The sequence below is a fragment of the Notolepis coatsorum genome (genome assembly GCF_963971535.1).
Source record: "Notolepis coatsorum genome assembly, chromosome: 11".
NCBI classification, from domain to species: Eukaryota; Metazoa; Chordata; class Actinopteri; order Aulopiformes; family Paralepididae; genus Notolepis; species Notolepis coatsorum.
Window position 1 is genome coordinate 38358993 of NC_140175.1, and position 288358 is coordinate 38647350.

A 288358-nucleotide genomic window follows, 5' to 3' on the forward strand; every position below is an offset into this window, starting at 1 on the left:
AACTCTTTGGACATCGTGGCCACTGCTCCGTGCAGATCTGAGGGCATTAGGAACAACGTATCATATTTGCGCTAATGTAAGCGAAGCCGGTGACCTAGCAGGACTTTGGCGAAAGTCAACCTGGTGGCTAGCTGATAGCCAGCGGAGCAGAAGTGATGGGGTTATTTCCGTGCTCAAATGCCACAAGTCAGGTGGAAGGAAAGGCCAATTGGCCTCGTATGTATATTACCCTGCTCAGCATGATGTCTGAGGTTAGAGAATGGAGGGGGGGGGGGGGGTACAGATTATATGTGGGCTGATTCATCACTTGCTCTGAAAGATACCTTTCACTTGTTAGTATGAGTGTGGTGCTGCTGCAGTTATATTTCAGTTTTACGGGTATCATTTATGAATCATGTAATCAAATCAAATAATCTGCTTATAGCAGGAGATATCGGATGTCTCTTGCAGTCTTGGTGTTTGTGCTTTGACTAATCAACTGGGTAACATAAGACTTTTATGAGACTAATGTTGCATCAAGCATATTTCAAGACACTCCATACTATATCACTCTCCCCTTAACCTACCCAACCAGACACCTCCCTCGCTCCTGCCTCACCTCCCCCTCTCTCCCTCCCATCATCCCAGCTACTGAGAGGTGTCAGTCCCGTTCCCGCCATGGGCCTCATGGCAGACTCCCGAAGGAGACGGGGCGACCCCCTGCCGGGCCTAATGGTCGGTAGGGGATCCTTGGACCCTTTCAGTGGCCCGCCAGAACCCCCCTCGTTCCCCCCACTCAATTACACGGCAGGCGTCTCAGACTTTGCCTGGTCAATTACCAGCCAGCCCCTGCATTTACAGCCGCGCTCATACAGGTCGCAGGATAATGAGCGGCCGAAAATTGCCCAGCTTAGAATGAAGGGATGGATGGAAGAGGGATTCAAATTACTCAGTGAAGCTGAAGGGAAGGGGGGGGGGGGGGGGGGGGGGGGGGCTGGCTATCAATCTCAATCTAACATCAGCGTGTGGATGCTGGCAGTGGTGGTGGTGACCTTTCAACTTTTACATGGTGCTGGCAGGATGATCTTGATAAATTTTGACTGACGGCTGTATTGTAGTGTGTGTGTGTGTGTGTGTGTGGACATGGTCCATCGTGATATTTTAAATGTAAGCCCTTTCAATCAAAATATAGATCCCTATGTCGGCCATATAGCGTCCCAATGTATGCCTGATGATGTCATGAGAACAGCTACACATCCACCGGTCTACATCCCATCCTACCTGTCTCCCAGCCAGCCAGGTATGAAGGCAGAGCGACACCTGACCAGGAGAATTAATCATCCTTGACCCTGAACCAATTACCCCTCATTATCCGCTCTTGTCTGTCTCTCAGAAGAGAGCGGGCGCAACAATAGCACAACATGAAAGTCTGTGGCGTCGTTGAATGGGGCCCTAATGGACACTCCTGGGCGACTGCATCTCGTCTCCTCAGGAGCCCCCCGTTCGGCCGACCCTCGAGTCCTTGTCACTCACTCACAGCAGTGAGCACAAAGGAGGTTATTGTCCGGGGGTCAAGCTAGTCTCTTGAGATGGGAGAGCCGAGGGCTGCCAGCGATGGAAGGGAGCAGCCATGCAGAGAAGGTGGATGATTTTTGGGGGCCAGGGTTCTCAGGAAATTGTGAAAACACTTTAGTCGAAAGTGGGGACCTCTGCTCTGTGTTGTCTCGTGTTGATACTGGTGTCTGTTCCTTTTCTCTGCATTCGATTCCTCTCGCCATCTCTCTCATGCACACTCTCAATCTCAATAAGGGATTAACCAGTTAAAAGAACAAAAGCCACCTTTAAGGCATGTTCCACGTGCTTTGCACTACAACCTCTGTAGTTGGAAGGGACGTTCAGTTGTTGTCACGGAGAAAGAAGAAAACATCAGAATTGGAGTCGATGAATCCCCGCTCCTCCACTACCTGTCTTGAGTGGCAAGGGCTCCCAGGTTTGCTGACCTCTCGTATTAAACGACAAGCCGCACAATGAGGCAGGAACAAGGACCACAGGGGGGTCAGTTACCACCAATTAGAGGCATAAGTAGCCCCCGCCCCCTTCATCACGGCCTGTCGGTAACCCAAGCCTATAGTGGAGCCGTATGGTGGCTCTATTGTGACGCCGGTCCCCCCTGCGTCTGGTCCTCACACTGGGAGCCGAGCCCCGCTGACACACCTGTCTCCAGGGTCCTCAGGTAGGCTACACACACCACTGCAGAGGTCGGCAGGCAGGGCCCGGGAAGCTGGCTCTTTGGACATGTTGAACATGAAATCTGCATTTCCTTTCATGAGATTGTAAGCCGCTAACAGATGGATCACGGCTTAACTTTCCCACGTGCCACAGATTCCGTGCAAATAGACTTATTTACTGGTTACTTTATTCCGAATAACACAAGATTGTAGTTTGAAAGCGTGAAATACGGCGAGGCAGCTAGATGCTCTAGATCAGCGGCTCCCAAACTTTTTTGGCCGTGCACCCCCTGTCACCTCCCGACCTAGCTGACGCACCCCCCAATGGGTTTCTGTTAGATTTTTTTTTTTGCTGTTCTCCGTGCACAGATGAAGCACACCTGTGTCAGACACGCCCGAGACATTATTGTTTATTATTATTATTATTAAAACGTACGTTTTTTATTAAAACGTTTCTTGAATTTCATGATTTACACAGTGAAAATCCACATTTGAAATAATGTATATTAGTTATATTTATTAGGCATAAAAAAAATATTGTTTGGTTCCTGTTGGTTGTCAGTTAAGGCCATGAGTAGGTAGGGAATTTATTTAATTTAATTTTTTATTTTATCTCTTCCCACGGCGACTATGGATAGGGAATTTCTTTATTTAATTAAAATGTTCACGACAACATGGATGCATGTACTCTGCCAGCATGTTTAATATCCATAATACTAAAGGTTTGACTAAGATTTTTATGAATAAAAAAATTCAAAAATATATATATATTTTTTTTTACCACCATTAGCCTTTTCATGTCACGCACCACCTAGAGGGCGCTCGCGCACCACAAGGGGTGCGCGCACCACAGTTTGGGAACCACTGCTCTAGATCATAGGACGTTTGACTGCAATGTAAGCTATTTTCATCGTACGTATCTGAGAGATCGATATTACTCACCCTCTATGCCTTCAGTGCCAACACACATCAGTATGTTTCTACTGGGCTAGAATCAAGAGCAATATCTCTCAGGACTGTCGATGCTGCAAAAATGCAATTGTCTTTGGGATTACAAGTTGATGATACTTCATCCAGACAGCGAGGGGTTAACGGCGTCGTCCCCAGAGGGTTGCTCAGACAGCTAATGGACTGGGAAAAGATGATGAGGTCACTCTCTCACTTCTGAGGAGAGTGAGAGATTTACAACAGGCCTAGCCATCCTGCAGATTGCTTCAGCGTACTATTACATACCGGCGTTACTGTGTAAACTACAGCCAATGTGATAGATGGTCATATATGGTGACTGTATCTGATTCTCATGTTGTGGATTGACATTCGAAGAGGTCCCACGGATGTGTTAGCTGTGGCAGCAAAGATGTTATATTACCATATTTAAGTGGCAAGTGATGACTTAAGTGACTAAGATGGGACTGTGAAAGTCATGCTGACAGCCGACTAATATCCATCTTTTAACTGTAGTGCTAAAGCCTCTAGTCTAGTATGTCCATTAAGATAATAATGAAAAATGAAGGTCACTTTGAAGCTTTATTGAAGGGGTTGATAGTCTGGGGATATATATATATTTATTTGTATACATCTTTGAAAAACCCCACAGGTAACCATGACAAACATTATCGCTTCCAGCTCTTTCGCTAATTGGGTGGAGAAGACATTTAAAGGTAATTGAGGGAGGTTCTGGCCCTGTTACAGGGCATCACTCAAACTAAATTAAAGTTCAAGGTGATTGCCTGAATGTAACTTCACGCAATGAAAATAACAGTATTTTTCTTTTTGGTGTTTTTGTTTTACATCTCTTATTTGATTATTTATATACAGTAATTTCTTGTAATATTATGGATATAAACAGCATTTTCTTTTGAAATACAGTTTGATCATGGTTGTAGACAAAAGCAACACTAATTGCAGTCAATTTATAATGAGATTGAATTGAAATATGTTTTTTTGTTGTATTGCTCCATATTCTGTGGATTTTGGAGGCAAAGTAATAATTGCAAGTAAGTAATAGAAAGCAATCTTACTACATCACCGAGTTGGTGTAATCCAATGAATTATTTTTTTACTGATTACAGTTTTTAGCAGGTAATCCGTAATCTGTAGCTCATTGCATTTTGAAAGTAACCTTTCCCTACCCTAGCAATGACTACTTCATTCATACTCCCGTTGAAATGTGATATATCAATACCACATCAAAAGGCCATCTGTGTGGGGGATCATCCAACTCGAGGGGGATCCACTTTGCCTTCCAGGCTAGAACATCCATAGGTCCTGTGGCGTATGCATGTGTGCGTTAGCGTTTCTTGTTAGTCAAAGCCTATTTTCTGGTGTCAAAGGACACCCATACGGTGCTGTCTGGATCTATAGACAGATTGGGGGGGCCATTACGGTCAAAGCCCCTGGCTTTGTTTGGCCTGAGCTAGTGATGAAATATTGATGGAAAAATAGAAATATTTTGCCTGCTGCTTAATGTTGCTCATCTAAGAGGGTTAATGAGTGTCAGGACTTCCCAGTCTCCAGTTACAACATTTAGGAGCCTGACTAATACGTACTACCTCTCCACCATTGGCTACACAGGGATCTCTAGTCTCTGCGGCCCCTAATGCTAATCGATAGCTTTTTACAATGCCGGATTAAGTTACCCACCTGTCAGTGGTCTAGTACTTTGTGGCCAGGTTCAGCGTAGTTGAAGATTTATATGCTAAGTTTACGGTAGTCGTGCAGACTAGTCCAGGGTAAGAATGGGTTTGATTTGAGTTCTGGCAGGTGGAATGTCTTCAGGCTGCTCTGACTACAGAAATGCATTTTTTTTGTGTATCTTGAAAAACCCAACAAACACCCCAAAAAAAATCATCTTAACATGTAATCTTATTTTCTAAACTGAAAATAAATAAAAGTCTGCCAGTGATGTGAGATCATTTTATTCTAATACAAATGAGCTTGTTTCATAGATTGTCTCCAAAAAAGATGATATATCTTGAAACAGTTGTTTCGATTAAATTGTTTCAAGAAATGTCAGAGTGAGGAGGCGGCTGGGTGGCGCAGCGGACATTGCGCTCGTCACCAACGCAAGAGACACCGGGTTCGAATTTGGCTGTCGGCGTTGCCTCCGGCTTGGGCCGGCCGTCATACTAACTCAATTGGCAGAGTTAGCGGGTCGTTGTGAACAGCAACTCCTACAGGTCGGTTGGGGCGCCTGCACAGCAAAGTCAGGAAAAATGGCGGGGGCAGTGTGAGCCTCCTACACGTTACTCCTCGCCAAATGAGAGTCTGCTCTGGCAGGTGAAAAGATGTGACAGGGGGAGCTCCAGTAGCTCACCGCGTACCTCGGACGCTATTTCGGCGTCGGGGACAACCGTGCGCGTCACGGATCTGGGGTACACGAGTTCGACTCCCGGACTCGCCGTATTTTCTCAGAGTGTCTTTCCCCCGATCTATACCCCATTCAATCTGTTTCTGTCGGTCATGCTTGACCAGAAAAAGCGATAACCGCTAAAAGAACCAGCCGACTGGTCAAAGTTTAAAAAAAAAAAGAAAAGATGTGACAGGCTGCCTCCACATGTATCGGAGGGGACATGTGATGCAAGGCTTCTATCCTCCCTATAACCGGCCAGTGGGGGGCATATGCGAGCAACGATCAGGACAGGGGAGGGAGAATAGACCTGTCTCAAACCCTGCCCCTTTTCTTGATCCTCCAATCACAGCTGTCGCTTACCTCGGACTTCCTCGTACAAGTCAGAGGTAAGCAACAGCTGTGATTGGAGGATCAAGAAAAGAGGGCAGGGTTTTGAGACATGGGATGGGGAGAAAAAATCACAGAAAAAAAGGAGAAAAAGTAGGAAAAAAAATAAAAATGGCAGAGTGAAATTATCTTGCCGATATTTTCAGTCCTTTTCTGAAATTTTTGAGACAACACAAGCTTAAAATACATGTTAGGTCATATACATGTGAATTCCTATTGTCTTTTACAGTACCATGGTTTTCTCCCATTCTTATTTCTGTCGTTTCCTGTTCATACCGGTAGTATGACATGTTTTTCATGTTAACCCTGCCACCTGATAGCATGCTACTGCCATTAATACACCACAGATTTGATCTGATAGAACTCTTTGATCCCATGGTCTTTCCTTCCCCCAGCAGAGCAGTGAGCAGGAAGTCTTTGACATGCCCCACCAGGGACTAAACCCCTACGTCCAGAGACCAAGGGAGCCTTGGTGCCCTTTACCAGCTGCCCCAAAAACCCACCTTCTCCAGGACCAACCCCAGCCCCCCAGGGTGGCAGTAATGCAGCATGTTTATCTCAAATCAATAGATTTATCTCCTTCCTCTGTGAGGAACTACTCTCTCTCTCTCTCTCTGCCCCCCCCCCCCATGTTTTCCCAGGAGAGTGCTGGTGGGGTTTGTTTGCTGGCACACTCTCATTATGTCTTGTCGATCTGTTGCCCCGATAGGCGCTGAATGGCTGAGTGACCTATCAGGTTCAAGGTGGCTATCCTGGCAGCCTATAGTAGCAGCCCCTCCTCCTCACTCTCCCGGCCAAATCCCTTGGTTTATCTTTAATGTTTAATGGCATTGGTTATTTGATTGTTCTGGTGTGTGTTATGATGGATGGTGACGTGTGTGTGTGTGTGTTTTCTCTGAACTACACTAGAGGATGTGTAGGCTATTTGGTTGAGTGTTCACTTGCTATTCATCATATAGGGACTAACAGCATCTTCACAGATGGCAATCATGCTGGAATCATACTCCGTTGCCAGCTGTGATATTCCAGGTGCTACAACAGCACTTCTGTTAGAGTGCATTCAATACAATAGCATTATTGTAGTGATGGAATGTTAATGACCACTAGATGGCAAGATATGAGGTCCAGTGTGACTGTCTGTGTCTCCTTTGTAGCTAAAGATGGGTAGATGAATTCATGTTGTTTTGCCTCATGTGACATTCAAGTCACGGCACCTTGCTGATGGGATACACTTTAGCTGAGATTAGCTGCTTGTCTGTTGCTCTTTCCATCTCTGAATGGATGGGTGAGACACACACACACAGCAGTAGATTTGCAACCAGCAGAGTGCATCAAAAGTAGTCACCTCCACACTCATAACACTTTAAAAACCCATAAGCTGCAGGGTTTTAAAGTGCTGAGAGGAATCAAAACACTGGTTTTTGGATGAATAAAAATATATTCTGTCCGTCTCGCAGACATCTTTCCACTGATGTGCTTTCATCTTCTGTCATACATGAAGGGGTTTAGATTTTAATGGAGGCTCCTGTCATTAAGGAACTCTCCGTCATACACAGGGATTGGAACCGGCAGAGAAAAGTAGTGGGAAACATCCGTAATTTTCACCGCAGGATCCAGTGTAATTGAGTAATTTAAAATACAGATACACAGTCGAATCAAAGCGAAGTGGCTGGAGGGGGGTGGGGGCAGAGGAGCGAGGTAAACTGAAAAGACAAAAGAGAGGAAAAAAACAAGTGTACACCTCCAGTTATTGGACAAAGACGATCTGTTTTCTTCTTTTCATCCATCAATCTTTTTTTGATTTCCAGGCAGGATGTGACCTGTCAACATTTGTTTTTTTCCCTCTTCTGTCCTTCATGAAGCACTTTCACCAGCCATGATACCGCTGCCTAATACCTATCCTCTCTCTCTTTTTCTCTCTCAACTCTTGCTTCAAAGTGACAATATGGCTTTTTAACTTTGTTTCCTCATGGCTTCCGCTTGTCTGTAGTTTCCTGATGGGTATCATACTCGAGCAAAGGATCTTTTTCCCTTAGCATGTGCCGTTTGAAGTTCCCTGATTCTTTTTATAGTCTCTCTCTCCCTCTCTCTCTCCACAGACAATGTGTTTGTATTTGAATGAAAGCTGGAGGGAGATGGTGATACCTAAGAGGTCTCTGGATGAAACAATATCCCTGTATGTATCCTGCCTTCAGACATTCACAACCATACCAGAGCCACGGCAATTATGAAGCAATTACAGTTTCATATGGCCTGCTCTTTTGAGGGGGAGGGGTGGGGAGAGGGTTGGGGGAGGGGGGTTGGGGGTACTGGGGGTAGAAGCTCAGTGGTTATAAAGTAGAAGTGTGCCAATATTGTGGCTCCGATTCCTTTTCTCTACACAATCCTAAGGAAAGATCGCTCCAGCTGTGTCTGCACCCCCCCTCCTTCGCCTATAACCACAAAAACATCTCAACTGTGTTACAATAAACAAAAGTATGATTACAAATAGGGATGTCCGATATTATCGGCCGACCGATATTATCGGCCGATATCGGCAGTAAAATGTGATATCGGAAAATATCGGTATCGGTTTAAAAACAAAAAAAAACAATAACAATATTTGTTATATATATATATCCAGTGAAATTATTAGTTACCTGAAATTATTCAGTTTTTTGGACGGGGAAACCCTGCATATATCGGTATCGGTTGATATCGGTTGATATCGGTATCGGAAATTAAGAGTTGGACAATATCGGAATATCGGTATCGGTAAAAAAGCCAATATCGAGCATCCCTAATTACAAAGCACATGTTTGTTACTTGTGGGACTTGCCATCAGTGACAGACTTGTGGGGGCTCTATAGGTGAGAGCTAATTTGGGATCCCTTCCATTTTACCTTACAATCTCCACACAAGACGTCTCAACATTGTGTCACTCGGTTGAAATGATGTTTGACATGATGATTGACATTTCAAAGAGCCCCCTGATTGGTTGAGTTTAAATTATGTTTGACACAGTGGCTCTCTGATTGGCTGACTGACCTCCCTATGACCAATTAAATAATTAAAGGGGCCTTGATTAAATAATTCCACTACTAATTCAGAAGTCATACTGTGATTTATTTTAAAATCTTTCAAATAAGATTCTGATTGTTTGGGGGCCTTATTAATGAGAACACAGTGCCTGATCTGCCTAGTGGACTAGCGGCCCTGACTGTTCTACCAAGAAAGAATACTGAACAGATCCAATATCAGGACCTTCAAGGGATAGTTCAGATTTTTCGGCTTGAGAGCGTTTTGGTTTCACTTTGGTCTCAATTTTCTGCCTGGATGCTATTTGGCGAGAAAGCCAAAACCCAAACAGCGGCTTCACCACTGTTTCGGGGCAGCGGTGGCTTAGGAGGTAGAGCAGTCGTCTGGTAATCCGGAGGTTCCTGGTTCGATTCCCGCTCCACCCAGGCAGCTTGTCGAAGTGTCCTTGAGCAAGACACTTAACCCCTAATTTCTCCCGGTGAGCAGGTTGGTTGCCTCTGCCATCGGTGTGTGAATGTGTGAGTGAATGGGTGAAATGGGAGCAACAAATTGTAACGCACTTTGGATAAAAGCACTATATAAATGCAGCCATTTACCATTCACCAACAGCTGGCTGACAAGTCCTTTGCTTGTGCGGCCCAGAGTACAAATCCCACTAACGATGTTGCGCTGCTCTCTGCATACCTGTCATCCTTGGGGGCGGGTAAAGAGACACTCAATAGTGAGAACATGGGGAATCTGGCTAAAGACTCTGGCGCCATTCTCCACCTTACACAGGCTCTGGCTGTCACTGCCGGTAGGGTGATGTCTTTTCCCCCAGTTACACATCTAGCTGTCTCAGACCACCCTCTCTGAGCCCAAGAAAGCCTGCCTCCTCCTTGGCCCACTCTCCAACGATGGTCGGAGCCATTAAGGAGGGCGGGGGCCCTAAGCACAGTGCCTGATCTGCCTAGTGGTCAGGACGGCCCTGGATGTTCTACCAAGAAAGAATACTGAACAGATCCAATATCTAGACCATAAAGGGATAGTTCGATTTCTGAACATTAAGTTGTATGAAATACTTGCCAGTAGTGTAGTGGATGCAAAGTTAGTTAGTTACCAAGTCCCGTGGTTGGAGTTCTGGCCGGGTTCCGAGTGAACCAGGAAGCTTTAAGACAGGCAGCAAATGGCAGAAACGTGGTCATGAAACCTAAAAAGTTGCAATCCACACCACAACATGCAGCCAAATGGTTTTCCCACCTCGGAAACAAAACCACAGTCCTCCAGTGCAGCTGCTGCTAACAATGTTGCACTGCTCTCTGCATATCTGCCATCCTTGGCAGCGGGTAAAGAGACACTCAATAGTGAGAACATGGAGAAGGACTCTGGCGCCATTCTCCACCATACCTAACTGCCGGTAGGTTGATGTCTTTTTCCGCCCTGACCCAGCGACACATCTAGCTGTCTCAGACCACCCTCTCTGAGCCCAAGAAAGCCTGCCTCCTCCTTGGCCCCCTCTCCAATGATGGCCTCTTCAGAGCCTGGTTTCATGAGGTAGCGTCAGCTTTTCATGTGGCGGAGGCGGAGAGAACCCATCTCTCCTGAAATTTCCTCAAGCCATCGGAGTCTGGCAAATCTGGTCAGGGCAAGGCACCCTCCAGTCAGTGCCATCCTCCTTCAAGGGCTCCCCAACAGTCTGATTCCAGGCCTGGGAATCGCAGCATTGCTTCTCTTCCAATCACAGTGCGGCCCCTGCTCACTACAGCTCTTACAGTACATGCAGGTCACCTGACACGGTTCCAGGGGTTATCACGGTTTCCCCACTAGCCTACACCCCATCTTTCCATCCAGGAAGAATCATCAAAATCAGCTAAGGGTGGTAAGGACCCACATGTCTTACAACGAGTCCATGGCCGGCCTGCCCTGAATAGAGGCCCGCCCGATAACCAAATTCTACACAGTGTGGTGAGAACAGTGCCACCTGTCAGAATGGCTAGACAGAACGCTGAGACTGGAGAACCCCTTGCAATTCGCAGACCCCCACCCTCCATTCTCGGGTGTGAATCCCCCCCAGCTAGAAATTGAATTGTCAGACACAACAGCAGCAGCATCCCTCTCTACTGAGATCCAGATGCTGCTATCCAAACAGGTAATTTCCACATGTCCTACTGATAAATGGTTGCTTTTTTATATAGCGCTTTTATCCAAAGCGCTTTACAATTTGTTACTCACATTTTACCCATTCACTCACACATTCACACACTGACGGCGGAGGCAACCATGCAAGGTGCCAACCTGCTCATCGGGAGCAATTAGGGGTTAAGTGTCTTGCTCAAGGACACATCGACACGCTGCCCGGGAGGAGTGGGAATCGAACCGGGAACCTCCGGATTGCCAGACGACTGCTCTACCTCCTGAGCCACTGTCGCCCCGTGATACCTTTTAGTCCCCAAGAAAACCTGGGGGTGTGAGACCCATTCTAGACCTCTCATCACTCGATCTGCTGATTGCAGTGAAAACGTTCCGAATGCTCACAGTGAACACCCTGTTATGCCCCGTCACACCAATAGACTTGAAAGATGCCTACTTTCATGTCTCACAGGAGGTTTCCTCCCTACGGGAAGTTTCTTAGTTTTGCCTTCCAGGGGACGGTGTATGAATATCAGAAGATCCAGTTCAGAGCGAAAACCTCTGCGGCATCATTTGCTTCACAAACTCCAGAGGTGGTTTACTCTGCTCAGAGTCGACCCAGTGCACCAGCAAGGGAGACGCATTACCATTCCCCCATCTGTCAAGAGCCACTTGGACCACTGGAGGAGCCCTCATATCTTGTAGAGGGGAGTTCCCATGGGCAGCATCCCATCCCACATGACTATTTTCATGGACACCTCCCAGGCTGGGGAGCGACACATGAATCACAGGCAATAGGGGGCAGGTGGGGACAGAGATCCCTGCCCCCCCCACATCATTGTGCTGGAGCTCAGAGCTGTTCTGCTAGTGATCAAACACTTTCACACTTTGTCTGGTGAGGGGTCGTCATGTCTTGGTCAGGACAGCCTACATAAACAGACGGGGTGCATGGAGTACACTCCCCTCTTCTTCACTGAACAGCAGATGAACTGGTTATGGACCTCAGTCCACCTGCTCAGTTTCAGAGCTCTCCACATTGTGGGCTTGGACAATGTGGGAGCAGAGGGGGCCTCCCTCAAGATGAGTGGTGCTTACATCCAGACATTGTCAGACAGATCTCAACCCAGTTTGGGGAAGCAGCAGTGGACCTTGTTGCTTCCAAAGAGAACACTTACTGTGGCCGAGGGACAATCCCCCACTGGGAATGGATGCATACTCCTCATCTCTGACTCTGAGACTGACTTTTCGGAAACCTTCATTTGGGAGAAATAAATAATACGTTTAATAATGAGTAAGACAACGGATACGTTTAACGAATTCCATATAAATCGATAGTTTATTATCCGTGACCTGCCGTGTGTTTTTGAACAGCAGATGAACGAATAACGAATAACAGGCTGAAAAAACTATTAACCTATTTAATAGGTTAAACAGTGTCAAAACAGTTACATGTCTTTTACACTTGAGCAATCATATTAATTAGAGGCTCCATTTTTCGTGGACGAAAAATACACCATGTCTATAGATATCATTTTTCCCCACATAATGCTACCTGCCTCGACAAAATCCGTCACTCGGTTGCGATACAGATGAATTATCTTCTCAGAATAGTATAAGTGGCTATCTTTTATGCGTATTTTACATCTTGAGCAATAATATTTGCATCTTGTTCTAGCAGCGTTCTGTGATATCATCATCATCATCTGTCATATCAAGGGCACACGGACGTCGGTGTCCAGTGCGCATGGGCGTTTGGCGTGAACGGCTCCGTATCTGGCTTGTGCAGTTTACATGCCACCGTTCCAAGGGAGTTTTGAGAACGAAAACCCCCTTTGAGCGTTGCCGCTAGGAAAACGAAAATGCCTGCTAAAACGCCATTGCTCTTTTTTTTCTTTTTTTTTTCTTTTTTTTTTAGTGTTTATCGCTTTTCTGGTCAAGCATGACCGACAGAAACAGGTTGAAATGGGATGTAGAGCAGGGGAAGACATTCTGAGAAATGACGGCGGGTCCGGGAATCGAACTCGTGTCCCCCAGATCCGTGACGAGCACGGTTCTCCCCGACGCAGAAATAGCGCCGAGATATGCGGTGAGCTACGGGAGCTCCCTCCAACGGCGTTGCCTTTTAACTTGGACATGCAAACGAAATAATTCGAAAATACAACGTTGCTGTTTTCCCTGAGTGTAACCAAGGCCTGAGCCTCGAGAGTCAAGGCATCACCCTTTCTGTCATTAAAACCATTCAGAGCGCTTGTGCCCCTCCCACTATCACTGTTTACACAGGGAAGTGGCTCTCCTTCCAATTCTGGTGCAAGGCCAGGTTTCTGGACCCAATTTCCTATCCTTTGGAATCGGTCCTTATCTTTCTCTAGTCTCTGTTAGACAAACTTCTCAAATGTGAAAGTCTATGCATTCCCTATCTCTGTCTGTCACCAGGGTTTTGGCGATAAGCCTCTCTTCAGCCATCCTCTGGTTAAGTCTTTTTTGCAAGGCGCTAGGTGCCTTAAACCCATCAAGCGGAGTTTAACACCTCAACCGGACCTCATTGGTACTTCAGAATGTCTGATGGAGGAACCTTTGAGCCTCTGGAACAGGCTCCCTTGAGTCAGTTGTCTTTTTTTCTTCTTCTCATTTGCTCCCATCCCACAATTTAGTCGTTATGCAAATTTTTCGGTCGCTTAGATCCAGGGACGCGGGAAGTCCGCGGGAAGTGGGGGTGCTGAGATATCGATCGTTTTTGATTATTTTTTTTTATATATATATATATATATATATTTTTTTATAAAATATATATATTATATAATTATACTTGTAGTTGTATTGTCTGCGAGACATCGCCACCACGCAACACGTCAAAATGCTCGCTATCTGCAAACAGCTCCACTGTCTGTCACGTCATAACCAACACTCTCGTTCACTAGAGGATACCGCTGCCCAACTCCGCGCTCTGAGCGTGCGAGACAAACAATGTAACCGTTCTGATGCACACATCACAGCCCAGCTTACCCCACCTGGCTGTTGCGCCCTCCCTCTGCAATTCGTTCCCCGCATACATGATCGCCGACATGCAAAAGGTCTTCGACCACCCTCCCGGGGGCTCGGATAGTTCTGCTGGCTTGTTCATATATTCCTTTACTGCGAATTCAGCGTCCCAAAACTAATCCCAGGGCGCAGCCGCTGTGTCTATTTTTTTTACCAACGGATTTCCAGTTCCGCGTTGACGCTTCCAGGCCGCGTCTATTCGAATCCCAACCGGTTCATGTGTCGGCTACACGCTGTTAATAACACTGCATTATCGAGACAGCGCCCCTATGACGATCTGAATGAATTCCAAGAGTAGGGTAAATCTGCAGTGCCCCTCCGGTCTGTGACATGAGTAGCCTCGGTTACAAATTTGGAATAAAATCCAAAACAACCTTGCAGTTGCAGTTACACTCCCATCCAGCAGGGGGTGCTGCAGCCCCTGCCGCACCCCCCCTTCCTGCGTCCTTGCTTAGATCTCTACATTACCCACACTAGACGAAAAAAAGAGAGAGGTGAGGGTTAGTTTCAAGTTTCAAGTTTCTTTAATAGTTGTCATACAGAAGTACAGAATACTTTTATACAAAATGCTTACTGTTACGCTCCAGCAAACAATTAACAAAGCTACAGGGGAGAAAACGAGGGTTAGGTTACCAGCCGGTAGATACAATACGCGCATCCAACAAAACGAGGTTTTCAACGAGAAGTCAAAATTCTCAAATGCAATCTCAATACGCAGGAATAGACTAAATAGTCAAGAAAAGGTAACAACGCAAACCTACTGTTCCAGGCAGAACGAACTTGCGCTGTCCTCAGGGCTGGTCAAACGTTTATACTCCCCTCCGTCACTGGGAAAGAGACAGGAGCCTCTGATTGTAGATTCGCAGCCGGTGTGGAACGAGCGCGTCTAGGGAAGCGTGCGTGTCGGGACTGAGCGACAGCGCCACGTGACCTCTGGGGGGAGCTATCAGGCTGAGGCACCTGTTCAGACGCAGTCCTCATAACACTAACCCTGCCTTCATCCCCAAGAACATTAGGAGCTCTTTGTGCTCCAGAGATATTATTCTTAAGCCTCCCTATCTTCCTCCCCATTCTGATAATAGGGAGAGGAACATGCATCTGCTATACCCTATCTATGCTCTCTCCATCTATATGTGGTGCACGGCTGACTTGAGATCCACTCTGCAACTGCTTGTGTGTCATGGTGAGTCAGCCAGAGACCGTGCTTTATCCAAACAACATCTGTCGCATTGGCTGTGTGAGGGTATCGCTCAGTGTTTTTTTTTTTTTTTATCCACTTTTTCTCCCATTTTTCTATATTTTCTCCCATCCCAATTTCGTATCATCCAATTCAACCCTCCCCTGTCACGAACGCTGTTTCTTGCCTCCCACAAGCCGGCTGCAATGTGGACTAAGTCATACATAGCACAAGTCCCCTCCGGTACTTGAGGTAACAGCAGTCGCATCTTTTCACCTGCGCAGCTCGATCTCTCAGTGGCGAGGAGTAACGCGTGGGAGGCTCACGCTGCCCCCGACACTTCCTGATTCTACTGCGCAGGCGCACCAACCGACCTGTAGGAGTCGCTGTCCACAACGCCCGATCCCCACCCATCAGTTTCCCACCCCCTAATACGGCCAATGTGTATTAGTATGAACGACCAGCTAAACTGAAAGCAATGTGGAGCGCTGGGCTCGAACAGGCGAGCCCAGCGTCTCTGCATTCGTGGCGAGCGCCTTGCCCACTACGCCACGTAGCCGCCCGCAGGTATCGCTCAGTGTTATGGCCAAGCCGGTCAGACTCCACAGGTCGGTGTCAGAGCCCACTCCATGCATGGAGTATCTGCCTCCTCTGCTCTCCTCAAATGGGTTTCAGTGGAAGACATCTGCGCGGCAGCTTCTTGGTCCTCCCCTTGCCCTTTTATCAGGTTTTATCAGCTGGACATGTCAGATAATTATCTCTCTCTGTTCTCAGCTCGGAGGCCCCTCATCTTTCTAGCTCTATCTAGATTGTAAGGTTTCCCAGCTCCTTCCCCAGTGGGGTTTTCTCATGCTTGTTTTATGCCTGTCTTCTTCCCTTTGTGGTTACAATGGCTATCACGTTTTTATGATCTGAGGACCCCAGACCCTCTGTGAGCTATGTTATAACCTCTGTTTTTTAGTCTGTTTTTCTCTTAGCATTCTTTATTGGCTTTGCTGGTCAACCATTCTCTTTTGTCTTTCATTAGGTTGGATATATGACTGGTGCGTTTTTACGTACTGAGGACCCCAGACCTCCGGTTATTTTGATATAACCTATTCTGCCAGGATCTTTTCTCTTTCTTTTTTTCTCTTAACCTTCTGCGGTTCACGGACCTGCCGGCAGGTCAGGCTGACTCATGTTACTATTTTTAGAACAGCTCCATGGTGCTGCATGCTATTTGCACACCTTTTTTGTTAGCAACCTTACTTTTGTAGCTTTCCAAATAGCCACCTGGTGTGATCCTAGCCCTTCCAGAAGCTCTGTAATCCATCATGGAAAAGAAATGTCATTTTGGAGACTTTATAAAACTAATAAATCCAACTGTGAGTGTCTTCTATGATAATTTATCCATATATGCAACTCTACTCTACTAGGGGTGTGACCTGTGTCTGTGTTTGATTGGTTAGTCTGTCGACAAATCAGAGGCCATGTTGCTTGTTGCCAAGCAGATTGATATGGAAATGCATAATAGAGACTCACCTCACCTCATTTAGGCTCAAGTGTCAAATTGTATTATAAATATTTGAATAAAAAAAAAGACTGCATGCAACCCAACTGATGAGTAGAATAACTTGAGCATAATACACAATGTGTAGATTCTCCTTTGTGCATTTTGATATTATTGTTGTAACATGATATACAATGTGCATAGGAATTGTTATTCCATTTGTACCATAGAATTATGTTTTTATTTTTTACACATTTTATGTGTGCAAATAATTAAAAAGAATAATAAAAAGAAAATTATTTCATTGTATTTTTTTTCATATGATTTTTTTATTTGTATCTTTATTTATTTTATTGACATATACAAAAAGCATGACAATAAAGGTGCATTCTGGGATCCCTCCTTCCATTTGACAACCAACCCAAGACAAAGAGGAGGGCCACTGACCACAAGGAGGAGGGTCACTGACCTTGACCTTGACCTGGAGGGCCACTGATTTTGACAAAACATAGCAACTATGGGAAAAGTAACTTTTTGGACACAAAACGTATATGGCTTGAAAAAATCGAAATAGTTTTAAACCTGTAGCAGGTGAAAGGGTGAACCCGTAGCACCTTGTTATGCCCTGATGAAGACCAGCTGGTCGGAAAAAAATTATGTAGCCATGCCCTAATAAAGGCTTTTACACTTTTTAAGTGTCTGGGATCCAGTCTGGTTCCAGTTGTCTTTTTCCAAAGACCCAAGAGCACCTGATGATTTTTTTGTGTGAAAACATTGTACTCACTAGAGCGCCTAGTTGAAATCTGAGATAACATCTTACAATTTGAGATAACATCTTACCCCCCCCTGATTCCCAAGACTTGGGAGAACACATTTCTGAAGCCAAAGAGCTTGTTCATTATTGTTCTGTATGTTTTTTGAACAAAGTTCTGTGAGATCCCATTTCTGTTTCGTTTTTGTGTGACTGTAGCATAGATATACTGTATCTGATATATGGAAGCCCAGGTTGTCCTGAAAAAAAAGATGTATATCACTTAATTTTGCAATACTGGGTTGAGGTTATACATGCATTATTACACAATTAAACCAGGCAAACCTAAAATAGGAAGACATGGCTTAGAGCCCAGTTCATTCCCATTAGAGCCCAGCTCCTTCCCCTTAGAGCCCAGCTCCTTCCCCTTAGAGCACAGCTCCTTCCCATTAGAGCCCAGCTCCTTCCCATTAGAGCCCAGCTCCAGCATCTTCCCATTAGAGCCCAGCTCCAGCATCTTCCCATTAGAGCCCAGCTCCAGCATCTTCCCATTAGAGCCCAGCTCCTTCCCCTTAGAGCCCAGCTCCTTCCCATTAGAGCCCAGCTCCTTCCCATTAGAGCCCAGCTCCAACTCCTTCCCCTTAGAGCCCAGCTCCTTCCCATTAGAGCCCAGCTCCAACTCCTTCCCCTTAGAGCCCAGCTCCTTCCCATTAGAGCCTAGCTCCAACTCATTCCCCTTAGAGCCCAGCTCCTTCCCATTAGAGCCCAGCTCCAGCATCTTCCCATTAGAGCCCAGCTCCAGCTCCTTCCCATTAGAGCCCAGCTCCAGCTCCTTCCCATTAGAGCCCAGCTCCTTCCCCTTAGAGCCAAACTCCTTCCCCTTAGAGCCTGTAACATTTGGGGTTCGCTCTCCTCAGGGAGAAAACATCTAGCGTTACCTGGTGGGTAATTGCCCTGTCTACCTGTCCTAATTACACTAATTGGTAACTGGTGTGACTCGTTAAATGTCTCCTTATATTCTCTCCTGTGTCACACAAACACCGCCAGTCGATCACTGAAACTGTCCGTGAGTATACCTACATGTTTAGTCTTATCGCTCTTTGCCACGGAGGATAAGTTTGTTCGCGATGTGTTTGAATTGCCATGCCACTTTGAGTGCCGATTGAATTTCGTTGTTGAGAGATTATCTTATCGTGTGTATATGCAGCACAGTCATTTGATGTATTACTATTTAGCGTGTTTTGGATACCTTGCTTTCTCCCCTTTGTTTTCCCCGATTACTGTGTTGAGTACCCGATGTATTGTGAATCATATTCAGCATGTTTTGGAGACGGAGATTTCTCCCCTTTTGTTTATCACCATCGTATGCGTGTTCATTCAGCTACTCTAATTAAGACGTAGTGCTTTATTTGAAAATCAACATCTGTCTCTCGTAGTATCTGTTCTGCACTGCACCTGGGTCCAACACGCCTACCATACCGTAACAGATCGACTGACCATTATGGATCCAGCTGAGGCAGAGCTGAGGCAGAGCAGATTCGAGCGGTGCTGACAACCCAGGGGGCTAAAGTAGCCTACCAGGAGCACACCGAGAAGGCAATAATAGCCGATATCAAGCACCTGACCTCCGCCATTACCAGTCTGTTGAAGGCCCAGGGCAACCACACGTCACCAGCGGCGACGACAGCAGTAGGAGCGGTGTCTCCTCCAACGCCGATGACCACTCGGGAGCCCCGGCTTCCTCCTCCAGAGCGCTACAATGGAGGTCCAGAGGGATGCAGGGATTTTGTCACCCAATGCTCCTACAACCCAATGCTTTGTCTACAACCTCTGACCTTCCCCACCGAGTAGTCCCGAGTGGCCTACATCATCACCCTGTTGACGGGCTGTGCCCTTTCCTGCGCCACAGCAGAGTGGGAGAGCCAGTCACCTGCGCTGCGTGCACCGACGTTATAACATTCACCCGGGAGTTACGCAAGATTTTCGACACCTCCCGGGTGATATCGGTGTACGAAGCCGGCCGACAGCTCACAACGTGTCGATAGGGGAATCGCTCGGTGGCTGACTATGTCATTGAGTTTCGCACCGTAGCTAAGGAGGCGGGTTGGGAGGAGAGAGCCGTAGTCGCTCTCTTTGCTCAGGGGCTCTCGGAGAGAATGAAAGACGAACTCACTCTCCGGGAGCTCCCGGAGCAGCTAGACAGTATTGTGGAGCTCTTGGTGCGAGTGGACAATCGACGCCGAGAGCGATCACGGGAGAGCGGCTCGTTACGGGTACTCCATCAACCTCCTCCTAGCAATGCGGACGCTTTACCGGGGAGTTAAGAAGAATATTCTACACTTCCAGAGTAATTTCGATTTACGAAGCCGGTGGGCGGCTTACCGCTTGCCGGCAAGGCCTCCGCACGGTGGCAGATTACGCCATTGATTTTTGCATTTTTGCCCGGGAGGCGGCCTGGCCCGAGATTCCCTGTTGTGTGTTGTTTGTCCAGGGGCTCTCGGCTCGAATGAAAGATGAGCTGTCCATTTGCGAGTTGCCAGAGCGGCTGGATGGCATCATAAATCTGGCCATCAGAATGGACAATCGGTACCGGGAGAGGGAACGTGAGAGAGGAACAGCGTCATAGGTACGATTCCCTTCTTCTTCCGGTGTCGATCTCATCCCGCAGTACACAGGTGAACCACTGGGTGACGAGCCCATGCAGCTGGGAGCGCTGTCGCTGTCTGACGCCGAGAGACGGCGATACATCGAGCAGAAGCGCTGCTTCCAGTGTGGGAGGACCGTCATCGTTTTGGCAGCTGTCGGGCGGTGTCGGGAAACGGGGGGGCTCGCTAAGTTCGGGAGAGACGTTAGCAGGTGGGCTTTTTTCTCCTTTCACCCATGATTCACGCACGTTTTTTGAGGTCACTGTGGGTTGTGGGAAATCTTTCAGGAAGACCAGGGCATTGGTGGATTCAAGGGCAGCGGGGAATTTAATACATGTGGGGTTGACTAAGGAGTGGGGTATTTCCTTGGAGACATTGAAGGTGCCTATTCCAGTCCAATTGTTGGATGGACAGCCACTGGGTGATGGGATCATTACCCAACAAACGGCGCAGTTGCGCATTCAGGTGGCTGGTGGTGGGTGGGAATGGGTACAATTTGACGTCATTATGTCTCCTCACTGTATAATTGTATTGGGTCACCCCTGGTTAGCCGAACGCAATCCTGACATTAATTGGGCCACGGGTGAACTCTCAATGGGGAGCGGCGTCAAGTCGGTCTCCGGCGAGAGTTTACCCGCCCCTTCTTCCTCTTCTTTTTTGTCTCCCTCTTCTCTCTCCAGGATGGTGGTGAGCGTTGCAGACTCTGTCATACCTCCTAATCCCGATTTAGTAGGCGTGCCTGAGATCTATTTGGACCTGGCGGACGTTTTTAGTAAGACGCATGCTAAAGCACTACCGCCTCATAGGTCATACGACTGCCCCATTAATCTTCTACCCGGTACCTCTCCACTCCGTGGGCGTATGGTCTCCCTCTCTCACCCCGAGACAGTGTCTATGAACACTTACATTCAGGAGGCATAACTCGCGGGGCATATTCGTCCGTCTACATCCCCTGCCGGCGCTGGGTTCTTTTTTACAGCAGCGACCGTGCATTGATTATAGGGGATTGAACAACGTTTCCATTAAGAACCGCTACCCTCTGCCTCTCATGGACACCGCCTTTGAGTGCTTACATGGGGCACAGGTCTTTTCTAAAGTTGACTTACGTAATGCATACAACTTGGTCAGGATTAGAGAGGGAGACGAGTGGAAGACTGCATTTAATACGCCCAATGGGCATTATGAGTATTTAGTCATGCCTTTTGGTTTAGCTAATGCTCCGGCAGTCTTCCAAGCCCTGGTTAACGACGTGCTGTGGGATTTAATTGGGGTGTCAGTTTTTATGTACTTAGATGACATCCTAATTTTTTCTCGCGATATGGTGCAACACCAACTGCATGTTCGTGAGGTGCTTCACCGTCTCCTTAAGCATCAGCTATTTGTCAAGGCAGAGAAGTGTGTGTTTCACACTGACACCGTTTCCTTCCTGGGCTTTGTGTTGACGAAGGGTGATCTTCGCATGGATCCAGCCAAGGTGAGTGCAGTCTTGGATTGGCCACGGCCTTCGTCGCTCAAGGAGTTACAGCGTTTTTTGGGCTTTGCATATTTTTACAGCCGTTTTATTCGCCATTTTAGCGCCTTAGCCAATCCTTTAACAACTCTCACTAAGTCCTCTCTCCCTGGCTTTGAATGGTCGCCTAGGGCAGAGTCGGCCTTCTGTGACCTCAAACGTCGATTTACCTCCAACCCTGTACTAATCCGCCACGATGCAGAGACTCCGTTCATAGTGGAGGTGGATGCCTCTGACATCGCGGTAGGAGGGGTGATCTCTCAGAGATGTTTAAAGGAAGGTAAGGTGCATCCTTGCGCTTTTTTTTCACGCCGGCTGTCTTCGGCCGAGCGTAACTACGACGTGGGTAATCGGGAGTTGTTGGCGATCAAGTTGGCACTGGAGGAATGGAGACATTGGTTAGAGGGGGCAGCACATCCTTTCATTGTTTGGACTGATCATAAGAACTTGGCTTACATCCAAGGGGCTAAACGCCTTAATGCTCGCCAGGCCAGGTGGGCGTTATTCTTCACTCTATTTCGATTTTCCATCTCCTATCGGCCCGGTTCCAAGAACGTCAAACCTGACGCTCTGTCACGCCAGTTTGACCTTCCGGGCCGGGAGGAGAAGCCCCACCCTATGCGGCTTCCGGCCTCTATGAGGGTTCATCCGATGTTTCATGTGTCCCTGTTGAAGCCATTCCTCTCATCGCCCTTGTCCCGCCACTTCCTGCGGTCCCTCCGCCTCGCATTATTGATGGTCAGTCTGTCTACATGGTGCGGAGGATCCTGAGTTGTAGGCGGGGGGTAGGGGGTTTCAGTTCTTGGTGGATTGGGAGGGGTACGGGGTAGAAGAGCGTTCTTGGGTGCCTTAAAGGGATATCTTAGATCCCAGCCTGATCGATGATTTCCGGCGGCTGCATCCCGAGGCCCCTAGGTGAACGTCTGGTGCCGTTCGTCGGGGGGAGGTACTGTAACGTTCTGGGTTCTCTGGTCTTGTTAGACCTGAGAATCCTGCTACCATTCTGACATCTGTCACTTTCCCTCTGTAATTGCCTTATTGACTGTCACCTATGATTGGCTGTCACTCTGTGGTACGTGTGGAATGTTGGGAATGCTGATCTTAAATAACTCCTGTTCTCTTCTGTTCCTCGTCGGCTCTTCACGCTTCTCAGACCCAGTATGCAACGGTACCAGGACAAGTGCTGCTGTACTTGTACCCTGTCTGTATCCTATTATTTAGTTTCTATTTGTTTTGCTATGCTCTCAGTTGACGTCCTGCGTCTTTCTGTTTACCTGACTGCTCTGGAGTTCTCCTATTAAAGAGGATACACTTTGTGAAGAGCAATACCACCTCTCCGTCTCCTTATTTGCCACCACCACTGGAACTCTAAATCTCTTACCTTGTAACACAATTTGGTGAGGATTAGGGAGAGGGATTAGTGGAAGACTGCCTTCAACACACCCAATGGCCACTATGACTATTTGGTCATGCCCTTTGGCCTGGCCAATGCACCCGCAGTCTTCCAGGCACTGGTGAATGACGTGCTGCGGGACTTGATAGGGATGTCAGTCTTCGTATACCTGGATGACATCCTTATCTTTTCCAAGGATATGACACAGCACCAACAGCATGTTCGTCAGGTTCTCCAGTGCCTCTTCCAACACCAGCTTTTTGTCAAAGCTGAGAAATGTGTGTTTCACGTCGACACAGTGTCATTCTGGGTGTTTATTTTAACAAGGGGGGATATACGCATAGATCCAGCCAAAGTGAGTGCAGGCCCTGTCCGTCCTCACTTAAACAGCTACAGCGTTTCCTTGGGTTTGCTAACTTTTACAGGTGGTTTATCCGTAATTTTAGCGCCCTAGCTGCCCCTTTAACAGCCCTCACGGCTTCACTGTCGGCATTTGCCTGGTCTCCACAGACAGAGAACGCCTTCCACGACCTCAAACACTGCTTCACCTCTGCCCCTGTCTTAGTCCACCCAGACTCGGAGGTTCCATTTCACTCCAAATACAACTCCAAAACATTCCTGTGTTGTGACCTGTGTATTTACCACGTGGAGAAATTAAAAATAATTATTAGACATTTTCATTTTCTAAACGGATATATACTCTGAACTATTTGCCGAACCACTGCTGCCTGGGCGCAGTGATTTCATCACCTCAAAAGCCCTGGTTTTCAAAAAGCAACAGGGCTTTAGAGGTGATGAAATGAAATAATTATTTCTCCACGTGGTAAATACACAGGTCACAACATGTTTACAGGAAAGTTTTGGAGTTGTATTTGGAGTGTATTTCGTGACTGTTGGGAACTGGGCTACACTGGCACACCTACTTCCAGTGAATGACGCTAAGCTAGGCTAATGGTGCGGCTGTTCCCTAAGCCTAATGTATGCACAGAGAAGAAAGGGGTATGTATCTGCTTGTCTAACTCCAGGGTAGATGGCAAATAAGCTAATTTCCCAAAAAGTTGGCATGTTCCTTTAACAATTTTTTCAAAAAGATGATAAAAGAAATGTAGTATTGCACACTGTCTCTGTACATTTGCGCTCCTCGTTGACAAGTACACCGCCTGTGGCAGACCACCTGCCGATCAGAGGCCGGGAAATTCTTAAATTTAAAAAAAAATACTGTTTAAAACCGTTGGTGCCTCTGGGAGTCTGTAAAAAACATTTGCATAGCACACAGTGATGCAGAGCTTGCTTTATTTCTGCTGGACATGTAAGCTCACTTCTGTTAATTTCTCTGACATTGCCTACCCCACTTTTCTTTATTTTATTTTTTTTAAACTTTATTTTTTTGCGTTTATCGCTTTTTCTGGTCAAGCATGACCGACAGAAACAGGTTGAATGGGATGTAGAGTAGGGGAAGACACTCTGAGAAAATACGGCGGGTCCGGGAATCGAACTCGTGTACCCCAGATCCGTGACGAGCACGGTTGTCCCCGACGCAGAGATGGCGCAGAGGTACGCGGTGAGCTACGGGAGCTCGCCAACCCTACCCCACCTTTTTAAAGATGCACTGAGATTTTCAAACATTTGAAATAAGGACCAAGTAGACTCAACCGTGTACAATTGCGTAGAATAAGCATGTGGTTTAGTGGTTGAATCTACACAGTCCTCACTCCTGCAGACTGGCATTGGAGGCCACGTAGACTCAATGACTAAATTAAGCAATGTTAATATTTCAGTGCAAAAGCAACTATACTCGCTGTTTTGTATTGTGCAGTGATGTAACACTCCAGCCCAAAATGTGTCTCCGCTCATGATGCCACACTACTGTATATCTCAGAAATTACTACAACTCCTTTTCAAGTTGATTCATGTAGACTAATATATCATGTACAGTATGTAGCCTATCATGAATGTATCAAGCAGGCACATTTTCCTTCATTTATGACTATAATCCCAAGAGCCACCTGCTGTAAAGCCATTGGATGCGTGTTGAAAGGTCAGTGATGATGGGGGGATTCAAAGTTCAGTTCATTTGAACCTGCATGGCAAATCATTCTTGTGCTGAAATGATGAACACTGCTTGTGGTTGAGTCAATACTGTCCTCACTTTAAAAAATGTTAACCCTTACACTACGCTTAACTTAGCCCTAATTCTAGCCCTAACCCTAAAACTAAACATAACCCTAAAATACTGTATACTAATTTTAAGTGACCAGCCAAAATGTCCCCACTTTCCCCCCAAACTCCTCATGCCTTTCTCCAGTATACACAAGTATAGTAACACAAATACCATACACGCGCACACACACACACACACACACACACACGCACACACACAGTGTGAGTGGCCATACAGTTTAATGCATTTCACCACAGAGGGCCCAGGGGACTGGAGACCCTCCTGGATGAGAAGATCTGGCGGAGAGCAAGCTGTGTCAATGACACTTGATCAGTCTACAATGGTAACTAACCAGTTTCACCCCCCACCCTGTTCTGTTCTCATCTCACCCAGTTCCCACTGCTTGACTGGCAGCAGTCCATAGACGCACACCTGCTTAGGCTATCCTCACTGTTCTATACAAGTAGGGGGGGTTAATGATTGTGTGTGTGTGTGTGGGGGGGGGGGGGGGGTCCAAGTGCATGCATTGATGTATGCATGTCTCACTTTGATCCCAGAGCTCTTAACATCATCTCCTAGCCACCTCTGGCTCTGAATACATTGCCAGGCACATGGTAACAATATGTTACCAGAGGCCTCAGTCATGCTAAATTAGAGATCTTCATTTAGAGGTGTCGGTCTGGATATGGTAATCGCCCCCCCCCCCCCCCCCCCCCCTCCTCATTTCCCTCCCACTTAATTTCTCCTCTTCTTTTTTAGAGGTGATAAAATGCCCAGGGGCTGACTAGGCAGGAAAATTGATCTGTGTGTGTGTGTGTGTGTCCGTCAGAGGCAGCAGACCCATGGAACGTCAATCTGCTTGCCTCAAAGATGAGGGGAATCGGCCGTGTGTTTATTTTTTTGCAGAACTGGAAAAATACACAATGTATTGCTTTTCAATAGAGCTGAAAGATATGGACAAAATATTATATTGTGATTTTTCTTTATAGATATTGCAATTGTGATATAGTAGCTAGCGATATAACTTTCTAAGGTCCAGTCTTGAGTTTATAATCTACATTTTCTTTTCATGTTGTTGACACTGCTACTACACTGCAGTACTCGTCTTCAGTCCAGTGAAACATTAAGTAGTTGTTTTGTCTCTGTGTTCCAGCTAATTGGATTTGAAATGGAACAATGACAATGAGGTTAAAGTGCAGACTTCCAGCTTTCATTTGAGGGTGTTTATATCTATATTGGGTGAACCATGTGGAAACCAGAAACATTAACATAATCCTAAATAAAGTTATCATATTTAATATTTGGTTGCAAATCCTTCACAATCATTGACTGCCTGAACTTCTGAAGTCTGCTACTATTAAGTGGTAATTTGTGAAATTATTTAGTCTTTCTTGTTAACAAAGCAGAGTAATGCCCCTCAATACGTACTGAATGGGACTTAATGGGATTTTAGGTGTAAAGTGGACTCTCACAGTTTGGGATATGTAGACATCCGAGTGTTATGTTGTCCAGTCCCTGGGGGCTCAAAGAAAATATAAACCCTCACTATAAATGAAAGAACAAATAGGTGTAATGTCAGTGACTTTTTCCTGCCTGACTTTGCCATAGACTTCCATAGCAAAATTGGACATGAAAAGGTCACTGAAATTGCACTTATCTGTACTTTCAAGGTTAATTTATCCAATTACTTTTGGTCCCCTAAAACGGGGATGAAAACGGCTACAATCGCTACAGTTAATCCGATATGGATGTGCACACACACACCAACCGACGGCAATCGTTCAATGTGCCAATCTGCTCATCAGGAGCAGTTAGGGGTCAAGTATCTTGCTCAAGGACACTTTGACATGTTGCCATGAGGTGCCGGAATCTAACCGGGAATCTTCCGATTTCCAGACGACCACTTTATCTCCTGAGCCACTGTTGCTGATGAGCCTTACTTTCAAAACAAACATTAATTTGTATTTGATGGTGGTCCTCTGTACTCTGGTGAAAAATATAATCTGTGCATTTCATATCACTATGCACCACAGTAAGACTACCATTAAAAAGTTTGGGGTCACCCAGACAATTTCGTGTTTTCCATGAAAACTCACACTTTTATTTATCAAATGAGTTGCAAAATGAAGAGAAAATATAGTCAAGACATTGACAAGGTTAGAAATAATGATTTTTATTTTGAAATAATAATTTTGTCCTTCAAACTTTGCTTCCGTTAAAGAATGCTCCCTTTGCAGCAATGCAGACCTTTGGCATGCTAGCTGTTAATTTGTTGAGGGAATCTGAAGAAATGTCACCCATGCTTCCTGAAGCACCTCCCACAAGTTGGATTGGCTTGAAGTGCCTTCTTGCGTACCATACGGTCAAGCTGCTCCCACAACAGCTCAATGGGGTTGAGATCTGGTGACTGCGCTGGTCACTCCATTACAGACAGAATACCAGCTGCCTGCTTCTTCCCTAAATAGTTCTTGCATAATTTGGAGGTGTGCTTTGGGTCATTGTCCTGTTGTCGGAGGAAATTGGCTCCAACCAAGCACTGTCCACAGGGTATGGCATGGTGTTGCAAAATTGAGTGATAGCCTTCCTTATTCAAAATCCCTTTTATCTTGTACAAATCTCCCACTTTACCAGCACCAAAGCAGCCCCAGACCATCACATTACCTCCACCAGACCCTCGCCGCTGAGAGATTGCGCTGTGCAGGTGAAAAGATGCGACTGCTGCCTCCTCGTGTACCGGAGGGGACACGTGATGCAAGGCTTCGTCCACATTGCAGCCGGCTTGTGGGAGGCATGGCCTAACAACGTTCGAGACAGGGGAGGGTAGAATTGGACGATACGAAATTGGGGACGGGAGAAAAAATAGAAAAATGTGGAGAAAAAGTAGATTTAAAAAAAAAAAAAGTGCATAGAATGCCCCTGAAATAATATGACAGCATAGAAAGTACAGTTGTTTTTTTAACATTTCAAAACACCAGTGCAGAGGTATGGGTACTGAGCAATAGGACAGGCTTCTGTAAATCCTGAACTGGCCCTTTAACTGTATTAATGTATTCACTGGGCTCTACATTCATTTCTAGACCTCACTGGCTGACCCCCATCCAGGTTTGGATGCAATGTATGTAACAGGAACTGTTTTGCATAAACAGTCTGGAAACTTGCAGCAATTTTACTCTCCACTGCCCGGCTGCTGGCACATGCCAGATGTGCAACAATAGACGCTTCCATATGTGCAGCAAGGGAGAAATTCAATATTCTTCAATTTTCATCTCTTTATGTCTGCAGCCTGACATCTTTTTTTTATTCTGACAAGATTGGTTACCATGTTGTTGAGACTCTGGGGCAAAAGTCAATGTATCATGATATGATATCATGCTTGTGGCTCTTTGTAGTGCGCTATGAACTTGTAAATATGTAAATAGTTGAATTACCAATTCAATTACACCTGTTTGTGTCTAAACTATCAGAGCCTTTATGTGATCTAAAGTGTAAAGTTAGCTGCTGTAATAAAATCAAAAGTGCAAATGGTTATGAGTCGACAATGATGGGTATAGCATGATAAATCTGGACTATATAAATAACAAACACAAACAGACAATTTCAACAGGTTGGCTACATAGAACTATATAACCGTTTACTAATGGTTAAATAAAATCCCTATGTTCTTCTTCCGGTGAAAATGTTGGTCTTTTTTTCCAGGTATCGCGTGATCCAACCGAAACGGCCACTCTCGTGGGTTGAACGAGCCGTGGGTCTCGCGGTAACTCGACGCAGCAGCCTCCAGTTTCCTTTTCCTGGGGTCGGCGCGTGTGCTTTTTTTTTTTTTTTCAAGTGTGATTCTGAGCTGCCGTAGTGTGGGGATGATGATGATGGCGGAGCTGGTTCAGGGACAGGCCTCGGTGGCTCAGCCTGGAACGAAAGATGGCTTCGCTGACGCTTTGCACCGGGCCCGACAGGTAATGCATTCCAACGGAAGAGAAACCGTTTGCTTTCGGATGACAAACAAGCAAGACCTTTACCGTGCGGCGGAGGAGTGCACTTTTTCCACCAGCGCACCCCTAGACCCCCCCCCTACTCTAAACACAGTCCTCACGATAGCTCGCGAGCAGCTACATGTAGTATAGTGTAGTGTAGCCACGAGCTCCTCTCAGCCGAGCTGCACACCCTGTCTGTGCGGCGGGCAGATTAGAGTGCGGCCCACAAGACGCACAACAAACAGTACAAAAACAAACAAACAAGCAGACAAAACACGCCTTAAGTAATAAACAAACGCCTTGCATAATACCAGAGTGAGGGAAACTTTGACGAGACGACATGAGCAACACACTGCAACCTGTTGTAAAGAAGCCACAGAAGTTGAAGTTAGCTTAGCTTGCTGCTACTAACACGAGCTGAGAGCTTCCCCACTTGCTGCTGCTTGCTGGGTTTGTGGCCTAGTTCCGTGATGGAGCCGAGACTATCAGCTGTCAGAAAGTTATTAGGCAGCGAGCTGACTTGAAGCGAGACAAAATGAATCTGTTTATATGACTGACTACTCTTACATTAGCAGTGGTGTAAAAGAACGGGTCGATGAACTGTAGCGAGCTAATCAGCTGGTTGCTACAATGCTAGCTTAATGCTAGTCCTCCTTAGCTTGCTCGACAGCTAGCATACATAGCTTAGCCTGTGCGTACAGCAGGCAAAACTAATGATATAATCAAGCTGGTAGCAGCTAGTTGGGTCGGTACTATCCTAACTAGGCGACATTTGAGTTGGGTCATCTAATGGTAGCGTCACCCTTTAATATAAGCCCATCCCCCACTTGTTTGGTATAATTGTGTTTCACGTTTTCTTGGGCAATATCTATAAAGATTCAAACGGCTGCATTGTATACTAATACATACTGCTTTAGCTCTTACTGCATGAGACGACCACAATATAATTGTTACTGGGCTGCCTACTTTGATATAGTGAAACCAGTCTCACAGGTTCTTGGGTTATTTGTGGTGGTGGGATGCTAGGTCAGGCAAGGGATCCAGAGTGTTTGCAATTAGACTTAACACTTTTAATATTTAACTTTTTAAAGTTTCGAGTTAATTTTAAGACAATTAAGTCTCTTTGGGAAGAATGTCGCCATACAGGTGGTCGTTTAGTTTGTGTGGTGGAGTCTGCTACACACAGAGCTCCAAAGTATACCATAGAATGCATTAAGGCTACTTGTAAACTCAAATGTGCCTGTTCATTTATTGCAAACAAATCAATTTGTAGGATCATCAAAATGGTAGGAAAAGCTATTCCTTATCTCAAAAGCTCAAGGACTTCATTGCCACAGGCAATAATATTCAAATGTAGGCTATAACATTTCCTGGACAGACATGAATTGCTCCTTTGAATACCCCCAGATAAGCATACGGCATAACCACATGTCTGGGTTGCCCTGGTGTCTATTTCATAATGCCTTTGAGCCCCCCCCCCCTCTCTATCTCAGCTGTGTGCTCTGCCTGGGAGTTGGGCACACGTGTGGCCTTGTACCAGAGCTACATTACACTAGTGTGGCTGGCTTTAGTTTCTCCGTCTGATACAGTTGTAGCACTCAGCTGTCCCCCTCAGCTCCCCTGCAGGTCTTACTGCTGCCCCGGGCAAAGGGGTACAAGGCAAGCCAGCCAGGGGGACAGCTATGCCGTTCTGCTCTTATGAACTCGAAACCCAAGTTACTACAACACAACGCAGTATCCACACGCTGAGGTTGGAAGCAGTACTCCTAGAGTAGGATAGTCTCATTCATATTTTCCAGGAATCGCCATATGTTTATAGTTCATGGTCATCTCTAGTGTGTTGTGACTGGGCTCTTCCGACTGTCCCGGCTCTGGCTCCTAAATAACGGCACTGTCTCTGATGAGTTGCATAATCTGTCTGTTTATTGATGGGCTGCTCTCATTAAAGTACACAAAGTAGTAATTAAGTACCCCACATGTTTTTCAGCTCACTAACGTATGGTCCTATTTAGGGTAGTTCTATATCCTTCCTCTTCTTTTTGTTCTTATGCTTCAGAGAAGTACTGGCAAGCATTTCCGTTTTGATAGAAACCCCATTCAACAAATTGTAAAGTGGTGCATGCTCCAGAATAAGCACCCTGTACATAAGCCTGCAGCCAATACAGGCTAGTGGGACTAGCATTTATTATATTACCATCACCAGGCTATTGTAACAGTGTCCTATTTATTACATGTGTCCTTCAGATTGTGAGTCCTTAGTTCTAGGCTAGAAAGAGGCGAGCCTTTGCAAAGAATAATGTTATGTAAATCCTAGGGTGAGTCATTATATAAATCGTTTTGTTCGAGATTGATTTCTCTGACACTTTATAAGGTGTAGTTGTTGTGGTGTAGTTGTGGTGTAGTTTTTTTTACATAAACCTAGGTCAGTATGATTTTTTTCATACGTGTTGAGCAAAGATGGCCTTCAAGAAACTTGAGTGTCAATCCCAGTGGCGAGCGCAAAGATTGGCTGAGACTCCCATAAGCCCTCCCCTTCCACCACACGTTAGTGTTTACCTAGAGGCCTGAGCAAACGGCCCCTCAAGACCCCAGGGGATCCGTGCTGCTGGACAGACAGGCTGTCCTTTGGCGTTTTCGCTCCCTCTTGGACCTAGACTGCCTTCCTGGCTGTAACTCCCCTCCTCCAGGCTGACAGCAGTAGGACTCCCCTCCAGCAAGCAGCTGTGAGTGTGTGTGTGAGTGAGAGTGTGCTTTATCCCTGTCAGCTACTCCAAGGAGGTATGTTTACCTCGTCCTGCACAAGGCCCAAGCCTTTCCCTGGGTATTTGATTTATCGGCGGTGCTGCTCACATTGCTGACATACCATCCCTCAACATTGCCCAGTAAGAAGGTTTAGCTGCAGGGAAGAGGTGGAGCTGCTCCCCCCCCCCCCCCCCCCCCCCCTCAGTGGCCCCCCTTTCCACACAACCAGTTCTCTGCTCTGAGATCAGATCTGGAGCTATGTTGGAAAACTTTCTTTTTTCTCCCTTCTCCTTCCTTTCATCCGTTCCTACCTCCATTCCACCCCTCTCCTCTTCCACCGGTTAGTTCTGAAGTAGATAATGATGCCTGAAGGTGATGGAAGCCTCTAATTGTCTGCCTCTAATTGGCGACATTGTATTTCCATATTTCAAAATGACTTCAATTTCCACGCAGGTACAGATCTCAATTTTGTGCAATTTTGTGAAACGCTATACTTTTCTATGGAAAGAGAGGTGGCAATGGCATATTAAGGGGGGGGGCTCCAGTCAATCCTTTTATCCGGCGTGAGGGTTTGAATGTCAGTCTCTCCGGAGAACACAAGCTGCTAATTGAAGTTGGCGAGTGGCTAATTTTGAGAATTGCGTTGCAGGTAGTGTTCATTCAGACATGCAGCCTGTAGCTAAGATACTATACAAACAAATGCACGCCAATACAGGGGAGTGAGAGAGAGGAGGGTTAGTTAATTTTTTTTTTATCTACCTTTTCTCCTTTTTCTGTGATTTTTCTCCCATCCCAATTTACCTCTCGTGCCAATTCTCCCTCCCCTGTCCTGATCGTTGCTCGCATGTGCCCCCACTGGCCGGTTGTAGGGAGGATAAGAAGCCCATCACATGTCCCCTCCGATACATGTGGAGGCAGCCAGTCACATCTTTTCACCTGCCAGTGCGGACTCTCATTGGCGAGGAGTAACGTGTAGGAGGCTCACACTGCCCCCGCCATTTTCCTGTCTCTGCTGTGCAGGCGCCCTGACCGACCTGTAGGAGTCGCTGTTTACAACGACCAGACTACCACCCTTCGACTTCCCTCCCGCTAACTCTGCCAATTGAGTTAGTATGACGGCCGGCCCAAGCCGGAGGCATCGCTGACAGCCGGATTCAATACCGGTGTCTCTTGCGTTGGTGACGAGCGCAATGTCCGCTGGGCCACCCAGCCGCTAGGGTTAGTTAATTGTTGAGTGTTAAAGGAACACTGTTTGTATTATCAATTACTCATCACGTGTGGCTGAAGATAAAACAAATTCTCGCATGCCTCCACACAGTGAATTGAGAATCTAAAAACGGTAGCCATTCTTCATTAATGGTGCGTGTGTGTGTGTGTGTGTGTGTGTGTGTGTGTGTGGGGGGGGGGGTGTGTAACAGCGAAACCATATAAAATAATTTGTTTATGAACTCTCACAACTTGTGCAGTATAATCCAGGTAATTTATCCAATTGTATGCTCGGTACAACACATGCATTTTTGCTAAAACCTTGCTAACGAAAACATTTCCGTATTAACACATTAACTGCCACGCTTATATCCATCAATGTTTGATCACTGCCACCAGTCTAAGTCTATGGAGATGTTTACCTTCTTTGCAGGGCTATAACTTTTTAAATTGTATTGCTAAATTAGGTGGTGCAGTGGGCAAGGCACTCACCACCAATGCTGGAGACGCTGGGTTCGAGCCCAGCTCTCCACATTGTTTTCAGTTTGGCTGGTAGTCCGTACTAATACAATTGGCAGTATTAGGGAGAGGGAAAACTGAGGGGTGGGGATCAGACGTTGTGTACAGCGACTCCTACAGGTCGATTGGTGCGCCTGTGCAGTAGAATCAAGAAGCGATGGGTGCGGCCGCGGCGCCCCTCCAAAGCGCAGACCCCTGACACTGAAAGTTCGCGCCGCGCAGGTGAAAAGATGCGACGGCGGGGAGCTCCCGTAGCTCACCGCATATCTCGGCGCTATTTCTGCGCCGGGGAAAACCGTGCTCGTCACGGATCTGGGGGACACGAGTTCGATTCCCGGACCCGCCGTCATTTCTCAGAATGTCTTCCCCTGCTCTACATCCCATTTCAACCTGTTTCTGACCAGAAAAGCGATAAACGCTAAAAAATAAAGTTTAAAAAAAAGAAAAGATGCGACGGCTGCTACCTCGAGTATCGGAGGGGACTCGTGCTATGTATGGCTTCGTCCACATTGCAGCCGGCTTGTGGGAGGCAAGAAACAGCGTTCGAGACAGGGGAGGGTTGAATTGGACGATACGAAATTGGGATGGGAGAAAATAGAAAATGGGAGAAAAAAGTGGATAAATCTTTTTTTTATTGCTAAATTGACATTACTATGGCCCATTCAACATCGATTATCTATCGTTCAGGATGTAGGAACGTTTAACTTTTTCATTCACACATTCATACGAAAATACCGTCTAGAGTATAAATATGTTTTTATCGTTTTCTCCAGTAATTCCTAGAACGTGAGATATAGGCATAAATGCATATATTAGATTATCAAATGCCGTTTGATACCGATCCACGCTATATTAAAAATGTCAACTACATGGTCCTAAACGTTATGACTGATCATGCACGGGTGAACGGGGGGGGGGGGGGGGGGGGTCGTTTATAATTCCGTGATTGCCGTTAAATGATTTATGTAGTATGGGTGATATATAGATCGGAGCAGTTTGCATCGATAATAGTAAACAAAAACGCTGAAAGTCACGGCAGCCTCCTCTTACCGTTGGGCGATGATACTGGAGCAAACAGATCCCAGTTATTTGATGGGGATCGAGGCGATCCATTTCCGGTTTGTATAATACTAATACACGCCCAAATCATGTCGATTATTGAGTTATGGCAGCGATCCATATCCACGGTGTGTGGCTAGAGTCCTCGGATGATATGCGAGTGGCCGGACGTATTTAGGAGACGCACCGATATCCAACCGGCATATCCGGTTTGGCAACTCACCGATCATCCACCAGGTGGCAGTATTGAAGCGTTGCAGAGTTGTGCTGAGTCCCACAGCATCAGACAAGGCTCTGTGAGTGAAATATGAATACCATGGCGAAAATATGAAATATGATCAAAATAACCTTGTACGCCGTGATCTGGCAGAATTCGCATGAACTTGAATTGATAGGATTTTATCGATACGATTCCATTATCGATTCTGCTTATCGATTCGATTCTTTATCGATACCCTTATCGATACCTGATCAATTTATAATTTACATAAATAAATTGGAAATGCAACAGAACTACATTTACATTTACATTTAGTCATTTAGTTGACGCTTTTATCCAAAGCGACTTACAAGTTCTGTACGACAAGCCATCAGGAAGGGCACAACTCTATCAGCTGAGCAACAATGTTCATCAAAGTGTTGAGTGCTACAGTGTAGGTTAGTTTATTAGGACAAGTGCATGACAGTACGGTTAGTTAGGGTTAGATATATATTTTTTTATTCAGATAATGGTTGAAGAAGTGCGTCTTTAGTCGACGGCGAAAGATTGGACGTGATTAGGCTGTCCTAACTGGGGTGGGTAGTTCATTCCACCATTGTGGGGCAAGGACTGAGAATAGGCGACTTCTCTTTGATGACCCTCCCGGAGCTTGGATAGGAGTAGGTCTGAGGCGGCCAGAAGATGCAGAGCGTAGGGGTTTAAGCTGGTTAGAATAACAACATGCAACTTGACATTTCTGATTGTCATTTATTGTTGAGCCCCCATGTCAGAAAAATACAAAAACTGTAAAAAATAAAACATTAACTATAGCCTACACTTAAATAAAATAATGTATTTGAGATTCTCTTAAAATGTATTTATTTTTTTATTCTTAAACTAATTTAATCTATTGAATAACAGGTCGTTATTCCTCTGACTTCTGTCTCACACACACACACACACACACACACACACACACACACACACACACACACACACACACACACAGAGCTCCCTCCCCGGGCCCCTGTCCCAGGGGAGGAAACTAACTTTTTGGCTTACCAGCCAACTGGCGAGTATCTGATTTTTTTTACCAGCCAAACAGATTTTTTACCAGACAAAAAAAATCGCTAATTGTGATAATTACTTCTTTGTATGTCAAGCCGCGTCAATGTTGTGTATGCATCTGGGTAGGCACACTGTGCCTTTAAGACAGCACGGTGGTCTTACGACAGTGCTGTGAAGTACCGTCAAGTGTTGTGGTAACGTCAGTTGGGTTGGTGTGCTGTTGTGCACAGTGCACTGGTTGAGCTAGCCCCTTTCGTGACTGCGATGTGCAAGCCAGGGGCTTTTGAGCATGAAATAAAATGTCTAACCTTACGTCGTAGTCCGGTGCTTTTTTGGAAACATTATAGTCATAACAGATACACCTAGCTGGCTGCTTTGAGCACACAGGGCTAACGTTAGCTAGCAAGAAGCTATAGCTAAAACGCTAACTAGAAGCTAACCACTGTATACAGTTCCAGTAGACTAACATTACACCTCTGTGATTTAAATGTGTCCTTAGTAACTTATACTCGAGGGTTGTACTAGGGTTGGATGCAGTTCCCCGTTGGTCAGTCTGTCTGTTTTCCATCTTCTGCTGTGTTTAACGTTATCTGTTTGCGAGTGCTCCTGATGGCTAGCCTAGTACCGCGGGACTTTTATTATTATATGTCCGCGGGTTGGCCAGTACTGCGCAAACGTTTATTAAACATTATATGTCCGTGGGTGGTCTTGTGCAGTGCTCTCGTGGCACTGTCAACTAAAGCGAACACTCAGAAGACGCGCACCGTTTGCCAGTGCAGTGATTGCAGAATGTTTTATTTTTTTGTATACTCGCCAGCAGGGGAGGAAACTAACTTTTTGGCTTACCAGCCAACTGGCGGGTATCTGATTTTTTTTACCAGCCAAACGTAAAAAATACTAGCATTTGGCCAGTAAAGTGGCCTAATTTCCTCCCCTGCCCTGTCCTATAAGGTATTGGCTTGTGTTGCTACACGGACACATTTGTATGTTGCACCACCACGGTACTTCCTGGCTTACAGTGTACAGACTTGTAAACAAACACTCCGTCTCTTATTATATGTGAACTAAAGAGTACAAGGTTTACACAACAGCCCCCACCTGCTGTTTTATTGTATTTGTACCTGTACTATCCACTGTCAGCTGTTTATCTCTCTTTGTGAGCTTGATTAAATAGCGTTAGCTCACGTTAGGTAGCGTTAGCTCCGTGGCTAATTTGAGCTCACCCTGAACTAAATCAATGACTAGGTTCTAAAGCATTCAAGTAGTTTTCACTGCACATAGAAGTAGCCAAACAGCGGGAGCATTTCGGGAGCATATTACCAAAACCCAGGCAATTTCGAGCCCTTAAGGAATCAAATAGAGTCTGCCATGGCTACATGCTAACGTTATTGCGCAACTGTAGGAAAAACCTGGCAGCGATAATGGAATCGAAAGGAACCGGTTTTCGATTCCCATCCCTAGGGGGGAGGGGGGTCATCAAATCACGAGACACTAACAAACTGAACAAGCTGGTGAGGAAGGCTAGCTTTGTAGTGGGTGTCGAACTGGACGATCTAGAGGTGGTTACGGAGAGGAGTACGAGAAAGAACCTGGACGCTATCCTGGAGAACCCCTCCCATCCCCTCCGAGGAGCATGCTCAACCATAGATCCATCTTAATGTATCTTTTACATGTCAGTTTGTGATGGGATGTTGTTGAATCAGAGTTGGGGTTTCTGGCACAAGGTGCATGTAGAAGGGATTAAAGTCTAAAGAGGTAAAATTATAAGTAAAACACAAGTTGTGATGGGACGTCAGTTGGCCTGCGGTCGGCTGATGCTTACTGGGATATATCAGAAATAATAAAATTTTATATATAGCTATATTAAAGGGGAACTATCTTATAAATGGCCTTTTCAGTGTTTAGCATTGTTTCCTAGCTATGTGGACTTATATTAATAGGATCTATGTCTCTAATTCTCATATTGGCGCATTCTTCCAATTCTCCTCTCACAATATTCACCCTCACTGAACTGAGTCATCTGAAAATGTGCATATCTGTGATGTCAGAGATTTCTCAGCTGCATAATAATGTGGCAGTTGGCACCAGGCCACACGTGGTTGGAGCCCAGCCTCAAAACGGCTTAAGATCTTGAGGTAGAAAAATGCAGTTTTTGAGTACTTGATTAGAAATACAAAACGATGAATAAAAATAAAAAAAAACTTACAGAGGTGTTCCATAGACTGACAGGAATTGTGTAAAAGTGCCCAAATAGTGAAAGAAATAGTAAAATAGTTCCCCTTTAAATATGTGGTGAAATGTTTGGTTTTAAATGGCTATGGAAAGCTGCACTCACTACACCATTCTACACGATGGTAGGGCAAACATTAAATACTTTAAAACCTCTTAAGCCCTAACCATATTCTCTGAAAATCCACCTAAAAATACATACCGGTACCTAAGTAAATGGTAGATTGCTCCACTTCTACAAGGTAGAGCTGTCCCCAAAGCCTGTTTTGATTTGAACTTTGCCAGGCTTTTTCCGAACGAACGTCCGAACCATCTTTTTTAATCATGCAAAAGAATTTCTCCTAAATATTTTTGATTGTTCAGTACTGTCGAGTCTTGACTTTAGGCACATAGCGCACATTTACGCATACAGCGCATATTGCCGCTGTTATTAAGAGTAGTAGTACCTACTTGTCACGGGAGGCTTCAATAACGTTTGGATGATAATCCATTTTGTGAATGCATTTGTTGAAACATCTTTGTTGGCCGACGGCTAGCTTAGTAACTTGTGTTCCGCTGGGAAAGTTCAGCATCACTGCATACACTTGGTTTAATCCAAATGTCCATTCGGAAACGTTGTATTATGAAATAAGACTGGTGAGTGTGAGTCACTCAACTCTCTTTTTTGCATGATTGATTAATTTCCTGATAATGTATGACTGTGACCCCTCCTCATCCCGACTAGACTGTGTTGTTGTGTCTGTGTTTGCGCGTGACATTAGAATTATTGTAAACGCAACATAGTACTGTGATATTCTGATACTCACATTCTGATAGCTATCATAGATGGATATTGCTATATTTATATTTTTTTTTTTAAAGCAGATGTTCAAACCCATTAATTAAGATTCGAATGCCAACGTAACAAACGAAGGTCCGAACGTTTGGCTCAGCCCTACTAAAAGGTCCATTTGCATGTTATTGGTACTATCTAGGGACATCGATGGATCTCGGGCAATGTATTCCCAGTGTCAGAAATATTGTCTGTTACTAGGCTTGAGTAAATTGTAATGAACCAAAGGAGAATATCAATTTTCTTTTTCTTTTCTTTTTTCATCTTTGACGGTGAATAACACCATGCTAAAATTGACCAGACATAAAAAATGGCCACTTAACTCATTCAGCATGGATTCTTAAGATCACACGTACAAAAAATCTAAGCAAATGAATAAAGGGCAGATCATTAACAGGAGGATTTGTAGATACAGTACCGGACACATGCTATTTGAAATATGATTATATAATATAGAATATCAGGCCTATAAATGACCTTATTATGGCCAAGTCACACTATGGATCAGGCCAAATCTCCCCTTTCCAATGGCAGAGTTCAATCCGGATTTAGTATCACCAGGCGTGATTCACAAACCGTGAATGAAATCTACTGTACAGTTACCTTTTTATAATGTACATTTCTCCGCCATTTCTCATCAGATTGCAATGCCGTTTTTTGCTAGACGTTCACAGAAAGGTAGAGAAACTAACTTCTGTTTTATGGCAATAATGTTCAGGTTTGTGGGATATGATCCCGAAAAATAAGAGAAAGAAGTCATGCTAGAAGTCAGATGATTGAAGGGCTGGCGTGAGCTGGGTAGTGTACTTATATATATATTTTTTTTTTAAAGCCCTGGGTCTCTTCTCTCAAAAGACTACACTCAAGTTAGGTTGCGCCAAATCCTTGTGTCTATAAGCGCCTTTTTCCGACTCGATGCCCTGAGATTTCTATAAACTCATTTCACTAATAACATTTAAAATCATTGGTAAACAAACGTAATGCTGAAAATATACACTTTGACTGCTGTTTTGACTGGGTTATGGACTTTACATTTGGGAGCAACATTAATTCATACATTCTGTAGAGATTGATTTATGGCGTGATATCAATCTCGTACCGGACCGCTCGGGCTTAAAGGCCAACTTGCAGGTTGTATTTTTGTTCAATAAACAATGTGACTAGGGCAACGGTGACTTTCAATCGAAATTGACCCAGTTTTAGCGTTTTTATCAAACATTTTGTCGACCAAACCACAACCAACACGCACATGCATATTTTAATCCATGGTTCATAACGTGCGTATGTCATCTCAGGGCAGTACAGTGCGATATATATGTCGCACGTGCGACACTGACGTCAGTCTGTGCGATGAAAGGATTGACTTCAATAGCACTGGTGCGATGGCCCGCGATGGCTTGGTACTTGTATTCTTGTGCGATTAAATACAATGTCCCTTCTGCGTAAAACTCCATATATCAAACACCAAATCCCATAATCCCTAGCGAACAATATCCCCGCGAGTTGCGAGCAGTGACTCATATACGCTCGGCTCAGCTCACAACACAGACTCGTCTCAGCAGCGTTTGGAACGCGGACATTGAAACAGAGCTAGTAGATAGTGTTGTCGCGACCCAAAACAAATCCCCGCTGTTTTATTCGGCAACGGGTCAAATGCATATAACATGCTTTGCAATCCTCGCGTCATAAAGTCCGAAATGAACGTTACGTTAGCATGAGCTAACAACAAGCTGTTCATAGCCATATTTTTATAGAGAGAACAGCAGAGTGAGGAGGAGGGCAGACATTCTCCCTTCTCTGTGTGTGTGTGTGTGTGCGTTTGGAAAGATCACATGAAGTCAGGCGAGTATATTATATTGATAGTAAATGTACTGAGGGTGGACAGATAATGTTGATATTTAAACATAAAAAATACAATACAAAATAAATGTATTCATGATCATGCAACATAAAACGGTTGCGTGTTGCGAGTTCCAAAACATTTAACTTAAAGTTTAAAGCTCAATATATCAAAACGTGGCACTTTACAGTGAACAGGAGGTCTATGTGTATTAAAAACAATAGATTGTTTTTCCTTTAAAAGTCTGGAAGAGGTCAAAAAATAAAAATTTCAAATGATATTTCCGTTGCCTTTTTTGAGTTGATCTAAATGTTACTGATTGTGTTAAATGGGCTTATGTTATGATATCGTCTCATATCGATTGCAGGCACCTGCATCGTATCATATCGTGGCATATATCAGCAAATATCGTATTGTTGTCCAAAGAATCTATATCGTATCGTATCGTATCGTGATGAAACTGGTGATTCCCACCCCTAGTAGAGTCCATACACCCAACACCAAATCCCATAATTCCTTACACGTAGCGTGTCTGGCTGTGTGACGTCAACTTGTCAGCATAAAATGACAGCCAAACATGGCACTGCAACTAAATAACACAAATACAATAGGCACATTTGTGACCGTTACAAATATAACACATTTTATACTTGTGCTACAAGATTTTGGCCTGTGCTACAAAACGATCAACCTCTGTAGCACCAGTGCTATGTGCAAAAAAAGTTTACGTACAGCCCTGCATCTTAATGATGACGTCACACAAGGTGCAGGGCAGCGAACGGCTCGGAGAGTCACAGCAGGTAGTGGCAAGAAGCAGAGAGCCTTGCTACTACTAGCCGAGGAGCTAGTATCTGTTTCACCTAACACTATTGCTCCGTGATCATAGCCATTCATCTCTAAAGCTAACTACTATTTGTAAAAGCCACAACCACGTTACCATATTTGTAATAATGTAAATCATTGTGTCGTTGTACATATTGTGTTTATAACGTTAGTAGCTATGTTAGCTAGCTTGAACTAGGTGATTTGCTGGGGAAAATGCATGTTTTTAATGCATGTATATAGCAACAACAATATGAGGTTCATCATCTTATCAACCAGGAAATGCGCTCTTGTTAAAATCGTATTAGAAGTTGATGAATCTCAATCTAGTGAGTACAAACAAGATTATTCTTTTTCAGCGTCTCTTAGAAGCTGTTTCCACTGATCTGGGTGATTGAAACACCCATAGGCTATATTAGGGTTGTAACCTTTAAAAAATTAAATCAGTAAAAGTAAAAAGTCTCAAGGATTTTTCACATTGTAAATTGTAATGGAAACACTCCATGCATGCTATTATATTGGCTTATTTGCATGTGTCTTACACTTTTAGTAGGTGCAGGCCTAAGTGTTTATTTGCATATTGAGCGGGGAAGTGAGATCCAATCACAAGCAGTCACTTGACACTCATGTGGAGACGCATTCTCATGCCAGGTGTGATCACTAGATCAGATCACCCAGATCGAATCTTAACTACTTACGAATTACTTACAACAACATTGTGTAAGCTAAGCAGGGTTCTACTTATAGGTGAAGTATTTATGTTCACTGTTTGATGAAATAAGACTTCTGCTCTGGCTAGAAAGAAGATGATCAACCTATCTGCATGGGTTGCTTTGGTAATGACATTAGCTACTGTTTAACGGTAGTTGACACCTATATAATGATTAGGGATGGATGGGTACCTTTCACATGATTGTGAACCGGTACCGATACCTGTGAATCGATACCGGTACCCAACGGTACCTTTTTTCTGTACTTTAGTCTCTAAAAATGTAATCTACCTACCTCAGTTGTAAAAAAGAAAATCCAAACTTAACCCTTTCACTGCCGCACTACAGAAGGTTAACCCTTTACTATCACACTACCGACGGTTAATCCACCTCTGCAGTGGAAAACAAAGTACCAAAAGGGAGTAGTTAATGGTAAATGGCTGCTTTTTTATATAGCGCTTTTATCCAAAACCCTTTACAATTTCTTACTCACATTTTTACCCATTCACTCACACATTCACACACCAACGGCGGAGGCAACCATGCAAGGTGCCAACCTGCTCATTTGGAGCAATTAGGGGTTAAGTGTCTTGCTCAAGGACACATCAACATGCTGCCCGGGAGGAGCGGGAATCGAACCGGGAACCTCCGGATTGCCAGACGACCAGATGACTATTCATCTGTTAACATTCCCTCTACTTCTGACCCACTATTCATCTGTTAACATTCCCTCTACTTTTGACCCACTATTCATCTGTTAACATTCCCACTACTTCTGACCCACCTAGATTTTTAGTTCATTATATTATTTAATAAGTTGGCATAATTTAAAGTTGCCTTACCCGACATGCCTTACATACCAATACAAAATTATGATTTATCAATGTGAACAGAGCAGTGTCCACCACCACTACCACCCCCCTCCACCTTCTTCTTCTAGTTGTGTCCACAAGACGGTCAATTACAAGGCTTGGCTAGATGTGGTTCAACCACACCAGTACCTAACCCTACCAGTACCAGTGCATTACTACAAGCACCAATTCTTGGATAACTGGCAGTGAGGTCCTGGATAAGTAGCATTTGGATTAATCTTCTCAGCTGGAACGATATTGTCTTGTTAAAATTGCAGGCTATAAATGTTTGACAGATATACTGTTAAGCAACCAGCAAGCGCTCAGCTAGCCAGCACTCCCTGGGGTTGATACTAGTGTTATATCATGTGACCGAGCATCACATGACCTTTCCTTGGTTAAAGGGATGTTGCTGCAGAGTAGCCTGTAGCCTCTTTCTTAACAACAAAGTCATGCCATGAGAAATATCCTCTGGACTGTGAAGTGTGTGTGATGAATGAAAAGGAGGAAAAGTGTCAGTTATTTCCCTAAACCATCTTTGCACACTTCTATCAGGAAACTAGTGCTGCTACTCGTGCAGATTCTGGATCTGCTTTAAAGATTAGTTGAGCCATCAAAACATTATTCCCCACTCTTGGCATACCCCTCAGTCCAAACCTGAAAACCATTGTTATAGCAGAGGTATTGCTAGTAGAAATGTCATGGTAATGACTAGGGCCGTCACATGTTCCCACAATCAAGTTTGAATGAATCCAAAGTAAAAGACTACACTTACATTTTCATGTAAACAGAACCCTCTATTATAACCCTCCCCCCATCATCCTCACTGAGGACGAGTGCACCCGGGAGAAAGAGGAAGACGAAGCTAATGACAGGAACCCACTTAACAATTACGATTTACGAAGGCACTCATTTCTGGCAGAAGAATGCCACAATTGATAGAAGTACAGAAATCCTTATATTTGTAATGGTAGATAAGCTCCTGTAGAACGTTTTGTGTAACTTTTTGTACACTAGTCTAGTCTGTACTATCCTACTACACTTCATAATAGTACAGTCAGTACACTAATGACTATCCTAGTACACTCACTACTAGCCTGGTAGACTCAGTACTAGGGATGGGAATTGATAGGATTTTATCGATACGATTCCATTATCGATTCTGCTTATCGATTCGATTCTTTATCGATTCCCTTATCGATACCTGATCAATTTATAATTTAAATAAATAAATTGGAAATGCAACAGAACTACATTTAGTCATTTAGCTGACGCTTTTATCCAAAGCGACTTACAAGTTCTGTACGACAAGCCATCAGGAAGGGCACAACTCTATCAGCTGAGCAACAATGTTCATCAAAGTGTTGAGTGCTACAGTGTAGGTTAGTTTATTAGGACAAGTGCATGACAGTACGGTTAGTTAGGGTTAGATATATTTTTTTTTATTCAGATAATGGTTGAAGAAGTGCGTCTTTAGTCGACGGCGAAAGATTGGACGTGATTCGGCTGTCCTAACTGGGGTGGGTAGTTCATTCCACCATTGTGGGGCAAGGACTGAGAATAGGCGACTTCTCTTTGATGACCCTCCCGGAGCTCGGATAGGAGTAGGTCTGAGGCGGCCAGAAGATGCAGAGCGTCGGGGTCTAAGCTGGTTAGAATAACAACATGCAACTTGACATTTCTGATTGTCATTTATTGTTGAGCCCCCATGTCAGAAAAATACAAAAACTGTAAAAAATAAAATATTAACTATAGCCTACACTTAAATAAAATAATGTATTTGAGATTCTCTTAAAATGTATTTATTTTTTTATTCTTAAACGAATTTAATCTATTGAATAACAGGTTGTTATTCCTCTGACTTCTGTCTCTCACTCACACTCTCTCACACACACACACACACACACACACACACACACACACACACACACACACACACACACACACACACACACACACACACACACACACACACACACAGAGAGAGAGAGAGCTCCCTCCCCGGGCCCCTGTCCTTTAAAGTATTGGCTTGTGTTGCTACACGGACACATTTGTATGTTGCACCATGGTACTTCCTGTCTGACGGACTCAGAGTAGACTAGTAGAGACTTAGTAAACAAACAATCCGGCTCTTATTATATGTGAACTAAAGAGTACAAGGTTTACACAACAGTCCCCACCCGCTGTTTTATTGTATTTGTACCTGTACTATCCGCTGTCAGCTGTTTATCTCTTTGTGAGCTTGATTAAATAGCGTTAGCTCACGTTAGCTAGCGATAGCTCCGCGGCTAATTTTAGCTCACCCTAAACTAAATCAATGACTGTTCTAAAGCATTCAAGTAGTTTTCACTGCACATAGAAGTAGCCAAACAGCGGGAGCATTTCGGGAGCATATTACCAAAACCCAGGCAATTTCGAGCCCTTAAGGAATCAAATAGAGTCTGCCATGGCTACATGCTAACGTAACGTTATTGCGCAACTGTAGGCAGCGATAAGGGAATCGAAAGTCACAGGAGCCACACGGTTCCAGGCATCGGCCAATTAGGAACCGGTTCCCAACGGTATCTATTAGGAACGGTACTGCCGTGTATCTATTCACGTGAGATCCAACGGTGCCAATTTTCGGTAATACAAATATTTGCAAACAAATTGCAAATATTTGACGTTAAAAAATCCGATGACGTTTTGTTTACTGCAAAACGAAACCGCACGTTAACGACACTCTCTTTGGGTGTTTGCAATTCATTGGGAGTATGTCTCTGATATCTTGGTACAGTGGGCAGTAGGGCTGCAACTAACGATTATTTTGGTAGTCTACTAATCTGTCTTATTTTTTCGATTAGTCGACTAATCTAACGATTATTTCTGTCACACCCTCCATCTCTGCTTCCTGTGGGCGCGGCTCCTTTTCAGGGCTCCAGTGCATGTTTTACCTCACGTGCTCAAGTCTGCACACCTGTGAATGTCACCCTCCCTCTGCCTTAACATGATCCCATAGCTAATTTAAATAAGGACTCATGAAACATTTGAATTTGGATCTTAACACTTTGATCGCCGGGGTTAAATTCATAATTTACCATCCCTTGCCAGCCCTATTTAACATGGAGAAGTTCCCCTTCTTTGCAGCGCTATAACTTTTTAAATTGTATTGCTAAATTGACATTACTATGGCCCATTCAACGTCCTATATCTATTGTTCAGGGTGTAGCAACGTTATACTTTTTCATTCACATATTCATACTAAAATACGGTCTAAAGTATAAGTATGTTTTTATTGTTTTCTGCAGCTTTCTCCAGAACTTGATTTATAGCCCTAAATGCATTATATTGATGATCAAATACAGTTTGGTAGGAATCTGTGCGAGATAAAACATTTCAACTGGACGTGCTTCTAGGAGTTACTACGTATGATCTGATGTTGACCGGATGGGGGGGGGGGGGGTCGTTTATAATTCCGTGGGCAACGTTATATCATTCATCTAGTGTGGGTGATATGATCATTAGAGCAGTTAGTATCGAAGACATGGAAAAATAACGCTGAAACTCACCGTAGCTTCCTCGCGCCATTGGGAGATGAGCGTGGAACAGAAATGTTTCTATTATGGGATGTCGAAATATCCGATCCATTTCCAGGTTGTATAATAGTATATACGTCCAAATCATGTTGTTTATCGAGTTATTGGTAACCGATCGACATCCATTGTGTCAAGATGGAGTCCTGTTAATGATAGCGACTCTTAGCGAGTGCCCGGACGAAATATGGGTGAGCACCACTTCATCCGCATCACTTCCTGTTTGGGCGGCCTATTCTTTAATTGGAGCCGAAGAGTGCTGCCGAGTGCTTCCGCGTTTTCCCTGATTGGCTGCGACACGCCCCGCGGCAGCCGCAGAGCGGAGCGGCAGAGCTTGCGGCATTATGTAGCCGTAATCCCCGATGTTTTTCCATTAGGTTAGCTCAACTGGTACGCCGCCGTGCTGTGGAGCCTGCGGTGCGGTTGGTCACAAGTTCGAATCACTTAAATTTTTTTTTCTTTTTTACGTTTATCATCTCTCGCTATAAACGTGCATTCTTCCGCTGGTTAAGTTTAGGCATTCTTTCGGAGTTGGTTAAGGTTAGGGTTAAGTTAAGGTTAGGGTTAAGGTTAGGCATTATTTCGGAGTTGGTTAAGGTTAGGGTTAAGTTAAGGTTAGGGAGGGTTAAGGTTAGGCATTATTTCGGAGTTGGTTACATTTACATATTTACATTTAGTCATTTAGCTGACGCTTTTATCCAAAGCGACTTACAAGTTCTGTACGACAAGCCATCAGGAAGGGCACAACTCTATCAGCTGAGTAACAATGTTCGTCAAAGTGTTGAGTGCTACAGTGTAGGTTAGTTTATTAGGACAAGTGCATGACAGTATGGTTAGTTAGGGTTAGATAATTTTTTTTTTTTGTATTTTTTTATTCAGATAATGGTTGAAGAAGTGCGTCTTTAGTCGACGGCGAAAGATTGGACGTGTTTCGGCTGTCCTAACTGGGGTGGGTAGTTCATTCCACCATTGTGGGGCAAGGACTGAGAATAGGCGACTTCTCTTTGATGACCCTCCCGGAGCTTGGATAGGAGTAGGTCTGAGGCGGCCAGAAGATGCAGAGCGTAGGGGTCTTGAGGGTGTGTAGTTAGAGACCATTGACCGGAGGTAGGCGGGAGCAGTTCCCTTTGCCGCACGGTATGCTAGGTCGAGGGCCTTGAAGCGGATTCGTGCAGCAATGGGGAGCCAGTGCAGGTCCCTAAGAAGTGGGGTGACATGGGCCGACTTCGGTAGGTTTGAGATCAGGCGGGCTGCTGCGTTCTGAATGAGTTGAAGAGGCTTAGTGGCAGTGGCCGGGAGGCCAGCGAGCAGTGCGTTGCAGTAGTCGAGGCGGGAGATGACTGTTGATTGGACGAGGAGTTGGGTGGATTCTTTTGTCAGGAAGGGGCGGATCCTTCTGACGTTGCTCAGGAGGAATCGGCAGGTTCTGGTTGTCGCTGCGATGTGAGCAGAGAAGTTCAACTGGTCGTCGAGGACAACACCAAGGTTCTTGGCGGTCGGGGACGCGGTCACAGCTGCATTCTCGACTGTGATGGAAAGGTCGGTCAGGGGGGAGGATTTGGCCGGCAGGTGGAGCAATTCTGTTTTGCTTAGGTTCAGTTTGAGGTGGTTGGTCGTCATCCAGGCGGAGATGTCGGACAGACAGGCCGAGATCCGCTCAGAGACGTGGATATCTGAGGGAGGGAAGGAGAGGAAGAGTTGAGTATCGTCGGCATAACAATGGTAGGAGAAGCCATGAGACGTGATAATGTTACCCAGTGATTTAGTGTAGAGGGAGAAGAGAAGGGGCCCTAAAACCGAGCCCTGGGGGACACCCATCCGCAGGGGGCGGGTGGCCGACAGGGTCCCTCTCCATGACACTTGGTAGGAGCGGTCATTGAGGTATGATGACAGCCATGTCAGCGAAGAGCCAGCCACTCCCATTCCTGCGAGGGCCGCGAGGAGGATCTGGTGGTTGACTGTGTCGAAGGCTGCATGCCACCGCTACATGCCACCGTTCCAAGGGAGTTTGGAGAAAGAAAACCCTCTTTGAATGTTGCCGCTAGGAAAACAAAAATGCCTGCTAAAACGGCGTTGCCTTTTAACTTGGACATGCAAACGAAATAATTCAAAAATACAACGTTGCTGTTTTCCCCAAGTGTAACCAAGGCCTGAGCCTCGAGAGTCAAGGCATCACCCTTTCTGTCATTAAAACCATTCAGAGCGCTTGTGCCCCTCCCACTATCACTGTTTACACAGGGAAGTGGCTCTCCTTCCAATTCTGGTGCAAGGCCAGGTTTCTGGACCCAATTTCCTATCCTTTGGAATCGGTTAAGGTTAGGGTTTGTCACAGAGAATGCCTGTCTGTCTTTCTTGATGTGGAGGATGCAGCCTATTTCCGCACTGCCGCTTTCTCGCGCTGCCGCGGTCACATGGGCGTCATGGCCAATCAGAGAAACGCGACGCACTCTTCGGCTGTGATAAATATAGACTCGTTTGGGCGAGCGGCCGATCGGCCACCAGATGGCGCTCTTGAACCGTTGGAGAATTGAGAGGGGCTCACCAGTACATATAATGTCTCCGGGGGAGAAATATGATTTCGATCACAGATTTTTGAAATATTGATATCAAAGACGCTGTCCAGCGTCTTCGGCAGAATAAGCATGGCGGGGAAAGACGCTGAACAGCGTCTTCGGCGATTAAAGTGTTAATCAAATGTATTTTAATAACAAATACAATAATCAATCATAATAAACAAATTAAATAATACAAATTAAAGTTTAAATGTAAAGATAATGTTTTAAAAAGTAGCAGCCTCTGCCCCAGCACTGTGGTTCTGATAGGCTGTTAACCTGGTCCAGGAGGGTGATGTGGATCCACTCACTAGGCTCCACCATCTCCAACAGCTGTAAGGGGAGAGGAGAGGAGAGGAGAGGAGGTGGATGAGTCAGATCAGACAGACTTCTAGGTCTTTTGTTTGCCGTGTGAGTGAGACGAGCTGTGTGTCTTAGGGGCATGTTACACAGTGTTTTTGTGCTCGTTTTTATACGTTTTTGAATACGTTTCATGTCCCTTTTACACAGAAATGCGTTTTTTGGTGGATACGTTGTGGCCCTAGCTGAAACGCTAAATTGTGTTTGCGTTTTGGAGCAGCGCCAAAAAACTCGCCAACAACAGTCGTGTAGTCTGCACGGAGCCGTTGTTGCGAAAACGCCCATGCGCAGTAGATACCATCGCGTGCCCTCCGGTGACAACAGAGTTTGTGTGTGTGTGTGTTTGGGACAGAGCTCCCAGCTCCGTGTCCCTGTGTCCCAAATAGCTGCAGCTACCATGTGTTGTCAAGTTATTGTTATAAGGACCCCAGTCCAAGCTACAACAGTCTGCATTCCCTTAACAATTGTTTGTATTGAGCCGTATTGTATTGTATCCATTATGCAATATGTTAAATAAAGTTTACATCCATTCATTCTGCTAGCATTACCGATTGCATGAGCAGCTGGCTAACATTAGCTATCAGACCCTGTTAGCTCAGAGCTCCTCTTTCAACTTAACAAGCATTAAACAAAATGGCCCAGTCATCTATTCACCTTTGTTTAATACACACAGCGTTGTCTCTAATGTTATCTAACTACTGATAGCTCCCGATATCATCAGTTTGGTGCTGGCTAACTAGCGTGAGCTAACGTTAGCTTCTAACCACAATGCTATACTGTTATAATGGCATACTCTATTGACGTTAGCATGCAGCTAACAATGTAGCTACTGATAATTTTTTAGACTAAACTATCCGCTCTTGGTGGTCACTTGTGTTGATGTTAGTTTTGTTTCATCAACAAATGACAGGCAGAACACACAGTGAATGTATCCGTTTTGTTTATTGCACTTTTATTAGGCTTTGCTGAAAAAGAATTGCTGCATTGGGTAAATAGGCAAGATGGTGGCGCCCATAGGCGCCCACCTTGTTGACATTTCTTTGCAGGAACTTCCAGGAAGTGTATTGGCACATTCAAGTTCTGATTGGTTGAAATTGCCTTCATGTTCGCCACCTACTGCCACCTACTGCTTTGGCAGTGTACTACATCACTGTGCCCAGGTGACAAAAACGAAAGTGTGACTCGAGGCTGCCACTTTGCGGCGAAACTCATCTGACAATGAAACGAAAATGAAACGAAAGGTGTAACCGCCGCCTTACTCTGATCTCCTGCAGAGGAACACACCATTTACAAATGACCGCGTCTATAAAGGAACCTGTGATTGCATTGCTATAGCAAACTTATAAATCATCGGATATAAGATGGCTAGCACTAACGTTCCCTGTCTCTGCAGTCTTAGCCCAAAAAGTTTAACTTTTTTCAACTGAGAAAAAAAAGCAGCCTAGTCTAGACCATGGCGCTATATAGACAGTGGACGTTAGCACTAGCTATCTTAACTTACCTAATTAATACTCCAGTCTGCAAAAATACGACACTTGGTGCTAATTCACGGAGCTGTAAACACCGGTAGCCTAGCCAAGCTCTAGTAGCCTGTAAGCTTGGCGCCGTTTAACGTTGGCTAACGTTACATAGTAGTTGGTGGACACGCAGCCTCAACAACATATTAACTGAAATAGCGTTCGCTTAGCAAGCATTATCCATGAGACATTCTGTTTTCCAACATGTAAGCTAAAACGTACCCATTATCAGAGTAGCTGTCATCACGGTTCCAGAGTGCTCGCTGCTGCTTTCTTCTTCTTTGTCGTTAGTACACAGAATGCAGTCATGGCAGACACGTTATTTTTTTCCGTAGCCGCATTTCTGGCAGACCCTCTCTGATTGGCCACTGACTGACGCTCTCTGATTGGCCACTGATGCGTTTGCCCAATCGCGTGACGAGCTGTGTCTTTGCCCATTTCCACGTCAAACAGCCTGCACTTGAGAACTTGAGAAACTACCTGGCGTTCTATCGCCATGCTCTATGACAAACTCTAACCTTAACCAACTTCGAAAGAGTGCCTAAGCTTAACCGTCGAAAGAACTTGCCGTCACGCTCTAAGACAAACTCTAACCATAATCAACTTCGAAAGAGTGCCTAAGCTTAACCAGTGTAGAAACAGGCGTCGGCCATCAGAGAAAAAAATAACGCATGGCAGACAAGGGAAATAATACTGCCCCAGCACTTCCTGTGGTGCATTTGCGCAGTATTGAATGAACGTTACCGGCTCTCTGTTTACTTTTTATATGACGCATCGACACTAAAATTCTGCGTTGACGAATTTTTATGATCGTCGTCGTCGATTATGTCGACTAATCGTTGCAGCCCTAGTGGGCAGGTTGTTAGAAAGTGTAGCTCAGGGGCGCCCTCGTCGCGCACCGTATAGTGCCTTGCACACCTACGCGGCCGTCCCGGGTTCGCCTCCCGCTCCCGGAGATGATTTGTCACATGTCCTCCCCACATCTTCTCCCGTTCGCCCTCTCCTCTGTCGGTCTTGTATGGCCTATAAAAACTGTAAAAATGCTAAAATAAATCAAAAAAAAAAAAAAGTGTAGCTCAGTTTCCACCTCTGCTCTGATATGGCTGTTAGCCTAGCCACAGAGCGTCTTTAGAGGAGAGGCTCCGATTGAATCCAGGACACAGACATGCAGCCAATGGGACACTGGCTCTGTTCATGGTCACAAATGGATTCCAGCTTAATTTATTTACTACAGATGACAAACGTGTTGTTTCTGTTTTTCTTTTTGACATACTTGCATTGCGCCACACTCAACTCATCACTACAGCCCAGCATCATATTACATATTATATCTCCAAACTTCCACTCCTCTCGAAACTTTCTTTTGGTATGTGCTCGCGCTGCCGCGGTGGGTTTTCTTTTTAGCGGTCGGCTTACTCCTTCCATAGTTCCACATATTTGTTGTAACCCATTTAACGTTATTACGCTAACGTTAGCTAATCGTCGGACATAACGTTAGCTCCCTAGGCTACAGTGCAAGCAGGCGCCACGGGCGTCAGGACAGAAGAGTAGCGGATGTGACATCGGTAAACAAGCCACAAATTAGGCGTAAGACCAAAACACACCGCAGAGCGGGTCTTCTCTAAAGCGGGGGACACTAGAGCCATATGAAATCCGCGTTCACGGAATCGCGGACGGAATCGCGGAATTAACCAATAAAAATGGAATCAACTGCAAAACGTGGAATATTGCAGAATTTGGCCTAATCTGGACTGAAATTTCGTTTTTGGGTGGAACGTTTGGTGTACACGCGACCGGGGAGGCGGGGACGCTACAGCGTGTTACACACAACACAGCCGCGGTGCTCAAGCGTCTGGCTGCTTGTGTTAACATCGTCAAGAAGCTAAACTATTCCACAATAAGCCCTCAATTCAGAGCAGAACAGTATCCTAATGACTTTTATGCCTCCGGTGATAAGGTGTTTTGCTAATTCTGTCAACGTTCCGTTAAATAGCTATGTAACGTTATAGGACTATCTATGGAAATGATAGCTTCTAGAAGTTCTAGCTAAATCTGGTGCACCCATCAATTTGTTTAATGCAAACGATTGTCATTATACACTGCCCTTTATAATCTAAATAAACTTAAATAGCTATGAAACGTTACATTACATAGGACTATAGATGGAAATGATAGCTTCTTGCTAAATCTAGTGCACCCATCCATTTGTTTAATGCAAACTATTGTCATTATACACTGCCCTTTATAATCTAAATAAACTTAAATAGCTATGAAACGTTACAGTACATATGACTATAGATGGAAATGATAGCTTCTTGCTAAATCTGGTGCACTCATCCATTTGTTTAATGCAAACGTTTGCCATTATACACTGTCCTTTATAAACGAAATAAACTAAACTAAAGGTGCCTAAATTATGCATTACTATATTTCATCACAATATAATAGATATAGCTAGGTTACTGACATTGTCATTGTGATAATGTCAGTAGTAGCTAGCTGTATCTATTGTTTACACTTGAAATATGTATTTTTATTTTGTCACAATATTAATTGAAAAATATTGTGTAAAATTGAACTGTATTTCTGAGTTGAAGCACTTAAAAACATTAAATGGACTGTTATATCTTATTCAATTGTGGACATTTATTCATTCCCACTTATTAGACACTATTTCTGATGGTAAAATGAGCATAAAAGGCAAAATACAGAATTCTGAAATATTAAAACGGAAAAAATGGAATTTGGGAAAAAATAAAATGGAATTTGGAAAATAATAAAACGGATTTCATATGGCTCTAGGGGACACAGTGAGTGTGGAGCGGGATCGGCTCTTACCAGAGAGAGTGAACCAGCGTTTCCGTTAGCCGATAATTACCGGTATTTGACCGACAAAATCTGTTGAAGTCCAACATAGTTAATCTCTCCGGTCATAATGTCCGGTGAAAATAATTCCCTCTAAGCACAATTTGATTATTTGAATTGTATTAAAATGGCTAAAATTAAATAGCCTATGCGATGAACGAAACAATCATTACATTTGTTTCATCGTTGCTTCACCAAGCAGCTGGTCTAATAATGACAACGCTGTGTCAGCGAGAGCTTGCTGCTAGATTTGCGAAAAGCATGCAGCTGCAGACAGTAGCGGCCGCTGGGTACTTCGCCACTAGGGGCGCTATACCAAATATTTTGTACAGTACAGTACCACGCAACACTCATGGCAAGACGTGAGCGATTCGACTCACGCTCACTGCAATGAATCGGCTCTTATGAACGAGTCGCTCAGCTGTTACTACAACAACACACAACCAGTCAAATAAAGTATAGTCTAGACTAGGCCTGCCGCGATAAGCAATAAATCGATTAATTGCCGCGATAATTAAAATGAATGCAATGATTTTGACGGGCGCGATTAATTGCTATTTGCGCGTTTGTTTTAATGAGGCGGAACCAGTGCCCCTTGTCAGTCACTCTCCGTGTGGGTTGGCCGCTGGCGTTACTACAGAGCACAGCACGGGAGCTCCGTGGGGCAGTAGCAACGCCACATATTTAGCTTACCTACATTTCTCAATAGTGTTGCTCCTTTTAACCAAGTAGCGTTATTTGTAGTGTAACGTTAGAATAACACAGAATAACGTTAATACAATTACATGCATCATTGTTTACAATGAACGGGTGGGGCTAGTCAAAGCACTGGAGACGGGGACAAGTTAAACATGAATTAATTTATTATAACGGGTCGTTTTCGAGTCGTGCTGCAGTGCCTACGCACCACAGCTATTCTATTATATACGGCTTTGACGCGTCCTCCTCATCGTTGATTGCCTGTAGTAGCTGCATCTAACGTTAGTAGCTAACGTTAAAACTAAAAAACACAACCAGACGAGACAAGTTGTCGGCTAGGATAATCGCAACAATACTTCCGGTCCGGTCGGTGGGCTTCAAAATAAAAGTCTTAAACCGGAAAAGACGGAGCGGTGGGCTTCAAAATAAAAGTTTTGGGAAATAAATTTCTCAAATTTTTTTTTAACCGGTCGCAATAATATCGCTTATCGCGATATTTTCGGGGGCAATTAATCGCCCAGCAAAATTTGTTATCGTGGCAGGCCTAGTCTAGACTCTAATTCACAACTTGAAACACAATATATAAATAGAAAAGTTAGAAACAAAACTTGCCCGTCTACAAACACAGGTAGATCTCTCCCTCTCTCCTTCTCTCTCTCACACACAGCGCGACGTGGAATCGATTCGTTACACAATCAGACCTATTATATACCAAGAATAACTTCAGTATGAGTACAGGGCTGTACACATATTTTGCATATTGTTAAACGAGCCAAGGCTAGCTATTAAACTATCGATATGAATCGAAAATCTGGGACCCTGATGTAAACAAGACAAACGTCTTTCTCTGGTCTGCATCCCCTTAACAATTGTGTGTATTGAGCCGTACTGTATTGTACCCATTCTGCAATCTGTTAATAAAGTTCTCATTCATTCATTCATTCAAACATAGACGATCTCTCTGTCTCTCGGATCAATCAAATCAAATAATTAACACATGTATGTTGTCATTTTAAACAACTCACCATTCATTCATTATGCATCAGCAGCAACACAAACACGCACATGGAAACGGGGTAACGTTAACCTTATGTCGACTGTAGTATTGTATGACCTCGACATAACGTTTAAACGTTAACGTTACTCCGTGTCCATGCACTAAGTGGCCAGCTAAGCTAACTGAGCTAACAGCTAGCAGTAGCTGTAACGTTAAAACGTTATGCGGCATCAGTAGACAACGTATCATGTATTAAACTAGAGTTAAGATCGCTAATCTACCTTGTTGTTGGCTTGTTGATAAAGTATATCCACTCCATGGCATTGTCCATCCAGCCTGTGTTGATGTCCATCCATTGTCCATACATGTCCCTCCACACTGCCTCCATAATATAGCTTGTTGTTAGTTAGCCAAGAGCTGTGTCTTTGTCCATTTCCGCCTCGAACAGCCTGCAAACTACCTGGCGTTCTATCGCCATGCTCTAAGACAAACTCTAACCTTAACCAACTTTGAAAGAGTGCCTAAGCTCAGTGTAGTTGCTGTTGTTGTTGACGAGTCGACTGAACTGCTCTCTGTAAGCCAACCCGAGAAATGCGGCAATGGAAAAAAACTGGCATCGCGTCGGCCAATCAGAGAGCGTCTCCGCGAAATGCGGCTATGGAAATTCTTCACGGAAGTTCACACGCTGCTGGCTAGACCGCTTCAAATCGCGCTCGGATTCCAACATAATAGTCATATTTCAACGCACAACGCCGTATGCACTGATTGGCTGTGACGGAGACAGCGATCAAACTGTGACGCGCACGCAGAGCGCTATCGCTTCTTGCCCGGGCGAGAAATACGAAAAAAAAAAAAAAACGTCACTTCCTGCCCATGAAAACGATGTTTTTTTTATTTAGATAATAACGTTATATTGTGCATTGGAAATACAAACATACTTAAAATGAGTAAATATTATTAATTTTAAACATGTTTATATTATTTATAGGGCTATAAAACACAAAAACGAAAAAGTTTTATTGTCTTGTTCTCTGATTTAACAGCAGCTGGCCAGCAGGTGGGTCGGCGCCCTAGCACCCCTAGTGGTAGAGCCGCCACTGGCTGCAGACCCACATACCCCGCCAGCTTTGCCGGCACAGTGCAGTACTCCAATTCAGCCATTGGCAATTCAGCTGTTGGGTGGGGGGCGCTGCTGAGCGGTCCCCAGACCGGACCTGAAAACACCGCTGCTCTGCGGGTCTGCAGCTGGATGCTTCTCGCAAATCTAGCAGCAGCAAGCTCGTGCTGACAACAGCGTTGTCATTATTAGACCGGCTGCTTGGTGAAGCAACGATGAAACAAATGTAATGATTGTTTCGTTCATCGCATAGGCTATTTAATTTTAGCCTATTTTTTTTATTTTTTATTGGTCTTTTTCCCCCTCCATTTTCCTCCGATTTTTCTCCCATCCCAATGTTAGTCGTATGCCAATTCCCAGTCCCTTCCTGGTCGCTGCGCACTTACCCCCCACAGTCAGATCATCTGGGAGAGTGGAGGCTACCACGTGCTTCCTCCGACACACGTCCAGCCAATCACCGCTTCTTTTCACCTGGCAGCGCGGATTCTCATCGAGAGGGCGTAGCGTGTGGGAGGATCACACTATCCCCCTCAAGTCCTATCCGCGCTTAGCAGGCGCCCCGACCGAACTGTAGGAGTCGCTGTTTACAACGACCCGGACCCACCCCGCCAGCTTCTCCCACCCTCTAATACAGCCAATTGTATTAGTGCAGACGGCCAGCCAAGCTGGTGACAACCCCGGAGCTGTGAGCTGGATTCGAACAGGCGAATCCAGCTCACAGCTCCGGGGTTGGTGACGAACGCAATCTCCGCTCGGCCACCTAACCGCCTAATTTTAGCCTATTTTAATACAATTCAAATAATCTAATTGTGCTTGGAGGGAATTATTTTCACCGGACATTATGACCAGCACCAAGTCGTTGGGAGGTGGAGATATACATCACGCAAACCCACGATAATGTTGCCGTCTCTCTCTGCCAAATTTCTCAGTTCTTCGCTTGATATAATTAATATAAATGTCCAATATAACGGAATTCGTTAGCTCATAAAAATGTGATTATAACAGACTGCTGTTTATTAATGTCGGGCAGACTGCCCACCGACACCTCAAGTCGGCAGGAGCACGAAATCTCGAGGGACTGATTTTATTTGGAATATATTAATGACTGTATATACGCAAAAGTAGCCTAGTTTTAAGTTAAAATATTATAAATGCCTTGAGGATGTCATTCTTTATATAGGCCTATCAATTGTTTTTAAGCTCAATAAACTCTGACCGGAATTTATCCCATTTGTCCGGTAGATTGAAATCTACCGGACACTCAGACCTGCAAAAAAAATTCTAACGGAAACCCTGGAGTGAACATGTTAATCTTTCTGAAAAAGAACTGCTAGAATACTCAATCAGCAGCAGAGTAGTTCATTGCTGCTAGATTGTTTGTTTAATCAGTTGTAAAATACTTTCATTTATTTGTTATTTAAATATATAGATGTGTATTTTTTGATCAGCAGAATAGTTAATTGCTGCTAGAGTGGTTTGTTTACCCTTGTTTTATACTTATATTTTGTAAAATACAATACCTTTATTTATTTTGTATTTAAATATATAGATGTGTACCTTTTTTTGTTAATTTGTAAAACATTTTCTTTTAAATAAACATAACATTTATTTAAAGATGTGTGTGACTGTATATGTTGTTCTATGTTCTAAATAAATAATAATAATAATAACTTTATTTGTATAGCACCTTTCATACAGGGGATTGCAGTTCAAAGTGCTTTACATCAGTAAGATGTAAATAATAATAAAGTAATAATACATTATTTATTTATTAAATATTAAGTTTGAAATATAATTTTTTTTACAACTGAGGTAGGTAGAATAAATTTTTAGAGACTAAAGTACAGAAAACAGGTGCCGCTGGGTACCGGTATCGATTCACAGGTACCGGTATCGGTTCAAATGTGAAAGGTACTCATCCCTACTCAGTACTATCCGGCTACTACACTTCCTAATAGTACAGACGGTACGCGTCTATATTAATCCCAGCCGAAGAGTGCAAGAGCGCTTCCGCATTCTTCGCCATACGCCAGTACGGTAATGCGCATTTCCTTTTCCTTCGCCCAGGTGCTCGCCGCGCATGAGGTCGCCGCTTGGTTCGACGCGGTTCAGAGTAGACCCCCATTCAACACTAATCACAGATGCCAGAATGCGCCATATTAATATATGCAGATGGTCAATCACATTAATACTATATGCTATTGCTATTGCTATATATTGCTATTGCTATATGCTATTAATACTAATACGGTATATATATACACGCGATGGACGCAGCAGGCGATCACTGCTACTGTTATTCAGCCACGCCAGCCGCCGCGCCGCAGCCGTGCAAGAGGTACATGATTGCCGCCGCGCCGCAGCCGTGCAAGAGGTACATGATTGATTGATTGATTGTGTAGTGACTGTACATAATTCACACAGAACTGTTGTTGGGAATAGTAGTTCCCCCCGGACGATATTGTGTGTAGCACTTCCTGCCTCGAGCATTCATTCTACCTATCGATTCGACTACGTTGACATTGTTGTATGTTGTTATGCTGCTGTTGAATAAAGGAATTAGGTTCAACTTCGATACACCGCCTCCGACTCCTTTATCCCAGCGCTACAATTGATTGATTGATAACTACTGAGCTAGCAATCAAACTACTGAGCTAGCAATCAAACTACTGAGCTAACATGAAGCTAACTGCTGAGCTAACTGAGCTAACTACTGAGCTAACATGGAGCTAACTACTGAGCTAACTGAGCTAACTGCTGAGCTAACATGAAGCTAACTACTGAGCTAACATGAGCTAACTGCTGAGCTAACATGAGCTAACTGCTGAGCTAACATGCAGCTAACTGAGCTAACTAAGAGGTACGCGATTGATTGATTGACATGTATTCCATAATATGTAAAGTACATGTGGTCCTCGTTTGGATAATATGTAAAGTACAGTTGACAGCTGCGTTGTATTAACGTTGCAATGTACAGGGAAAACGTTATGGCGTTGCGAGTGAATCGCGTCGTGATAATATACATGTATTCCATTTCGGCGACTGAGCGGGGGAAAAGAAAATGCGCATTTGGAGGGCGTTACCGGGGCCAATCAGGGCAAAATGCGGAAGCGCTCTTGCACTCTTCGGCTGGGATTAATATAGACTCAGACGGTACAGTGAGCTTGAGCTTTAAACTTTAAGTAAAATGTTTTGGAACTCACAACACGCAAGCTAAAACCCCTTCCTCTCCCAACTGTTCCTACAATTGTTTTATGTTTCATGATGATCATGAATACATTTATTATGTATTCATGTTTAAATATCAACATTATCTGTCCATCCTCAGTAACACACACACGCACGCGCGCACACACACACACAGAATGCCCCCAACCCTCCTCCTTCCCCTCTCTCCTGTTCTCTCACGGTTAGCTGCTTAGCTTAGTTAGCTTAAGCAGCCAACGTAACGTTAATTTAGATCTGCCCACGCGACGTGGGCATAAAGGAATGGCGACGATGCAAAGCATGTTAGATGCATTTGACCCGTTGCGGGGGGAAAACTGTACAGACTTATATCGGGTCGCAAAATAGACGCTCTGTAGCCCTGCTCTGCTGTACAGAGCTACACTTAGTTTCAGACTACTGGGCGCCGGCGGATATGACTCGTGGGATTTTCAAAATAAGAGTATCGCAATATGAATCGATCTTTTTACGTTGCATCGATCCTATTTGATTATTGATAATAGATCGATATATCGATCTGGATCGATGTATCGTCCCACCCCTAATCACTACTAGCCTAGTAGACTCAGTACTAGCCTAGTGGGCTCAGTATTATCCTAGTAGACTCAGTACTAGCCTAGTGGACTCACCACTAGGGGAAAGCATACAGGCATGGAGGTGCTACGCTACTAGAACCGCTTCAAACATCATACAGGACTCGGAGCAAAACTTGTCTGAGAGACATGGTCCACCATTTTGAATAACAGGATGGCTTTAATCTGATATGTGACATTGTGACTTTATTTTGCTACAGGCCTGTCTTAAGACTCACTTTGGCTTTGTCTGTTGTCAGGCAGCATATCGTAGGATCTCTTTGCTGCACGCTTCTTTTTAATTATCCTCTCACCTAGGGCTGGGCGATATGGAAAAAAATCATATCGCGATAACGATATGATAATTTTATTTTATTTCTCGATTATCGATAATTATCGAATTGTTATAAGTATAATTTTTTTTTTTTTTTTTTTTTTTAAACAACAGATGTATGTTTATTTTGCAGCAATTCTTTGTCATTGCCGCCATCTTTAGTGTTACATCCCCTCACACTCCAGTTCTCAGGCTGCAGCTGGTTTAAAAGCTAAAGTAAACCGGCTTCTCTGCTGGCTGTGGCTCCAGAGGAGTTGAACAGTTCTGGCTCTGCTAGTTTATTTTCGATCTTTTGGCGCTTTTTTGGTGGACAAACCACCGCACATGTGCACTGTGACTCGTGACTGGAGTCTAGTTCTGCTAGCACACATAGGCTACTGTGTACAGACTGTTTCAAAATGTATTTTAAATTAGAAGGCAAACAAAATAAATGGACAAGAGAAAAAGAAATCTGAATTTGGTCAGTATTGTCATTTGGACAAGCAAAGCCATTACTTTAAGTTGCAGGCAAGAAAGACAAGTCTGTCCACTGTCTCTGGTTTTAAAACTGCCCTGTTGCAGGTAAAAAAAAAAAAAAAAAAATTGATTTTTCGATTTTTTTTTTTTTTTCAATATTCGATATCGATTATTAAAATATATCGCGATATTTATCGTTATCGTTATATCGCCCAGCCCTACTCTCACCAAATCATAGACCACCACCAGACACTAGATCTTCACCAAAATGTTACTTCTTCCTTGTGCCATAATCAACCCGCCCACACAATTTTATTCCAATTTTGTCTCTAGCCAATTGTTATCCTGGAATTATCCTGGTAAGACAGACACTCAGACAGCTAACTCCATTGGAGGAGATAAAATAATGGCCTAAATGGTGATGTTTTGACCGTACAGTAACCATTGATATATTAAGACAACAGAACGTTATTCCACTACACAGTGTAGAAAATGGCAAAAAATATAATGCAAGATATCTGAAGGTGGTTGCATAGGACTCTACTTTTTTCCCATTGCCTCATAAGTTTTCCAAATGCACACCAGCTTTTCGATGGGATAATGATATGTTGTGGAAATGGCGCTGAATGAGCATCAGTGGAGATTAAGAGGAAGCTTTCCCCCCTTCTCTAAGAAAGCTCTGTAAAGTTGACTGGTTTTCTATGTTTGCAGATATAGGCTACATATTGACTCTCCCTCTCTTTCCCTCCCTCCCTCTCTTCCTCACTGTGTCCAGATTGCAGCGAAGATGGGAGGTGATCAGATGCCCCACATGAACAACTCCTCTCCAGTCGTAGACCCCTCTCTCTACGGCTACGGAGGCCCGAAGCGATCGTTGGACGATGGAGGTAAGCCATCATGTTCATCATTGCTCATGTACACACTAGGGCTGTCACAATATATTTTTTAAATCAAATTCGATATTCTTTGCAGAATTGTAGACTAGTCCAAATTCGAATTTCAGTGTCAAAAAAGGTCTTTAAAATTGCAAGACTAAAAATAACCATGACCAGGGCAGTAATTATTTGGACCGACTCACCCACCTGCTGTCGTCATTGATGAAAAACAATCCGCCGGAGCATCACGTTCTGTCGAGCAGAGAAATGTCCAGACAGCAGCGTGATACAAATCCCATAATTATGTGCATTTCCGAGAGTCCGAAAAATCCGCTGTCCCTCATATTAGCAGGGCTCTCTTCCTCACATCGTTCGCATCGGCTAGCCTGACGGCTATTATGAATGTGTCGAAAGATTCCAGCCAGTGAATGCACAATCCAGGCAGGGCGAGGAACGGAGAGAGATGTGAGAGTAAAGAATCCATAATCCTGGTCGCCAATATTGTGTATAATAACTTCACAAGATAAGACGTTCAAACACTTGCGCCAACTGCCGACAACAACACTTTGCGACATGGCAGCATGTCGCAAAACCCACGTGCCGTATTAACACTTTGAGTGCCACGCGTATCGCTTATCTATACCCCTAGATTTTTCCGCTGTCGTTTCACTCTTTGCGAAGCTGTGTGTTTTTTTTTTTTCTTCTTCCCCTCCTTTTTCCTCCGATTTTCTCCCATCCCAATGTTAGTAGTTATGCCAATTCCCAATCTCCTTCCTGGTCGCTGCGCACTTACCCCCCACAGTCGGTCTGGGAGAGTGGAGGCTATCGCGTGCTTCCTCCGACACACGTCTAGCCAATCAACCGCTTCTTTTCACCTGGCAGCGCGGACTCTCACTGAGAGGGTGTAACGTGTGGAAGGATCACACTACCCCTCTTAGATCCTATCCGCGCTGAGCAGGCGCCCCGACCGAACTGTAGGAGTCGCTGTTTACAATGACCCGGACCCACCCCGCCAGCTTTCCCACCCTCTAATACTGCCAATTGTATTAGTGTGAACGGCCAGCCAAGCTGGTGACACGCCGGGAGCTGGATTCGAACGGATGAATCCAGCGTCTCCGGCGTTGCTGACGAACGCAATCTCCGCTACGCCACCTGACCGCCACAGCTGTGTGTGTATTATAGCTGTGGAGACATGGTGTGGCTCATTTTGACAAACATTACTTGTAGTGCAACATGGGAATAATAGTTTGTTTCCACATGCTGTAGTTTGTAGTTTATTACACGCTAAACATTGCGCATTTCCAAGATAATCCAGTATTTTTTCATAGATCGTGAGCAATAAGCCCAAACCGTTCTGGTTGATCCCCTGAAACCCCAAATACTCCAAAATAAAAGGTATATGACATGTATATATGTACCTTCACAAAATCATCAAGGGGGGGGGGTCGTTTTAACTCAAAACTGTGATCGTGTGAGTGGAGTTTCGAGGCGATCAATGTGAATTTCTGTTCCAGCAGGAGAGGGGCCACTACAAAAAAAAAAGAAAAGAGGCTGTATCAACCCCAAGCCATTGCAGTTCAGACACGGACGATACTGCCACCTGGTGATAGTCGATCGGCATTGCAGTTCTAGTGTATGTGAATGTGCCACAGTGATGCAGATCGCTCCGGGCAAGTCTGTAGAGCGGGGATCAAAGTAAAAAGATCAAACAATCCAAAAACGTAATATCTAGTTTTTGGCACTCAATGTTTAACAATGTGTTAAACGCACAGTCCGTTTTTATTATTTTCAAATTCAAATTGCTACGTTAATGTTCGAATCTGGTGTTTTTATGTAAATTCGAAATTTTATTCGAATATAATGTGACAGCCCTAGTGTACACGCACACGCACACACACACAGGATATTACCCCTACTTGAAGCTACAATGTGTAAGATTTTCTGGTTTGAATTTTGCTCCAAAACATGTATCCAGTATTAATTTAGTCAACGAAAATGGTGACCTTAATTTTCATCCATCCAACCTGATGTTATCGTTGGGAATGGGTCTGAGCTCGCAAAAGGTCAAATACCGCCGCCTATCGTCTCCCGGATGGTATTGCACATCATGTTGGATTGGCTGGGACTGCATCAAAAAAAGAAGTCCGGTCCAGGTTTTACTTCTCGGGCATGCAGCTGGATACTATTGCATTGAGTCCCCCCACTGGGAGCATCGTGGATCATTGTGTTTTGGACTATAACGTTGGATCAATGGACGCGATCGATATTTGGAATGGCGATCAGGAATTGGATTAATCTTTTTGCATGACATCAGATGTGAGGTAAGGCCTTTATGTTACGAATCTTGGGGTAATCAGTAGGGGTGGGAATCACCAGTTTCATCACGATACGATATCGATTCTTTGGACAACGATACGATATTTGCCGATATCACAGTCTGCCACGATACGATACGATTTGATTCAGGTGCCTGCGATCGATATGAGGCGATATTATGTGCCCATTTAACACAATCGGTCACATTTAGATCAACTAAAAAAAGGCTACGGAAATATCAATTGTTTTTATTTTTGAGCTCTTCCAGACATTTAAATGAAAAACAATATATTGAGCTTTAAACTTTAAGTAAAATGTTTTGGAACTCACAACACGCAAGCTAAAACCCCTTCCTCTCCCAAACTTCCTACAATTGTTTTATGTTGCATGATGATCATGAATACATAATATATCAACATTATCTGTCCATCCTCAGTAACACACACACACACACACACACACACACACACACACACACACACACACACACACACACACACACACACACAGAATTCCCCTCCCCCAGTCCCCCACAGAAAGGTAGACTGCCCCCACCCCTCCCAAGTCCCCTCTCCTCTCACGGTTAGCTGCTTAGCTTAGTTAGCTCACGCTAACGCAACGTTAATTTCGGTATTTAACGTGAGGTGGGCATAAAGGAATGGCGAGGATGGAAAGCATGTTAGATGCATTTGACCCCTTGTGGGGGAAAAAACAACAGGCACTTATTTCGGGCAAAATAGGCGGACTCTGAAGCATTGCTGTCTAACATCTACACACACGGAGCTGCGCTGAGCTAATGTTGTTGTTCTGGCCGGGGGCGGATGTGCTCACGAGGGGATTTTCAAAATAAGAGTATCGCAATATGAATCGATCTTTTTACGTTGCATTGATCCTATTTGATTATTGATAATAGATCGATATATCGATCTGGATCGATGTATCATCCCACCCCTAGTAATCAGATGTTCCTATCACCGCCATCGGAGTGTGTGCACGTGTTGTGTGTGTGTGTGTGTGGGTGCGTGTGTGTGTGTTGTTCGCACCGACCAAAGTACAGAGAAGCGATTTTTCAGACCCCGCTTCTCTTCGTACATGAGGACACATATACTATCGATAATCTAGCGTTTATTTGAAAACCGTTAATAAATCAGCAGAAAAATGACAACGTGTTTTGTAGGGGTGGGACGATACATTGATCCAGATCGATATATCGATCTATTATCAATTATCAAATAGGATCGATGCAATGTAAAAAGATCGAATTGCGATACTCTTATTTTGAAAATCCCCTGGTGAGCATATCCGCCCGGCCGCAACAACAGTAGCTCTGCGTGTGTAGACGTTACAGTATAGCTCCAGAGTCTGCCTATTTTGCAACCCGAAATAAGTGCCTGTTTTTCCCCCCCCCACAACGGGTCAAATGCATCTAACATGCTTTGCATCCTCGCCATTCCTTTACGACCACGTCGCGTTAAATACCGAAATTAACGTTGCATTAGCATAAGCTAACTAAGCTAAGCTGATCAGAGCCATATAGAGAGAACAGCAGAGGTCCATTAGGGACTGGGGAAGGGGGGGGGGGGCATTCTCTCTGTGTGTCTGCGTTTGCATTCTCCCTGTGTGTGTCTGCGTTTGGAAAGAGGGGTTTTACGTGTTGTGAGTTCCAAAATGTTTTACTTAAAGTTTAAAGCTCAATTTATCAAAACGTGGCACTTTACAGTGACCAGGAGGTCTATTTGTATTAAAAACAATAAATAGTTTTTAATTTAAATGTCTGGAAGAGCTCAAAAATAAAAATGTCAAATGATATTTCTGTTGCCTTTTTTTAGTTGATCTAAATGTTACTGAATGGGCATATAATATCGTCTCATATCGATCGCAGGCACCTGAATCGGATCGTATCGTGGCAGACTGTGTTATCGGCAAATAATCGATATCGTATCATATCGTGATGAAACTGGTGATTCCCACCCCTAGTGTTTTGTGTATTCCACTAAAGGGCTATTATCATGTCTTTCTCTGGTATTACTAGAAATCTCAAACTATACTCATATTTAAAACTGAAATGTACAGATGAAAAAACAATCCGTTTTGTACATGTTGACTGGAAGCAACTCATTGACGATCACTGTTATTTAGATCTATTGCTATTATATTTGATGTGTTTTATGCACTCGCAAATAAGTCCTATTCTCCATTGGCTATAGCGTTGGCACGGAAGGGCCATCTGCAGAGGGCGCTGTTGGCCCGGAATGAGTGCACATGTGCGGTGGTTTGTCCACCAAAAAAGCGCCAAAAGATAGAAAAGAAACTAGCAGAGCCAGAACTGTTCAACTCCCCTGGAGCCACAGCCAGCAGAGAAGCCTGTTTACTTTCGCTTTCAAACCAGCTGCAGCCTGAGAACTGAGTTTGTGAGGGGATGTAACACTAAAGATGGCGGCAACGACAAAGAATTGCTGCAAAATAAACATAAATCTGTCAAATCAAAAAAAAAAAAAAAAAAAAAAAAACTTATAACAATATCGATAATTATCGATATCGCGTGATATGATATTGTTATCGATATTGTTATCGCGATATCATTTTTGACCATATCGCCCAGCCCTAAGTTAACATGACTAAATAATTCATGCAATGTCGTTGACTACAAACGACGACACAAAATGTAGTTTACAAAATAAAATATTGCCAAAATCTCTTACGAGACAAAATAATAATTTTAGAATAATTCATGTTATTATTAGTGCAGCAGTCTTGTATGCAGTGGGCTTGGACTTGGCAGAATGTATTGTTGAAAGACGAGGAGGAGAAGGGAAGCCCGCTCAGCCCGGGGAGAAATGTGTGAAACCTGTGACAGGTCCGTTGTTGTGTTGGGGAGTGGAAAGAGGAAGAAGGTGAATAAAACCGTTATGTTGATCACCAAACTCAAGTCAAGAACCGTTTCCACTTCTTACTGTCCAACGGCGAATGCTGTCTTAACTATACTTTGAAACTAACTGCTACGTTATTTTTAGCATTAGAAACTAGATAGCTGTCAAATCATCTCTAATTCATTCTTGCATTCCCTTTACGTCTCACGCTGGACACTAATGCAGGAAACAATCCCACCAATGTAACCGAGGAATAGTCCGCCTTTACTTTCAAACTAAAGTAAAATAAAATCACAGGAGAATTGATCCATGATTATCAACATAAAGGTTTTATTCACCTTCCTCTTTCCACAACACAACAATGGACCTGTCACAGGCGTGCACCCTACTCTTCCCCAAAACAAAACCCCAAGAGGGTGCGCAACTACACCTAATAACGTCAGCATCAATAATAACACAAAACACGAAAAATAGATAAAGGTAACTAAATATGATAAACGAGCATTTGACACAGGACTAAGACTAAAACTAAAATAAAAAATAGCTGACAATATTAACACTGCATGTATCAACATGGACACACTGACTTGGTCTACTGCGAGTGAGATTCAGTGACCAGTGTAGCGGCAGTGCAAAGACATTCCATTCTGAAGTTTCACAGAGAGGCTTGCCCTTCTTGCCAATCGGAGAAACTCGAAGGGAATATCATTGGAATAAGAACTTTTTTAGTGGTTGAATCTATTCGACACAGTCCGGCAATGATGACAATGTAAATTAACATTGTATAAGGGCGAGCCTCTCTGAAACTTTAGAATGGAATATCTCTGCTCTGCTGCTACACTGGTCAATGAAACTTGCTCACAGTATACTGAGTCAGTATGGTCACGTTAGGGGTGGACGGTATGGTCTAAAATTTATATCACGGTATAATTTGAAGCATAGACGGTAACGGTATATATCACGGTATCAGTGTTTCCGTTAGAATAATTTTTTTTGCCTGATAGGCAGGCTATATAAAGAATGACATCCTCAAGGCATGTAGATTTATAATATTTTAACTTAAAACTAGGCTACTTTTGCGTATAAAGTCATTATATTCCAAATAAAATAAGTCCCGAGTCGAGACTCCGTGCTGCTCCCATTGCAAACAGCCTGGATTTTGCTAGAAGCATATGTAGCTGCAGAGCCGCAGAGCCAGTGGCTCTTTCAGGTCGTTCAGCCGTTGGGTGGGGGGGCGCTGTTGAGCGGGCCTGTGACCAGACCTGAAAGAGCCACTGGCTCTGCGGCTCTGCAGCTGCATGCTATTTCGCAAATCCACTGCTGCAGCCGTCCTCCCGTTATCGTTATCATAACACTACACACATATCATAATGTTTACAGCAAACTGTAGTTGATCACCAGGTATGTTTTATTAACGTAGAATAATTCATATAAGAAAAACGATAGGTAAGATCTCTTACCTTTCTCCACTGGTTAAAAATGCCAGGAACTGAAATTGAAACTTGCTGTGCGCCGCGGTGATATGTGTTTATTATGAAATGACAATTGCGTGTTGACACGCCCAGTGCGCCCACTGCGCGAAGCCTCCTAAATAACTTTTTCCAGTTTGCACATATCTATTATCTATGACTAATTCTATCTATTTTTAGGGGCAAATGCGATTGAAATAGTCGCGCTGTGGTTACATGACGTCATTGCTATTTTAGAGCTGCTCTACCGGTTAAACGGTATAGTCAAAATCCATACCGTAGAGCAAATTCATACCGTTTATACCGTATACCGTTTATACCGTCCAGCCCTAGGTCACGTTAATTAAGATATGTTTTGGAGCTAAATTAAGAAAAAAAAAGAAAGGAAGAAAGATCTTGCACATTGTATTTTTGTGTTAAAATAAGTGTTAAATAGCTCTACATTATGACAGCCATCACTGATATAGTGTTTTGGTTAGTAACATGGGTCTCCCAGACCAGTCCCTTCGCTCTGCAGTAAACGGTAAATACATTTCCTGGCATCCCGTTCCCACTTCATCCAATCTCAGGAGAGGGAACCCTAGATATTTTCACTTATTTCAAGAAATCTTGCCAAGCCAGGTTTGCTTACTGCACTGGCAGATTATTTGACACATTTGCTTTAAAACGATTTCTTATTTTTGTTAGAAATTTTTTGCAGTGTGGAGTTCTTTCTGCTGATTGGATAAAGTGGGAACGGGTCAGAATTATTTTGTGTTTACTGCAGAGTGGAGCAACTTGGAGACCAAACACTATATAGGGTTGGGCATCGTTTGGATTTGAACGATTCAGGTTCCGATTCTCCATTTCGATTCCTGTTCTAAACTATTCTCGATTCCGATTCTTTGAGGTGCAGGTCAAAACAGGTCACAGCTTATTTCGCAGGAGATTCTCTCTTTTTTTTTTTGAAAAATCTTAAAAAAAATTCATACTATTCACATTGTCAGTTGACTTGATACAGTTTAATTTGGTTGCTGTACTGTAACTAGGGTATTAATTAAGTAAATTAATTTATTTTTTATTTTTTTAGAATCGAAATTAAGAATCGAAATGCAAATATCGCTGCTGTCGGGACAAAACCTCATAACTCCATTTTTTTAATATATATATTTTTTTATATGAATCAACTCTGTAGATCATCCTCCATATGTGTGTGTGGGTTTTACAAAGTTTAAACAATGGGAAAGCATTAAACCGATCATCTGTCTAAACCTCCTAACTCTATTCACCCTCAAATCTGTGTTCGTTTTTCTCATCTTATATGAAAATTATTTTCATATAACTCGATATCGATAATTATCGTCGATATAATGTCTGTCAGGTTTAATTAACTTATTATGCCCGGCGCCGATGGACGTGCTATTAATAGACTTGTTTTGCTGCTGCGAATGTCTCGAGAGTCGAGCTGATGTCGTCATCAGTCCGCGCACGTTAGCAGTTAGCCAAAGCAAGCGGAGTATCTCATGACAATGTACTAATTATGACCCTAAAATACTCTGTTCCGCCCCAATACATTGCAACAACGTCCACCGTATACCCCACACTACTATAACAGTTACCCTCAGAATTCAAAACACACACCAACTCGGCAGGTAAACTGTAAAATAGCGCCGTGCAAGCTAATTAGCCTAGCCAGCCTCGTTTCCGAGCGGTGTATTCCATGACAATGTACTAAATATGACCATAAAATACTCTGTTCCGCCCCAATACATTGCAACGACGTCCACCGTATACCCCACACTACTATAACAGTTACCCTCAGAATTCAAAACACACACCAACTCGGCAGGTAAACTGTAAAATAGCGCCATGCAAGCTAATTAGCCTAGCCAGCCTTGTTTACTGAGTCCTACCTCCGCGTCTCCTTCCGGGTCTCCTTCCGCTGTCGGCCATCTCCTTCACTGATTGGTTGTTAGTGCGTGTGCTCATATCCAAGCTTGGAAAATCGATATATCGAAACTTTGCGACCACGTTTCATGTTTATTTGGAGGAAATAATTTATCGCGATAGTTATCGTTATCGTTTTATCGCCCATCCCTAGCTATGATATAGATTAGATTTGGGAATACTAGCGTGTACAGGCAAGAAACGGCAACGTTTATAGTAGAATTGACGTATAAGGCTATTACTCAGCCTTTCGGGAATTACCCCAGACCACGCTATAACTATACTTATATTCACCACGGTATAACACGGGAACGTATGGTATGGATGAGAAAATGTATTCTTTTTCACATATTGAACGATAGATAGGTGATGTCAAATGGGCCATAGTATTGTATCCATAGCTATAATATAGTTATAGCTCTACTAGGGCTGTCTTAAATACTTCGAAGCTTTGAAGCTTCGTTCGATGGCATGAGCTTCGAACATAAAAAAATATATATATTATAATGTTTTTATTTTTTTTCCCTCCCAAATGCATCTCCAAGGGAATATCCCTTGGAGTTGTACATGACGGCGACGCCACACAAAACATTAATAAGGCTATGCCTATGCTGCTATGACTAATGTGTTACCAAGTTGGCTAATTTAATCATCTGCTTTTGTAGGTGCATTGTCTGATATAATTATAAATTAAATATAATATAATTGTTTGCTTGATAGACGAAGGTTGCAACATAATTATGTAATGTCATGTCGTTGGCTGTGAGAGCAGCCTCACTGCACCCAGGCAGCGCAGCCGAGTGAAACCTTGTTGGCTGCGTCACAGTCACGAAAGGGGCTACTTAATTAATCCAATCCACTTTATTTATAGAGCACATTTAAAAACAACAAAGTTTACCAAAGTGCTGTACAAGTCCCACAACATAAGATAAAAAAAAAATATATATATATTATAATTAATATAATTAATTCTTTTTTCTCGAAGCTTCGAATTAAAATCGAAGCTCGGCCCCGAAGCTTCGATTGCCAAAAAAAGCTTCGAAGGTCAGCCCTAAGCTCTACATACAAGGTGATACACTCCTATCTTTTAAAGTGTGGCATTGCTACGACGGGCCCCGTCTAATTCCTGGCAGACAATGAGTTAACTGGCGTCCCCAAAAGTGGCCATTTTTCAACTTGAACTTGAGGACTGCATACTTTTTTTGCAAACCAAAATACTATACTTTATACTTATAGCACATGCATGAGCCCTGGTCTCTTTTGAAAGATAACATTCTGAAGTTTCTGATACAATAAAGAAAATCCACTTTTAGTGCTAATGAAATAGAGTAATTACACACTGGGTCCATAGCCTGCCCTGAAGTATTGTGTTAGTACATGTCTAAATTTTATAAAAACCTGTTCAGAAATTAGTTGTATAGAGCGGTTTTGGTAAAATGTGAGAAGAAAAAAAAGGTGCCGGTTTCCATTTTTTCAGACTCCAATGCATTCAGCAAATGTTTTACTTCCTGTGTGTGGCTAGCACTGCCATTATCCACTGCTACTAGGGATGGGCATTTTTAAGACAAATCCAGATGGATTGATCGCATGCTATACTCGAGTGATCGTGTATTACTCGTAAAGGGAAAAAAAACTAAAAGAAAAAATATATACCGTATATATATTAGAATTTTATTTTATTATAAAAAAAAAGTTTACTTAATTTTGTTCATTCACATATATGTTTAAGGAAACCAACAAACGGTTATGGGCTTGGGCTATGACCTCTGCCAGTGGGTCTTGGACTTCCTGACTGGCAGACCCCAGGTGGTGAGAGCAGGCAACTGCACCTCCTCATCCATCACCCTCAACATAGGGGCCCCCCAGGGCTGTGTTCTGAGTCCCCTCCTCTACTCCCTGTACACACACGACTGTGTGGCTCAGCGGAGTAGCAATACAATCGTCAAATTTGCTGACGACACAGTGGTGGTGGGCCTGATCTCTGCCAACGACGAGAGGGCCTACCTGGAAGAGGTCAAGGTCCTGGCGGGATGGTGCCAGGAAAACAGCCTCTCCCTGAACGTCAGCAAAACAAAAGAGATGATTGTGGACTTCAGGAGGTCGGGGGTCAAGGACTACAGCCCCCTCAGCATCGACGGGGCACCGGTTGAGAGAGTCAACAGCTTCAAGTACCTCGGAGCCCACATATCCGAGGACTTGAAATGGACCATACACATTAACAGTGTGGTGAAGAAGGCACGACAACGCCTCTACTTCCTCAGGCGCCTAAGGAAGTTCCAAGTCAGCCAGAAGATCCTTAAGAACTTCTACTCATGTACAATAGAGAGCATCTTGACCGGCAACATCACCTCCTGGTTTGGGAATAGCACTGCAAAAGACCAAAGCAGACTACAAAGAGTGACACGTTCAGCCGAACGCACAATTGGAGGGGGGCTCCCCACTCTCCAGAACATTTACAACAAGCGTTGCAAGGGGAAGGCTAAGAGAATTATTAAGGACTCGAGCCACCCGAACAACTGCCTCTTTGAACTGCTGCCGTCAGGCAAGCGACACAGGAGTCTCAAGGCGAGCACAGAAAGACTCAGAAGTAGCTTCTATCCCCAGGCCATCAGGCTGCTAAACGAACAATGAATGAACACTACACAACAACAACCACCAAACACACATAGCACACACATCCACACGCACACACTCACTTTAAACAAACACACTGTAGCACCCACTACACACACTTTATAGCACACACCCACTTTAAACAAACACACTGTAGCACCCACTCCCCACACTTTATATTTATGGATGAAGGATTGCACTACAACTCGTACACCTTACTGTAAATTGTACCTAAAATTGTACCTCATCCCACTTCTGCTTTGCACTAGATAGTACTGTACATTAGTACACTGCATAGTATTGTGTATTGTATATTATATGGTAACTCAGAACATTGTACATATGTCTATACCGAACAACTGTGACCTCATTCTTCTTCTAAATTCATGCTATATTATGTTATTATGTTATTGGATACTATCTTGTCTAGCACAGTCTCTGGAGCGTAACAGTAAGAAGCATTTTGTATGAAAGTATTCTGTACTTCTGTATGACAACTATTAAAGAACTTGAACTTGAACTTGAACTTTATAATCTTACACACATGTGAAACAAATATGTAAAAAAAATTATAATAAAAAAAAATTCATTTTTTTAAATAATTTAAGATAGATTTTTCTCATAGCTAAGGGTAATCGATTACTCACGCCCATCCCTAACCGCTACCACCACCACATCCTTCCAAAAACTACTACCAAACTACTACTAGATCCTTCCAAAAACAACTAAAATAGATTCGGATCAGAATCTGAATTACTACCAAATCTGAAATACTGCCAAATCCTTCCTAAAACTACTACCAAAATACTACCAACAACTTCTTTACCCTCCTCTTTCATTACCTACTCTCCATTTCATAACTCCCATCTTTATGCCACTGCAGATTTAAAATTGTCTGCCCAATTTCTCAAGCACATTTGCCAATTTGCTGCATAGCAAACAAGTGTTTTTTATCCTCTATTCAGCCTCATCTTACAAGCTTATCTCAATACAGACTAAAGTCACTTCGTTCTGACTCATTTTGCTTTTGGCCTGCTATATCTTTGCACACAGTGCATGAAGCTTTTGATGCGAGTTGCACAGCATTTGTTCTTTATTAATTGCATTTTCTTCATTCAACCTGCCTGCCAGCCGGCCAAGTTTCATCTACACAGTATTGCCTCTGGTCATCCTGCACATCACTAACGTGCATGCACAGTTACATTGCTGGTCTCTGGTCATACTTCACAAACGTGCATGCACAATACATTGCTGGTCTCTGGCCATACTTCACTAACGTGCATGCACAGTTACATTGCTGGTCTCTGGTCATACTTCACAAACGTGCATGCACAGTTACATTGCTGGTCTCTGGCCATACTTCACTAACGTGCATGCACAATACATTGCTGGTCTCTGGTCATACTTCACAAACGTGCATGCACAGTTACATTGCTGGTCTCTGGCCATACTTCACTAACGTGCATGCACAATACATTGCTGGTCTCTGGTCATACTTCACAAACGTGCATGCACAGTTACATTGCTGGTCTCTGGCCATACTTCACTAACGTGCATGCACAATACATTGCTGGTCTCTGGCCATACTTCACTAACGTGCATGCACAGTTACATTGCTGGTCTCTGGCCATACTTCACTAACGTGCATGCACAGTTACATTGCTGGTCTCTGGTCATACTTCACTAACGTGCATGCACAATACATTGCTGGTCTCTGGCCATACTTCACTAACGTGCATGCACAGTTACATTGCTGGTCTCTGGCCATACTTCATTAATGTGCATGCACAGTTACATTGCTGGTCTCTGGTCATACTTCACTAACGTGCATGCACAGTTACATTGCTGGTCTCTGGTCATACTTCACTAACGTGCATGCACAGTTAGGGCTGGGCGATATGGAAAAAATCATATCGCGATAACGATATGATAATTTTATTTTATTTCTCGATATCGATAATTATCGAATTGTTATAAGTATAATTTTTTTTTTTTTAACAACAGATGTATGTTTATTTTGCAGCAATTCTTTGCCGCCATCTTTAGTGTTACATCCCCTCACACTCCAGTTCTCAGGCTGCAGCTGGTTTAAAAGCTAAAGTAAACCGGCTTCTCTGCTGGCTGTGGCTCCAGAGGAGTTGAACAGTTCTGGCTCTGCTAGTTTATTTTCGATCTTTTGGTGCTTTTTTGGTGGACAAACCACCACACATGTGCACTGTGACTTGTGACTGGAGTCTAGTTCTGCTAGCACACATAGCCTACTGTGTACAGACGGTTTCAAAATGTATTTTAAATTAGAAAGCAAACAAAATAAATGGACAAGAGAAAAATAAATCTGAATTTGGTCAGTATTGTCATTTGGACAAGCAAAGCCATTACTTTAAGTTGCAGGCAAGAAAGACAAGTCTGTCCACTGTCTGGTTTTAAAACTGCCCTGTTGCAGGTTAAAAAAAAAAAAACGATTTTTTTTTAATTTCGATATTCGATATCGATTATTAAAATATATCGCGATATTTATCGTTATCGTTATATCGCCCAGCCCTATGCACAGTTACATTGCTGGTCTCTGGTCATACTTCACTAACGTGCATGCACAATACATTGCTGGTCTCTGGTCATACTTACAAGATACAAGATTCCTTTATTGCCACACAACCAGGTTGGTGGTATTCTTGATCGGTACAGAGTGTAATAGCTCTACAATACATGAAACTGGAACATAGACACAAATGGATACATAATACAGTACAAAATGACACAATAAATACAGCACGACACGGCACAACATAAACACACGGAAGAGTCAAGTCCATCAGGTCAGGAGCTTGGTTAGTGTAGGGGCGGAAGGGGGAGAGGGGGGCCAAGGGAGTTCAGGGTCCGAATGGCGGTAGGGAAGAAGCTGTCCTTGAAGCGGGTGGTTTTTTGAAAAGATGGACTTGAAGCGCCTACCTGAGGGCAGGGGCTGAAACGGGGGGTGTGCTGGGTGAGAGGGGTCCTTAGCAATTGTTCTGGCGCGGGAGGTGAAGATGGAGTCCAGGGAGGGAAGGTCACATCCTATGATTTTGGAGGCCTTGTTAATGATGCGCTGACGTTTTTGAATGTTACTTCACTAATGTGCATGCACAGTTACATTGCTGGTCTTGGGTCATCCTGCACATCACTAATGTGCATGCACACAGTTACACCCACTCTTGCCCAGTCCAATCCTTTCTGGATGGAACTCGCTGAGCAGGCTATACTATAGCCATAATGTGGTATTAATAAACTTTAATAGTATTTATCTATTTATCAAGTGCTAAACACAACAATAAGTACAATGCCACTTGCACATTGATAGTTGGATGTTTTGTCTGTATGCTATGTTAATTATGTGTTGATGCACCACAAAATGCAATTGAATATCCACTTCCAGTGCACTTTTGGTAGCCATGCTGTGCGATGTCCACTATGCAATAATGTTAGTGTGATGCTAAGGTCCTCTGGCTACTAGCTAACACTATTATATAACACCTAAGACACCATTTGCTTCTTAGGACATCACTGGTTCTAAGCCCACTGTGTGGCCCAGTGACCTGGAACAGACAGTAAGTAAGCTGAGGTCAAGAAAGAATGGTAGCAGATCCTTTAATTAGAGCAAATCCTCTTGGGCACTTTGTCTGTGTGTTTACATCCACATTAAAATTAGAGTATTATCGGGCGCCAGGGTGGTGCACCACATACAGCACTGCGGTGCAACACGGCCGTCCCGGGTTAGACTCCCAGACCCGGCCACCTTTGCCGAATGTCTTCCCCCATCTATCCTCCCATAATTTCTCTCTCTCTCTGCCGGACTGCCCGGAAAAAAACAATAAAATATCTACCAAACATAATTTAAAAAAATAAAGAGAGAAATTAGAGTATTATTCTTTGATTTAGAGTCGGTGAGTGATAATGATGTGACTATGAGAAACCTGAATGTGATAGATGTCCTGACTATGAGAAACCTCAGATGGCTGTCCTGACTATGAGAAGCACTTGGTGTAATGATGTGAAGTGGCTAGATGCTGTGCATTTGTAGTGCAGCAGGGCATTAGCGAGGTGCCAGTGATGACTGACAGACGGCTCATTGTACTGGTAGTGCATATATTCATTTGTGGGGGAGGCGACCCACCACAATATCACACAGGCCCACCACAAATAGATTTCCCAAATGGATAGATTTCCATTAACGTGCTACCTTTCCGCTGCTCGATGCCCTGTAGAAGTCTGTGGGACACACTAGTAGGATTAGCTGTCTATGGCAGCTTGGGAAGATGGTTAGGCTATTATTTTTATTTTTATACAGACTGTAAAATATATTTACTAAATAAAACTTTATTTTATAGTTGCACCATTTCTAAAGGATCAGTGTGTTTTAATAGGAACCATTTGTGTAGCCATCTCCCCTGGAGAGCAAATTCAGTAGTAGTAGGCCTTTACGGCATTCTCTGTTTCACATTCTGAAGCACTCGTGGATATATTTTTGTGTGATAGATGACGGACAACTGTAGCACTGAAAAGGTTCACCTGCGCACCTGCTTCAGTTCACAGGGCTTTCCTCTAGTTTTTCACCTCTGCACCTGCTTCAATTCACAGGGCGTTGCTCTCGTTAACCACCTGGCCACCTGTTTCAGTTCACCAGACTTTCTTCTCATTAGCCACCTGGGCACCTGCTTCAGTTCACCAGGCTTTCTTCTCATTAGCCACCTGGCCACCTGCTTCAGTTCACCAGACTTTCTTCTCATTAGCCACCCGGGCACCTGCTTCAGTTCACCAGGCTTTCTTCTCATTAGCCACCTGGGCACCTGCTTCAGTTCGCAGGGCTTTCCTCTCATTGTACAGTGTAGTGGATGTAGGCTATGGCCAAATTGCCTTAGCCCCTACATTCTAGGTACTTATCTGATTAGCTCTATTCCTAGATATAGGACATGTCGACAAAGATTTAAACCCAGTAGAATCGTATTCTATGTGCGGTGTTAAAGACTGCAGTTTATTTTTTATGGTTGAGGGAAAAGTCTTGTTGCGGTCGATCAAGAGCCGTTATCTTTCTGGCTTCCATCTTAGACAGGCACTCGTTTATCTCTCTCTCCCTCATCTCTTGTGTTATTTCAAGGCAGGATTAGCTACTCTCTCCCCACCACAAAGTAAATTAGCTGTAGGGTCAGAACGGTAGCAGATCCCATGTTAGCCGGAGGCCACCCAGGGGATTGCTGCTCATTCCCTCTCGCACCGCACACTGCAGAAGAAGCACAATGCGCTAAATAGACAAATACACTTTGTGATGGATCCTCACTTGTTGCTCGAGAAAGGCAGAGCTGCGGCCGGCTGCAAGCTACCCAGGCTGTCTGAGAAGCAAGGCTTGTGCAGCGAGCAAATGGAACAGGTTTGTGGTCGTCTAATGCAAAGTCCACCGAGTTATAGAGGAGGAACTGAGACTGTGCAACACCAGTGGATATAGAAATGTGGTTGTCGCTGATTTGCTGGTTGAGTAGATCTGCACTGTTGCCATGCAGAACACTTTGTACTTTATTGCTTGGGCACTCGTTTTACAATCGTAGGCCATTTACATGCACTTGACTCAGTTTACAAAGAATGTGCAAGGATTCTGTGTCTTGACGTACCTATATTTGATTGTGCCCAATGTTGTTGGGAGTCTTTATTTATTTTATTTTTTTCAGGGATTGATCTCTACCTTTTTTGCATAGTGTTTTCTTTTTTACCACCATTATGAAGCCTGACTAGACTGCAACACTGCTTAAAGGAGTCTTAGGGGGATAAGACCATTCTGTGGAAAGATTTTCCTCTTGTGCAGGCCTGAGTGAAATGAGGAACAACAAAAGAACACGGCTTATTTAAGGGCAGACTCACGACTCGACTTGAGCCTCTGCTTTATCGGCAGGGTTCTATCTAGAGGAGGATATTATTTTTAGTAAGGAAATGGGAGACCTAATCTAATAAGACCTTTAAGGTCTCCACTGATGGGCACGAGTAGAGACTAAACGTCCACTAGCCGCTGCTGCTGGTCTTTGCAAAGCGACCACCAAACAGTATATACGTAGTAGGGCCAGGAGGAATGAAAAATAATTAGGAGCACACAAAGAAATTTAGGAGCACAGTGAAAATGTTTTGAGTCTATTAAAACCTCTTAAGCTGCAAGGGCCCACATGTGTGCCCTTTTTAGGACGATTTGCCCACCGGCACTTTGTCGACCACTAGTGGCTCGGGTGTGCATATTTTGAAATACAATATATATATATCGAATTAAAGCCCCATATGTTGCCTGTCGATAGCCCTTTCAGGTGACAAAATCCGTTCAGTGGTTCTTGAGTTACATGCCGATATTTGAGGCTTGTGCAAAGTACACGGTATTGCGCAAAATACCACTCCCGACTCTTGGGGCTCTAGTTCCGTCAATCATTTGGCGATCTCGAAAATGATTGGAGAGGGTTGTAGCCAATGAGTGTGGCTTTCCAATGATACCCCACCTGGGAATGCACGAATCGGGGATCTAGGTGAATAACTCACGAGCGAAAACAGGAAAAGAAAAAACGCTGATGAATTGAAGTCTATGAGAGCTAGATGTCATAGCTTCTAGAATTGAAGGTCCGCTCTGCTCTGTCCATTATGAAATGACATTTACGCGTTGACACGCCCACTACGCAAAACCATTACTCGCATACTGTACTCCTAAATTATTTTTCATCTATTTAAATCTATTTTTTAGGCACTTTAGAGCCCTGAGTAGGGCTGTCTTTGCAAAGCAAGCAATGATACCAACCACCAAACAGTATATACGTAGAAGAGCTGGGCAATTAATCACATTACCAAACAGTAGGGGTGGGGACATTTCTCGATTCTAAGATCCATCACGATGCGGACGTGGACGATTCTGCATTGATGCAGTGACGGAACATGATCGATTATTAAAATAAAAAATGTACACTCTTGCTATCTTTTTATTTCTTTTTATCTACTTTTTCTCCTTCTGTATTTTTCTCCCATCCCAGTTTAGTCGTTATGCCAATTCCCCCTCCTCTTCCTGGTCGTTGCGCACATTTGGCCCCCACTTGCCGGTCTAGGGAGGGTTGATCGATACTATCACATGTCCCCTCCAATACATGTGGAGTCAGCCAGTCGCGTCTTTTCACCTGACAGCGAGGACTCTCACTGGGGGAGAGTAACACGTGGGAGGCTCACATTACTTCCCCCAGTTCCTTCCCTCGCTGAGCAGGCACCCCGACCGACCAGTAGGAGTCGCTGTTTACAACGACCAGGATACACACCCCGCCAGCTTCCCACCCGCTAACACTGCCAATTGGTTAGTATGGACGACCGACCAAGCCGGAGGTACCTCTGACAGCTGGATTCGATACCAGTGTCTCTGCGGTGGTAGGCAGGCTCTTAGTCCGCTGCGCTACCCAGCCGCCCATAGCTTTTATGTTCTTTTACAATGGGATTTGCTCGCCACGTTAGTTAGCCAGCGCCAGCCAGGTACTACCGTTATCTCCCAGAATGATAGCCACGTTAGTTAGCCAGCACCAGCCAGGTACTACAGTTAGCTCCCAGAACGATAGCCAGTTAGTTAGCCAGCGCCAGCCAGGTACTACCGTTAGCTCCCAGAACGATAGCCAGTTAGTTAGCCAGCGCCAGCCAGGTACTACCGTTAGCTCCCAGAATGATAGCCACGTTAGTTAGCCAGCGCCAGCCAGGTACTACCGTTAGCTCCCAGAACGATAGCCAGTTAGTTAGCCAGCGCCAGCCAGGTACTACCGTTAGCTCCCAGAACGATAGCCAGTTAGTTAGCCAGCGCCAGCCAGGTACTACCGTTAGCTCCCAGAACGATAGCCAGTTAGTTAGCCAGCGCCAGCCAGGTACTACCGTTAGCTCCCAGAACGATAGCCAGTTAGTTAGCCAGCGCCAGCCAGGTACTACCGTTAGCTCCCAGAACGATAGCCAGTTAGTTAGCCAGCGCCAGCCAGGTACTACCGTTAGCTCCCAGAACTATAGCCACGTAACCCTCTGCTGGCGCGTGCTGTGCACTACAATCAACTCTGTCAGTGTAATAGCAGTCTGTGACGTCACGGTATCATACCGGCGGGATTTCGAAATATCCTGGTATACCGTAATACCGTCATACCGCCCAAGCCTAATGGGTATTATGTTTCATCATGAATGCATGAAAGGGGGGGGGGGGGGGGTATTTTTTAATGCTTTGATCCTCACCAACGGCATACGTTGTGGACTAACGTTACACACACACACACACGTTTGGATCGAGGTGAAGACATGCTTGGATCAACGCAAGATTGATATCATATAGCCCTTACCTGGACTAGGATGTACGTACCCCAAAAAGAATATTCCAATTATCTGATTGCGATTCCAAGTATTGATGTCCATCGTGTCGCCAACATAATCCATCACACATCATGCATTGGGAGCATTTGATTCTTCTCAATCCGACCGTTATAACCGATCCCATTGCCCGGAAAAAAATAACGACCCGGAGACATTAGATCGATGCACAGGCCAAGATACAAGGTTTCAAAGGGTGCTCGATAGCTGGATGCGGCCGGTATAGCACTTTAGCTACCTCAGACTCATACACCATACACCAGGCTCCCTGGATGGATAATGAATAAAATAGTGATGCACCGAAATTTCGGCACCGAAAGTCTTCGGCTGAAAATGGCAAATTGCCTTTCGGCCGAAAGAGTTTTTTCACCCAAAATATATCACCGAAACAGAAACAACCTAACAACCTTGCGTGTTGTTGTGATGATGTCGCGCTGTCGGGAGTCGCGCTGTTTCTATGTAAACTCTGCGCGCAACGCGTCCAATAAATGCGTCTTTAACATGCTTTTATATCCTTATTTACTATATGCCCTGTCGCGGTAGGAGTGATCTAATATGCATATTATTCGCGTGTTGTTGTGATGATGTCGCGCTGTCGGGAGTCGCACTGTTTCTATGTAAACTCTGCACGCAACGTGTCCAATAAATGCATCTTTAACATGCTTTTATATCCTTATTTACTATATGCCTGTTGCGGTTAATCACTGAGTGATCTTAATATGCATATTATTCAGAGCGAGAGGGGGGGGGGGGATTGTGTTTCTCACATTGACGCTGTCTGTCGCGCGTCTACTGTGCCGAGTCAAGCGAGTACATTTAGCTGGGGACTAGAAAGGTGCGCTCAGTAGAGCACAGATGTCCGCTGCGGCAGCCAGAGAAAAGATGGAATTAATGTACTGTATGCATTCAGAAGTGCTGAATAAATGTTTTATGGACCCATAATAGTGATTATTTATTATTTAAGTTAAGTTTTGCCATAATCATATATTTTTCCATAATCATAATGTTCAACAACATTGGTAAAAAAAATCTATTCTATGAATCATTTTCGGCCTTTCGGTTTTCGGCCAACTGTTTTCTATTTTCGGTATCTGTTTCGGCCAAGAATTTCCCATTCGGTGCATCCCTAGAATAAAAATATAGAAAAAAATAAAAACGACCCAGTAACGTAAAAAGCAGTTTTTACACAAAAAGTGTTATAGCTAGTGCTCTGGTCATGCATCCACTCAACTCATAGCAAATACAGCATCAGGCTTAGGCCTGCCGCGATAAGCAATAAATCGATTAATTGCCGCGATAATAAAAATTAATGCAATGATTTTGACGGGCGCGATTAATTGCTATTTGCGCGTTTGTTTTAATAAGGCGGAACCAGTACCCCTCGTCAGTCACTCCGTGTGGGGGGCCGCTGGCCTTACTACAGAGCACAGCACGGGAGCTCCGTGGGGCACTAGCAACGCCACATATAGCTTAACTACATTTCTCAATAGTGTTGCTCCTTTTAACCAAATAGCGTTCTTTGTAGTGTAACGTTAGCTATTTTTAGACCCAAGTAGTTACTCGCTACTGCCCGGAGAAACTGGACTGCTAAATAAAGATTAAAGATCTAGTGTTGATGCTCATTCAATGCCAACAACATTAGCTAAATAGCTAACAAACGAAATACAACGTATAGCATAGCTACAACACAGAATAACTTTAATACAATTACATGCATCATTGTTTACAATGAACGGGTGGGACTAGTCAAAGGACTGGACACGGGGACAAGTTAAACATGAATAAATTTATTATAACAGGTAATCGAGTTGCGCTCCCGTGCCTACGCACCACAGGGCTATTCTATTCTATACGGCTTTGACGCTTCCTCCTCATCGTTGATTGCCTGTAGTAGCTGCATCTAACGTTAGTAGCTAACGTTAAAACTAACCTAAAGTTAGTTGCTCACCAACAATCTCAACATTTGTTTTATCATTAGCTCAAAAACACAGAACCGGAGAGACAAGTTGGCCGCTCATAGATGCTGCTAGGATAATAACAACAATACTTCCGCTCCGGTCGGTGGGCTTCAAAATAAAAGTCTAAAACACCGGAAAAGACGGAGCGGTGGGCTTCAAAATAAAAGTTTGGGGAAATAAATGTCTCAAAAAAAAATTCTCTAATCGGTCGCAATAATATCGCTTATCGCGATATTTTCGGGGGCAATTAATCGCCCAGCAAAATGTGTTATCGTGGCAGGCCTAATCAGGCTATTCTAAAAGTATTGATACTAATAAAGAGTATTGAACCGTTTCTAACAGCTGGTGAGCTGGGTATCTAGATACCTTTCTAGTATCTATCATGCAACACTAGTAAAGACATTTATTTTGACATTCTGATTTAAGAATTTTCTAAATAAAAGTTAATTTATCTGACTGCTTGTATTAATTGATAAAAAAAAGTAGCCATGGGGAGCTCCAGTAGCTCACCGCGTACCTCGAGCGCTATTTCGGCGCCGGGGACAACCGTGCTCGTCACGGATCTGGGGTTAGCGAGTTCGATTCCCGGACTGTAGCCGTATCTTTCTCAGAGTGTCTTCCCCCCATCTGTACCCATTCAAACCTGTTTCTGTCGGTCATTCTTGACCAGAGAAAATGCGATAAACGCAAAAAAGAGCCAGCGGAATGGCCAAAGTTTATTAAAAAAAAAAAAAAAAGTAGCCATGTGCAGTAATATAGATTATAAAATTGAGGATGTAATATATTATCGAGATGCATCATAGAATCGAATCGTGGACAGCTGAATCGTAATCGAATCGTGAGGCCAGTGAATATTCACAGCTCTACCAAACAGTTGTAGTAGGGCTGGGCAATTAATTACATTTAATTTTCAATTAAAATGTCTGCTTCTGACTATTATGAAAAGATCAACTTTTAGCCAAGTCATGTTTTTGTTCAGTTGAATTAGTTCCAAGGAAATCCACTGTTAAAAAGACAAGTTCAATAAATGCATGATGTTCTCAAAGTCGATGAGTAATCGTGTTAAATAATTGTGATCTCAATATTGACATAATCGTGATTATGATTTTGCTATAATCGAGCAGCCCTAATATATAGGCCCTTTGCAGTCAAGATGTAGATGTAAACTGAATTTTGTCAGTTAGCTCCCACCTCTCTCCCATCTCTTTGTCAACGGTGATGTCTGAGGGCCTACTGTGATGTCTCATAGTAGATGTGAAGGCCTATTGTGATGTCTCATCATAGTAGATGTGAAGGCCTACTCCTGTGATGTCTCATAGTAGACGTGAAGGCCTACTGTGATGTCTCATAGTAGATGTGAAGGCCTACTGTGATGTCTCATAGTAGATGTGAAGGCCTACTGTGATGTCTCATAGTAAGGCCTACTGTGATGTCTCATAGTAGACATGAAGGCATATTATATGTGTAAGATTATTTTCTTTGTTTTTATCTTCATCTATGGATGATTGTATAGCCTGCCTGTTGTTGATTTTTAATGGCTTGATGATGTCTATGGGTGTTTGTGGCAGATTTAACAGCTATCAAATGTAGGATCTAGCTTTGTAGTGTGATAAATTAAGGGGTGTTTCAGCTAGCTGCCCCCATGCACCCAAAAATACAGATTGGAGCCATTTCACTTCTCTGAAGCGGAAACACAAGTAATTTATTCTGCTGTTATCTCGTCACTGTCGTGTGTGTGTGTGTGATATTTCAGCCCTGAATGCACGGCTAGCTAAATTGTATTCATTTCTGGTTATGGTTTGCTTGGTCTGCTCTCGCTGTTTTCAACACTTTGCCCTAGTTTTTTTTCTTCCTCTTTTCAAGGTTGTACCGCTGTGATATAAAGTAGAACACTGTAAGGCCAATCTCTTCCCTGTGCAGCATTCACCAGCCACTCTTTTCTAGTCAGCAGTTGATTTTATGAAAGGCACAAGTCGGCTATCAAAGCCTGTTTTGTTCATCCTATTGTGTGCTCATTGTATGAACTGAAGGCACTGTCCTTAAAAAAAAGATAAAAAAAAGAATATATATCCTTTTTTTTTTTTTTTTTTTATCCATTCAGTTCCTGAGCCTTAACCTCTCATGCATTTCCAGCAGAAGTGAAATCAGTGTAAACGACCATAAAATCTATTGGACCTCCCATATCAAGTCTGGTGTTTGAGCTCTGCGGCAGCACATCCTCCACTGACCCCCTGCAGACCCCCTACTAGGTGCTAGTACCTGTCAAAATTCAGTTCTGCACCAGCAGCCACTGACCTGGCTGCTACCTCTCTCTCTGAACACCTCACTCACACTCACACTCACACTCACACTCACACTCACACTCACACACACTCACACTCTCAACACCACTGGCCATTCACATTTACCTGGTTGGGTACCTGTGACTCGCTACCGGTACCCGACGGTACCTTTTTCTGGTACTTTAGTGTCTAATATTTTTTGTTGTAAAAAATGTGTCCAAACTTCAAATGATTTATTATCATCATTATTTATTTAGAACAATTTGTTAATATATATAATATTGCAGTGAGCGTTGTCTGCATCTAGCTTTGTAAAGTGTAACCACACTTGCGACGTTTTCGGCTTGCCATTGCCCCGACTGCTTTGTTGTTGTTGTTGAATCAAGTCAAATCCTAGGTAAGCATGTATTGTGCCGGCTGACGTGAACGTGCGGCACACTTCATAGGTTTCGAAACGTTGACGTCATCGGACTAAAATATATATATATTAGTGCTGTCGGGCGATCATTATTTTTTTATCTAATTAATTACAGGATTTGTAATTAATTAATCGCATAACCATTTTAGGCCTGATATTTTATATTCTATAATCATATTTCAAATGGCATGGATGGCAGAATTCAGTACTGTATCTACAAAACCTTCTGTTTAATCATCTTCCCTTTATTCATTTGCTTAGATTTTTCAGGTCTGGTCAATTTTAGCATGGTGTTATTCACAGTAAAAAAAAAATTTATTGAATTGATATTCTCATTTGGTTCATTACAATTTACTCAAGCCTAGTAACGGACAGTATTTCTGACCCTGGGAATACATTCTGAGATCCATAGATGTCCCTAGAATCAGATACCAAGAACATGCAAATGGACCATTTAAAAAACATGTTTGTAAATGTTTATTCTACGTTCTTATGGATAAAAAAAAATGTACATACATTTTTAGTCAATTTTCATAACGTGATAATTTGCTGTTTGATTCATTAATCTAATTAACGTGATAAACTGACAGACCTAATATATATATACCGGTATATTTTTTTTTGCATTACCGAAAATAAAATGTGGCACCAGTGGATCTCACGTAAATCGGTACTCGGTAGTACCGACATGATTCTGTCGATACTAGGGATGCTCGATATTGGCTTTTTTACCGATACCGATATTCCGATATTGTCCAACTCTTAATTTCGATACCGATACCGATATCAACCGATACCGATATATGCAGGGTTTCCCCCCCAAAAAACTGAATAATTTCAGGTAACTAATAATTTCACTGGATGCATTCAAAAGGCTTTCTAAATGTAAGCATTATCTGTGCAAAATATGATAATTAAAAAAGTAAAAATTTACATTACATATCTCTTGTTGTTGAATTAAACCAACATGCATACTTTTGACAATAAATAAAATAAGAATTGGTTCTTACTTGCTTGCCTGGGTAAATAAAGGTTAAATAAATGTAAAAAAAAAAAAAAATTGTTATTTTTTTTTTTTTTTTTTTTTTACCGATACCGATATTTTCCGATATCACATTTTACTGCCGATATCGGCCGATAATATCGGTCGGCCGATAATATCGGACATCCCTAGTCGATACCCTTAAAAGTACCGGATTCGGTACCCATCCCTACTGGCTGCTACCTCTCTCTCTCTCTCTCTCTCTGAACACCACTGGCCTGGCTGCTCTCTCTCTCTCTGAACACCACTAATCTGGCTGTTACCTCTCTCTCCGTCTTTCTCTCAGAACACCCACTGATTGAAACACACATTCAGGGGCCTGATTTCCATGTGGGTGCGAGCCCCCTGCGGAGGGTCTGACACTGTCGTAGAGGACTGGCAGGGCCTCCATCTGTTCCACTGTCCTCCATCCCTGACTCATTCTACCCAGTTTCTGCTGTTTCACTGCGGACCAGAATCTTTTGGTTCAAGCTGATTGGCTCGCTCTCCTCCATCTTGGCTATCGATCGAAGCGCTCTCGTGAATTCATAAATAACAGTCAAAGTATTTCTTTGTAACACAGACACACGCACATACAAGTTAAGTTAGAGGCCAAAATATATCACTGTCTTAATTTTGACAGTATAATGAATTTGGCAGTATTGTTTTCCAGTAAAATTTGATTTTTGCATAGCAAATCAGAATCACTCACTCACTCACTCAAGATCAGGCAGGGACTTTTTCTTAGCCGCAAGAGCAGCTAGCACCATGGGTGTGCAAGGTTTCATGCTTGATACCATACGTCTTCATCTTGCAATCATTTCTCAATTAAAAATATTATTTTTAATACTGCTCCAAGGAATTATTTTTTTTTTTTTTTTATAAACTTAAACGGTATGTCTGTGTGTGTGTATCAGGGTTTCCGTTAGAAAAAATTGTTGCCGGTCTCAGTGTCCGGTAGAGTTCAATCTACCGGACAAATGGGATCAATTCTGGTCAGAGTTTATTGAGCTTAAAAGCAATGATAGGCAGGCTATATAAAGAATGACATCCTCAAGGCATTTATAATATTTTAACTTAAAACTAGGCTACTTTTGCGTATATACAGTCATTAATATATTCCAAATAAAATAAGTCCCTCGAGACTTCGTGCTGCTGCCGACTTGAGGTGTCGGTGGGCAGTCTGCCCGACATTAATAAACAGCAGTCTGTTATAATCACATTTTTATGAGCTAACGAATTCCGTTATATTGGACATTTGTATTAATTATATCAAGCGAAGAACTGAGAAATTTGGCAGAGAGAGACGGCAACATTATCGTGGGTTTGCGTGATGACTATCTCCACCTCCCAACGACTTCAGTGCTGGATTTGCGAGAGCATGCAGCTGCAGAGTCGCAGAGCCAGCTGTGTTTTCAGGTCCGGTCTGGCGACCGCTCAGCAGCGCCCCCCACCCAACAGCTGAATTGCCAATGGCTGAATTGGAGTACTGCACTGTGCGGGCACAGCTCTGTGGGTTCTGCGGCTCTGCAGTTGCATGCTCTCGCAAATCCAGCACCAAGCTCCCGCTGACATCGTTGTCATTATTAGACCTGCTTGGTGAAGCATCAATGAAACAAATGTAATGATTGTTTCGTTCATCGCATAGGCTATTTAATTTTAGCCTATTTTAATACAATTCAAATAATCAAATTGTGCTTAGAGGGAATTATTTTCACCGGACATTATGACCGGAGAGATAAAATATGTCGGACTTCAACAGATTTTGCCGGTCAAATACCGGTAATTACCGACTAACGGAAACCCTGGTGTGTATGTGTATATATATATATATATATATATATATATACAGTGGTGGCCAGAATTATTAGAACACTTGGCATATTTAACACATTGGGCGCAGTGCATTGTACCCATCATTTGGTCCAGTCTGCCACCGCTGTGAGCCTATGGAGATGTTTACCTTCTTTGCAGGGCTATAACTTTTTAAATATTATAGCTATATTGACATTACTATGGCCCATTCAACATCGGGTATCTATCATTCCGAATATGGGAATTTTTTCATTCATATATTGTTGTGTTAATACCGTCGAGAATATAAGTATGTTTTTAAGCTTTTCTGCTGTAATTTCAAAAACGCAAGTTATAGGTTCTGAAGCATATGATAGATTATCGATTGGCGTTTCTTTCCTATACACGCTATATTAAAAAATTCAAATGTATATGATTGGTATACATTATGCTTCATCATGCGTGAAGGAAAGGGGGGGGGGTCGTTTATAATTCCTTGATTGTCAGTAACGGCTTTATTTAGTATGGGTTGATACATTGATCAGATGGATTGCAAACAAAGAAATGGACAATCAAGCTGAAAATAACATTGGATTCATCTTACCGTTCGCTGATGAGACTGGAGGAAAATAATTCCAATTATTTGACGTCGATCTGCTAGATCCATTTCCCGTTTGTATGACGCAATAAACGCCGAAATCATATATATTATTGCGTTTAGAAAGCGATCCCATGCACTCGAGTGTTTGTCTGGACCCACGTAACAAGATATTACTGCCGGAAGGATTTCCTCGATGCACCAGCGCCACTTCCGGTTTGGCGTGGAGTGTAACTCGCCCGATCATCCACCAGTCGGCGGTATTGAGGCGTTGCAATATCAGACGGGGTGCAGCTGCAGTCCCGCAGGGAGGCTGGATGAATTATGAATGCCATGATGAAAAAATTTAATATTGATCCCAACAACGAATTATCACGTTGTTGGCGTTCAACGCATGGCGGGCAATAACGAATTATCAGGCTGTTGGCGTCCAATGTGTTAAGAGGTTTCAGTTGTTGTTGTTCAATTGGTCATTAAAATACCCATAAAATGAATGAAATAATACAAAGTCATCATTATGCTCTATAAACCATAGAATAGAGCCATCATAAGGAGATTTACGTAATTTTCCTTACAAAAAACAAGCTAGGTCTATTTCACTTTCAATGTCACACAATCATGTTCCTTCACAGTCCAAGCACTGTAAAGTACACTTTAGACCGCCATGATGCCACTAATTCACACCAGAACCGAAAGGGTGGTAGTAAAAATAAACTTTCAGTGAAGCATCTCAAAATTCTCAGTCTTAAGGGACTGAAGAAAGACCTCACGAGAACTGCGTGACGAGATCAACACCACAATGACTAATGGTGCAACAGTGTCTAGAACTGTGCGTCGGTTGGCAGAATAGCGGAAAGAAACCATTACTGAGAGAGAAAAATATAGTGAAACGCCTGAAATTTGCAAAAGAACACAAGAAATGGACAGAAGAAGATTGGTATAAAGTGTTGTGGACAAGTTTGGCAACAAGCGAAGAGTGTATGTTCGATGGAGGAAGGGGGAGAGATATAAAAATTAGTGTCTCTTGCCAACATTTAAACACGGAGGGGGTAGTATTATGGTGTGAGATGCCATTTCAGCCTCAAGCCTAACAAAATAAATTGTTTGGTTGGTTCCTGTTGGTTGTCAGTTAACACATTGACCGCCAGCACCAGGGGGCGCTGATACCCCATTCATCGCCAGGTCTTTATTCAATGGATATAGTTTTAGACTGACATTTGCGAGTGCTTAAAATATATCTTATATTATATCTATGGGTCTAATAACGCCGTCGGGTCTCAGTGAGTTGCTTCTAGTCAACATGCTTTGGTTGTGGTTTGGGTGTTTTTCAGTAATTCCACGAAAAAGGCGAGAAAAAGGTGTTTTACTGTAATCCAGTCATCACGTTGTAATTTTTCGGCTGATTATCTAATCATCCTGAAATCAACGCTAGATTATCATCAGTATGTCTCCTCGTCCATACATGAAATGACCGTCGTAGCGGGGTAAACCGCCATACATGGTCCACACATATAGCTGTGATCGCGGTAGAAATAAATGTCAGATCAACAATCAAATTTATATATAATCTCCTTACCTTGTATCTGATGTAATACAAAAGAGATAATCCAAATATCTGATCGCAATTCCAAATAATGCTCGTAGACAGGGCTGTACGTTAACTTTTTTTGCACATAGCACTGGTGCTACAGAGGTTGATAGTTTTGTAGCACTGGCCAAAATCTTGTAGCACAAGTATAAAACGTGTGATATTTGTAACAGTCACAAATGTGCCTATTGTATTTGTGTTATTTAGTTGCAGTCGGGGAACAAACTTAACTTTTTGACTTACATTTACATTTACATTTAGTCATTTAGCTGACGCTTTTATCCAAAGCGACTTACAAGTTCTGTACGACAAGACAGCAAGAAGGGTACAACTCAAATCTACCATTTGGCTGGTAGATTTAAAAAAGGCAGATTTTTTACCAGCCAAAAATTATAAATTGCTTTTTAGTATATCGCCATGTGTTATTATTACTATAATACTCTCATATGCTATTTTCAATTAATATCATAAACAACATAAGGAATATTAGCATAATTTTGAGTGGACTGAAGGAATGAGTCAGCGTTAATAGTTTTAAATGCAAATAATTTATTGAAACATAGAAGTGCGGTCGGTTGGGACACACACACACACACACACACAATGGGGGACCCTGATGTAAACAAGACGAAAGTCTTTCTCTGGTCTGCATCCCCTTAACACTTTCAGCGCCACGCCTGGTTTTACCGCTTGAATGCCACCATCGGCGCCAATGTTAACGTTAATATCGCCTAATCTATGTTTTAAATTATGGCTATGTGTCTAATCTGCCCATCGCATTATCAAATACTATTTTCCAGTCAGTGCTGTGAAGGCAGATTGTTTTTTTACCGCGTCGTTGCCGTTTCAGAGCAGTTAGAAAAGCCCCCGTTTTGATATAAAAAACAGCTCATTCTGGAGCATTCTATGAAAATCGTCTTTTAGTGGAATATTCCACAACGTTGATATTCGTCTGCCTTTTTATGAATCGTTTTCAAATAAACGCTAGATGATCAATATTATACGTGCACGCACGCACATTACGGCCGCGCACTGATAATCGCTCCGTTGATTTCCTCACGGACTTTTACAGTGAAACCGAAAGAAGACATTTCACAAAACAGCTTATAACTTCATCAAACTTACTCTGATTATCCTACCACTGATAACATAGAGTCCTTACCTGACATCAGATGGTATCCAACTGGTATATTCCAATTCCTGATCACCATTCGAAAAAATCGATACGTGTATGGATCCAACGCGATACAGTAGAACTCCATGATCCGCAGGGATCTGAGGCTCCAGAATGAACTCTAGTAACCCCGGCTGGATCAGTGAACTGGAAAATGTGGAGTACCGGATTTTTTTCCCCATTCATTTTCATTGAGTCCATTCCAAAATCACTTATGTCATCTGGGAGACGACGGGGGGCGCTTTTTTCCACAGGGAGCGCCGGCGCCCCTCGGCTATACTCGGGTAGGCTCGGGTGATGCAATAATTTTTCAGATCGCAAAAAAAAAAAAAAAAAATCCGAGAAATCTCGTGAGTGGCACGCAACCACCTATAAAAAAACCCGAGAAATCTCGTGAGTGGCACTGAAAGTGTTAACAATTGTGTGTATTGAGCCGTACTGTACTGTATTGTACCCATTCTGCAATCTGTTAAATAAAGTTTTCATTCATTCACACTGTTTCAACTCACCACCCCCGCATCATATTGTAGTCTAGTCTGTCTTCAAACATCCACTCCTCTCGACACACACACACACACACCCTTTCCCCAGTCCACACTGTCTCTAATTCTCTATGGCTCTGCCTCTGATCAGGATTAGCTTGTTAGCTTATGCTAATGTAACGTTCATTTCGGGCGATGTGGGCATAAAGGAATGGCGACGATGCAAATCGTGTTAGATGCATTTGACCCGTTGTGAGAAAAAAAAACACCACAGACTTATTTCGGATCGCAAAATAGCCGCAGTCTGCTGTGCAGCTCCGCTCCGCTCGGCTGAGAGCAGAAGGCAGAAGCACGGTCTGGGGCGGATATGACATCACAGAGTTGCTATGGGTTTTTTCAAAATAAGAGTATCATATGAACCTGACTGTTGCTAACTGCCGGAGCCCAGATATATCATGACTGGAACTGCGCTTAGGCGGAAATGAGACCTGTGACAGGATTTTCAAAATAATAGTATCAATATGAACCGAATGCCTATCGCACCAGTGCTACTGAAGTAAATCCATTCATCGCACAGACCGCTGTTACTGTAGCACGTGCGATATATATGTCGCACTGTACAGCCCTGTCGTAGAGGTCCGCTCCACACTACCGACCGGTTCACAATGACGGGCGGGCGGAGTTATTGCTCGATGCCACCGTTGTATAGAACTGGTTCGCCCAAGTATTTAAACCCTGCACGCCCCGGCTCAAATCGCCTCCTAAAACACACCAACCCATTTTCAATGAGATGCAATAGCTCCGCCTGGCAGTAGAGGGCGGTGTTGACCGTCTAGGTCTGTTGCAATAAGCAATAAATCAATTTATCGCGCAATAATGAAAATGAATGCAATGATTTTGACGGGCGCAATTAATTGCTATTTGCGTGTTTGTTTTAATGAGGCGGGAACCAGTACCTCTCCGTGTGGGGAGGCGGGCCGCTGACGTTACTACAGAGTACAGCACGGGAGCTCCTGTGAGCACCATACGTATGTTGGGCAGTAGCAACGCTACATAGCTTAACTACATTTCTCAGTAGCGTGATGGTAGCGTCGCTCCTTTTGAACCAAGTAGCGTTCTTTGTAGTGTAGCTATTTTTAGACCCAAGTAGTGATGTAGCGTGAACAAACGCTATACGCTACTGCCCGGAGAAACTAGACTGCTAAATAAAGATTAAAGATCTAGTGTTGATGCTATGACGCTTCCTCCTCATCGTTGATTGCCTGTAGTAGCTGCATCTAACGTTAGTAGCTAACGTTAAAACTAACCTAAAGTTAGTTGTTCACCAACAATCTCAACATTTGTTTTATCGTTAGCTCAAAAACACAGAACCGGACGACACAAGTTGTCCGCTCATAGGTTCTGCTAGGATAATAACAACAATACTTCCGGTCGGTGGGTTTCAAAATAAAAGAGCAAAGTCTAATACACCGGAAAAGACGTTTATTTTGTACAGCGTTTTCCTCCACGAGTACTCAAGTACATCATGTGATCAATCGATCTGTTTTTTTTTGCCCATCCCTAGTTTATCCTGTGCTGAAAAGTCTCCATTCCAATAGAGATAGTATATATTTGTGTTTATTTGATTATTGTTGAGCTATATTTTAATCGAGAGTAACTGGTAGTGTAGCTTACTACATTTTCCAAGTAGCTTGCCCATCACATAATCCGCGAGCCACAGTAAACAAACGCGAGCCACAATTAGGGTGACCAGGTGTCCCGCTTTTGGTTGTATACTGCACAGCCATTTTACCTAATGTCCCACGTCCCTCTTTTCGAAGCAAAAAATTAAAACATGGGTCTAAAAGCCCCTTCCTACAGTAAACGTAGCAACCTGCCTCTTGTCCACACACATTGCTCTGCTCGTTTTATCATTGCTCTCACGGAGATAAAACTGGGAACGAGGTTACTCTGCCTCTGACGCTACCTCATATCTGATTGGTTAGGTAGTAATTTAGGATATTTAAAATGTCTTCCAATGTTAAATAAAGGTTTATTGCACTTTGAAACAGTTTCCTTGCATTATTATTATGCTATTATCATTATATTAGTAAAAAAAAAAAAGTTGATTGAAAACTTTTGGGAAATACATTTCTCAAAAAAATTATTTCTCTCAAAACCGCAATAATATCACTTATCGCAATAATTTCTGGGACAATTAATCGCCCAGCAAAATGTGTTATCGTGACAGGCCTACCGTCTGCCATCTCAGACAGGCTCTGAAGAGGATACCAGAGGCTAGGCCTGCCACGATAACAAATTTTGCTGGGCGATTAATTGCCCCCGAAAATATCGCGATAAGCGATGTTATTGCGACCGGTTAGAGAATTTTTTTTTTAGAAATTTATTTCCCAAAACTTTTATTTTGAAGCCCACCGCTCCGTCTTTTCCGGTGTTTTAGACTTTTATTTTGAAGCCCACCGACCGGACCGGAAGTATTGTTGTTATTATCCTAGCTTGCTGATGCTGCTGGTGGACTGGGGCCAGCTAACGTTAGCTTGCTGATGCTACTACTACTTCGACATGCTGCTAATGGGCTGGGGCCAGCTAACGTTAGCTTGCTGATGCTGCTGGTAGATCGACATGCTGCTAGTGGACTGGGGCCAGCTAACGTTAGCTTGCTGATGCTACTAGTAGATCGACATGAGCTAATGATAAAACAAATGTTGAGATTGTTGGTGAACAACTAACTTTAAGTTAGTTTTAACGTTAGCTACTAACGTTAAAACGCTAACGTTACACTACAAATAACGCTACTTGGTTAAAAGGAGCAACACTATTGAGAAATGTAGTTAAGCTATGTGGTGTTGCCCCACGGAGCTCCTGTGCTGTGCTCTCTGCTCTGTAGTAAAGCCAGCGGCCCGCCTCCCAACACGGACAGTGACTGACAAGGGGCACTGGTTCCGCCTCATTAAAACAAACGCGCAAATAGCAATTAATCGCGCCCGTCAAAATCATTGCATTAATTTTAATTATCGCGGCAATTAATCGATTTATTGCTTATCGCGGCAGGCCTACCAGAGGCTGCAGCTATGAATTATGAATAGATATATCGAATAAATAAAATAACGATCCCAAAAACGAGTTAACTCGTTTCTGGTGTTCAACGCATGGCGGCCAATAACGAGTTAACTCGTTTATGGCGCAGAATGTGTTAAGGCCATGGGTAGGTAGGGAATTTATTAAATTCTTTATTACATTTCTTCCCACGGCGACTATGGATAGGGAATTTCTTTATTTAATTAAAATGTTCACGACAACATGGATGCATGTACTCTGCCAGCATGTTTAATATCCATAATACTAAAGGTTAAAATACAAAGACACTGTACTACAAAAGTACAATGTACAAAGGTAGTAGTATTAAAAATGCCACCCCTAAATACTACTCACTAAATATCCTGACGTCAGAGCTGTGCAAATATTGTAAAATACTTGCTTTTTATATATTCTCATTATTGACATGGACTGCACTTTTTGACTAAGATTTTAATGCTTTAAATCATTTAAATTAATCTCAAGTTAAAGCATTAATTTTGACAGCCCTAATATATATATATATATATATATCATGGATAACAGTATAGCAAAAATCTGTACCTTAGCATGGATCCATGGTGGTATTCCTTTTATATTCAGTATACCTCCCAGCCCTAATAAAAGTACAAAGGCAGTGAAATGTTTCTTCTGCTAGTCTCTAGTATGCGACTGTGATATTTAATGGTGTGCGAGAGCCTAACTGTACTTTGTTGTTCAGAGTCCAGCAACACCCTTGTTCTCTTCACTAACTCTCCTCTTCCTTCTCACAGTAGGTAACCAGCTTGGAGGAATGGTTCATCAAAGGTGAGCCTTGCATACTCACTCTCTCACACAAACGTTGCTGCTGCTTTTAGTTGGAGGAATAAGGAGAGATTGAATTGACCTATCACAAACTTCCTGGAAAGCAACAGTTGTGATTGGACGATCAAACCAAGAGGGCGGAGTTTGAGATGGGTCAATTTACACAGATCATATTGGCTCTTATTAGAGTTGAGTGTATCCCGTCCACTTGGGCAGGGGTGCAGTCGTGGACACACGCGGTTACACTGCGTGTTATTAGTAGTCACTCAGGGCAGAAATGCGCGCAATGATAAGTACCTGGCCGTTGTAGAAAGCTACCCGGCCGGCGGCCGGCACTTGTCACCTAGACTTTGCATAATAATAGGAACCTACGAGAAGGTGGGGGGCTGCTTGATTTCCATTGTTATGCATAATAATCATCTGTTCTGTGCGCAACTGAGGGAACATGTATGCGCGTGCGCGGGAGCACGGCGTGTAACCAGTTCCCATATTACGACTGCACCACTGCACTTGGGTCAGTTTGAATGTTTGTGGTAGACCAAATGGTATTGAAGGGCTGCACTCCTTTCAGCTAATTAAGGGCATAGCGTCTATCTAAAAATCTAGACTAGGGATGGGCACAAGTCATTCCTAGATTGAGTACTCATGAATTACTCAAGTAGTACTTGTTTAGGTGATCGACCAATAAATGTTTTAGAATGCATCTTAAAAAGCATGGCAGCAGCAATAACACTGTGCAGCAATATACCCGATGCTTAATACGTACCCGGCCAGTACTTGAGTAATCGATTACTCACGCCCATCCCTAATCTAGATCTCTGTAAAAGGAGTGTGAGCCTCCTATTGTTTTTTCACACTTGATGGTCCCAATGTTGCACTGATTTGACATCATTCAATTTGCCCTGTCATAGGGGTGTAACAATGCATCGATTCTAATGTGTTGTATTCGATGCATCGATTTGAATGTTAGATTATAATCGAAATAAAAATTAAAAAACTTTTATTTTTTTAATGTTTTTTGTTGTGTATTGTTTTTATTGACCTATAGTCCATTCATGCTGAGTGAATCAGTTCCCCCAGCCACATTTGTGTATTAAATTTTTTTGGGGAGTTAACTGATAGAAAATGTATAGAAAATTAATCTAATCGAATCGTGGTCAAATGAAGAGATTTCATGATGCATTGCATCGTTGCCTGAAGAATCGTAATCGAATCGTTGTGAGGTTGAATCGTTACACCCCTACCCTGTCATGATTGGCCTCTATGTAAATCTCGTCAACATTAGCATACTTGCGTCGTAATGTTCTTTTATAAGTCGCCCAACATGGCACTTGGACTGCCTTCAAAGTCACTGCTTTCTCCATTGTTAAGTTTGTAGTCGACTAAGGATAATTTTTTTTGCTACCTATGTAAAAATGCATAGAAGAGTGAATGTGTAAACAAAGGTCACCACTCGTACAACTACTGAGAGGGTTGGTTTTTACATAGAAGAGTGAATGTGTAAACAAAGGTCACCACTCGTACAACTACTGAGAGGTTTGGTTTTTAGATTACTCCTCATTGGGCCTCATACATACTAGTGCGTATGAGGGGCGGCCGGGTAGCACAGCGGACTAAGCGTCTGTCTACCACCGCAGATACACTGGTATCGAATCCGGCTGTCAGCGGTGCCTCCGGCTTGGCCGGCCGTCATACTGACACGATTGGCATTTGGCAGTGTCAGCGGGAGGGAAGCCGGTGGGTGGTAGTCTGGTCGTTGTAAACAGCGAGGTCAGGGCGCCTGCACAGCGAGGGAGGGAAATGGTCAAGGTAGTGTGACCTCCCACGCGTTACACTTCACCAATGAGAGTCCTCGCTGTCAGTTGAAAAGCGGCTGCTGGCTGCCTCCTAATGTATCGGAGGAAGCATGTGATCGGCTTCAGGGCTCCCTAGACCGACCAGTGGGTGGCACATGCGCGCAACGACCAGGAAGTGGACAGTAGCTGTTAAATTGAATGTGTGTGGCTATTAGCATAATTAACACCCCAAAAATACCATCACATTATCAATCTATAACTATAGCTTATATTGTGCCTTTTCGTTGTTATACTAAATCTAAAATGGGTCAATCAGTGTCACTGAACATATGTCTTTTGTCTCCTCCCAGGGCTATTATGACAGAAGACTTCAAAGTGCCTGATAAGATGGTGGGATTCAGTAAGTAACCCTGCAGGTCACCACAGTCTAGACCAGTGCATCACACACAGTACACAAGTGATTCCACGCCATTTTTGGCTCACTGGTTGGGGCCCCATTTTAAATTCACAAGGGCATTAAAGCTGGCCTTTTCACTCTCTCCGTCTCTCTCTGTTTCCCTCTCAGTCATTGGAAGAGGAGGAGAGCAGATCACAAGAATTCAGCTGGAGTCGGGTTGTAAGATCCAGATTGCTGCAGGTTAGTTCTAGCCGTTGGGACAGTCGCCCAATTAACCCCTTTTCCTCCCTGTTCCTAGTACTTGATGTCGAGTTTTTCTGCGATCACAGGCACCCTTTTCTCAAAGACGCCTGTGACCACCACACCCTTTAAAGGGGAACTCCAACATTTTGGGAAATTAGCTTATTTAACATCTTCCCTGGAGTTAGACAAGAAGATACATACCTTTTTTGTCTCTGTGCGTGCATTTAGCTTTGGGAATAGACGCTCCGTTAGCATAGCTTAGCTTCATCACTGGAAGTGAGGCAGATCCGTAGCCTTACAGTGCCTTACAGTGTATTGCAAGGTCTGACATTGACCAAACTTGATATGCATGACCTTGGTGGGCTCTAGGTCAACTCCTGAAAAGGGGGTCAATGTCAGACTTTGCAATCAAAAGTTAGGGGGCTAATAACCCTTGCCATAATTTCAGTGCGCCCCCTAACTTTTGATTGCAAGGTCTGACATTGACCCCCTTTTCAGGAGTTGACCTAGAGCCCACCAAGGTCATGCATATCAAATTTGGTCAATGTCAGACCTTACAATACACTGTAAGGCACTGTAAGGCTACGGATCTGCCTCACTTCCAGTGATGAAGCTAAGCTATGCTAACGGAGCGTCTATTCCCAAAGCTAAATGCACGCACAGAGACAAAAAAGGTATGTATCTTCTTGTCTAACTCCAGGGAAGATGTTAAATAAGCTAATTTCCCAAAATGTTGGAGTTCCCCTTTAAGAGTCATGAGCATACCACCCTACTAAGCAGGTTGTATACCGGAGAGGCTTGAGGCCATTTCAGAATCCCATTCAGTAGTCTTTCTCATGCGTGGCATCAGCTTGCACTTCCCTTGGAGCATCCACTCTTAACACTTTGATTGCCAGCCGTGTTTTCCTTTTTACCCCCTTGAATGCCACCATCCACTCCAATGTTAACTTAATATTGCCTAATCTATGTTTTGAATTATGGCTATGTGTCTAATCTGCCCGTCGCTTATCAAAGACTTATTTTCCAGTCAACATTGTCAAGGCAGATTGTTTTTTTATCGCTTCATTTCCGTTTGATAGCATTTTGAAAATCACTCGTTTTCGCGGAAAAAACGACCCATTCTATGATAATCGTCTTTTACTGGAATATTCCAGAACGTTGTCATTTGTCGGCCTATTTATGAATCGTTTTCAAATAAACGCTAGATGATTGATAGTATGTGTGCGCACGCACGCTCGTGCCGCGCGCTGATAATCGCTGCTCTTATTTCCTGATGGCTTTTACAGTCAAAACAGCTATCATATATAGGGGAAACGCTTATATATCTGTGAAAACGAGTCTGATTATCCTAAGACTGTTAACATAGATTCCTTACCTGAGGTCAGATGGTATCCAAATGGTTTATTCCAATTTCCGATCGCCATTAAAAAAAATCGCTCATTTGATTGATCCATCGTGTATACAGTAAAACACATATTCGCCGCGGCACCAAGGCTCCAGAATGAACTCTGGTAGACCCCGGTTACATCAGTGAGAAGTAAAATGTGGAGTCAGAAATGTTTCCCACTTCACTTTCATTGAGTCCAATTCAAAAGGGTGATTTACCATCTGGGAGACGATAGGGGGTGCTTTTTTCACATCTGAGCGCCGGCGGTGCCTGGATCTCCAACGGTAGGCTCGCTTGATGCAATATGATTTCAGATCGCTAATAAAAGAAAACAAAAAAAAAACAGTATTCTCGTGACGTGGCATTCAACGGTCGGGGGGTAAACCCGAGAAAAGCCGTGAGTGGCATTCAAAGTGTTAATACTGAAATAGTACTACTTTCTTTGTGGATGTTTACATAGTAGCTTAACCTTTTTAAATTAAAGGAAGTGTGTCCTCGTTTACATCCACAAATAAGTGTATTAACTCAATCAGCGCCGGAGCGATATGCGTGATGTGTGGTTAAAAGTCCAGCATTCTAAAGTATAGGAATACGTGGCGGTGTTTGCAGGGCTATAACTATATTCCATATTATAGCTATGGATACAATACTATGGCTCATTTTACATCAAGTATCTATCGTTCAATATGTGAAAAAGAAAAAAAATGTCATCCATACATCCCGTTTTATACCGTGGTGAATATAAGTATGGTTTTAGAGCGGTCCTGGGAGGCTCGTTAATAGCCTGCAACGTGTATTATACTAAATGCATTGGCGTTCCGTCCCTACACACGCTACAATAAAAAAATCAAATGCATATGATGGGTATTATGTTCCATCATGAAAGGGGGGGGGGGGGTAATTTTTTGATGCTTTGATCGTCACCAACGGAATACGTTATGGAATAACGTAGAGCCATATGAAATCCTTTAAATTTTTTTTTTAAATTCCGTTTTTTTTCGTTTTAATATTTCAGAATTCTGTATTTTGCTTTGTACGCTCATTTTACCATCAGAAATAGTGTCTAATAAGTGGGAATGAATAAATGTCCACAATTTAATAAGATATAACAGTCCATTTAATAGGGCTGTCTTAAATACTTCGAAGCTTCAAAGCTTCGTTAGATGGGCATGGGATTCAAATATGAAAATAAAATTTGATTATTTAAAAAAAAAAAAAAAAAAAAAAAAAAAGGCTACGTGGCGTAGTGGGCAAGGCGCTCGCCACGAATGCAGAGACATTGCTTTCAGTTTAGCTGGTCGTTCATACTAATACACATTGGCCGTATTAGGGGGTGGGAAACTGATGGGTGGGGATCGGGCGTTGTGGACAGCGACTCCTACAGGTCGGTTGGTGCGCCTGCGCAGTAGAATCAGGAAGTGTCGGGGGCAGCGTGAGCCTCCCACGCGTTACTCCTCGCCACTGAGAGATCGAGCTGCGCAGGTGAAAATATGCGACTGCTGTTACCTCAAGTACCGGAGTGGACTTGTGCTATGTATGACTTAGTCCACATTGCAGCCGGCTTGTGGGAGGCAAGAAACAGCGTTCGTGACAGGGGAGGGTTGAATTGGATGATACGAAATTGGGATGGGAGAAAAATATAGAAAATGGGAGAAAAAGTGGATAAAAAAAAAAAAAAAAAAAATGATATATATATATATTTTTTTTTTGCAAAATCAACTCTGACTCTGCACTGACAGATTTGTGTTCATTGTGCTGCTTTTATAAAGCCTCAAATGACGGCTTACAATATTTTATGAAAGCAAAGTGTTTTGTTTGTCTAAGATTTTAAAAGGTTTAAACTTTACAGCACTGACAAAGTTGAACAAAGTGCTGTACAAGTCCCATAACATAAAGGAACGCGGATTCCATATGGCTCTAGACTAACGTTACACACATACGCTCGGATCTCAATGAAAACATTATTGGATCAACGCAAGATTGATATCATATAGCCCTTACCTTGACTAGGATGTACCCCAAAAAGAATATTCCAATTATCTGATCGTCATTCCAAGTATTGATGTCCATCGTGTCGCCAACATAATCCACCACAAAACATGGATCGGGAGTACTTGATTCTTCTCAATCCGAGCGTTATAACCGCTCGTCTTGCCCGGAGAAAAAGAGCTGACCTGGACCCATATAATTGACGCACAGCCCAAGACACAAGGTTTCAAAGGGTGCTCGATACCGCCGCCTGGTAGGATGCGGCCGGTATTGCACTTTTGCAATCTCAGACTCATTCCCTATGATAACACCAGGCTCCCTGGATGGATAATGAATGGAAATATCGAATAAAAAAAATAACGATGAAAACCCGACTTTTCTCAACCGTCTGCGAGTTAACCAGACTTATCTCGGGTCTGGCGTCCAATGAGTTAAAGGAGAATGCCATCCATTTAAAGGGTGCTCCCCTGGGCAGAATTCATATTTCAACATGTGTTGCTCTCCTAAAGCTAGAAATCTAGAGAACACAATTTTTTATGTCACCCGTTTGTGAAATCAAGGGCTACTCCATAGACTATGCATGGGACAAGGACTTTGTGGAGCTGTGAAATGTTCTGAGTTAGTTATCAAGTGTTGAGGTCAGCTCAGAGTTTACATTTTGGTGGTAAGAATTCAAAATCTTTTGCCTCCACAAAGTTGGCTGTTCATTGTCTATGGAGCAGCCCCAGAATGTCCCTCCAGGTGACGTCACAAATTGGAGGGCTCTATCTCTGATTTCCCGGAGCGAGTGGCCCGTTGCGTGTTCACAAACATTGGCTGAGTTCTTTTGGGGCTTCAGTAATAACGTCTGTGAATTATTAAAGAGTGCTGCACATGCTGCCCCGCCCCACTCGGTAGGGATGGGTACCGAATCTGGTACTTTTAAGGGTATCGACCGAATCACGTCGGTACTACCGAATGTGAGATCCATGATCCACATTTCGGCAATGCAAAATAAAAACGTTTCGTTGACCACTAAATGAAACCTATGAAGTGTGCCTCACGTCAACGTTCACTTGCACAATACACGCTTACCTAGGATTTTACTTTATTCAACAACAACAAAGCAGTCGGGGCTTGACAACGGAGGTTCAAAGATAACTTCACATTTATTGGCTGTTGGTTTATATTATATCATCAGGGCTTCTCCAGGTTCCAACGCTGTGTTACTGTTGTTGACTATTTACTTCCTCGTGTGACGTCACTTCAAATGCGGCAACCAAGATGCTCAAAAAGCAAAAGCGAGTCGAGTCGATTAGGTACCATGCAGTGAAAAGTGGCATAAGAGAATACTTCATAATGTTTCATGCAATTAAAAAGTTAATATATATTTAGTACTGTTGGATACTTCGGTGATCAGCCAATCATCTCGCCACCTGCTCCTCTGTGACTCTCCCCATCTGCGTTGTTTGTTTTCAATACTTCACATTGGCTGTCACACACTGCTATCAAACCCCGTTGGTACATCCGTAATCAGATGAAAACGACACTGGCAATGTGCAATCTCTTTCCTTAGATCATGATGTTTATTTTCATAAACATAGCTTCGTACAAGATGTAACCCATTCTGTAATGTCCTTGAACAGTCTTTGAAGAAAAACTAAATTCATTATTCTAACGATCTCTCTTCTGTCACCCCGCTCGGTGGTTGTGCGGCCTAGCTGTCCAAAGGCCTTCCCTGTTAGCCGTGGCAAGTCCCTCCCCCACCCAGCGAGGGTGAGGAGGGATTTCAAAGTCTCTGTCAATGCGTCTGCTCAATTCCGCCTCATGTCTTAGTCGGGCTAGTCTTCTGAAAACCGTCTTCAAGTCTCGCGATGTCGAACTCTCTCTCGTGACTGTTACTATGGCAATGGCACTTTTTACCCAAATCACTATAGCAACGGCGATGTTGATATTACCGCACCTCTTACCCCTGTGGCTTGGTAATGCACTTTTTCTTTTTCTTTTTTAAACTTTGGCCATTCCGCTGGCTCTTTTTTGCGTTTATCGCATTTTCTCTGGTCAAGAATGACCGACAGAAACAGGTTTGAATGGGTACAGATGGGGGGAAGACACTCTGAGAAAGATACGGCTGCAGTCCGGGAATCGAACTCGCTAACCCCAGATCCGTGACGAGCACGGTTGTCCCCGGCGCCGAAATAGCGCTCGAGGTACGCGGTGAGCTACTGGAGCTCCCCTGTAATGCACTTTTTCAAGATCGAGTAACCCGACGCTGTGGCTATCAGCTGTTGATGTTACCAGCACAGCCCAAATCCTCATCTGCTGCTATTAGTCTGCTGCTAACACACACTCTCTCTCTGTTGTCCTCCTCTGAAATGGCTATGAGTAGATGCTGTCATCCACCGATATTTACATTATATACACATTGAAAAACAAGGCTACTTCCTTCAGTACACATGATTTATTTATTTTAAATAACAGTGACTTTTCCTTTTTGATAAGAACGTCTAGTGCTGGTTGAGCATATGCATACTTTATGTTGATGGCCTTTGTCTATAATGTGGCCACAAAAATAGAAAGGTTTAATTATTTTGTTTGTTTGCACTAAGTTAATATTTTGACAAATGTTGCCTATATTTTTCAGTCAGTTCGGTTTTTGTGTGCCAAACATTATTTAAGGCAAACCGCTGTAAACTTTTTTTTTACCAAATAAATGAGAAGCCTGTTTAAATCGGCAATGCCTCCCCTCTTGCTGTACCAAAATCTCTCCTAGATCTAACCCAGGGGTCAGCAAACTTTACTATCAAAAGAGCCACTTTCCCCCCGTCCCACAAAATAAAATGCTCAGGGAGCCGCACAACCTATTTACCCTTAAAATGAAGATAACACGGTGTATAACGTTTTATATATCCCCAAGCATACCCCACATTTAGCATAAAACGCCTGACAATTGCATACCCAAAGTAATTTGCGATTTATTATACTTTATACTTATAGCACACAGTTTGTTGCATTAATGGGATTATAAAGCAACAAAAAGAAAAAAAAATACTTTTTATTGCTGTTTTTACCAAACCTCAAACTCTTATGAAGAGGAGAAAAAAGACTGGCTGTGTAGACCTATTTTTAAATAAAACACAGAAGAGGAGAAAAAACACTGGCATCTGTAGACCTACTTTGAAATAAAACCATGAACTATGCAGCTCTATTATTTGTGGAAAATCTATAAAATAAAAAGTTAATTTTTCGTTCGCAAATTTTGCACCACATATCAGGCATACAGGTAAGCCCTTTGTTGATTAAATATCTTAGTTGATGAAATATTTTTTCATTTCAGTGTCACATTGATCTCCAAAATAAGAAAAAAAGAAAAGTAAAAAAAAAAAAAAAAAAAAAAAATATATATATATATATATTTTTTTTGGGCCAGGGAGCCGCAGCTGATTGGCTAAAGAGCCGCATGCGGCCTCTGAGCCGCAGGTTGTCGACCCCTGCTCTAACCGGTCACTGTCAAAATAATGTGCCTGATGTCAAACTGCCTCACTTTCAGTTTTTGCATGACTACGTCCTTGAGAATAACTGAAAAGTTGGATTATTTTTAGGCTATAATATCCTATGCTGATGTATAGTATCTAGTTTGGAGTGTTAATTTTTTTTTAAATAAAAAACAACGTATACCGAACCGAAAACAGTCACCCTAAAACCGTGATACGAACCGAACCGTGGATTTTGTGAACCGTTCTACCCCTAGTGGTTACACTTTACAAAGCTAGATGCAGACAACGCTCGCTGCAATATTATGTAAGGGATAATGTATAGCTACGAGGTCATTGTCGCAAAATAATTGACCGACACAGTTTAAAATACCGAGCCGCTTCGGTATTATTTTGCGACAATGACAGAGTATAGCTATACATTATCCCGCTTATTACATGGCTAACTTACTAACAATATACCTAATTAATTTTACATCGACTCGCAACACTGGTTCTGGCTGCGTTCTGGCTGCCTGTACGTTAATGCCAAGCAAGCAGTGCAAAAATGCTTCCGCATTCGTCACCGCACGCTAGTGCGGTAAAGCGCCCTTCTTTTCAGACAAATGCTACCGTGCGTGCACCGGCGGCGGCGTGCTCGCTCAGGTGCGTGCGTGCGCCGGCGTGCTCGCGCGAGGTGCCCGCGCATGCGCATGAGATCCCGCCTTGAGCGGAGCTCAATATATATAAGTCACCGCCCCTTATTCAGTATCTACCAATAGCTCAATTGGCAAGGACACATGGCTGTGGATCCTATGGCTTGTTTGCTGGCGAGTTCGAATCCCATCGAAAATATTTTTTAACGTGATTTTTTTTTAACGTGTATTATTTCGCCGGTTAAGGTTATTTCGCCGGTTAAGGTTAGGCATGGTTAAGGTTAAGGTTAAGGTTAGGCATTGTTTCGGAGTTGGTTAAGGTTAGAACGGTTAAGTTTAGGCGCTGTTAAGGAGCTGGTTAAGGTTAGAGTTTGTCAAAGAGAATGGCAATATAATTTCTATGGTTAAGGTTAGGCATGGTTTCGGAGTTGGTTAAGGTTAGAACGGTTAAGTTTAGGCGTTGTTAAGGAGCTGGTTAAGGTTAGAGTTTGTCAAAGAGAATGGCAATAGACAGCCTATTTCCGCGCGACCTGGGCGCTGGGCGGCGGAAAATGAAAGGCGCATTACTGCATGCCACTACGGTAAATTTTTGCACTGCTTGCTTGGCATAAAGCTACACGCGTTCTGGCTCCGCTCGTCGCTCCGCCCCCTGTCATCGCCGGCAGCAGAACACCGGCAGTGTCTAATTGCACTGAAACAGTGTGTGTCAGTGGGCTTGATTGCGAACAGCTGCGCACAGCGGTCATTATTGAAAAAACAGCGGTCATTATTGAAAAATAATGACCGCTGTCGGGGGGCTATTGATCAATCACAAGCAAGCATTTCGGCGAATGTGAAAACGCCATGTAATAAATATATATATTAGTGCTGTCAGGCGATTAAAAAAAAATTTATCTAATTAATTACAGGGTTTGTAATTAGGGATGCTCGATATTGGCTTTTTTTACCTATACCGATATTGTCCAACTCTTAATTTCCGATACCGATATCGACCGATACCGATATATGCAGGGTCCCCCCCCCCCCCCCCCCCCCCAAAACGGAATAATTTCAGGTAATTAACATTACATATCTCTTGTTGTGGAATGAACACATTATGCATACTTTTGACAATAAATAAAATCAGAATTTGTTCTTACTTGCTTGCCTGGGTAAATAAAGGTTATAGAAATGTAAAAAAAAAAATATATATATATTCTTTTAATACCGATATTTTCCGATATCACATTTTAATGCCAATATCGGTAGGCCGATAATATCGGACATCCCTATTTGTAATTAATTAATCGCATTTTAATCGCATAACCATTTTAGGCCTGATATTCTATATTCTATAATCATATTTCAAATTGCATGTATGTGGCAGAATTCAGTACTGTTTAATCATCTTCCATTTATTCATTTGCTTAGATTTTTCAGGTCTGGTCAATTTTAGCATGGTGTTATTCACAGTCAAAATTGAATTGATATTCTCATTTGGTTCATTACAATTTACTTAAGCCTAGTAACAGACACAGTATTTCTGACACTGGGAACACATTCCCTGAGATCCATAGATGTCCCTAGAATCAGATACCAAGAACATGCAAAAAAAAAAAAAAAAAACTGTAAATGTTTATTCTACGTTATTATGGAATGAATGAGATAAAAAGAAATTCATAATAATAAATAAATAAATAATTTTTTATTATTATTAATTGTGAGTTAATTTTCATAACGTGATAATTTGCTGTGTAATAAATGTATCTAATTAATCTGATAAACTGACAGCCCTAATATATATTAACAAATTTTTCTAATTAAATAATGATAATAAATAATTTGAAGTTTGGACAATTTTTTTTTTTACAACTGAGGTAGGTAGATAACATTTTTAGACACTAAAGTACCGAAAAAGGGTACCGTCGGGTACCGATATCGATTCACAGGTACCGGTTCAAATGTGAACGGTACCCAACCCTACCACTCTGTGATGTCAAAGTACCTCTTTTGTTTCCTAGACAGACTTTAATAGTGCCTTTTGGCACTCAAATATCAACCGCATGGGCAGCAAAATCACCATGGGTCTTAGTTACTCTTCAAAATGGGCGGTGTTCCCCTTTTGAAATCGTGCTGTGGCCTTAGACTTGTGCGTGTGCTGCCTTCCTTGGAACTCCATGCTGCTTGTCTGTGTGGAAATGTCACCTCTAAGCAGCCTGTTTGTTGTGTGCTTACAGACAGCGGCGGCATGATGGACCGGCCCTGCACTCTGACTGGAAGCCCAGAGAACATTGAGTAAGTCCAGCTTCTCCGCTGATCAGTTACTGAACACTATTTTATTTTAGAGCACTCCTTGTGCTATGTTGCACACAGTCTATGGGGGGGTCTGGTGGACGGGTGTATAGATGGTAGCTTCTTTCAGTACTCTCTTGTAGTAGTTTAATTAATTTATTATGTCACCAAGAAAGCCTGCCCTCTTTGGATCCCTTTGTAGTTGGTTTAGATTTAGAATGTCAAGCCGCGAGCGAACCTTTTCATGTTCAGTCCAACTTATTGTGGAGCAGCTCGCAAAATTCTGGCTGTGGTGATGTTGACCTCAGGGAAGACACTCATTTAATCCATGGCTTGCTAATGTCAACGTTGTTCTATTCATTTTGAAATTGCAGTTTTAAAATGACTGACTTTTGAAAAGTATTTTGTGTCTACAGGCAGACATACTGTTTTAGTGGTACATTGGTGTGTGTGTGTATAACTAGATTTTTTTTTCTGTCTTTGATTTGCTGAGCTGATCACATGAACAGCGATTGAACCTACCTTCCGGTTAAGGCCCTGACACACCAAGCTGACTCTTGCTCGAAAACTAGCCAATCGTCTAGCATAGTTTTCGCATTGTGTCTGTGCCAGCTGGCTGTGGGTTTACACATGTTGGAAGAAGTCAGCCAGGAGAGAGAGACGGGAGAGAACACCTTTGATTCATATATGGGGAAAAACTTGCATTGTGACATCAATATATTCTCTATTTTCCACCCATTTCTCTTGCGCAGATGCAGAACATACTAGGGCTGTCAAAGTTGGCCTAAAAGGACATTTGACTACCGGTATTCCTTCAAAAAAAAAGAAAAAAACGATTTAAAAAAATAAAACACACATAGGTTCTAACCATTCGAATATCTATTATTGCGCATTATGTAAACTAAATAAATTACCTCACATTGTCTGCCACGCAGTTTGCCCATCTTATACCACTCTTTGCCAGTGCTGTAACCCTATGGAGTCGCTCACCTTCTTTGCAGGGCTATAACTTTTTAAATATTATAGCTATATCGACATTACTATGGCCCATTCAACATCGGGTATCTATCGTTCCGGATGTCGGAACGTTATATTTTTCCATTCATACATTGTCGTGTTAGTACCGTCGTGAATATAAGTGTTTTTAGAGTGTAGAGCAGTAATTCCTAGAACGCGAGTTATAGGCCCGACGCATATTATACATAATCGATTGGCATTTCGTTCCTATACACGCTATATTAAAAAATTCAAATGCATATGATCGCTATACATTATGCTCCATCATGCGTGAAGGAAAGGGGGGGGGGGTCGTTTATGATTCCTTGATTGTCAGTAACTGCTTTCTTTAGTATGACATACGTTGATCAGATGGATTGCAATGAAATAAATGCAGCTGGAATTAACGTTAGATTCCTCTTACCTGTGGCCGATGAGTCTGGAGAAAAAAAGATTCCAATTATTTGATTTAGATCTGCTAGATCCATTTTCCGTTTGTACGACGCAATAAACGCCGAAAGCATATTGATTCTTGCGTCTCGAAAGCGATCCAATGCACTCGAGGTGTTTGTCTGGATCCACGTAACAAGATAGCTCTGCCGGAACTTTTTCCCTGAGGCACAGAGCGCCACATCCGGTTTAGATGTTCACCTTCTTTGCAGGGCTATAACTTTTTAAATTGTATTGCTAAATTGACATTACTATGGCCCATTCAACATCAATTATCTATCGTTCAGGATGTAGGAACGTTTTACTTTTTCATTCACACATTCATACAATAATACGGTCTAGAGTATAAATATGTTTTTATCGTTTTCTGCAGTATTCCATAGAACGTGATATATAGCCATAAATGCATATAGATCATCAAATGCAGTTTGATACCGATCCATGCTATATTAAAAATGTCAACTGTACAACGGTCCACGTGTTGACTGATCATCTGCGGTTGACCGGAGGGGGGGGGGGGGGGGGGTGGGGTCTTTATAATTCAATGGCCGACGTTAAATGATTTATGTAGTATGGGTGATATATAGATCAGAGCAGTTTGTATCGAAAATGGTAAAGAAAAACGCTGAAACTCACCCCAGTCTCCTCTTACCGTTGGTGATGAGCGTGGAGCAAAAAGATCGCTATTATGGGATGTTGATCTAGGTGATCCAGTTCCGGTTGTATAATACTAATACACGTCCAATCATGTTGTTTATTGAGTTATGGCAACGGATCGATATGCACTGTGTCTGGATAGACCGGACAGAATAGGGGACGGACTAAACACTTCCGGGACTTCCGGTTTTGGCAACTCGCCGATCGGCCACCAGGTGGCGGTATTGGAGCGTTGGAGCGTTGAGCGGAGTCTACAACACCAGCATTCATTCTGAAACGTGAACGCGTGTCCCCGTCCAGGTCATTTGCATACAAACCACGCCTCCGAAGCTCCTTATAAGGCAGCCAATAGGGCAGTGTGCAAATGAAATCGCAAAAAGTCAATAGTTAGACACACCTGTCCAGCTCATTAGAATGCAACTGATGATGCAGCCGTGTGAAAATGGTGGCCGATATGCGGAAGCACTTTGCGACAGATCAAAATGAGATTAGATTAATGTATTGTCGTCATGTATAATACAGCTCGTGGTGCACCTGCCGCAGCGCGTGCGCACAGACACACGCGTGCAGTACTGTATAGCCTACGTGCGTAATGCATGAACGCAGTATAGGCTTATATTATTCTAATGACTTGTTTTATTAGGAGAGCAGCACAGATACTGTGCTGCCCGTAGTACAGTCCACCATGCAGTCCGCTCATGGTACGCCCGACTCTGGTGGCCTTAATATGTGTACTGTACGTATAGGGCAGAGCATATAGTATCTACTAAATCCTAATGAAACAAGTAATTAGAATAATATAAGCCTACTGTTCATTCATTAGACACGTAGGCTATACTGTGTGTGTGGCGCACACAACAAGACTTATGCAATATTAATGCAGTCTATTTCCACGCGATTAGCTTTAGTTCTTATTTATTTATTTATCCACATTTGCAGTGTTGGTGTAGTAAGTAGGCTACATAGTGTATTTCAATATCTGTTTTTATTGATTAATGATATATTTGAAGGAATGCAGGTTATAGGTATATCAAACAAATGTGTGTCCCATTGTACCAATCAGTGGGATATATTGCATGTTGGCTATAACCTGCATTCTTTCAAATGTATAATTAATCAATAAAAGATATGTAACAAATAAAAAATACAAATTCCACAGAAGGCATTAAATAATAATTATTTTCAATAATTTCACAATAATTGCATAATTGTTTGAATATCTGAGTAATTAACCCTTTCTCCGCCGATGACGTGTTTACACGTCATTCCTCGCCATGCGTAATCTGCCAATGACGGGTTACGGCGTCTTTGAGATAAATATTTCATATTTTCGTCATGGTATTCACATTTCACCCACGGAGTCTTTGCTGGTGTTGTAGGACTCTGCTCAACTCTGCAACGCTTCAATACCGCCACCTGGTGGCCGATCGGCGAGTTGCCAAAACCGGAAGTGGCCGGAAGTGCTTAGTCCGTCCCCTATTCCGTCCGGCCACTCGCTATCGCTCGCGGGACTCTATCCAGACACCGTGCATATCGATCCGTTGCCATAACTCAATAAACATGATTGGACGTATATTAGTATTATACAAACCGGAACTGGATCACCTAGATCAACATCACATAACTGGGATCTGTTTGCGCCAGTGTGATCGCCCAACGGTAAGAGGAAGCTGCCGTGAGTTTTAGCGTTTTTGATTATTATTATCCATACAAACTGCTCTGATCTATATATCACCCATACTACATGAATCATCTAACGTCGGTCATTGCATTATAAACGCCCCCCCCCCCCCCCCCCCCCCCTCCGGTCACCAGCAGATGACCAGTCATGATGTTTAGGATCATGTACAGTTGACATTTTTAATATAACGTTGATCGGTATCAAACTGCATTTGATCATCTATGCATTTATGGCTATATCTCACGTTCTATGAAATACAGCAGAAAACGATAAAAACATATTTATACTCTGGACGGTATTTTAGTATGACTGTGTGAATGAAAAAGTAAAACGTTCCTACATCCTGAACAATAGATAATTGATGTTGAATGGGCCATAGTAATGTCAATTTAGCAATACAACGGGGGAAGATGGCGGCGTAGAGGAAGGACATAGTGGAACGGGCTCCTACACAAAAATCCTGAAAAACCTGATGTATCGAACATACTCCGCCTAAACTTCAGTTTATGTCAACCCACGCTTATTAAGCACATAACCAACAAAGAAATGCCACCCAAAAGGACCGAACCGAGCAGGAAGACGGTGACATCGCCCGGCGTTAGCAATAGTGCTAGCGTGAGACCGCAAGGAGCTAACGCACCGGCTAACGGGGAAGCTAATGCAGCTAACGTCGAAGCTAACGATGAAACACCGCCGATATGGTTTACTGGGGAACTGGAGAAAGTATTCGACAGAATTCAAGCCATGATGGAACTTAAAGGATAACTCCACTATTTTGGGAAATTAGCTTATTTAACATCTTCCCTGGAGTTAGACAAGAAGATGCATACCTTTTTTGTCTCTGTGCGTGCATTTTAGCTTTGGGAATAGATTCTCCGTTAGCATAGCTTAGCTTCATCACTGGAAGTGAGGCAGGACAGTAGCCTTACAGTGCCTTACAGTGTATTGCAAGGTCTGACATTGACCAAACTTGATATGCATGACCTTGGTGGGCTCTAGGTCAACTCCTGAAAAGGGGGTCAATGTCAGACCTTGCAATCAAAAGTTAGGGGCGCACTGAAATTATGGCAAGGGTTATTAGCCCCCTAACTTTTGATTGCAAAGTCTGACATTGACCCCCTTTTCAGGAGTTGACCTAGAGCCCACCAAGGTCATGCATATCAAGTTTGGTCAATGTCAGACCTTGCAACACACTGTAAGGCACTGTAAGGCTACTGTCCTGCCTCACTTCCAGTGATGAAGCTAAGCTATGCTAACGGAGCATCTATTCCCAAAGCTAAAATGCATGCACAGAGACAAAAAAGGTATGCATCTTCTTGTCTAACTCCAGGGAAGATGTTAAATAAGCTAATTTCCCAAAATAGTGGAGTTATCCTTTAAGATGAACTCTCTAAGCATCTCGGTGGAAAGACTTATCAGTGACAACCAGGCACTGGGGCAACGTGTTAAGGAAATGGAGGGAGTGCAAGCTAGCTTCGGTGATAGCCTCGACTACCTACAACAAGACCTCAGCGATCATAGGAAAGACACAGAGGAGATCTGCGGTCTGAGGGAAAAGCTGGACGAATTGGAAAACGGGGAGAAGAAAGAATCTGCGACTGGTGGGATTCCCAGAAGGTGTGGAGGGGAAAAGCTCTATCGATTTCCTACAGGAATGGCTCCCCAAAATACTGGAGCTGGACACCGGGCAAACCATTGAGATAGAGCGGGCTCACCGTACGCTCCAACGCCGTCCCGAAGAAGGCAGCCTCCCCCGAGCCATAGTGATCCAGCTACTCCGTTTCACCGATGTGACGAGAATCCTGGACGCGGCGTGGAAAAAGAAATCACTGGCATACGGTAATTCTACTATCAAGATCTTCAAGGATATGTCCACGGCCCTCTACAAGAAGAGAAAAGCCTTCATGCCGTTGAAGAAGAAGCTACACGAGAACAACGTATCCTTCAAGCTGCTCCATCCCACTAACTTGAGCGTGGAGCTACCGGAGGGCAGACATACTTTTACTTCTCCGGGGTCGGCAGAGACGTATCTGAGTAAGCACCACCCGGCTATGCTGAAGTGATCCAGCGGTCGTCACTCGACCATAAAGGAGCGGTAAATAAAGACACATACCAGGCAATAAGCCTCATACTCTAATTACTTTTTGAAATGTTAACCGCCGGGTAATACGTGTCGTTATTGGCGACACTGGACTTGAGATGTTGTTAAGCCTCACGGGACCTTTTGTTGTGAGTTCATATTACTAAGTTTAATTTCAAGACGGTTATGTGCTAATGGGTATATGTAGGTGTACATGTTTATTCATACATGTGTGCACATTACATTTATGCATTTTAAGCGTTGATATTACCCCTGAAAAAAATAAAAGATGTAAAAAAAAAAAAAGGGTGTGTATATATATATATACATGTTTTGAAATGCTTAAAGGAGATGTTCGTACCCATACCTTTAATTACTTAACCTAAACCTGGTAGGGAGCCCGGCTCCGCTTGGTAGGATAGGGTATGGTACTACGCAAGATTACGGGAGGATTTATAGGCCAGGGGGATTTTTTTTTATGTGAGGGGGGGGGGGGGGGGGGGGGGGCATTACGGGGAAAAGGGAGGGGTTCAGACAGGACTGTTTTTGTGAATTGGTTTATAATGTTTACACATCTAGGTATTGTACCATGTTTTCAGGTATCCCAGTGTCCTACTAACCAGCTATACCAACCACATGGGTGAATGACATACTCGTTTCTGAGTTGGAATATGAATGGTCTTAACCAGCAAGTTAAACGCCGTAAAGTGCTTCGCTTCATCAGAAGACATCAAATAGACGTGGCCTTCCTGCAAGAGTCTCACTTGGATGACGCAGAGCACAGTAAACTGGGGAAACAATGGCAAGGGCAAATATTTTTCTCCTCATTTACATCTTCAGCAAGGGGGGTGGCTATTCTGGTAAGAAGAGGGATCCCCTTCCAACCGAACCTAGTTGAAAAGGATAAAGGGGGAAGATATATTTTAGTCAGGGGATATATGGGAGACCAACTGGTCACTATGCTGAATGTATATGGTCCGAACCACGATGACCCTAACTTCTATGTGAACCTTTTTCTTAAAGTGACATGCACCCCTTCAGAACTTATAATTGGTGGTGACTTTAACCTGGTATTAGACCCTGCTATGGACAGATCCTCCCCTACCCCTAAACCTTTGACCTCAGCGGCCAAGGCTCTTAAAAAAGAACTTATGGATCTTAATTTGTTGGATACATGGCGGGAGGGGCATGCATCTCAAAGGGAATACAGCTTCTACTCACACATGCACAACAGCTACTCTAGGATTGATACGTTCTTTATACATACAGCAAAACTCCATCTTGTTTCGTCCTGCGAATACTTAGCCATGACACACTCAGACCACGCCCCCCTTTTGACTAAAATAGCCTTAAGCGACTCTCACACAAACTCCAAACGCTGGAGGTTTCCTAATTTTCTAAATAACGATGAGGATTTTGTCAAATTAATTAACAAACAGTTGGACTGGTATTTATTGAGTAATAGGGGCTCGGCCTCACCAGCTATAGTCTGGGAGACCCTTAAAGCTTACATAAGAGGCTCCATTATTAGTTACTCTTCCTGGAAAAAGAAACGATATCAAACCAAATTACGCTCACTAGAGTCTGATATAAAAGCGCTTGAAAATCAACACTCCCTATTACAATCACGGACCTTATTGGTTCAGATAACGGCAAAAAAGGCAGAATATAACACTATCACCTCGCGAGAGGTAGAAAACGCTATGTCAAGGTTGAAACATCGCTACTATGAGCAGGGTGACAAGGCAGGGAAACTACTAGCGTGGCAAATTAGAAGGGAGGATGCCGCTAGGTGTATACCGGCCATTAGGGTAAGCGACAAAGGGGAGTTGACCCGGAACCCACTGCTCATAAATCGGGCCTTCTCAGACTTCTACAAGTCTCTCTACTCCTCGCAGGGGGAGAAGAGACAGGAGATGTGTGAGTTCTTGGACAACCTAGACATACCTACGATAACAAAAGGCACAAGGGGGGTCCTTGACGAGGCGATAACTAAGCAAGAAATACTAGATGCCTTATCAAAACTGACGCCAGGGAAAGCTCCAGGGCCGGACGGCTTCTCCATAGACTTCTACAAGGCATTTATTAGCAAATTGATAGACCCTCTCCTAGAAATGTTCAACTACTCTATTGAGAATGACCAACTACCTGATACCCTTGAGCAAGCTCTTATTATAGTCCTGCCAAAACCAGGGAAGGACCCTACCTTATGCGGGTCGTACAGACCAATTTCGATCCTTTCCAACGAATATAAAATATTTACTAAAATCATAGCCACTCGACTTGAGAGAGTAACCTCCTCACTTATTAATACGGACCAGACCGGTTTCATACAAAATCGCTCATTAATAGACAACGTGAGAAGATTTCTTAACTTGACGCATTGTGCCAAATCCATAGAAGACCCAGTCATAGCGATCTCGTTGGACGCGGAGAAGGCATTTGACCGAGTAGAGTGGCACTTTCTCTTCGCTGTTCTACAAAAAATGAACTTTGGACCAAATATGCTAAGAATGATCCATATGCTGTACCTTAACAGCCAGGATACAGACCAACTCAGAGATTTCACCTTCTTTCCCTCTAAGGCGCGGCACTAGGCAGGGTTGCCCTCTTTCCCCGACACTTTTTGCACTGGTAATCGAACCCCTGGCTATAGCAATAAGGTCACATAAAGCTATTAGTGGGATCAAGGTGGGTCCTGAGAGCCATGTCATCTCTTTATACGCGGACGACATAGTCCTGTTTCTAACCAATCTTGACTCATCCATGCCTGCCCTTATGGAAACACTGTCAAAGTATAATGTAATCTCAGGCTACAAGATTAATGCACAAAAAAGCGTGGCCATGCCACTTAACTCACTAGCCGAAAAAATGCCAAGGTCCAATTTCCCCTTCCAGTGGAACTCACAATTTGTAACATATTTGGGTCTAAAAATCCCGAACCAAAGAGATACAATTTTCTTACTAAATCATGACCCACTACTTAAAAAGGTGGATAAGGACCTAGATAGATGGATGCAGCTGCCTCTCTCGCTAATCGGACGTGTGAACTGCATTAAGATGAACATCCTACCTAAATTTCTCTATCTTTTTCAAACCCTCCCTATATCTATACATAAGAACTTCTTCAAGAAATTACAAAGGATAATATCTGCATTCATATGGAGAAGGAAGGTCCCTAGAATTAAAATTAAAACCCTATATAATTCCCCCCAGTGTGGTGGACTGAAACTCCCGGACTTCCAACTCTATTACTGGGCTGCACAGACAAGGGCTCTGTGGATTTGGCAGAATGAGTCGATTAATTCCCCTGCCTGGAGACAAATAGAACAATGCCATACGATGGACGTACCGCTGGCCGGAATTCCTTTTATCAGGAAGTACCACACCCTGAAGAATTGTTCAGATAACCCATTTATTAAACACACAGCAAGAACATGGTTTGAGATTCAGACACATCTTGGTAGCTTTATTGCATTTCACAGGAAGACTCCCTTCCACAACAATCCAGCTTTGCCAGAATCACTTAGAGATGGGATCACCAAGAAGTGGTACACTCAGGGAATTAAAACTTTTGGGGACCTATTTGATAATAACATACTTATGTCCTTTGAACAGTTAGGTGCCGCCTTCCACCTTCCAACTACTAATTTCTTTAAATACCTACAGGTCAGACACTTCATAGGTACAGGTCAGGGAGGAAACTCCACTCTTCCAAAACCCCTCCTCATAGATGATATTCTAAAAGGAGTTATTCACACTAGAGGCATCCTATCATTAACATATGATAGAATCCTGACCAGTACAGAAATTATACCCCTAAATGCCAAGAACAAATGTGAGCGGGACCTGGACTGTACCTTTGATGAAGATGAATGGGAATCACTATGTGAGTCTGCACTATCTTTTTCATATAACACTCGACATAAACTTATGCAATTTAACATTCTCCATAGAACCTATTTTACGCCGGAAAGACTTCACAGGATGAATGAGGCTATCTCTGACCTTTGCCCTAGGTGCTCAACGGAAACAGGTAGCCTGCTCCACATGTTCTGGGAATGTAACAAACTGAGCCCTTACTGGGGCTCAATTTGGGAGACTCTCGAAGAGGTCACAGGTCTTGAGATCCCATGTACACCTAAATTAGCATTATTAGGAGACATGTCTGACATTTCTCCAGATAAGAGAGGCAAGGTGCAGATCATTAAATTGGCCATGATTGCAGGGAACAAGTGTATTGCCATGCTGTGGAAAAGTGCTGAATCCCCCCCCATGTCTATGTGGCTTAGTGAAATCTCTTCGTACATGGCATCAGAGAAAATAATGTTCAATCTTAAGAAAAAACCACGTCTCTTTGATAAATGCTGGGCTGGGTTTAGGCAATACTTAGAACAGATTACATAGTCAGGGTTCCCACGGTACCTGGAAAACATGGAAAACATGGAATTAATTTTTTCATTTTCCAGGTATGGAAAAGTCATGGAAACTGAGCAAAAGTGAACACTTACATGGAAATAGAAACGGTTGTCCTGGACAATTGTATTGTATGATGTGTAAAATAGTAATAAAATTAAACTATTGAGCACAAAATTAAGATGAGTTTATAAAAACCCTCTTGGCATCCTATATGGTATGTTGGAATTTGATGCAGGCAACTTGGTGATATGGACTTTAAAAGTATAGTTTCGGATTGGTGGACTTCAGGAATAATAACGTTACTCGCGATCTCAATAGAAGGCTCAAATACATGCATTTCCCAGCCAACACGGGAGCCTTGACATCTACAGTCTGTCTTGTTTTGGATGAATGAGTAGAAATGAAAAACAGAAATCTTGTTTTATTAAAGTAGTTTTGACATGTGATATAGATAAAGATATTGTTTCATTGTGTATTGATTAACTTTACATTTGCGCTTCATTACTTTACAAAAGTTATACTGGCACATGGGTCTAATACAGCAATGGATTATGGGTAAATGCAACGCTAAAGCAGTGCCAATGTAAGACTGACTTTACATTAAACGAATGACAATAATATAGTATAAAGTAGGGTATTATTTGGACTACAGAATGGTGTTGTCTCACCCTACTCGCATGTTGAGGGAGAGCACCATTCATTATACACTGAGAAACCACGGCAGAGAGTGAGCTCTCCGGGGAAACAACCCCACTTTGCCCGACATTTTCTCGGCAACCGTCATGAATGAATGGAAACTTTATTTAACAGATTGCAGAATGGGTACAATACAGTACGGCTCAATACATACAATTGTTAAGGGGATGCAGACCTGAGAAAGACGTTAGTCTTGTTTCCGGTCTCACATCCTCTGCTAACGGTCTAATCTACACTGCTGCCACCTATCGTCACAGAGGGGAATTGCAGCCATTTTGTATAAATAAAAAGAAATGGGGGGAAAATACGGAAAAATATTTTAATGGAAGGACGGCGGGAGAGAAGGTTGAAATACGGCAGAATCCCGGAAAAACAGAACGGTTTACACAGGTATGACATGGAGCTCAATCTTGCTAGCCAACATTCAGTTTGCTAACTAACTAGCTACTAGCTAGTGTTGGCTAGCTTGCATTGCTAGCTAACTACCAATACATTTTCACATTAGGCTGTGACATTACTTCTATACTAGTTGACATGAAGTCTAGTCTTGATACATTTTGTAACATTCATTCTTATATCTACTTTTAGCTATTTTGTGATTTTTCGTTTTTCTTCTTAAAAAATAGTATACTACTAAATAGGAACATTTGGGGTGAGACATTTTTGAAAAATCATTGATCATGCCTAGACTGATTCTATACATCTATACTGTTAAGCTAAGCTTGCAAGCTAATATGCATCTATTTTTCTGTAACCCGGGGAGGGGGGGGCAGTTGGCAGCATTTTCTTTTGTATGGTTGTTGAACTGTTGAACTGATGCTGTTAAACTGAAAAAAGAAAAAAGAAAAAGAAAACCTATAAACATATTGTTTAAAAAAAGAATGAAAAGGGAACAAGGGAACTATAAAATAAATTGAAATGTAAATAAACAAGGTAAAGATAGAATTGACCGATGAACCCATGTCACCCCCTTTCTTTTATTTTTGTTTTCTTTTTTAGTGATGCACGATATATTGGCCGCTGACATAATATCGGCCGATATGGCCGTTTTTTTTACACATCGGTATCGGCCCGATATCAAGATAGGGCCGATATGGGCCGATATAATTTTTTCCCCTTTTTTTTTATTAAAATTTAATATTCTTTTTTCTTTTTACATGTTTTGGCCTTAAATTGTTTCAAAATATCAGTAATTTCTGAAAATAAGTTACAAAAGTAAAAAAAAAAGTATGCGTTTTGGAAAGTAGCTCTTTGTTTGATTATCATAAAAAAGTGTTTTCTATACAGAGATATCGACATCGGTAAATATCGGTATCGGCCAGAACAGCAATATTAATATCGGTTATCGGTATCGGCCACCATTTTCACATCGGTGCATCACTATTCTTTTTGATGTTATAATTTTTTCTTTATTGTTTGTCTGTTTAATTGTATTGTCTGAGATGTTTGTAAATCAAAAATGCAAATAAAAATGTAAGTTAAAAAAAATTTAGCAATACAATTTAAAAAGTTATAGCCCTGCAAAGAAGGTGAACATCTCCATAGACAAATAGTGCTGGCAGAGAGGCTACAAGGATGGATATAAGCTCCGGCAGAGAATGGGTTAAAGTAATTGTACATTTGTCCAAAATAGCTGGTTCAGATATGGTTAATCCAGCTGCCCTGTGATCAGATGAATCCATATAATTTATTTTTCCGACATCAAATGCGTAATTTTTTATCGTACAAATAGTCATATTATTATTATTTTTGCCTACTTTTTCTCCTGTGATTTTTCTCCCATCCCAATTTCCTCTCGTGCCAATTCTCCCTCCCCTGTCCTGATCATTGCTCGCATGTGCCCCCCACTGGCCGGTTGTAGGGAGGATAGAGGCCCATCACATGTCCCCTCCGATACATGTGGAGGCAGCCAGTCACTTCTTTTCACCTGCCAGCGCGGACTCTCATTGGCGAGGTGTAACGTGTGGGAGGCTCACACTGCCCCTGCCATCTCCTATCTTTGCTGAGCAGGCTCCCTGACCGTCCTGTAGGAGTCACTGTTTACAACTACCAGACTACCACCCATCGACTCTCCTCCCGCTGACTCTGCCAATTGAGTCAGTATGACGGCCGGCCCAAGCCGGAGGCAACACTGACAGCCGGATTCGAGACCGGTGTCTCTTGCGTTGGTGACGAGCGCAATGTCCGCTGCGCCACCCAGCCGCCCCATATTGTCATATTTATTGAAATTATGATTAATTAATTCATTCCAAGGAGGCCTGTAGGGTTGACATGAAGGAATCACTATGATTCCTCCCAAATAAAGCCATTAAGAACACGGAGCACACAGTCTGTCAAGTTAAGTCTGCTCCTCAGCACTCGTAAATCCTGCTCTCAGCCACGGCCGAATCCAATCTTAGGGACGTTTGGGGAATCTCTCTACCGGCCCTAATATGTCTCAAATCAGCCTGAGAGCAAATTTCTTGTCGTAAATCCGTTGGAGAATGAGACCCATTGTCTCTATTCATTATTCAATATCTAGAAGATTTACGTTGAGGGATGATTTACAATAAAGTGCTACTTACATTCTTGCCGCCAGAACTCTCAAAACACTAGTCTTGGCATAATAAAAGAAGGTAAGCCAGCTGTAGTTTACATAGCTTTCATACAACTTTATCTCGAGGTTCCATAAGTTGATCTAATTCCAAACAGGGCTTTCTAAGATCACTCTCTTTGAGACCGCGTTGGGTTCTGAACTCTATGCCACCAGCCATGTGGTTAGTGTTGTTCATACCTGTCAACCCTCCCGTTTTCCCCGGGATTCTCCCGTATTTCACCCTTCTTTCCCGCCGTCCTCCCGTTTAAATATTTTCCCGTAAATCTCCTGTTTTTTCCCTTCATACAAAAAGGCTATATTACCTGCTGTGAAGACGACAGGCAGCGGCCTGGAGCCCCCACCAGTAGGGAGCCCGCCTGAGGGCTGACATAATGACTGTACTCAACAAAAGCGACCGCAATTCAAATGGATGATATGCAATGAAACGACAGTAGGAAACCCCCTTAGGGGCCCCATGGCACAAAATCTTCACGTGTAAATGAAACTTTCAGCCAGCAATACCTATGTATAATAAACAAGCAAAATGAAGAGGATTTATCCATCTAGAGCAGAAAAAATATGAGGAGGATAATAAACTATGTTTCTATATTTTTATAACAACTGACTCGATCTCAATTTCTACAGCTTACTGTCATGGCTCATTTGAAATATTCCACAACAGAACTATTCGGTACAGCCCTAGCATGTTTTGATATTGTCTATTATCTCACTTTTGACTAACTCAAATATGCAAAAGGAAAAAAAAGGAAAATGGACATAGGGACGTTTTTTTTAGTCAAAGGGCAGCAGAGACAAGTGATACAGGTAAGGTCTTAGGGCTTGTGTCCATAGCCAACGTTTTATGAGTTGTCAGCTCCTTTCTGTCATTAATTTCTATGCTGGAGACGCGACAGGCGCGCTCCTCTTCCCAGCACCGCGCCTCGCGTTTTATGAGCTCTCGGCGGCAGCGTTTTTGGTCGGAGCGCTCCCAGCTCATAAAGTTGAAACTAGTTCAACTTTTGGGAAAGGAGCGCGCTCATCAATGTAACTCATCGAGGAAGGGGCGGAGCCGCGGCTCAGAGCTTTTTTTTCTTCTTTTTTCAAAGCGGTCCGCCTTGAAAAAAAAGGTTTTTAGTGGACACATAGCCTTACAATGGCTTAGTGATTATAATAACAGTGCAGTTCAGCATTCAGTAACCCATACTTTTTTTGAACGTGTATTTGATACTGCATTCTGCAGTATGTATGCATACATGTGAATGGGCTCGAGGCAAGTGCAGTACTGTGCAGTGCCTGTCTGGGTTAGATATCCTTTTTTTGCTTGTTTTTCTTTTTGATCTGTTTTTGCTGGCATGACGGCATAGATGAACTGGAGGAACCCCCCCCCCCCCCCCCTTCTGTCCCAATGTGTGTTTTGTAATGTAAGTAACTATGTGAAAAATCTTTTAAAAAACCAATAAAAATATCAAAAGAGATACTGCATCCTGTTGAACACACACCCCAGAACCGTACCTAATGAAAATTGTCTCAATTGCAAGAAAAACTATAGACAGTGATGATATTACATTCTGCTCAGCATAATTTGTATGCAAAATATTGTGGTTCCCTGCTTTAGTCTGTTGACACATTTCTATACTACTTTTGTAGTCCTGTGTCATACCTAAATGTCATATAAGTGAATTGTATAGAAACAACTCACCAAAAGCGACTATTGCACAACTGATTTGACCAAAAGAAAATTCACTCGCTGGAAAATCGCCCCTTATTTTAAAATCCCAATGTTGACAGCTATGGTGTTGTTATTGGCACGTTCTCCAGTGAAATGAAAGTGACGTTGCGTGTCCCCTCAGTCATGCAGCACATTCAGGCCCACGCGAGAAGTTGAGAGGAAGACATCCAGGGGCTGCTTTTCTTTTTGTATTATTTATTTGACTATAGAATATTCGTTCCTTTTTACTGGTGATCAAAACCTCTGTGGTGTTTACCATCTATAGTGACTGATGGCCCTTGAAAAGAAAGCTGACCTTGGTCTCTCTCTTCTCACCCGCCATTCCCCAGGCAGGCCAAGAGACTGTTAAGCCAGATTGTGGATCGGTGTCGGAACGGACCGGGGTTCCACAATGACATGGATGGCAACAGCGCCATCCAGGAGATCCTCATCCCCGCCAGCAAAGTGGGCCTGGTCATCGGCAAGGGAGGAGACACCATCAAACAACTGCAGGTACAAAATGTGGCCGTATAATGTCGAGGCATATGGGTACTACTGTAGTAGTTACCATGGAAACAAGTAAAGATTACCATATAAAACACATTTTCGCAAAGATGAAAACATTTACCTTTATTGATTGTAACAGTATAATAATTAAATAATATATACCTCCGTCAAAGATTTTTAACCTACACAATATGGTTTGGCTGTAATACTTATAGTTTTGATCTTCAATGGGTGGCTACAATGGGGGGAAATCACAGGTGGAACCTCCCTCCCCCCAAGTCTATTCCCTGGAGTCTACGGAACATGTTGGAAGTATTTTCCAAAGTAACTAGTCAAAATTTAATTTCAATTATTTATTTTCCTATACTATCTTGCCTTGAATTAACTGGCCATTTTGGTGGTTTGTTGCACACACAACATTTCAAATCCCTTATTCCCTGCTCCGACACTCTCAAAAGTCCGGCCTCCACCAGACCTAGGTGTTCAGCAGTCTGATGGAGGTTGACACGAAGCTACCTACCTACCCTTTTGTTCAGTGATGAAGCTCTGTATCGATGTCCTGAGGGCATTCGTTTGTAATGGGTGTGAAGGGTGTGTGTGTTATCTACAACTATTTGGGAGGCCTTTTTAACTGTCCATAATAAGTTCATTTATAGGCCTTATATTCATATTTCAAATAGCAGAATTCCCTGTAAATCATTCATTTGCTTTGATTTTTTTGGTACACTTGATCTCAAGAAGGTGCTGAATGAGTGAATACATTTTTCACGTCTGGTCAATGTTGGCATGGTGTTATTCACCATCAAAGATAAGATGAATAAAATAAAAGACACTATCTTACTTAGGTATGTACTTTTAGGCAAATTTTCTGGAAATAAAGCTCAGGGTTAAAATTAAAGTCCCGTAGTAAATGTTGCTAGTATTCTCGTAGACTCGTTTTTGCCAAACGACATGGCACAGTGCCCCAGCTCATTTTAATGATAAACACTTGGTATTTGATTACAATCGCCTGTTGTTTACGACCACAATGTCTGCAATGGAATACTATGAATACCGTTGACCTATACGCGGTTCCAAAGTGACAACAATAATGTTCTAAAAGTATAATCTATTTCCTATTTCTGTTGCAATGTTTTCTAATGCAATAGTTGACAGGAAATACATTTATGTCCAAACTGTTCTCTAGCGACAGAATTCCAGTGAAACTGCCTATAGCACCGGGTTTGATTGAGTAGACATTCCAAAAAATATATTAAATTAAATACAGTGCATGGATAATGTAAAGTAAACCAAATCACAGAAAATAAGAATGTGACATGCATCCATTTCTAGGTTTTATGGCTTTTATGTAGTGCATTCAAATTATCTCGTAGTATGTTGGACAGATGGTACTCATGGTTTAGAACTTTAGATGGTGTACAGTATACTATGCACAGGTTTTGGTGAAATGTATACACGGCACACGCGCACACAGTGTCATAAATGGAGGAAGGAAGTAGTGCTTTGTGTGGTGTCTTCTTACCTCGACTCGTAGCTTCCCACGTGAGTTACGCACCACATCAAGTAGACATGGATACCTACCAGGGCTTGATGGAGCTTCACTCGCATTCGCGACTAAAAATAGATGTGTGTGTGTGTGTGTGTGTGTGTGTGTGAACCTGAAAAACAATTTACGAGCACAGCGCGCGAGTAAACATTACGAGCGCCATAATATTCTTCCCCCCCCCCCCCCCCCGCTGCATATAGGTCAGTGGCTGCATTGAGCAAAATAAAAATACTCAACTGCCAGGACCTCTCGCTGGGACCTGACGTCATTTCACTGGTTACGTGCTTGCGTCAGCAACGCATGTGAGCGGAGACTCTTGTTGACTTTTGCTGGACCACAGCAGTGAAGGCTCACAAAAAAATAGTACAGCTAAATGTAATCCCTGCAGCATGAGTATTCTGTGCAAGCAAGGAAGCACCTCCAATATCATCCACAGCAATGTTCATGAATTTAATACGCTTCCTTTGATATATTCCTGTCATAATGCATCAGAAACCGATGACAAAAACGAAAAGCTAAGTTACAGCAGGCTAAGAGAAGAACATACCTTCATGTCATGCTTCGCACAACATTTTTTCGTTTTCTAAATCGCCACCATGCCCTAAATGTTCACTCAATCTCTTGACTTATTTTTTTCTCAAAACACTCACATTTCTCAACTCACTCACAAAGTTCTGTTCTCCCAAATTCAGCATAGGTTGCATGTGTGCTGTCCCCCTTTCTCTGCACTCTGACTGAGACTTGAAGGACCATACCAGTTACTACACGTCATTGTCTATTGTCAACATCGGCCACATGTTTTCCAAAAATTGCTGTATTTTTAGAGATATTGTGTTTTTTTTTACGTTTTGTCCATATTCAATAAACATTACATAATGTACCTGAAAATGTGGGTCAACGTTAGATAAAACTCACTGTACCATTAACCACATATGCATCGGGCAAAAATGGGGCTAGTTTTGCACAACACGTCTTGACTATTGCATACCCAAAGTAATTTGCGATTTATTATACTTTATACTTGTAGCACGTGCATGAGTCTGGTCTCTTTTGAAAGGAAACATTCTGAACTTTCTTCCACAACAAAGAACAATCACGGAGTGCTAATGAGATAGAGTTAAAGAGGTTTGAACACACTGAAGTAAAAGTTGTGTACCGTAATTGCCGGACTATAAGCCGCACCTGAATATAAGCCGCACCAGCTAGATATAGAACGAAAAATAAATGTGTACATATACAAGCCGCACCTGACTATAAGCCGCAGGTGTCCACTAGACACCTGCGAGAGCGCCCCTGGTGGCTGTTCGCTGTACAAATCCATAGATTAGCCGCATCGTTGTATAAGCCGCAGGGTTCAAAACATGGGTAAAAAGGTGCTGCTTTTTTACGGTACTCACATTTCTGTTTACTTTTTGCCAGGTGCCTGTTTTTAAGTTCCAGCTGAGAGGTAGGAGCTGGAAAACAGAACTGTTCCATAGCCTGAAGTCTTATCTAGTACAGGTCCAAGGTTTATAACAATCCCATCGAAGATTTGTGTTTTTTTTTTTATAAACAAAGTTTTTTATTCAAAGATTACATTTACATTCATATCCTGCATACAGATGTCATGTCCTTTGTTGTTTCCTTACTGAATATCCCTCCCTCCCGCCCCACCCAGAAAAATAAAAAAGACAGTACAAAAGTAAATAAATACATACAAAATAAAACAAGACAAATACAAAATGTGACATTAGGATCCACTTTAACAGCAATATGGTACTCTTAAAGGATAAGTATATTTGCTATGGATATAATGAAACATAAGTGCAACTCCAGGTCCGATACACCAGCCAGGTCGCATGACCCTAAATACGTGAGGTGGGAGATTAAATAAATACACGCCTACTGTCCCCAACACCCCCAATCAACAGGTAAGCCCACTCAGTGAAAACTGTCCCCCCCCCTACATGGCACTCGACATAACTTCAGTCAGGAGGAAACGGATCTATTCTATCTACATATGAGATTAGCGGTTGCCAATGTGTGTAGAATTTATCAGCTGATCCTCGAATTGTAAATTTAATTTTTTCCAGTTTTAGGAATGACATCACATCATTCAGCCATAATCTGGATGATGGGGGAGGTTCTGCTTTCCAATGCAAGAGTATCCTCCTGCGGGCAATCAGTGAGGCAAAGGACACTACATTGTATTGTTTTTTGGTCAAGATCACATCCTCCTCGGGGATCCCAAAGATAGCAATTTGGGGGCAGGGCACTATAGTAATCTCCAGTACCTCCAAGATGGTATCAAAAAAGAACTTCCAGAATGTTATCAATTTCGAGCAGGACCAGAACATGTGGGTTAGATCCCCTGGTGACTGTGCACATCTGTTACAGTTGTCCGTCACATTGGGATATATTTTAGCCAATCTGGCATTGCTATAATGGACTCTGTGAAGGACCTTAAACTGAATAAGGCCAAGTCTGGCACAGGAGGAAGAGGTATTAACTCCCTCTAGTGCGTCCCCCCACCGAAGATTTGTGTTTTACAAAGGTTTTTGTAATGTGTGTACCGGGGTTAATTCGGCATGATTATCCAAAATGACCGCTTCCATTGATTCCGAGGCTCTAGTCAAAACAAAGGACTTCCCTTACTACTTCTACCCCCTTTCTCGTTTCGAATACATTTATTTCTGTAGTAGTCTATTCTTTATAGCCTCTAGTCTAACGTTAAATGTCTATCTTTATTCCAGTGTTGTCCAAAGGAACCATAACTGATTTAATGAGCCATTCGCAGTTTCACTGTATCAGCCATGTGTACTTAGACTTGCATGGCTTAATCTTTGAGACAAGCATATGCTACTGGCAGGATCATTAACACTTTCCGTGCCGGAGCTCCGGTGCCCCAGAACCCTATTGCGTGCCGGCGTCCACGTCAATGATAGAGCTCTCATATTTGCGAACGCATCAATTACATCTTAACTTATGGCTATGTGTATAATCTGGCCGTCGCTTATCAATGACTTGTTTGCAGTCAACATTGTCGAAACGGATTGTTTTTTAATCGGTTCATTTCCGTTTTTATACCATTTTGAAAAACTCGTTTTTTGAAAGTTTCAGGAAAATATAAAGATTCTGTGATAATCGCCCTTTACTGGAATATTCTGGAATACACAAAAAACGTTGACATTTTTCAGCCTATTTATGAATCGTTTTCAAATAAAAGCTAGATTATCGATAGTATATGTGACCGAGTCCAGGGTTTGTGCCGACATGTCTCCATTTTCATTTTTCCAGATTGTGAAAGTACAGAATGTAAGCTTTCAAATGATGTGTCATACTTTGAAATCTGAGAATGTTTTGAATGTCATATATTCATTTAAATCTTGTAAAACAGTCTGTTGTCTAGAATACTCAAGGGGAGAAAATGCCTCTCAAAGATGTTCACACTTCAGCTAGTTTGGGGGGGGGGGTGTGGACAACTACCCTCACCTGAATGCGTCCATTGTTAACGTTAATGACTCTCTGTGTGAATGCCTTTACCTGGCTCAGTGAATCTGAATCCCAACGCGCAGCTCTATTCAGATGCAAAAATAAACCCAGCCCCCACCTCTCCTCTGTGGAGAGCACAAACTGTGTTTCAAAACAGCCTTTTTTAAACACAGAATTCTTACAATTAGAGTTATTATATCTGTTCGCTGTTGTACTAAATATGTTCTTCAACTCTCGAACTGTAGTTATATATTAAAAAACATATATTTTTTTTATTGCGTCTTGTGTCTATCTGTCATTTCACCCTGGCGACTTGTAGGCATCATCACCAGACTGGGTCACATATGTGTACTTATGCACGCTATAGAAGCGGGCTGAAAAATGTATTATCTCATTTCCTGATCAGCGCACACACATACATAGGGCACACGTTGATATCTCTGTGAAAAAAGCTCTGATTATCCTAAGACTGGTAAAATAGATTCCTTACCTCAGATGTTCTCCAAAAAGATTATTCCAATTCCTGAACGCCATTCCAAATATCGATCACGTTTATTGATCCAACGCTGGGTACTGGAAATATGTATTCCACGCTGTTCTGGGGCTCGGCAATGAATCCGATCGTCTCGGGTGACTTGTCTGAGAAGTAAAATGAGGAAGTAGGATTTTTTTCCCCCATGCTTTTCATTCAGTCTATTCCAAAGGGGTGCAGTACCACAGGGAGAGACGATAGGGGGCGGTATTTTCCCAATGGAGCTCAGAGAGTTTGCAGCACTAACGTGAGGCTAGATTGATGAAATATGAATTCAAATCGCTAATAAAAAAAGAAACCTAGATCTCTCATCGTTGGCAATGAAAGTGTTTTTTTTTTTTTTTTTTTTTAACGTTGTTTTGAACGTTGTTTCTTGCCTCCCACAAGCCGGCTGCAATGTGGACTAAGTCATACATAGCACAAGTCCCCTCCGATACTCGAGGTAACAGCCGTCGCATCTTTTCACCTGCGCGGCTCGATCTTTCAGCGTCGGGGGTCTGGGCTTTGGAGGGGCCCCGCCCCCGTCGCTTCTTGATTCTACTGCGCAGGCGCACCAACCGACCTGTAGGAGTCGCTGTCCACACCGCCCGATCCCCACCCTTCAGTTTCCCTCCCCGTAATACGGCCAATGTGTATTACTGTGGACGACCAGCTAAACTGAAAGCAATGTGGAGAGCGGGGCTCGAACAGGAGGCATCCTGTTCGAGCCTAGTCTCCAGCATTCGTTGCGAGCGCCTTGCCCACTGCGCCACGTAGCCGCCCAAGATTGGCATTGAAAGTGTTAAGAGGACGACTTTGCAGCAGGAATATTGGTTGAAAACAGCTGGTTCTTGAAACTGCTGGTCGCGGTAGCTAACGTTAACCAAACGCTTGGTTCAATAACCAACTAGGAATGAATTGACTGTCCTATCTATCTGCATAACGGATAATAACGTCATCGAATCGTTACTTTGTTCAACCCGGTGGCCAGCGAATTAACACCAGCTAGTAGGGGTGTAACGGTACATGTATTCGTCCCACGAATTTACGGTACAGGCTTGACGATGCGGTACGTGCAGCCATACGAAGAATACGTCTCATACCACTATAGGTGAAACTAGGGTTGCACATTTTACAAATCTATGCTCAATATATTTACTTTACACTGGCTTACATTGATCTTTAACGTTGAATATTAACACTTTTGATTGCCCAACCTGAGTTTTCTCGGGTTTACCCCCCGCGGGTTGAATGCCCACTCACGAGAATTCTCGTATTTTCTCTTTTTTTTTTTTTTTTTTTTATTCGCGATCTGAAATCATATTTCATCAACCAAGTCTACCGTTGGAAAATCAGCCACTCCAGGCGCTCAGATGTGAAAAAAGCGCCCCCTATCGTCTCCCAGATGGTAATTCACCCTTTTGGATGGGATTCAATGAAAATGAATGAGAAAAAAAAAATCCGGACTCCACATTTTACTTCTCACTCATGCAGCCGGGGTCGATCAGCTCCAGTCTGGACCCTCAGAGCAGCGGGGATTATGTGTTTTTACAGTATACTCGTGGGATCAATAAAATGATCGATTTTTTTCGAATGGCGATCAGGAATTGGAATAATCCATTTGGATACCATCTGATCTCAGGTAAGGAATCTATGTTACCAGTCATAGGATAATCAGACCCGTTTTCACGGAGATATAAGCTTTTATGTGATTATGTGATATGGCTGTTTGACTCTTAAGAGTGATCAGGAACTGAGAGAATCGATTTTCAGCGCGCGGCACTAGCGTGCACACATACACATATACTATCGATAATCTAGCGTTTATTTGAAAACGATTCATAAATAGGCCGCAAAATGACAACGTTCTAGAATATTCCAGTAAAGGGCGATTATCATAGAATGTCTTATTTTTTCCGTGAAACAGTGCTTTTCAAAATGCTATCAAACGGAAATGAACCGATAAAAAAACAATCTGCTTCGACAATGTTTTTTTTGTATCTACTTTTTCTCCCATTTTCTATTTTTCTCCCATCCCAATTTCGTATCATCCAATCCAACCCTCCCCTGTCTCGAACGCTGTTTCTTGCCTCCCACAAGCCGGCTGCAATGTGGACTAAGTCATACATAGCACGAGTCCCCTCCGATACTCGAGGTAACAGCAGTCGCATCTTTTCACCTGCACGGCGCGATCTTTCAGTGTCAGGGATCTGCGCTTTGGAGGGGCGCCGCCCCCATCGCTTCCTGATTCTACTGCGCAGGCGCACCAACCGACCTGTAGGAGTCGCTGTCCACAACGCCCGATCCCCACCCATCAGTTTCTCACCCCCTAATACTGCCAATGTGTATTAGTACGGACGACCAGCTAAACTGAAAGCAATGTGGAGCGCTGGGCTCGAACAGGCGAACCCAGCGTCTCCAGTATTCGTGGTGAGCGCATTGCCCACTGCACCACGTAGCCGCCCCCTGCTTCGACAATGTTGACTGGAAATGGGTCATTGATAATGCGACGGGCAGATTAGACACATAGCCATCATTTTAAAACATAGATTAGGCGATATTAACGTTAACATTGGAGTGGATGTGGGCATTCAAGCAATAAATTGTGCGCCCCCTGCTGGCACTGAAAGTGTTAAGCTTGTATTGCCAAATTTAGATGATGAATAAAACATTGAAGCTTGTAAAACGCACGCACAATGACAAGCACAGAACAAATAAACAACGCGCACTGACCCTCTGCACTGCAGGCTGTTTCTCCCCTCCCCCCTCCCCTGCCTTACTACAGGTGTTGGGTGTCCCTAAAACAAAACTATGAATTAATTATATCATGTTTGTAACACAGCAGGGTCATTACAATTTTAGTTTTCTTTGGTTTTCTTGTTTGCCCAATAATGTTAACCAATGGGAAGACACACGCACAGACACACACCAAGTTGGTGTGTCACCAACACACATGCCGACTTTCTCTGCAGACTTTCTCAGTCACAGCTGATCAGAAAAGAAAAAAAAAGCACTACATGCTTTTGGACTGATCATCTGAGCTCCTCTCCGGTTGCTGCTACTGTTTAAATCCAAAATATTGATAAATCCTCTGCCATTGTTGTGTAACATGTCATCTGTTCTCTAGTCCAGTGTTTCTCAACTGGACTAGTGGGTCGCGGGACCATTTTGAGTGGGTCGCGGATGTGTGTATTTTTTTTTCTTTTTTGCACTACCTATCTTTTTTTTTTTTTTTTTTTATATCCACTTTTTCTCCCATTTTCTATATTTTCTCCCATCCCAATTTCGTATCATCCAATTCAACCCTCCCCTGTCACAAACGCTGTTTCTTGCCTCCCACAAGCCGGCTGCAATGTGGACTAAGTCATACATAGCACAAGTCCCCTCCGGTACTTGAGGTAACAGCAGTCGCATCTTTTCACCTGCGCAGCTCGATCTCTCAGTGGCGAGGAGTAACGCGTGGGAGGCTCACGCTGCCCCCGACACTTCCTGATTCTACTGCGCAGGCGCACCAACCGACCTGTAGGAGTCGCTGTCCACAGCGCCCGATCCCCACCCATCAGTTTCCCACCCCCTAATACGGCCAATGTGTATTAGTATGAACGACCAGCTAAACTGAAAGCAATGTGGAGCGCTGGGCTCGAACAGGCGAGCCCAGCGTCTCCGCATTTGTGGCGAGCGCCTTGCCCACTACGCCACGTAGCCGCCCTTTGCACTACCTATCTTTGTGAAAGTGGCTTCTCAGCTCTGGTCCAGCTGAAGACAAAGCAGAGGAACAGATTGGACATTGAGCACAACCTCAGAGTTGCTTTGTCTACCATCACCCCAGACTTTGAGACTCTTGTCAGGAGCAAACAACATCCCCAGTTATCCCATTAGTTCCCTGGGATGTTAAGCTAAGAAGTCTGCTAAGAAGGATATTTTATTTATTATTATTATTATTATTATTATTATTATTATTATTATTATTATTATTATTATTATTATTATTTATTATTATTATTATTATTATTATTATTATTATTATTATTATTTTATTTGATTCTGTTTTTAGCCCTAGTTGCACTTTTTTTGCAACCCCAGTTATCCCATTAGTTCCCCCAAACTTAGGTCTGTTATGTTAAGCTAAGAAATTTGCTAAGAAGCATATTATTTATTATTATTATATTTCATTGGGTTTTTAGCCCTAGTTGCACATTTGTTGCTTTTTTGTGTGTTTATTTCATGTTGTTAACAGTGCATGAAAGATTGCGTATTACTGCACTGTTGAAATAAATCATAGTGGTTCAAAAATTTGGGTCGCGACTTAATGACTAAGGAAAATGTTGGGTCCCGAGGCTAGACCAGTTGAGAACCACTGCTCTAGTCTTCTTCAGTCTCAGCTTCACATGAAGTTAAATCCTCTCTACAAGTGAAACTGAAACTAAGTTGTTGCATAAGTTGTTAACTCTTTCAATGCCATGCCTGGTTTTCCGTTTTACCGCTTGAATGCCACCATCGGCGCCAATGTTAACGTTAATATCGCCTAATCTATGTTTTAAATTATGGCTATGTGTCTAATCTGCCCATCGCATTATCAAATACTATTTTCCAGTCAGTGCTGTGAAGGCAGATTCTTTTTTTATCGCGTTGTTTCCGTTTCAGAGCAGTTAGAAAAGCCCCCGTTTTGATATAAAAAACAGCTCATTCTGGAGCATTCTATGAAAATAGTCTTTTAGTGGAATATTCCACAACGTTGATATTCGTCGGCCTTTTTATGAATAGTTTTCAAATAAACGCTAGATGATCAATATTATACGTGCACGCACGCACATTACGGCCGCGCACTGATAATCGCCCCGTTGATTTCCTCTCGGACTTTTACAATGAAACCGAAAGAAGACATTTCACAAAACAGCTTATAACTTCATCAAACTTACTCCGATTATCCTACCACTGATAACACAGAGTCCTTACCTGACATCAGATGGTATCCAACTGGTATATTCCAATTCCTGATCACCATTCGAAAAAATCGAAAAGTGTATGGATCCAACGCGACACAGTAGATCTCTATGATCCGCGGGGATCTGAGGCTCCAGAATGAACTGTGGTAACCCCGGCTGGATCAGTGAACTGGAAAATGTGGAGTACCGGATTTTTTCCCACATTCATTTTCATTGAGTCCATTCCAAAATCACTTATGTCATCTGGGAGACGACAGGGGGCGCTTTTTTCCACAGTGATCGTCGGCGCCCCTCGGCTATACTCGGGTAGGCTCGGGTGATGCAATAATTTTTCAGATCGCAAAAAAAAAAAAAAAATCCGAAAAATCTCGTGAGTGGCTTGCAACCACCTATAAAAAAACACGAGAAATCTTGTGAGTGGCACTGAAAGAGTTAAGGGGGCAGTAGGCAATTAATTTACTCATTGGATGCCTGAACACAGAATGACACCAGTATCACTGACTACCACGGCAAGCCTACAGAATATCATTATATTTAATAATAATAATAATAATAAATATATAATAATAATTATAAATATTTTTGATCGTACCGAACCGTGACACCAATACCAAGGTACGTACCAAACCGTGGCTTCTGTGTACCGTTACACCCCTACCAGCTAGTGATGGATCCGGTTATTACATGGGGCTCACTCAAGAGTTAAACTGCTCAGTGCTCAGCCCTATCGTTACATTAGATAGCCAACAGTTTAATCCAAAACGTTATGTGTAGCTGGCTATCCTTCAACACAAACCATAACACGGCCCAGGAGTACATTTCAGCTTATTCTACCAGGTGCCGCTTGGCGCTTTCTACCAACCTGTTACAGACCCGAGTTTATACCCAGCAAATAGACAGAGCCAACTTGCTAACGTTGCAGGGCTCCAGACTAACTTTTTTCACCACCGTCCCGAAACCATCCCAAAGTGAATGTAAACCATCCCAAAAATCTAAATGTCGTATCTTTACTTTGGTTTTTCCATCTCTAGTTATGATTGCCATAAAGACACCATTCAAATGATTAGGAAATAAAAAGATTTATTTGAAATAATTATTTATTTGAACAATAGGCACATTATATCAAAACAACAAATAACAATATTGAAACACCTTTCTTATTTTATTGTCAGAGTAATACTGTGTGCGTGTGTGTGTGTGTGAGAGAGAGATGAATGAGAGCAAGAATCAAATCTCAGTCTCAGTTGCGTGCCTCAGTCTTTGTTTCTGTAGAGAAAGAGAAAATAAATGTATTTAGTCAAAAGGCAACTTATTTCACAAGAATCATTATGATAGAAAATATATATACTGTATATATATATTGTTAGTGTTAAGTTAATGATGTCTTGTAGATTATTATGGATATTTGCAACTCTTATTATTTTAAGGACTGATAGGATAGTTTAAGAAGTAATAAAACATGTAGTGAAAAGTACAGAAATCATCTGACATATCTAAGGGAGTCAAAGTGTCCAATTTCATGGATACTGTAAGGAATACAAGTGTGTTCATTCAGCCATATTTATTCCAAACTGAACATTTTCGGTGGCAGCATAGAATTTGAGCCTAGTGGATTCCGTAGTTGTGTGATGATGTCACACCAGGCAGGATAGCATAGATATGAGCTAGAGTCCGACATGTAAACCAACAGCCAATAAATGTGAAGTTAACTTTGAACCTCGGTTGTCAAGCCTTGTCAATATAACATATACACCTATATGGGGCGGGCTGCTTTGAGCACACACACACACCGGGCTAATGTTAGCTAGCAAGCAGTTATATGGCTAAATCGCTAGCTTTGAGCACACACACACACACACACAGGGCTAACGTTAGCTAGCAAGCAGCTATATGGCTAAATCGCTAGCTTTGAGCACACACACACACGGGGCTAACGTTAGCTAGCAAGCAGCTATATGGCTAAATCGCTAGCTTTGAGCACACACACGGGGCTAACGTTAGCTAGCAAGCAGCTATATGGCTAAATCGCTAGCTTTGAGCACACACACGGGGCTAACATTTGCTAGCAAGCAGCTATATGGCTAAATCGCTAGCTTTGAGCACACACACACACACAGGGCTAACGTTAGCTAGCAAGCAGCTATATGGCTAAAACGCTAACTACTGTATACAGTTCCAATAGACTAACATTACACCTCTGTGATTTAAATGTGTCCTTACCTTAGACTCGAGGGTTGTACTAGGGTTGGATGCAGTTCCCCGTTGGTCGGTCTGTCGGTTTTCCATCTTCTGCTGTGTTTAACGTTATCTGTTTGCGAGTGACCGAGTGCTCCTTTGACTGATGGGCAGTAGCCTACCGCGGGAACTTTTATTAAACATTCTATGTCCGCGGATCTTGTGCAGTGCTCTCGTGGTCAACAAAGCGAGCACTCAGAAGATGCGCACCGTTTGCCAGTGACCGTGATATGCGCACTGACAGTCGGCGCAGTTTAAATATTTGATAGTCCCGGGGACGATGGGACACCGTTAGTCTCGAGCCCTGTAACGTGGGCAGCTGCGCTCAGCGCACACACACAATATGGCATATCTACTGCTCCAGAACAGAACCAGAACTTACCTATCCTCCCTAACCGTGACCACTCCCTCTTCTTTCGGGATAAAAACGGCAGCATTTACGGCATCCGAATGCCCTTTGATTGGGTTTCGCGACAAGATCCATGTTTTTAGCAGAATTCAAAGCGGAAACTTTCCACGGCAGCAAAGCACGTTCTGGGGTTCGATCAGAATGTTAACCTGTTCCACCCGACAGGGTCGGTACCGACCCCAAAATGGCATATGGTCATAAATCAATATTTTTCAGAGTGGTTAGTATTTTTTGCGATTTTCTTTTAATCAAACGTTTTCAAGTATTAACATCACTAACATGTCACAAAAGCATGTAGAATGTATATTATCATCAATACGTTAGTTTAGCAATAGGTTAAAAGTGCCATTAGATAGTTTTAACTTCTCGATTGGCTGAAGTCTATTACAAGACGGCGACCATTTTGGAAAATTTGAATCATGGGAATTGTAGTTTCTTTGCGGCCATTTTTTCGAGGGGATGCATAGCTGTGGATCAGCGTTGGAATTATTCCGAACTACACTTCCTGTCTGATACTGTGGGGGTTCAAAGTTCAGCGTTCTGAATGAATTATTTCAATAACTGTTAGGGATGTCCCGATCCGATCACGTGATCCGGATCGGGGCCGATCACGTGATTTTCCCAAGATCGGGATCGGCCAAAAAAAATCTTTTTTTTCTTTTTTTTTCTTTTTTTTTTTTTACTTCAACACACATGACCATGTTCACGTCTTAAACTCATACTGAGGCCTTAGTTTTGGTTTTAAATTGCATATCATCATTCATTTATTTATTGTCACACAGAGCAGAAGAATTTTGCCAAAACAAACCAATAGTATCCAGCTGCAGAACGGCACTGCAGACCAGCCACTCTCTCAGACCCAAATTAATTTTTCTTTATTTTTTTTATTTTTTTTAATCCCAATTTCTCACATTACCTTCACCCTGAATGTTGACATTATCCAGGTGAAAAGTTAACTTCATAAATCATTTGATGTATAATTAAATCAAAGGAAATGCGTTTGGGTCTGAGAGTGTGGCTGGTCTGCCGTTCTGCAGCTGGATACTATTGGTTTGTTTTGGCAAAATTCTTCTGCTCTGTGTGACAATAAATAAATGAATGATGATATGCAATTTAAAACCAAAACTAAGGCCTCAGTATGAGTTTAAGACGTGAACATGGTCATGTTTGTTGAATAATAAAAAATAAAATAATAATAATAATAATAAATAAAAATATATATATATATTTTTTTTGATCCGATCGGGAAATATCGGTATCGGTAGATACTCAAAATCACATGATCGGGATCCGATTGGGAGCAAAAAAACGTGATCGGGACATCCCTAATAACTGTTATTATTCGGGATAATAAGCCACAAAAGGTAACGTTTTTGTAGGGGTGGACGGTATAAACGGTATCAATTTGCTCTACGGTATGGATTTTGACTATACCTTGTAACCGGTAGAGCAGCTCTAAAATAGCAATGACGTCATGTAACCACAGCGCGACTATTTCACTCGTATTTGCCCCTAAAAATAGAATTAGTCATAGATAATAGATATGTCGCTGCTGGCGGGACAAAACCTCATAACTCCATTTTAATATTTTTCTTTTTATATAAATCAACTCCGTAGATCATCCTCCATGTGTGTGGGTTTTACAAAGTTTAAACAATGGGAAAGCATTAAACCGATCATCTGTCTAAACCTCCTAACTCTATTCACCCTCAAATCTGTGTTTTTCATCTGCTGAAAAGTTGGGTTTTTGGAGTTATGAGGTTTTGTCCCGCCAGCAGCGATGTGCAAACTGGAAAAAGTTATTGGAGCACAGAGGCTTCGCGCAGTGGGCGTGTCCACACGCAATTGTCATTTCATAATGACACAGATGCAAACTAGCTCTTCCGCGCTGCTATTGAAGGCTGTGTGACAACTTCTCTCGCGAGTCGCGCAGTTTCTATGTGTAATGTAAACTCTGCGACGAGTTCAATGGTCTAACATGCTTTGCATCCTCGCCATTCTGGAATGCCCACTTCGCGCTAAAACCTTATGTAATGTTAACTGTCGATGTGCTGGTAGCCTCGGCAAGCTAACGTTAGCTGGCTCCAGCAGCTTGTTGATGTGCTGGTAGCCTCGGCAAGCTAACGTTAGCTGGCTCCAGCAGCTTGTCGATGTGCTGGTAGCCTCGGCAAGCTAACGTTAGCTGGCTCCAGCAGCTTGTCGATGTGCTGGTAGCCTCGGCAAGCTAACGTTAGCTGGCTCCAGCAGCTTGTCGATGTGCTGGTAGCCTCGGCAAGCTAACGTTAGCTGGCTCCAGCAGCTTGTCGATGTGCTAGTAGCCTCGGCAAGCTAACGTTGGCTGGCTCCAGCAACTTGTCGATGTGCTAGTAGCCTCGGCAAGCTGACGTTGGCTGGCTCCAGCAACTTGTCGATGTGCTAGTAGCCTCGGCAAGCTAACGTTAGCTGGCTCCAGTAGCTTGTCGATGTGCTGGTAGCCTCGGCAAGCTAACGTTAGCTGGCTCCAGCAGCTTGTCGATGTGCTGGTAGCCTCGGCAAACTAACTTTAGCTGGCTCCAGCAGCTTGTCGATGTGCTGGTAGCCTCGGCAAGCTAACGTTAGCTGGCTCCAGCAGCTTGTCGATGTGCTAGTAGCCTCTGCAAGCTAACGTTGGCTGGCTCCAGCAACTTGTCGATGTGCTAGTAGCCTCTGCAAGCTAACGTTAGCTGGCTCCACTAGCAGCCCCCTCCCTCTCTCTCCCTCTCTCTCTCTCTCTCTCTGCTAACAATCCTGATTCGATTCTTGAACCTATTTAATTAAAAAAGAAGATGTTGATGGACATTAGCTATAGTATAGCTCAGCAGCTGTAACAGAATAACAGCTGCCATACCAGTGTTTACCCCTTCAGAAGCATTTATATAGACATTTTAAGATAAGTTAATATACCATGATATATACTGTTACCGTCTATGCTTCAAATTATACCGTGATATACATTTTAGACCATACCGTCCAGCCCTACGTTTTTGACAAATATTGAAACGCAGTTAGTTTCTCCTCCATTGTTAGCATGTAGCAACTATTAGGTCTGAAATTTGTTTCAAAATGGTTGCACTGTGGTGAAAATAAAAAGGTACAGTAGATTACAGTAGATATCATTATCTGTTCTTATGCACGCCTGGTGATACTAAATCCAAATTGAACTCGGGCATTTGAAAGATAATATATGTATATATATATATATATATATGTGCGAATTGGCTATAATAAGATAATTTATAAGCATCATATTCTATATTCTATAATAATATTTCAAATTGCATTGGTCCGGATGGGAGAATTCAGTACTGTATCTACAGAACCTTCTGTTTAATAATCTTCCCTTTATTAATTTCCTTAGATCTTTTGTGCACATGATCTCAAGAAGGTACTGAACAAGATCAGTGGCAGTTCTTTAAGTTTGGTCATTATTATCATGGTGTTGTTCACTGTCAAAGATTCAAAGAAAAATCATAATTCATATTCTCCTTTGTTTCATCACAATTTAAGCAAGCCTAGTAATAGACACAATATTTCTCACACTGTGAATACATTCCCTGAGGTCCATAGATGTACCTAGATACCAAGAATATGCAAATTCATTGGCTACAAAGGTGGTCAATCATTTTCGCCATCAGCAGTGACTGGTCCGTTCTGGACCCGACCAAACCGGACGTGGTCACTTGTCCGAATGGCTTGTCAAATTACGCTCATTTGATGTTTCGTCTTGTAACTCAAAAATGGAATCGGGCAATAGGTTGAGTGTGGTGACGATCGAAAGGCGCCAAATTCAACTTTCCAACAATGTATTTGTTAATCGGCGAAAACGCAGCCCAGAGTCGACAATCGAGAGCAAAGTGCCGCGACGTGCGTGACGGCCCGATGCTTATGTGGTTAAGAGCCCCCTTCAAGCTAGAATTGTTTTAACTTGTAAGGAACAATTTTACAGACTTTTTTAGGGCAAGGGCTCCCTTGGCTCTGTTGTGATTCATGGCTTGAAGGGCAGAACCAAAGTATAATAGAGATCAATGATTGGCTGAAAGTTGCACCTCAGACTTTTGTGAATTTCTAAACAGGAAACTTGAGTAGCTAGGCTAGTTTGTGCCTTAGCAGTCGGACTCACTCTGCTGGAAGAAACTGTATAAAGGAAAAATCTGAATCATATGTTGCGTTGTTCAAGGCTGTGATGGTGTTTTGCAGGGCAGTGTAAGCCCAATTGAGACCCTCTTGAACTTTATATTAGCGGCTAGCTCCACTTAGGCCACTTACGTGAACTGGGAGCACCCGGAAATTAATAACAGTAGACCCAGAAACTGCTTCTGACGTGGGATGCAGAGGTGATTTGATATCAATGAATAGCTTGTATTAGAGTAATTCTAGGTAAAATAAAGTGCACAGTGACTTTCAAAATGGTGAATTACATATAACTAGCAACGTTCAAGTCTCGCAGAGTGTTTCTACACATCATTTCAACATGAATGGCAGTGAATGATGTCTACTAAAGCATACACTGTATACACTTACATACACAAACGTTTTTTGAAGACTGTTGATCTCTGCTAAGGGTGAGAAGTCAGAATTAGATTGGTATGGTCCTTTAATGACCCAGCCAGGTCAAAGGCAGTTCACCAGCCCATATAAGGGCACATACACTGCTCCACACACACACACACACACACACACACACACACACACACACACACACACACACACACACACACACACACACACACACACACACACAGCCTTGCCCTGCCCTCTCTATCTCATTAACCGTTTGTTGTACAGACACGGTTCCAACACTCACACTTTCACAATTTCCCTGTAATTGTCATTCTAGGCAGTTCAAGTACTGATGTGTACTGGTGTGAAATTAGGCTAGCAAGGCGCACCAAAACACAGATAAATTTTTTTGCCACCTGATAACAAGTCTGAGCACTTGAGACCTCACTGAGTAGTACAGATCTTGGCATCAGTATTGATATTGATGTGTTACTTTATTCAATAGAAAACAACGGGAAAGTAATAGTAGTAGGGCTGGGCGATATGGCCAAAAATGATATCACGATAACGATATGATAATGTTATCATATCACTCTATATCGATATTGTTATAATTATTAAAAAATATTAGGGCTGTCCAAATCAATGCTTTAACTCTGGAGATTAATTTAAATTTATTAAAGCATTAAAATAAATTTAACTAGATTAATCTATGAAGTGAAAAATCTTCAATCTTAGCGCTACGGATAAGAGAGGTCTAGCTGAGTCAATGTTGATGGTTTTGTTGAACATTTGTATTTCACAGGAGAGAAACTATTCAAAGAAAGCTATTAAAAGTCTTTGAATCTAAATATACTTTCTTTGTGTTGATTTGACATTAACACTTTGACTGCCGGAAAACGCTTAAAAGTGTCATTCCCGGCCATGCTCAAGTTGCCGAGGACGCTTTACAGCGTCTTTAATATCAATATTTCAAAAATCTGGGATCGGATTCATATTTCCCCTCCGCTGGCCTGAGATCCACCAGGAGGACCCACTGAGCTCTCTGGCGGTTCAGGAGCGCCATCTGGTGGCCGATCGGCGCAATCGCTTAACAGGAAGTGCCGTAGAGGTTGTGCTGGTCTGCCATATTACTTCCGGGCACTCGCTATAGGTCCCGGGACTCGATCTCGACACACTACATAGCGATCGATTGCCAATAACTCGATAAACAACATGATTTGGACGTATATACCATTATACAAGCTGGAGATGGACCGGGTAAATCGACATCCCATAATGGTAAAATTTCTACTCTACGATGATCGCCCAACGGCGCGCGGAGACTGGGGTGAGTTTTAGCGTGTACAATTACCGTCTTCGATACTAACTGCTATTATCAACATTTGACCCACATTAGATGATTGGTATAACGCTGCCCACGGAATTATAAACGCCCCCTAGCCCATCCGGTCAACATCAGATGACGTGTAGTAACTTCTAGAAGTACGTCTAGTTGGAATTTTTTATATCGCGCTGATTGCCATAAAACTATTGCATCATCAATATAATGTATTTGGGGCTATAGATCACGTTCTGGAGAAAGCTGCAGAAAGAGATGAAAACATACTTATACATTAGACCATACTTTACTATGAATATGTGAATGAAAAGGTTTAACGTTGCTACACAATGAACAATACATATAGGACTTTGAATGGGCCCTAATAATGGCAATGTAGCAATAGAATTTAAAATGTTATAGCCCTGCAAAGAAGGGGACTTTCTCTATAGACAAATAGAGCCGGCAACCTACGGTTGATAATGAATTTAACCCATGGCACCCAAAGTGTTAATTCCATGATTTTACTCAAGTAAATATCTGTTACAAGCTTCGGTCTTATGTAGAAAAATGCTATTTTTAATCTAGATTAATTACAGAAAATGATGAGATTAAAAGAAATTTATCTATTGACGGCACAAAAAAATATATATATTATATATTTTTTTTAAACAGATGTATGTTTATTTTGCAGCTATGACGAAGCTTCAAGGTAGGGCTGGGCGATATGGCCAAAAATGATATCGCGATAACGATATCGATAACAATATCATATCACTCGATATTCGATATTATCGATATTGTTATAAGTAAAAATAAAAAAAAATATTTTTTTAACACTGACTGCCGGAAAACGCTTAAAAGCGTCATTCCCGGCCATGCTCAAGTTGCCGGAGGACGCTTTACAGCGTCCTTATATCAATATTTCAAAGATCTGCGATCGGATTCATATTTCCCCTCCGCTGGCCTGAGATCCACCAGGAGGACCCACTGAGCTCTCTGGCGGTTCAGGAGCGCCATCTGGTGGCCGATCGGCGCAATCGCCAAACAGGAAGTGCTATGGAGGTTGTGCTGGTCGGCCGTATTACTTCCGGGCACTCTGTTTGGCTATCGGGACTCGATCTCGACACAATACATAGCGATCGATTGCCAATAACTCGATAAACAACATGATTTGGACATATATACTATTATACAAGCTGGAAATGGACCCGATATTTCTACATACCATAATAGGTAAAAGACTGTTCCACGCTCATCGCCCAACGGCGCGAGGAGGATACGGTAAGATTCAGCGTTATTTTTGATCGTATTCCATATAAACTGTTATGATGAACATATCACCCACACCAGATGAATGATATAACGCTGCCCACGGAATTATAAACGATCCCCCGCCCATCCGGTCATCAGATCATACGTAGATCATTCTAGAAGTACGTCCAATTGAAATTTTTTATATCGCCCCGATTGCCATCAAACTGTATTTCATCATCAATATAATGCATTTGGGGCTATATATCACGTTCTGGAGAAAGCTGCAGAAAGAGATGAAAACATACTTATACATTAGACCAGTGGTTCCCAAAGTCGGGGTCGCGACCCAAAGGTGGGCCGCGAGCAGCCACGGATGGGCCGCGAGATGATTTAATAAATAAATAAATAAAATAAAATGAAAACATTCTTTTTATTTTTTATTTTATTTTTTATTTTTTTTATTTTAATTTTTTTTGTCAGGCCACTGAACTTAGAAGCAGGCCAGGACAGTGTTTCTAGTTGTATTCTAAAATTCTTTTTTATTGTATTCTAAAATGTGACTATATGGTTTTATATTAACTTAATAAATAAACAAAAACGAAAAATCTACTTATTTCAACGAACATTTCAAACTAAATAACAGATTATGCACATAAAACGCTGAAAACAACCGAAGCAACAATAGTATTTTAATGAGGCTATTATTATTATCATTATTTTGCAACAAGTTAGCCCTCTCATAAATAGCACATATAAATGAATAACTAACTTGAACTAACTTAATAGGATTGAAGTGATATTTGGCTTAAAAAACCGGTCGCCTGGCAAAAAAAAAAAAAAAAAAAGCCAGACTGTGCATTGGGCCGCGGCTCTCTGACGCCTTATTTTCTGGGCCCCGGCCTGAAAAGTTTGGGAACCCCTGCATTAGACCATACTTTACTATGAATAATGTGAATGAAAAAGTTTAACGTTGCTACACAATGAACAATACATATAGGACTTTGAATGGGCCCTAATAATGGCAATGTAGCAATAGAATTTAAAAAGTTATAGCCCTGCAAAGAAGGGGAATTTCTCCATAGACAAATAGCGCTGGCAATCCAGTCATTTTCCGGATTTCTGGCCGGCACCCATAGTGTTAATTACATTTTTTTTTTAACAACAGATGTATGTTTATTTTGCAGCAATTCTTTGTCGTTGTCGCCATCTTTAGTGTTACATCCCCTCACACTCCAGTTCTCAGGCTGCAGCTGGTTTGAAAGCGAAAGTAAACCGGCTTCTCTGCTGGCCGTGGCTCCAGGGGAGTTGAACAGTTCTGGCTCTGCTAGTTTCTTTTCTATCTTTTGGCGCTTTTTTGGTGGACAAATCACCTCACATGTGTACCGTGACTCGCGACTGGAGACTAGCTCTGCTAGCAAACATAGCCTACTTTTTTGTACAGACGGTTTCAAACTGTATTTTAAATTAGAAAGCAAACAAAATAAATTGACAAGAGAAAAATAAATCTCAATTTGGTCAGTATTGTCATTTGGACAAGCAAAGCCATTACTTTAAGTTGCAGGCAAGAAAGACAAATCTGTCCACCGTCTCTGGTTTTAAAGCTGCCCTGTTGCAGGTCACAATAAAAAAAAAAAAAATGTTTTTTTGTTTTTTTTTTATTATCAATCGATATCGATTATTAAAATATATCGCGATAATTATCGTTTTATCGCCCAGCCCTATATAGTAGTCAAAACTATTACATTTTAAAGATGTTTGTTTAACCTCTTAACACATTCTGCTCCATAAACGAGTTAACTTGTTATTGGCCGCCAATCGAATAGCGCCAACAACGAGTTTACTGAAATTACCGCTACGACGGTCATTTCATGTATGGACGAGGAGACATAATAGTGATAATCTAGCATTGATTTCAGGATGATTAGATAATCAGCTGAAAAATTTCAATGTGATGACTGGATTACAGTAAAATGCATTTTTCTCGCCTTTTCCTGGAATCACTGAAAAACACCCAAACCATACTCTATTCAAAACGGTATAAAAACGGAAATGTACGAATGAAAAAACAATCTGTCTTGGCAATGTTGACTAGAAGCAGCTCACTGAGACCCGACGGCGTTATTAGACCCATAGATATAATATAAGATATATTTTAAGCACTCGCAAATGCCACAGTCTAAAACTATATCCATTGAAAAAAGACCTGGCAATGAATGGGGTATTAGCGCCCCCTGCTGTGGCGGTCAATGTGTTAAGGTGAGACAGCACCCCCTAGGCAAAACAAATATTTGAATAGATATCACTATGAAACTTTCCCAGTTTGTTATGTACATATAAACTAAGAAAAAATATATTGCAAGTTTTCTGAATTGTATGTTTATATATGCAAATGAGGCAGTTTCTTCATTAAATATGTGCACACCGTTGGACGATGAGCGTGGAACTGAAATATTCCTATTATGGGATGTAGAAATATCCGATCCATTTCCAGGTTGTATAATAGTATATACGTCCAAATCATGTTGTTTATCGATTTATTTGCATCCGATCGATATCCAGTGTGTCAAGATGGAGTCCCGCTAACGATAGTGAGTGCCCGGACGAAATATGGGTGAGCACCACTTCATCCGCATCACTTCCTGTTTGGGCGATCCGCCGATCGGCCACCAGATGGCGCTCTTGAACCGTTGGAGAGTTGAGAGGGGCTCAACAGTACATATCATGTCTCCGGGGGAGAAATATGATTTCGATCACAGATTTTTGAAATATTGATATCAAAGACGCTGCCCAGCGTCTTCGGCAGAATAAGCATGGCGGGGAAAGACGCTGCCCAGCGTCTTCGGCGATTAAAGTGTTAAGTGATGTGTTTCTTTTTCAAATGTAGCCAAGAGTAAAGACCCTAACCCTATCAAAACAGCAGTCAAAGTGTATATTTTCAGCACTACGTTTGTTTAGCAATGATTTTAGGTGTTATTATCTAAATATAAGCGAGTTGAGCTGTGGACATTATACAAAAGTAACTGTACTTACCGGTACTTACAGTAGATTTCATTCACGGTCTTTGCTGGCCTGTAACGGGCACCTGGTGGTACTAAATACAGATTTAACTCTGCCATTGGAAGGAGGAGATTTGGGCCGATCCATAGATGTAGGACTTGGACATAATAAGGTCATTTATAGGCCTGATATTCTATATTATATATTCATATTGCATGTGTCCGGATGGCAAAACTCAGTACTGTATCTACAAAAAAACCTGTAAATCATCTGCCCTTTGTTCATTTGCTTAGATGTTTTGTACACTTGATCTCAAGAAGGTGCTGAGGGGCGGCTAGGTGGTGTAGTGGGCAAGTCGCTCGCCATCAACACTGGAGACGCTGGGTTCGAATCCAGCTCTCGGCGTTGCTATCAGCTTGGCTGGTCGTTCATACTAACACAATTGGCAGTGTTAGGGGTGGGAAAGCTGATGGGTGGGTCCTGGGCGTTGTGGACAGTGACTCCTACAGTTCGGTCGGGGCGCCTGCACAGCGAGGGTAGGATCTGGAGGGAGGTAGTGTGACCTTCCACACGTTACACTCTCCCGGTGAGAATCTGCGCTGCCAAGCTGGCTGCCGGCTGGCTGCATATGCATCGGAGGAAAGCATGTGACAGTCTCCGGCCTCTCGGACCAACAGTAGGGGGGAGTGCGCAACAACCAGGAAGGGGGTTGGGAATTGGCTAACAGTGGGATGGGAGAACAAATCGGAAAAAGGAGGGGGGGGGAGATTAAAAAGTGCTGAATGAGCTCAGTGGCAATATTTCATATGTCAATGTTAGCATGGTGTTATTCACTGTCGAAGATGATTTTTTAAAGATTTTATTATATTCTCCTTTTGGTTCATTACAATTTACTCAAGCATAGTAACAGGCAGTTGAAGTGGAGAAATCTTCCATTTACTTGGGTATGTACTTTTAGGCGAATTTTCCGAAAATATGGCTCGGCCTTAACAGGTTGTTACTTATGTTGTATTCTAATAATCTTTCATCTATTTTTATTATTTAATCAGTAGATCAGGTGTCCGGCTTGTAGCTTGTGTACTACCATTATCTCCTGACTTGCTTTTCAGTCGTTCAGTGGGCACTACAAAATGTCATCGCAAGCCACAAGGTAGAAAGCAAGACATTTGACAGGCTGTAGGGTCTATTTTGCATATTCAAGGTTGTTTTATTCTGATATTAAGCTACTTCCATTACAAGCGCAAATGGAGCACATCTGATCTAGTGGTCAGTGGGTGCCACAGTGATGGTGAATATACTGCATGTTTCAGGCTGCTGACATACAGTATTTTAATTATTATCTTCCCTGCCTGGCTACACCACACGAGGAAGCTGTGTTCCTGGTAGTGTTGTACTTGGGAGATGTTGACGGTCTCAGTGTTATCTCGGAATTTACTGTCTCGACTCTTGGACAAAGAGGACTCCGAATTTTATTTCAAGGCCGCACACAATCGGAGGGCGGCTAAGTGGCGCAGTGGCAAGGCGCTCGCCACTAACGCAGGAGATGCTCGGTTTATTTTTATAACCTTACATTGAAACGGCATTAGGAATATTACCGGTAATTGGATTTAGATAAAGTCATTGAACCGTCTTATTTGTCATAATAGAACATTCTAGAACATTTGTGATGTCACAGTATGATGTCATAATCAAACATTCTAGAACATTTGTGATGTCACAGTATGTCATAATCAAACATTCTAGAACATTTGTGTATCTATTCAACAATTCTCTCAGAAGATCTCATTGTGCATCTTGAAACAGTGCTGAGCAGTACTGAACAGATAGACTAAACAACATAGATTGAAACCTGCATTTCTAGACCAGGGTGCCTTGTCTACCGTTTTGCCGTGGAAAGAGCCGGCAAGTTGATTTACGGCTTTCAGGTATGGAGGAATTTTGTCATGTGTCGAGTCGGCGGTGATTTTGGAGACTGGTAAAATAGTTTTCTTATCTTGTAGTAGTGACGTAAACAAGTTTTAGTTTAGGAAAATAGCTTTAGGATCACTTCTGTAAACAAAGACTTCGCTGTGGAAGAGAAATAAACCATTTGGATATCTTTATTTTACACTGGAGCGGCTGTGGACATTATTTTTCTTTATCAATGAACGTACTACTCACGAGTAGGGATGGGTACCGAATTCGGTACTTTTGAGGTACCGAACCGAAACACGTCGGTACTACCGAGTATCGAATCAAGTGAGAAACCAAAAAAAAAAAAATTGTATTAATTTTTTTTTTACTAGGATTTGACTTGATTCAACAACAAAGCAGTCGGAGCAATGACGAGCCGAAAACTGTCGAAATTGTAGTTATTTGAAGTTTGGATTTTTTTTTTTTATTAATTACATTTAAATTAAATTAATTAAATTTCTTGAGACTAAAGTACAGAAAAAAGGTACCGTTGGGTACCGGTATCGATTCACAGGTACCGGTACCGGCAGGGAACAAAATTAACTTTTTGACTTACCAGCCATTTGGCTGGTAGATTTGAAAAACTACCAGCCAGGCAGATTTTTTACCAGCCAAAAATTAAAAATAGCTTTTTAGTATATCGCCATGTGTTATTATTACTATATAATACTCTCATATGCTATTTTCAATTAATATCATAAACAACATAAGGAATATTAGCATAATTTTGAGTGGACTGAAGGAATGAGTCAGCGTTAATCGTTTTAAATGCAAATAATTTATTGAAACATAGAAGTGGGGTCGGGGGGACACACACTGTTTCAACTCACCACCCCCGCATCATATTGTAGTCTAGTCTGTCTTCAAACTTCCACTCCTCTCGAAACCTTTTTATATTTGAATATCAACATTATCTGTGCATCCTCAGTAATCCTCAGTTTACTACAATATACTCCTCTCCTGAGTCCTGACTAGTGACTTCATCGTCTTTCCAAACGCACGCACACACACAGAGAAAGGGAGAGTGCCCCCCCCCCCATTTCCCTTTCCCCAGTCCACACTGTCTGCTGTTCTCTATGGCTCTGCCGCTGATCAGGATTAGCTTGTTAGCTTACGCTAACATAACGTTCATTTCGGGCGATGTGGGCATAAAGGAATGGCGACGATGCAATGCATGTTAGATGCATTTGACCCGTTGTGAGAAGAAGAAAAAACCACAGACTTATTTCGGCTTGCAAAATAGGCACACTGCTGTGTAGCTCTGCTCTCGGAACAAACTTAAAGGGGAACTATCTTATAAATGGCCTTTTTCAGTGTTTAGCATTGTTTCCTAGCTATGTGGACTTATATTAATATGATCTATGTCTCTAATTCTCATATTGGCGCATTCTTCCAATTCTCCTCTCACAATATTCACCCTCACTGAACTGAGTCATCTGAAAATGTGCTGATTTGTGATGTCAGAGAGACACCGCTGCATGATAATGTTCAGGCGAGGCAGTGGTTTACCATTGTGGTTGGAGCCCAGGCTCAAAACGGCTTAAGATCTTGAGGTAGAAAAATGCTGTTTTTGAGGACTTGATTAGAAATACAAAACAATGAATTAAAAAAATTACAGAGGTGTTCCATAAACTCACAGGAATTGTGTAAAAGTGCCCAAATAGTGAAAGAAATAGTAAAATAGTTCCCCTTTAACTTTTTGACTTACCAGCCATTTGGCTGGTAGATTTTAAAAACTACCAGCCAGGCAGATTTTTTACCAGCCATTGGCGGTTGGCTGGTACTTATTTTGTTCCCTGGGTACCGGTATCGGTTCAAATGTGAAAGGTACCCATCCCTACTCACAAGTAAGCAACTTTAACCAGTAGAGTGGACCGTCGGCCCTCATACAACGGATTCTCGATTCCCATCCCTAACCTGAATATGAATGTGATTTCAAAAAAGACCTGACAATCACCTTGTTTCATGTGTCTATCAATCTACAAACATTGTTGTGTTTTTAGAAGCCATTCATAATGGTGAGAATCTTAGGGTACACTTGAATATACCTTTATAGCCTTTATAGGTATACGTACATACGTATGTGGATGGTTGGGCCAACTTCAACGCATATATGACCCTGGTTGGCAGAATCCACATCACGTTAAATGTTGGGTATTATTAACTTTTGTTTTTATGAAGTAGCTCTCGCAAACCAAAATGTAGGGAGACCCATGCTGTTTTTAGATGAACATCAAAACAGCACGGTACTGGTATTCATTGCTCTAGGTGGCCTTTAATAATGACAAATATGTGTACCTGACTGGTAGCATACATCATTCTTACGTAGTTGGCTCTAAGTTGTGTATTCCTGCAACAACTGTATGTTTTGAGAGATAAGTAGGTCTGCACATACAGTTTTGTGATTTGGACCCCAGGCTCTTTGCTGATGTGTATTTTTCTTCGCAGGAGAGGACAGGTGTGAAGATGATTATGATTCAGGATGGCCCCATGCCCACCGGAGCGGACAAGCCCCTGAGAATCACTGGAGACCCTTACAAAGTGCAGGTCAGTCTCTGCAGCAAACCTGACAAACCTCACAGCCTCAGTTTGGCTGTTCATGACGGTTGGAAAACCTGAAAAACTTGTCTTTGTACTTTGAGAATTCCTGTTGGGTGAACCCCCTATATATTGTGTGTTGAGTATTAGCCTACAAACACAGATACTGGAGTTAAAGGCCAGATCAGTGATCCAAAACGTACACAGTTGGGTACAGTAGCCCCACCACCAAAAATGAAGAAATGGAGACATGTTGATTGACTGCTCTTGATACAAGGACTAACTTTATACAACAGATGGGACTAACTTTATACAACAGATGGGACAAACTTTATACAACAGATGGGACAAACTTTATACAACAGATGGGACTAACTTTATACAACAGATGGGACTGACTTTATACAACAGATGGGACTAACTTTATACAACAGATGGGACTAACTTTATACAACAGATGGGACTAACTTTATACAACAGATGGGACTAACTTTATACAACAGATGGGACTAACTTTATACAACAGATGGGACTAACTATATACAACAGATGGGACTAACTTTATACAACAGATGGGACTAACTTTATACAACAGATGGGACTAACTTTATACAACAGATGGGACTAACTTTATACAACAGATGGGACTAACTTTATACAACAGATGGGACTAACTTTATACAACAGATGGGACTAACTTTATACAACAGATGGGACTAACTTTATACAACAGATGGGACTAACTTTATACAACAGATGGGACTAACTATATACAACAGATGGGACTAACTTTATACAACAGATAGGACTAACTTTATACAACAGATAGGACTAACTTTATACAACAGATGGGACTAACTTTATACAACAGATGGGACTAACTTTATACAACAGATGGGACTAACTTTATACAACCGATGGGACTAACTTTATACAACCGATGGGACTAACTTTATACAACAGATGGGACTACCTTTATACAACAGATGGGACTAATAATGAACTTTATACAACGGGTGAAGATTTTATTTGTAAATTTGCTATATTTTGAGACGTTTGTTTACTTTGGTAATATTTATAGGCAGTGGAGTTAAATAGACCAATATTCTGTATGCAGATGGATACGAAAGTTCCAGGGAGCTTTTTTACCATCTACAGATTCATATTGACTAGGTTTACACGGACCACGATATTCCAATATTAACCCGATTAAGACGGTACCCTGAATAAGAAAGTGCCACGTAACAGCATTTTCTGATAACCTTAACTTAAATAAGGTCATAGATGGAGTAAGCACTATTCTAGTATTAGAGTTGCATTATTGAGGGGCAACATATACACCAATCTTAACTCCTTTACGAAGCTTTCTCCCTTTTTTTTTGCTTTTATGGGACATGACCAGACATGGACAGGACTGAAATTGACCAGGAACAACAAAAAACAACAGACAAAAACTAAACAAAAATCGAAAAACAGGCAAAAAATTTCTAATAATAATGATAATAGTAATAATAATAATAAACAGGGTTCGTACGGGTGCTGGAAATCCTTGAAAATGCTTGTATTTCAATGTGCTGTTTTCAAGGTTTTAAATGTGCTTGAATTGTGTATAAAGTGCTGGAAAGTGATTGAAATTGTAATTGCACTTTATACTTTCATAATAAATCGCTATCTGACTGAATAGTTTGGTTTTAGACAAAGAAATAAAATAACTCGGAGCGACTCGAGCGAGCCTATTTTGCGTTCGCCTTTCACGCAAAATGTGGCTGGGCTCGACCCGTAGTGTTTTTATATAAATAGCCTGGGAGTCGGGACCTATATCCCAGACACAGACTTGCTCTCTTTCATCTGTGTACACCCACTACTATCAACATTACACATGGATACAACAAGGACAAGACCACTTTCACTTAAAAAGGTAATGTTGGTATGAAAAGAAAAGAAACAGACGAGTGCTAACACTGCGATTGACCCTGCTATAAGTTGTTATGAATCCCTTTAGCGCTTGAAGTGCACTAAAACATCGTAATGATTTTTTATTTTTCATATAATGTTGGGTACATGCTCGGTAGAGTTAGAACGCTCCCAGTCTTAGGGGCTGTGATATTTTGTTACCACACTTTATGCACCTAGAAGTGCGGTGGCAGGTTCGCTAAGCTAATGTTGTTAGCCGAATGCTCTGATGGGGGCCGCCATTTTAAGTTAAAATGACGTCGGCGATCTACGGTACGACTGGAGGGACAAAAGGGAATGTGTGACGTGTGTGAAATTTGTACAGTAGGTCCCAGACTCCCAGTGAGAATTGCAATCAGTGTGTACTGTGTATTTACACTATCCTAATGTTGCTTTGTTGGTTAAAAAACAAATAAGCAATTTAAATCAGAATATGTTCCATTCCATGTCTGACTATTTCTGAATCTATTGACCATTTTAAGGAATGTTTGGTTACTATTGGGCTTCTAGCCTTCTACTGAACTTATTGTGAATCAGCTGATAGGGTTTTGGCTAGACTATACGTTATTTTTATAACAGAACATTTACGGAGACTGGTGTGGAACTGGTGTGGAGCAGTTGTAGTCTGGAACGCAGTAACGTACTGTATATCTGTATGTCATGTATGTCATAAATGTCACTATGAACCAAAATGGGGGACCCTGATGTAAACAAGATGAAAGTCTTTCTCTGGTCTGCATCCCCTTAACAATTGTGTGTATTGAGCTGTACTGTATTGTAACATTATTATCCATGTAATTACTGTAAAGTTCACGTTAGCTGTTAGATTGCATATTCCATAAATTAACATGCTAAAATTGGCCTGGCTCGTCACGTTTGATTGATTGATTGAAAACTTTATTAACAGATTGCAGAATGGGTACAATACAGTACGGCTCAATACACACAATTGTTAAGGGGATGCAGACCAGAGAAATACTTTCGTCTTGTTTACATCAGGGTCCCCCATTTTCAATTCATAGTGACATTTATAGCATACACGACATACAGATATACAGTATGTTACTGCATAACACATCGGCTCAGCCAGGTTATACCGGTATATAATGCCAAGTCTACATAATTTTGGTTGTTTATAGCACAATAACATCTGATTTAATGTGATGGAAGAAATGAAATAATCATTTTGAGTAAATATTTAATTTACCACAGCCGCATAAGATGCTGGAAAATCTTGAAAATTCACCTTGAAAATGCTTGAAAAGTGCTTGCATTTTGCCTTGGAAAAGGTGTACAAACCCTGAATAAATAACCAAGGTTATACAGTGGGGCGGAGTTTACCACAGAGTATCTGAGGTGCTCGCCTCAGAGAAGGGAGTATTTCTTTAGGATTGGTATTTCTTTAGGATCAGTCAGGGTCAAGGGATGTGAGTGTTTATGAATGTGATTAGAGGTTGCCATCTATCATAAAAAATGCCAATTGAGCCTCTTAGAGAGTACTTTAGAGTAAGGTTGATTATTGCATGTAAACATAGTCATTGATTGTCCTTTTCTGTTTGATGTTGTCTCCCTGCAGCAAGCGCGTGAGCTGGTAGTGGAGATCATCCGAGACAAGGACCAGGGAGACTTCAGGGCCGGCAGAGACTTTGGCTCCAGACTTGGGGGAAGCAGCCTGGATGTAAGGACTGAGACTGAGGTCTGTCTGGACAAATACTGGACAAACTACTCTATTCTAATGAATTCTGAAAGAAGACAAAAACATTTATTTTGTCTCCCTGCTCCAGTTGGCAGTGCCCAGGTTTGCCGTGGGCATAGTCATCGGCAGGAATGGAGAGATGATCAAGAAGATCCAGAACGATGCTGGAGTCAGGATCCAGTTCAAACAAGGTTAGTCAAGAAACCAGTAGAAACAAGGTTTTAGGGTTGAGCCCAAACGTTCAAAGGTTCGGACCTTCGTTTGTTACGTTGGCACTCTAATCTTAATTAATGGGAATTAATCGTTTTTTATTTATGTATTTATTTTATACGAAAAATATATATCAGAATGTGATATATCAGAATATCACAGTACTATGTTGTGTTTACAATCATTTCAAAGTCACGCACGAACACACACAGCGCTGCTGGCGGGACAAAACCTCATAACTCCAAAAACCCAACTTTTCAGCAGATTAAAAAAAAAGAACACAGATTTGAGGGTGAATAGAGTTAGGAGGTTTAGACAGATGATCGGTTTAATGCTTTCCCATTGTTTAAACTTTGTAAAACCCACACACACACATGGAGGATGATCTACGGAGTTGATTTATATAAAAAAAAAAGCAGCGACGACAGTCTAGTTGAGATGAGGAGGGGTCACCATCCGTCATACATTATCAAAAAATGAATCAATTATGCAAAAAAGAGAGAGGGAGAGACTCATGCGCACTCACCCGTCTTATTTCATAATACAATGTTTTACGAATAGTTTGGTTTTTAGATAAAGAAATAAAATAAGAGCGGCTGGGTGGCGCAGCGGACATTGCACTCGTCACCAACGCGTGAGACACCGGTATCGAATCCGGCTGTCAGCGTTGCCTCCGCCTTGGGCCGGCCGTCATTAGGGATGGGTACCGTTCACATTTGAACCGATACGGTACCGGTACCTGTGAATCGATACCGGTACCCAGCGGTACCTTTTTCCGGTACTTTAGTCTCTAAAAATGTAATCTACCTACCTCAGTTGTAAAAAAAAATTAAATAAAAAAAATCCAAACTTAATATTTAATAAATAAATAATGTATTATTATTACCGGTACTTTATTATTATTTACATCTTACTGATGTAAAGCACTTTGAACTGCAATCCCCTGTATGTAAGGTGCTATACAAATAAAGTTATTATTATTTATTTAGAACAACAGATAATACACATGAAAAGAATAATTTGTGTGTGACTGACTATATATATATATATATATATATATATATATATATATATATATATATATATATATATATATATATACACAGTCAAGTCACACACATATCAAATTATTCTTTTCATATGTATTATCTGCGAGACAGCGCCAACATGCAACAAGTCGAAATTGTCCGCTATCAACTGCCAGCAGGAGCAGTGTCACTCTGCATGTCGACTGCTCCACTGTCTGTGTAACCTCGTTCCCAGTTTTATCTCCTCCGTGAGTCTGTGTGTCTGTCAACTGAACTCTGCTTTGGTCCAATCACATTTCCCCACCCACAGTCTGCGAATCAGAGGCAAGAGTAGCTCTCTCTCACGCTCTCTCTCTCTCTCACTTTCACTCTCACACTCACACACACACATAGATTCTTCAATTCTCCCTACGACCAACCAGTGGGGAGCACATGCGAGCAACGATCAAGACAGGGGAGGGGGGAATTGGCACGACTAAATTGGGATGGGAGAAAAACAGAAAAAGTGGATAAAAAGAAAATGGCTTTGAGTATCTAGAAAAGCAGCACTATATAAATGCAATGATCATTCATTCACTAGTTAATTCAAAGCTCCATCAGGTTTGTTCTCTTATATTGGGGCGGTGGGACCCCTGTCCCCTACAAGTCTCCCAGTCACACACCTATGGCCTGCCACCATCCCTCCAAACAGGAAAAACAAAATGCCTTTGCAGGTGTCACCAAACCACCGGTTTGCCCATACACAACACACCGTCCATCCCTATACCTATGTATGTCTAAATGTGTGAACACCCGGGTTGGCCACGTAGGTCTGTGAGGCAGTAATGCGGTGCGCCACTCGGGCGCCCCTCCCAGACCACTTCCTAACATTAGTGTACATGTCTTGTGTGTAGCCCTGAGGCCATTATGATGTCATATGACAGTCTCCTCTCCAACTTCTCTCCTGGTCCAGATGATGGCATCAGTCCTGACCGGATTGCCCAGGTGATGGGCCAGCCCGACCGCTGCCAGCACGCGGTCCACCTCATCAACGAGCTAGTCCACACAGCGCAGGTACTGGCCCACCACAAACCAACGACAGAGGTTCAGAAATCAAAATGTTTATTTATTTGTTTACATTCAACAAGGCCACAATTGGCTGAAATTAGGCAAATTCAAATTACATTTTAATATTAATGATCAAATTTACGTCTGGGTAGTGCAGCGGACTAAGCGTCTGTCTACCACCACAGAGACAGTGGGATCCAATCCAGCTGTGGTGCTTCCGGGTTGGCCGACCGTCCATACTAACACAATTGGCAGTGTTAGCGGGTGGGAAAGCCGGTGGGGTGGGTCCTGGTCGTTGTAAACGGCGACTCCTACAGTTCGGTCGGGGCAGCAAGGGAAGGATCTAGGAGAGGTAGTGTGACCTTCCACACGTTACACTCTCCCAGTGAGAGTCCACGCTGCCAGGTGAAAAGAAGCGGTGGGCTGGGTACACATGTGTCGGAGGAAGCATGTGATAGTCTCCGCCATCCCGGACCGACGGTAGGGGGTAGAGTGCGCAATGACCAGGAAGGGGATTGGGAATTGGCATAACGACTAACATTGGGAGGGGAGAAAAACCAAAAAAAGGGGGAAAAGATCATTAAAAAAAAAAGGGGGACAAAAACCAATGATGCGTTTTCAATTCACCTCATATCAATAATGTTGTATTTATTTATTTACACCTCGTATCTATGTTTTATTTTCTTACATTCGACTTGTAGTCAAATTTGTTTTTGTTTTTCAAGTTCTAATGAAATTTGAATATTGAAATTCGTTCCGACAGCCCTAATCTATTCATCCCTTTTTTGTAAGCTGGCCCTGTGATTTCAGTCCCTTCCATTGTCCCTCCATACAGCCATCCTCAGGCAATCCTCTAGGCAGGTGGGTGCCAGCCAGGGCCAGCCTAGCCCCCGCCCAGCCTCCCACTACCATTGACCCCTTAACCCTGTGGCTGGGTGGCGGGGAGCTCCTCAGACAGATGTATAGCCAGGTAACAGGCAGCTAGGTCCCTTCTATCACCAAACCCTCCTCTGTCACCTCTTGAGAGCCACTGTTCACTGAGCCACCACTAGAGGGATTACCAGTACTAGTTAAAAGGTCTCACCACTAGAGGGATTACCAGTACTAGTTAAAAGGTCTCACCACTAGAGGGATTACCAGTACTAGTTAAAAGGTCTCACCACTAGAGGGATTACCAGTACTAGTTAAAAGGTCTCACCACTAGAGGGATTACCAGTACTAGTTAAAAGGTCTCCCCACAAAAGGGATTACCAGTACTAGTCAAAAGGTCTCACCACTAGAGGGATTACCAGTACGTACTAGTTACCCACCACTAGAGGGCTTATCAGTACGTACTAGTTACCCACCACTAGAGGGATTACCAGTACGTACTAGTTGCACACCACTAGAGGGATTATCAATTTGTACTAGTTGCATACCACTAGAGGGATTACTAGTTAAAAGGGCTCACCACTAGAGGGATTATCAGTATGTACTATGTACTAGTTACATACCACTAGAGGGATTATCAGTTTACTTTGTACTAGTTGCATACCACTAGAGGGATTATCAGTATATACTAGTTACAATGTCTCACCACTAGAGGGATTATCAGTATATACTAGTTACAATGTCTCACCACTAGAGGGGTATACCAGTACGTACTAGTTACAATGTCTCACCACTAGAGGAATTATCAGTATGTACTAGACCTCACATGGTGAATCACTGACTCAGGGTCTCCCACTGGGCTCAAAGACAAATTGCAAGCAGCTGTGATGAATAAGTCATACGGTTTTCACACGTGGTGGGGTATAACACCCATGGGTATGGGAAAATGTTGAAAATGGGTTGAATTTGAGTGAAGTGTGCGCGGGCTGTTTGAGTTGTCTGAAATAAGTTCCCTGTAATTGTCCTTGATATCTCCAGCAAATGCTTTGGGCATTTTTTATTTACATTTTTTTAAGATGGCCGCAACTAGGGCGTATGACTACAGTCATTTTCAATGATTCTCAGTTATAGCTGCAAATGTATTCACACCTCTCTGGCATCAGAACAATGTCACAGATTTTAATTGGTCTTTTAATTTATGCTGAATGCATAGATTTAAATTGATTCACTGGAGAACAATCTTGGCAAAGAAATCTTACAGATTTAGCTATTTAATAAACTAGTAAAAAAAAGTCAACTTTAGAATTCAACCTCACTCTATAGTCCGACTCCTCCCTCCGTTGGGGACGGCCCGACGCACGACCTCACTCTAGTTCTCCTTCGGTTGGGGACGTCCCGACACACAACCTCACTCTAGTTCTCCCTCCATGTATCTCTTTAAGTCTCCTCTCACCCTGGACTCACACACTCCCGCCCCACAGGAGAGAGATGGCTTCGGGGGTCCGATGGGACCGAGAGGCCGGGGTAGAGGCCGCAGCGACTGGAACATGGGCGCCCCCGGGGGGCTGCAGGAGGTGACCTACACGATACCCGCCGACAAGTGTGGCCTGGTGATCGGCAAAGGTGAGGAGAAGGTCGTCATGGTGAAGTCAGGATGATCTTGGTATATCACACTGTGGTGAAGTCAGGATGATGTTGGTATATCACACTGATTTCATAGCCACCTAAAAACTTTTTTTCTTATTTACTTCATGTAATATGTAGTTTTTATTTTTTCATTACTAGTTTGAACAGGATACATGAAGCTGATTCTACATCTATATCTTTCTGGTTTAAATAGTCTCACTCTGTTGTGTCCTGCCCTGCAGACGTTCTGCCACACACTCTAAACTTAACCGGCAGTCACAGACGGATAGATCAAAGATGATGTGAATTTCTTCCAGGTTAAACTGCATATCAGCGCCCCAAAGTGTATCATAAGCAGTTCATTAGATAAAGCTTTTTCCCCCTTTCTCATAATTAAATATCATTTGGGTATCTCTCACTGTGTGAAACTGATGAGGAGAATGAGAAGGGGGGAGGGTGGCGGCGCCCCAGGCCTCATGTATACAGCACAAGCGGCATTCATTGGTCTCACTAAGGGCTTAATGACGGGGATAATGCGTGTAATGTGACATTAATTGTTAAAGGTGCATAATAACAGCCCTCAATCATGTGGAAGGCTGCCTGGCATCTAATGAGGCCCTTTCAGCCCAATAGAGTGCAGCGAGGGAATGAAAAGGAGGAATTAGCTTATTGGCTATTCATGCCCACTCTATTGCCAGCTATTTAAAAGTCATTGACCATTGCGTTGGAAGGAGTTCTGTGTGTGTGTGTGTATGTGTGTGTCCTCGGCACAAATGTGTGCGTGCGGTGGTGGGCGTGGTCCGAGGGGGCCTCTTTACCTATGATAAAAACATGGCAATAGAAATGTCAAGTGGCTTTTGTGCATTTAGTGGGGCGAGGGAAACAAATAAACCTGGGCGTTGCGTCCCTCTCTCTTCTCATTAGCATATGAACTGGGCCAATATGGTGGAGATGGCTGGTGGGTCTGGGTGCTGTCAGCCAGCTCTTTAAGGGTGCAGTGATTAATATCTTTACGATGCCATATGCAGCCCATTGCCCTTCTGCTTTGACCCCCCCTACACACACACACAGCCTGTTGATGAATCAAACCACCCACCAAACCAGTCCAACTTTAACCCAAGCCTGCCTTTTAGCTGATTAGTGAGATGGAGTGAAACTGTGTGGAAGCTGCTACAATGTTAAAAGAAAGGCTGTAGATTTCAGCACCGTAGTTTGTGAAATATTTGAAAATATTGGTAACTTCTGAAAGTTAAAAGGGCTTTAAGAGATATCTGCATTTTGGCTAACTTCCTGTCACACACTGCGTTGTAGATTACATATGAATTCAGATCTAGCTATTGTATGTTGCCAGAAACATATTTTTTGTGAACCGTTTAGGTAGAAAAAGAACATTTACGAGCACCATGTTTTTCCTGCTCTCCACGTCCCACTTTGAGGAGTTCTCTCTCTTGATTGGATAAAGTGGGAACTGGATACCAGTATTTTCTGTTTACTGCAGAGCAGGAGGGACTTGGATACCATGTTACTGATGACCAGACACACTATCGGTGATGGCTGTCAGAATGTAGAGCTAGTTAGTTAACACTTATTTTAACAAAGAAATGCCACTTAACAGCACCTACCTCGAGAGTAATTACAAGCCAGGTATACTCCTAACTTTAAACGTCCAGTATGTAATTTTTACGCCGCTATGGGTCTCTCACTCAAAACTATAACAAAAGACGGAGTTTGATGATGTCGTGAAAGGAGCATGGGATGTTGTCTTCACTGCTAAAATGCACTGTACTTTTCTTAGCTTTTAGCTAGATTGAGAAATGAGAATTCATATTAGCCTGATATGGTTTGAAAGCTACTGGCAAACTGAGCTATGTAATCTAAATCTCAATTAAAGGTTGTAGCAAAGCGAATGCTAACCATTTCATTCTGCGGGAGGTATAGCTAAATAAAACCACAGATTTGGGTCGTTAACGTTTTAGTGATTTGAATGGAAAATAAAATGTTAACTACTTGAGGTAAAAGCTGTCAATCAAGCGTGATATGATCACGCCCATAAAGAGCAAATCAGCCAAGCGTAGCACGATACCGGAGGCACAGCAGTTGGTCACACTATGGGTGGTGTAGGAAGGGGGTAAAGATGATATGACAGGCGACCAAATGAAATGCACCATTACCCTGATTTAAAATTACAGATTTATCTGGGTTTGAACATTGTTTAAACGTTTATGATAATGTAAGACACAACTCGACAAAATATATAGCAGGGTCATAGGTCTAGTAGTTTTTAGCAGAAATGTTATGGTGCTGCTGAAAACAGTCCTATGACAGCCACACATCTCATAGTAAAGATGAATTATTGTTCATATATCATCATATAAAAAGTGAACCGATCTGAGCCGACTACTCAATAACAACATTTTACAACACTACATTTTTCCTACAGTTAATGTTAGCTTTCATACTTTGATATAATTTGAATTCAATGCAAAATCTAATTTGTGACTTCTAAGTTCTAGTACAAATGTGAACTGATGGAGCTTGAGCCTTTAGTGTAAGGAAGACGTGAAACATGATTTGCCTTTAGTGTAAGGAAGACGTGAAACATGATTTGCCTGGAAGACTTGAAACGTGATTTGCCTTTAGTGTAAGGAAGACTTCAAATGTAAAGCTAAAATGTCTAGGGATGCACCGAATGGGAAATTCTTGGCCGAAACCGATACCGAAAATAAGAAACGGTTGACCGAAAATCGAATGCCGAAAGGCCGAAAATGATTAATATAAATATATATATAATGTATTTATTTTTTGCTACCTGATTATGGCTAAACTTAACTTAAATAATATTAATAATCACTATTATGGGCCCATAAAACATTTATTCAGCACTTTTGAATGCATACATTAATTCCAGACTGACTGCTGAAAGATTGTACAATTTAAACATTTTCTCTTTGCATACAACAAAATGTGCATTAAAGTCAAGTGCATTTTCTTTTCTCTGTAGGATAACTACAACAAAGTGCATTCAGAACAAAGCCAAGGTGCTTTAAAACTGCATAAATATCTGCATAAAGACACACACATGAGCGGGAGAATAGCTTATAGCAGACTTAATGATGTTACTGTAGTGTTACTGAGTCATAATTCACAGCGTTCTAGCCTACATGGAAGGACTGTATTTACTACATCTCCCGTGACTCTTAGCGGGGGATGACGTAGCTTAAGAGAGACTAGTGAACGAGGAATGGAAGCGTTGTTAGCTAGCTTAACGCTAACGTAGGTTTTTAACCGCGACGGGCATATAGTAATGGCGAGGATATAAAGCATGTTAAAGACGCATTTATTAGAGTTGCTCACAGAGTTTACATAGAAACAGCGCGACTCCCAAGAGGAGTTACCGTACTTTTCGGACTATAAGCCGCAGCTTTTCCCCCCATTTTTCGACCCTGCGGCTTATATAACGGTGCGGCTTATATGTGACTCGACGTGACCAAACCCGAAAATGTAAAAATCAAAATATTGCTTTTTTGACTGCATTGAAATGTTATTTATCTGTTCCCTTATTTGCTAAACGTAATACAACTTGTAGATTAGTTAATTCTTGTTATTTTTCCGACAGTATTGTGTCCCAATGCTAATTACATATGGTAATTAAACATTAAAACACCTGCGGCTTATAGTCCAGTGCGGCTTATATATGTACACATCATTCAATTTAGCTGCTGCGGCTTATATTCAGGTGCGGCTTATAATGCGAAAAGTACGGTAGTTATCACAGGCTGTAGATTACATGTTGCGCATGCTATGTCTGTAGCTGCGTTTTGATTACGTCATCACAACAACACGTTAGGTTACGAACATAACCCTGTTATTTGACATTCTGTGATATATTTTCGTCCGAAAGTGCCCTTTTTAACCATTTTCGGTGGCCGAATATTCGGTGCATCCCTAAAAATGTCAGCTAATCCTTAAATTATGAGAATACAAATCGCCCCCACTGATTTCACATCTTGTATCAGAAATTGTATCCGTTTTCATCACTTATGCCATTCATATCGGATTAGTAATCTAAACGCTTTTTGAAAATCGCCAGAAATCATTCTCACTGTTGTGTTGTTCTCCCAAGTACTTGTGAGCTTGTGTCCACATTTTCACACCAACGGCTAACAAGTCCTTTGGGTTCGCCCTGAATGCCGTCACCAGTTGCACTTTTGTGTCGCCCTCCTTTTCTCCAGCTCACTAAACCAGTCTCATTAATAAGGCCCGTATTATCTGTCCTCACCAAGGCCCAGTCCATGAAATGAATAGCGAGGGTCTTCATTGCTCTCTGCTGTCTGACCAGAGGAGCTCATAATGGCTTCATTAAGGCAGAAGTTTCATTTGGTTGACAATGGCTTAATGGCCCATGTGCTGTGTATTGGCAGCGGCGGTGAGGCGACAGGAGGAGGAGAGGTTTTGATGAGCGTTTTCATGCCTGGGTCAGTCGGGGTCGTCCCGAGTGTCAGCCACCAGTGAACAAATGTGTAATTGATGTTGGGACAGCCCCGGTGTCCCCTCGGGAAGCCCCCTCAGCCTTTTCATTGAGACGGGCCTGGGGGGGGTTGTCCCCTCGTCCACTCCCTCCCCTCATCACACGGCACAACACGGGAGTCAAGACTGAAAAGGCTAAAAAGAGAGAGACAAACGATATCCCAGAAGGAGGATACGCTCCAATTTCATCCCTTTTCTCCCGCGGCTATGTTTCATTTCTCCCCGCTGGTTTAATTGCTCTGCCCACACGTGGAGACGCTGCCGGTTGATTCGTCAACGTGGGGAGGGGGGGCAAAGTGTCTCCCTTTGTCTCTGATTTAGCACGGATGTTAAGATAGAATGGTAAGAGAAGCCATTGGACACATGCCATAGTCTCGTAAGGTAGCGGCATCGCCTGGTGCTCTGTGGAGTCATGTTGGTTGCAGACATGTTGATGTCTGAACTCCGGTCTGATGTCCGTCTGGCAATAGGACGGAACAAGTACATTGACATTCTTTATTGTTCAATATCTCATTTCTAAGGCTGTAGATAAATTTCTACATGACTGTCTCTTTTGATTTGTTTTTTTATTCTTCATTGCCAACCGCTTGGCATTGGCTCAGGATGTTTCAGCATTGATTCAAGATGTTTGACTTAAACTCTTGCCTGTCATCCTTCTCTCTCTCTCTCTCTCTCTCTCTCTCTCCTCTCTCTCTCTCTCTCTCTCTCTCTCTCTCTCTCTCTCTCTCTCTCTCTCTCTCTCTATCTCTCTCTCCCACAGGTGGAGAGACCATCAAGAACATCAACCAGCAGTCTGGTGCCCACGTGGAGCTGCAGAGAAACCCCCCCACCCAACACCGACCCCAACGTGCGCATCTTCTCCATCCGAGGCACCCCTCAGCAGATGGAGATGGCCCGCCAGCTGATCGATGAGAAAATTGGGGTAGGTGGTCTGGGTCTGCAACCCCCCCCCCCCCCCACTCCTTCTCCTGGCACCTCCCCCCCACCCCTTCCCCTGGCACCCTCCCCCCACCCCTTCTCCTGGCACCCTCCCCAATAAGCCATTGTCTGGCCTAATATTCATGAGGACACATGTCGATGTAGAGAGCGGCTGGGGTGAGCCTGGTTCCTGTGGTGTGTGGCGTCCAGCAGGATGTCACCAGGGGTTAAACATGAAGAATCCATCAAATGGACTTAATGGAGTGCGTCAGCGCCCGGCCCTGCCCTTTGACCTTGCCTGTTGGCTTCTTTTAACCACCAAGTGTGGTCTCTCACTCCGTCTCTCTGCTCTCTCCACTCCAGGCCTCGGGAATGGGAGGAAACAGCAGCTTCGGCATGAATCCCTTCACCCAGGGACAGGCCACTCCTCACCAGAAGTAAGAGGTCCTTCACCACCTCACACTTTACACGTTTACATGGCGTGTTTATTTTATTGTAACACAGTTAACAATATAATTGTACATATCTGTTAATTATTCATGGTTCCTACGCAAGAACTGAAATATACAGAATTATGAACTTGGATCGTGTGAAAACGTTAGGGAATTGTACGAAAATTGTCTGCGTTGATATATTGTTCAGCGTTGATATACGTACATGAATACATATATAGTAGTTGTATTAATACAAATATAATGTACTTCTAGACCCACTGCCATTTGGCGAATTGTAGTATTTATGCAGTGATGAATAATTAACTTCTAAAGTCCATTTGGCTGAAGGCTACTCACGCTTCACACACTGACCTCTCCCTGTTGTACTCGCAGTGGCCCTCAGACATTCATACCTGGAGGTTGGGGAACAACATATCAGACATGGCAACCTCAAGGCCAACAGGACCCCAGTAAGTAAAGTTATTTCTAAATGGGAGGGGGGTGGGGGGGGGGGGCAATGTCCCCCAAAAACAGTAAACCACTGACTGAACAAGAAGCTACTTCTACAGACACAACAAGAGAGGAGCTGCTAAGAAAACTAGAAGATATGTTCACTATGAGAGTGTTTTTATAGAAAGAAAGTGGGTTACTGTTGATGGAAGTCCGTAAGGAATAGGAGGAGTAAGTGGTGGTAGCGTTAGGGCAAGATTATCTTTGAGAACCCATCCACATATTCTATATTCTCCAAACATCTTTGGAAGGAGTTTCTAGCTTGCTACAGTAAACAAGCAATGAAACGCACACAGAATAGTAATGACATCAGAGAGCTTGCTTGCTAACTAACTGGAGATGCAGGCAAACTATGTGAATCCTCCAAATGTACATCCATTTTGTATTGTTGCAAAAAATCGTATAGCTAAGGATTTGCTTGTTGTTTGCAGGAAAGTGACCCAACCCCCCACAGCACAAAGAGAAAAAGTTGAGAGAGAGAGAGAGAGAGAGAGAGAGAGAGAGAGAGAGAGAGAGAGAGAGAGAGAGAGAGAGAGAGAGAGAGAGAGAGAGAGAGAGAGAGAGAGAGAGAGAGAGAGAGAGAGAGAGAGAGAGAGAGAGAGAGAGAGAGGAGAGAGAGAGAGAGAGAGAGAGAGAGAGAGAGAGAGAGAGAGAGAGAGAGAGAGAGAGAGAGAGAGAGAGAGAGAGAGAGAGACGAGAGAGAGAGATGAGAGAGAGAGAGAGAGAGAGAGAGAGAGAGAGAGAGAGAGAGAGAGAGAGAGAGAGAGAGAGAGAGAGAGAGAGAGAGAGAGAGAGAGAGAGAGAGAGAGAGAGAGAGAGAGAGAGAGAGAGAGAGAGAGAGAATTTTCAAAGTACAGTGTCCCCAAAATGTAGAAAATGTCTGGATGGTAAGCCACAACCTCATGCAGTAACTCTGTAACACACAGTGTTGTCTGGGTTTCAGGTCACAATGGTTCCCAGAACAGTCAGATGGACTACTCCAAAGCATGGGAGCAGTATTATAAACAAGCTAGGCAAGTGTCACTCAGGGGGGAAAAAAGAGAAGGCTAGACACCAGAGTACTGAGGTCCCCCCCCCCCCCCCCCCAAGTTCAATGGAAGTTGAAGTTGGATGCCTGAGATTGTCCCATGCTACCCCTCCTTTCTCTCTTCAGTGTGATGATATCCCATTCTGACCATATTTAAAACAAGTGCACAAATCTTAAGCGCTCAAATCAAACTGGTTCTTGAAAATCCCAGCCTTGGTTTAAATCATCTCTTTTAAGAGTTAAAAACTGAACTTTACTCAACGGCCTATATAATTGGAACTTGGCACATCTTTGTCACAGATCATGTAATGGGAGGTTACATTATTTTTGGAAATACAGTCGACTGACTTGTGCTTCGGTCTTGCTTGCTCACAGGCCAGCAGAGCCAAGCCCAGAGCAGCGGCCCTGACTACAGCAAAGCCTGGGAGGAGTACTACAAGAAACAGAGTAAGAGACCAGACATCTGCTTCATTTGACCTAGACCACAGATCAGGCAGAAACTCTCAATCTGTCATTTATTGCACTAAACTAACTTACACTTAACCTTCTCATTTTGAGAAGAGGACAATCGGAGCTCTCAATGAGCGTTGGAATTTTTTTTAACTACACTTCCCAACGGCCTCTAGCTGCCTTCAAACAAATTACTAGTGTATGAATTGTCTTTATTACTCAGGATTATATACCACAAAACTTAACGTTATTGGCATATATTGGAGTGCAGTTAGTTTGTCTCCCCTATTTTGAACATTTAGCAACAAATCCGATTTGAAATCAGTTTAAAAATGGCAGAGCTGTTTCATGGGCTGCCAAAATGTTATATTTTGCACCAGGGAACTTGAAGGTTCATGCACAACGCACATGTGTGTAACCTCAACCCTTTATTGCAAAATTAAGTGATATACAATTTTTTTTTCAGGACAACTTGGCCTATCAATCTATATGCTACAGTTATGTCATATATATGAATGTATAAATGTAATATCTCAGATATTGTTAAACACAGAACAATAATGAACAATCAATTTGGCTTACTGTTACTGTATTGTTTGTCTTGTGCATGAACCTTCAAGTTCCCTGGTGCAAAATATAACATTTTGGCAGCCCATGAAACAAGACAAACAATACAGTAACAGTAAGCCAAATTAATATAATAATAATCTGGTCAGCAGCCTCCACTGATGTAGCGTGATTCAAACCCCCTCAATGTGCAGTTTCTAGTTAATCAGTCAGCAGCCTCCACGAGTGAATCGCGTAGTTGTTTTGATAAATGCGTTGTGTATTCGCGTGATTCAATTCGGACAACGATTACAGCTCCGCATTTCATTCATTTCATTTGGGACCTCTGCCGCTCGCAGGGACCTCTGCCGCTCGCAGGGACCTCTGCCGCGCTCGCGGCAAAAGGGGCGGGGGGGGTCGTGGCCAATCAGAGACAAAGCTGAACACAAGTTGGTTGCCTTAAATGTTCACGCAGCCCGATCCATAGTGTGCAAGTTGGCTATAATAAGGTCATTTATGGGCCCTATATTCTATAATAATATTTCAAATTGCATGGGTCCGGATGGCAGAATTTAGTACTGTATCTACAAAACCTTCTGTTTAATCATCTTCCCTTTATTCATTTCCTTAGATTTATTGTACACGTGATATCAAGAAGTTACTGAACGAGCTCAGTGGTAGTTTCTTATGTCTGGTCATTTTTAGCATGGTGTTATTCACTGTCAAAGATGCAAAGAAAAATCATAATTCATATTCTCTTGTTTCATCACAATTTAAGCAAGCCTAGTAATAGACACAATATTTCTGACAATGGGAATACATTCACTGGGGTCCATAGATGTCCCTAGATACCAAGAACATGCAAATGGACCTTGTAGAAGTGGAGCAATATTCCATTTACTATAGGTATGTATTTTAGGCAGATTTTCAGAAAATAGGGCTCCGGGCTAAAGAGGTTAAAAGATTTGAAGATGCCATTGACCAAAATGCCGGGGTGCCTATCAGGCATGCGTTCTTCATGGGATAATACAGATAAGTACTCGCTATTTGCATATCAATAGCGCCGGTCGTCAGGTGTGCTAAATACGTTCTCGGATACATTCACACCTAACTTGTTGTGAATGACATGTTACATTCCATTCGTAGAGGCAATTAGGCACTGTCTTTAGTCTGTGCTCAAGCGAGGGGACATTAAATGCGCATTCGCGGGAGTGCGCGCACGCGCCGGGAGCGCGCGTGCACGTCGCACCATTAGGTGCGTGCAACCCCAGATGATTTCAATAACGCACCACTGGTGCCTATGCAGGTCTGGAAAATTTATTTGACAATTTGGAGGTATTTATAAGTATAGAAACACCCCCCAGTAATTTGGGGAAAAGTGTGTGAATTCACGACGGCAACACTGAATTATATAAAGGACCATACTGGTCTGAATAAGTTATTATTCACCACTTACTAATTGGCACACATATTTTACATTACTCCAGACCATTTTCCTGAGTGTCGCTTATGGTTATAACTTTTAAATTTTTGCCTTGTTTACTTTTTTAAATCACAGAACTATATAAAAGAAACATACCCAAAATGTACCTCCCGATTGTGCTAACAAAGACATTGTTCCCTAGAAAACATGTTTTCTGTGTGTGCACTTATTTACAGTCAGAAACTTGCTGCTTTCTGTAGACCTCTTTGCTAGCACGAGTGGGATGGATTTAAAGGAAAACTCCCAACATTTTGGGAAATTAGCATATTTGGCATCTACCCTGGAGTTAGACAAGAAGATACATAGCCTTTTTCTTCTGTGCATGCAGTAGGAATAGGAAGACACGCACCGTTAGCCTAGCTTAGCATCAGTCACTGGAAGTAGGTTCCTCCATTAGCCTAGTTCCAAACGTCTTCCTACTCCTACTGCATGCACAGAGAAGAAAAAGGTATCCATCTTCTTGTCTAACTCCAGGGTTCCCAAAATGTTGGAGTGTTAAGATACATACCTTTTTCTTCTATGTGCATGCAGTAGGAGTAGGAAGACACGTCGCACCGTTAGCCTAGCTTAGCGTCAGTCACTGGAAGTAGGTTCCTCCATTAGCCTAGTTCCCACCGTCTTCCTACTCCTACTGCATGCGCAGAGAAGAAAAAGGTATGCATCCTCCTCTAACTCCAGGGTAGATGGCAAATAAGCTAATTTCCCAAAATGTTGGAGTTTTCCTTTAAGCTAGGTGTATCACCGTGCTGGTACGGTCCCTGTTGACGCTACTATTGGTTCATCTCCTCCTGTCTAAGATGAGCTCTGGGAAAGTATGGTATTTTAAAACAGAAACTGTGTATGAACTAGGGGTGGGGGGGGGGGTAATCGATAGAGCAATATATCGCAATATTTTGCATGGCAATATTATAACGATACATTGACCCAGTATTTATATATTTTTTAAATGATGATGATAATCTAAACATTTTTTTTTGCTAAACTTTACAACAAAAGATTGGAATTAGGTGAACAGACTGAAAACATTAGCTTATTAAATTAAACTGATGATATATATATATATATATTAGTGCAGATGGCAACAAAGTTTTCTGTCGGGACACAATTAATAGTTAATAATAAAGTTGCAGTCAGTGTGTCCTAAAGAGGCACTATGCAATTTGTTGTACATTGTTTCATGTACAATTGGCTAGTTTGTGATGCACATTATACAACGGCATGCAAATTTCTCGATTCTGATTGGCTGAAACAGTCATTTTACACGTCTTTATTGGCAACAATCCACGCTGCTGGCCCAGGACCCGCCCACAACCGACCCACATCACATCACTCCGCCGGATCACAAGAAGGTGGCCAATAATATTTACAAATGGATATGTTAATGGCGACTAAACGACTAAATATGAAGCGATTCTGTCAAGGGGAATGTGTTAGCCCTTTAAACAATGTTGGATGATGTAATTGATGGGTCTTGAGGCAATCTAGAACAAAAGAAAAATCGCGGTTTGATTGATAGATTAATTGATTGATTTAAATTTCTACTTCCTTCTTGCTACTGACTGCAGCGTTCTCTCTCACTGTCCGACGCTGGCGTACCCACAAACACACACACACACATACACACACACACACACACACACACACACACACACACACATACACACACACACGCACACACACACTGTGACACACACACACACACACACACACGCACACACACACACACACACACTCCTGTCTGCAACAGCGGGGGAGTCAGACTGAGAGAGAAGCAGCGCTGTTTTAAGTGAGCATGGTCTATTGAATTGATTGATTGGTTGATTGCTAATTTTATTACTGTACCCCTGGTTTCCAACTGGTTAAGTTTAGGCTAAAAGAAATAAATAAAAAAATAGGGCGAAGAAAACGTTTTTTTCCTATGCATTCCCTTAACAATTGTGTGTATTGAGCCGTACTGTATTGTACCCATTCTGCATCTGGTAATAAAATTTTCAATCAATCATTCCAATAATACACAGTTGGATGTGTTAGTTGGTTGGATGCACTTCAAGCTGCTTCCACATGAGGCAACTTCTCTCAATCATTCCAATAATACACAGTTGGATGTGTTAGTTTGGTTGGATGCACTTCAAGCTGCTTCCACATGGAGTTGTGGGAACTACTTTTTCTGGCGGATGGTTTTTTCAATAAATCTTCGATTAATGTGTGTTTAATTGTTTAATTGTTTAATTGTATAGAAATAAGGTTGGATGAATCTGGCAGTTGTATAAAAGCTTTACACCACGTGCAGTCGTGATTTGTGACCAATAAACCATGCCTAGGGGGGTCTAACGACCCTCGGCTGCGCCTCGGGCCTAACAACCACCCCTAGGCATGGTTTATTGGTCACAAACCACTCCTGCGTGTGATGTAATGCTTAATTAAAGAATCTAAAAAGCTGGGCGGCTACGTGGCGTAGTGGGCAAGGCGCTCGCCACGAAATCTGGAGACGCTGGGCTTGCCTGTTCGAGCCCAGCGCTCCACATTTGCTTTCAGTTTAGCTGGTCGTCCGTACTAATACACATTGGCCGTATTAGGGGGTGGGAAACTGATGGGTGGGGATCGGGCGTTGTGGACAGCGACTCCTATAGGTTGGTTGGTGCGCCTGCGCAGTAGAATCAGGAAGTGTCGGGGGCAGCGTGAGCCTCCCACGCGTTACTCCTCGCCACAGAGATCGAGCTGCGCAGGTGAAAAGATGCGACTGCTGTTACCTCAAGTACCGGAGGGGACTTGTGCTATGTATGACTTAGTCCACATTGCAGCCGGCTTGTGGGAGGCAAGAAACGGCGTTCGTGACAGGGGAGGGTTGAATTGGATGATACGAAATTGGGATGGGAGAAAATATAGAAAATAAGAGAGAGTGGATTAAAAAAAAAGAAAAAAATCTAAAAAGCTTTCATGTCAATTCTGTGAATAAATACATAATTCCTGCTTTTTGCCTTTTTATGGGTATTTTTTCTTCAGTTACAGATATTTTGATGTATCATAGATGAAATTTCTCGCAATGTATCGATTATTGTAGATATTGTGATTTTAACATTATCAAGGGCCGAATGTCGTCACACAGTATCTTATCATGAGTTACTCGTATTGTCCCACCCCTAGTATGAACCCTTGTTTTCAAGATTCCTGATTGCTCCCATCTCACTCACTCCCCCTGCTCATCCTCTGTTCCTTGTCTCCCTCCTCCAGGCCAGGCAGCGGGCCCCGGGTCTCAGCAGAGCTCCCCTCCGGACTACAGTGCTGCCTGGGTAGAGTACTACAGACAGCAGGGGGCCTACTACGGCCAGGGTGCACAGCAGACACAGGCCCCAGGCCTTCAGGTGAGAATCCAACCTCTACCCCAACAATGGCCCTTAATGAGGTTTCACACACTTTACAGTATGGTAAAAGCACTGTTTGAATTCAGCTATCCCCATCAATTATAACTTCATGAAAAGCAGTATAATGACATTTTCTGTGTGATGCTTGAAGCACATTGAACTATCATGGGATTGTGAAATAGCGGTTGTTTACTAACTGATTTCCATCTTCTATCTTTTACAGGATCATTAGAGAGGACACCCTTTAGTTGAAGATTTTTGAATCACTGAGAGGATGAAAACAAAACCTTTTGTAACAGAGGTTTCTAGATTTGCAACGCCTTGAAGACTTTTACTTTTTTCTTAGTGAGAAACACTAGCTGTAGAATGACTTATATGATTTAAAAAAAAAGAGAGAGAGAGAAAAGGAAAAAAAAAGAGAAAAAAAAGAATATTTCTAAATCGGGAACATTTAATTGTTACTAAATACTTGTGTACACCATTATTTTGAATGGACAATATCCGGGATCCCTTTTGGACTTATGAGAAGCTGTTTTGTTTTCTATATTTTCCTTTTTGATTCAAATTCTACCGCCAAAACGAACCCCGGAGTTGTAACATTTCAGCAGACGCAATATAATCTATTTTTTCTAGTTCTGTTGCAATAAAATCGTAATTATGGGCTTAGCAGTCTTGAATACATTTTTGTTTTGTTTATGTCATAAGATGTTTTAAGAATGTGTACAAAATGTTTTCTTTCTTTTCCTTTTACATAAAGCATTTTAATTCAGTGAAATGAAACTGTGATGTTTTGTTACAGGAAAAAATGTATTCTTTTTGTTACAAAATACAAGGAGTGATGTTGGCAAATGGCAGTCAATTCCTAATTTAATTCCTGTTGTGCTTTGTATTCTGTTTTTCATTGTCATTTTATTGTACTCTGGTTTAAAAAAAGGTGCAATATCTTATTTCATTTTTGAAACAAAGATGGATTCTCTAATATTTTGACAGACGTTTAACTTGTAGTTCTTAGATTTATTTTTTTTAGGCATATGGAAGTGTAATGGATAATTTTTTATTACAATGATCTGATATGGGACTAGGGGGGATGTTGCATATTGTGAGTTTTTTGCCTTTGCTATCTTGTAAAACTATGTATGTATGCTCAGATACTTGACTAAATACTTTATTTAAAAATATATATATATAATTAAATCAAAGACGTTTTTTTTTCTTTTTTCCATTGAGTCATTATCGCAGGAAAACTGTCCCTGTTTTTCTGTTATGTTTTCATACTGAAAATGTTCAAAGATCGTGAATGTGTAATTTGAAATTTGATGTTGCATCTTGCTATGGACAAAAATGAGAAATGAATAGGTTTTTATGTATGTTCTGTACCTGAATTCATTCAAGACTGCTAAGCCTCTGGAATTCTACCTGTGTAATAATTAATTGTAGTTTTTTTATATTCTAAGTATTACGATCAAAAATTGTCTTATTTGGTACCACCCAGTTCCCTAACGCCCCATTCAGTACACACTGTGGACTCGTGTACAGTCCAAATGCTAATAACTTTTTAATTCATTTTTTTTCTTTCTACTTCGTGTGATCTAATATATGTATGATTGATTAGTTACGGAAAAAATGAATCTAGTATTAACTTCATTGCTTAATGAAAAGGGATATTCTAATTTCAAAATGTTTAATTTTAGTGTTTTTTTTTCCTCATGTGTACAGTTAACCGTGTATTAAAAACGTCAAAAGACTATCTTTATTGTGTTCTGTTGAACTTGATTTTTATTTTCTGTTTTTGCCATTTATAAGTTTGGTTTTCTTTTTGTCTCGTTCCAAAACCCAAGTGTTGATCATGTGTATATAATTTCACACCGAAAACCTTTTTTCTTCTTAGTTCCATTGTAAGACAACAATATTATATACCTAGAAAATATGGTCAACTATATGTTCATAAACTGAAAATTATATATTTTCTATGGCACATTACTATGCCAGTTCCCAAATTTAAATAAATGTTCTGCAAGCCTCACTTGTCTTTAAAATATACTATCTTCATTAGTTATTTCACAATGTTAAGTGCAACACCTACTGCTAATGTCTAGTTTCATTCCTACAAGTACACACACAGACAAGCAAGAGATGGGGTGAGCAACACATGCCTTGAGCTATTCAAGTCAAATTTATCTTTGGGCATCATGCATTTACATACATCAGATTTGCATATGAATTGCTGCTAGTATTGCAACAATGAAGGTATTTTAAAGGAGTTTTTTTTTTACTATTTTTTTTCTCAAGTGCATGCTATTACATGTACATTTATTACATGATCTTATCTCATAATAATTCATGTCTTTGGACATTAAGTGAAACATGTGTTTTGTCTGTACTCCAGCACATTGGATTTGAAATGGAACAATGACTGAGTTTAAGTGTAGATTTTAAGCTTTAATTGCGGCTGTTTATGTAAATGGTGCATATAGCGCTTTTATCCAAAGCGTTTTACAATTTGTTCCTCACATTTTGGCCATTTCATTCACACACCGACGGCACAAGTGACAACCTGCTCATTGGGAGCAGTTAGGGGTTAAGTGTCTTGCTCAAGGACAGGAGCAGGAATCTAACTGGGAACCTCTGTCGCTCTATCCAAAACATCTGTAGCCCTGGGCCCTAAAGTAATCTTAAGGCGCCCCTGTCAGCTACATATCCTATACTGTGTTAAGAGTATTCTGATGGAGAGTCCACTGTACACCTAAAATCCCATTTAATTTCAAATTACCACTTAAAGGTGGAATCTGTAATGCTGTCAAACGGTGACCTCTAGGTGAAAGAGGCCCTCTTGATACTGTGCTTTGTTTACATTTCTTTGTTTTGGTTTGATGTGTGGTTATAATTTGCGTCGGTAAATGGGATGGTTTACTTTGATGCTTACACCTCAGGCTCTAAGGTGTGGCCAGTAATACAAACACCTCCCACTCATTTAAATCGAACCAAAACAAATTAATAAACAAAGCGCAGTATCATGAGGGTTGCCTGGAGGTTGCTGTTTGACTGCATTACAGATTCTACCTTTAAGGGTTGCACATTTCAGGCACTCGTTGATTGCAAAGGATTTCCAACCAAATATTAAATATGACAACTTTATTTAAGTTTGTTAATTTATCCAATGTAAAGTGGGGGGGACAATGGATAATAGGGTTACAACATGGTTCACCCGGTATGGATGTAAACACCCTCAAATTACAGCTGAAAGTTTGCACTTTAACCTCAGTCATAGAGCCAAAATAAGCTAAGGACAGGTCACTGTCTTACGACTTATCGATTACACTATATGCGATCTTGGTGAATGTATTAATGTCAATGGCAATGTGGCGCATAACTTGAATACCCTTGATGTCTGTGTTTACAATAAACACGCAATGAATGGGAGTTTTAAATACCCATTCAGAAAAGGTTGCCTTTACTTGGCTCACTCCATTATCAAAATAGGACTGTTTTACAGGCCCCTGCTGTGAATGTGACTGCATTACCCAGACTTGATTCAAAATGGTCAATCCCACAATCAAGAACAAAGCTATACTTTTCTTAAAGGGGAACTATTTTACTATTTCTTTCACTATTTGGGCACTTTTACACAATTCCTGTGAGTCTATGGAACACCTCTGTAATATATATATTTTTTTTATTCATTGTTTTGTATTTCTAATCAAGTCCTCAAAAACAGCATTTTTCTACCTCAAGATCTCGAGCTGTTTTGAGCCTGGGCTCCTAAACCACTGCGCCGGGCCTGCTGAGCGTCGTGTTCGCCTGAACATTAACATGCAGCAGTGACTATATGACATCACATATAGGCACATTTTCAAACGACTCAGTTCAGTGAGGGTGAATATTGTGAGAGGAGAATTGGAAGAATGCGCCAATATGAGAATTAGTCATCTTTGTTTCGTAGAAAATGTGTTTTAAGTATAACTGGCAGGACAAAATGCTTCATGGGGTTGAGAACGATTCTCTGCCTATACTGGTCGATTCAAAATTTGGTGGAGTCAACAATATATTGATTTGCTTGCACATATATTGGATTGCATTAAGTCTGTAATGGACCCCATCATCAGTGGTACCTAAAACCGTTTTCATTCAGCATCGTTATGATCATTCCCTCCTCTCTTCCTGTGACTATCCTGCTCTGGTGTCTCTTCCTACTATACGCATACTCTGGTGCCTCAACCTCTGGGGTTGTCCACTAAGCCCCCCACCCCATCTTTGTCATATCCCATCTTTCCACTCAGCAGGGGGCTGCAGCCACAGTGGACGGTGCCTGGCCCTGCGCTGGCCCTCCCATTGATTCTGTGCAGCTGTTTCCAAATCCAGCCCTTGATTTTGATCCTCTTCCTTTTCACCGTGCTGCCCCTGTGGACGGCTCTGGCCTGGTGGTCCATTGTGGCCACGTCATAATTTAGTTGTTCCCAGATCTCTCCCGGCCTGAGGTTGAAAGGCACAAATATTAGGGGCCATTCTTGAGGACTGGCCTCTCAAAGGGTCCGTTATGCTACTATTGGATACCTAATCCTCACAAGCTATAGAAGTGCATAATATAATATTGTGTGCACTTGTCCAGGGGGTTCATATTGAGGCTGGTGAATTGGTTGAGGCCAGTTTCTTTAGGTGTGTTGCGTTTGTTATAAAGCACATTCACTTTGCACAGCATCACTCCTGAATAAATGGTAAATGGCTGCTTTTTTATATAGTGCTTTTATCCAAAGCGCTTTACAATTTCAATTTGTTTCTAACATTTTACCCATTCACACACCGACGGTGGAGGCAAGGTGCCAACCTGCTCATCGGGAGCAATTAGGGGTTAAGTGTCTTGCTCAAGGACACATCGACACGCTGCCCGGGAGGAGCAGGAATTGAACCGGGAACCTCCGGATTGCCGGACGACTGCTCTATACCTCCCGGAGTTTTCTTTACTGCAATGAATAGCTGATTCAGTGAGCCTTATTGATCTGTTTATGGGTCTGTGTAGACATTCATTGTTGCCATATGTGGATTGAAGCTGAATAATGCTGATGCTGATCTCACACAAGTATTTGATGATATTACCCATTTAATTGTACACTTTTCAACCTGAAGCTTTCTTTGTGGTAATATGAGGCATTGCTGTATTTAATGATGCTGCTGTTTGAGGCTTTTGTTTATAACACAGGACAAATCGTATGCCTATTCCCAGAATCTGCTTGTCTGTGTAATACTATAAATGATAGTAAATGATATAGGGAGATCCGTTTTTGTTAGGAACACACGCACATACACACCACCTCCATTTCAGGCAGGTGTCCTGGCTCCGTCTGTATACATGTCCAGCGCAGGGAAACCCCTTTTGGGAGGGACTCGATCACCTTTGACAGATAAGCCGATCTACAGTATCCGCCATGCTGTGACAGCTACCTTAATCTCTTTTTAATGGCCCTAAAGAGGATCCCCCGAGACGTCGCGCTGTCACTCACTCCCAACGGTTATATAGCACGTTTCACTCTTAGGACTGACTTGGCCTGAGATTGATTCTTTCTTCTGTCAACACAGGTTTTGGTCAAATATCGGTGTGAATGCCGCGGCTTGCATTTGGTCTTGGCCTTCCAGACTATTTATTCTCAATAGACTTGCTACAAGAGAATAGGCTAATTGAGAGACACGTCTCTTATAGGGGCTGGATAATGGAAGGACACGGATTTCAATCGTAAAAAAATTGTTATAGAATTTAATCAACTTCTATGGCAATTATGTATAATATTATATGGGTAGAATATATTGCATGTATATGTATAAGCTCGAATAGTTATCTCAATTGTGAGTTTGATGTGCAATACGCACATTTTGTTAAAAACGTTTCATCATAGGCCCAGAAAAATTATTATTATTATTATTATTTTTTTTTAAACATTGATCTTAACTGATCACTGTGACTTTATTGCTTTTATCATTATATATGCCTATGTTTGTGTACAGTACTTTGAGCTACATGACATGTATGAAAGGTGCTTTATAAATACTTACTTACTTACTTACTTACAATAATATATGGTATTTTATTTGTACTTAAGTCTATTATTTTAGTTGTTGTTTTCCGAAGCTATAACTTACGTTTTGTAAACATCCTAAATTAAAATTATATTTTGTTATGGCTCTCCGTTAAACCTGGATAAACCTTGCTATTAATATTCATAAGCTATTAAGGCCGTTCTAAACCAAATGTTTTTCTTTGATAGCTTTCCCACCGTCTCTTTGAAATAAAACAATTACCACATTCTTTGTGCAATAATTGTCAATCATCCACACTAAATTGATATGCTTTAAATGGAGAGAATAATAGTTTCAATTGTTTTACGATAGAATGGCTAAGCAGGATGATTTGCTATTGGTGACATGCCCGCGGCTTTACCAGCTATAATGCCATAGGTTAATGCATAAATAAGCAAATCAAATCCATGCGTTACCCCAATTCAATTCATTTAATTCCTCTTTAATAAAGAGCGGCCCCTCCTCCTTGGCCCCCGCCACTTAGTTCGGATTTGTGCAATGAATGCCGAAATGCAATAAATGTAAATCAATCTAGAAGAGAACGAATCCCCATTCAGAGCAGAGAAATTTCATCTGGGAAAAAAGGGGGACAAGTGTGGGCGGGGCCGCTCATAAAAAGCAGCTGTTTCGCACTAATCTTTTTTCGTGCCCTGTCACTCACCTTGCCTTTTCACTATATTTGCGTTCAAAACACTGCGCTATTCTATTTGCCAATATCTTCTCTCCCCATCACATTGCCATGCACAGTCCAGAGAACCCAACTTGCCCGTTTTTTTTTTTATTCGGACCGTCCCCTTGTAGTTGTTGGGAGAGAAAGAGGAGTGCATGGATGTCAAATTGCCCTCAAAACACCATGAAAGATTGATTTGCAGCACTTTTCAGGCCCCCTGACATTACTTGGAGAGAAGCTGAATAGGAAACCCGCGAGCCCGGGTTGGAATAAAGATGTCCTCTCTGCTGGAATAGAAGGAAAACGGCCCATTTAGCCCCAGTCCATCAAGCTGGAAAAATAGAGAGGAGAAACACAGAGGACTGTGGCTATTGAGAAGAAAAGGGGCCATATATACTCATCTAAACGTTGTCACAATACCGGGGGCTGAGAACATCCATGAATATTAAACCGCTTACCTCGACAAGGGCTAGAAAAGTGAACCACGTCAAAGCAGCTTTGCATTTTTTGCTGATGGGAACAATGCTGCGAGAGCACGTTGGGCTTGTTTCCATTCTGTTCTTCCCGCGCTAACTCTTTACAAGAACATTTCATATCGCCAGCGCATGAATACAAAACGCCTGAGAAAAAAACCTTTAAGCGACTCCCAGACTCAATGACCTCATTTTGTTGACAGACAAACTTACACACAAAAAATACTAATTGTCGCACTATAGCAACTTCTCGGTGACGGTATATAGTGCGAGCTGACAGCGGCTTTAACATTCTTTCTGGGAAACCCACATTTGCGTTGTGCTCAGTTATGGACTGATACATGGTCCTAAAAAAAAATATATATATATATATCTCGTGTTTGTAATAGCACACCGGTTATGTTTCATTTTGCAATGCAATCCAAATTCTTAATAACGCTTGAATTGTACTGAGCTATATACTGGATTTCTTTCTACACAAATATTTAATGTGTCGTGGTGTTGTGCGTTATTGTAACCTACTCGTAGCCTATTGAGAATCTATATTCACCACCATGACAGTTTACTTGTCTTGCATTAATTTGATTCCCTATAGGAGAGATGAGAGAATGATGCAAATCTTTAGCCTGGTTAGTTATGTTACGATGTTGGTTTACTTTTCTTTGGGGGGGGGGGTCGACACACGCACGCACACGCACGCGCGCACACACACACACACACACACACACACACACTCACACCACTTCTTTCTCTCCCCGTGCATGGTGAAAGGGGAGGAGGACCTGGTGCTTTTCTTGTGGTGGAGCAGGCAGGCAGGTCCATGATGAGGGGAGTGTCATTAATAACTAATTAGACAGGGGTCACGCCAGCCACTTATAAAGAGGACCCTCGCAGCGAGGCGACGGAACTGTTTCTGCAGAGAGAGGTAGCTGTGGAATAAAGCCAGAATACAGCCTGCAGCCCGCTGCACACACACACAGAGAGAGCAACACTATAGAGCGCCACTTCAGCGACATGGGCTCGGTCTTACCTGCGGACGCGTTGGCGTTGAAGTCTGGATTTAAGTGTCCGAATCGATCGCTGTCTGAAATCATCACCTCGGACATTCTCCACAGTTTCCTGTACGGCCGATGGAGGAACGTGCTCGGCGAACACCTGGTGGAGGAGAGGCAGAGCAGCGTCAGCCCCAAGATCGCCTTCACCGCCGAGGTGCTGGCTCAGTCCTTCGCAGGAGGTAGGCTATAACATTATGGCTCGTTTGCTTGCTGCTTATTGTTAGTGTCTGAAGATTTGTTTTTCCTGTCAACACTGTTCCCGTTCAGTTTATTATTATGATTATTATGCCTATAGTATTATGATGATGATGATTATCATTATTATTATTATTGGAATAATTATTGTTCCATCTGATAGTTTTTTATTATTCTAATGTAGGTCCTACTGCCAGGTTCTAAATAATGCGATGAATGTGTAATTATTGGGGAAATATATACTACTAACTTGTTATAGCCATACTAGTTTTAAATGTAAAATTACATTTAAAATTCGCCTTCCGTTTTTTTAAGTATAATTTCATGGACCCTTTCCAAATAATAATTTCTACTATCCCGCGCTGAAAATGGCCCTTGTAATTATGGCAAGTAGGCTATAGCTTGTGATAATTGCTTGAAGCCTATTAAATAGCCTTGGCATTTAGTCCTTAATGCACCACTCACTTACAATATCCGTGGGGTCCCACAGCCAGCGCTGCTCCTCTTGAATGAAGACAGTGAGAACTTTCGCTCCCTCTGTTCTAGATTTCTTCCCAAGGATTCTCTGACTTGCTTAGTTGATTTCCCTATTTCCCCCCGTTTTTATTTCAACCCATTTAACGCATTAACCCGTTTAGGGCTTTGAGACCTTGCATTTAGAAGCTTGTTAGGCGTGTAACTGTTGCTGACTGAAAGACGAAGGGTATTAAATTCATTTGGTTAACTTTGTGCTTGACCTGAGAAAGTTTCCACTTAAACCTTGATGTGAGAAAGGTTCTCTTTCTTTGAGATGTCCCGGGTTTTATCCCGCATTCATCAATCTCCGGACAGTCTCTTTTCCTCTCTTGGCAGCTATGGGGCTCCAGAGCCTTTCCCTTTCTCTCGCCTTAAAAGATTGCTGTTCCTGGGATAATGCGCCGTGAAGGCTAATTCTATTGCCATTCATGGCATGTCAACCATCTAATCGCCTTTCCATTTTTTTGTTTGAGAAATTCCTGGGTCTTTTAAACAAGTCCTCGTTTCATTCAGTGCAAATTTATTGCTACAAAGTTCTTAAAAGGATAATGAATTTGGAATTAGCCGTTTCTTTCCAGTAAGGTTTAATGAATATCACATCTGAAGCATGACAAATCGCTGGACCCCAGGCAATGGAAGCCCATTTAACCCCCATTCGGCGTCAGTCTTTTCGCAGTCCCATAAAAAAAAATCTTTGATTCCGACATTAAAGAAACGCAGGATTTTTTCTTTTTTTTTCATTCTGAATGAGGATACAAATGCTTTCCGAGGGGTTTCTCCTCGCAACAAAAACTTTCACTTCAGCAGCTAATCGAATTGAACGGCGGATAAAATGTTGCTTAATATTTCGTGACCAAAATTAAATCCGCTCCATTTACTGCTTTCAGGACTTTGGGGGGGGGGATCCTATTTTGTGGGAAGCGCTGGGATTTATTTAGGCCTATATACCCCGCTGGACAACTTTCTGACAGCAGAATTTGCACACGATTTAAGGTTCTCAAATATGGCCTTTAGGCCTTAGCCATTAGATTTAGGCAATCGTTTGAAAACATTTTCATGATATTTTCGAACAAGCATGTGTACGTGCATATAGGCTAGCATATTCCATACCTTAGTGGTCGAAATTAATAGGCCTATATCATTACTTTGATTATTTTTGTTACAACCTTTTTACATTTTGCGTGCAGATTCCCTAAAGTCTTGTGTTTTCTTTTAACAGAGGTTCAGAAGCTATCCAGCCTGGTGTTGCCCACTGAAGTCATCATCGCCCAGAGCTCTATCCCTGGCGAGGGCCTCGGCATCTTCTCCAAGACCTGGATCAAAGCGGGCGCCGAGATGGGCCCCTTCACCGGCAGGGTGATCTCCCCCGAGCACGTGGACCTGCTCAAGAACAACAACCTCATGTGGGAGGTGAGAGACGGACAGGGCTCGTTTAGCACCTAACCAAGTGTCTTTTGTTTCATTTGGTCGGCCGTTCCTCTGTCTGAGTGTTCACCGAATCTCATCCCCCCGGGTCTGTCCCGTGCTCATTCACGCGAGGTTATCCCATATTAATATCCCCAATACTGTACAAAAACTAAATATGGCAAACGTTTAACCCGTATAAGGGTTACTTTACGCTCAAGGAAGCCAGACGTGGTCACCTACAAACATTGTTCAACTATATATCGTTATCCGAATAGGCTATAACTATATAGGCAGAAATAGTACTAAATATATTGGATTTATTTAATGCATAATTATGACACGTCCTCCGATCGTTCTCAACCTCTCTCTCTATCTCTCTCTCTCTGTGTGACGCGGTCAGGTGTTCAACGAGGACGGCACGGTGCGCTACTTCATCGACGCGAGCCAAGAGGACCAGCGCAGCTGGATGACCTACATCAAGTGTGCCCGCAACGAGCAGGAGCAGAACCTGGAGGTAGTGCAGATCGGCAGCAGCATCGTCTACAAGGCTGTCGAGGTAAGAACCAGCTGCTCATCCAAACTCACAGGAGAAGGCGGGTCGGTGTTTTGTACACTTTGTCATTCGTGGATAATATTACCAAACCAAAATGAGGCATTTCAATTAATTGCAGACATTGTGATTTCTTCTGGACAATTTTAAGCTTTCCAATGGAACATCTGTTTAAGCTTTCACGTAAAGTCACACAGGTTAATGACATCTGGATTTTATCCTATCAGTGACGTCACATAGCTGTAGTATAGGCTATTTCACCTGAGAAGCAAAAGTAGGGATGGCCCATTATTAGTCTGCGCAATAGCTCACCCTGCCGGCTAAAAGGAAAATTGCGGGAAAGTCGCCCCGCCAAAGCTCATTGGCAGAATACACTGCAAGTGATTGATTGATTGATTGAAAACTTTATTAACAGATTGCTGAATGGGTACAGTACAGTACAGCTCAATACATACAATTGTTAAGGGGATGCAGACCAGAGAAAGACTTTCGTCTTGTTTACATCAGTCACAGCCCGAACTGTTACGTCTGTAGTATAAGTCCTTTGTATGTTTTATAATGTCTATAAGAAAAAGAAAAAGAAAAATCTTTGACTTTGCATGTTATGCTGTTGAAAGTTTTCCCCTGAATATCTGTAAGATTTGTGCAAAAATATATTTAAAAAAAAATATATATATATGCATGTTAGGCAGGGACTACAGATGAAAACTAGCTCATTAGCTAATTCTGGCACATTTACATTGATGTGGAAACTGAAGATGTTGATTAATGTGCACTGTCCCTGGGTAAAAAATAAATAAATAAACTTAAAAACTTAAATATAAACAGTACATGGTAGAAACGCCATTCTGTCCATTGTTTGACCTTTGATCCCCTGCTTGCTTCCCCAGACCATCCCACCAGACCAAGAGCTTCTTGTTTGGTATGGAAACACCCAGAACACATTCCTCGGAATCCCTGGCGTTCCTGGTGTAGAGGAGGAACCACAGAGGAAGGGTCGGAATGGTAAGAGCTTTTTGCCCGAGGCTACACATGGGAGGAAAGAAGAGGAGGGAAGAGGGGAGTGCTGATCACTATCAGGGCTATTAAACAGACAATGGGGTCATTAGGGCGGTCATTAGCTCTTTAGGCCTGTTTAATGTGTCTGTGGCTATTGTGGCTATTGTAGAGCTACATCACTGTCTGATCACTGAAGGCCCGTTTTAGTTAGTGGGACTGGTGGTTTTACAGGCATTTAGCCAGGTTATGATCCATCTCTCACATCTTTATAGTGCGTTTTATCTTTCATTGACAACTGGCACGATATATTAAAGGTGCTGTAAGTGGTATTTATTTTGTTAAAATAAGTGTTAAGTAGTTCTACACTCTGACAGCCATCACTGATATAGAGTGTTTGGACAGTAACATAGGTCTCCCAGTCCCTCCGCTCTGCAGTAAACACAAAATACAAAATACATTTTCTGGTATCCCTTCCCACTTTATCCAATCAGGAGAGAGAACCATTATTATTTTTGCATTGTATCTCCTGATTGGATAAAGTGGGAACGGAATACCAGAACATGTATTTTGTGTTTACTGCAGAGCGGAGGGAATGGGGAGATCCATGTTACTGACCAAACACTCTATAATATCAGTGATGGCTGTTGGAGTGTAGAGCTATTATTTTAACATGTAGACCACTTATTTTAACAAACAAAAAATACTGCTTACAGCACCTTTAATAGATTCTTTCACATAAATTCACGTCCTCATTTCCCTTTTTCTCCTTCCACAGAGGACTCCCACCCTTGCGACGGCTCCTCCTCCTGCTCCCCTCCTTCCTCCTCCTCCACCCCCAGCCGCATGCGCTGCGTCATCTGCCACCGCGGCTTCAACTCGCGCAGCAACCTGCGCTCCCACATGCGCATCCACACCCTGGACAAGCCCTTCGTCTGCCGCTTCTGCAACCGCCGCTTCAGTCAGTCGTCCACGCTCCGCAACCATGTGCGCCTGCACACCGGCGAGCGCCCCTACAAGTGCCACGTTTGCCAGAGTGCCTACTCTCAGCTGGCGGGCCTGCGGGCACACCAGAAGAGCGCTAGGCACAGGCCTGTGGTGTCCATCACCGACGTGCCCTCCCAGGTGTCCCCCCCACCCCCACAGATGGTCAACATGTCCCACCAGCACCCTATGCCCATGGTGCACCATATCCCCACCATGGTGCTATGATTAGATTGGGGGGGGGGAGAGAGACAGTCACGCTAAACAACATTGCACTTTAGCCTGGGGTTGTGAGAGGAGAACCAAGGCCTAGAATGAAGGCCCAGAGTCAGGTTAACACGAGGGAAGGCCTCATGAAATAAATGGCTTGATGTGACAGGACAGCATTTCTCAAAGACAAATTGGTTGCCTTATTTGTATTCTAGTTTGGCTAAGTTTTGGCTATCAAGTGATTACAAACACATGATTCCAAAGGAATAACTGCTCAATTACTTTCTGCATTCAGAACCCTGAGAATATTAAATACCCCCCCCCCCCCCCCCCCCCCCAATACCTTTTCAAGACTGTTTTTGCTTAGTATGGAATGCTGCTTGACGGACCATCAGAGTCACAATAGTGAGATATGAAAATTCCCCACAAAATCTTCTAGGTGTCAGTGTGGGCCAAGGGTCCGCCTTGACCAGTACTAGTATTTTTATTTAAAATGTTTCTTTGAATAATTTCTCACTGCTGTTTCTTTGTGTGTCGTATATTCATGCATTACAGGACGTAGTAAAAGATAATGACGAAGCAAATGTGAAACAAGTGATATTATTATTTTACGTTGTGAATCATCTTTACTTTGTGCCATACCCTCACAAACTCAGGAGAACTGTATTTTCAAACTAAACAAAGGCAGTGATTTGTACAGTAGGCAGTGATAGGCTACTTGGCCATCAGTGTACATTGTTTCCACTATGTCAACATTCCACACTGTAAACGAATTAATTGTCACTTTATCTTTGTACATTCTGTAAACATTGGGAGCGTTGTGTAATTCTGGGTCTGTATTGTACTGTACATGTAATGTAAATACATTTGTGCCCTCTTTATATTCTAAATAAATAATGATATTAACAAAGCACTGCACCTAGTAAGTCTTGCATTTGGATCTTAACCATCTTTGTTGATAAAAAAAAACAAGATGTTTGTTTATTTGTTTATTTTTTATTTTTTTTTAATAATAATAATAAACTTTATTTGTATAGCACCTTTCATACAGAAACTGCAGCTCAAAGTGCTTCACAACAGAAAAAAATGAGCACATAAAGTGCAGACATATAAAATCACAGTTTTTCACATTAGGATCTAACATTCGAACATTATTTGTTTATTTATGGGTCCCCATTAGTCTACTCTACACCCATGGGTGAAAGACTATTCTTCCTGGAGTCCTAACACACAACCTACAACATTACAGTAAATTACATTACAGTAACAAAAAAAACAATAAAAACATACGAAACACCTTAGCCTAAGCACATTCTCAACATCTTCAAAATCTCACAAAAAAAAACACATAAAGGCTCCAACCACAACACGAGGGAATACAAGGGGGGACAAATATTTAATAAAGATAATGTTGATAGCGGCCAGAAAAGCAATAACGAGACTGTGGTACAAGGAAGACCCACCGACAATAGCAAAATGGGTAGGAATAGTGGAAGAAATACAGGATATGGAAAGGATAACACACATGCTGAGGTTACAGGAAGAGAAATTTGGGGAAAGTGGGAGGATTATAAAAGGAACGAGAACGACATCACAGAGGAAGAACCAAATGCAACACAAGAGAGCGAAGGGTAAAGGAGGAAAGATGTTCAAGGAGGGTCTATGAACCCATGTCACACACCTGTACTTTAGTTAGTATTTTCTATTTTGTTTTTGGGATATTACAATTGCTGAATGCTTTTATACCTTATTATTTATGTCTGTTTAACGGTGTGATATTAAATATTCAGGGATGATGTGGTTTGTGTATGGGTGAACCAAAAGGCAAAGTGAAAAGTTAATAAACAAGAGAAAAAAAAAGAGAGGACGAAGGAGAAGGGAAGAAAGAAGCTCAAGGAGGGTCTCTGGACCCAGATCACACATACAAGCCTTAGTCAGCATTTATCATCTTTGAGTAGGAATTACCTGTTTATGCCTGTTTAAGGGAGATACACAATCAGCCTTTGTATCAAATACCTAGAAAACAACAGTAGGGGAACCAGACAACTAACCATGTGATACCCATGTAAATATTTATGTGCACTGTTTTTTCTTTTTGTTTTTATTGTGATGCTAGTCTCTTTATTTTTTATTATTTATTTTTTGTAAGTGCTGTATGTCTAAAAACTGTTAACACTTTGACTGCCATGAAACGTCTTTTGACGTCATTGCGGGCCATGCTCAAGTTGCCGGAGGACGCTGTACAGCGTCCTTATATCAATATTTCAAAAATCTGCAATCTGATTCATATGTCCCCTCCGCTGGCCTGAGATCCACCAGCAGGACCCACTGAGCTCTCTGGCGGTTCAGGAGCGCCATCTGGTGGCCGATCGGCGCAATCGCCAAACAGGATGTGCCATAGAGGTTGTGCTAGACGTCCGTAGTACTTCCGGTTGCTCGCTATAGGTCATGGGACTCTGGCTCGTCACGCTACACAGTGATCGATTGGCAATAACTCGATAAACAACATGATTTGGACGTATATACCATTATACAAGCTGGAGATGGACCGGGTAAAAATATATCCCATAATGATACGATTTCTACTCTACGATGATCGCCCAACGGCGCGCGGAGACTGGGGTGAGTTTCAGCGTGTAACGTTACCGTCTTCGATACTAACTGCTATTATCAACATTTGACCCACATTAGATGATTGGTATAACGCTGCCCACGGAATTATAAACGCCCCCTCGCCCATCCGGTCAACATCAGATGACGTGTAGTAACTTCTAGAAGTACGTCTAGTTGGAATTTTTTATATCGCGCTGATTGCCATCAAACTGTATTTCATCATCAATATAATGCATTTGGGGCTATATATCACGTTCTGGAGAAAGCTGCAGAAAGAGATGAAAACATACCATACTTTACTATGAATATGTGAATGAAAAAGTTTAACGTTGCTACACAATGAACAATACATATAGGACTTTGAATGGGCCCTAATAATGGCAATGTAGCAATAGAATTTAAAAAGTTATAGCCCTGCAAAGAAGGGGACTTTCTCCATAGACAAATAGAGCCGGCAACCTATGGTATATCATGAATTTAACCCAAGGCAACCAAAGTGTTAATAAGAAATTTAAGTTAAAAAAAAAAAAAAAAAGGCTCCAACCACAAATACAATACTAACTAAACTAACTAACTAAACTAAAAATACTAACTAAATAAATCAGTAACTCAACTGTATTTCACCATTCATAACAGCATCCTTCAACTTTTTCTTAAAAGTAAATTTGTTGCTGATCATCTTTTTTTTTTAAAACTTTGGCCATTCCCCTGGCTCTTTTATGTGTTTATCACATTTATACTGGTCAAGGATGACCGACAGAAACAGGCTGAAAGGGTTCAGATGGGGGGGAAGACACTCTGGGAAAGGCACGGCTGCAGTCGGGATTCGAACTCGCTAAGCCCCAGATCCGTGACGAGCACGGTTGTCCACGGCGCTGAAATAGCGCTCGCGGTACGTGGTGAGCTACTGGAGCTTCCCGTTGCTGATCATCTTTATCTTCACAGGTATACAATTCCAGTATGTAGCAGCTCTATACATTACGGTTCTCTTAGGCGTCGGTTACACCTTTCGTTTCATTTTCGTTTCATTGTCAGATGAGTTTCGCCGCAACGCAGCAGCCTCGAGTCACACTTTCGTTTTTGTCACCTGAGCACAGTGATGTAGTACACTGCCAAAGCAGTAGGTGGCAGTAGGTGGCGAACATGAAGGCAATTTCAACCAATCAGAACTTGAATGTGCCAATACACTTCCTGCAAAGAACATGTCAACAAGGCGGGCGCCTATGGGCGCCACCATCTTTGCCTATTTTACCCAATGCAGCAATTATTTTTCAGCAAAGTCTAATAAAAGTGCAATAAACAAAACGGATACATTCACTGTGTGTTCTGCCTGTCATTTGTTGATGAAACAAAACTAACATCAACACAAGTGACCACCAAGAGCGGATAGTTTAGTCTAAAAAAAGATCGGTAGCTACAGTTAGCTGCATGCTAACGTCAATGGAATATGCCATTATAACAATATAGCATTGTGGCTAGAAGCTAACGTTAGCTCACGCTAGTTAGCCAGCACCAAACTGATGATATCGGGAGCTATCAGTAGTTAGATAACATTAGAGACAACGTTGTGTGTATTAAACAAAGGTGAATAGATGACTGGGCCATTTTGTTTAATGCTTGTTAAGTTGAAAGAGGAGCTTTGAGCTAACAGGGTCTGATAGCTAATGCTAGCTCATGTTAGCCAACCAATTGGTAATGCTAGCAGAATGAATGGATGTAAACTTTATTTAACATATTGCATAATGGGTACAATACAATACGGCTCAATACAAACAAATGCAGACTGTTGTAGCTTGGACTGGGGTCCTTATAACAATAACTTGACAACACATGGTAGCTGCAGCTATTTGGGACAGCTCTCAGAAGGGCACGCAGATGGTATCTACTGCGCATGGGCGTTTTCGCAACAACGGCTCCGTGCAGACTACACGACTGTTGTCGGCGAGTTTTTGGCGCTACTCCAAAACGCAAACACAATTTAGCGTTTCAGCTAGGGCCACAACGTATCCGCCAAAAAACGCATTTCTGTGTAAAAGGGACATCAAACGTATTCAAACGTATTTAAAAAACGACCACAAAAACACTAGTGTAACAAGCACCTTAAGTACAAAATTTGTACTTGGTAGAGAGGTAGAGTAAAATGAAGACCCACAGCGTGTCTGGTGACATAGCCATGTCTAGTATCTAGGATGTGGTGAAGAGGATGAGGATTGGCCATTAGCAATGGCCTCTGACTTGGGTTGGGCTCTGAGGGGGGCAGTGAACGACCAGAGGCGGCTAAAACAGTTGTTCCAGACTAAACTAGAATATCATTTGAACTAGTCTAGTCCTTGAGAGCCTCCACAAAAGGCAAAAAACTAGGATAACATTGAATTCAATGATAGACAAAACAAGACAGATCTTCTGTGCTGCTGGTGTGTGATTCTGCATGGGCTTTGGGGAGGGACCAAGTCTGCAAACCATATTGGCTTTTATTTAGCTATTATACAATTTGTTCTTTACCAACTTGTTTTTCTTCTTTATTTTATTTCAGTTTTGGAAGGCAGTTAACTTAAAGAAAAACAAGACCTCTAATTCACTACCCGCTCATATCAGTGTTGACGATTGTGTTATTTCCAGCCAAAACGATGGGACTTCTTCCTGTTGATCTTAATGTTGATATAGACACTGATTGTGTGAGTTCCGTGGATCACACCCCTCAATTCTCCTTTAGTCCCTTTTCACACAACAAAGTATTAGACACTCTCCAATCCATAGATTCCAGGACCTCTACTGGTGAGGATAATTTGGACAATTTTTTTTCTCCTAAAATTGGCTGCTCCTTTAATTACAGAGCAATTCCCATATATTTTTTATCTTTCTATTGTTACAATCACGCAGCAGGAGAGGTCCTGGCTATAGATATATATAGAACACTAGATAGCTTAAGGCGGAGTCACCAGCGTCACTGAACCGCCGCCATCTTGCCCAGGTCAGCCTTGAGTGAGAGTGAGTGAGCTGCACAGACAAAAATACTCATAACTCGCTGAAATATTGACGGATTTACAAACGGGTTGGTTTGCTATAAACATCAAAGATGTAGTTATGCTACTGCATACGTATAATTTTTTTTTGATGTTTTTTTTTTTACAAACTGCTTGAATCATAGCCACGTTAATAATGCTTGTAATAAACCAAATCGTTTGTAAATCCGTCAATATTTCAGCGAGTTATGAGTATTTTTGTCTGTGCAGCTCACTCACTCTCACTCAAGGCTGACCTGGGCAAGATGGCGGCGGTTCAGTGACGTCGCTCTCCATTGGCCGGCAGCGCAGGTAAGCTATCTAGTGTTCTATATATATCTATGGTCCTGGCTGCGTGTATCACTTCCGCAACGGATTTAGTCGGATTTCGGTTTCCGGGTTCGCCTGATTGGCCGCGACGGCCACGTGACACGCCGTGGCACGCCCCCGCGGCAGCGCCAGGCTTGCCGCTGCGCCCTGCTGTGGCGACGCTCGCGGCGGCGTCTCTAACAGAGAAGCATTTTGGATAAAAGTATTCTGTACTTCTGTATGACAACAATGTATGCCTTTCAAATGTTAAATGATAAATGATTAAATGATACACACTGAAATCTACGCTCTCTCATCCTGCTTTCCACAACGCGACAATATTATCAAACAGCAGCTCTGTCATTGAAGTGGGAAAAGTGAGCCGTATTGTATATTAGTACATTGCATATGTAGCAGCCTGAAAATATTGTCTATTATTCAGAACTGCTGACTTGTGTTTTATATCCCCTTTGTACACAAAGACATCATTGATATTTCCACGAGCAATGATATGAGTTTCTCTTCCTTCTATCGGCTGGAGTATGGACCATACACAGTATCGCTGGACCATATTCAACATCCTCCCCTGTGTGACTAGTAGGCGGGACCAGCAGGGGGCGGTGTCAGGCAGAGAGTGTCGGAGAGAGATGGGATGAGATATATGGAGGCGGAAGGCGGAAGGAGATCCTCTTCGGCAGTGAACTTGACCACGAACAGTCGCAACAGACGGGTGCTCGGGAGAGCCCTGTTGCAGAAGTTATGTTGGAGGGCCCCGTGGGATAGCGACGGGTGATAGGAAGTACTTGCTAGTTGACGTGATATCCTAGAAGTACCAGCGATAGTGTGTGAGCAAACAGTGCAGAGCCAAGCACTAACAGTATCGGGTTATAGTAGTTACTGTGTGCAGTATAAGTAGCGTGCGGCTAACAACATATCAAAGTCCTTAGTAGTCGGGTTATAGTAGTTACAGTGTGACGGTATAGAGTGCGAGCCCCGAGACGCGCGTGGACCTACAACCAGTCTGCTCCGGCTGCCTGCAATCAGTCTGCCCCGGTTACCTGCGACCAGATCTGCACCCGGCTGCCTGCAGCCTACGGGAGTTCGTCCCGTCCAGCAGGGGTCGTCATCGCCCAGCACACGCTCTCAGCCGGCGCTGCCTCTCTGCCCCAGCTCCGCCTGCTAGTATCCTCACCGAGAGCGTTCGACGCCATCTTGCTTTCCGGACAACAGTGGCGCGGCGAGGCGGCCATTTCGGATGAGTACAAATGGGCATTTATGCTCCCAAGCTATTATACAGTATACAGTGTGGTGCAGCCTGCGGGCGAAGTTAACGTTGCTACTACCGTTCAATAGGGGAACCCCAAACAATATATGCCGGCATTAAGATAGGACTTTTATTGGTATTTTGTGAGCCCACCCTTTTGCTTTCTTTTATTTCCTTTGAGTGTGATACCGTGTTGGTGTTTAATAATATTTTCCCATTCAGTGAACCCTTCTATTCCTTCCCTATGTCCTCCCTTCTTTCCCCATATTTGGGAGTACTAGAGCAGTATATGTAAACCCTTAGGGAAGATATTGATACTGTGTCTAGCCCAGACGTGGGCAGCACTTAGTCTGGGTACAGCGAGAGCACTTGGTGCCTAAGGCGTAATTACATGACTACCAGACTGTAACTATTGTGTAACGATAACCATGGTGCAATAATTACCAGACTGTAACTATTGTGTAACGATAACCATGGTGCAATAATCACCAGACCGTAACTATTGTGTAACGATAACAATGGTGCAATAATAACCAGACTGAATGGGAGCACGGTGTGTGTGTCTTTTACTGAGCCTAATCTTAACCCTTTTTGATGCGGGTAACATATATACTATTAACCCCTTCCTATTTAACCTTCCCTTTCCTACCGTAAGGTTTCTGGTGTTAACGAGGGAGGGTACTGCTTGCGGGGGGAACCAAGTTATCTATTTACAATCCAGTCACTAGGTGTGGGAGGGTGCTAGAGGAGTAACTGGGGGAAGTGAGAGCGTGTTGGGGAGTACTGCTGACCGCCCTGACGGGAGAGGAAGACCAGAGTACCGGACCAGGTTCGTAAATCCCGGGCCCCATGCACTCTCACTGCCAGCCTCCAGTTGACACTCCGGACCCAAAGACGGAGGTGCAGCTAGCCAGAGTTCTACTGTGTCTCTCTACCCAGTGACTGTGCACACCCGTTCCCACGAAGCAGGGATAATCCACCCTGCTACACATAGTATATTGTATATTCTATGGTAACTCAGTTACTTCTATTCTGCATCGAACATGTACAAAAGCATACATTGTTGTCATACAGAAGTACAGAATACTTTTATCCAAAATGCTTTTTTTTTTTTTAAACTTAAATTTTTATTAACAGTTTTAGACAAACAGCACTTACCAAAAAAAAAAGAAACTAACATCACAATAAAAACAAAAAGAAAAAACAGTGCACATAAATATTTACATGGTTAGTTGTCTGGTTCCCCTACAGTTGTTTTCCAGGTACTTAATACAAAGGTTGATTGTGTATCTCCCTTAAACAGGCATAAACAAGTAATTCCTACTCAAAGATGATAAATACTGACTAAGGCATGTATGTGTGATCTGGGTCCAGAGACCCTCCTTGAGCTTCTTTCTTCCCTTATCCTTCGTCCTTTCTTTTTTTTTTTTTTTTTTATTAACTTTCACTTTGCCTTTTGATTCACCCATACACAAACCACATCATCCCTGAATATTAATATCACACCGTTAAACAGACATAAATAATAAAGTATAAAAACATAAAGCAATTGTAATACCCCCAAAAAAATTGAAAATGCTAACTACAGCATAGTTGTGTGACATGGGTTCAGAGACCCTCCTTGAACTTCTTTCCTCCTTTACCCTTCGCCCTCTTGTGTTGCATTTGGTTCTTCCTCTGTGATGTCGTTTTCGTTCCTTTTATAATCCTCCCACTTTCCCCATCTTTCCCCAAATTTCTCTTCCTGTAACCTCAGCATGTGTGTTATCCTCTCCATATCCTGTATTTCTTCCACTATTCCTACCCATTGTGCTATTGTCGGTGGGTCTTCCTTGTACCACAGTCTCGTTATTGCTTTTCTGGCCGCTATCAACATTATCTTTATTAAATATTTGTCCCCCCCTTGTATTCCCTCGTGTGTCAGGTCTCCTAAGTAAAGCACCAGTCCTGTTTGTGGTAACCCGTATCCTAATATTCTGATCATTGCTTCCCCTATCTCCTCCCAATACCCCTTCAGCTTCTGACATCCCCAGAATATGTGCGTGTGATTTGCCCCCTCCTTCCCACACATCCTCCAGCATGCTCTTTGTGTTGGTGCATATTTTCCCTTCAGCTCTGGGGTTATAAAGAATCTGATTATGTTTTTCCATCCAAATTCTTTCCATATCCTCGATCCTGTTGTTGAATGTTGCACCTCGCATATGTTCCCCCATTCCTTCCCTGTTATTCCTATCTCTAGTTCTCTCTCCCATTTCTCCCTTATATAATCGGTCGTGTGTCCCTTGCTGGTCATTATAGCCCGGTACAGTGCTGATATTACCCTTCCTTTCCCTCCTTCGTATGCCCTTACTATCATCCTAATTATTCCATTCTGTTCTTCTTCCTTGTCCCCTCTTATTTCTCTATTATAGTAATCTCTAATCTGTAGATATCTGAAGTGGTCCTTGTTTTCTAGTCCAAATTTCTCCTTTAATTTTTGTAGTGTTTGCATTTCCCCCTTCTCTATCATTTTGCATATCGCTGTTGCCCCCCCCCTCTCCCACCTTCTGAATTCATGGTCTAACCTCCCTGGTTTGAATCTCTTGTCATGTGCTACCCATCTCAGAACCCCTGACTGCTTCTCCAATTTGTGTGTTTTTACTACTCTGTTCCATATGTTCAAGGTGCATTTGGTGATTGGATCTAATAGTCCCTCTTTCTCTTTAAATAGTTCCCTATCTCCCACCAGAGCTTGTACCTTGTATCCCTCCCCTTCTTTTTCAATGTCTTTCCATCTTGCCTCATATCTGTCGTTACACCAGCACGTCACTGCTCTCAGTTGTGCTGCATAGTAATAATCTTGTAGGCTGGGTACTGCCATCCCTCCCTCTTCCTTTGGTAGTTGTAGTGTTTTATATCTGACCCGTGGTCTTCTCCCCGCCCATATGAACCTCGATATCAGTCTGTCCCACTCCCTGAATTGATTCTGTGGTATTTGTATCGGTAGTGACTGGAATAGGTACAGTAACCTTGATAGTATGTTCATTTTAATGACCTCTATTCTTGAATTGAAGTCCAAGGGCATTACTGTCCATCTCTCTAAGTCTCTCTTGATGTTCTGATTTATCTGTGTATAGTTCGCCTCAAACAGTTTCTCCACCCCTCTCGTGATGTTCACCCCTAAGTATTTAATCTTGTCCATGTCCCATCTTATCCCGTACTGTTCTCTAATTTCCGTCGTTGGGGTATAGTTCCATGCTAAGGTCTGTGTCTTTGTCACGTTTAGTTTGTATCCTGAGTAGTGGCCATATTCCTTCAGTAGATCCATCAGTGCCGGGAAGCTCTTGTCTGGTTGCCTCATGTATACTATCACGTCGTCTGCAAATAGGCCTAGTTTATATTCCGTTCCCTTTATCCTTACTCCATTGATGTCCTCGGTCTGTCTGATCAGTTGTGCCAGTGGTTCTATGAAAACGGCGAAGAGCGTCGGTGAGAGACAACATCCCTGTCTGGTAGCCCTCTCTAATCTGATTCTATCCGTCAAGCTGCCATTCACCTTAACCCTCGCTGTCGGTTCTTGATATAGCGCCTTGATCATCTTCATCGCCCTCCCGTTCAGTCCGAACCTCATCAATGTTTTATATAAAAATGTCCAGCTCACGCTGTCGAATGCTTTTTCTGCATCTAGGCTAATCAGTACCGCGCTACCCCCTTGTTTTTGTATCTCCTCTACTATGTGTAATGTCTTTCTCACGTTGTCCTGTGTCTGTCTCCCTTTAATAAATCCAGTTTGATCTTCATCTATAATGTCTGGCATAAACGTCTCAAATCTCTTTGATATTATCGATGTATACATCTTGTAATCCACGTTAAGTATGGACACAGGTCTGAAACTACTACATAATTCCCTATCCTTCCCTTCCTTCGGTATCGTGGTGATTATGGCTTCCTTCCACGAGGGGGGCATTTTACCCTCTTCCATCGTGTGTCTGAACGCCGCCCCTAACATGGGTGCTAATTCAGTTCTAAATGTCTTATAGAATTCCGATGGGAATCCGTCGCTCCCCGGAGACTTGTTGTTTTTAGCTCTACTAATTGCCTCTTCCAGTTCTTGTTCCGTAATTATTTTATTTAATTCTTCATTCTGTTCTTTCCCTATCGATGGTAACTCTAGCTTCTCCAGATATGTTTCTATTTCCTCTTCTCCCGCTGCTTTTGGCTGTGTGTATAATTTCTCATAGTATTCTCTAAATGTCCTCTCTATTTCAGCTGGGTCCCTCAATATTTCATTAGTCTTTGTATCCCTTATTGTGTGTATCGTGTTCAACTTCTGTTGCGTCCTAATTCTCCTAGCCAACAGTCTGGTCGCTTTTGGTCCCCCTTCATAGTACGTTTGTTTCATGAACCTCGCTTTCTTTTCTATTTCCGTCAATAATTCCCTATTTATCCTGGCCTTTACTTCTTTGATTTCTCCGAGCGTTTCCTGTTCTTTTGATATCTGGTGTCTCCCCTCTAGCTTCTTCAGCTTCCCTATCAGATTGTGATATGTCTCCGTTCTGGTCTTCTTCAGCATTGCTGTTTTTTCCATCAATTTCCCCCTTATCACCACCTTCAGTGTGTCCCATAGAATGTTCGGGTCTACCGCCCCGTTGTCATTTTCTTACTTATATCTGGCTATCTCCTCCTTGATCTGACTCACCACCCCCTTGTTATTTAATATTCCTACATTTAGTCTCCAAATCGTGTTCCTCCGTCTCCCTTCTAGATCTACTGTCAGATATATGGCACTGTGATCCGATATGTCCGCCACTCCTATACTGCTCTCCCGTGCCCTGTAACTGTCCCCCGTCGTCATCAAAAAGTAGTCTATTCTCGCATATGTCACGTGTGGGTGTGAGTAATGTGTGTATTCCCTGTCAATGGCGTGCATCCCCCTCCAAACGTCTGTAATTCCCATTTCCGTCATCTGAATATTCATATATCTACTGATGGGCGCTCGTCCTTTTCTAGTACTCGTGGTGTCTAGGTCGTGATTCAGTACTACGTTAAAATCTCCCGTGCATATCAATATCCCTTCTAGTTCCATCACTATCATATCAAAAATGGTCTCATATAAATCCCTCTCACTGTCTGGGGGTGCATAAACATTCACTAACGTAACCATTTGGCCCTCCATTTTCCCCTTCACCAGAACAAACCTTCCCTCCTTGTCTCTTACTTCCTTGATCAATTCAAATTTGACTGTGTTTTTGATTAACGTGATTACTCCTCTCCTCGGGTTTTGTTTAAAGGAACTATAGTATGCATTTTCATATCCAAATCTCTTCAGTTTCTCATGATCCTGTGCTACCAAATGTGTCTCCTGCAGAAAAATCACTTCCATCTCACTTTTTTTACATTTCAACATCACTTTGCCCCTCTTTATCGCATTATTCATTCCATTAACGTTTAACGACATCATTTTTATACCTTTAACCATTGTCATCTTTCTTCTTCTTTCGTCTGTCAGTCCCCCCCATGTCACACTCATTCCCCCCTCCGGTTGGAGCCTCAGCTCTCTTCACCGAATACATATAATGATTAACATAAATAAAAAACATAAACTTTACATAAAGTGCTCCCAAGGCGTTCGGGGGGTCCCTGTGTCCCCCCCTGTCCCCTGCTGGTGGGTGAGGGGTAATTGCTCTCCTAGCGAGAGGCCCCCTCCTGACGGCTTGGGGGTTTGAAACCCTTACCCCCAATCGCTCGTCATATTTGTCCAGCTTTCTTACTGTTTTTTTTTCCGCTGTCGAGCTCCTGGTCAAAAGCGCTCTGTCCTTCCTTCTGACCAAAGACCCTCTTTTCCTGGTCCCTCTCAATGTGACTCATATGTTTCAAAGTCCCTCCTTCCTCCCATACCCGTGTGCGGTGTCTCCTGTGTACCCCTTTTTACTTTCTTTTCCTCCCCTCTATTTTCTATGTGATGTCCATTTATCCCCTTAATCCCTCCCAACTGTGTTACTCACAGCGTGTGTCTATGTATTTGTTTCAGTATGTTCTGTGTCTCGCCTATCAAACCTAGTTATATTTCCATTTATTTCCTCCATCAGCTTGTGTATTATGTGTCCATGTATACGTTATGTTCATTTCTATATCCTGCCTCTACCTGGGAATGTGTGTTTATGCATATGTTATTTCAGTTTCTATATTTTGTCTCTATTTGAATAGTTTTTTCAATCTCTTGTGCGTGTACTCATCCGTTCGCCTCCTCCCGCCTCCTCCTCCGTCTCTGGCCTCCTCATCCGTCTCCGTCCTCGTTCTGTCACGTTTCACCTCGGCCTTCTCCTCTCTCCTCCCTCCTCTCCCTGGTTTCGGTCTCCTGCTCTGGTCCATCTGCGTGCCCCCTCCAATCTCTGCTGCAGGCTCCGTGTCTGGTCCTCCTGTCTCCGTCCTTCTCCGTCCTCCGTCATCTGCATCCCCTGTCGTCTCATCTCCTGCGCCGCTTCTCGTGCCGTCGCATACGTCACCGTCCCTTCCTCCCAGTGAATCCTTAGCGAGGTCATGGGTGACTGGAATCTCATTCCGTTTTCTTTCAGAGTTTTCTTCAGTCCCGCGTAGGACCTGCGTGTTATTGCTACCGCTGTCGAGTAATCGTGATCAAACGATAGTCTTTTCCCTTCGATTTCAATCTTCTTGGTCCACGCAGTTCTGAGTATCAATTCCTTAATCTCAAATCTCAGAAAGTTAATAATCACCGCTCTCGGAGGTCTGTCCGGTTTCGGTCTCGGAGCCAACGCCCTGTGGGCTCTCTGAATCTCCATTTTTTCCAGTCCCGTCTCCTTCAATTGCTCCTTGATAAGCTTTTCTACATAATGGGTCACCGATTCCCCTTCGACTCCTTCTTTCAATCCCCATATTCTGATGTTGTTTCTCCGTGACCTCCCCTCCATGTCCGACATCTTTGTCTCCATCTGTTCTTGTTTCTGAATTGCACATGTTAATACCTCGTGTATCTCCGTGTTCCATTCCTCCGCTTGTGCCGTCCTAGTCTGTAACTCGGTCACGTTTCTGTCCTGTTCCGCCATCTTCTCCTCCACCCTTTTGAGTTCTGTATTCATTTCACCTCTGAAGTCCTCCTGTTCCTTCCTCAATTCCTCCCGTAGCTTCCCAATATCATTCCTTATCGTGTCCGTGTTCAGTTTTATCGCCGCTGTTATGTTCTCCAGTATCCCGGCCTGCATGACCACGGCCCATCCTGGCATTCCCGTGTCTGCCTCAGCGGGACCTCCCCCTTCTTCCGCCTGTCTTTTCTTGGCTTCGCTTCGGGGACTCTGTTTCTTCAAATTCTCTTCTTCTCGTGTGTTCTCCATTTCTCTTTCCTTCACAATCGTTGTCTCTTCCTTACTTCTCGTGTGCATTTTCATTTTTAATTACTTTTCGGGTCCTTTTTTATCCGTTTTTTCGCTCATTTGACCAGGAGCTCTATCGCACGTGTGTTACCCGTCTGCTCTCATACCGGAAGTCCCAAAATGCTTCTTACTGTTACTGTTAGAGACGCCGCCGCGAGCGTCGCCACAGCAGGGCGCAGCGGCAAGCCTGGCGCTGCCGCGGGGGCGTGCCACGGCGTGTCACGTGGCCGTCGCGGCCAATCAGGCGAACCCGGAAACCGAAATCCGACTAAATCCGTTGCGGAAGTGATACACGCGCCCTTATATGGGCACCTTCCTGTCCCTGCTTCCACACGCTGTCACCAAGGATCAGTCTACACACCTGAGACTCGTCAGATCATCACCGCAGAACCCATACGAGGCTCCTCCCACTAAGACACTCTCAGGACCGCAACACTCTCAGGACCCATACGAGGCTCCTCCCACTAAGACACTCTCAGGACCCTCACTCCCATTGGCTGATTTGGGTCACGTGACCGTCACAGGGTCACGTGACCGTCCCACCCAATGGCTGAATTGGAGTATTGCACCGTGCGGGATTGATTGATTAATTGATTGATTGAAAACTTTATTAACAGATTGCAGAATGGGTACAGTGACCGTCACAGGCCCGGATGCGTGAATACTTTCGGCAACCAACATGCCCTTCCGCGTTGCTCTGATTGGCCAGCGATAATGCGCATGCGCGCGTTACCGGCGTAGGGGGAAAACGAGCGTAGAGGGCTGGCCGATCACTGGCCAATCAGAGCAACGCGAAAGGCATATTGTGGTACCAGAAAAGTCATGTGAAACACTGCAGACCACTGATTGGTCAGAAGAGAGACGGTCACTTGTTGGAGGCTCTCCACAAAAACAGAAAGCCGCCATATTTAATGTCTAGCATAGGATTTCATTTGCAGCAGGAACAAGTGCAATAAACAAAAAAGGATACAGTCACTGTGTATTCTGCCTCATTTATTTATGAAACAAAACCGACATCAACACAATTTGCCACCGAGCGGAGAGTTTAGTCTCACAAAAAGATCGCTGACTTGTTAAGCTTGTTGTTAGGTTAGGTGCTAATGTTGTGCTAGCGTTTTAGCATGGCTATAGTACATAGCGTGATCAATATAACTTGCTATTGGTTGTTTGTACTAGTAACTAATGGTTAATGCTAGTAGAATAGACACAACGTGAGGTAATCACCATCCATTTTAAACCGGTTATTACCTAATGCTAACGTTAGCAGATAGACGCAAGACTGGTGCCGTTACAGCTTGTTAGCCTAATGCTAATGCTAACGTTAACGTTAGCAGATAGAGACGAGAGCCTAGGTAACGTTAAAGCAATGAGAGGTAGCGTTAGCAGAATAGACACAACGAGAGTCTCGTTAATGTTATTATTGATTGATTGATTGAAAACTGTCTTTTACTCTGGCTTGCGCCTAGCTCGCGGACATAGCTATGCTGGAGCTCTCAGCTGTACACCAGCGGCCCCCGCCTCCCCACAGGGAGACAAGTACGAAATGTGCATGCGCGCGTTACCGGCGTAGGGGGAAAACGAGCGTAGAGGGCTGGCCGATCGCTGGCCAATCAGAGCAACGCGGAAGGGCATGTTGGTTGCCGAAAGTATTCACGCGGCCCGGATTGAATGATTGATTGATTGAAAACTTTATTAACAGATTGCAGATGGGTACAGTGACCGTCACAGTCCCGGATTGATTGATTGATTGATTGATTGATTGAACATTTTATTAACAGATTGCAGAATGGGTACAGTGACCGTCACAGGCCCGGATTGATTGATTGATTGAAAACTTTATTAACAGATTGCAGAATGGGTACAGTGACTGTCACAGGCCCGGATTGATTGATTGATTGATTGATTGATTGATTGATTGATTGAACACTTTATTAACAGATTGCAGAATGGGTACAGTGACCGTCACAGGCCCGGATTGATTGATTGATTGATTGATTGAAAACTTTATTAACAGATTGCAGAATGGGTACAGTGACCGTCACAGGCCCGGATTGATTGATTGATTGATTGAAAACTTTATTAACAGATTGCAGAATGGGTACAGTGACCGTCACAGGCCCGGATTGATTGATTGATTGATTGATTGAAAACTTTATTAACAGATTGCAGATGGGTACAGTGACCGTCACAGGCCCGGATTGATTGATTGATTGATTGATTGAAAACTTTATTAACAGTTTGCAGAATGGGTACAGTGACCGTCACAGGCCCGGATTGAATGATTGATTGATTGAAAACTTTATTAACAGATTGCAGAATGGGTACAGTGACCGTCACAGGCCCGGATTGATTGATTGATTGATTGAAAACTTTATTAACAGATTGCAGAATGGGTACAGTGACCGTCACAGGCCCGGATTGATTGATTGATTGATTGATTGATTGATTGATTGAAAACTTTATTAACAGATTGCAGAATGGGTACAGTGACCGTCACAGGCCCGGATTGATTGATTGGGACGAGATTGCACTCCGTGCAGACAAAGATTTTCGCCAACTCGCTATAAGTACCCACCTGGGCTACTTTGCATATCAATAGTGCCGGTCGTCAGGTGTGTTAAATACGTTCTCAGATACATTCACACCTAACTTGTGAATGATATGTGTTACATTCCATTCGTAGAGGCAATTAGGCACTGTCTTTAGTCTGTGCTCAAGCGAGGGGACATTTATGCGCACGCGCCGGGATCATGGCCGATGGATCTGTATATAGTACTTTGATCATATGAATGAACCCATCTCCTAACCCCATCCTTCTAAGTACTCCCCATAAATAAGACCATTCCAACCTGTCAAAGGCCTTCATCGCATCTAAGGACAATACAGCTGTAGGAGGCGCGGCATCCTTGCTGGAATCTATCACATGCAGTAACCGTCTAATATTATCCGTGATCAGGCGGCCTCTTATGAAGCCTGTCTGATCAGGGTGAACTAAAGATGTCATATGCTTTTGAAGTCGGATGGCTAGTACCTTAGCGTACAGCTTGAGATCGGTTCCAAGGAGGCTTAAGGGTCTATAACTACCGCATTCGGTGGGGTCTTTATCTTTCTTAAGTAGGACAGATATGAGTGCCATATTGATATCCCTGGAGAAGTTCCCCTTTTTGACTGAGTATAGAATCATATCAAGTAATAGGGATCTAATTACATCCCAACATGAGAGGTACAGTTCGGGTGAAATGCCATCCCAGCCAGGGGCCTTACCACTTTGCAAGTCAGATATAGCCTCCCTAAGTTCCTCTAGTGTAATAGGTGGATCTAACCGTTTAGCGTCTTCCTTTGAAAGTTGAGGTAAGTTAATTTGATCAAGGAATTTATCCAGTTTATTATGATCGAAGATCACTTCTGACTTGTTTGTGCTATGAGCTATGAGAGTTTCAAACCTTGATCTCCAACCTTTGTCAATCAAGTTGTACATTACATGACATTTGAATTGATTGTTATCTTTACTTGTCTAATAAAGGTTTGACATTTTTTATCATTAACTTTTTTTTATTTAAATTTTTTATTTTACATGTATATGGATGAAATACATCACAATGGACACACACAAGTTGACAAACATAACATTGGGGTGGGGTAAGCAGGGGTGGGGAATTGGCAGGAAACATGGTACAGTAAAATATAGATAATAGAGGAATAAAACGTGATTCTATTGACTATCTGATTGATTGATTGATTGATTGATTGATTGATTGATTGATTGATTGATTGATTGATTGAAAACTTTATTAACAGATTTCAGAATGGGTACAATACAGTACATCTCAATACACACAATTGTTAAGGGGATGCAGACCAGAGAAAGACTTTCGTCTTGTTTACATCAGGGTCCCCCATTTTCAATTCATTCAAGTTCAAGTTCTTTAATAGTTGTCATACAGAAGTACAGAATACTTTCATACAAAATGCTTCTTACTGTTACGCTCCAGAGACTGTGCCAGACAAGATAGTATCAAATAACATAAAACTATAAATATTAACAAAAGTAAACACAGTCTCGACGGAGCGAACAGAGAGGCAGCCGGTCGGAGCAGCGCCATCATCTAGTCAGGACATATATGACATACATGACATACAGATAGACAGTACTGCTACATCTATACATTTATGACATACCAGATTTGCAAATACAGTACTGTTTGTGATACAAAAAGAGTCCAGAAAAGAGAGTATATGTATTTGACGTAAAAACTGTACATTGGAGGAGGTTGGGTGGGGTTGGGTGGGTGGGGGGGTGGGGGGGGGGGGGGGTTGGTTGGTTAGGAGGGGTTGGGGGGGGACACACTGTACAACTGTACAAGCAAAACTGTACATTGGAATTTTGACAAAACCATACTAGGTAATTTACTGTACATTGGAGGGGGTTGGGTTAGGACATTTACAGGGGCCAGTTTCGAATTGCAGTCTCCCGTAGGTGTTCTTTGAGAGTGGTTTTGAAAGTGGGTAGTGATTCACATTCCTTTACAGCTTTGGGTAGGGCGTTCCACATTGATGTGGCATAATTGCAAAACGTGGTTGTTTGAGCCGAATCTGGGTTTAACATGATTTGTGGAGCTCCCTCTGGTGTTGTGATCGTGGTATTCACTGACCTTTGGGAAGTATTTTGACATGTACATACATGTACATGTACATATTGTATTTGCTCCTGTCTCTGGAGACATTCATCAGAACCCAGGACCTGTTTCAACGGCTCATCCTCACACCGTCAATAGCATGCATCTCCACACCGTCGCCGGCCCAGGACACAACGGCCAGCGGATGCACCAACCGACCAGCAGGCGGCGACATCCCCTCACCGAAGCCCAAGCAGAGGAGCCGAGATGCAAGAGGGAGAGAGCTTGCAATCAGGGGACTCATATCAGCGCGGGACGTGAGCACCAGGGACCCGCCGGTTGACTCGGCTAGCCCCGCCAGGACAGCTAGACTAACCGACCCACCCCCCCTCCCCCACAACGGAGGGCCTCCAGAGACATCTGAGGACAGCAACCAGCCCCCCCCCCCCACGTCGCCGACCAAATACACCAGCAGAGGACAAAGGATCATCCCCACCCCCCCTCCTAACATCAATGAACACAGGACCCCATCCCCCCCTCCCCACCTACCGCCACAAGATCAACCACACGGACTAGGATCCCCCACCCCCCCTCCGGACATCACAGAGCCCCCCCCCCTTCCCACAGAAGAAGAATCCTACCTTTATCTCAATGATATTGACGACACAGCAGATAAAAACGGACTACATATCTTTCATCTTAATGTAAATAGCCTCAGGCACAAACTGGCAGAAATAAGAAATCATTTCAGTAGCGGAAAGATAAACATACTATGTTTCTCAGAAACCAAACTGGACCCATCAGTAACAGACCCGGAAATTGAATTAGAGAACTATTCTTTAGTCCGCAATGACAGGAACAGGCATGGAGGAGGTGTCTGTATGTACATCCATCAAGACACCAAATTTATTAACCGTACAGACCTAGATCATGAGGCTATTGAAACTGTTTTTGTAGAAATTCTATTTGAAAGGGCTAAATCTGTTCTAGTCGGCACAATTTACAGACCGCCAGACCAAAATGGCTTTTATGACGTGTTGGATGAGTGCTTAGCTGGAGTTGAGGATACAGAAATGATTCTTATTGGGGATTGGAACACGGATATGCAACAAAAAGATGCACCCGTCTTCAAATCCTACAATAGGTTTTGTGATCTGCACGGCCTCAGCCAACTAATCACACAACCCACACGTGTGTGTGAGTCAACTCAGACTACCATTGACCTCATCCTGACCTCTGACAAGTCCAAGATCGCCAATAAAGGGGTTATAGCATGCGGGTTAAGTGATCATTATATGATATTCTGTACCCGCAAAAAGCTAAAACAAAAGGCTGGCTGTCACAAAACAGTCACATCTAGAGACCTAAAAACCTACTCTAGCGAGGCCTTTAACCTTGAACTGGAGGGTCTGGACTGGTCAGATGAGCTCAATGGTACACTGGTTGAAGAAACATGGCTTGGCTTCAAAACCAAATTTTCAACGATACTAAACAACATGGCCCCCCTAAGAACCACCAGGGTAAAAAATCGCGCTGAGCCGTGGATGCACGCTGAAATACTGACCGCTATGAAAACCAGAGACAAAAAATGCTCTGAGTTTCGTAAAAGTCAGTCAAAGCTTAACATAAGCACGAGCAGTGAACTCCAAGCCCACGTGACGGAACTCAAACTGGAAAGAAACAGACTAAGAAATGATGTAAACTCCATGATCAAAACAGCAAAGAAAAAATTCATCAATGACAAAACCGAGGAAAACAAAAACAAACCGCGTGAACTTTGGAAATTACTCAATAACCAACTAGGCTGCAGTAAAAAACTTAAAACCAGATTCTCAAACATAAACATAAAGACAGACAACACGCTCATCACAGAAAAGCTGGATGTAGCCAATTACTTAAATAGTTTCTTCACAAACATAGCCACAACACTGGTAAACAAACTACCCTCCCACTCAGGGCATTATGGGGTAGAACACATAGTAGCTTACTACAAAAACCTAGGGGTCCACAAAGATGACTTCAAACTGGAAATGGTAACAACAGATGAGGTACTCAAAAAACTGAGCGCCCTCCAACCTAACAAGGCCACTGGCCATGACAACATCCCCTCCAAATTCCTCAGAGACTCAGCAGCCGCCATCACCCCAGTCATCACACACATAATAAACCTCTCTATAAAACAGGGACACGTCCCCAAGGACTTCAAAATTGCGAGAGTGACCCCTCTGCACAAAAAAGGCAGTAAATTAGACCCAGGCAACTACCGCCCTGTTTCTATCCTTACCTCCATCTCGAAAGTCATGGAAAAAATTGTATACGAACAGGTCGAAAAATACCTTGCGGAAAAAAATCTAATCTACGAATTCCAATCTGGCTTCAGAACATCCCACTCCACTGACACATGCCTTCTCTATTTAAACGACCACATCAAACAAGAGGTGGACGCGGGCAAATACTGCGGCATGGTCATGCTGGACCTACAAAAGGCCTTCGACACTGTCAATCACACCATTCTGATTGACAAGCTAAAAGCAATTGGTTTTGATAGTCTATCAGTGAGCTGGATGCAATCCTACCTGGAGGGGAGAGAGCAGATGGTGGAGGTAAACGGTACCCTATCCCCCCCCCTCACAGTAAACTGTGGTGTTCCACAAGGAAGCATACTAGGTCCGCTACTGTTCCTAATTTATGCAAATGACATGTCGTCAGCTTGTGACTGCAACTTGTTCCTGTTTGCGGACGACTCAGCCCTGCTGGTCTCTGACAAGAACAAATTACAGGTTGAAAAAACCCTCAGCTCAGAACTAAGCAAAATCTGCATATGGCTCGCTGATAACAAACTATCATTACACATGGGCAAAACAGAGTCCATTCTCTTCGGTTCAAATAACAAACTCAGCAAGACCGACGGCTTCTCAGTTACAGTGGGTGACAATATTGTCACAAGGAAAGAAGATATTACCTACCTGGGTTCCATCCTAGAGGCAAATCTTTCCTGTGACAAAATGGCATCCAATGTAATAAAAAAAGTCAACCAACGAACTCGTTTCTTGTACCGGATCTCCTCACTGGTAAACAAGAATACCCTGAAGACTCTAGCAGGAGCACTCATTCAAGGGTACTACGACTATGCTTGCACCTCATGGTACCAAAGCACCTCAAAGGCGCTAAAAACAAAATTACAAACATCTCAAAACAAACTGGTCAGACTACTGCTTGACCTTACTCCTAGAACCCACCTCACCCCTGCCCACTTTGACAACCTAGGATGGCTTAGAGTAGACGACAGAGTACAGCAACTTGCAATGGGCCTGGTCTACAAGATACACTACACGACCAAGGTACCCATGTACATGACTAAATACTTCCCAAAGGTCAGTGAATACCACGATCACAACACCAGAGGGAGCTCCACAAATCATGTTAAACCCAGATTCGGCTCAAACAAGGGACTAAACACGTTTCGCAATTATGCCACATCAATGTGGAACGCCCTACCCAAAGCTGTAAAGGAATGTGAATCACTACCCACTTTCAAAAACACTCTCAAAAAACACCTAAGGGAGACTGCAACTCGAAACTGGCCCCTGTAAATGTCCGAACACAACCCCTCCAATGTACAGTAAATTACCAAGTATGGTCTTGTCAATAATCCAATGTACAGTGTTGTTTGTACAGTTGTACAGTGTCCCCCACCCACCCCTCCTACCCACCCCCCCCCCCCACCCACCCAACCACCTCCAATGTACAGTCCCCACCCACCCCTCCTACCCAACCCCCCCCCCCCCCCACTCCTACCCACCCCCCCCCCCCCCCCACCCCCCCCCCCCCCCCAACCACCTCCAATGTACAGTCCCACCCCCACCTACCCAATCCAATGTACAGTTTCTACGCCTAATGTATATACTCTTTTCTTTCTGGACTCTTTTTGTATCACAAATACAGTACTGTAATTGCAAATCTGGTATGTCATAAATGTATAGATGTAGCAGTACTGTCTATCTGTATGTCATGTATGTCATATATGTTACGATGAATTGGAAATGGGGGACCCTGGTGTAAACAAGACGAAAGTCTTTCTCTGGTCTGCATCCCCTTAACAATTGTATGTATTGAGCTGTACTGCACTGTACCCATTCTGCAATCTGTTAATAAAGTTTTCATTCATTCATTCATTCATGGGTACCTTGGTCGTGTAGTGTATCTTGTAGACCAGGCCCATTGCAAGTTGCTGTAACTACTTCAAAAGGTAACTACTTCAAATCTGTATTTCTATTTGTACTTTTCCCTCAAACTGTTTCAAACTGAGTCATTGTGTTTTAGTTTTCCTTGGCTATGGCACTCTCTATTTCCAGATGTGATTATGTAGACTGATGCAGTAATTTCTTCCATGTCATCAGTTCATCAAGAATAACACGACTTTCTGCTACTTTCATGAGTTTCATGGCTGCATAGTTGAAATCTGACATCTTATTCATCTTGTCCGTACGGTGTTGAAAAATTCAGTGTCTCTTATTTATCCGATCTGAACTGAGCTGTGGAACTTGGAACGACATTGAACGATTTCTCCAAGACTGCAAGCAGCTAAGTCCTACCACTTATCAATAGGAGGAGAATTGGGTGCAATCTGTTATGGGTCCATTAGATGGCGCCACAGTGTTATTAATTTAGGATAGAACACAGAAGTTGCTGCATACTGCTCAAGAAAGTGAATAGGTTATTATGAGCCAGGCATCACATCCAGCTTGAAAAAGGGATTCTAGTGCCTTGGTTAGTTTCTGTCCACAATGAATGTTATAAGTATAGGCTACTCAAACAAATTCGGAAGTTGTCCATAATAGATACTACTACTACTACTACTACTACTACTACTACTACTACTACTACTACTACTACTACTACTACTACTACTACTACTACTACTACTACTACTACTACTACTACTACTACTACTACTACTACTACTACTACTACTACTACTACTACTATACTACTACTACTACTACTACTACTACTACTACTACTACTACTACTACTACTACTGCTTGATTGATTGAACATTTTATTAACAGATTGCAGAATGGGTACAATACAGTACAGCTCAATACACACAATTGTTAAGGGGATGTAAGGGGATGCAGACCAGAGAAAGACTTTCGTCTTGTTTACATCAGGGTCCCCCATTTTCAATTCATCATAACATTTATGACATACAGATATACAGTACTGTTACATCCAGACATTTATGATATACAAGATATACAAATATACAGTACTGTTTATTTACAGACAGAGTTTCTAAAAGAGAATATATACATTTGAGATTTGAGGGGGAGGAAACTGTACATTGGCCGGGGGGGGGGGGGGGGGGGGGGGGTGGACCTTTACCAGTTTAGAATGGCAGCCTCCCGTAGGTGCTCTTTTAGAGCGGTTTTGAAGTTGGGAAGGGATTCACATTCTTTTACGACTGTGGGTTCCACATTGTTCCACATTGTTGTGGCATAATTGCGAAACGTGTTTAGTCCCTTGTTTGAGCCGAATCTGGGTTGAACATGATTTGCGGAACTCCCTCTGGTGTTGTGGTTGTGGTATTCACTGACCTTTGGGAAGTATTTCGACATGTACATGTACCTTAGTGGTGTAGTGTATCTTGTAGACCAGGCCCATTGCAAGTTGCTGTACTCTGTCCTCTACTCTAAGCCATCCTAGGTAGGTTGTCAAAATGGGCAGGGGTGAGGTGGGTTTTAGGAGTAAGGTCAAGCAGTAGTCTGACCAGTTTGTTTTGTGATGTTTGTAATCTTCGTTCATCTAAATACAGACTACAGTCGTTACAATCTCTCATGTGGGAGTCAGCCACCTCTATGCCCTCTGTTTCATATAATTAAAGGGACACTTCACCAAAAACCAACACTGATTGATTTTGCACATAATCCCACACACATCCAAACTAAAACAGTTTTGCACACATTGATTTAGTTTGACAGTTATTGAGAAAATCTGTTTGAATATGGCCACCAGTGATGTCATCGGGGACATTTAATCCTTGTGTTGTGTTAATTACGGCACTATGAAATGACATAGATGAAAAAATAGTAATACCTTATTGTTCTGAAGGATCAGATTAAACCGAATATATATATTTATTTATATATATATATTTAATTGTATTTGTATATCCCCTGATATTCCTTGTATATTCCTTGTACAATATGCATTGAATATCCCTTCTAGTCTACTGAACATCCCATAATAGTCTCCATTCTACCATTGGACGAGACCTTGGTGCCAGGTCGCCATACCCCTCAGACCAGGTTCAATCGTACCGCTCAACATGTATGGACAAGTCCTAGTTCCGCGTAGGAATATGTCTACCGCACCACTAATGGTACTATTTGTTCATAGTGCGTATATATACTGCGCTATTAAAGTAGAGCTTTCTTTTAGTCCAGTTCCTTACCCTCCAACAGAGTGACAGACGCAAAAGCCTCCCCGCGAACCACGTGTGGGCAGTAAGGCCAATTCGGCCCAGTATCGGCATTGAGACATCGTGTATATTAATATTTGAATAGTCATATTTGGCACTATATCGTCGAGTTGGACGTATTCTATTAAGCTAATAATAGTCTATTCATATGTAGTGCCTCGTGCGGTAAGAGTTCTATAGTAATCAGCACCCCCATCGTTTCGGGCATCAGCTGGACGCTTATCCAGGGTGGTTGACCCCACGTGAAGCTGCACCCGAGGAGCTCCAGGCCAAAGAGCGAGTGGACCTGTATATTGGATTATTCTACCGACGACGGCTAGCCTTCCCCGGCTTGGATTATGCTTTGAGTACTTTGATTATTCTATGGATAAAGGCCAACACTGCGGTGTGTTGGAAATACCCCCCCCCGGAGAGGACGACAGGTGAGACGGCGCTCTGCACAGTGAGGTCGCCTCACGTCTCTCCGTCGTGGACCGGAGGACGCCGGCCACAGAGGGTCCAACTGCATTCATCTGTGGATCGAGGATCGTTGGGCACCGTGTCGCACAACTGTGGACTCTCCCAAGATACCCTCGGCCAGACGGGATCCAGCCAGTGACTCTCTAACCCCCCCCCCCCCCTCCAGCTGTCCTACAAGCAGTCGGAACCTTCCCCTAGTGTATCCAGCTATATAATCATTCAAGTATCATTGCTATTGTTCCCTAAATATTCCAGGTTGTATATTTGCTTCCTGCGCAATCAGAGATTGGACATTCGATATTGATCTACCTACGAATACTCATTTGCCATAAAAGTGCATACTATTTCAAATCATAAATGTAATTAAGTGATCGTTGTACATACCTTTTGCTATGTATTAAAACTCAAACTTTCGATTTGGTACATTTGTGTTGGATCCGTTTATCAGGTGGGAGTGTTCAACATATTCATACCTAGTACTGGGTGGCCAGAGTCTAAAGTACAAGAGGTAGTGGTAGTAAGTATCATATCTAACCATACAGTCAGGGAATTGTACCCCTCAGTTACAATTGGTCCTTCGAGCCGGATGGTAATCAGTGTAATATTAATATAGTGTTATTAATATTAAAATGGCCTATGATGAACACTCCACGAAACGATCCTCCTAACCAACAACGCCCGCGGCGCAAACGACAGCTCCCTCAGTACCTAGAGGCTTACGCTGTCAGTCAACAACCTAGTCTTCTACCAACAGTAAACGCGGTAAAACTAGAAAGTAAAATTATGTCTAACCCTAACGACCAGGCTACCCCGACCATAGAGGCCCCTATGGGTTCTAACGTAACTGACCCAGCTCACGGTGGGGACCAGGGGGAACCAGACATGACTTTACACCCCGCCAATGCCGAAGAAGTAGTCCCCGACGAGTCCCGGGAGGAAGACAACACTACAGAGAGAGAACTCGGCACGGAAGAAGATGAGGAGAGCACCGTGGAGATAGAGCTCCAAGACTCCGCACGGAGTACCCCAAGGGACGGCTCCCCTATACAACCGTCTTCTCCCAGCGAGGCAGAGAGGACACTACAGCAGGCATTCCTCGTCAGCCTGAAAGCCTCTACTGAACGCGATAGACTCCAGGGTGAACGCGATCGATTGCAGATACAGCAACGGAGCGAAGAAGAGCACATACGCCTGGAAATAAGACGCATTCAGATGGAAGAGAATATGGCAAGAGACCGGGCCGACGCCCAGCGCGCCGCCACCGGTGCCCAGAGAGAATCGGATCTCACCAAGCGCGAAGCCGAGCGCGACAGAGCACAAGCGCAACTAATAGAACAGCTGATCAGAAGGACAACACCCCCTCCCTCCACCAGAGGCTCCAGGAACTCGTCTAGACATCACTCCAGGGCGGCATCCCCTAGCCGAGTAAGCGACCCTGAACTTGACCAACAGACAAGGTTTATACCCCCCGCAGACCCCCTTCCCCAACCGGTCCAAGCGAGACCCAGCCACCGGGAAGGAGCAGCATACACTGCGGAGAGGCTAAATCAGAGACTACAAGCCCTGGATGACCTAACGGAAGACGAAGAGGAAGAGGAGGAGAACCACGCCCGACGACAGCACAGTACTCTACCGGACCAGGAGGTCCAGTACAGCCCAGGCTATACCCCCGCGGAGCTGCGCTACAGACCCCCGACGCTATTCACGGGTGAGCACGACGCACGACCCGCACCGAGGAACAGCACCTGGACCAGCGGGCCATGGTACACAGCCGGTACCAGCCCACGCCAAGGAGCAGGAGGAGACTCGCCTAGGAGGCCTCTCCCCCAACGCTCGCCGATGTATCAACAATCTGCGTCATACATTGGCACACCTATGGTACCAGACTTCACCCAGGAGAACCGGGCCCAGTATACGGAGCTCCGCATGTGTCTGGAGACAATGTTGGTGGATGTCATTGATGAACGCCATAAATACGCGATACTACTGAAGCATTTAAAGGTACCCCGCGCGCACAACATAGCGCTCGCCTACGCCACTTCCACGACCCCATACACCGCAGCGCTGGTAGCGTTGGACCAGAGATATGGACGTATATGGGATTACGTGATCCAGGAGATCAGGCACATCGACCGCCTACCCCCAGCAACAGACAATCGAGCACTGGACGACCTGTCCATCAGAGTGCAGTCCCTGGTAGGGATGCTGGGAGCGCAGAGGGAAAAGGGTAGGCATGAACTATACGCCAACTCAAATGTAGAGAGGATCTTGGAGAAGCTACCGCCCGCCCGACAGGAGCGCTTTAGGCGGCAGAGAGACCACCGAGACCCTAATGGCCCCGAACCGAACCTCCTCGATCTAGCCGACTTCCTGGCGAGAGAAGTCAGCAGCTTACGGCTAGATACATTCGGACGGAGCACCCCTGGCTCCAGAGAAGGAACCAGGAGACTAAATGATGGAAGAAGATCGGTGACTGTCATGCACCAATCGGAGTCAGTGCCAAGCAGTAGGAGCCACAGTACCCCCTCAAGAAAGGAGAAGTGGAAGATAGTGTGCCCCTACTGTGAGAAAGAACACTGGCTGTCACAATGTGACTCATTCCCCAAGATGAATGTGGAGGAAGCGAGTCAATGGATAAAGTCCAACAGACGCTGTTTTCGCTGTGCGCGATCACACATGGCAGCCGAATGCCGCTTAAAGAAAAAGTGCAGTCGGTGCGATGGAGCCCATCTGGACATACTCCACGACAGTAACAGACGGCGGCCTCCACCCGCACCATCAAGCAGCAAAGCAAGCGTCATGTACATCGACCCCGCCAGCAGCAGCGGAGCCAGAGTGCTCTTAAAGGTAGTCCGTGTGACATTGAGCTACCAGAATAAAGTCATGGACACTTACGCCGTCCTTGATGACGGGTCAGAGAAGACCCTTCTGCTCGCGTCCGCTGCGGCCCAGCTAGGGCTGCGGGGGAGCGAAAACCAAATGACAATTCGGACAATAAGAAGAGATTTGAAAACGATAAAGGGCGAGAATGTCTCATTCTCTATCGCAGCAAGCGGCCAACCCGAGCGACGGTACAGGATTACAGACGCCTTCACCAGCCAAGAAATAGGACTGTCGCGGTACACATACCCCGTAGCCAAGCTGATGGAGAAATATGTACATCTACGCAAGCTACCGATCCCACTCATAGACGGTGCTACCCCGACACTGTTGATAGGCTCCGACCATGCAGACCTCATTGTCCCGATAGACCGGGTTCATACCGGACCCAGAGGCTGTCCTGCAGCAGTCGAGACCCGCCTAGGATGGACTCTCCAAGGCCCACTCGCCAAATCTCTCAACCGAACCACAGCCACTAGCTGTCTCCACTCCCGAGTCACAGAGGGAGACACCGCACTCCTGCAGCATGTAGAGAGGCTATGGACCTTAGAACAAATGCCCTTTAAGAACGAAAAGAAAGACATTCGCTCTAAAGACGACATCTACGCCATTAACCTCCTCGAGACGGGAACAAAGAGAGTCCCAGTCAGCGGCGTGTTGAGATACGCCACGCCACTCCTGCGGCGGGAAGGGATGCCTACCTTTCACGCAAAGAAAGACGCCACAGAGCGGTACCTACTAAACACAGAGCGGCGCTTAGCCAAGGACCCCGCCCAAGAAAGTGTATACCGCGCTGAGATTGAGAAGCTCATCACAGCGGGACACGTCACAAAGATTGACATTAAAGAGGCCGACCAGACGACTGAATCGTGGTACGTGCCCCACCACAAGGTTCATCACAACGGCAAAGACCGCATCGTGTTTAACTGCAGCTACCAGATCGGATCCCAAAATCTGAATAAAGAGCTATTGCCCGGTCCTACACTCGGCCCCTCCCTACTAGGCGTACTACTCCGCTTCCGCCAGGACAAGGTGGCTATCAGCGGGGATATCAAAGGGATGTTCCTGCAGGTGAGATTAGTAGAGGAGGACAAGCCCCTGCTGCGGTTCCTATGGAGAGAGAGGCCAGGAGATGAGCACCCAGCCATCTACCAATGGGAAGTCCTCCCTTTCGGAACTACATGCAGCCCATGCTGTGCTACATTTGCACTACAGAGACATGTCGCAGAGGACCCAGCAGCGGACGAAGAGGTCCGACACAGTGTGAAGAACAGCTTCTACGTAGATAACTGTCTACAAAGCGTTTCGACCCAGGAAGAAGCCGAGGCTCTCCTACTTAAACTCCGCGCCTCTCTGATCAAAGGCGGCTTTGATCTCAGGCAGAGGGCCAGCAGCGATCCGCACGTACTGCGCAGCCTCTCCTCCGAGGACAAGGCAGCGAGCAGCGAGACCTGGATGGCCACAATCCCAGGAGAAGCCCAAGAGATGACACTAGGACTAGTGTGGCGCTTCAAAACAGATTCGCTCCACTATAGACACAAACCCCTGACCACGGAGCAGGGAAGGTCGACGGCAATACCGACCACCAGACGGAGTGTGTACAGAACACTCGCCTGACAATATGACCCGTTAGGATGTATACTACCGTACACCACCAGGGCAAAGATGATTGTACGAGCATTGTGGGACAAGGACCAGGGCTGGGACGACCCCATTCCCGCACATCTTGCATCCCCCTGGAGAGAGTGGGAGATGGAACTCCACTCACTCCCAGGCGTTAATATACGCCGAAGCTACTTCCCACCCACGGTGAGGCCAGAGACATGTAAAATGGATTTACACGTCTTCAGTGACGCCTCCGAGGTCGCCTACGGATCAGTAGCCTACTTGCGGGCCCAAGAAGAGGGGGGAGAGATCTACACAGCATTCATCCTCGCCCGCTCGAGAATAGCCCCACGCAAGCAACAGTCTATCCCACGTCTAGAGCTCTGCGCAGCCCTCGCAGGAGCGCATCTAGCCACGCTCATCCAACGTGAGCTCACCATTCCGGTGCATAGAACAATCCTGTGGTCAGATTCCACGACAGTACTCGCCTGGATCAAATCGGATTCATGCAAATACAAAGTCTTCGTGGGAGTCAGAGTCACTGAGATTCAAGAGTTAACCGGAGAGTTAGCCGGAGAAGCAAACTGGCGCTATGTTGATACAAAACACAACCCAGCTGACGTCATCACCCGGGGAATGTCCCTAGATGACTTAACCCGTCATAACATCTACAGTGACGGACCAGCATTCCTCAAGCTCCCGGAAGGAGATTGGCCCACGCCCACCCCGAGGGAAGCAAGTGACGAGGAGGCTGAGAATAAGAAACCTATGTTCTGTGGATTGAGCACTGTTGTCTCCGCAGACCCCAACATAGACGATTGCATTACCATAGAGAGTGCGCAGCAACGAACATTCCTGCGGCACCACCCAGAGATTCAGTCCCCCGCTGATATGTCAGCAGCTGACTACGAGGAAGCAGAACTGCTTCTACTGCAACGAGCCCAGAGAGACTCGTTCCCCGATGAACTAGACTGTCTACAGGGAGGAAAGCCCGTCCCATCAGACAGCAGATTGATTCATCTGGCCCCCGAGAGTGACACACATACCCTCATCAGAGTGGGTGGTCGCCTGCGGAGAGCCCCCAATTTACCGGATGACATTAAGTACCCGATCGTATTGAACAGCCGACACAAGGTCACAGAGCTGATTATAAAGAAATACGACGAGGATGTACACCACGCAGGAGCAGAGAGAGTCTTCACGGAGATCAGACGTCGTTACTGGATACTTCAAGGAAGAGAGGCGGTGCGACGCTTCCAGCGAACCTGTCTAGACTGCCGAAAGTGGCGCGCGCAGCCCAGCATACCACGGATGGCTGACCTACCTCCATGTCGCCTCCGACTCGGCGACAAGCCATTCCACTCAACAGGCATGGACTGTTTTGGCCCGCTGCACATAAAGAAAGGAAGAGGCACCGAGAAGCGGTGGGGTATTGTATTCAAATGCATGACCACCAGAGCGATACATATCGAGCTCCTTCCGACCATGAGCACAGACTCATTCCTTATGGCCTTCCGAAGATTCACATCACGGAAAGGAAAACCGTCTACATTATTGTCCGATCACGGGACAAACTTCAAAGGCGGAGAAAGAGAGCTGAGGGAGAGCTTCCAAGCTATGGGCCCAGAACTTAAGACCCACCTCGCTCCAGCCCAGATTGACTTCCAATTCAACCCCCCAAACGCACCCCACTTCGGTGGAACTTGGGAACGAGAAGTACGTTCTATAAAGACAGCCCTGTACGCAGTACTTGGGGCCCAGACTGTGGCGGAAGAAGTCCTAATGACAGTCCTCACGGAGATTGAGGGAGTATTGAACTCAAAGCCCCTCGGTTACGTCTCCAGTGATGTAGCAGATGTCGACCCAGTCACCCCCAACACCCTCCTGATGGGGCGGCTAGATCCCGCGTTACCCCAGACAATGTACCGGCCTGAAGAAGCGAACGGCCGACGAATGTGGAGGTACAGCCAAGTATTAGCCGACGAGTTTTGGAGCAGTTTCCTACTGCACTACCTACCGTCTCTACAGACCCGCCAGAAGTGGGTAAAAGAGAGAGACAATTTGACGGAAGGAACAGTCGTCATGATTATTGACCAGTCACTACCCAGAGCTATGTGGCCGGCTGGCCGCGTAAGCAAAGTGATCACCGGTGCCGATGGCAAGGTCCGAGCAGCTGAAGTACTCGTCCAAGGGCGCATTTACACCCGTCCTGTGGCGAGGCTCATAGAACTGCCCCGACTCCCAGACACAATCGATGATGACCATGACCCTATGACTTTGTGAGTTGACTGACCCTTACAGCGAACCCTTGAGTGGTAGACAGTGCGGTTAATCTGTCTCTGCTTAACTAATTAGGTTGGGACCAATTAGGGGGCGGCTGTTCTGAAGGATCAGATTAAACCGAATATATATATTTATTTATATATATATATTTAATTGTATTTGTATATCCCCTGATATTCCTTGTATATTCCTTGTACAATATGCATTGAATATCCCTTCTAGTCTACTGAACATCCCATAATAGTCTCCATTCTACCATTGGACGAGACCTTGGTGCCAGGTCGCCATACCCCTCAGACCAGGTTCAATCGTACCGCTCAACATGTATGGACAAGTCCTAGTTCCGCGTAGGAATATGTCTACCGCACCACTAATGGTACTATTTGTTCATAGTGCGTATATATACTGCGCTATTAAAGTAGAGCTTTCTTTTAGTCCAGTTCCTTACCCTCCAACAGAGTGACAGACGCAAAAGCCTCCCCGCGAACCACGTGTGGGCAGTAAGGCCAATTCGGCCCAGTATCGGCATTGAGACATCGTGTATATTAATATTTGAATAGTCATATTTGGCACTATATCGTCGAGTTGGACGTATTCTATTAAGCTAATAATAGTCTATTCATATGTAGTGCCTCGTGCGGTAAGAGTTCTATAGTAATCAGCACCCCCATCGTTTCGGGCATCAGCTGGACGCTTATCCAGGGTGGTTGACCCCACGTGAAGCTGCACCCGAGGAGCTCCAGGCCAAAGAGCGAGTGGACCTGTATATTGGATTATTCTACCGACGACGGCTAGCCTTCCCCGGCTTGGATTATGCTTTGAGTACTTTGATTATTCTATGGATAAAGGCCAACACTGCGGTGTGTTGGAAATACCCCCCCCCCGGAGAGGACGACAGGTGAGACGGCGCTCTGCACAGTGAGGTCGCCTCACGTCTCTCCGTCGTGGACCGGAGGACGCCGGCCACAGAGGGTCCAACTGCATTCATCTGTGGATCGAGGATCGTTGGGCACCGTGTCGCACAACTGTGGACTCTCCCAAGATACCCTCGGCCAGACGGGATCCAGCCAGTGACTCTCTAACCCCCCCCCCCCCTCCAGCTGTCCTACAAGCAGTCGGAACCTTCCCCTAGTGTATCCAGCTATATAATCATTCAAGTATCATTGCTATTGTTCCCTAAATATTCCAGGTTGTATATTTGCTTCCTGCGCAATCAGAGATTGGACATTCGATATTGATCTACCTACGAATACTCATTTGCCATAAAAGTGCATACTATTTCAAATCATAAATGTAATTAAGTGATCGTTGTACATACCTTTTGCTATGTATTAAAACTCAAACTTTCGATTTGGTACATTTGTGTTGGATCCGTTTATCAGGTGGGAGTGTTCAACATATTCATACCTAGTACTGGGTGGCCAGAGTCTAAAGTACAAGAGGTAGTGGTAGTAAGTATCATATCTAACCATACAGTCAGGGAATTGTACCCCTCAGTTACACCTTATCTTATAAGGTCTGCTACCTTATCATTTAATTGAGCTGTAATTAACACAACACAAGGATTTAATGTCCCAGATGACTAAAGGGGTCAATTTGTATTCAAACGTATCGCCTCTGTGTAAGTGCATCTACAAGGAAACCGGTGACCTCTGCTTGTCCCCGTCTTCTGCTGTCAACATCACCGTTCCTCCCAGACCTCTGCTTCTCCCTGTCTTCTGCTGTCAACATCACCGTTCCTCCCAGACCTCTGCTTGTCCCTGTCTTCTGCTGTCAACATCACCGTTCCTCCCAGACCTCTGCTTCTCCCTGTCTTCTGCTGTCAACATCACCGTTCCTCCCAGACCTCTGCTTGTCCCCGTCTTCTGCTGTCAACATCACCGTTCCTCCCAGACCTCTGCTTGTCCCCGTCTTCTGCTGTCAACATCACCGTTCCTCCCAGACCTCTGCTTCTCCCTGTCTTCTGCTGTCAACATCACCGTTCCTCCCAGACCTCTGCTTCTCCCTGTCTTCTGCTGTCAACATCACAGTTCCTCCCAGACCTCTGCTTGTCCCTGTCTTCTGCTGTCAACATCACCGTTCCTCCCAGACCTCTGCTTGTCCCTGTCTTCTGCTGTCAACATCACCGTTCCTCCCAGACCTCTGCTTGTCCCTGTCTTCTGCTGTCAACATCACCGTTCCTCCTAGGTGTCAGGTGACAGGTCATGGTTAACGTCCATAAATTTTGGGGACCTAGTCAATATATCATACTGTACATCTGGAGTATAAACAAACCACTAATAAATCCAAATGTATTCATGCTTTTTGGATTGACCCAAATTATTATTAGATCATTTGAAGACAAATTTACAAAGAAAAGTGTAATGTGCTATTTTACTCATGATATCAATCTATTGAATATGTTTTTACATTCTGTTTGGCAAGTTTTTCTTATTTGAATTTCTTTTTATATATGAACATGTAAGATCTATTCCTAAATTGAATGTGTATCTAATTTAAATTAAATTAATGAAATACTATGACTTTTGAAATAATAATCCCTGATCCATCTTTCTTTCTTTTATCATTATATGTGTTTTATTCATATGTTTGTTTGGGTTGCACATGTATTGTAATGTTCTTTGTATATTCCAATAACGTTTTATTAAAAAAAAAAAAAAAAAAAAAAAAAAAAAAAAAACACTGACTGCATTGACCTACAGTACCTTACATTCATGTGCACAGGCTTTGATTTAAAATAGTTGCCATGGGCATTACATTTGAATATAATGCATGTAGCAATTGTATATAGAATGTTAACTGTTATGGCAACCGGGGTGAATTAGAAAATTCTTGTCCAGCTTCCGTCTCTTGACTCTTGACTTTTTTTTATATGAATTAAAAATCCTTCAACCTGGCTGTGTGCCTTTCAGGTCAACCACAGCCTTTAAACAACATTCCTGGTGGTCACGTCTACTATGCTAAAATATCACCTTTCTTTTGTTCATTTCCTCAGCTTGTTTTTATTTGGCTGTGGGTTGATAATTTTCCACCCATGGCTGTTCACTTTTCAGCTCAGCCAGAGCCTTTCCTTAGTAAAGAATAACAGGAATAATACAGACGTTTGAAATAGTTTCCCACACTTCCCGTTGTCAGCCTTTTCTTATTTTAAAATGTGTGTTAAAACCTTTCCGGCCATGGCTCTGTGCCTTCCAGCTCAACCAGAGCCTTTGGTTGTGGGGCCTGCTGCTCCTGACATACCCCTGCCCCTCCAGCACCCTTGCCCCCCTTGGTTTGAGACCTTGGTGTAGATGGAGCTACTGTACCCCCATTACATCCTACCACCAGCAGCTCCTCTTCCAGGGTCAACACGACCCTTTTTTGAGTGAGCATGTGAGGCAAGATCTGACCTATTACAGGGGTCATGGAGTTAGCTGTGGAGATGGCCTTCCTGTCTGACCCTGACCTGCTGTGACCTCACTTCCTCCATGCAAGTGACATCTTCAATCCTACATGTTTAGACAAGCTTAAAGGACCAGACCAGTATAATATTGACATATTGCCATTACCAGAGCTGTCTTTAACAAATTGATTGTGCATAGGTGTATAAAGTGTATGTTTTGGTAGATCTCACCTTTCATACTGCCATTGATGTTGAAAAGGGTTGAAAATATGCTCCATGGAACTTGAAAGTCGCTAAGCAAAGGGAATTTTCATGGTACTGTTTATTTTTGCTAATGTTACTGTATTACTCTACTACAAGCTATTCAAATGTGTGCACCAACCGGGAGCATCCTGCTGGACAACAAGCAATAACAAGTGCACCCAACTAAACGTGGAAGTTTGATGTTTAGGGCTTGTAGTACGGTGTCAATGCCATGCCATGTTAGTGCCATGATTTTCAGAAGGATGAATCACCTAGCAACTTTCAAGTCTCATGGAGTATTTTCCACCCCTTTTCAACATCAATGGCAGTTTGACTGGTGTTTAGTAAGGCAAGCTGGTATCAGCTAAAACACACACTGTATACAAAAAGTACCTCACGGAAAAAAAATCTAATCTATGAATTCCAATCTGGCTTCAGAACATCCCACTCCACTGACACATGCCTTCTCTATTTGAACGACCACATCAAACAAGAGGTGGACACGGGCAAATACTGCGGCATGGTCATGCTGGACCTACAAAAGGCCTTCGACACTGTCAATCACTCCATTCTGATTGACAAGCTAAAAGCTTGTCCTACCTGGAGGGGAGAGAACAGATGGTGGAGGTAAATGGTACCCCATCGCCCCCCCTCCCAGTGAGCTGTGGTGTTCCACAAGGAAGCATACTAGGACCGCTACTGTTCCTAATTTATGCAAATGCAATGTCGTCAGCTTGTGACTGCAACTTTTTCCTGTTCGCGGATGACTCAGCCCTGCTGGTCTCTGACAAGAACAAGTTACAGGTTGAAAAAACCTTCAGCTCTGAACTAGGCAGAATCTGCACCTGGTTCAAATAACAAACTCAGCAAGACCGACGGCTTCTCAGTTACAGTGGGTGACAATATTGTGAAGGAAAGATGAAATTACATACCTAGTAGGTTCCATCCTAGAGGAAAATCTCTGGTAAACAAGAATACCCTGAAGACTCTGGCAGGAGCACTCATTCAAGGGTACTACGACTATGCTTGCACCTCATGGTACCAAAGCACCTCAAAGGCGCTAAAATCTAAATTACAAACATCACAAAACATGTCAGCGGACTGGGCGGCTAGGTGGTGTAGTGGGCAAGGCGCTCGCCACCAATGCAGGAGACGTTGGGTTCGAGCCCAGCTCTCCGCATTGCTATCAGCTTGGCTGGTCGTTCATACTAACACAATTGGCAGTGTTAGGGGTGGGAAAGCTGATGGGTGGGGATCGGACGTTGTGGACAGCGACTCCTACAGGTCGGTTGGTGCGCCTGCACAGCAGAATCAGGAAGCGACGGGGGCGGCGTGTCCCTCCCACGCAGACCCCCGCCGCTGAGAGATCGCGCTGTGCAGGTGAAAAGATGCGATGGCTGCTTCCTCGAGTACCGGAGGGGACACGTGATGTAAGGCTTCGTCCTAACAGCGTTCGAGACAGGGGAGGGTAGAATTGGACGATACGAAATTGGGATGGGAGAAAAATAGAAAATGGGAGAAAAAAGTAGATAAAAAAATAAAAAACATGTCAGCGGACGCACACTCTCACTCACTCACTCACTCACTTAGTTCCCTGCCCTGGTCTTGTAGTCCTTATTGTTTTCCCTCCCAGGTGTATCCATTTACAATCAACCCAGGTGTGTCTTGTCTCGTCATCCCCTCCTGTATAACTGTTCTGTTCTCCCCTGCGTGAGGTGCTGATCCTGTTTGTACAGTCTGTGTTTTATTTTTTTTTGAACAAATGTTTTTTTATTTTTATTTTTGACATTACACACAAACATTAACAGTAGAAATCCACTATAAATCACAGGACTATTACCGATATAATACTAACAATAATGGCAGCCCAGTTTTTAAATCAAAATAGATGTACACAAATTAATTACAATACAATACAATACAATACATATACTATGCTCTTGCTCGCCCCCCCCCCCCCCCCCCCCCCCCCCCCCACAGGACCCCCTCTTGGATAGCATCCATTATACCGTTTGACACCAAGGACTAAAAGTTCATATAATGCTTTATCCTCTCCACCACATCTGACCAGATTGCTATGCTGGCTTCATTAACACCTAGAATTCGTGCAGTAGATATCTCTAGATAAATCACATCAAGATAGGTAAGAATCCATACCCTCCGGCACATTTTATCCGGTTGAATCCAGCGTGATGCTATTAGCTTTTTGGCAGCCGTAAGACCGGACAAGATTAGCCTCTTTACATGTACAAAGTGTGATAACTGAGAGACATTATACAGTCTGTGTTTAGTTTGTCATTATTTTATGTTACCCCTTGATTACAAAACCATGATAATTATTAATTAAATATCTTTTGTTGGTTACTTTGGCTACCATCTCCTCATTATGTTACATTGACAAGACAACAAGCATTCCTTCAGTCAATGGTAACGTAATAGAGATCAACTGGTTTTAGGTTAATTCGATTAACACACACCCCATAACTCACTCACCAGAAACACCCTGTGATGATTGTCTCATAGAACCAGCTGATTTGAATAGGAGGGTGTACCCAAACTCAGCTGTTGATTTGAACTATATTGCCCAGATGTAAAAAAGAACAACACAGGATGTAGCTGTCAAGATGGGACCGTGTAACTCTGAAATGCTGTCGAACTTGCTTTGCCTGCTGTTGAATAAACCTACCATCAGAAAGAGCCATTGTCTCTGACATCGATGTCCAGTTTGAATTCTTCCTCGGAACCAGCGCTCTTTACCTGAAATCTACAGAAGCAGCTCTCTGAATACAGAATATACTTCAGTATCTTTATGAATATACATGCAGACACCACCTCCACCTTAACATTGTACTGCTCTTACTAAGGTACCGTACTTCTTGAGTCAGCTTCTTTGAAGCACCATTCTATGAAAGTAGCCTTTTTACTGGCAGTCACTTCCACCAAGAGGGTTGGTGAATTACATGCACTCTCGGTCAGCCCTGAGTGCTTCCAGATGGAGCCTGACCGGAGGAGTGTGGTTCTCAGACCCAATCCTTCTTTCCTGCCAAAGGTCCTGCGTGGGAGATATGTTAACAGTCCCTGGAATTTACTCTCCTCTCTGCGGCTGGAGAAGGGCATGAATTGGTCTCCAGTGCACTTTGCCCTGTGAGGGCTCTCGACAATTATGTGTGTTGTACGCTGTCATCACAGCAGTAAACACATTCTGTACATTTATACATATACATACACACACACACACACACACACACACACACACACACACACACACACACACACAGACAGACAGACAGACAGACAGACAGACAGACAGACAGACAGACAGACAGACAGACAGACAGACAGACAGACAGACAGACACACACACAGACACACAGACACACAGACAGACAGACAGACAGACAGACAGACAGACAGACAGACAGACAGACAGACAGACAGACAGACAGACAGACAGACAGACAGACAGACAGACAGACACACAGACAGACAGACAGACACACACACACTATGTTTCATTTTATTTTATTTTTAGTGACAGGAATATTAGTAGCCTATGTTTAGAGAGACTTCGGCTCAGCTTCTTCCCCCAGGCCATCAGAGTCTTGAACACTGAACTCTCCACACACAAGCACACATGAGCACACACACAACACACATACTGTATACGCTCACACACTAACAGTCACTTTAGCACGAACACACACACACACATGCTGCACAATAGATGGATAGCAAGATAGCATAAGGATATATAGTATAACTGTAGATTGTATAGTATTGTATAGTAGTGTACATAAGACCCAGTGCCTCATCCGTAGCTTAACACTGTATGTACATTATACCTGTTATGTCTTATTCTTATTACTTGTATTATTGCACAATCGCTGCGGGCATGACCACCCGCATTTCACTGTATGCCTTGTATGCCGTGACAAATAAAACTCTTGACTTGAAATAGGTGGTAAGAGTTTACTTTGTATGTATATCCAGTGCCTATGAATCGGGGTAAGAGTTTACAGTATATGTATATGGTTTCTCACTGCTTGTGAATTGAGTGCATATTAATATCAAGTCAAGTCAAGAGTTTTATTTGTCACGGCATACAGGGCATACAGTGAAATGCGGGTGGTCATGCCCACAGCGATTGTGCAATAATACAAGTAATAAGAATAAGACATAACAGGTATAATGTACATAAAGTTGTAAATGCATGGTAAAAGACATGCTAAGGTCCTGCGATAGTGCAATACAGTGTTAAGCTACAGATGAGGCACTGGGTCTTATATACACTACAATACTACAATATACAGTTATACTATATATCCTTATGCTATCTTGCTATATCCATCTATTTCTTTTTATTTTTATTTTTTATAAAGTAAAGTGACCTTTTCATTTTGTAAAGTGACCGTTTGGTGTGAGCGTGTGCAGTGTGTGTGTGTGTTCGTGCTAAAGTGACTGTTAGTGTGTGAGCGTATACAGTATGTGTGTTGTGTGTGTGCTCATGTGTGCTTGTGCGTGGAGAGTTCAATGTTCAAGACTCTGATGGCCTGGGGGAAGAAGCTGAGCCAAAGTCTCTCTGTCCTAGTTGCTGGTGTGCGCAGACGTTTGCCTGACCGCAGCAGCTTGAACAGGCTGTTGTTGGGGTGGTGAGGGTCTTTCATTATTCTGCAGGCTCTGGATTTGCACCTCTTGTTATATAAGACCTGCAGGGGTGGTAGTGCAATACCCGTAGTACGCTCAGCTGAGCGCACCACTCTCTGTAGGGCCTTCTTGTCCTGTGCCGTGCTGTTTCCATACCAGGCAGTGATATTTCCAGTCAAGATGTTCTCTACAGCTCCGGAGTAGAAGGACTGGAGTATCTTCCCCGATACTCTGAACTTCCTTAACTGTCTCAGGTGGTAGAGGCGCTGCTTCGCCTTTTTTACGACTGAGTCTATGTGTGTTGTCCATGTCAGATCCTCTGAGATATATACTGTTATGTAATGTATATTGTTCTATGTATGATTCCATATGATTAGGAATGCGCTATGTATAGTAGTAATATGTTTGATAGAAAGTATATAGTCACTTTCTGATTTTTAATACCACTTGGTTGCTTGTCTGAAATGTCTCATCTGTTGTCATGTTTATATGTTATGTGTGGACCCCAGGAAGAGTAGCTGATGTTTTGCATCAGCTAATGGGGATCCAAATAAAATCATAAATCATAAATCACGCAAAACTGACCAGCTCTTTGTGTGCTACGTGGAGCGGGTCCTGGGGTCAGGTCTGTCGAAGCAGAGCCTGTCCCATTGGATAGTGGCTACCATCAGGATATGTATATACTCTCTTTTTAGACTCTTCTTGTATAAAAAACAGTACTGTATTTGTAAATCTGGTATGTCATAAATGTATAGATGCAGCAGTACTGTCTATCTGTATGTCATGTATGTCATATATGTTATGATGAATTGAAAATGGGGGACCCTGATGTAAACAAGACGAAAGTCTTTCTCTGGTCTGCATCCCCTTAACAATTGTGTGTATTGAGCTGTACTGCATTGTACCCATTCTGCAATCTGTTAATACAATTTCCAATCAATCAATCAATCAATCAGGAGTGGGACTACGTATCATTTGGCCGGTAGGCCTGAGCCAGTTAGAGTAATGCCGCATTCTACCAGGAGGAGGGCTGCATTGAGGGCCACAGCCATCTGGCACCTTTGCTAGATTCTATCAGGTCAAGTCAAGTCAAGTGTTCCTTTATTAATCCCCTTGGGGGAATTCAGGTGTCATAGCAGCATGGGGAGGGGGGGTGCAGACAGAAGAGGTCATATACCAATAGTAACAGTAATGAACATAGAACATAGTAATAGAAAATAGAACATAGTAATAATAGGGATAACAGTAGTGGAATGGCAGGATTCAATCAGTCCGTAATAATAGTGATGATATGGACATGATCCATAAAGTAGTAACACACTGCACAAGAGTCCGTGCAGTGTTTAGTATTAAGAGTCAGACAGTTCTAACAGTTCTCAAGTCGTTTGTTCTCCAGTTATTGACAGCAGTCCATGCCCACATGGTTTCACCTTAGTGGAGACAGCAGTTCTGGGCAGCTCCTCTGCCGGCTTTGTTTCGGCCCTAGACTGCTCACCCCTCGTCTGTTGTTGGTTCCTACCTCAACTCCCAGGTGAATGGGTATTGCTATACCCACATTGGAGTGATCCAATGGAGAGAAACATAATGAAGGTTATGTAGGTAACCACAGTTATGTGACGTGATTGGATCACTCCAGTCTTGTTGCAGTGTTTGAAGGGTGTCGAAAATGTTTCCACCAGGTGTCTGTGCGGGGGGTGCACACAGTAGTGAATCAGACAAATCCTTGACTTGAATGTATCAATCTGCCGTGGAATGATAGCCACATTGGAGTGACCTAATCGGGTCACATAACCGTGGTTACTTACGTAACCTTTGTTCCTCAACATTGTCAGTTTGAGTATGCTGATTTAGGGATGGGTCACAATAATTTAATAATAATTTGGGAGAGAGTGGTGCATTTTCACAAAAACTGTCCTGGGCTGGGGCTCAGGAATAACATACCATCTGTGAATTCTTAAAATGGGTGACATTCCCCTTTAAATTGTTTTCTGAAATTCACAAATCCTGATTGATCCTTTAAAATAATGGACTCTATGAGGAACACTATACCTACTTCTACTTCTAATCTGACTATCACTTGGCAATGAGTTTTTGATAGAGCACTGTCTGGGTCATCATAGCTTGTCATCGATATACAATAATACAAGCTGATCCATAGGTCATCAACATCGACAATTCCCATTTGGTTATGGAAAGTGTCCTAATAATAGACTATTCTATATTACTATGGTCCTAACCTAATAAATCCTTTCCCAAAAGCTCAAACAGTGAACTCCAAGCCCACGTGGTTGAACTAAAAATCCAAAGAAACAGACTAAGAAATGACGTAAACACCATGATCAGAACCGCAAAAAGAAATTTCATCAACGACAAAACTGAGGAAAACAAAAACAAACCCCGCAAACTTTGGAAATTACTCAATAATCAACTAGGCTGCAGTAAAAAACTTAAAACCAGATTCTCAAACATAAACATAAAGACGGACAACACGCTCATCACAGACAAGCTGGATGTAGCCAATTACTTAAACATCTTCTTCACAAACATAGCCACAACACTGGTAAACAAACTACCCTCCCACTCAGGGCATTATGGGGTAGAACACATAGTAGCATACTACAAAAACCTAGGGGTCCACAAAGACGACTTCAAACTTGAAATGGTAACAACCGATGAGGTACTCAAAAAATTGAGCGCCCTCCAACCTAACAAGGCCACTGGCCATGACAACATCCCCTCCAAATTCCTCAGAGACGCAGCAGCCGCCATCACCCCAGTCATCACACACATAATAAACCTCTCTATAAAACAGGGGCACGTCCCCAAGGACTTCAAAATTGCGAGAGTGACCCCTCTACACAAAAAGGGCAGCAAATTAGACCCAGGCAACTACCGCCCTGTTTCTATTCTTACCTCCATCTCGAAAGTCATGGAGAAAATAGTCTACGAACAGGTCGAAAAGTACCTGGCGGAAAAAAACCTAATCTACGAATTCCAATCTGGCTTCAGAACGTCCCACTCCACTGACACATGCCTCCTCTATTTGAACGACCACATCAAACAAGAGGTGGACGCTGGCAAATACTGCGGCATGGTCATGCTGGACCTACAAAAGGCCTTCGACACTGTCAATCACTCCATTCTAATGGACAAGCTAAAAGCAATTGGTTTTGATAGCCTATCAGTGAGCTGGATGCAATCCTACCTGGAGGGGAGAGAACAGATGGTAGAGGTAAACGGTACTCTATCCCCCCCCCTCACAGTGAGCTGTGGTGTTCCACAAGGAAGCATACTAGGACCGCTACTCTTCCTAATTTATGCAAATGACATGTCGTCAGCCTGTGACTGCAACTTGTTCCTGTTTGCGGACGACTCAGCCCTACTGGTCTCTGACAAGAACAAATTGCAGGTTGAAAAAACCCTCAGCACGGAACTAGGCAAAATCTGCATATGGCTCGCTGATAACAAACTATCATTACACATGGGCAAAACAGAGTCCATTCTCTTCGGTTCAAATAACAAACTCAGCAAGACCGACGGCTTCTCAGTTACAGTGGGTGACAATATTGTCACAAGGAAAGACGAAATTACCTACCTGGGTTCCATCCTAGAGGCAAATCTTTCCTGTGACAAAATGGCATCCAATGTAATAAAAAAAGTCAACCAACGAACTAGATTCTTGTACCGGATCTCCTCTCTGGTAAACAAGAATACCCTGAGGACTCTGGCAGGAGCACTCATTCAAGGGTACTATGACTATGCGTGCACCTCATGGTACCAAAGCACCTCAAAGGCGCTTAAAACAAAATTACAAACATCACAAAACAAACTGGTCAGACTACTACTTGACCTGAACCCCAGAACCCACCTCACCCCTGCCCACTTTGCCAACCTAGGATGGCTTAGAGTAGACGACAGAGTACAGCAACTTGCAATGGGCCTGGTCTACAAGATACACTATACGACCGGGGTGCCCATGTACATGTCAAAATACTTCCCAAAGGTCAGTGAATACCACAACCACTACACCAGAGGAAGCTCAACAAATCATGTTAAACCCAGATTCGGCTCAAACAAGGGACTAAACACGTTTCGCAATTATGCCACAACAATGTGGAACGCCCTACCCAAAGCTGTAAAGGAATGTGAATCCCTGCCCACATTCAAAACCGCCCTTAAAGAGCACCTACGGGAGGCTGCAATTCGAAACTGGCCACCGTAAATGCCCAAAACCCCCACCACCTCCTAATAGACAGTCTCCTCCCCACCGCATGTATATATTCCCTCCCCGCCGTATGTATATTCCCCTCCCACCCACCCACCCCCTCCTAATGTACAGTCCCCTCCCCATCATATGTATATACTCTGTCAGGATCTAGGGGTAACAGTACTGTATATTTGAATACCGCCTATGTCACAAATGTATCAGTACTAAATACCTATATGTCCCTATGCCATAAATGTCATGTATGTTATGTATGTCATAAATGTCTATATGAATTGAAAATGGGGGACCCTGATGGAAACAAGACAAACGTCTTTCTCAGGTCTGCATCCCCTTAACAATTGTATGTACTGAGCCGTACTGTATTGTACCCATTCTGCAATCTGTTAAATAAAGTTTTCATTCATTCATTCATTCATTCATTCATTCATTCATTCATTCATTCATTCACTCACTCATTAATCTGAGAAAACTCTCGTTAGTAAATAAATCCCTGCCCTTTCACCTCTTTCCCACAAGATGGAGCCAGACACGTTTGGAGAAGTCTCACAAAAAACGTCGCCTTCTGTCCGAGTGAATCAACAAAGAGCTCAACTTTCTTCATCGGCAACAACATCATGCATGTATACTATAAATATTTTTGTTCGAGTTGGTAAATTGCCTCGTGAGTAAAGGAGAGACAGAAAAAGAAGAAACTAAAGTATTAATTCTTTCCACGATTATTTCCTGGGAGTCGGGTGCTGCTGACGTCACTTTAAAGCGCCAAAACAATCTGCAGGGAGACGCAGCAAGCATGGCTGCTGACATGAGATTGCCAACTCTTCGGAAACAAGTATCTTTGTCAACACCGGCTTCTGGTCGAAAAGATCTAGTTGTTCCAGGCGATGTCATAACTTCAGATACAGGTTTCATGAGGCGAGTAACCGTAGCTGTCAAATTTGCGCTCGTAAATGAACTGGGTAGAGCTGGCGCACAATCCGAAAACACCGGTGGCCACCAGTCAACATGCTGCTACATACACTGTCATACATTGTTGTTGTTTGTTCTCTCCAGTGGCCATGGCACAGTCAACATGCTACCTACACTGTCATACATTGTTGTTGTTTTCTCTCTCCAGGGGCCATGGCACAGTCAACATGCTACCTGTACTGTCATACATTGTTGTTGTATTCTCTCTCCAGAGGCCATGGCACTTACATGGATGAGGAGAAACTGACAGCTTCGGTTGCAGGAGAGGTGGAGAGAGTGAACAAATTGATATGTGTCCGACCGCTCAAGACCAGGTAAATGTCATGTATGTTGTGTATGTCACTCATAAATGTCACTATGAATTGAAAATGGGGGACCCTGATGTAAACAAGACAAACGTCTTTCTCTGGTCTGCATCCCCTTAACAATTGTGTGTATTGAGCCGTACTGTATTGTACCCATTCTGCAATCTGTTAAATAAAGTGTTCATTCATTAATTCGGGTACCCACTCCCTAAACATGGTGAAAGTAGTAGTAGGTCTACGACAGATGGACTAGCATAGCTCAGAATTTATTTAACAGCTCATAATACTGAGCATTTACTTGTTGCAACGTTTATCATCTTTTCCTCAAACTGAGCTATGCAATCTGACACGTGATTGCATTTGCAGGTGACCTGTCATACTAAAATTCAGGCTATGATTTTTCCTATGATCCTGCCAGGTCACTTAATTTTTTGCATGACCTATCGCTAAGCCACGCCCCCTTTGAAAACTCGGACACAGAGCCGACCGTGTAAATGACTCTTGTTGACGATGGCTGCACGCAGCCCCTTTCCTGACTGTGATGCAAGCCTTGCTTCACAGTCACGAAAGGGGCTTATTCCGCTGGAGATTTACCACAGCAGGTAATAGACCTGTTTTTTAAAGATAACACAAATATTTCATCTAGAAGCAGACAGAGAGGGTTACAATATGCAGTGGAAAAGTACGTTCATGAGATACACATTTACCTTAGACCTCCATGGTGATGCAAGCATTAGCTATAGATAACGTCTCAAGCATTACTTACAGTTGACTTGATTGAAGATTACAAGAACTATGACGATAATCCATAATTACTATTGCTGATACATTTAGTTTAGTGGTCAAACGCAGTATACGAGCTAGAATAATCCACCTCTTTTGTAAACATGCTATGTTGGTTCTTTTGTGACCCAGGTAAATATGCCAACAATCCTCCATAAAGGGGTGAGACGTCAGAGAATGGTATGCTGCACATTCTAGTGTACATCAGGTCAAATGATTGATTACACTAACTATAAATGTATAGTGATAGAGACCAAAGTAAAAATACCTAATAATAAAATAGACCTAATATAGGGGGTGACAGTGGCTTGGGAGTAGAGCAGTCGTCTGGTAATCCGGAGGTTCCCGGTTTGATTCTCGCTCCTCCCGGGCAGCGTGTCGAAGTGTCCTTGAGCAAGACACTGATGAGCAGGTTGGCACCTTGCATGGTTGCCTCCACCGTCGGTGTGTGAATGTGTGAGTGAATGGGTAAGATGTGAGAAACAAATTGTAAAGCGCTTTGGATAAAAGCGCTATATAAATACAGCCATTTACCATTTACCAAAATACCTGTAAATCACAGTAAATGGGTATACAGGTCAGGACATAGCTTTTCTTATAACACTAAGTATAAGTTATACTATATATTTATATAAATAAATGCATATACAACACATTCTCAAGATAGATCACTCTGATTAGAAAAGAAAACCCACAACTAAAGTGTACATAAATAGCCACTATTTTTAATATATACAATAAATATACATGGATTTACAGTTACACAAATGGATGTACGATATAAACTGGAATAGCGAACAATATCATGTGTTGTTGTGATACATCTATGGTAATTTAACATTATATTCTTCTAGTACCTCCATTATGGATTAATAGCCTGGTCTGTTGACATTTGCAATATCAGCAACTGTTGATGAAGATTAAGTACTTTAACATTGTAAACCAGCAATCTGAGGGACACAGAGCAGCATAACTGGACCACTTTAACAACCTTCAGGTCAATCGAGGGTTGAATGCACTGAAATACAAGAACACCCTATAGAATATGCACTGTACTTTTTCTTTTGAAACTTAATACAGTACTGTAGTTGTAATGGTACATAATTCACCCACAGACCTATTGTTAGGAACATTCTAGAAAATTAGTGCCGCCCGAACATTCTGGAACGTGTGTGATGATGTCATGGCAGTACATTCTAGAACCTTAGTTCTGCCCGATCATTCTGGAACGTTGGTGATGATGTCATAGTAGTCCCTTCTAGAACCTCTAACATTCCTATTTAAGCATTCTGTTTAGCTTTCTAGTAATGTCCACCTTCCATTGGGGGAGCCTGGTGCCCACAGGCCGGCACTCCTCATCTGGAGTAAGAGGGGAGGAGAGAGGGGTGATGGATGAGGGGGAGGTGAATGAGGAGAGAGGTGAATGAGGAGAGAAGAATATGATTCAGTTAATGACATGATTGTAAAGCACACCTCATTCTGTGAAAAAAAACACAAAAAGCTGAGTATTAGCCAAGCATAGACGGATAATAATAATAGTTCATTTATGGAGCATCTTTCATACATAAAATGCAGCTCAAAGTGGATTTTATTGACGACAAACATAACAACTTTGACAGATCAACATTTGTGTTTGCCTTGTCAGGGATAAAACGAAAAGTCTAGGACTTATTTACTGTTTACATCGTTGTCCCTGTTGTTACTGGTTTCAAGTGGCACTATGGCATCTGAAGTGCATCGAGCATTCTTAGTGCATGTAGTAGTATTCATGTTATTAGTATTCTGTTGTCTGTTAGCCAGTTCTTTATACTATCAATGGTGGTCACTACATTACATCTATAACTGTCCTTGTTGGTGTTAGATCCTGATCAATTTGGCCAGTATCACGTCTTCGTCTGCTTGGCTCTCCATCCAATTCCTCTGCGTTGTGTCATTTTAATGGTCCTGACGTCTCCTATACTGGCAGATAAGATCCTTATCTCACCCCGTTAGTACAATCCGCAAACCATAATAATTCTCCACCTCCGTAAGAATTCGACACTTCGACACCGTGAAATACCTTATGAGGAAAAGCGTTGTTTTATTGCTATAAACAGAAACCTCAGCTCAGATGTTAACAGATTGTATTGTCCTTGAAGAGTCTATTCTAATGACCTTTAGGTGTGTTCAGTCTATCTAATGATCTTTCAGTCCAGTCTATTGTCCCTCTGTCTCTCAGTCCAACAGTGGTCAGGCCTGTTCGTTAGCCAAGACCATCCTCGTGGTAGCCGAAGCTAATGATGATGTGGCATTCTCCCTTCCCCCCCCCTCCGTGGTGGAGGAGAGAGAGTCTCTCCTGGTTCCTTCCCTCTTAGTCTCAGTCAGATTTTAGTCTGCCCTACACCCGGAAACACCGTTCGACTTATAGATGTTCGTCGTCGCAACGACGGCCCCGCCTTCTGGTTGTCATGCGACGTGTTGTCATGACAACTGCGTTAATAACCTTTACACACATTTCACGTTTCATTAAGATGAACCTCTCTCCCTCCTGCTCTGGGAGACAGTACACTCGCTCTTATCTCAGATGTTCTTACAAGGAATGTCAACAAACACCCTCGCTGGCAGTGTATTCAATCCACTGGTCACCGTTCTATCACCGTCTTCCATCCACATTTCGATCTCACCGTTTTAGCTGTGGTCACCTCCCCCCAATCTATACATCACATACATTGAAAAAGCACCCCAAATCCTTCATTGGTCATCATTTCCACTGTTATGCACCCGGCTTGCGGTAACGTTGCTGATGTTATGATGCAGAAAGCTATACAGAAGGCTCACGTTATGATGCAGAAAGCTAACCTTATGATACAGAAGGCTCACGTTATGATGCAGAAATATCTGCGGTATCGTTACATGTTGGCAGCTAACGTTAGCTAGCTGCTAACGTTAGCTAACTGGGCTGGATATACGAGAGCTAGTTCGCAGTCAAAGTCAAACGTTAGCAAACTAATAGTTTGGTCTACGTTTCTAATACATGCCGTCAAATATTATGTCTTTATGAATTTACCTTACCTTTGAGCAAACATAAGTCAAATGGTCTTCACATTCACTTGTGTATGTGGTCGACGACACAACATAATCCATCGCTTGCATTTCTCTAGTTTTCGTTTGGGCTTCGGGAAAGGTATGAAATATACTCCATCCAGTCTTTCAGGGTACCTGGTGTCCGAATGACAGGTACCCCACGCACAGCGTTTCACCATCGGATATTAGGTAGATAATAACATATAAACTGAACTCTTACACAGTGGTTTTGATCACAGCCGTCTGGTTTGATGCAGCCCACAAATGGCTTTTCTACTGTTGACCGAGTTTTCTGCAGCGAAGTTTTTCCTGTGATATGATTGGACAAATTCTATTTTGGGGCGTTGTTTAGCGACAGGTCTATTACGTGTTAGATTGCGTAGCTCAGTTTGAGGAAAAACCATATGCAAACAGTGCTGGGATTATAAACATTGCACTTTTTACAAACGATCAACTGAATATTTTAACCAATTTAGTGTAAAAAGCCAAATGGCGAGCATTTGTTTTCTGGCCTATTGTATTTCACCTCATAACACAAGGTTGTGTCTATCAGCTAGCTTACTGGATGCCTAACCGTTATCTAGTGGGAGGACATTTTGTTATGATGATTGTGTAAACTGTGTGAATATCATCATTTTGTCACGTCTTTTTCAGATTCAATGGTGAGGTCGGAGATGTCGTTGTCGGCCGGATCACAGAGGTAATAAATTACTACATTACTGTGTGATTGATTGAAAACTTTATTAACAGATTGCAGAATGGGTACAGTACAGTACAGCTCAATACATACAATTGTGTGTTAGAGGTAATATAATAACACATTACTGTGTGTTAGAGGTAATACTACATTACTGTGTGTTTGATGTAATTCCTGAGGCACCAATGCCTTTTATTGTTCACCAAGTACAAATACTTTGAGTTCTCACAATCTCACTGTAATGAAGTAAGTTAACGAGATGAGCACTGTACTCATTGACAGCTGCCTTTTTTTTTCTTTTTTTTTATATAAACCTGTGTGAAAACATTATTTAGACAGACCGCTACAATTTCTCCACCACAAAAATCCCCACAATGTATTTGGTATAATAGTATGGTTATGATGATCAAGGTGAACTATGTGGAAGTAGTTTGCCATTAACCCTTTCACTACCACACTACAGACGGTTAACCGTCTGTAGTGTGGCAGTGAAAGGGTTAACCGTCTAGTGTGGTAATGAAAGGGTTAACCTTCTGTAGTGGTAGTGAAATGGTTAACCATTAACCCTTTGTTGTGTGGCACCTTCTGTATTGTCTCAGTGAAACGGTTAACCATTTGGTAGTGTGGTACGTGTGTGAATGTATGTGTTTCTGTGTCATGTTTTAGGTACAACAGAAGCGATGGAAGGTGGAGACCAACTCCAGACTGGATTCAGTTCTCCTGCTGTCTTCTGTTAATCTACCTGGAGGAGAGCTGGTGAGTAGCTAGATAGGTTAAGTCATGTGTGTACTATGTAGGGTTGTCCTCAAGTGTATACTACAGTAAGTAGGGTTATCCTCAACTAATAATCATGTGTGTACTAGGTAGGGTTGTCCTCAAACTAACAGTCCATTAAATCGATAAACCTCTTAAGTTTGCGTTTTTCACACAGTTTGCCTTTTACAAATGAATGCAATCATGCTTATCAGTATTATTTCAGTTGTGAGTATTGTGGGAGTCCTGTCGCCCCTCATTTAAAGCACTTGCATCCGTTGCTTGAGATATTGGAAGCAGAACGTTTTAGCATTTGTTCAAATCATGGCCAGCATACTACTGGAAGTCAAGCCCACCACTGAATTCCACCAGCATGCTTAGCACAATGCTAACAAATGCTAAAATGTTCTGCCTCCAATATCCCCACAACAAAACACAACTAACTAACCCTAAACCAAAATACTGGTTAAATATTTCAGAAACCAAAACACTAGTTCAAGTGTTTTTGGATGAACTGATAGTGATAGGACTCCCAGTTTGTGACAAATTAGAGAGGCTTCTTAAAAATGTCGACTAACAGAGCCACCAGGATACCCCTAATCATTGAATCTGTCTGTCTTTTTATAGAGGAGGAGGTCGGCAGAGGATGAGCTGACCATGAGAGACTACCTCCAGGAGGGAGACCTCATCAGTGTATCCTCCCATTTACCACAAGATGTGATGTCATTAGGACAATGTATTAGAGGCTGAGTCACCCATTTGATGGAGGTGGTGGTACAACACATCAGCAAACTGTTGTTGTGATGCCAAATCGAACAGTAATGCTGACCAGTTTCAATTGCACATTGTGGGGAAAAGGTTTCTACATTTGTCCTACACTTTTCCTGAAACTGATGTACCCAAAGGTAGCTGTGCCCCAGAATTACAACAAGGAAGGCTTAACATTTATATTTATAATATATATGTATTTATATAACACAAATATGTCTTTATTGATCCTCTTGGGAACATTACATTTTAGGCAAACTGTAGGACAAATGTCTGTTGAAGAGCAATAACTAACTCCACAATGTGACACATGTCTGTTGAAGAGCAATAACTAACTCCACAATGTGACACATGTCTGTTGAGCAATAACTAACTCCACAATGTGACACGTGTGTTGAAGAGGAATAACTAACTCCACAATGTGACACGTGTGTTGAAGAGCAATAACTAACTCCACAATGTGACACGTGTGTTGAAGAGCAATAACTAACTCCACAATGTGACACATGTCTGTTGAAGAGCAATAACTAACTCCACAATGTGACACATGTCTGTTGAGCAATAACTAACTCCACAATGTGACACATGTCTGTTGAGCAATAACTAACTCCACAATGTGACACGTGTGTTGAAGAGCAATAACTAACTCCACAATGTGACGCATGTCTGTTGAAGAGCAATAACTAACTCCACAATGTGACGCATGTCTGTTGAAGAGCAATAACTAACTCCACAATGTGACACATGTCTGTTGAGCAATAACTAACTCCACAATGTGACACGTGTGTTGAAGAGCAATAACTAACTCCACAATGTGACACGTGTGTTGAAGAGCAATAACTAACTCCACAATGTGACGCATGTCTGTTGAAGAGCAATAACTAACTCCACAATGTGACGCATGTCTGTTGAAGAGCAATAACTAACTCCACAATGTGACACATGTCTGTTGAGCAATAACTAACTCCACAATGTGACACGTGTGTTGAAGAGCAATAACTAACCACAATGTGACACGTGTGTTGAAGAGCAATAACTAACTCCACAATGTGACACATGTCTGTTGAGAAATAACTAACTCCACAATGTGACACATGTGTTGAAGAGCAATAACTAACAAATCCTATCCTAGTTTAGCACAAATGAATGGAAGCAGATACGACCAGCTAGTCTAGCTGTTGGCCAAAAATAGTGGTCTGTATCCACTATTCCGCTTCCATTAATTTGTGTTAAGCTAGGCTAGCTTGCAGCTGGATAGCTTTCTACTGAACATACAGAGAGGAAATTGGTATCTTATCCTCTTCTTCGACTGACTGTAAGCACATTTCCCATAATGTTGGTGTGTTCCTTTTAAGTATGTACCTAGTTTAGATGTTAAGGAAGGGGGGGGGGTATATCATTAGGTATAACAAGTGGGCACCTCCCACCATAAATGTTTTGTTGATGACACCCTGGCAAGGTTATCTAGAACCACCTTCGCCCACCCACTCTCAGCACCGTTCAGACCTACTCTCACCTGTGCTTGTATTATACTACATCTATTGGGTCTACAACTAGTCCACAACATCAGCAACAGCAGATATGTTCACAGACACACTTAACAGCTGACCCTGCTGGCTTGGAAAGGCCCACAGAGCAGCTCAGCCTGAAGGTTGGAGAAGTGGGTCTGTGACTAGAACGTTGCCAGTTTTGACCCTCGATCCAGTGTTGTGTTCAAAGAAATGATTCACAAAAACACGCATGTCACACAATTATTGGCATCCGAGAAATTCTTATGAAGGAATAGATTCAGATTTGACTCTTTTAAAGTTCATCTGGGGTGTTTATTCCTCGACTTGCTCTCTCAGGCAGAGGTGCAGTCAGTCTTCTCAGATGGAGCGTTGTCGCTGCACACCCGCAGTTTGAAGTATGGGAAGGTAAGTTGTGACCATATACATGTCTATACCATTACTAGGGGCGGGCAGTGAAACAATGTTGATGGTTTGTCACGTTAAAGTTTTTCCATGACGATGATAAAGTCGGAGCACATAATAAATAGTAAGTTGTGCGTGTGTATTCCTGATGGGGAAGAAGCTTTGTACTTGGTTGGTTGGTTGCTTGGGTTCCTCCTGTTTGAGGATGTGCTGAAAATAAATACCCAATGAACCCCCTTTCTGCTTTCAGTAAGAAGCCAAATTGAATGTTCAAAAGCCATATTTATATATACATATGATATACTGTATATATCAGATATTAACATAGAAAGGTCATGTGAAAAACTAAAGTATATAATGGTAAGGTTTTTGGCCATGTACCGTAATTATTGGGATACTACAAAATATGTGTCAATATCTGTCATGCATGTGAATAACTAGCTCTGACCAGAACTATCATTACTCATTACTGTATTCAAGTTCAGGAGGTTACAGTGTGACTTTTAGAGATAAAATATAAAGGCATTTCCACATAGATGAAACTGCAGGTCATATATGCATGGTTTTCAAAAAATAAAATTCGAACAAAAAAAAACATTAAGTAAAAAATTTGCTTTTAATCCAGGTTCTTCTTGTTTTACTGCTGTTTTGCTTGATGCTGCCCCTAGTGTGTACTGTGCGCTTGGAGTAGCACCGAACAGCAGTCAGACGAGGCTGGATTGAAAGTACATTCTTGTCTAAACTGATAATTCTTACAATGTGAAATCTGTCTGTTCATTACAAGTGAAAACTGCTGTTGAAGAAAGGGGAAGAAGCTCTGTGGAAATGTCTTTATTTTCATATTTTTTTTTTAATTTTTTTTAATTTTTTTTTTTTTGCAGTAGTGGTGAGTTCTGGATCTCTAGAAGCCACGCTGGCTACAGCCGAGCTCCAGAACTCACACAGAATAAGGAGAGTTCTGCTCAGTACTGGTGAATAACATATCATTCAACAAGTGACAAATATAAAGGAATAAGACTGAATAACATAACATTCAACAAGCGACAAATATAAAGGAATAAGACTGAATAACATAACATTCAACAAGCGACAAATATAAAGGAATAAGACTGAATAACAACATTCAACAAGCGACATATAAAGGGATAAGACTGAATAACATAACATTCAACAAGCGACAAATATAAAGGAATAAGACTGAATAACATAACATTCAACAAGCGACAAATATAAAGGAATAAGACTGAATAACATAACAAGCGACAAATATAAAGGAATAAGACTGAATAACATAACATTAAACAAGCGACAAATATAATGGAATAAGACTGAATAACATAACATTCAACAAGCAAGCAAATATAAAGGAATAAGACTGAATAACATAACATTAAACAAGCGACAAATATAAAGGAATAAGACTGAATAACATAACATCCAACAAGCGACAAATATAAAGGAATAAGACTGAATAACATAACATCCAACAAGCGACAAATATAAAGGAATAAGACTGAATAACATAACATTCAACAAGCGACAAATATAAAGGAATGAGACTAGAAGGAAACATACAGTGACAACATGATAACCTTTTCACCAAGCCTACTATCCACCCGCTGATATTATTCGTATTACTTTTCATCTCTGTCAACATCAGTTGGGCCAAGGTGTGCTGGTGCAGCTGTCTCCCTCACTGATCAAGAGGCAGAAGACCCACTTCCACAACCTTCCCTGCGGCGCCTCCATCATCCTGGGCAACAACGGCTTCGTGTGGCTGTACCCCACCCCGGGGCAGCAGGACGAGGATGCTGGGGGCTTCCACACCAGTCTGGAGGTGAGAGTGTAACAACATCCGGCTCTCCCGCATGGGTAGCAAAATATCTGCCGAAAGGGGGAACTATTAACACTTTAACCGCCGAAAACGCCGGAACTCGTCATTCCTAGCCATGCTCATTCTGCCGTAACTCGTCTTTGATGTCAATATTTCAAAAATCTGTCATCGAAATCATATTTCCTTTCCGAAGCCCTGAGACACACTGCTGATCTCCTCTCAACTCTCTAGCGGTTCAAGAGCGCCATCTGGTGGCCGATCGGCAGATCGCCAACCGGATATTAACCTTTGAACCGGTAGTGCTCATCCATATGTGGTCCGGCCACTCGCTATCGTTAGAGAGACTCCGTCTTGATACAGTGAACATCGATCGGTGCAAATAACTCGAAAAAACAACATGATTTGGACGTATATACTATTATACAACCTGGAAATGGATCGGGCATTTCTACATCCCATAATAGAAAAAATTCTGTTCCACGCTCATCTGCCAGCGGCGCGAGGAAGCCACGGTAAGATTCAGCGTTATATTCTAACGTGTTCTTTACTAACTGCTCTGATGAACATATGACCCACTCTGGATGAATCATCTAACGCTGCCCACGGAATTATAAACGATCCCCCGCCCATCCGGTCATTATCAGATGATACGTAGAAACTTCTAGAAGCACGTCCATTTGAAATTTTTTATCTCGCACAGATTCCTACCAAACTGTATTTGATCATCAATATAATGCATTTAGGGCTATAAATCACGTTCTGAAGAAAGCTGCAGAAAACGATAAAAACATACTTATACTTTAGACCATATTTTAGTATGAATATGTGAATGAAAAAGTTTAACGTTGCTACACCCTGAACAATACATATAGGACATTGAATGGGCCATAATAATGGCAATTTAGCAATAGAATTTAAAAAGTTATAGCCCTGCAAAGAAGGGGAACTTCTCCATGTTAAATAGGGCTGGCGAGGGATGGTAAATTATTAATTTAACCCTGGCGATTAAAGTGTTAACACCCAGCTGGCCAAGGGAGATATGATGTTTTGCCTCAACACAGACTGGAGCTAGACATTTTAGTACGCCAATTTTGAGGTGAGAATGAGAAATAGATCGGAATAGATTACTTTGGTGGTCATACTGGAAATGGTATGCAATGAAAATGCATACTGTATGTCATTTGTTGAAATGGAAACAACATTTGGGGACATCTGTAACTGCTGGAGACGCTCATCAATGTTAGATAGCTTAGCTCATGCTGTTTCGGTTACATTGACACATTGTAACATTACAACTCTGACTAGCTAACTTTGGTTTAGCTATAAAGCTGCTTTAGCTTCAGCCAACAGGGTGTTTTAACACCACAGTCCCAACTAGTCCGGGTGCTCATTGGAGCACATTATGTCCGCAGCATGCTATAGTGGATCATAAATAGTTCCACCCAATTAATAAAGGACATAAGGGCATACAAATACATTTTATGTCGTCTCGTGACTTTTTCATTCTAAGCTAGAGTCCCCCATTGGAATTGATAATTTTAAAGAATAAATTGGACACCTTCTTGCCATGGAGTGATCATGTTTTTAATATTGTGTTTTCATTGAAATGTGAAAGACATTTTCTCTATTTTCTTTTATATTTGTGTGCTCTCAATATCTTGTTTTTATCCAAAAGTTATTTACATTTCATCAAATTATAAATGATCTATGTGTACTTTTTTCGCCATCTAACCATCTTGCAAGTGTTGATCTATGTGTTGTCTTCCTTACTGTGTTATTTATGTGTGTCTCTCTCTCTCTCTCTCTCTCTCTCTCCTCTCTCTCATCTCATCTCAGGCTGTCTCCCTGTCAGATCGCGAGGTGATCTCCAGGTTGAGGAACTGCCTGCTGGCCCTGGCAGCACAGAAAGTGCTGCTGTATGACACCAGCGTCCTGTACTGTTATGAGTCTTCTCTCTCACACCAGGTAAGATGTTATGAGTCTTCTCTCTCACACCAGGTAAGATGTTATGAGTCTTCTCTCACACCAGGTAAGGGGTTACTTGTGTCCAAGGTGATGGAGGTAAAGGACACGTATACAGCCATGTTAAAAGAGCTCTTTCAGATCACTTCAGAATCCCTCCGATGTGCGATGTAGTACATGATCTGTATGATGTTTGTGCTCTTCGAAGTGAAGTGTCTGTCTTATCTGTCTGTCTGTCTATCTGTCTGTTTATATTTATCTGTCCATTTATTTATCTGTAGTATCTATTTATCTGACTGCCTGTTATTTTGTTTTGTAGATCAAGGACATCTTAAAGCCAGAGGTGATGGAGGAGATAGTGCTGATGACACGACAGAAGCTTGTTGAACATGAGGGTTAGAGGGCGGAGTGATGACCACCCGTCCACCCCGTGACAAGCAACACAAAATGTGCCTCTCTTGCATTCCAAGTCGAGGAACCAGATAACCCAACGACAACCACGCCAGGGACTTGAGCACCGGCCCTAAGGACTGATTGCCTCTGAAGGACACAGATTATAGCTACAGTACTGTGCAAAACCTTTGGCCACCTGAGAAAATTAGGTTTAAAGCTGCAGTATTTATCTCGGCAGTAAGTGTTAATTTGCTCAGAAAAATACACAATTTAATATTAGAATAAATATAAATCAACTTTAATACAATAAAAAGAAACAAGAATTTCTTGTGTTTTCCAAATTATGTTGTGAAAGTGCTAGAAAAACATGGGTTTCGAGGCACCCCTGACTGTTTCATTCCATGTTCTGAATTTGTTAAATTCCACCACCAGCACACCTGGCGCAGTTAATCAACACCTCTATTAAGTTGATTCAGGTGTGCTGCTGGTGGAATTGAACAAATCCAGAACAGGGAATGGCTGGTGTGCCTTGAGGTGTTGTTTGGGAACGTGGCCCCTAATCAAGACAACTGTGCCGCTGCCCACTGTTGATAATTTGGAATGGACCCTTGCACAGTTGTCACTACGGGGCCATTTTTGTTTTGTGGAGCAAACCCTAAATCTTGTCTCAGGTCTTACCCGTGCTCCTGCCTTGCAGCAGCGGCACTCAAAAGACACATTGAAGTTGTAAAAGTTGAAAAGACGAAAGTTAACAATTTTTGTCCAAATTGTCAATTGTCTCGATTAGGGGCTAGGGAACCATATGTGTTCCTCTAGCCCTCTCACAATATTTTGGGGGAAAACACAAGTAATAATTGTTTATTTTTATTATTGTATTAACACATTGACCGCCAATCACGTTGTACGACGGGTTTGCTGGTCATGCGAATTCTGCCAAACCACGGTGTACGACGTTAATGAGATCACATTTAATTTTTTCGCCATGGTATTCATAATTCCGCCACCCAGCCTCTGCTGAGACAGTGGGACTCTGCACAACAGTGCAACGCTTCAATACCGCCGCCTGGTGGATGATCGGGCGAGTTACAACCGGAAATGGATCTGGTGATCCGTCCGGCAGTCGCATATTGTTGCGGGACTCTAGACACACATCCGTGTATATGGATCGCTGCCATAACTCAATAATCAATATGATTTGGGTGTTTATCGCGCCATACAAACCGGAAATGGATCTAGTCGATCGACGTCAAATAAGTGGGATCTTTTTCCTCCAGTCTCATCGGCGAACGGTAAGAGGACAGTAACGTTACTTTCAGCTTGATTGTTTATTCTTTTCAATGCGAACCGCTCTGATCAATATATCACCCATACTACATAAAGCATTTACTGACGATCACAGAATTATAAACGACCCCCCCCCCCCCTTTCATCCGCGCATGATTAGTCATAACGTTTAGGATCGTATTCAGTTGGATTTTTTAATATAGCGTGTATCGTGATTCGCGAATAAACTGCAATCGATAATCTATATTATGCGTTTAGGCCTATAACTAGCGTTCTAGGAATTACTGCAGAAAACGATAAAAACATACTTATATTCTAGACGGTATTTTCGTATGAATCTATGAATGAAAAAGTATAACGTTCCTACATCCTGAACGATAGATAATCGATGTTGAATGGGCCATAGTAATGTCAATTTAGCAATACAATTTAAAAAGTTATAGTCCTGCAAAGAAGGTGAACATCTCCATAGGCTTAGACTGGCGGCAGTGATCATACATTGAAAGATAGAAGCGTGGCAGTCAATGTGTTAAGGTTGTTTTGTATCCATTGTAATGTCATATGGTGTTTTTCCTGAGCAAATGACCACTTACAGCTTAGATAAATACTATAGCTTTATACCTACTTTTCTCGATTGCCCGAGACTTCTGCACAGTACTGTATACCAATTTTGATACAAACGGGCAGCTCGACCAGGAGAAGCATCACTGTCCTGTGTTTAGTTCATACCAAATTTCTACCAGAAAGGTATTATTGATTTACTGTATCAGAATGCTATTGCATTCAGAAGCTGTCAAAACAGCTATTCCTCATTCATTCAATATTTTTTAGAGAACTGTATTAGACTGTCGATAATATATCATGCTTTTGTATGAAGACTGTCATGTAATAAACTCAAAACTTTTTCCAAGTAATTTTCTGTGCGTCACACTTTGTTGAAGAGAATAGGCAACAATAACTGATGTCTGTTTGTGTTTTACTGTGAAATATATTTGTCAACATTTATGCTTGTTTTGCCTTACCATAAGTAAAAGCATGCGAGAACAGAGAAAGCAAATCTGTGTGCGAATAAATTTAATTGGCAAGAGGTTGGTTGCGACTTTAGAGACACAACTTCATTTGATTTATATTGATTATTCATATATTTCGGCCTGCCCTTTCATTATTTCCTGTTTCTTTTGTGTCCTGCTCATTCATATCTGTTAATAAATTGATGTTTGCTCTTGTTGTGGTACACAACAGTGTCCCATCTAGTCCAGTCTTCTCGGATGCCTCTGCTCAGGACTCTACTAGCCCTGGCACGGACACGCACGCACGCTGTTTGACGTCGAACGTGGCCCCGCCCCCATATCTCAGTAAACCACCTTGCGTTGCGTGCGGAAATATGGCGGCGTCAGCGACAACTACTCGACCGAAGTTTATTATTACTTCTACTCTCACGGCAGAACAATGAATAAGTACACAAACCAAGGGCTTGGTGACGAAGAGTTTGGTCATTGTAAAAGTCGAGGAGGAGGCTTTGCAGAGACGACCTGACAGAGAGAGAGAGAGAGAGAGAGAGCTGTGGCTGCTGGCGTGAGTTGGCTGCTCCCGAGTCCGCGCCGTGATTAGAGCGCCTCGGTGCGGCTGCAGGGGGAAGACACTCCGCAGGACGGGACGGGACCAGAGTGGACGCGGAAGTTTGGAGAAATAACTGAATAATACCGAGGGTTGGATGTACATTGCGGCAAAGGTTTATTATTCTGGTTGTCAGTAATGTGTTGGTCGAAGCATTAAAGTACGTGGGCCGACTTGTATCACCGGCGCGTTATATCAATAAGAAGCCAGGAGCCAACTGTTGACTGTTCTGTGCTGCATACCAGAAGCTAGCTGCAGCATTAGCTCTAGATAGCCAGTTAGCCCTGCATTCCACAACTTTGTATGGCCTTTCTGCTTATTTCTTAACATATTACGCTTGGAGACTAGTTCTCCCTGTATCTCATTTAAGTTTGCCACATCACATTTCAAGTTGTTAACGTGGTTGCTTGTGACATTGCCTTGGTGGCGAAGTTGGCGTCACTGTTATTTCTCCTTGCATTTCATATGTTGACTGTTTTGAGAGACTAGGATTATTATACATGTTCAAGTCGTCCAGCACCCTGTTACTTACTGACATGAGGTCAACTTATGACTTAATTAACCCAATAATATCCTTCGCTTGTCAAATTATCGTTGCATACTGTTTTTACGCAATGTTGATAAAGAAAAAAGTTTAAGGGCGCACATCCAAAATATCATGTTGATTTGTGGCCATCTAGGACAGTGTACAGTAGGAGTTACCACGTGTGCTTATAGTTCATAACATCTTGTGACACAAACGTTGGGAACATTTACAGAAGACTGTTACTCAAAAGTTTCATCTCGTATTACCTTGGAGACATTTTAGTCACTTTTGTTTGCTGAGGTTACTTACTAGCTCATACACTCATTGGGGAGTTTTTCTTTACCTGAGTCGCCCAAGCCTTAGGTATGCTTCTCTGATCCACTTTGGTGGAAGAGTTCACCATTGTGCCATATCAAAACATCATGTCAACACAGTACGTTTGTGGTTCAAGCCTGCATCACATTTGTTCCTGCTTCTTCAGGGTGTATGAATGTATTTAGTTTGCTTGAAAACACCACAAATACATCTTGGATCGCCATCGATGTATATGGATTGGTCTTTTTCCCAGCATCCAATGCAACTGCATCCCAGTGATCTTTAAAACTCCCCGGTGCCATTAATGCATGATAAACAGAGACATATCGAAGTCACAAGGAGCTGCAGTGTTGTCAATCATCATCCCCACTCCAGAGGAGGCCAAACTGACCCAGGGGAAAGGGCTCCTGCTTCCCCCCCCCTCCCTGCCCGCCTGGTGGCCAGCCCTGGGACAGTGTGAGGCCAGCTTGGAGAGTCCCGGCTGCAGCCTGGCACCCTGCCCTTATGGGGCAGCAGCCGGGGAAGTTTGTCGGGGACCAGAGGAGACCCAGCCTGCCGGCCTTCATCAAGGGAGGGAAGAGGGAGTCCTCGCGCCATGGGGCCCACCACTGCAACGTCTTTGCTGTACACGGTAAGGGCAAACCTTCTTCTCCATGGCCGTTCAGCCACTGCTCAACCACCCGCGAGGCTGCTGGTCTCACTGGTCTAGCCTTTGACCTCTTCACAGCTAACCAGTTGTGCATCGTTGCTGCACTGTTGTTTTTCTAATTGCCTTCTTTTATATTTGCTTCACATTCTTTACTTTTATACACCAACTTGTTCGTTTGTGATCGACCCCTTGTTTTTACATTTGCCGCCTTCTGTGGGTCTATTGATTTTGAGCTGTGTGTATGTGTATTTATTTATGGTGCAATAAATACCATACATAATCTAAAGGTTGACTACTTCTTTACAAAAAAAAGAAAAAACAACAGTCCAAGTTTCAACAGTGACATCTTTTTTGATGACCGGTACCCTAACCATTTGCCTAAAGCCTTTTTCTTTGCTACGTCAGGTGTCAGCTTGATTACTTAATGCTGTTGTCAATTAAGTTTGTGCACAGTTTCAGGGGAGAAAGCTGGGCGTAGGACTAAACATTTGTTTCTGAGAGGCCGAAGCTCTGGGGATTAAGTGGTTCAAATAAAGCATACATGGTGTGAACAAGCATCAATGAAGTAGACAAGCTGTCATTTCATAATGGGAGTAGATTTAGTTGGGACTGTTTTGGCTGTTTTAATCAGATACCATGCCATGGGGCCCGGATGCATCATGCCATTTAGCCTAGTCAAATAACCCACACTACCAAGTGCCTTAATACTGCAATTGCCTAGTCAGCGGGGATACATTCCACTGACTCCTCTTGTGCAACAGCAGGGGGGGGGGGGGGAGACGGGGAAGGTCAGAACAACAGAATAGAAGGCTTTGCTGCTAAATGGATGGAAGGGTCAGTGGCAGGGGGTTGCATTTGTTGTGTTTTGATACGTTAGGAGAAGGGATGTGTGTCACGGTGCAAAAGGAGGGTAATGTCAGGACAGGCTGCTGCTGTTGTTCCTGGTGAGCCCAGGTGATTGATTGAACATTTTATAATAACAGATTGCAGAATGGGTACAATACAGTATGGCTAAATACACACAATTGTTAAGGGGATGCAGACCAGAGAAAGACTTTCATCTTGTTTACATCAGGGTCCCCCGTTTTCAATCCATAATGAATTGTAAGTAAGGGTGCAATTAGCACCGTGCAATCCATTCTTTGTGGATCCCGCCCCTAGTGTGCCTGGATAGCCAGCTAGCAAGCTGCTGTTCACCAGGCAGGTTCAGACGTCTGCATGCAGTGGCCTGGGAGGGAGGGAGGGAGGGAGAGGGAGAGAGACGGTACAAGGCAAGCAAAGACCTGTCTCCCCTCTCGACACCTCTGTGTGTACTGTACAGTAGGGAGGTATGCTCTCTCCGGCTAGCTAGCACAGCATGGACGGAGTGGAACAGTCTATTTCTCAAACCATTATTACTCACGTACCACCAGCTGTTGCACATGTCTGTTCTGCCCGTGATCCAGCTAACCAAGCACCTCATGTACAATACTTGTCCATGTGAATGAAAGATAGAGGGTGAGTTACACTAGTAAGCCTGTGGAAGAACAACCAGAGGCACCACATTGAGAAAAGCTGAACTGGACTAAGGCAGTATGTTGAGTATAGGGGAAGTATATCAGTGTTCAATAGCCGCAGTCATTTTTGGTTAAGCAAAATATTGACTTGTAGGTTCAAAACTAAGTATAGTATTGACTTATAGATATAAAAATTAGTGCTGTAATTTACACACGGTGTAAAGGCTGTGTGTTAGTTAACCCGCTGGTGTTCTGTATCCTCTGTTCAATTTCAATCGAATTTGAAAGAAATATACAAGTTGGAATAGCAGACTGCCCGTCGAATGTAAATTAATAAAAACAAGAGCGAATTTGCAATAGCTGCAGCCTTTTTGCAATAGGCCACTCCCATTGCTGTGTCCCCCTTTAGCCAATTGGCATGAACACACACACACTTGACCTCCATGCCCAATTTCAGCTTCCTGGGGCGAAACCTAGAGAGTGGAGACATTTTTGTTGACCAACCTACAGAGTGACCCTTAGAGCTGCTGGATGCAGCTAAAGAAGCATAATTATATGAGGTAAACTAAAACCCCATCACTGGTTCTTCTCCATCTTTTGTGATTTCTGGAAAAATGTGCCTACAACAATGCAAGCCAAAAAATGGGTGTTACAAAGCACAGCCCGATGCCTAATGATTGTTTCCTATTGGCACTACCCATAATAATAGCAAATGCAACAGACGATGTACTTGTCAATTGTAAGCATTTTACACCTGGTTGCATCGATGTGGTTATAATATGAAAATGATATCATTAATATTGAAATCTGCCTCATTTCAGCCTATTCATATTGGAATGGTATTGTTTGGGATAATGTCAGGGGGAGCGTGGTGCACCATGGTGGCATGTGGCCTGTTGTTAACTGGCTTCAGGAAATGGAAGGGCTGTGTAAATGTAACTAGTGGAGATCTTTCCTGAGCACCGTCCCCCCGAAAACAAGGCTGTAACAGGAAGTAGGAAGGAGAGAACAGAGTGGGATCCGGGGGTTGGAAGGTCGAGGTAACAAAGGAAGGAGGAGCTGTCTCTGTTTGTCTGTCTTGACTATTTTGTCTCTTGGTCAATTTTAGAGAATGTATTTCTAGCCGCAGTAACGTTTGGCAATAATTTAATGTTGGATAAGATGGATCTTTATTAATCCACTTGGGGAAACTCGGGTCAAAGGGGGGGGGGGGGGGGGGGGGGGGGGGGCACAGGCAGGGTAATGCAATCTATGGCTGAACGTGCTCCTCATCTGGAAGGGTAAAAAAAATTAAGAAAGTGGATACTACTATCCCTACAGCAGTCTGGTGCACAGCCTGTTCTGACCCTCCCTTGTGTTGTCCGTCCAGTCCAGCTTATTGTTAAACTGTACTCCCAGGAACTTGTAGTTGTTCACCACCTCCACCTCCTCCCCTCGGATAGTGATGGGAGTTGGAGGCCTCTTTTTGCTTTGCCGATAGTCCACCACCAGCTCCTTGGTCTTGCTCATGTTGAGTTGGAGGTGGTTGTTGTCGTACCACCCTACAAATCTCTCCACCAGGGCTCTGTCCTCGTTGTCATCCGTGATGCAACTGACAATGGAGCAGTCGTCAGAGACGGAGTACTTCTGTAGGTGGCACGTACTGCAGAAGTCGGAGGTGTAGAGCAGGAAGGGTGATGGCACAGTTGTAGCTCACCAGCAAATCTGACCGGCTGCCCTGCAGTGTGACGTACAGTCGGTGATCCAGGCGGCCAGGCCAACGTCCAACTACATCACTGAGTATGTTATTGAGTATTTGAGTTATTGAGTATGTTATTAATGATATTAACAAGGTACACGGGTAACCCGAGTATCCCAATACATTTTTATCTGAAATAGTTGAGGGAATATTATTTGAATTTACCATTAAATGATCACATTATACGCAGTTCAATGTGATGAACATCAACTGGATCAACACAATGTGATTTTGCATACATCAGCAGATACTTTGATTGGCCTATAGGTTATATCGATAATGGGAAAATAAACGAAAGATTGTCACGATATTATTTTCTTTCATTATATCGTCTAACCCTAAGCTGTAGTGTCGATAGTATATGTTTGCAGATAATAGAGCAACATTGGCATGTGAACCACTGTCTACAGGCAATAATGGCCAAGATTTCAGCCTGTGACCAACTTATCCTCTGCGACAAACGGAATTGAAGGCAGTCTATATCAAATCATCTGACGTCTGCCAGCCAGTTGCTCCAGGTGCTTGTGGAGTGGACTCACAGCACAGGAGGCTCTTCACACACCACAACATTGACCCCTGGTGCTGCCTGCAGGTTTTGATTGATTGAAAACTTTATTAACATATTGCAGAATGGGTACAATACAGTACAGCTCAATACTAACAACTGCTAAGAGGATGAAGACCAGACAAATACTTTCGTCTTGTTTACATAAGGGTCCTCCATTTTCAATTCATCAAGACATTTATATGACATACGAGACATACAAATATACGGTATTGTGTAAGAAAAAGAGACTATAAAAAAATATACATCCGAAGGGGAAGAAACCGTACATTGGAGGGGGTTGGGTGGGTGGGTGGGGGTGATTTTGACATTTACCGGGGCCAGTTTGGTAGTCTGACGAAGCTTCAAGGTAGGGCTGTGTGATATGGCCAAAAATGATATCGCGATAACGATATCGATAACAATATCATATTACTCGATATTTGATATTATCGATATTGTTATAAGTATATATATATATATATATATATATATATATATATATATATATATATATATATTAAAAAAATTCAATTTTTTTTTAAACAGATTTATGTTTATTTTGCAGCAATTCTTTGTCGTTGTCGCCATCTTTAGTGTTGCATCCCCTCACACTCCAGTTCTCAGGCTGCAGCTGGTTTGAAAGCGAAAGTAAACCGGCTTCTCTGCTGGCTGTGGCTCCAGGGGAGTTGAACAGTTCTGGCTCTGCTAGTTTCTTTTCTATCTTTTGGCGCTTTTTTGGTGGACAAACCACCACACATGTGACTCGTGACTGGAGTCTAGCTCTGCTAGCACACATAGCCTACTGTGTACAGACAGTTTCAAACTGTATTTTAAATTAGAAAGCAAACAAAATAAATGGACGAGAAAAAGAAATCTCAATTTGGTCAGTATTGTCATTTGGACAAGCAAATCCATTACTTTAAGTTGCAGGCAAGAAACACAAGTCTGTCCACTGTCTCTGGTTTTAAAACTGCCCTGTTGCAGGTCACAAAAAATAATATAATTCAAGGTGGCCCAGGGCGGTGGTGTTGGGTGGGGGTGAAGGGCCAGTGAGATCCCTCATGTCGATAAATAGTGCATCGTCCTTTCTTGGTTGACATTATCCCTCCCCACTGTCACATGTATTGACCTCTCAGGAGGAGTTAGCCTGCTTCAGGACACAGTCGCTGTATTGACCTCTCAGGAGGAGTTAGCCTGCTTCAAGACACACCCTCCACCCACATTCACTCACCAAGTCTCTTAATCAGACACACTTTTGGGACTTTGCCCATTACCCTGCAGTCCCGTGCCGGGATCCGTGCTCACGCTTTGTTTACATTCACATTTAGTCATTTAGCTGCTGACTCTTTTATCCAAAGCGACTCGCAACAAGTCAGCAGGAAGGGTACACCTCTGGCAGCTGAGGGTAAGTGATATTGTTCGTCAAACAGCATTGAACTTGAGTGCTACACTTTTGGGTGCATGCATAGTAGTATAGACATATTAGCGTAATAATATAGGGACAGTAGATTACTTGTTAGTAAAGTGCATAATAGTAAAACATATTTTTTATTTATTTATCTATTTTATTTCAGATATTGTTTGAAGAAGTGCGTTTCTCATCGTTGGTGGAAAATTGGGAGTGTTTCGGCTGTCCTGATTGTGGTGGGAAGTTCATTCCACCATTGTGGAGCGAGGTCCAAGAATGGCCTGCTTCGCTTTGATGATCCCCCCAGGAGTTCGAATAGGAGGCCATTTTGCTTTCATGTCATGCTCAGGTTGGGACCCCTTTCCACCCTGTTCACAGGTATTTGTCTCGGCCGTTATGGGTCCAGAGACCGCGGCGCCTCACAGAGTTGAAAATGAATGAGGTGGAACTACGAGCGGGCAGCAGGTACCGTGGTTGGTCGGTGAAACCTCGAGCACAGTTCCTTATCTTGCAGACGCCAGCTCCGAGACGCACACTGCTGAAGTGCTTTCGCTTGTGTCAGCTGTGAAATTGATATCGTAGGCCTCCCGTCTCCTGTGGTTTCCAGGAAACGGGGATGATGTCATACAGTCATCATGGCGTATCTACCGGAGTCGGGGTCAGACTGTGGACTAGTCATTAATGGGTTATCATCGCCCGGGTCACACTATCTCATGGTCTACTGGGAGGTGACTCCTGGACTTAATGGAAGACCTTAAAGATTTGAAACCGTGAAATGCCGTATATGCATGGAAACATAAAAAGACCCAGTGTTTTAAATGAATGTAAGGCAGTGGACAGTGTACTCTGACTTCAGTGAAAAGAGGTGGTGCTTGGGGACGTGGGTTTGATTGTGTGAACCCTCCTCTAGTTAAATCTTGGTGTGACATCATCCATACTTCCTGGTAGATGGTGTATGTGTGTGCGCTTACTCCCCCCTACAGCAGCTGCATTCGGCATGTAAGGAGTCAGTCATCCCACCTCTCTCTTTCTTTCTCTCTTTCTCTTTTTCTTTCTCTCTCTCTCTCTTGGCTGGAACTTGTGGAATCTGTGCAGTCTAGACACCAAAGCTCCCCCCATGATCCCCGTGGGTCCTGAAGATGTGGGGAGGAGGGGCAGCAGGCACCTCCTAGTAAGGCTCATTCTGGCCAGCTGTTCGGCCCCTGGTGGCTTGTCCCTGGGCGGCCACGTCGCCACCATGTGGCTCCAAAGCACCATCACACACCCATACACCCCCCCAACACACACACACTGCTGTGTGGAGACTTGAAGTTGATATTGGTTCATATTGGTTAGTCTACAGTCTGGCTCCCTCTGTTAGCAGTACAACACAGTTGGTGTTTTAGGTTTAGAGAGGAATAGGCCATGACTAGGTTTGGCCAGAAGGGTGAATACCCCTTGCTGCACCTAATCAGTTTTAATTAGCACCTAACTAGTGCCCCCAACCTTGAGCTAACAGCAGGTTTCTATCTTGACAGCTCTTGACAAATTACCGGACAGTAGTGCTAACCTCATTACTTCATGTCGGAATGTCCCTGCGTGCGCGTGTGCATGCGTCTATCTGTCTGTGTGTGTGTGTGTGTGTGTGTGTGTGTGTGTGTCCTGTTTGATGGCATTTGTTCCTGGTTGGACAACACTTTGTGATGACTCAGTGTGTTTTCCCCTCTCATCAAGACTTGACCACCTGGAAAGGAGTTGTCAGCAATGCCACTTTAGTCCCACACCAGCTGATGACTAGCTAAAGCAGGTGTGTGTGTGTGTTGTGCGTGTGTATGTGCGTGTAAATCTCCTGTCAAAATAGCCAAGTCTTTCCATGTCCGTTTTCTTTAGGGGGCTTTTCCATGTCCTCTCTTTAGGGGGCTTTTCCATGTCCTCTCTTTAGGGGGCTTTTCCATGTCCTCTCTTTAGGGGGCTTTTCCATGTCCTCTCTCTTTAGGGGGCTTTTCCATGTCCCCTCTCATTAGCTCTTTAGGGGGCTTGACCTTCAACACTCTGTACAGGCACAGAATTGGAAAATGATCTGAAGATTATCATCGCTGTTGCTCTTATGGATCATGTGACATAATGAGTCCCCTGCTTCCTCTCTACCCCTATAGTGCTGGTTTACAGCAATTGCTTAAAATCTGCTCTGTGTGTGGTATACAACATGATATCAAATTCAAGCCTAACAAGAGTTGTTATGATGGTGAAAACTAAGGAGGACCAGAAGCAAAAGTTTCCATCCTTCTTGCTGTCTTGACTGCGCTCTAGATGTGGTGAAGAGTGTGCGATATCTGGGTCACAATATCACTGATGACATGTGTGATGATGTTGATGTGCAGCGCCAGTGCTGAAAACTAAATGATGCATTTAGGATCCTCCTTAACACATTCACGGCCAGGGGTAGCTGTTTACCTTCTGTATAGAACGCCAGTGCTCTAAGTCAATGGGGCGCTTTGTTCACTTGCAAGTGCTTAAAATACATCTTATATTATAACTATGGATCTAATACACCCGTCGATTGTCAGTGAGTTGCTTCCAGTCAACATGCACAAAACAGATTGTTTTTTCATCCGTACATTTCCTGTTTTTTCATCCGTACATTTCCTGTTTTTTCATCCGTACATTTCCGTTTTATACCGTTTAGAGTATAGTTTTGGTGATTCTTAGTAATCCCAGGAAAAGACGCGATAATAGCGTTTTAGTGGAATCCAGTTATCACGTTGTAATTTTTTGCCTGATTATCTAATCATTCTGAAATCAATGCTAGATTATCGTTATTATCCTTCCTCATGCAGGAATGAAATGGAGCTTGTAGCGTCATCACCGCAGCCAACGGTAAAAAGCACAACACATTCAATCAATCAGATTTATTTATATAGCACATTTAACATGACGCGTGTCAACCAAAGTGCTGTACAGAGGGTAGATACATATTGACAACAATCACACTCCGTTTTATGGGAGGGCACACAGGCAAACGCATAGGAAAACAGGGCATGAGTCAGTGAACGGGAAAGGCTAGTAGGTAGAAGTGGGTTTTGAGCCTAGATTTGAAGGCATCTATTGAGGGGGCAAGCCTAATGGAGGTGGGGATGCTGTTCCACAATTCAGGGGCTGTGACAGCAAAGGCACGGCCCCCCCTGAGCTTGAGGTTAGACCTCCGGACTGTCGGGAGCCTCTGATCGGCTGACCTGAGGGACCTGGTGTTGGAATAGGGGGATAGGAGGTCTGAGATGTAGGAGGGGGGGTGACCATTAAGGGCTTTAAAAACAAATAGAAGAACCTTAAAATTAGGGATGTCCGATATTATCGGCCTACCGATATTATCGGCCGATATCGGCATTAAAATGTGATATCGGAAAATATCGGTATCGGTTTTCAATTTTTTTTTTTTTTTTTTTTTTTTTTTTTTTAACATTTCTATAACCTTTATTTACCCAGGCAAGCAAGTAAGAACAAATTCTGATTTTATTTATTGTCAAAAGTATGCATAATGTTGTGTTAATTCTACAACAAGAGATATGTAATGTTAATTACCTGAAATTATTCCATTTTTTGGGGGGGGAAACCCTGCATATATCGGTATCGGTTGATATCGGTATCGGAAATTAAGAGTTATAGCGAGGGGGAGCTCCAGTAGCTCACCACGTACCGCGAGTGCTATTTCAGTGCCGTGGACAACCGTGCTCGTCACGGATCTGGGGCTGAGCGAGTTTGAATCCCGGACTGCAGCCGTGCCTTTCCCAGAGTGTCTTCCCCCCCATCTGAACCCTTTCAGCCTGCTTCTGTCGGTCGAACTTGACCAAGTATAAATGCGATAAACGTATAAAAGAGCCAGGGTAATGGCCAAAGTTTAAAAAAAAAAAAATAGTTATAGCGAATAAAAGAAATAACGAGTTAAACGCGCATATATACGTGATTGGCCGTCAAGCGCTGGCTCCCAATCACGTATATACGTATATGTGTTAAGCTCCCAAGACGGACTAGTGCAAGGACTTTGTTTGTGACTACAAATGTCCCCACCTTCCATGCTCTGCTGAGGAACTTTATGTTTAAAATTATTCTGCGTTATGTTATGACCTGAGCGATATGACAGTATTCTCAATGGGCCACTATTCCCTCTAAACACCCCCCTGTCTTTAGTGTCAGTGTGTATCACCCCCCTGTAACGTGTGTGTGTGTGTGTGTGTAATGCATGCTATTTGTTGCACCCGAAGCATCTTGAGGAATTTGCCTATTTTGCAGAGTGGGAGAGAGTTGAGCATGGGGCAACAAGCTACATAGAGAGGGAGAGAGTTGAGCATGGGGCAACAAGCTACAGAGAGGGAGAGAGTTGAGCATGGGGCAACAAGCTACAGAGAGAGGGAGAGAGTTGAGCATGGGGCAACAAGCTACAGAGAGAGGGAGAGAGTTGAGCATGGGGCAACAAGCTACAGAGAGAGGATAGAGAGTTGAGCATGGGGCAACAAGCTACAGAGAGAGGATAGAGAGTTGAGCATGGGGCAACAAGCTACACAGAGAGGGAGAGAGTTGAGCATGGGGCAACAAGCTACAGAGAGAGGATAGAGAGTTGAGCATGGGGCAACAAGCTACAGAGAGAGGATAGAGAGTTGAGCATGGGGCAACAAGCTACAGAGAGAGGGAGAGAGTTGAGCATGGGGCACAAGCTACAGAGAGAGAAGGAGAGAGAGTTGAGCATGGGGCAACAAGCTACAGAGAGAGGATAGAGAGTTGAGCATGGGGCAACAAGCTACAGAGAGAGGATAGAGAGTTGAGCATGGGGCAACACGCCACATAGAGAGGGAGAGAGTTGAGCATGGGGCACAAGCTACAGAGAGAGAAGGAGAGAGAGTTGAGCATGGGGCAACAAGCTACAGAGAGAGGGAGAGAGTTGAGCATGGGACAACAAGCCACAGAGAGAGGGAGAGAGTTGAGCATGGGGCAACAAGCTACAGGGAGAGAAGGAGAGAGAGTTGAGCATGGGGCAACAAGCTACAGAGAGAGGGAGAGAGTTGAGCATGGGGCAACAAGCTACAGGGAGAGAAGGAGAGAGAGTTGAGCATGGGGCAACAAGCTACAGAGAGAGGGAGAGAGTTGAGCATGGGGCAACAAGCTACAGAGAGAGGGAGAGAGTTGAGCATGGGGCAACAAGCTACAGAGAGAGGGAGAGTTGAGCATGGGGCAACAAGCTACATAGAGAGGGAGAGTTGAGCATGGGGCAACAAGCTACAGAGAGAGAAGGAGAGAGAGTTGAGCATGGGGCAACAAGCTACAGAGAGAGTGAGAGTTGAGCATGGGGCAACAAGCCACAGAGAGAGGGAGAGAGAGTTGAGCATGGGGCAACAAGCCACAGAGAATTGAGCACGGGGCAAACAAGCCACAGCAGTGGAGTCAGGAATGTGACCTCTTGTGCATTCCTCTCTCAAATAACTGGTGCAACCCCCCCCTCTCTTTTTTTCTTTCTTTCTTCTCTCTCCCCTCTGTCTCTCTATCTTGCTCTCTTTCTTTCATTTTTGCTTCTCTGTCTCCCCCCTCTCGGCTCTCGCTCTCTTTTTCTCTCTTTCTTGCTTTTCTTTCTGTCTCCCCCCTTCTCTTTCTCTTACTTCTCGATTTTCTCTCTGACTTACCCCCTCACACACACACACACACACACACACACACACACACACACACACACACACACACACACACATCCCCTGTTGGCCACATCATGATTGTTGTTTAGCCCTACTTGCTGTTCCATTAAAACCTGCCAGTATGTTTTCTGGAATGTAATGTATAGACATTTGGCTCCCGGACAAGTCTGGATAAATAGCAACAAGCCTCTATCCCTGGGGCTGTATGTGTCTGTCAGCCTCTATCCCTGGGGCTGTATGTGTCTGTCAGCTCTTATTAATGGTTGGTAGTTGACTGCTCATACTTGCACCTTTTAAGATTCTGGCAGTAGACTACTCTGAGTCATAGGTTACCTTTTACTCTATAGAGGGGGAAATGGGGAATCATGTATGATGGGGGTGTATTATATGATGCAGACAGGATGATATAATGCAGACGGGATGATATGATGCAGACGGAATGATATGATGCAGACGGGATGATATGATGCAGACGGGATGATATGATGCAGACATGATGGGATGATATGATGCAGACAATAACATGTATTTGCAGCTTTTATTGAAGCAATTTAACTGGAGAGTAGGGAGGGACACATGGGTATATTTGAGCAGACAGTCTACATTGGCCAATGTTGGCTTTAAAATCTGAGAAACAGGGTAGGCCATGGCACAATATAAGACTAATCACAGCAATAAGCATAATGTAGACAATTAGATGCTCATAAAAGTAATGCCTGTCCTGAAGTAGCACGTCGACACACAGCTAAAATGTTCCATCTCTTGACATTCATCACTGTTGGAAGTTCAACTCTTGAGCGAACATGCTCTCAACAGTGGCGGTGAATGTTTGGTTTAAAACATAGCAACTTAAATCGACCAAAAGGAGAGTTGTTGGAAAGCTAAAGAAATTGACGACAATGTGAACAATGTATTCCACTGGCTAAAATGTAGAAATGGCTTGGAAAACAGCAGTTTTGCTTGGAGGTACAGATATCAGATATTGCTTGGAGGTACAGATATCATCCCACTTGTTGCCATTCAGTGCAGCGCAGCACAGGTTGGGCTAATTCTTGGTAGAATGAGCTGTTTCACTAGCATTAGCTGTAGTTTTGTAACTGGGGAAACTGCACCGCCAGATTTGTGTGACAGTGAAATGGTGAACGAGAGCCAGAGCAGCATTAATCAAAAGTAACCTTGTTTTCATACATTCAAATGCAAATTTAGCATTCAAATTCATAATACATTTGAATGAAATTCAAACTTTTGAAATCAATTCCGTCTTCCCTAATCCCTAATTCATTCTCGTGATTTTAGCCGTCATCCATATTCATCTCACATTAATAAGCACTTGTATTACTCATTTCGTCATATTTGGTGATAGGTCTTTAGGAGTGACCGGCCCCCAGGAGGTGAGTTGTGGGGGAAGGGGAGGGGTACATGTGCAGCCAGCCTGTGTCTCCAGGGTGGAGGAGTTTGTTTAAGCCTGGCGTGAAATCTGCTCAGAGCTCAGGAGTGTTTCATCATCACTGTGCAGCACTGCGGGGCGGCAGCCAGGCCCTCCAGAGGCTGTTAGAACAACAACACACACACACACACACACACCCACCCCCCCCCCCCCCCCCAGTGGGGCAGGAGGCTGAGCTGCAAGAGAGGGGATTTAAAGCGGCAGAGTCTCAAACTGGCACCAGGCAACTTCATTCCTCCTTCGCCCCCGCTTCTGCTTCCCCCCCCCCCCCACACAAGCGCCACCCCCTCAACGCCCTCAACCACAAGCTCCACCCCCTCAACCCCTAACTCAACCCCTAACTGTCTTAGTTTTCCTCCCACTCATGCTCCAGATTTTTCGGAGGGCATGCGCAAATGCATACACGCTCACACATGTATTCACAGAAACTGTCCAACTCGGAGCAGGAATGCTGTGTGGAGCTCTCCCCCCTCTGCCACCCTGCTGCTCCACACAGACTGACAGACCTACAGACGAGGGGTGGGAATTTGAAGGCATTATCAATATTAAAATATTCTGTATATTTTATCCGTTAACCAAACTACCAAAACAAACGACCACATGTTATGAGTGTACAGCTGAGCACACACACACCTTCACTAAACAAATACTTATAATTGAAGCTGTTTTCCATTTATTAGTAAATAAATAAGTAAACAAAGTCTGTTCAATTCATAAAAAAAATGTGGTATCCCATTCCCACATTATCCAATCAGGAGAGAGAACTCCTCACATCATCATCGTTTTACGTCCTTTTTCCCCCACTACAGTGATGTTGCACGCCCGTATTCCAATCCGTACAATAATAATCACAGAGGTATATATTGTCATTTGAAACAAGTTACCAATGCATTGTCCCGTGGGATTATGCCCCCCCCCCGCGGCGAAATTAATTAGTATCCCCCCCAGTCTCTCTCTCTCTCTCTCTGTGCCAGTCGCAGACTGTGTGGATGACTGTCACTCAAAGTGCTTATGGGCGGAGCCAGGCCAACACAGCCTGAAATCCAAAGTGAGAGAAATTTGGCTTTTGAGTACTTGATTAGAAATATAAAACAATGAATTTTTTTTAATAAAACCTTACAGATGTGTTCAATAGACTCACAGGAATTGTGTAAAGTTGCCCAAATAGTGATAGGAATAGCAATGCATGTCTCCTTTAAAACTAATTAACTTGTTTGTTTTTGTTTCATGTGTGCATTTTTTTATTTATTTTTTTTAAACCTTTATTTAACCTTTATTTAATCAGGAAGTCCCATTGAGATACAAGATCTCTTTTGCAAGGGAGACCTGGCCAAGATGACAGCAATAACACCCGCAAACATCAGACAGCAATAAAATGTGCGGTACATCACACAAGAACATAATAAAAGTGCATGTACACAATACACAATACATCACACGTAAACATAAAAACACAAAACAGAACAGTCTACATAACAGTAAAAGTGTACTACAGTAAAATACAGGGCAATACAGTAACTCTGCAGTTTTGCAGCTGGGACCCGACTAGAGAAAGCAGCGACACTCTTCCTGTAGGAAGTTATGTAATACAGTATACAGACCTAAACTCGCAGAGGGAGACCAGGGTATCTGGATATGGTAAGTGGATATGGTCCTGTAGCCCATTCCATGCCCAAGGTGCGAAGCTTGAAAAAGCTGTTCTTCCTAGTTCAGTGTTTATTCTCTTTTTTTTTTAAAGTAGCCAGAAACATTTGTGTGCATTTCTTGGTTGATAAGCAGATGACTGTGGCCAAATGGGAAATAGCAAGCATTAAATACTAAACACATATTATACATACTAATTACCTACAATTGTGATAATATTTGATGTTTTTACTAATATTTAGTTCTCTGAATGCTTCTCTGAATTCCTCATCCTTGTAAATGTAGGATTAGCCACCAGAACCAAGATGCTAGATGGTCTAGAACCTGAGTTACTGGTGAAATAACAGCAGGTGGTGGCGATTTTGGAAAATGGTTGCCATGGTTACTATTTGTACCAGCAGATAACAAATCTACGATGGCCCTGTAGCCAAATATCTTTCTTGGGGCATAATTCTAACAGTGTGCAAAATGTCATGCTTTTATCGTAAAGTGCACGATTCCCTAAAATATTGCACCTATGTACTGGGCTATAGCTAACTAGTGCAGCCTGCCCAGCTGTAATGTTAAAGTTTAACAAGTTGGGATAACAGCCACGCACCATTCACATTGGGAAACATGATACTACCAAAGGAAACCATCACAAGTATCTTCGATGATGTCTGCACTTTGAGTTTGTGAAACAGTACAGCGACTGATGGTCTCCCATGTAGCCTAAGCATTTCAAATAGATTCTTATGGTCATTAGGCATCCTACTGTCAATGGTTCTTACTACATCTATTTTAATTTAACATTTGTATACTAGTTGTTTAATCGTTCTTTTTACGATTTTATTTTTCAGGCAAGTGAACATGACCTGCAATTGCAAGTGCGTTTGAGACATTAGTGTCAACTAGTGTTGTCAAAAATATCGAAGTATCGATACATATCGATACTGAATATTTAAAACTGCTTCGATACTCATTTCCCGAAGTACCGATACTTTCTGCAGTATCGGTACCAGCTGGCTTGCTCCCGCAAGTTGTTGACAGACAGACGCGCTGCCAGAGCCTTGCCCTTCCGCCTCCTCCTCCTCCCTCACAGCCGGGCAGCGCAGCCCTGTCTTCAGTTTGTAAACAACGCTATTATTAGCTAACGTTAGCTGTCGTTCCTCCGTTAGCTTAATGCTAGCTAGCTGGCCACCTATTACTTCATGGAAACGGAGTAACGTCAAGCCGAGCCCACTACACCAGTACACGCATGAACTCGACACAACTACCCCGTTTCCAACGTTAGGTCGAGCGGAGCCGGAGCCCATCCTACACCAGTACACGCATGAACTCGACACAACTCCCCCTGTTTCCAATGTTAGGTCGAGCGGAGCCGGAGCCCATCCTACACCAGTACACGCATGAACTCGACACAACGTTACCCCGCCTCCATGAAGTGTCCAATTAGCAGCAATGTTGTTGAAATTGTAACGTTAATAAATGCTCCGAGCATAGCTCCGGAGAAATCTCTCTCAGTAGACCTAAAATCTCCAGCAGCCACTCTCTCTTTCTCTCTCTGATCTAAAGATAAACAAAGGGTTTTAAAAGTGTATTTATCTTCTCGTATAGTACCAGAGAGAAGCTGAGGAGAATCAACCAGCAACAAAAGCAAAATTTGTTAAAAAAAATAAAAAAAAAATTATTATAATAATAAAAAAAAAATTATTATAATTTTTTTTTGGTATCGAAAGTATCGATACTTTTCAAGGTATCGTGTCGAAATTCCAGTATCGTGACAACACTAGTGTCAATCCCTGTATGGTTGGTGTGGACACGCACACACACACACACACAGGAGTGAATACAATATGAATTAATGACCTTTATTTATATAGCACCCTTCACAGCACGAATGCACATGGTGCTTTACACACTACAGCTAGCATATAAAAACAAAAATCAGAAATAAATGACGACAACAACAGACGGCAGTTAACACTTTGGCTGCCTAAGGTTAAATTCATGATATACCATAGATTGCCAGCGCTATTTGTCTATGGAGAAAGTCCCCTTCTTTGCAGGGCTATAACTTTTTAAATTCTATTGCTACATTGCCATTATTAGGGCCCATTCAAAGTCCTATATGTATTGTTCATTGTGTAGCAACGTTAAACTTTTTCATTCACATATTCATAGTAAAGTATGGTCTAATGTATAAGTATGTTTTCATCTCTTTCTGCAGCTTTCTCCAGAACGTGATATATAGCCCCAAATGCATTATATTGATGATGAAATACAGTTTGATGGCAATCAGCGCGATATAAAAAATTCCAACTAGACGTACTTCTAGAAGTTACTACACGTCATCTGATGTTGACCGGATGGGCGAGGGGGCGTTTATAATTCCGTGGGCAACGTTATAACAATCATCTAATGTGGGTCAAATGTTGATAATAGCAGTTAGTATCGAAGACGGTAACGTTACACGCTGAAACTCACCCCAGTCTCCGCGCGCCGTTGGGCGATCGTCGAGTAGAAATCTTATCATTATGGGATATATTTTTACCCGGTCCATCTCCAGCTTGTATAATGGTATATACGTCCAAATCATGTTGTTTATCGAGTTATTGCCAATCGATCACCGTGTAGCGTGACGAGCCAGAGTCCCATGACCTATACCGAGCGCCCGGAAGTACTACGGTCGTCATGACAACCTCTATTCAACATCCTGTTTGGCGATTGCGCCGATCGGCCACCAGATGGCGCTCCTGAACCGCCAGAGAGCTCAGTGGGTCCTGCTGGTGGATCTCAGGCCAGCGGAGGGGACATATGAATCCGATCGCAGATTTTTGAAATATTGATATAAGGACGACGTAACGCGTCCTCCGGCAACTTTAGCATGGCCAGCAAAGACGTCTAAAGACGGGTCCCGGCAGTCAAAGTGTTAAAAACGGTGAAACCAAATAAAATACTAGAATAAAATAATTTAAATAAAATCATCAGTCACTAATTAAAAACTATAGGAACAGTGAGGACAAAAAGGGTGCCTATATATGACCAAAGGCCTGTCTAAACAGTAAAACAGTTAAAAGTTTTCTGAGGGGACAGTTCGCAGGTCCAGGGGGAGAGCATTCCAGAGCCTTGGTGCCGTCACCTCGAAGGCTCGATCACCCCTTGTTTTCAGCCTGGACCTGGGGACCACCAGGAGGTGCTGATCGGCAGATCTGAGTGAGCGTGTGTTGGTGTAGGGATGGATGAGTTCTGTGATGTAGATAGGGGCCTGACCGTGGAGTGCTCTGAAAGTGAAAGTGAGGATTTTGAAGTGAATTCTATAGTGTACCGGGAGGCGGGAGCCAGTGCAGGGATGCCAGAATGGGAGTGATGTGACATGCTTTTTTTGACCTTGTGAGTAGCCTGGCTGCAGCATTTTGGACCATTTGTAGTTTGTCTGTGGATGATTTGGTGAGACAGGTGAAAAGTGAGTTGCAGTAGTCAAGCCTAGAGGAAATAAAAGCATGCACGGACAGTTCTAATTCAGAGTGAGATATTATGGTGCGTAGTTTTGCAATATTTCTTAGGTGAAAAAAGCAGGTGAGTGTTTTGACATGTTTGTCTAGGTTCATGGCCTGGTCGAAGACAACACCCAGGTTTCTCAGATGGGGGCGTATGTTGTCTTTAACACTTTGACGACCGCTGGGACCCGTCTAATATGGTGGTAGAGGACCAAGGTTTGTCAACACACCGATGTCTTTTTGTAGAGCTATATCTATACTTTATAGTATTGCTATCTGTCCATTCTCATTGTCACTTGAGTTAGGGCTGGGTGATATGACGATATTATATAAATATCGGGTACAGTTCATTAACGATACACCTTTTTAACGTATCGTGGATATCGTGATGTTTTGCCCAAGAGGATTGTGTCGTGTCAATCTGGTCCACACGTTCAAACTTTTGAACAACGCCGCCCCCACACACACACTACTGCATCAAAGTTACTACTTATGATTAACAAAGGCATTCGTTTTGTGGCATTAAAGTTATATAGTTACACGTTCAATCACGGCCGCCTAGTTATAGTTGAAAGTGGGGGTGCAAGATTTTTAATTTTTTTTGACAGGCAAGGGGTGGTTTGGCAGATTTTTTTTTTTTTTAATTTAATGAACCTGTACGTGCAATTTCCTGCAATATAGAGCCTTCAATCTTGACCAATAAAGCTGCTCTTTTCACTATAAAACTCAGTTTATATTGCAGTATGATAGCCAATTACTATAATAATAATATATTAATATATATATACTGTATATACACTGTATATTGATTTTTCGCTCATTCATTTTTATTAAATCAATCTCCTTTCAAATAGGCCAAGTTTTTAATAAGAAAGAGAAAAAAGATATATGTCCATTACCTGTAAATCTTGTCTCTTTCTCTCCTTCTCTGCCTCCTCCCTGAGTCTGCAGTGCACAATCATGACATCGATCTAAAAAAAAAAAATTGAGGCCCCTCGTCACTATAGGCCCACGGGCCGCGGCCGTCGTTAATCCGGCCCTGCTCGTCTGCCATATAGATAGCGTTGTGGTGACCTATATTAAGAGACATTCACCAAGGTGGGCTTGTGCCTTTAAGCGTGTGGGTTGTACTGTTTAGGGGACAGGTTAAATACCACTTCCGGTTCCGGGTTAACTTTGTTGTTATTGGTAAATGCTATGTGAGTGAGAAGTAAAGTACCTCAACTCGAACCACGTCTCTGGCTCGCTACTTTCTTATCGCCACATTGGTGACCCTGTGAAGAACATTTGTAACGTTAACAGCATTTAGCGTTATGGAAGACAACGGCGTCGCGCAACCGCAAGCACCCGCACCGAATGCTAACGACGCTAATATGCTACAAGCGAACATTTACGCTGCGACCGTCAAGTTGCCCGACTTTTGGCAGCATAATCCCCGGCCGTGGTTTCAACACGTCGAAGCCCAATTCCAGCTGAGAGGAATAACACAGGATCTAACTAAGTACTTCCATGTTGTGGCGGCGTTGGATGCTTCAACGACGGCACGGGCGATGATGCTGTTGGAGGATCCGCCGGCAGCTGACAAGTACAATGCGCTAAAGACATTCCTTCTGAAGCTATATGAACTGTCAGAACTGGAGAAAGCGGACCGCCTGCTCAGGGTTTCCGTTAGAAAAAATTGTTGTCGGTCTCCGTGACCTGCAAGATTTCAATCTACCGGACAAATGAGATTAATTCCGGTCATAGTTTAGAATAAAGAATGTCATCCTCAAGGCATGTAGATTTATAATATTATTACTTAAAACTAGGCTACTTTTGCGTATACAGTCATTAATTAATATATTCCAAATAAAATAAGTCCCTCGATACTCCGTGCTGCTGCTGACTTGAACTAAAATAGACCGCGTATGTGGGCAGTCGGTCCGACACTAAACAGTCTGTTATAATCACATTTTTATGAGCTAACGAATTCCGTTATATTGGACATTTGTATTAATTATATCAAGCGAAGAACTGAGAAAGCAGAGAGGCGGCAACATTATCGTGGTTTGCGTGACGACTCTCTCCACCTCGCAACAACTTATTTGCAAAGAGTATGGCGCTGCAGAGAAGCTCATTCAGCTGTTATTGGCTCTTTTCTGGGAACCGCACAACAGCGCCCCCCACCCAACATTGGCTGAAAATGGCCGAATTGGAGTACTGATGGAATACTGCATTGTGCCGTTGCCTCTCTGGCTCTGCAGCTTCACATGCACTCGCACACCCAGCACTAAGCTCTCGCTGACAACGTCGTTGTCATTATTAGAAGCAACGAGGAAACAAATGTAATGATCGTTTCGTTCATCGCATAGGCTATTTAATTTTAGCCTATTTTAATACAATTCAAATAATCAAATTGTGCTTAGACTCAGGGAATTATTTTCACCGGACATTAAGACCGGAGATATTAAATAAGTCGGACTTCAACAGATTTTGCCGGTCAAAAACCGGTAATTACCGGCTAACGGAAACGCTGCGCCTGCTGTCCCTCAACGGCCTCGGCGATGGCAAACCGTCGGAGTTGATGGAAAAAATGCTGGCTGTACTGGGATCAGCTGATCCCTCTTTTCTATTTACACAAATTTTCTTGCGACAGCTTCCAGTGCCTGTGCGCACAGCACTGGCGAGTTCCCTCCTCTCCTCCACCAAGGACTATCGCGGCCTGGCTGCAGAAGCGGACAGGGTTTTCCTGGCCAACAGGCAGCAGCAGTTTGTCCATGCGCTGCTGCCCCACCAGGGCACCTCTGCCCCACCACTGGAGGCCTATACAGACACCGCGGCTGCGGTGACAGCCCGACGCCAACCCGACGATGGGCTCTGCTATTACCATGCCAGGTTTGGGGACAGGGCCAAGCAGTGTCGCAAGCCATGCAGTTTCAAGGGGCAGGGAAACGCCAGGGCCGGCGCTCATTAGTGGCTGTGGGTGCCGGCCATGACTGCAAGCTATTGTTTATCACCGACTCCTTGTCTGGCCGGCGGCTGCTGGTGGACTCGGGCGCGCAACGCAGCATCCTGCCGGCACAGGGCGTGGACACCATGGACGGCAGACACGGGCCCCAGATGGACGCAGCGAACGGTACGCCCATACGTACCTACGGCACCAGGTATGTGGAGGTGTGTTTTGGGGGGCGCCGTTTCGGCTGGGGTTTTGTGATGGCTGCGGTGTCCACGCCGCTCCTGGGAGCAGACTTCCTCTGTGCTTTCAGCTTACTGGTAGATGTTAAAAACTGTCGCTTGATCGATGCCCTCTCTTTTTCCTCTTACCCCTGCACACTTGGGGCGGTTGGGGGGGGCGGAGCTCTCTGCCTGTTGAACACACTTGCCACCGGGGACCCGTATGAACGCCTGCTCGCCGGGTTCCCTGACCTCACCACACCCACGTTCTCATCTGCAGTGGCCAAACACGGTGTGGAACACCATATTACCACAGAGGGCCCCCCAGTCTATGCCCGGGCCCGGCGCCTCGACTCAGCCAAGCTGGCAATCGCCAGGGGGGAGTTTTCCACCATGGAGCGACTTGGCATTGTGCGCCGCTCGAACAGCCCGTGGGCTTCTCCATTACACATGGTTACAAAGGCTGGCGGAGGTTGGCGCCCATGCGGCGATTTCCGTCGCCTTAATAACGCCACAACCCCCGACCGGTACCCTGTTCCGCACATACAGGACTTCTCTACCCACCTGGCAGGGGCTGTCATCTTCTCCAAGGTGGACCTGGTGCGCGGTTACCACCAGGTGCCGGTCCATCCACGGGATGTGCCAAAGACAGCTGTCATTACACCCTTTGGGCTTTTCGAATTCCTAAGAATGCCTTTCGGGCTCATGGGGGCGGCGCAGACGTTTCAGCGCCTGATGGACTCTGTGCTCCAGGACATGCCATTTTTGTTTGTGTACTTGGATGACATTCTTGTAGCCAGTACGTCCATAGAGGAGCACATGACACACCTCCAGCAGCTGTTTGAGCGGCTCAGTAAACACGGCCTCATCGTCAACCCGACCAAGTGCCAGTTCGGGCAGTCCTCCATCACCTTCCTCGGACACCATGTCGCTCCACAGGGAGCCACCCCACTCCCCGCCAGGGTGGAGGCCGTGGCCAGTTTTCCTCGTCCCCGCACCGTACGTGCTCTACAGGAGTTCCTGGGCATGGTGAACTTTTACAACCGGTTCCTTCCCCATGCTGCCCACCTCATGCGGCCCTTGTATGAGGCCCTGCGGGGCAAAGTGCCCAAGGACGAGTTAGATTGGTCCTCGGGGATGGACAGCGCTTTTGGGGCTGCCAAGAACGCGCTAGCCAACGCTGCTCTGCTGGCGCACCCCTCTCCCACTGCCCCGGTCGCCCTCACGACAGACGCCTCTGACTATGCAGTGGGGGCGGTGTGCGAGCAGTGGGTGGGCGGTGCCTGGCAGCCACTGGCCTTTTTTAGCAAACAGCTCCGCGACAACGAGCGTAAGTACAGTACTTTCGACAGGGAACTGCTGGGTCTGTTCCTCGCCACCAGGCACTTTAGATTCCTGTTGGAAGGCCGCCAGTTCACTGCCTTTGTGGACCACAAGCCGCTAACTTTCTCCATGGCCAAGACCTTGGAGCCGTGGTCAAGACGTCAGCAGCGGCAGCTATCGGCGATCTCCGAGTTAACCACGGACATTCAGCACGTGGCGGGCAAGGACAACTTTGTCGCCGACTGCCTCTCTCGGGCGGTCATCGGGTCCGTCCACTTGGGACTCGATTATGCCGCCATGGCGGCAGACCAAGCCACGGACTCGGACATTCAGGCCTATCGGACGGGTCCTACCGCACTGCAGCTGGAGGATGTGGTGTTCGACACAGCTAACGCCACTCTCCTCTGCGACGTCTCCACTGGCCAACCGCGCCCTATGGTGCCTACGGCCTGGCGGCGCCGGGTTTTTAACATGATCCACAGCCTTTCCCACCCAGGTGTGAAGGCCTCGACTAAGCTGGTGGGGGTCAAGTTTGTGTGGCCTGGCCTCCGGAAGGATGTTAGGACCTGGGCTAGCTCATGTGTGGCGTGCCAGCGTGCCAAGGTGCACCGCCATACCAAAGCCCCTTTGGCACCGTTTATAGTGCCGGAGAGGCGGTTCGACCATGTGAATGTGGACCTGGTGGGCCCCCTGCCCCCCTCCCATGGATATACTCACCTCCTCACCATGGTGGACAGGACCACCAGGTGGCCGGAGGCTGTTCCACTGTCCTCCACTACGGCAGCGGAGGTGGCCCGGGCGTTCATCGGCTGCTGGGTGGCCCGTTTTGGCACACCGGGGGACATCACAAGCGACAGGGGCCCCCAGTTCACTTCGGAGCTCTGGACTGCAGTTGCGGAGCACCTGGGGGTGAAGATCCACCGCACTACGGCGTACAACCCGCAGGGCAACGGACTTTGCGAGCGGTTCCATAGGGACATGAAGGCCGCTCTTCGGGCTGCCCTTACGGATGGCGCCTGGGTTGACCGCCTCCCGTGGGTCTTGCTTGGTCTTCGTTCTGCCCCCAAGGAGGACCTCCAGGCCTCGTCCGCCGAGCTGGTGTACGGCCAGCCGCTGCGGGTCCCCGGGGAGTTTCTTCCGGGGGCCACAGCGTCCTGGTCCGTCGCCTCCCATCGAGCAGTGTCCCGGGGTGTTGCCGATGCCCTTATTCCCATTCCAACATCCCGCCACTGCCTTCCCCAGTCCTACGTCCCCAGGGACCTGCCATTGGCCAAATATGTTTTCATCCGGCACGACAGCCATCGGACCCCGCTGCAGCCCCCTTATGACGGGCCTTTCCGTGTCTTGGAGGCAGGCACTAAAAACTTTGTTGTGGACATGGGAGGCAGGCCAGAGCGGGTCACTATAGACCGTCTTAAGCCTGCTCACTTGGACAAGGACGAACCAGTTAAGTTGGCCCTACCCCCGCGGCGGGGGCGCCCCCCGGTTTCGGCTCAGACCCCTGCCCTATCCTCTGTTCCGGCCTTGGCCCCTTCCGTGGCCCGGCCGCTGGTTCCACTTATCTCCCTTAGTCCCCCTCTGGTTAAGCGCAGTCGGTTCGGCCGCTTGATCCGTCCCCCTCCACGTTGACTATTTCATGCTGTGATCTGTTCACTGATGGACTGTTCACTGGCTATTAATTAGTTGCAGTTTTTGTATTGGTGAATTCTGGGGGGGCCTGTGTGGTGACCTATATTAAGAGACATTCACCAAGGTGGGCTTGTGCCTTTAAGCGTGTGGGTTGTACTGTTTAGGGGACAGGTTAAATACCACTTCCGGTTCCGGGTTAACTTTGTTGTTATTGGTAAATGCTATGTGAGTGAGAAGTAAAGTACCTCAACTCGAACCACGTCTCTGGCTCGCTACTTTCTTATCGCCACAGCGTTAACGTTTGCAAATGAAGTCAACGTCATCCAGCTCACACCACATATCTAGATAACGTTAGCTAGCGGCTAGCACTAAAGCTAACGCCAACCAGAGAGGGAAACGTTATTATTATTTATTTGAGGAAACCGTATGACCAGATCGCAATTCGGGACCGTGAAACACTTTTATTGTATTGCGTGGTAGAACCGTAGAAGTTCTACTACCACTCAATAGTAACTTATGTCTAACATAATCCTTTTATTTGAACAACTTACTGGAAAAGCCTGCCTGCCTGCCACCAATATTATGACACACTCTGTGGGCTTTGATATTTACACTCAGCCTACCTGCAGCCAGACTGCAGCGCTGTGAGCCAAGGTCTACGCGCTGGAGATGGGAGGCACTGGATCAAACCATAATGGGGCAGGGGGGGGGGGGGGGGTTCGCAATCTTTGGAAACTTAAAAACTTGTTATTAAGTGTCATTGCGTATTATTAATTTGATTGAAATTACGTAGTTATGAAAAATATGATATACCCCCCCCCCCCCCCAATATATAAATCTAACCATATGATCAAAAAGTGGTGGAGCAAGATCATACCTTTGCTCCCCCAAGTTCAATAGTGGGAGAGCAGATGCTCCGAGTGCTCTTATGGCCAGGCGCCTATGCGTTCAATAACATCAGCGTATTTACCCGAACATAACAACGTCCGAGGACGACCTAGATAGATAGCAAGCATTACTCGTTCATATCTCAGCCCGTGCTGAGTTGTGCCCATTCTGCGGTCTGTTAATAAAGTTTTCAATCAGACAGATGTATGGAAAGGCTTTTATTATAACATTCGTTGCAGTAAAATCATTATGCCTCGTTTAGTCATCTGCGGAGCGCTGGTAATCTACTCGTCGGCCGCGGGGAGCTAACGTTGTTGTTGTTGAGCTCTCGTCAAAATCAATGGAGGACATTCTGGAAGTAAAAAACGAATACACGCTTGCCGATTGGTGCTAAGAACAGCAGGGCGGTGCAAGCGGTGTGACGTAATTGGCAGACTCGACTGTCAATCAAAATTATTCTGTTGCCGGCTGAATGATTGAATGAATGGAAACTTTATTAACAGATTGCAGAATAAGTACAATACAGTACAGCTCAATACAACAACAGTGGACTGGAGGATGAAGACCATAAAAAGACTTTCGGCTTTTTTACATAAGGGTCCTCCATTTTCAATTAATCAAAACATTTAGAGACCTACAAATATACAATAGTTTCATTAAAATGCTATTTATTGATTGATTGATTGATTTAAAACTTTATTAACATATTGCAGAATGGGTACAGTACAGCTCAATACATACAATTGCTAAGGGGATGCAGACCAAAGAAAGACTTTCGTCTTGTTTACATCAGGGTCCCCCATTTTCAATTCATCATATTTCATATCTAAATCATATAATATCTCATTGCTAAATATATGCAATATATAATCTAATAATCCAATAATCTAAATCTAATATACAGATACAGCTGGGAAAAGTCCAGGAGCAGCTGTTTGCCTGCTGTTATCACGTCGCTTGGCATGGTTAATGTTAACAATGACCAGCGGGGGCGCTCTCATACAGCTGGTGACAACTGCCCCCGACGCGCCGGCTTTTTGTTCATTCATTGGAGGAGCTCCGCACAGCTGGTGACTTCATTCATAGGATGCTACAACGTCCTACAGTATGTCTACAGACTGCATGAATGAATGTTGCTGAATTAAAGAATGAATAAGTTAAACGTGTGCATAATACAATAGTAATAATATATAATAAGAATCCAACCAATAGAGCGACATTGTGCAATAAACAAGTAAACAACGTGTCAAATCTAACTTCATTAGATGGCCGACGTACAGTACGGCTCTCTTTTCCATTCATTTCATCAAAAGAAAGCGTTAGTGTAATACTTCTTGGTAACAATAGGTTTGTGTACGCAATGTTGCTGAAATAAAATAATTAAACCGTTAAGACCTGTCGAATTAGCAGTGGAGGTGCTACAGTAGGTGGGCTCTATTTATAATGGATATATTTTGTCTGGTACCGTGGTCTAGTGGTATAGGTTATTCCTTTCAAGCTGACGCCCGGGGTTCGAATCCTAGCCGGTTTAATATATGTATTTTTTTTTTTTATTATTTATCAAATGAAATTGCCCGCAACGATGTGCATAATACAATAGTAATAATATATAATAAGAATCCAACCAATAGAGCGACATTGTGCAATAAACAAGTAAACAAAGTAGGGCATATTTTACAGTAGGGCACTTTGAAACAACCAATCACGTTGCGCGATAGCACGAGCGATGCACAGTCAGGAAGTAATGTTACAGCTGAGTTCACTCATTCCGAACGGACAGCGTATAAATGTATAGATGGAGCTGTACTGTACTGTACCCATTCTGCAATCTGTTAATAAAGTTTTCATTCATTCATCCCCTTAACAATTGTGTGTATTGAGCTGTACTGTATTGTACCCATTCTGCAATCTGTTAATACAGTTTTCAATTAATGTCAGACTGCCAAATTACTTCCACCCTCATCTCCAAAACAGTTGGCGTGAACAAATAATACTAGAGACAGAATGAGTTTAGCTTCTTTTTTTGGTTTTTCTTTTAATCAGTGAATTATATTCCCATCCATATCCCCAACTTTGTGATTTTTACATACTGATCAGACGGAGGCAGAATAGCCTGCACATACATCAATGCATCTCTTGTAAGATATGAATTGCGGCATACATTTTCCCAAACATGGTGCTGTTGGCGTCAAGCACAGGAGGTGAGGGGTGGATTGTCACCACCTGTTTAGCTAGGGCAGAGCGCATGTAGAGGGCATAGAAGAACCAGACGAGGCTGAAGATGCACAGGCCGATGGAGATGTTGATGAACACTTTGCCCATGTCAACCTTCTTCTTCTTCTCCTTGCGGTGCCGCTATATATCAACAACAATCATTCACAAATAATAGACCGGAACAGGAATGGAAAGGAAACGTCAGTGACGTCACATACTGGATTTACTACATCGCCCTCTGTAGAACACAAATGAGCAAGGGCGCACATAATAATAATAATATATTTAACACCCCCACTCGAACTTAGCTTATTGTGGTACAAAACAAAAATATATATATATATATATTCTCCCTCTTTGGCCTTCAATACAAAATAAACAACAACAACAAAAAAAACATATTGGCACATCCATGCTTTTCTTTCACTCTAACTAAGTGCCAAACAAATACTGAGCAAACTTCTTCAGTTGTAGCTTAGTGGCTGGTTTTGTCATCACATCAGCAATCATGTTGTCAGTAGGACAATATTCCAAACATATCCTCCCACTATTCACAGTTTCTCTTATGAAGTGATATTTTATATCAATATGTTTACATCTTTGCCTGTTTACAGGATTCCTGGCTAGTGCAATAGCTCCTTGGTTATCATCATAAACCTTGGTTTGTGCATACTGACATCCATCAATACCCTTGAGTAGCTGTTGCAAATACATACACTCCTGTATGGCTGATGCTAAGGCCATGTATCCTGCCTCGCAGGTAGAAAGTGCAACTGTTGGTTGTCTTCTACTCTTCCATGAAATGAGAGAGCTTCTCTCACTTAGACTGGCACTACGTCCCAACAGGGGGGTAGTGACTAACCTGTGTAGGTGTGACATTGGATTGGCAACCCCCCCACACACCATTGAAATGCTAATTGTTGGGGGACCCTGATGTAAACAAGACGAAAGTATTTCTCAGGTCTGCACCCCCTTAACAATTGTATGTATTGAGCTGGACTGTACTGTACCCATTCTGCAATCTGTTAAAATTTGATATTACATTTACATTTAGTCATCTACCTATTGAAGCGTTGAGAGAAAAAGACAGCCAAGATTGTACTTTAAACTAAATTACTTTTATTTGCCTGTATTCTAAATTACATGCAATGCAAAGTAGAACTGTAATATGTACTTTCTCAGTCAGTGCTAAATGCAGTCCTCTTATGCAGCATCACTTTTCACATCAAAACAAAAGTAGAACTGTAATGTGGACTCAGTCAGTCACACTTATTTAACATGATCAAATAATTATTATAATATTTTTTACTTCACTTTGAAATATTATAGTGAAATATTTTGCAATGTTGTCGCATTTATCTTGTTGAAATCCTCCAACAGGCTCTTTTATGTAAGTTGACTGGTTTGCACACCAATAATACAGTGCAATAATAGAATAGTAGAATAGATAGTAAAATTATGCAATAGAATGGCCAGAGTAAAATAGTGCTACAGTACAATCAACAGCGGGGTGTATTAGAAGGCTATGGTGAAGAGGTACGTTTTTAGCTTATTTCTGAAAATATTAAGAGATCTAGCTTCCCTAATGTCCATAGTGTGTTCCATAACTTTGGTGCATAGTTAGTTAGCAAAGGCTGCATCACTGATTTTCTTTAGACTGTGACTCGGAACCTTCAATAGTAGATGATCGCAATGTTTATACTTTGTATATAAGGAGGAGGACCTTGAAATCAATTCTAAATGTTACCGATGATTACTGATGTAAACAGGGGGATCCTGATGTAAACAAGATGAAAGTCTTTCTCTGGTTTGCATCCCCTTAACAATTGTATGTATAATTGTATGTATAACATCTGCCAATTTTTTTTATAGTTTTTGATTCGCAGCGGGATCCGGAAGCGCCACTGAACCGTGAGTCGAATCAGTGAATCGGTTCATTGCCGTGAGCGTGTATCGAATCGCTCACTCACTGAAATGATCCGTTGGGCACATCACTGACTGTTGCCTTTGACACACCTCTGATGTGGGAGATGAGGTCAAAGGACATGTCGTGACGCAGTTTGACAAGGGTGATAAATAGCTGATCTATGGGTGAGATTATGGTGCTCCTTGTCTTCTCTGTGTGCAAGAAAGAAAACAAGTGCTGAAGCACTGGCCAGGTAACACCTGTCATCATCTTGCATTTGGTGTCGTTGCTGTCCACAGATGAAGCGGTCAAGGAGCTTGACTCGACCTTGGTTCTCTGTTGGTCACCATCCTCCTTGGCTGCATCACTCTCCTTTTTTCACGCCGCTCATGGCGACTGATGTTTGTTGACGTAGATGGTGTAGACTGTGATGTTGAAGGGAATACAGGTATGTAGTCTGGGTGTGTTTGGTCATTGACCTTTGCTCCTGAATGAATGAATGAAAACGTTATTAACAGATTGCAGAATGGGTACAATACAGTACGGCTCAATACACACTCTTGGATCAAATAACAAACTCAGCAAGGCCAACGGCTTCTCTGTTACAGTGGGTGACAATATTGTCACAAGGAAAGATGAAATTACCTACCTGGGTTCCATCCTAGAGGCAAATCTTTCCTGTGACAAAATGGCAACCAATGTAATAAAAAAAAGTCAACCAACGAACAAGATTCTTGTACCGGATCTCCTCTCTGGTAAACAAGAATACCCTGAAGACTCTGGCAGGAGCACTCATTCAAGGGTATTACGACTATGCTTGCACCTCATGGTACCAAAGCACCTCAAAAGCGCTAAAAACTAAATTACAAACATCACAAAACAAACTGGTCAGACTACTGCTTGACCTTACTCCTAGAACCCACCTCACCCCTGCCCACTTTGACTACCTAGGATGGCTTAGAGTAGACGACAGAGTACAGCAACTTGCAATGGGCCTGGTCTACAAGATACTGTACACTACACCACTAAGATACCCATGTGCATGTCGAAATACTTCCCAAAGGTCAGTGAATACCACGACCACAACACCAGAGGGAGTTCCACAAATCATGTTCAACCCAGATTCGGCTCAAACAAGGGACTAAACACGTTTAGCAATTATTAAAATGATAATACTTTTATTAATATTAATTAGGCTACTGCTGGCCATTCATCAAGCGAGACATTGCTGATTGTTTATGTATTTTATAAGACAAGACTACAGCAGCCGTGTATCTTGGATGTAATGATTGATTGATTGATTGATTGATTGATTGAAAAAAATTAACAGATTGCAGAATGGGTACAATACAGTACAGCTCAATAAACACAATTGTTAAAGGGATGCAGACCAGAGAAAGACTTTCGTCTTGTTTACATCAGGGTCCCCCATTTTCAATTCATCATAACATGACATACAGATACAGTACTGCTACATCTATACATTTATGACATACCAGATTTACAAATACAGTACTGTTTGTGATACAAAAAGAGTCTAAAAAAGAGAGTATATGATAACGTTAGCACACTGTCGATGGCTCATTGATTTAACTGTAGCTACTGTACAGTAGCAAGCCAAGTTACTATGGGGGACCCTGATGTAAACAAGACGAAAGTCTTTCTCTGGTCTGCATCCCCTTAACAATTGTGTATATTGAGCTGTACTGTATTGTACCCATTCTGCAATCTGTTAAATAAAGTTTTCATTCATTCGTTCATTCACTTACCGATCTTTGTGCACCTTCTTAGTTCAAGTGTCGAACGAAGTTGGACGTTGCATGATTGCATCTCCAACTGTGATCCTCGAACCGCACGTTTTGCATACTGCGATTCGTTTTGTTTATCACCGCATAGTTTTTATAACGAAACGCAACAATCTTGGGTAGCATTTTACATTTCGCCGTTCGGAATGAGTGAACTCAGCTCTAACATTACTTCCTGACTATGCATCGCTCGTGCTATCGCGCAACGTGATTGGTTGTTTCAAAGTGCCCTACTGTAAAATATGCCATACTTTGTTTACTTGTTTATTGCACAATGTCGCTCTATTGGTTGGATTCTTATTATATATTATTACTATTGTATTATGCACATCGTTGCGGGCAATTTCATTTTATAAATAAAAAAATACCCGCTGGGATCCAAACCCCGGGCGTCGGCTTGAAAGGAATGGGCATTAAGCACTAGACCACGGTACTAGAACGAAAATATCCATTATATATCCCTTATATGAACCTCCACTAGCAATCGACAGGTTTTAACTGGTTAAAACAAAGTGGGTCTGGGAAATGAAGTGTGGATTCGCGCAAAATGAATTAATATATATACATTTACATACAGATCGTTATACAGTATACTGTGTAGGACGTTGTAGCGTCCGTCTAATGACTTTGCGCCTCCTGGCGGCATAAAATAGAACAGCAGCCTGGGTTCCTAATTCATTTCCGACGTGATATAACCGTGCTCACGTCGCGGCAAAGCGCCCAGGAAAACTAAACGCTTCATCTGTATGTTTCATCTGCAGTGCACTCATTGAAGAGTGTGATAACATGTTCACGTTTCACTGGAAGTATTGTCACCAACGTTAGCTGCTAGTAGATGTGTAAGTTAGTCACAAGCTGACTGGTTGTTTACAATTAAAAATGCTACTTGACCTCTTTGAGACAGAACATTGATATCTTAACGATCCTGGCCAAGTCTATGAACTAGACCCAGGTACCCAACGCTTCATCATGTGATATGAAAACCATAGAGGTGCATCATTGAACAACGTTTCTCCTGAATGAATGAATGAAAACTTTATTTAATAATAATAATAATAATGGATTGGATTTATATAGCGCTCTTTGTGACACCCCAGAGCGCTTACAGAGTCCATTATTCGTTCATACACAGTCATACCGGTGGTGGTAAGCTACAATTGCAGCCAGAGCTGCCTTGAGGCAGACTCACGGAAGCGTGGCGAATAATCAACGCCTACGGCCCCTCCGACCACCACCAACATTCATTCACATGCATACACATTCATACGAGGCAAGTAGGTTAAGTGTCTTGCCCAAGGACACAACGGCAGTGGGATGGACATGGGCTTGAGCGGGATTCGAACCACCAACCCTTCGATCATTGGACGACCCGCTCTACCCCTGAGCCACGCCGCCTATCTATCTATTTAACAGATTGCAGAATGGGTACAATACAGTACAGCTCAATACATACAATTGTTAAGGGGATGCAGACCTGAGAAAGTCGTTTGTCTTGTTTCCATCAGGGTCCCCCATTTTCAATTCATATAGACATTTATGACATACACAACATACATGACATTTATGGCATAGGGACATATAGGTATTTAGTACTGATACATTTGTGACATAAACGGTATTCAAATATACAGTACTGTTACCCCTAGATCCTGACAGAGTATGATGGGGAGGGGACTTTACATTAGGAGGGGGTGGGTGGGTGGGAGAGAGATAAATGTAGCAGGGTGGATTATCCCTGCTTCGTGGGAACTGTGGTGCACGGTCACTAGGTAGCGAGACACAGTAGCACTCTGGCCAGCTGCATCTCCGTCTTTGGGGTCCGGAGCGTCAACTGGAGGCTGGCAGTGGGAGTGTATGAGGCCCAGGATTTACAAACCTGGTCCGGTACTCTGGTCTTCCTCCCTCTCTCTTGGGCAGTCAGCAGTACTCTCCAACACACCCTCACCCTCCACAATTGTCTCCTTAGCCCTCCCACACCTAATGACTGTATGGTAAAGAAATAACTTGGTTCCCCCCGCAAGCAGTACCCTCCCTCAGTAACACCAGAAACCTTACAGTGGAAATGGAAGGTGGAATAGGAAGGGGTTAATGATAGACATATTACCCGCATCAAAGGGTTAGGATTAGGGTTAGGCTCAATAAAAGACACACACACAGTGCTCCCGTTCTGGATGAATATTATTGTAACTTGATTGATTGATTGATTGAAAAGTTTATTAACAGATTGCAGAATGGGTACAGTACAGTACAGCTCAATACATACAATTGTTAAGGGGATGCAGACCAGAGAAAGACTTTCGTCTTGTTTACATCAGGGTCCCCCATTTTCAATTCATCATAACATATATGACATACATGACATACAGATAGACAGTACTGCTACATCTATACATTTATGACATATCAGATTTGCAAATACAGTACTGTTTGTGATACAAAAGTGTCCAGAAAAGGAGTGTATATACATTTGGCATAGAAACTGTACATTGGAGGAGGTTGGTTGGGTGGGGTGGGGTTGGGTGGGTTGGGTGAGGGCTGTACATTGGAGGTGGGGGGGGGGGGGGGGTTGGGAAGGGGACACACACACATTTTACACTGTACATTGGAATTTGATAAAGCCTTACTTGGTCATTTACTGTACAACTAGGTTAGGACATTTGTAGGGGCCAGTTTCGAATTGCAGTCTCAGGTGTTTTTTGAGAGTGTTTTTGAAGGTGGGTAGTGATTCACATTCCTTTACAGCTTTAGGTAGGGCGTTCCACATTGATGTGGCATAATTGCGAAACGTGTTTAGTCCCTTGTTTGAGCCGAATCTGGGTTTTACATGATTTGTGGAGCTCCCTCTGGTGTTGTGATCGTGGTATTCACTGACCTTTGGGAAGTATTTTGACATGTACATGGGTACCTTGGTCGCGTAGTGTATCTTGTAGACCAGGCCCATTGCAAGTTGCTGTACTCTGTCGTCTACTCTAAGCCATCCTAGGTTGTCAAAGTGGGCAGGGGTGAGGTGGGTTCTAGGAGTCAGGTCAAGTAGTAGTCTGACTAGCTTGTTTTGAGATGTTTGTAATTTGTTTTTTAGTGCCTTTGAGGTGCTTTGGTACCATGAGGTGCAAGCATAGTCGTAGTACCCTTGAATGAGTGCTCCTGCTAGAGTCTTCAGGGTATTCTTGTTTACCAGAGAGGAGATCCGGTACAAGAATCGCGTTCGTTGGTTGACTTTTTTTATTACATTGGATGCCATTTTGTCACAGGAAAGATTAGCCTCTAGGATGGAACCCAGGTAGGTAATTTCATCTTTCCTTGTGATAATATTGTCACCCACTGTAACCGAGAAGCCGTCGGTCTTGCTGAGTTTGTTATTTGAACCGAAGAGAATGGACTCTGTTTTGCCCATGTGTAATGATAGTTTGTTGTCGGCGAGCCATATGCAGATTTTGCCTAGTTCCGAGCTGAGGGCTTTTTCAACCTGTAACTTGTTCTTGTCAGAGACCAGCAGGGCTGAGTCGTCCGCAAACAGGAACAAGTTGCAGTCACAAGCTGACGACATGTCATTTGCATAAATTAGGAATAGTAGCGGTCCTAGTATGCTTCCTTGTGGAACACCACAGCTCACTGTGAGGGGGGGGGATAGGGTACCGTTTACTTCCACCATCTGTTCCCTCCCCTCCAGGTAGGATTGTATCCAGCTCACTGATAAACTATCAAAACCAATTGCTTTTAGCTTGTCAATCAGAATGGTGTGATTGACAGTGTCGAAGGCCTTTTGTAGGTCCAGCATGACCATGCCGCAGTATTTGCCCGCGTCCACCTCTTGTTTGATGTGGTTGTTCAAGTAGAGAAGGCATGTGTCAGTGGAGTGGGATGTTCTGAAGCCAGATTGGAATTCGTAGATTAGATTTTTTTCCGCGAGGTACTTTTCGATCTGTTCGTATACTATTTTTTCCATGACTTTCGAGATGGATGTAAGGATAGAAACAGGGCGGTAGTTACCCGGGTCTAATTTGCTGCCCTTTTTGTGCAGGGGTGTTACTCTCGCAATTTTGAAGTCCTTGGGGACATGTCCCAGTTTTATGGAGAGGTTTATTATGTGTGTGATGACTGGGGTGATGGCTGCTGCTGAGTCTCTGAGGAATTTGGAGTACCAACGTCTGAGGAACTCAGCCTAGTTACAACAATGCTACGTCTGGTGATTATTGCACCATGGGTATCAACACAATGATTACACTGACCTAAATCAATTATAGTATTACACCCAGGCACCAAGTGCTCTCACGGTACCCAGACTAAGTGCTGCCCACATCTGGGCTGAACACAGTATCTACCTTCTCTAAGGAATTACACATATACTGTTCCAGGGCAGTAATATGGGGAAGGAAGGGGAAGCATAGGGAAGGAGAATAAAAGGGATTCACTGAACGGGAAATATTATGAAACACACACCTTATCACGCTCAAAGAAAAGGAATGAAATAAAAGAGTGAGCCCACAAAATACCGGTAAAGTCCTATCTTAATGCCGGCATATATTGTTCGGGGTACCCCTATGAAATGGTAGTAGCAACGTTACTTTCGCCCGCGGGCTGCACCACACTGTGTATTGTATAAGGAATCGGGAGCATCAATGCTCATTTGTACTCATCCGAAATGGCCGCCTCGCCACTCCACTGTTGTCCGGGAGGCAAGATGGCGTCGAACGCTCTCGGCGAGGATGTTAGCAGGCGGAGCTAGGCAGAGAGGCAGCGCCGGTTGAGAGCGTGTGCTGAGCGATGACGACCCCTGCTGGATGGGCGGAACTCCCGTCGGCCGCAGGCAGCCTGGTGCAGGTCTGAGTGAAGTCCTCCGGAGCAGGCTGAATGCAGGCAGCCGGTTGCAGGTCTGGTCGAAGTCAGCCGGAGCAGAATGGTTGTTGGCCCACGCTCGTCCTGGTGCGCGCACTCTATACCGCACACTGTAACTACTATAACACGGTAGTTAAAGACTTGGATACTTGGTTAACCGCACGTTACTTATACCGCACACAGTAACTATCATAACCCGATTGCTAGTGCCTGGCTCTGCACTAATGGTTCATATACTATCGCTGGTACTGCTAGGACATCGTGTCCACTAGCCAGTACTTATTATCACCCGTTGTCCTCTCACGGGGCCCTCTGGCATAACGTCAGCAACAGGGCTATCCAGAGCCCCCGTTAGCTGCGACTACTCGTTGTCCAAGTTCACTGCCGAAGAGGACGGCTTCCGCTTGCCTCCTCCCTATATCACCTCTCAACTCTCTCTGCCACTCTCTGCCTGCTACCGCCCCCTGCTGGTCCCGCCTGCCAGTCACAAGGGGAGACTCATTGTAGAATAGATCCAGTACTGTCATTTATAATCCATATTCCAGTGCTCCTATGAAGAGGACGCTTGTGTCATTGTTCGTGTGAGTATCAATGAAACCAGTTAGAACGTCTCTGTGTACACAAGGGATATAAAACACCAGTCAGCAGTCCTGAATAATATACAATATTTTTCAGACTGCTACATTTACATACGGCGGGGAGGGAATATGCGGTGGGGAGGAGACTAGGGCTGTCTTAAATACTTCGAAGCTTCGAAGCTTCGTTCGATGGCACAAGCTTCGAACATTAAAAAAAAATCGAAGTTTAAAAAATAAATAAAAATAAAAATTATTAATTTTTTTTCTTCAAATTTTTTATTTTATTTTTATTTTTACTTCGGTGTGTGTGTGTGCATGGGGCCATTGGGTGGGGCCGGGGGACAAATACACTGGAGGAAAGTAACCCAGCTCAGCACTGCCCAAATTATATCATCACTATTGCCTGTTTGAAGGATATCATCCTCAAACACATATACACCACCTACACGCCTATTCTCAGTCCTTGCCCCACAATGGTGGAATGAACTACCCACCCCAGTTAGGACAGCCGAATCCCATCCAATCTTTCGCCGTCGACTAAAGACGCACTTCTTCAACCATTATCTGAAATAAAATTTAAAAAATAAAATAAAAAAAATCTAACCCTAACTAACCTTACTGTCATGCACTTGTCCTAATAAACTAACCTACACTGTCACACGCAACACTTTGATGAATATTGTTACTCAGCTGATAGAGTTGTATCCTTCCTGATGACCTGTCGTACAGAACTTGAAAGTCGCTTTGGATAAAAGCGTCAGCTAAATGACTAAATGTTATGTGAATGTAAATGCCTTGTAGAATTCCACACATAAGAAAGAAAGATACTGGGATGAATAAACAAAATAGGAAATAAAATGTAGAAATGCATGCAATACATAAATAAATATGAATCTCCATATATGAAATAGAACATTTAGATAAGGTGCTACTGAGATGTTTTGGTGAGTTCTTTGTTTTTTTGTGGAAGTAGCCCTTCTTAAAAATGCATGAACATTCACTGATAATTGGTCTGTAGTGGAGTCTACAAGGTCTACATTGCCGGACCATGTAGAATCCGGACCTTGTAGACTGACATAATTCTGTGCATAGTTTAGTCTACACAAGCCATATTTCAAATAATCAAAATCTTACTTCATTCAAGAGCACCTGCGGGTGTCTGCAATTAGAAACTGGCCCATGTAAATGTCCAAATCCCCCCCCCCCCACCAATGTACAGTTTCTTCCCCTCCGGATGTATATATTTTTACTACACAGTTCTGTATATCTGCATGTCATAAATGTCCTGATGAATTGAAAATGGGGGACCCCGATGTAAACGAGACAAAAGTATTTTTCTGGTCTGCATCCTCTTAGCAGTTGTTTTGTATTGAGCCGTACTGTATTGTACCCATTCTGCAATCTGTTTAATAAAGTTTTCAATCAATCAAGGCTAAGCCTTAAATGATTAGCTCTGAGCTAAGCCGTGACCCCATTGCTTCATATCTTCAGTATACAATCCAGTTTACAGCATTTGAAGGTTAAACGAAATACGCCTCTCCATAATGCAGAGAGACTATTTTATTTATTGTGACCCCAGTCTTGTGTGTACAGTGAAAAGATGTAACGTTAGACCAGTTCAAAGTACTTCCCAGATCTCCTGTCCTCTCCTTCCTCTAATTCTGTTCCTTTCTCAGCCATGTCAATAGACCGGAATAAGTTGGCGGGGGACCACATTCTTCATGTATCTAACCGATTCGTTCAG

The 288358-nt window shown here is 43.2% G+C and overlaps 4 protein-coding genes across 4 annotated transcripts in view; all 4 read left to right on the forward strand.

Annotated features, from left to right (window-relative positions):
* The first annotated feature begins 29054 nt into the window (after positions 1-29054).
* On the forward strand, positions 29055-176284 carry fubp3 (far upstream element (FUSE) binding protein 3). The gene is given in 19 exon segments (XM_084323998.1): positions 29055-29191; positions 62328-62439; positions 97158-97191; positions 99335-99384; positions 99550-99621; positions 109325-109382; positions 124992-125154; positions 152761-152859; positions 156380-156481; positions 156588-156690; positions 158690-158790; positions 161136-161277; positions 166568-166638; positions 166640-166729; positions 167089-167162; positions 167553-167629; positions 169072-169143; positions 174407-174537; positions 174761-176284. Coding segments are annotated over 19 exon segments (1656 nt in total). The 5' UTR covers positions 29055-29095; the 3' UTR covers positions 174770-176284.
* A 6476-nt stretch (positions 176285-182760) lies between these two features.
* prdm12a (PR domain containing 12a) lies at positions 182761-187677 on the forward strand (the record flags this gene model as incomplete). Its single annotated transcript, XM_084325346.1, has 5 exons — positions 182761-182980; positions 184732-184922; positions 185320-185475; positions 186360-186474; positions 187244-187677. 5 exons carry the CDS (start codon positions 182761-182763, stop codon positions 187675-187677), a joined length of 1116 nt encoding a protein of 371 aa, XP_084181472.1.
* A 46141-nt stretch (positions 187678-233818) lies between these two features.
* exosc2 (exosome component 2) lies at positions 233819-248659 on the forward strand. Its single transcript, XM_084324362.1, has 9 exons — positions 233819-233950; positions 234217-234318; positions 238810-238855; positions 239519-239608; positions 240233-240298; positions 242221-242289; positions 243947-244123; positions 245957-246085; positions 246402-248659. The coding sequence occupies exons 1-9, from the start codon at positions 233829-233831 to the stop codon at positions 246480-246482; spliced, it is 882 nt and encodes a 293-aa protein (XP_084180488.1). The 5' UTR covers positions 233819-233828; the 3' UTR covers positions 246483-248659.
* Positions 248660-249152: 493 nt separating this feature from the next.
* abl1 (c-abl oncogene 1, non-receptor tyrosine kinase) overlaps positions 249153-288358 on the forward strand; it is a 158968-nt gene continuing 119762 nt past the window's right edge. Inside the window, exon 1 of the mRNA XM_084325433.1 lies at positions 249153-250848. Within this exon, the coding sequence (XP_084181559.1) occupies positions 250722-250848 (127 nt within the window). The 5' untranslated portion in view covers positions 249153-250721. The remainder of the gene's footprint in view (positions 250849-288358) is intronic.

What these genes read in the sequence shown, in the direction of transcription:
- exosc2 (XM_084324362.1), top strand. Translation starts at nt 233,829, where the DNA reads ATGGCTGCTGACATGAGATTGCCAACTCTTCGGAAACAAGTATCTTTG. An exon ending in GTCCGACCGCTCAAGACCAG is followed by an intron (nt 234,319 to 238,809) that starts GTAAATGTCATG and finishes CGTCTTTTTCAG; the next exon opens with ATTCAATGGTGAGGTCGGAG. An exon ending in GCTTCCACACCAGTCTGGAG is followed by an intron (nt 244,124 to 245,956) that starts GTGAGAGTGTAA and finishes ATCTCATCTCAG; the next exon opens with GCTGTCTCCCTGTCAGATCG.